The sequence below is a fragment of the Anoplopoma fimbria genome, chromosome 12, assembly GCF_027596085.1.
Source record: "Anoplopoma fimbria isolate UVic2021 breed Golden Eagle Sablefish chromosome 12, Afim_UVic_2022, whole genome shotgun sequence".
NCBI classification, from domain to species: Eukaryota; Metazoa; Chordata; class Actinopteri; order Perciformes; family Anoplopomatidae; genus Anoplopoma; species Anoplopoma fimbria.
In genome coordinates, this window is record NC_072460.1 from 13,988,092 (window position 1) to 14,255,396 (window position 267,305).

Genomic DNA, 267,305 nt, shown 5'->3' on the forward strand with positions numbered 1-267,305 from the left:
AGTGTTTGTGAATTCATGAACGTTTGCCTCGGGGGAGGATTTGCTCTTGGGTCTTTGATTACCAGTTTGCAGTCAGGCTTTTCAAAATGACACAATTCTTAGATTCCCCTTCAGCAATATAGCATGTGGCTTGTTCTTAAATCTCTCATCTGTTGGATGAGGATTTAGTATTTTGGTTTGGCTGTCCCCGTCTTTGTTATAAATGTGTGCTGCAGAATTGTTTTATGCCTCTAAATGCAGTGTGAGGTTAACCATGTATGGCTTAGCTCCAAAAGGAGGCCAAAGAAATGCTTGTTTTAGTTTTACAGAGTAATCAAGAGGGGTATACAGTATTTTGCATCAAAGGTATAACCGGCTGCACTAGATTGCATAACCAACCAGAATTTGCGACACAATTTGGACACAGCAGATTAATTTCCCTATCCTCTAAATCCGCCGCTCAGCACATTATCAGCCATTCTACACACACACACACACACACACACACACACACACACACACACACACACACACACACACACACACACACACACACACACACACACACACACATACACAAATAAAATATAAGACATGCATACAGACCCACACTATGATATTTTGTTAGTATTTCACTTTACTGACTCAAAAGAATAATAGATGGCTATATTAGCAAAAATCGCTATGGTTCAATGTTTGAAATGTAATATTTTAGAAAATATTATCTGTAAAAGTGATGTTATTTTGAAGCTTGGAAACACATTAACATTGATGTCAATAAGTCCAACTGAACTGAATTCAAGTAAATAGAGTTGATTACACACATGTGCTGTTCATGAAACGAGAGACAGGCTTGTCTTTCAACACCCAGACCCATTTGGGTGTCTAATAAGTCCACAGAGTTTCATAAATCATGGTTATCAAGCACAGTAAGAGAAAATATTTTCACCAAAGTCCCCTGGCTGTTTATTTCTCACGGTCTCATTGAGCAAAGAAAGTTCAGAGATGCAGACACCGAGCAATCACTCACGATACCAACAAACAGCATCTCCATGACTCAACATTTTAACGCAGTTAAGCAAATGAAGAGCTTATATTTGTTCTGCACTCAGCCGCCACTTGAAAATAGAGGGGCAGAGTGTGAGAAATAGAGCACCAAGATTGAAATAGATGAGTGCAAGGCAAGAAAAGAATCTGAGAGGCACCGGGACACGGAGAGAGGAAGACAGACAGAAAAATAGAGAGGAATGGTTCGTAGGTGGGGACCTTGAAAAGCTTTTGTTCTCTTAACACAGAGGGTTAGTGAGGCATCACTTGGCAGTTGGTTCAAAGCAACAAACTCTAAATCAATTTTGTACACCTTGTCCAAACAGACCCACACAGACATGCACACACTGACACAAGAAAGGACATACACATTGTAGCAACCACAAACAAGCAGACACTTTGTAGTAAACCTGTGCTGAGGAAAAACAAGTTTTCACTTTTTCACCTCCTATGCATGGTATGCTTGAAATAGGAGAGTCTGGCTTGATACTGAGACTGTGTGTGTGTGTGTGTGTGTGTGTGTGTGTGTGTGCGTGCGTGCGTGCGTGCGTGCGTGCGTGCGTGCGTGCGTGCGTGCGTGCGTGCGTGCGTGCGTGTGTGTGTGTGTGTGTGTGTGTGTGTATGTGTGTAAGAGTGTGTGCGTGTGTTGATGTGAAGTGTGTGGCCATGCTGTGTTTCTTTAATGAGCTCAGTTTACACACTTCGTTAATTGGCTGGCACAGCAAAGGACCGTCCAAGATCTACAGGCCAGTCTGCGCACACAATCACACAATCACACAATCACACACAAACACACACATATACAGATACACATCTCCATTTCACTGTGCTTATTTATTCATGTATTAGTTAGTTTGTTCCACTAGGTTCACTTGCCCGCTGCTGTAGTAATTGCCACTATATTCCCTGCATTGATTTCCACTCCGACGGCAACGCTCTGTGCCATGCACATGAGCGCACACACACACACACATACACGCATGCATACACAGTCGCCAACTCCCTGTGCAAGTCTGCCTTCGCAAGAAACAAAGCAACTGCAAATTGTATTTTCACTCAATTTATCCATCCATTTATCCATTTACGGGTATCACCCTAACATGTAATCATTTTGTGGTAACAAAGAGATAGGTGAGACAGCAAGAACTGCAGTCGTTCTCATTAAAGTATCTGGGAAGGGAAGAGAGCAGAGCCTTTTTTTCAGCCCAAACCCTCATCACACTGGCTGTAAAAATAGCATCAACCCCACAATCCCGGGCAATGTTCTCTCTGCTTCCAGCTCAGGGCTGGTTTCTGGTGAGCAATAGGAGGTACATTGGAGAGATTTTGCTGTTGCTGTACAACAAATACAGAGCAGCCAGACTCCATCCACGTAGGCATGCATTCAGACTGGACTGTCTATGTTCGCGAGAAAGCCATGCAAAACATGATTACAGATGGGAGTGGTGGATGTGTGTGTATGTGTGTATTTTTTGTTTATGTGTGTATCTGTGTGTGTCTGCGTCTGTGTGTGTGTGTGTGTGTGTGTCCGTCTATGTATGTGTGTTTGTGGGAATGTGGGCCGGCAGGACAGGAGGCCTGCTGGGAGAGATAACTGCGCAAATCTGTCCTCTCCTTCTCACTCACACTCTTCTGCTCAGACCACTAAAAGCTTACCCCTTAGGCTTACCCTGCGCACACATACAAGCACACACACACACACACACACACACACGTACGCACACAGGATCCTCATATCAACCCTATCCCCAACTCCCATTGCAGTCGTCACAGTTCTCTGAAGTCCATTGGAGCTGTAGTTGATTTGGGAAAGATGGACATGGAGAGACAAGAAAAGAGGGATGGACAACAAGTGCATTAGCACAGGTCTGACCAGCCGGGGTTATTATCTATTAATGAGGTGCAGGTTCAGACAGCATGCACATATATGCACATATGCACTCACTTAAACTAGCAAACACACATTCACAGTGTGAGAGGGAAAGTTGGAGAGGGGTCGATTAATATTTAAACAGGATGCTTTAAAGTCTAAATTGAATTGAAGGGTGACACAAGGAGACACTGTGTTCCCCCAAAAAACTATTAAAAACTTGTACATTCTACAAATATCATACTGCATAAAACTCAAAATGCAGGCAAACAAAGCTTATTTCACAAATGTCTATCTTTTGATTTTCCTCTATTTGCTCAATTTGTAGAATTTCTTTCTTTTTTGTTTTTTCAGTTTGTTCTTGCTTTGCAGCGACCCGTTGCCCTCATCTCTCCTCTTTGTCCCCATGAACAAACAACTACACGTCAGATAGATTTTCTCTCCACCATGCCTCATTGCATTATCTCCTCTTTTCCAAATCCCTTTCGGGGTGAGAGGACAGACAGGAGGACCAGGCTATGTCAAGGAGATTCTTTAGATCTCCCCATTCTGGGGAGTGTCTCCTTTGAACACATTTTTTCTTAAAGCAGGGGAGCAACCACACCTGGGACAGCACAGGGCAGCACTCTCATTATTAAGAAATGATTGTGATCTAGTGGGCTACACTGATCACTGCTAACATGGATCCTGTTTTTTGTTCCTGCAGCACCACGGACAGCTCCCTCATTAAATCCATCTGCTCTGGTCAGCACCACAGACAGCTCCCACTGTATAGGGTGCAGTCTGGATGACACAGGACAGAAATACTTAGAAAGAGTGTTTGGGAGGCCCTTCAAGAGCCTTATAAGTAAAGTCAGGGGTATGCAGGTTGTGCAGATCATTCCCACCTCTAAACAGACAATATAAAGGATACTCACAGCTCTGTCTGCCACTCATTCCTACAGTGTAAAACACAGATGGTGAAATCCTACTTTAAGTCTCACTGATAGTCATCATGTTGCATGTTCGTGATGACATTTAACCGATTCTGGTTTCCTGAGTTTAATGTAAAATGCAAATCACATGTCATCGATATTTTTCTTCAGTAAAGAAAAAAACCAACAACATGCAGGGCTATAATCAAATCAGGAATCTTCAAACAAGACTAAAACTTTGAAGATGTACTTCGTGTAGCATTTTGTCTGTGGTGGACCAACAGACCGACCAACAGACCAACGTTGCCATCTATAGAGCCATACCGCTATCATGGCTACAAATTTAACCTGCTGCTGTCTAATTTTCACATAATAGTACAGAGAGTCTTGATAAGTCAAAGCCAAATGATTTAGTTTTGAGAAAAGAGCAACAAAACGTGTAAAAAACATATTGACAAAAAATAATTGACAATGTAATTCCTTGTGACCAAAAGCCCTTAAGCCATCGGCATCACAAATAAAGCTCCTATTTGTGCCCTTTTCTGCCACAGCTGCAGTCCGGGGGAGGACACAAGGCCGGCTTAGCCTCATCACATAAAGGCAGGCGGAATGCTAATAAAGTTGGATTCAATCAAATTGAAAGCAGTCTTTTGGTAATTCATGGCTTTAAAATTTGATTTTTTGTTCTGCATTCAGAGCCTCTCTCTAGCAATCCCACAGAGCCTGAGTCTTATCCTGACTGGAACTGATGGAATGTTGTGTTATCTACTACTTTGTCACTTTAATTGTACACAGACGTAAACACCTAAATAAATACTATGATTATAAATGATCTTAAAGTGGTTATGAGTGAAATCCTCTTTTCTTAATGTAACATGATCTATGGTGCTAAACAGAATCTGCTGATGTTCCATTCCTCAGAGTAGATATCATCTTTTTGTAGTCACTTTTGCTTATTCCTCATGCCATTTGTTCATTAAGTCCTGTTTTCTGGCAGCTCTGACACACATCTTTGTCTCCTCAGCCTCAGGGCTTATCACCAAAGCCAGCTAAGCAACACATTCCTTTAATGAACAACTGTTGCTGCTGGCAGGACACATTGGGCTTCATTATCTGTCCGCCATATGTTTTTTTCTCCCTAAAAGACCAAACCAGTACTGGATATTTAAAATAACGAATAGCAAATGTAAAAGCCACATACATTTTGTGTTCAGGTATAAACAGCATTAAATCAGATGTTTATTTGTATTAAACGTTGCATATTAAAACCAACTCAAACACCATGTTTGTGTTCATGCATATGTGCATGGCTCTAGTTATTTTCCTGTGTGTGCCCTCAGAGAGCTCTGGCTAATAGCAGTGTCATAATATTAGTCATATTAGGAGGGGATTAGTAAGAGAAACCGTCTTAAGGATGTGATCCCTGGGAGGGGGTGTCAGATACTGCTTGTATTACTGTCAACCCTGTCTCGCACACACACTGGGAGCCTAGCAAGCCTCGCCTGCTCTCCTCAATAGGATCTGTAGAGAAACATGTCACACCGAAGCGCACCATCTACTGTAGCTCATTCCCCTCTACCACTGTGTTTGGTTTTTATCTCATTCATTGGAGTGCTGGTGTGAAACATGTCTCGTAGAAAAAGAGAAATGCTCCGGCTATGTAGGAAGGTTGAAGTATAAAGATTAGGAAAACAAGACCTACGCTCTTGAGCTTCTTAACAAGGTGTTCCCTCTTACTAGGCAGACTGTGTAATTTATAGTTGAAGCCCAAGTGACTTCTCAGTGACTTTAGTGTATGACTTATGTAACAGTATGTTTCTGAATTCTGAAAATGTAGTGTTGATACAAGGTTGAGGGCCCACATGCAGCGGTCCACTAGCCACAAAGCTTATTCATTGTCAACAGCTTCCATAGGATCAAATAGGAAGATCGGCGGTTCGATCCCTAGCACCTACAGTCTGTAGAAGTGTCCTTGGGCAAGATACTGAACGCCAAAATGCTCCCAAAGGCTGTACCAACACTGTGTGTGTCAATGTACGTGTGTGTGTGTGTGTGTGTGTGTGTGTGTGTGTGTGTGTGTGTGTGTGTGTGTGTGTGTGTGTGTGTGTGTGTGTGTGTGTGTGTGTGTGTGTGTGTGTGTGTGTGTGTGAGTGGGTGAATGTTGACATGTAGTGTACAGTGTTTTTTTGATGATGGAGCACAATTTACCAATATTTACCTATTAACACTTTATCATACATTTCCAGCTCCACTGGTCCAGCCAGCTTTCAATTGCAAGATAGCATGGTAGGCTAAACTGTAGAAAGTTTTTTTAAATGCATTATTGCACATTGAAATTGCAATAACAGAAGCAGAAAGCCTTTAAGCAATAAGCAGAATTATAACAACCAAATCAAGACAATATGTTTATGAAAGATTTGTCTGAAAATGTATGTGGCGTGTTGCATAAATTTAAATGAAAAAACCTGCAGTAATAACTGCTGTGTTTGTGCTCCAGCTTAAACATACCAATCTACAGCATATAAAGCTTCATACTGAATTCACAATTGCATAATTAGTTGTAATTGCATGTGCTGTGGGCTTGCCTAACAACCTAATGAGGCAGCCATAAAGCTAGTGGTTCCACTTATAAGAACATAATGAAATACCACAAGATAAAAGGGCATACACAGGCAAACACAGGCAGCCAGTAGGATAGGCCCTGAGCTGAAATTAGGGTTGTATGTGCGGAGTAGCTCTGACTTCTGGATAACGGCTCATCGTTGCCGTCGGCCATAATGAGTCAGCCGTGACGCTGCCAAACCTTCAGTGTTTGTGTCGGTCCGATTATTACCGCTGCTGAAAGTGATACACCATCTACAGCCCACACACTGGTGGAGACTCCTGTCACTGCAGACTCATTAGCAGAAGCTACAGCTGTGCCAAAATCAACAAATCAAATTGCTTTCTTAATAAGTTGCAATGCGTCACAGCACAGTTGACTATAGTCACTATATACTATAACACTATAGTTGTTATCCTGCACACCAATAATTTATCTTCCATGGTACTGCAACATTCACTGCAATCTAATGTTTTTTGAAATATTGTCAATTATGCCTCAAAGGTACCTGCAGGTTTTACAGTTCTGCAACATTGAAATGTGTCAATCAAGGCAATCACCATAACAAGTTTGTACATTGCATAACAAGCTTTCTTTATTATGTAACATTTTTGTAATTGTTATCCTTGCATCATAAATCTCATACAAGCTGCTTAAGCAGAAATGCACTTTTGTATAATAGTCATGCCATGAATGCAAAATTTAAAACAGAGGTGTTCAGTACATGTACAAACAAATGCTTAATACCAAATCTTCCAAGTGAACTGACCATACTGAACCACCATTGGCACTGACTGAAACACTAGCTTTTAGAAGTGGAGCTCCTCTCCATGGTGACTGAGAGCATCGGGTTCAACTCAGATGCAGTACCTGCGTTCACTTGCTGTTGATGCTTAGCTTAGGAAAAAAGTCAAAAAACGTTATAGTTAGTGACAACGAATCTTTTAACTGAATTGAACTAATCAATCAAAATGTCCACCTCTATTTTGAAATGAAAATAAGAGTCTGAGAGTGAGAGACTGGCAGTGAGACAGCACAAACAGAGAGTTTGGTCAAGAGAAATGCCCATTAACAGTGTAAATGACGGGAAACATGTAATGACAGAGCCCTAGAGTCACTGATGAGGGTGATGGATGGCTTTCAACTCAAATATATGGCAGGTCATCACTCACCGCAGACTTAGGCACGAGCACACGGCGCATTTTTTTCGCACACAGAATCGCACACTCACTCATGCTCTCTCTCATTCTCTCCTTTATTAACCTTCTTCTCATCCACTTATACTGCCTCACACATGCTATTCTGCATTGTCTTGTTGGCCCTGCAATCACATCAATACCTTTGAAAAAACACTCATGTATGCACGGACACACACACACACACACACACACACACACACACACACACACACACACACACACACACACACACACACACACACACACACACACACACACACACACACACACACACACACAGAGAGAGATTGCCCTATTACATACCATCATTAGTCAAAGAAGGAAAGCACTGCCACAGTATTCCCTTGTCTTCTCTGTCTTTTTCCTTGCCACAAATAATTACCATTATCTATAACCAATTGCTTGATATTTTCTGTAAATTCTTATTTTTCTTTAAGGGTAGCTTTTTTTTTTTTAGACGAATTGGTTAAAATCTTTAAATTGCTTGTTATTTCCAACAAATTGTCCAAAACCCAAAGATACTCAATGATTAACTCAATGGTTACGCAGTTATCTAAATTGTTGGAAGAGTTCAACAAGAAAATTGCTAATCAAGTGAATACAATATGGAAATAACTGGCAGAAGCAGTTTTCTTTCAAAGAATAACATAAACAATTTAATTAGGGCTGCAACTACGAATTCTTTTTTATTCTGGATTAATCATTATTCTGGATTAATCATCCATTTGTCCAACAAATTAAAAAGAAAAAATGAAATGGTGGAGGTATTAAATATAGGAAAGCTTGATGTTTCTCCCCCGATGCAACTTCTCTCTCCTCTCATCTCGCTCTGGTCTTCACCACTTTCTTGCTCTGTGTACAAGGGAAACAGTGTGTGGGGTACAAAGGTGCTGGGTAAACAGTGGTTCTGCAAAGTGCTTTTTCCCGGGCTCTGTATACCAGGGTAATAGAGGCAGTAATGGAGTTTGTTCAGGCTAAGGTAATCCTGGAGCTGTGAGCACAGCATCTGCTGCTGTTTCCCTCCGACGCTGCTCTGTTCCACAGCAGGTACTGATGCTGTTGTAGCTGTCACCGTTACTGTCCCACACAAGCCGTTTGGGAGCAAAGCAATGTGTTTGTGTGAATGTGTATTTCCTGCAACAAAAAAAGTGTGTCAAAAAAATATGTTTGTGTATATGTCTGTGTGCATCCTGAGCAAAGATTGCATACAGAAAATGTGTGTCTGTGGGGGAGGGAGGCAGTCTGTGTGTGTGTGTGTGTGTGTGTGTGTGTGTGTGTGTGTGTGTGTGTGTGTGTGTGTGTGTGTGTGTGTGTGTGTGTGTGTGTGTGTGTGTGTGTGTGTGTGTGTGTGTGTGTGTATGTGTGCGGAGAGAAAGAATCTAAAAAATATATGTTTGGATGTGATAGCTCACCTTTGGGAGGTGGGATAAGAACAGGGCTGGCGGCTAGGAATGAATTTACGGGGCCCGATCTCCCAGAAACAATTTCTTTATGTGGGTTACACACATTTAGAGTGGCTACTCGTCCCCCCTGGGCCTTGGCACACCACACACAGCTACTGGAGATGGCCAATGAAATACAGAACACCTTTTATAGGACACATGCTTTTTATTTATCCCCTGTAGCTTTCTTTCCTTTTCCCCCCTTTCTTTCCCTCTCTCTCTATGCTTAGGTCTCTGTCTCACTTGCGCCTGCTTCTCATTTGTTTTTTTCATTCTCGCCTATTCTTTTCTCATCATGCACAGTTACAGGAGGTGCCAAATAAAAACATATAACCTTTTACACATACTATACTTTTTATTTCTTCCTTGGTGCTCTTCTTGTCCTAGTTCTGTCTCTCTCTTTCTCCGTCTCTTTTTCTGTCCCTCTGGACAGCAGCTTTGACAGTATTCCCATGACCCAGAGGGCTTATTGGTAGAAGAGAAGGATAAAGGAGGTGAGAGAGAGACATGTAGGAAGAGGGCACGTGAGTGTTAAAAGTGCACAGGGACACATAAGGAAATTGTGGATTACGGAAACATGAAAGCTTGCTGTACTCTGAGGATGACTCGCATGTGCTTTTGGTCATGTTGCCATAAGGAGGCACGGTAAAATTGTCCAATTTTAACAAGCCCTGTGGACTCTGCTGGTTTGCAAATCAGTGTATCCCCTACATTGCTGTTCACATACAGAAATTCATTATCCAAAAGCAAACATGCACTGGGGCGTCCCCGTGGCACATGGATTAAGACGCCCACTTTGACCTTTGTTGCATCTCTCTCCCTTATTTCCTGTCACCTTTCCACTAATCACTATGTAATAAAGGCAACTTAGGTAGTTCTTTATTACCACATTATCATCTCCATCGCTCATGTTATTCCAGTTAAATAGTTTGCCTGGTTTTGAAGGAGATATAATGTGAGCAAGCCAACATGGCAATTCATTTTTAATTAAGAACACATGAGGAGATGTACTATTCTGTTGTGTTTTGTTTATTGGACCGGTTGTGCAGCCTGTCTGAGAAAAAAGGCTGCGAATACTTAATGTTTCCTAAATGACATGGCACAAAAGAAGATATAGAGGTTACATAAATGCATGTAAGCCTAAATACTGCTATCTCCTGCTCACTTGAAAGTAATTTCCATTCTTCCTTCCTCTGCACTTATTTTTCTATCTTTTCTAACTCTCCATCTATACTCTCTTTCTCACATCTATGTTGCCTATCTGTGATTAGAAATGTGAGCAGAAAAAGTGTGTATTGAATGAACTGGTGATGTTTTAACATTTCATGATGGTATTCATCAGCCTGTGGCCATATTAAAAATACATTTGAGAACCTTTCTAGGAGCCAGGGACCACACATTTATTTATTTTTTTAAATGCATTCCTCTTTTTTTCCACATACACCTCAGCACCTAATCTTGGTCCCCCCTCTACCTTCCACCTCCCTGTAGCTCTGCTCTCTTGTCAATCATGTCTCACTGTCAGTTCTCTTCCTTCTTATTTTGTTACTCCCTCACTCCACTTCTCAGCCTTGTCTCTTTCACGTTCCTCACAGAGGCTCATGAAAACAGGCAGAGAGTAAGAGACAGAGACGGATGGAGCTGGAGCATTTTAAAAATGTATTCACACTTTGGATGGCCAAACTTTGTTTAAATCAATTCACCTTGTATGCACACAAATATTTTAAAAACAAGTCATGGTCATTAAAAGGCCAGAAACAGCCAGAAGAAAGTTACCATGCAGGCTGTTCTCGTACATTGTTCTTCAGTATACCCACGAAAAGTGATGCACTATAATTGGTATATATCTCACTTAATCAATGGACGTAATCATATGCCAGGACAGGGGACGTAGTAAAGAGAGGTAGTAGGACTCAGGATGGATGATCAAGTCTATAAACACTGAAATTCCATTCAGGAAACCGCTGTTCATGATCGTGTGAAACCAGAATTAAACGTTGACTTATTTGTCACTTAACTTTTGTAGTCAAGTAACGCCACTTCAGTAATTACTAACCCTCAACACTGACTTATTTGTCCGGTAAACTACATACTTAAGCTACATAACTAACACGACTTCAGTATCAACTCACAGCCTCAAACCTGCCACCAAATTGATGCACTGCAATGTGGCCACCGTCGCAAATAAAGGCCATCCTTATGAATCACCATCTACAGTACATCAGGTGATCCATGATGCTGCTGCAGAAGACGCCCACCGCTGCTGTCAGGGTTGATGAGTTTCCCTATACATGCTCCACATTTTTTATGTGTACAAGCATTATGTTCATGTCATGTAAAGACTATACAAACCACTGCTGAGTGCAACACTTTTTTTTTTTTTTTTTTAATGGTAGACAAGTGCAAAGGAAACATTAAGGTTCCTTATCTGTTCTTTTACCATAAAATAAGGCAACAACATACTTATCATTGAGCACCTCTGGAGACAGCACAGCTCATGGAATTAGTCAAAAAGAGGTGAGCAGCTGTTTGCCCCCGCTAAAGATCTGAATAAAACAGCACTGAACCCGGTGCCATATGCCTGTATACGCACAGCTAAGACCTACGTGCCCCCTGTGTGTGTGTGTGTGTGTGTGTGTGTGTGTGTGTGTGTGTGTGTGTGTGTGTGTGTGTGTGTGTGTGTGTGTGAGAGAGAGAGAGAGAGAGAGAGAGAGAACAAAAAAGGGAGAGGGAGAAGCAAGCCTAGATAGGCTCTGCAACACCTGAAACAACCGCAATCATTTGTCTTTGCTATAAAAAAAAAAAAATCACCACTGCGATAATAAAACTCATACCATTCCAGAGCAGGCTGCTGGGATACTACCTCGAGGCAATCTTTTTGCATAACTCTCATGGCTTCATAAAAATCAATTCCTTGTACATCCCCTAAAATGGAACAGATGAAGTGTAATCCATCCTGTGCGTAACTGCTTTTCAAAGGCGAGATAATGAGTGGATTGTTACAGAGCATATTCATCATGCGCGGCAGGTGTGCCCACTAATTCACTTTGGGCTGCACCGGGCTGTTCTGTGCAGGTGTAAAGGCAGTGATCCATACCTGTTGGTGCGGTGTGGTCTTGATCCGTTAGCCCAGCAGGTGATCCTCTCTCCTCATAGCCGCTCCGCTATCCGAGACGGAGGAGAGGCTCGCATCCCCTTCTCCGGTACCATAAAACGGCTCCTCTCTCACGCCGGCCGCGTAGGTTCGACTGGCGCGTAAAAGTTACAACATACCCTCCCACCACCTCCGCAGCCGGGCCAGAGAGCAACGAAGCCGGTGGCAGATATGACCTCCTGGGTTAAAAGCAGCGGTTAGTCCGGAGCAAGAAAAAAGGGGTCCCCTGAAAGTTCCGCTCCTCGCCTGCGCTTTGGCACAACGGATGAGACGGGAAACTTAGTTATTGAAACATACCAACATGGAGGAATGATCCAACTTTAAACCTCCCCAATAAGCCTTTTGTTTTGGGCCAAGAATCCCCTGTTTATCCTTTTTCGGGGGAAGCGACGGGGAAAGTAGCCGAGTGTGACGGGACAGAGGTGCGATGCGGTCGGGGAGCCAGGCAGGCAGCTCCTGTCCGCCTGGAAGACAGAGAGCGCTGCTTCACTGTCAGCTGTGAAGCGGAGCAGCGCTCTCTAGCGGCCTGAAGAGGGAACAGCTGACTAGAGAGGCGCATGCAATAAATGTAAATGATACTGTACAGTAATGTGGAGAAGACAATATGGGCTGCGCCAATGTGGAGAAGACAATATGGGCTGCGCCAGGACCTGTTGGATATATGACATGTGTCCTCTCTTGTCAACATAGACTGGCAGACAAACAGTAAGAGTCATGATTTAATGTCTGGGCCCCCTCCATCATGGGCCCCTAGAATCCGTCTCCTTTACCCCCCTTTTCGGCGCCCCTGATGACATGTGTCCTCTCTTGTCAACATAGACTGGCAGACAAACAGTAAGAGTCACACACACACACACACACACACACACACACACACACACACACACACACACACACACACACACACACACACACACACACACACACACACAGGTACACAAACAGTCACACAGTTCCAAATGCGTCAGCAATGGCTCTCTGGGGAATGGATGCAGGACATGGTGAAAGTCTGAAATGTTTGTGTCACTTCAAGAAGGACAAAACAATATGGATCTCCCACTCCCTCCCCCTCATCTCTCCCTCTCCCTCTCCCTCTCATTGCCTTGCAGCTGTGTGAAGTTCAAATTAAATTGAACTCACTTTAGCTGAGCTATGGGCATTTCCCGGTAGACTAGACCAATAGGAGCAGAGGGGTGATCGACACCATGCCCAACCAAATTGACCTGTGTGTGAGTGTTAGTGTTGTGTGTGTGTGTGTGTGTGTGTGTGTGTGTGTGTGTGTGTGTGTGTGTGTGTGTGTGTGTGTGTGTGTGTGTGTGTGTGTGGTCTCGGGCTTCCACTGCCTTGAATGACCTGCCCAAAGAAGTTTACTCACAACAAATGACTTTGTCCAGACTCTGTGACTCTGCAGTTCATTTGAGGAAGCAGCCCCACTGGCTCTGGAGTGTAACTGTGTGTGTGTGTGTGTGTGTGTGTGTGTGTGTGTGTGTGTGTGTGTGTGTGTGTGTGTGTGTGTGTGTGTGTGTGTGTGTGTGTGTGTGTGTGTGTGTGTGTGTGTGTGTGTGTTGTCTGTCTGCAAGAGAAACAGGTAATAGTTATACTTATCAAGGCCACGGAAGTCGGGCAGTCGAGACAACTGGTCATAAAACACTAGACACACAAACACAGCAAAATAAAATACAGTTGAAGCTCTAGGGGTGTGTGTATAGTATAGCCTATATAGGAGTTAGCAGGCCAGTGCCAGAGTTTGTGTGTGTGTGAGATGTAATCGAGGTGATGATGTATGGTTGCACACATGGATGACAGGGTAATTGATCCATAGTGGGGGCGTGATTGTGCGCGTGTGCATGTGAGGAGGCCCAGTGCCAGTCATATATCATTTCACCCAGTGAGCTAATCTGTTACTCTGACAAAGAGTTCAGATTACTGTTCTCTCCTCTCCTTTTTCCTTCCCCCTTCTCGAGCCTTCAACACTCTCCTCTTTCACACTTTTTCTCTCTTTTTTTCCCACTCTGTGTTTTATTTCTCATTCTTTGATCCATCCATACCATCTTTCCAATATACCAAAGCATTCTCCCTCTCTGTCTCTCTCTGTCTGTCTCTCCATTGCTTTTCCTCTCTATTCAAGTAACACGGGTGAATCATGGATAACCTAACCATCGGATTTGTCTTCTACACTGTTCTCTGGCAGCACAGTTAAACTCAGCATGTGGATTGCAAGATAACAAATAGAGACACACATGAATGCAAGATCCCTGGGCTGCTTCTAAGACCTCAAAATCAACCCAATTCCTTTGGGATCTGTGGCATTTGCACAAATACTTCCTCACCCAGACACATGTATACTCACGCACATGCACGCACTCCGATAGGTGGCCTCCCAGTCACACACGGGGGGAGTTTAACATGTGCCAATCAGAGTGCTTGGTGCATTTCTGTCACAGAATAGTCAATTCCCACAGAGGGAAGCTTTACAGACCACATGACAGCCCACGAGAGGCATGTTGTGTGTACATGGAGAGGCACATGCTATAGCACATACACAAACACAGCCACGTGGACATATTAATAGAGCAGCTCAAAATAATCTAATCACATTTGCTTGTCACACATTTCCTTCAATCCCTGAAGTGAAATCAGTTCAACGCAACAACTGAAATGGAGAAAAATGCTGCCGGATCATGAGATAATCCTTACAGGCATGAGTTTGCCACATGGCCTTTCGTATAATAATCTGAGCTGTTAATGAGTGGAGACTTTGCACCATGGACCTGCAGTCACATGCAAAATCTCAAAGAGAAAATTTAAAAAGCAATATTTCATGATTTTAACTTCTTCCTCTGCCTGTCTGTTCTTCTCAGCCATTAGTCCATCTGTTCCTGAAGTAGATCTTTTAAGCAGCTATAGTCAATATTTATATCTATCTAGCATATACAGCTGCAGCATTGACTCAAATCAAACATCGGGGCCCATGTTAATTGGAAAGGAACATGTGACCCAGTTCAACATTGTGGCTCATTTAAGTTTGTTTTTTTATTGTTTTTGGACAACAATGAAGTTACAAAGGAATAAGCTACTGTATATCAGAGATTTTGCTCCACATACAATGCTCGACAGTTCAACAGTTAATTGTTGGTTTTGGGTCTTTTCATGGGTTTTTGCTGCCATAAGAAAATTATAGAATAATATCAGACCTATCCTTTAAGAAAAAATTCCAACTGCCGTCATCTGTTACAATATATTCTAACTGACATCCTACGCACGCAGGGCAATACTGCATGACATTTGATTGGCATGTAAAAAAAAAACATCAACGTAAAGATGAAAGCATTTTACACAGTATTATGTGTGCACATTTGCGTGTGTTTAAAAGCCTTGCCAGATGACTCTTATTAGCAAAACCATGTGGCACCGAGCGCTGAGTATATAGCTTCATGTGAGATAAACACACAGAAACACACACTTTGTGTTCTGTGTTGCATTGGCAGGCAGTAGTACCAGCATTTGCATATGAAAGACGGCAGCTGGAAGGTGTAGCTGTCACCGTTGTTGTTTCTTGTTGCTTGTTGTGTTATCCATTTGGATGGCAGCTCCTCTGTTCTTGCTAACCCTCGCCACTGTTGCATTCCCTCCCCACTTTTTGTGTGCCTCCTTCTGTCTGTCAGTCATGCTCCTTTTTTTTCTCCCCAATGTGTCATATCTCTCGGGGAACACAGGACATATACAGAACATGCTTGTACAAAGGGTGGACACTACATTACTGACAGCTCGGACAGATTGGTGTAATCATGCATTGTTCATCATATTTTGTGTAATTTCTCTTGGTCAAAACTCAACATATGCTGACTCTCTGAAAATCCTAACACGTATTAACTAAAAGTTCCCACTAATCTAGAAATCTCCACATTAATTTGTAACTTTAAAAGGCTGAATAAGCTTTTTTTCTACTCGAGCAGTGCTTTTTAGAAAAATGTGATTTACAGCGTTAAAAAAAGTTACAGTAGATCGCTTATCACAGGCTGTTAGCGGAGTTGAAAGACAGAGCTGCCCTCTGCAAAGAACACTTTTTCTCAAATAGCAGCAGGGTGCAACCTACCAACCGAGCTCTCTCTCCTCTTGTCTGTGTCTTTCTTTCTCTCACTCAAAGATGTAAATGTTCAAACAGACTAATTCCTTCAAATCTCAGATGAGCATGAAAGACCAGTCTCCGCCCTCATTGCTAATTGATGGTCTTGCATCGCAGCATGAAAGCTACTTGAGCCTTGCGTGAGACTCTCATTAGCGTTAACTACACTAGAGTTAACCGCATTAAAATTACATGACAGACATCCTAGACACACCTTGTGCTCTTCAACTTTCTTTCACGTTAAATGTCATTTACAGCACATGGAAATGAGCTGAATGATCTCATTGCCAAAAATAGAGGCAGGATACCCCCACTGTTATTCAGATAGTCAGACTAATGTTGCTCTCTTCCTCACCTTTCTTTGTGTCTTGTCAAACCACAGGTACATGCTTCTGTTTCAGCTTTCCCTCTGGGAAAGCCGGTGTGGCAGGTGACCCAAGGCAGTTGTTGAACCTCAGACAGAAGAGCAACATGACAGATTGACTGACAACATTTCCCAGCTGGTATGGCAGCACATGGAGATCCTCCAGGGAGAGCTTGGAGGATGCTGCTTCTTTAGAAAAGAACAGCTATGATGCTCTGCTTGCTCTGTTGCCACTGCACCGTTGACCAGGAAAAGCGAATGGATGAATGAATGCAGGTGAAGATGCATGCAGTAGTTTTTGTAAGATAACTCTAACCTCTTTTAAGGCAGTATTAATTCATTCAAGCTGTAAATCCAACATTGTCACAAAAATGTTAACAAAAACTTGTGTTTATACATCCAGCATACACTTGGAAAATGTAAGCACAATATTCACTCTTCTTAAGCTCTGTTTTCTCTCTTTAGCTGCTAAAGTCTCCACTGTGTTCACCTGCTAGTCGCTAACTATGTCTGATATTTGGTGCTGGGCAGGTAGTACTTTTAGAGCTTTTTTAAATGAAAACAGCTGCCTGATGTGGCTGCGATAATATATTTGCGATTGAAAAGCCAATACTTTATCAATACACCTGTTCTACAAGCACGAAAATGTAAACGAAAGCAAAACCTAATTCAACCCATTAGTCCATGGTCTCTAATCCACTGCTGATATGTTTACACAAGCGCATCATAAATGCTTGGCCAAAAGCATTTTTTATAACCAAGCTGACAATACTGACTGATACTAATGGATGTCTGTGTTTATTGTTCTTTATAAATGTGTTAATAATTGAATTAACATTTTATATTTGTTTCCAGTGAAATATTAGTTACTTTAAAATTGTGACTTTGCTGTTGTAAGCATTACTGTTGCTGCTCTAAACACAATATTTAGTTATATTTAAAATATAAATAAATTCTAATCCTGTTCTGCATGTATTTGTTTTTTAAAATTTCAGGTCTGGAAAGGGAGGGGTGAGTGGAGGGGTATTGAGTTGGTTGCAATCTGCAACACACAACTGCCACTAAATCGTACACACTGTACCTTTAAACACACCATGGACCTGTGGCTCAGTCAGTCCATTGTAAGTACACTGGGTTACAATACAATCCATACAATGATGTGATGATGTAATTACATCCCTTATCTTCATCTATTATCCAGCTCAATGTCAAAGAACTGAGTGTCAACATATCCAACAATCTTTTTGAAATATAAACTCAGTGGTCACACACGTAGGCTTGAGGACATGCTGTATCGCAGCTTCATCACATCCAGTTGACTTTGATAAACACAGCAAGGAGGAAATGAAGACAAAAGTATCACTACTTGATGTTCTGTTCTGCTGTGTTCTCAAAATGTCAGTCCTTTACGCTTCGTCTGGCTTTACACTAATGTAGACACAACAGGAGTGCACCGGGGACCTCTCTACAGGAATAGACTGTCCTCAACAGAATAGACCAAAATTGTTTTTTAGCTCTTTATACAGTAGGCCGTTTGACCAGTGTTTGCATTCAGTGCCAAACACGGAACTAGTGTTGTGTTTTCAAATAATATATGCATTAATTAAGCATAGAAGAAAGTAGATTCGTAAAATATCATATGTGATGCTCTGGAACAAGAAGAGGGCAGAAAGTGATGATCCTTTAACTTATCAGATACCCATGTGTGATGGGAGGCAGTAAACCCATACATGGAGGATGATATGCACACCAACTGGAGAGCTCTCTCAGTGCAACGAGAGACTTGTTTCCATGGCTTTTTAAAATATTCAGTGGTGAAGTGGTGAAGATGATGGCACAGCTAAATGAGGCAGTGCAAATAAAAGCTCTATTTCTTTATGTTTTTTGCAGTAACAGGGGAACAATAGAGAGTAACAAAGAAAAGGTCTTGGTACCTTGGAGAAAAAAAGAGCCAGAATTGCTTTTTGTTTTTAAACCAATACGAAAAAAAAAAAAAAGGAAAAAAAGGAAAAGGTTCCTTGCCTTGTTTCTTCACCTCTCATCTCCCCTCATCTGAGCAGCAGGTTTGGGAGGTCCCATTAGATAATCTCCTGAGCACCATAAAAATCTGGGATTATGTTGTTCCACGCTATCGGTTCAGGGACAGGAATGTCTATCGCTCCTTCTGTCTTTCTTTTTTTAATCCTCTCTCACTCTCAGTTTGTTTTGTATTCCTTTCCTCCAGCGTTTCTCTTTTTCTCTCTCTCTCTTTCTCTCTCTCCCTCTCTTTCATTCTCTCAATCTCGTAAACAGCTTAAGTAGGATGGAATCAGACAGATAAGGGTCTATTTGGAGGCTGAAGAGCAAAGTTGCATTGTCTAATGCCTTTGTCAGCTTTATACTGTACTATAGTACAGTTAAGAGAGAGAGGCAGAGAGTGTATAGTTTTTAGGGTTTAGAGACTCTCTTGGGAAGTATTAGTAGATGTTGTGCCTTTAACTCATCCCTGCATCCACCACCCTGCTACACTTTGGCTCACTGTACATAAACTGGATTAGAAGGTCTGACACAAACACAAGCACGCCTTTAGCTTTGCATATTAGAACAGCAACGCTGGGAATTTGACCCAAGTGAAACGAGATAAATCTTTTACACTCTCCTCAATTCCTGGTTTTCATGTTTGCATGGCTGGCTCATCCCTGTAAAGCCTTACAAGAATGAGGCAATTGATTTTAAAACCTCTTGTGAACTTGGTCTGCTCAACAAAAGTCTGTTCAGCCTGGATTCACATTCATACAGGTTAGAATTGCCTGATAGTCACACAACATCCCATCCATACAGATGTGTGTCTATAACCCCATAGAGGCATCCCTGTGCAAAGCACAGCCACTGAAAGCAATTCAGTCTGTTTGTATATACTGCCAGTGGGACTACACTGCATTCATTCATCCGTCTCACCCCTCCCTCACCCCTTCTTTCCCACCTGCTTCCCCCTGTCCCCCTAATTTCTTTCCTCCGACCTCCTCATTTCCCCCTGATGACAATACCTACACATGATTAATGATAATCCATGACGGCCAATGACTGCGATGTGGGAGCCTTTTATATGAGGCAGCAGGGATGATTTTCACTCACTCTTTCTCTGTTCCCAGTTGTGTCTTTTACTCAACTGACTCAAGCTTACTGAGGAAAAAGACACCAGAGGGAGCCAAGATGAAAGACACTTTGGAGAGGAGAAAACCAGTGAGCCCACATTCTCTGCTACTAATAGCACTATTTTGAAGAAAAATAAGCTCTGAGCATGAGTAGGAGGAGGCAGACGAGGTCGGTGGTTATAAATGTCATCTTGTGGAGAAACATGTTTTTTTTCGTTTGGTTTTGGCCTTGTTCAAACGTAAATGTTGCAGTTGAAGGGGTGAACAGTAGACAGGGGTAGTTCATGGAATGTCAACACTAGTCAAATTAGTCTCTTTAAATACCTTAATTAAAGAAAATGAATTGTTTCGCAACCATTAAGAAAGAAAAGCAAACAGATGAGTTGGTTTACTGTCACTATTTGTGTGATTCTAGCGCCCTCTAGTGGCCAGGTCTGTTGTATGTTGTTGGACCAGTAATGGAAAAAGTTAAAAAATAAGCTTGTTAATTTACATTCTAACAGATAGATAATATGGTAATTTCAAAACATTTGTCATGCTTTGTTAACATGTCTGGTAGACAGGTATGTAGAAAAAAATAAAGATATAATCATGTTTTGGTCATAGACTTTTAACACAATGCTAACCAAAATGTCCTTATAGTAAAGCCACAGGCTTAAACAACCTATACAATTGAACACCTGAGAAAGTTAACACATCAATTATTAACTTTTTCTTGTTTGGTACTTTGACAATATCTTGGGTTCAAATATTTGTTAGGTTCTTTGTTTTATTGAGAAACAGTCGTTTCCACTATTTGCCTTGTACATCGGAGCATTCAAATGTTGGCAATGTGTTGTATAATATTAAACTGTTTAATTGAAATATTGATGGATATTGTGAGGAATATTACTTTAGGTTTTCCTAATATAATCAGCAGATGTGATTTGTTTTTCTTCCAGTTTATGGAGATTATGAAGACAGTTAAAATATGAGACATAGACTTAATATTTTCTTATCTGCCCGTAAAATGCCCATCCCAAGTACCCAGAGCCATAGTTTTTACATCTTGTTTTGTCTGAACCCAAAGGATATCAGTTCACTTTTTTTTTATCAGTTCCTGGTGTGTTAATTCAGGTGTCAGGTGTTTGTTATTACAGCCTATGGCATTAGTATACAGATGTTTGGGTTCACATAGTGAATTTGATGCCAGATGAAGGTCCATGGCCAAAATATAGCATTTCTAATAAATTCTGTGCTGACGGAGTATGAGGACCTTTTGATTCCCTTTTTTTCACCAAATGATGTTGATGAGGTCAATTTCCTTCAGTTTTTCTGTCATCAGCCTTTCTCACTACTCAAACAGATTACCTTGCATAAACAATGACATGCATGCAGGTTGTACTATGTGTGTTACACCACTAAGGGTCACTGCATCCTCACATTCTAGCTGTGTAAATGCCGTAAGGGTGAAGTGAGGACATCTAGTCCAACTTCTCTCTCAAGAGTAAACTTCCTCAGGGACTTGAAGGGTGACTCAGTGGTTCACCGCAGCCTCAAGCTTGTCCTCTTGTTTTCTGTGTTACTGAACCAGTGCTGGAAAAAGGTGAGTAATGCCAGAAATGGGTTTCACAGAGATACTATTGATATTTTGGTGTTGTGTCCAGGGGGAAACACTGTGTAAGCCCAATGCTGAATAATATAAGCTTCTATAAATCAATGAAAGGCCTCGGTCATTGTATGTGAAACGTTTGATGCACAAGCTGTCCTCTGAAAAGGTTTATATGCCACACTGGACACTGTGATGCAATGTCAGCATAGTCTGTAATACTGTTATTTATTTTTTCACAACAAAGTAATATGAAAGGTTTGACTTACTCTATCGTTAAACTACCATCTGAATTGTTGTGGTGTAAGAATAAAAATGCAGCCTTTAAACACAGCAGTACACTGTGTAGTGGTGACATGTTGACACTAGAGTCCACTGTACAACTATATAATTATTTTTGGATGACAATGCATAAATGTCTGACACATTGCGACAGGCCTTTATACATATTGCCAGTTTGTGTGTACAGCTTGCAGTCCATTTTCACAGTTTATTTATCTTGTCTAGCTATCTATGGATGGATTTCTTCCCCGATTTATTTTTTCCTTGTGACACTTGACATTTAACATTACCATTTTTAGAGATCTCTCTTAGCATTCAAACAATGTTAAAGTTAAATAGGGGGATTGTTTATGGCCAAGCTCTGGTTGGTCTTCAACAGTGTAAAGACAGAAATCTGCATTCTCATTCAGCCTCATAAGATACCCATGATAGTAGTGTAACAATCCAAAGGGGTCGAGTGGATGGTGATCCAACTATCTACTCATAACATTTATATAAAATTCATGATTGTGCCATGACATCAAACAACATGTTTTCACCAATTCCTTTCTGAACTTGTCTATTTCTTCCAATCAATCAGCCTCCCTCACTACGGTAAATCACACAACAGCTTTTCTCGATAACTTACCCTTATATTTATACTGTAAAAAAAGAAAAGAAAAACTAACTCACTCATTCCATTCATCTTAATTACTGTGAAAAGGCCTCACTATCCAGTAGCAGTGTAGGAGTTTCCCCTTTAGGCTGTACAAACTTGTTGTACTGTATATTACTGAGCCCACACTGGAAACTCTACTCACTCTTCCAGCTATTGGAGGCACTGAATAATAGCACTTGACTTAAATTCAGTCAGGCTCACTGGCTTAGCAGTGGTGCTAAATGCTAACATGTTTCCTGTATTGGTGAAAATAATGCTTTAATTATCCTTATCTTTTTATTTATGCGATTCTCATGATAATAAAAGATAGATTTAGTAAAGTAGCAAATGATGCCTCCTTGGAAAATAAACTGTGCTTGAAACTTGGTGGGGTACTGGCTCTCAGTTGTGGAAAGTAAAAGCATGCAACATCTCTCAGTGGAGGAGTTTATATTACTATTTAGATTGGTTGGTGCTAATGTGATAGCTTTCTCTCCATCTTGGACCAGGTCTCTCTCTTTATTAAAAGCCTGCACCATCAATATTAATTATTATTGGTCAATGACATGAATTAACATCTGAAAGTTAGCCTCAAACTCAAAAGTTTAAATTTAATTTTACTAAAAATTGACTGTGTTCACTGATCAGTAAATATGAAAAGTCCCCAGCCCTATAGATGTCTCCAGATAATTCAACTGTCTACATTTACAGAATCAGCTGATGCACCATGTAGCATAGTGTCAAAATAGCAGTTTATAGAGGGACAGTGCAAGAATGATAACAAGCATAGGGGTGTTTTTATGGAAGCTCTCTGAATTGCAGCTGCATTACAAACGCTCATCTTTCCCTGGTCAGCACACATCATCCTGCGGCTCCCCCTCCCAGACAGCTTACAGAAACACCGTCAGTATTCTATGGGACTGGGAGGTGCCACTGTGCACTGTTTTATTTTAAACTACAGTAGGTGGTTATTACCATGGAAACTGCAGAAAACTGTCCAAATTACTGTCAAAGAGCCAGGATACAGAGGAGTAAGATACATTCAGTTTGTTTTGGAAGCTTGTGGTTTAAGCCTCTCAACAACTACGTCTTTGTTTTTTTTTCTGTCCACATGAGAATCAAAACAGATGCACTAGAAATTTGTCACTAGGTGTTTTTCTTTGGGTACAATAAAACTTCCCAAACTCTGTCTTGATAAAAGACCACTATTGGTTAATAATATGCCTACTGTATGCCATGAAATGTTCCCCTTACCCTGGAGCTGTTTTGTTTTTACAGTGTGCTGCACCCTAGGGCGACCACAAAAAGCTCAAATCCCTGCTGTGTAATTTCCTGTAGCACTGTGGGGGGAAAAAACAATCCGGTTAAAGTCCATTTCCTTACACAACAAGGAATAATAATACTGATAAGAGGAACAATTATTATAATAATAATAATAATAATGATTAAATTAACATAAGATTCATACATTTATATATATATATATATATATATATATATAATAGATAAGAATAGAAGTATTCATCTCAGATTTTACAAAACTCTGAAAAATATTCAACCATGCTTGTGAGATAACTGAAAACCCAACTAATGGTGACAATTGTTATGACAGACCCCTCTTTATATAAATGATGTCATTATTCTCTAACCGTAAAGGGGAGGGGACCTTGTAACGGTTAAATCCTTTCAGCCAATAGCGTGCAGACGCTGGAATCTTAAACAGTGAAGACACCGTGCTGCATTCAGGTGCAGTCGGGAATTCTTTATTTTATAATGTTGTAAGCAGCTGACCCTCCGTCCCAAATGTACATATTCTCTGTTTTTCAGTGTGGCATTGTAAAAGGAAAAAAAAATAATTGAATTAAGTCGTTCAATTTTTGAGTGTTGCATTGATGGACTATTTTGTCACTGGATTTTACCCACAATGGGATTGCCGGAGCCTTTCACATCTGAAAAAAAATGTTGATGTTTTAGTTCTGAAAACAGATCTCAAAAATGAGATATAAATTAATATATTCTTTGAAAAACACTCTCACTGTGCAAAACACACACAAACACCAGACATTTTTGTCTCTGTGCTGAGTCCAAAAAACTGCAATGATTCGTGCCTGTCAAGTACTTGAGAACACTGTTTAACATATCATTAAATACTGGAAGTTCATTCAAAAAGACACAACCTAGATTGGCCCTTCATCAGGAAAAGGAGTATCGATTGAACCAGTTTTAGCTTAAAACGTTGCACTATTTTTGATGTTTTCACATTTTAAATTGGCAGGACAAGAGTCAAAGTTGATTGATATCAGTATCAGTAACAATAGTGCACTGTTACAATTGGTACACAGTGTAAACCTCATCACAAAGTAGATATAAATATGGAATTGGGATACAAAATAGAATGTATTTGTTTGATAACATCCTTCCGGAAAATATAGTTACAGAGTCATACATTGAAAGGCAATTTAAGAAATATAGGTGCAAATCATAGCTATCAGTATGACCTTTAGAATAAGCACAAAGTACATTAACTCACTGTATGCAAATCTCTAATTCTTTAATAGAAATCAGCTGTGATATTCAGTGTGATGGATTTGTTTGAGAGCAAACCACGTCAAACATGATGACGACAATAAGAGATAAGATAAGATAAAATAAGATAATCCTTTATTAGTCCCGCAGCGGTTGAACTTTACGGGATTACAGCAGCATAGAGTATAGTGCAAAACAAGAGACATAGTAAAAGAAAAACAAGATAAAAATAAAATGAAATAAAAAAACAAGTATTATAAATAAGCAATAAAAAACAGTAAAACAAAAATCCACAATAACTGAAATAGTATATGTACAGACAGAAAAACTATTATAGCTATAAATATAAATTAATAATATAACATATATTGCACATAACTGTTCATCTTTATCTTCTTAAATTGCGCGTCCTAAAAAGATGCAAAGATGTTGCTTTATTTCTTCAGGAGCTTCCAAGCTGGATGATTAGAAAATTCAAGTTTCCGAGGGGGCCGTGAACGCATTGTTATGGGAGGGTCTTGTGAGTCTCGGCTCGGTCGCTTCCTCCTCGGACGTTTTACTTTACAGCTGCTCCACGGACAGAAGACAGCGGGACGGAAACACGGAGGTCTTTGATATCTGAAAACATACTCTGGGAAAGGTAATAAAATATGTGCTTTCTTTGTGTTAGACTCGTTTCATTTCATTTCATTTCGAGGAGCGCCTCGAGTCTGCAGAGCGAGTTGGAGGTGTGAAGGAAAAGTAGCTCGAGACGACGCGTCAATGAGTCGAGATACCACGAGCACGAGCAGCAGCGCGAGTTGAAACCTGTTACTTGTTTAGAAGTTTTTAGTTTTTTTTACCAGCTGACTGGCTCACGTGTTAGTTTAGATAAATTAAATATAAAGGAAAAGTATAATTAACTGTGGGACACACCTGTTTGTTCCCTCCAGTCGGAGATATGGATCATATCAGCATTCCTGTCTGCACCCATAATGTGCTTTATTACGTCATTTAATTATATGGACTCCAGCTTGGTCTTGCTTTAAAGAAGAAACAAAAAAACGTATCGCCTTTTTCTCTTAGGAAACCAGTTTGGCCAGTAAATGTTGAGTTGGTTTCGGATGTTTTTTTCCTTTTTTTTTATTTTTATTAAGCAAAATATCAATTATACGCACGGGCTACCGAGTTAAACACCTTTTTTATTTTGTTATGTCGTATCCTCAAAAAGTCTCTCCCTCTCGCCCATGTTAAAACATTTGCCTGTCCCGAGGACATTCCTCTCTCCCAGTCACCACACCCTTGTTGTGCTGCTCGGCTGCCGTAGCGCGGACCCTCATTCCTCGAGCAGGATCGCTCCCTTAAGTGTCTTTGGCGTGTCCCCCATAATAAAGACGCTACCACCGGTATCTGAGCCCTGCAAAACTAATGTCATCCATCAACTAGACTACTACCCTGTTGTGTTTCTACACTCTCACGCAGGACGTTAAAGGGCACACACATACCAAGAAGAAGAAGAATGCTTAAAGATAACTCACTGACGTGTGTGTGTGTTTGTGTTTGTGTGTGTATGTCAAATGATTGTGTTTGTGTGGCTACTACAGGAGAAAGTATGATGTCATTGTAGCTGAACAGCTGACCAAGGTAGTGGTCAGAAGTGGAAGTGTTACACACACACCCACACACACACACACACAAATCAGTGCCAATGCAGTCGAAGAAAAATGTTGTGGAGATCCCCTATCTATTACGTTGATGTGAAAGCAGAAGTCATGATGTCTGCGGATGTCTTCAGCAGCATCAGTGTGGTTTTGACTGTCACTCTATTAAGTGATGTAATCCAGAGCCTCTCCGTGTGAGGTTGGCTGTATTTGGCTTGTAAAAGTAGAGTATGAGTGGTATAAGTTGCAAATAGAAATGTATGTCGATGGTTGATTGGATTGGTTATGCTAATATGCCGAAAAGCGAAACAGCTCGCATACACAGGAATCCTTGCAAAAATGTAATTGGAGAAATGAAGAACTTAAATATAAATGTTTAGCAAGGTTTTCTTGGGTTGAAGTGCATGAACAAGATTGCCCAAATTAAAAGTATTTAACTCATAGCATACCAATAATTTAAGCTTTTTTTTTAATCAGGACCCCGATTATGTGGATCAGGTAGGTTGTTGGAATTCAGATGTGTCGGATACATATTTATTCATAATTTAGGTAAATGTAATTAGTATCAGATTACACTCAGTATCAGCATTAAAGCACTCGGATCAAGATTTGGCCCAAAAAAAATCTGATAAGGACCTCCCTACAATAATGTAAATATCCTAAATTTCTAATATAATAAGATATGATGTGTCATAAGGACAGACGTGACATCTCTAGCATGTACCCTCTTATTCTTTTCTTCTTATCATATTGAGGTCATCTCAGACGACAGCTGAGTAGGTCAGTACCAAGCCTTCATGGAGAACAATTATGGATCAAAAGCTCTATATTTGCCAGGATCTCCAGAGGCTATTTCACCCTGGTTCTGGACCTCATTATGTTCCCCTCAACATGCTCTCCACCACTGACCCACTACTAGTGTTTTACTTGTCACCTATTGTACATGCCAGCCCGAGCCTAAGGGATGGCGAATGCAGGAAGTTCTCCCAAGCAAAGATTTAGGAAGTGGTGCATGGACAGAAGGGGATTTCCCAGATGGCCGTTATTCCACCCTTCCAGCTCATGCTCGTAGTCAATGGGGAGCTGCTGGTTTGTGTGTTTTAGGCCATAGGTGCTTATCAGTCGAGCTGCTCAAACACAATGTTCCAACGTATCAAGTCTTAGATTTGTCAGGACAACTTTCCATCAACACTATTTTCTCAGGAGGCCGGTATCATACTGAAAGTGAACTTCAGTGCAGTTTCTTAACAGAACACAGGAAAATGCTGAGTTTAAACTAATCTGTATCTGCTTTCTAATCATCCGACGGTGACTGTCAAACATGTCTGCATGGAGAATTGTGTCTGTAGGCTGCTGGGTGTATCATGTACAGAGAGTAAGCAGATGAGAAAATCCTCTGGGGAAAATCTTGTCCGGAGGCCTTTTGCTTTGTGCTTGCAGTTTCGGGAAGTCCCTTTAAAGGGCAATTTGGAAAGCCAAACATTTCTTCTGAGTTACATTAGCAACAGAGCTCTTAGGGATGGGAACTGGTAGCTGGGTCCATTTTGGATAAAGTTGGCTATTGGTAAAATACCAAGATTAGTTCAGATAAGAGATGCTAACAAATCTTTTTATATCTTTTATCCCTCCTCACTTTTTTTTTGGCAAAGAGAAATTGAAATCATATTGGCAGCAGGCTTAATTTTATATAGCCGACCGTTAAAATGACATCCCGATCAGCTGTAGCATTAATTCTGTACAACTACAGTGAAAAGATTGGCTGTTTTGTGGCTCCCTGCAGCTGGTGTCTGTATTCAGCCAAAGATTGTTTGTTAAAGGATGCATCACTCTGTTGTGTCTATGTACGATGACTGTGAGCTCAGTGTTTATTTTTTTAGTTTAGCACAGATCAACAAAGTGGCTTTTCTCTAGCGAAATAGTCCAGCTCATCACCTTAGTCACTTTGAGAATCTCCCTGTTAAACCTTTATTCATATCGTATCAATATTTGACAGTATCAGATCAAACTAATAGTTCTGAGACAGGACCCTCAGTATTTGGAGTAAGTAGGCTACAGCAATTAATTGAATGTGTCCGAATGCCTTCTCAGCCAAGAAATGGTAAATACACATCACTGAGTTTCAGGTATTTAAGCATTTAGTTGCAGCCAAAGTTGAAAGGTAAACCTAATAAAATAAGGGATTTGAAATGATTTGGAAATCCTTACTGCATTTTGCATGAGGCACAGATGAACAGGACGGATGAGATAAACTGTTGTGGTGTTGGGTGGGGTGCGTTCATGTGTGTAGGCTTTGCCTTTCATTTGTGCTGTGTATGAAAGTGTGATAGGAGGAATGCAGCAACCTAAGGATACGGAGCATTAGCTCCCTGATGGTGACATCACACTGCAACACAGAGAGAGAGGGAGAGAGAAAAGGATGAGACAAGGACAGAGTGAGAACAAGAGACTGGAGGAGGATGAGTAGAAGGAGGGAGATACAGGAACAAATTATGAGAGGGTAGAAAGCAGAGTACGAAAACAGGAACACGTTCATGATCTCTAACCAAATCCTGATTAGCTCTGTTCCCTATCCGCTCCATGACTAATTCATCCATTTATTTATTTTGCACTCATGGAATATTAATCCAACGTTTTGGTCTGTTTAAAGTTTCTCCAAATCTCTTTCTTGCGTATAACATGCTCATGTTCTGACCACCACGCCTCTCCTTCCTTCCTTCCTTCCTTCCTTCCCTCTATCTTTCTGACTTTTCTGTCTGTTTGTGCGGCAAGCAAAACTCCGTGGCAGATGAAAGGATAATTCTGTGTACTATTTTTCTCTTTCGTCCTCCGCTCTGATATCTGAGCTGTGCGATAAATTGGGTCGGGTTAGTCTCAATGGCTCTGTCCTAGTTCGGTCTCCAGCTAGGTTCTCTGACTTTAGCTGCTTCCCCCGGCCTGGATCCTGAGCAGCCACTTCTTGGCGTGCGTGCGTGTGTGTGCGCGCTCTGTGCCCCAAGTCCCAGAGTTTGATCGTCCTTGTATCTACAGTACCAGTCAAAAGTTTGGACACACCTTCTCATTCAATGGTTTTTCTTTATTTTTATTTCTATTTTTTTCTACATTGTAGATTAATATTGCAGACATCCAAACTATGAAGGAACACATATGGAATTATGTGGTAAACAAACAAATGCTCAACAAACCAGAATATGTTTTATATTTTAGATTCTTCAAAGTAGTTGAATGAGAAGGTGTGTCCAAACTTTTGACTGGTACTGTATTTTAAATTGTATTTAGTTTATATTTCCCTACATTATATATATCTCCACAGCGCAAACTTGGCCTTAAGTAAGTCTACATTAAAATGAATAAAGCAGTCTGAGTATGTTTGTCAACTAAATAGCTCTGCATTAAGAAAGTACATCCGGCAACTCCCTAAACAGGTTCTCCATTGATTTTACGTCTGTTCCAGGTTTTACAGCAGAGTGTTACTGCATGTGAGCGTCCTGTCTGAAGTCTACATAGTCGTACATTTTGTCATCTACGTCTGCATGGACTGTACACATTACAAGCATACCGACTGTGCATGGCGCTTGTTTCCCACGCTGTTTGTACTGTATTCCCCATTATCTGTCCTATTCTCATTAAGTGGCCGCACACAGCGTCAGAAATCGGGGAAAAAGTCAAGATATTCAAATTGCTTTTTTTTGTCCGACCAAACCCCAAAATTCCGTTTAAAGTTAAAGAAAACCGTCAAATATACACATCATCATCCACATCTGTACACCAGGGATTTTTTTGGGGGGGCATTTCTGATTAAACATTTGAATTACTTATTTTCTGTTTAATGGTTATTAATAATTCTAGCTCTAATCTTTTGAAAATGTTTGTCATCTTTTGTGTAATAAGAGTGTCAGTGTGAATCTGTTATAGCAGAACGGTTCGGACAGGATGCAGACAGCCTATTTGTCCCCAGCCTGTTCAAAACACTGCCCTGAAATGCAGTCTTCAACCAGAAGCAACACGTAAAGCAGGTGGAGAAAAGTTGCACCACCCGTTACAGTGTTAGGTGGAAGTGTAGTTGTTTTGCTCCATGTCTGTAAGAGAGGGAGAGGTACTGGTGGAGGGAGAGATCTTGTGTGTTTAGAAGAAAGGGGTGAGGGGTGTTGAAAGTGGGTGAGACATTCCTCAAAGCTTACGTCCTCCCACATTTTTTACACAGTCAGGCAGGGTTTGATTGTGAGGATTCAGTGAGCCGTTATAAATCATCACGTGGAAAGCTTTTTCCTGCTTTGACCGATCACTGTGTCAATATCTGAAATGTTAACTCTAAGTTTATATTTGTCTGTAACAGCTCAAACTCTTTATTCAAACATCACCTGCAAGTATACAGTTAGTGTAGATCTGACGGGGTGACCTTGCACTTTCCAAGGAAATCAGGGGGAACTTAATTATTTTATGGTCTGCTGAGCAGCTGAAATGCAGTTTGTTCATCATCTTTTGAGTCTACGTTTACATTTATCTGTCCTTATTCAGTAACTTCTGGTAATATATTTTGCTAAGGTCCGATATGTTGTATCTACTGCGTTTAGTATTTGGCCAAATAACCATTTTTTTCTCCAGACTCTTCATTCAGTACAGTACAGAAGTCACCACAACAGTTTCTTTCTATTGTGCTTGCAAGCTGGATGAGAAGGTAAAGCAACACCGTCAGGTCTTGACCTGTTTGACTCTGTATGTCATCTCCTCTTGACCTCCATCAGTTAATTTGGCTCAGAGGCATCTGCATTACATGCCTTTACCAGGCTTTATCATAAATTATGTTATGCTGGTGAGATTATATATATATATATATATATATATATATATATATATATATATATATATATATATACATATACATATACATACACACACACACACACACACACAATCCAGCAAGTAAAGTTAACTGAGCCATTGAGTTTGAAGACTTTACAGACGCCAAAATGCAGCACAAGTTTATCATACTGTGAGACAGGATTTTACAACTATCACGAGGTGTAAAGGAGAAATATGCCGTCCATGTTACAACATAATCCACCAGGAATTTGCGCTTGCATGTATTAAATCTATTACACAGCAGTGTCTTGTCAGATTACATCATTCTGTTCAGCTGTCAACAATCAGCAGCATTTTAAAGGTGTGGTTCACCTGCAACATTCCACTGAAACAGGTCTTTTTTTACACCACTCAGCTTTGATTGCTTTGTTCTCTGCTGCACACTGTTTGCCACACAGTTCCCCCTCTCAACTCTGTGTGGTTCTAGTGTTTTGAATGGTTTTACTTAAATACAACAATACCTAAATTTTTGTTGTTTTTAATAAGAAACGGGGAGTCTTTGAAGGAATATTTGTTTTGCTATCGTTGCCCCCCCCCCCCACCCACCCCACACACACACACACCTTCTGCTGAACAGTACTGGCTAATGTGTTACGACTGCAGGGGTGAGTTAAAAAAAACAACAACTACCAGGTAGAAATAAGTGTCCTTGCTGCGTGTGCAAGGAATGAGAACTTTGACCTTTGCTATCCCACACAGGGACAAACATTATGCAAGATGGGATCATTCATTCTGAGAAACGTGTGACCGCGCTTATAGTTTATTCTCTCTCTCTCGCTCTCTCGCTCTCTCTCTCTCTCTGTGTGTGTGTGTGTGTGTGTGTGTGTGTGTGTGTGTGTGTGTGTGTGTGTGTGTGTGTGTGTGTGTGTGTGTGTGTGTGTGTGTGTGTGTGTGTGTGTGTGTGTGTGTGTGTGTGTGTGTGAGTGAGACACCACTAAGAGTATGGCTTCAGTGCGTTTTTGGGTTCTTACTACTTTTGTAACACTGTGAGAATAATGCAGCTGTGTTATCACATGTCTAGCTTGTTCTTTTCAATTCACTGCTGCTTGTACAAGCGCATTTAACATCACACAGATCTTTTTATATATTAATGAGTCTGTTTGGACTGTTTTTTTTTTTTCTCCATTTCTATCCTAACCCTGAAGGCTAATTATTCCAACATAAAATCCAGGCCACACTTGTTGATTGTTGAATATAACTCAAAAGTAGAGTGTCATAATACCAAAGCAGAAGGCAAAATAATGAAAAGGTACTTTGGGATGATGTTCTTTACTCGTATGGTCATGTGATATTCATTTTCAGGCTTGCTAGTATGGACAGAAATCATTTCTCAAACGATGCTGAAACGCCCTTGTGGACGGAGATCGTCTTTGCTTTAAAACCCCGGTTTAAACTAAAACGTACCAGGTTGGATTTAGCTCTAAGGTAAAGGAAGAGGCAGGACCAGTTGTGTGGGACTCCTACTTGTTCTAACAGAGCTTATTTGATCTGACCTGAGAGGAGAAATCCGATGAGAGAGAGAATGAGAGCAAATGACAAAATGGTTGAATTCGTGACGTCTTTCCTTTTGGCTCATTTTCTCTGCTCCCTCTTTACTGTTTATGTCATACCGGGGACTCACTTAAAGAAAGGAAGTAAGTGGGGAAAGAAATGTCATGGGGAAAATCCACAAAGCACATTAAGCACCTTGAGATGTTCACCTAACAACAGAGAATGACTGATGTTAGGTGAACCTGAGCTTCCAGCAGGAAGAGCATAGAAAATGATATTTCATGAGTTAATGATTAATGGAAACCATAACACTTAAAATTCTTTAAAAAAGGATTCACAGGTCCACAATTGGCAACTTAAAAACTGGCTTCTAACTGCTATGCTGTCTGGCACATTTTGCTTACACATAAATATCACAGAGTTTGTATTAATGATGAATCCATGAATTGACAATGATTGGTTTATAATTGTAATTTATTTTTTTTTCTTTGATTTATTCAAATTCCATAGTAAATGTAGGCATCGCCACTTCGTACGATATAACTGTTAAAGTGAATTGTATCATGCCTCATTTAGATGGTAGCAGAACACGCCTCAACACCAGCACTGATTTAGGGAAGAAGTCCTTGATGTGCCTCGTCCCATACTTGTACTGGCACAGTGTGCACTCGCATTAGTGCAAAGGTACGGGGCCATCATCCCCACTAAGCACCATGTGTTGCCACTGGCACCGTAGGCGGCAAGCTGTGAGAGCTATCGTCCTCAATAAGCAGCATTATTTTGTAACGGCACAAGATCTGCAGTATCAACGCATCTCGGAAGCTTTGTGTGTGCATGGTAGCTACCAGGAGAGAGTGTGTGTGTTTGTGTCCTTCCTTCTGTTAGTGACAGTATGATGAATGGAGTAACAGCAGCCTGCTATCACTGAGAACAGGTGGCTCCCTCCAGAGACAAACTGGTCTGATTTAATGTGTGGGAGAGAAAAAGCAAACTGAACAACTGTCTTTTGATTCTTGTGCTGAAAATGGTAGTTGGGTCGAATCCAGATGAAGGGCGAGGAGATGCACATTTCATTGTTGAACAATTGCGAAGAAAGGTTTTTTTTTTTATTTTATTTTTTTAATAAAGCTGAAGAAAATGTAATTCATGCAGTTAATGACATAATACATAGATTAGGTCACTCTGTGTAGAGGAACCACCAAACTGCCTGTAAGGATTGGATTGGCTTTAGTTTCTGTTAATATTTGGTATCAACAGGACCTTTCCAGCCCACCCACTGACCATTTCAGAGGAAATTACTGTTAATCCACGCAAGTGCAGCAAAACTCTGTTTACCAATAAATAACGCAAAATTAATGTTGGACATATTACAGTTATTAGTACACCTGTAGGAGCTTGTGGATCTAATGCTGATGAAATGGCTACTTTAACAAGTGCTCAGATGTTTTGCTTTCTTGGGTTACTTCTTGTTTTCTAAAGCTATAATTAATTACTTGTTGACCACTTTGCAGGAAAAACAAGCTGTAAACACAACGCTGACATATATTACCTGTTAAGTTGATATGGCAACCATCTCAGCAAGCAGTTGCTTATTTACACACCCAGTAAATACAGAACAACGTTATTCATTTGGAGTTGTTTACGGCTAACGGATGAATGTAAAAGCAATCCGTCTCTCTCCTTTATTAGCTCTGTGTTTGCTCCACTAACTGACTCTTTAGTTGCTAAACGCTCCACTATGTTCGCCAGCTGGGCTCTGCCGTTGGTGCTGCGCAGGTAGTGGAAAGTGGGGATCTTACTTTTTTTTACTGAAAATAGCTGCCTGCTGTAGCCAAAAGCAACACTGAGAGCGGTGAGAATACATTCAAAACAGTAAAAATGATGGGTCTTAAAACCAAAACAATAAGCTGAAATGTGCTAAAAAGCTGTGTAGAGCTGAGGAATCCACATACAAATAATCATACGATCCATTAATAATATAAAACTATTTATTATAGCTGCTTTAAATAATCTGTGTATATTTCTCCACTATTCATCAGCTGTGATTTGGACGCTGCATGTGTGATGGCAGAGGTGTAGACCTTTTGGTTCAGAAAGTCTTAGTTTGTTGAAAGCTGATGCTGCAGGCAGCCAGTACTTTGTCTCATCACCTACTGCCTCCTCTCCATTATTGTCAGCTTGTGGGAGATGGTTATTGATCCGTGTGTGTGTGGCCATATCTTTCTCTGGCAAGCCACATTTCACTCACATATACACACCTTTCAGGGCTACAAGCAAAGAGAATGGGAGAATGTTGTATGCAATACAGAGGTGTCAACAAATAACTGTAGATCACAAGGCCACAGGGATGAAGAAGTGACACATTTAGGATCATTTTTAATGTGACCGTGTCAGAGGTGGTGCATGTGCAGTAGTGTGTTAGAGCTCTGAGTCGGCAGCTTTGCAAACACTGTTGCTCTCCTCCTGTTCCCTTCCCTCCCACAACTCTTCCAGACCAGTGCTGAACCCTCAGCCTGACTCTGTTTTTCACCTCACACACAGGACGCAGTCCAGGAAAGGGAAGAGGGTGCGGCTCTGAAACAGACTTGGATCATCTCTTTTTTTCCACCCTTGTTCTCTAACTCTTACTATTTCTGGTTGGATTGTTTCACCTCCTTCCTGTCTTTTAAAGAGATTCCGTTCTCACCAGTTTACTGAGTATATGGTTAACCATCATCCATCTCTCAATTCTTAATATAAAGACTAACCAACGTGTTTCCTGTTTGTAGATGGCAGCCATCAGGAAGAAGTTGGTGATAGTTGGTGATGGAGCATGGGAAGACCTGTCTGCTCATCGTCTTCAGTAAGGACCAGTTCCCAGAGGTCTACGTCCCCACTGTGTTTGAGAACTACATCGCTGACATTGAAGTTGATGGCAAACAGGTACTTTATACTTGAAATGTACATTTTTTTATTTGTTTTGGTTCGATGATTATGAATAATGAACAGTGTTGAAAATGAACTAAGTACAGTATTTAGGTCAAATTATGAGCTTACTTTTTATTTTAGAGGGAAATATTGTACTTTCTACTCCACTACATTTTGCTGACTAGTTGTTTTTCAAAATAACACACACAAAAAAAGGATATGCTGATAAAATATAACTTATTGTTAACAAAAAACAGTAGTTTGCAAACGTTTACCTTGGGACCTCTTACAAACAGTCTGGTTGGGGCTTATGTCATATGTATGATGTCAGACATGATAGAAATTCCACCAAAGAACTATTTACCCTCTAAACTAAAATGGGATTAATCAGAATAACTGTTTGAGGCCCAACAGATGTGAAATTATCCAATATTTAACAAAGAAGCAAAGATTAGAGACAAAATCATCTCACGACCTGAAATACAGATTTATCTTGTGACCTGATGTTGGGGCCCAACCCCCTAGGTTGGACACCACTGGATCACTATCTGGTTGTAATATTAAGTAGCTCAAACTAGTTGCACCTCGACCAGCTACAACAGCACCAGCTGCTCACACATCGTTCCACCAGTATTGACAGTCTAATCATATATATTATATATAATAATATATCATTAACATCATTTTACTGAAGAATAAGTACTTCTACTTCCAATACTGTACATTTAGCTGGTGATACTTCTGTGTTTCCACTTAAGTTGGATGTTAAATGGAGTACTTTTACCTTAAATGGAGTACTTATACTTGGATCAGTACTTCTTCCGCCACTGATAATCTGAGACCTTCCTCAGAACAGGCAAGTTTATGTGACACTAAAACTGCTGCTGTAGTGCTAAAAATGTGACCCTGTTGGCCCTGCTGGTTGAGAACCATGTGCTATCAAGACCGATGGGGATAATCGCGTATTGTAAACAAATCCTTTGGTCTTTTCATTGTTATAAAGCAGCAGACGTCCAGCCAACAACAGGAAATGGATCAGTGCCACCTTCCTGCCCAGTGTTGAAACCCCTCTCCTCATGCATCATGACTAATCTCCCATTTCCTGTTCCCGTTTCCCGTGCGGTATAATACAAAGTTGACTGTACTCCAAGTCCCTCAACTGTGGTAGACAGATAAAAAAAAAAAAAAAAAGGTATTTGGTGTAGTGCAATATTGTAAGTCAGTGTCACAGTTCAATTTACAGCTTCCCTCTACTTATCATTCTTTGATTAAATTTAGTTGTGGTTACAACAACCAAGAAGAGGGCTGAAAAGAGGAGTTCAGACAGGAAGCCTTCTGTAAAATACATATCTGAGGCTGTCTCCTGAGAGACATCTAGTGGTAAACTAATAGAAGGCAGCATAAATGGACACAGGTTTGTCATAGTCAACGTCAGCCCACCGTCTCACATACTATGGAAAATGCCAGAGAGCAGTGTAACCATCCAGTCTGGCACTTTGTCGGCCAACAAGCAGGACTTGGCAAGACATGAGTGCAGACCTGAGACAAGTCCAGAGTGACTGCTTACATGCTGTAATTGCTCTCTTGTTTTTTCCCCAGTCCTCAGCTGTATCAGGCACAGTTCTCCAACTGTGATTGCAATGTGGGCGAGGATACTACAGGATTAAATAATCAGGATAAACTAGGTCTAGATTACAGTTTAAGATAATATATATAGATCGTTTAGGAGATGTTTACAGAAAAAAGCCACACGATGTATTCATGCAATGACACTTGTAGGCTAATTGTAGAAGCCATTCCTATATGGTGCTTTTGGGTTGTATTGTATCATGTGCTACAGACCTGGCTGAGCACAAATGTTTTTTTGCTTGGCATTTGTTTTATCTAGAGCAGGTCAGGTAACACGCTGAGTCTGCTAACGGTTTGATTAACAGCCTAAGAATATCCTGTGGGAATAATCTCCAGCTCTGGGGAGATGCTTTTTAGGCATGAAAGGAATGAATTGTTATAAATCCTATTTCTCCTTCATCTCTCATATTCTCTTTTTCTATGTTCACTTTTCCCTTCTTCATCCTGCTGTAGATGAAGGGGGATATTTTCTACCCTAATAATGTTTCTTGAATTGTGCTATTTGCTAGCAGCCAGTTGCTTCACTTATGTTCCCCTCTCTCCTCTCTCTCAGGTGGAGTTGGCGTTGTGGGACACAGCAGGTCAGGAAGACTATGACCGACTGAGGCCTCTCTCCTACCCCGACACAGACGTTATCCTCATGTGCTTCTCCATAGATAGCCCCGACAGTTTAGGTAAGGCTGCACACAAATTGTTTACCCACTTAGCAGAACCTCAAGTAACGTTTTAGAAAAAATTGATCCGTCCCATGAAAGTAATGTAAGAACTCTTTGGCATCACAGCAGAGTTTCAGTGACACAGAAGGAATAAAATAGTGATATAAATAAAACAAATGTTTTTGATCTTTGTTGTGCTACCTCAGTGAGTCAAGGCAGCTGGTTATGTTTCTTCAGACGTTTATACAGAATTTAATTTATTTTTATTTTGAATAGTTTTTTAGCAATCTCAAAGAAGCGAGACAAAGTGCATATATGGATTCAATCCACAAAATAGAAGATTCAAGGGAAATACAGGCGAATAATAACCTGGTTATAACTATTTGCATAGAAAAAATGATAATATTTCATACAGATGCAGGAAGGCATTTTGACAAATGCTCCATTAAATGTCCACATTTTTGTCTGCCTCGTTAATGATCCATTTTATGAAAATGTAATGCTTATTTAGATGGCGTCTATTCATGAGTATGATTACCTTATTGGTGTTGTAATTAATCCTGCTGATGCTGTCAAGACAAGCATCACTGTTAACTGTTAGTCAGCTTTCCTGTTCTGGTTTAGTCAATTGCACACTTTGGACATGACGGTTTCTCAGCTACAGCAATTTGAATAAATAATTGGGGAAAATGTATCTTAAAGGAGCAATGTACGGCATTCAGAACATTAAAGATATAACGGCAAACAACTATTAGCTATGTAAAGATACAGTGGAGTAATTCCTACCTGAGTGGAGAAGGAAGTCCCTCCCTCTCCCTCTGTGTGTGATCATATCAGACCCACTCTGCATATTTGTGCATGTGAGCGTGCCCCACTGGCTAGCTCCCAGCCGCAGCTCTGCACTGCTCAGAGCTGAGAACGCCGTCTACAACCACAGCGTCGTTGCGGAAGCACAGCGTCCAACATCCGATTCCCCCGTCAGGTTAACACTGTTGGCTCCGTCAGGACGTTTGCTGTAGCTGGTACTGCTAGAACTGTAGGCTACAACTCGCTGGCTCAGGAGTCGCAATGTTGAGAGCCGTTGAGAGGCATTCGGAATGTTCCCAATCTCCTATTAAGCACCTTAAAATGCAGTACAAAAGTACATCTTGAGGTCAATTAGAAGTTGATGAACAGAATCCAAGATGAAACTATTGTAGATTGATTCAGATCAATGCATCCTTAAGACAGTGGCTCTTCATAGATGCATTTTAATTCAGTTGTTTACATATTAAAAGGGATCAAGATAAACAAGCACATTTCCTGGGGCTTTCTCCCACAGTGTTGTTGTTATGGACTATGACACGGTTAGCATGCGTACTCCATCACAGTATGGCGTCTCCCTCCAGACAGCGCAGAGTTTAGCTAGCATGCTTGGCCATGTGTCAGGGAGCGGTCAGTGACCTCTTGATATTTATGTCTGTACACTCTCAAGGGAAACTGCATGGCCCCCTCCCAACTGTCCTTGTAGGGAAATAAGATGGGAATTTGCTTTGCAGTGACTTGACTTGTTTTTATATTTATTTATATTTTCATCCTTGCAGAGAACATTCCCGAGAAATGGACGCCTGAAGTCAAACACTTTTGTCCCAACGTCCCGATCATTCTCGTGGGTAACAAGAAGGACCTGAGGAATGATGAACACACACGCAGGGAGCTGGCCAAGATGAAACAGGTGTGTGTCTGTCACTATGTCCTTTTATATTACTGTATCCCAACACTATCCCAACACTAGTAGTGGAAGAAGTATTCTGATTCAGATTACCTAAGTAAAAGTACTTATAGCACTCCCTGAAAATACTCCAACACAAGTAAAACCCCTGCATTCGAAACCTTACTTAAGTCAAACTATGCAAGTATTATCAGCATAATGTACTTTAAGTTTAAAAGGAAAAGTACTAATTGTGTAGTAAAATGTTCCCTGTCAGTGTTTTTGCTATTATATACGATGTTTCAAAAGTAAAGCTAAAGCTGCTTTATGTAAATGTGCATTTACTCCTGCCTATGTTTAAGGTTGTGCTCAGTTTAACTCTTTTATATACTGTTGGGTAGTTTAATCCGCAGCAATGCATCATATTCAATTCGATCATCATCTGGTTTTAGAGTCCCTGCCCTGTCTAAAACGTCAGTACTTGAGTAAATGTATTATAAAATTCTACCACTGTGCATCACTAATCCCTGTTCACCCTGTAGAATGAACACCTACAGTCACTTTAACCCGCCATCTTTACATTAAACCTCCAGGAGCCTGTGAAGTCTGAGGAGGGCAGAGACATGGCCAACCGCATCAGTGCCTTTGGCTACCTGGAGTGCTCCGCCAAGACCAAGGACGGTGTGCGGGAGGTGTTTGAGATGGCCACCAGAGCAGCGCTGCAGGTCCGCAAGCGCAAGAAGAGGGGCGGCTGCCAGCTTCTGTGAAGGGACGGAGTCTGTTGGCCAATCAGCACCCGAGGGAGGATCCCCCCTCCTTGCACACAGAGCAAACCTAGAGAAACCTTAAATCAATGGCTTCCGTGGACTATACTTACTTCACAGATGCAGATATGCCACAGGAGAATATGAAAGACTGACACACCTGTTTAGAAGCAAAACAAATCAGCCTTTTTTTTTTTTAACTCTATTTCCTCTGCTACTCACACACCTTTGTTTCTGTTTGTCTGCTGTTCTGTTTTCTTCCACCAGCAGACCAGCCTGTTGGTGTGAAGGACCTGTCCCCCCTCTTATATTAATGTGTGTTTGTATTTATATGTGCATATACTTTACAAATATATCATTACTGTGTTATTGTTTACAGAGAAGGGTCTTGTAGCTCACATGCCTCCTGAATGGCAAGACAGTTTTAAGATTTGCTTCAATAGTATGGAACCCCTGCCTCTCTTCAACCTGCATGTCCCACTGTCTCCTTATACATCAGCTTAGCTCACGATCCCCCTATATGTCACACCACTATTCATTTGTGTTTGGTCAGCACAGGTCTATGTTCCTCAGCATTGTCTTCTGGCATTAAGGATTAAATTTAGAGCCTTTAGAGCACTCTTCATTTATCCACTGACACCTTTCCTAAACCGAAGCAGCAGCAACTATTTGTGTGGAGAGGTTTTGGACTGCACCTTGCTGTGTCTTTCTTCCATGGTGATGGCTTAAACCGGCACTGGAGACAGTGGTCTATTGTCATGGACACAGTACTCAGTCACGCTCACTCTGGCTCTGAGTCTGACAGACCTGCCTCTACCAAGACGTCAACTCCGTTCCCAAACGAGCCTTCTGTCTGAACGCTGCACTGAGAGTAAAATGAGATCCAGTATACAGTCATTATGCATCACTTTATACTGAATCTACAGGTTTCTCGTCTTGACACACAATGGATGCACAATGTATACAATTCAGACATATTATAGGTATATTCTGTGCATAAAAGTTTTAATAAAATTTCCAGTTGACAGCTCAAATTTTGTCATCACCAATTTGATATCTCCTCAGTTTGGCTCAACAGATCAGTATCTCTCTAGAATATTTGAAATTGGGGCTTTGTTGGTGTGTAATAGGCCTTTATTTGACACTACACAAAAGGGACATAGCACGAAATGTGATTGGAGTAACAAGCATATCTGAGTGTGTGGCCAGTGTCCGGTCATTGAAGTAGGACCAACTGATAAACAGATTATGTCTGAGAACAACGGTGGTGTGTTTGGGCTCAGAGCTGCATTAATGCATCATGAAAGTGCCGTTCACAGAAGAAATTGCAACAGAATTGTGGTGAAAAACTATCAGTGGTAGCAACCACAATATAATAATAATTTTCTCCACAAGTGCATTGTCCTTATCGCTAAGTGACATGATCATAAAACCACCTCATCTTCTTACAGGCAGCCCTCTGATGCAAAGAGATGAATGCCGAACATATTGCATAGCGGTGCTGTAATAAAAGAGCCCTTAAAACACTAAGTATATTTAATGGTATATTGATCTTACCAACGTCATAAGTTAGAATTGTGGTGATTTTGTTATCCAGTACAGTCAGATCCACGTGGATCAGAATGTTGCCAGATTGGGCTAGTCTCCGGACAGGGCCTCAGTCTGTTTATGTTAAACACCATAGTTCCAGAGAAATGTTGATTGTGATGACGCTTTACAAACAGGAGTGGGATGTGTTGAATGTGTGGATGAGAAAACCATGCTATTAAAGTATTTTTTAAATACTACGTTATCTTAACTGGTTTGGTTTAGCGTGCTTGCTTGTTTTTTTTTTTTATACAAACTAACTTGACTTTGTTTGCTAAATCAAAACTTAAAATTTAGCAGTGCGTCTAAAATCTCCTTATAAATGCATTGACTTTCATATCATAACTTTCCCATTAGCAATAGGGATTTGTTTGGATGACATAATATATTTTATGTTTTAAAACTGCTTAGATATTTCAGAAAATGCAAAACAGTTCAAAATGGACCACAAACAATTTTTATTGTCAATACTCTCTTACAAAGCTTTGTAATATTGATTTCCCCCCAAAATGGATTGGACACATGGACATATACTATGATTATAAAAGAGTGGCGATGATTGAATAAATTAAATAAGTTTAATGACCCTGAGATTGACATTTTTGGTAAAATTAAATAAAACTCCAATATCAATGATTTTAAATTGAAGAATCAAGTCTCTTACATACTTTTTTGTAACTTAAACCAGGTAAAAAGGAGAGTTTGCAGCTGTTCTGAAGTAAACGGGTGTTTGTTCAGTCCAATGAGGTAGCTGAAGACAAACTGCTCCAAATATGAATCCGCTCCCTGTCATTAAGGGTCTTTGGTCAAGTGCATATAGTTGACATTAAGGTCTAAATTAATGCTTTATTTGTTTGGAAATAACGAAGAAAGGCAACACTAAGCCCTTTTTTTTTTTTTAAGAATTTAAGTAAAAATATAAAATCTTGTCTTGGAACCTTGTTGCAAAAAGAATCAGGATGGAAGGTTGTACTGTAGTTTCCCTCACAGGTCGCTCCTCCACTCGGGGTCCAAATGCTGCTGAACAGCGCTCTCTGCTGTCTCCACTGGCAAGAAAAGATCCACAGAAAGAAAACAGGTGCACAATTTTAACATCAATTCCAAAATGTTCATATTTGAGTGGTGGTGCTAATAAAAACAAAGATGTGTCTGTCACCTTCAATATCAATGTTGATGTAGAGGGCAGCGAGTCTCTCCACCACGTCATCCTCTTCCTCTACGTGCACATAACCCTCGTAGCCTCCTTCATCTTGACAGTACTGGATGAATCTGCAGACGAGCATGGAAGGAGAAAATAATGTATTGAATTTGTGAATTTAAAATGATGTGTTGATATGTTTGCTGAGAGCAGAAATCAGAAGCAGACATATGGCACATACCGGGCCCAGGTAGGATCTGTGTTCAGCACAGTGGGGTTTCCCACCACGATCAGCAGGGCTTTAGCCCGAGTCACAGCCACGTTGAATCTCTGGGAAAGAAAAGAGCAAGTCACAATCATGTTTTGTGTGTACATCCACCGTGTATGAATGTGTTTGCTTTGCATACCTTCTCGTTCTTGACAAAGCCCAGGTTGAACCGTTTGTCTATCTCTACGTAATTGGGGCTGCTCCGGACTGTAGACACCATGATCACTCTCCTCTCCTGACCTTGGAACTCCTCCACCGAACCAACCTGACACACGTGTTATACACACTGAAGACACTTCCTCTGCTGTTTGTTTCACATTACTTAAGTGTGAAATATTTTGTTACCTTTAGGCCGTTCAAGTCCTTAAAATGACAGTCTTTCCCAACTTTTTCCAGGGCCTTGCGGATTTTCTGCACCTATGTGACACACAGGGGGGGGGGGAACAAATCCAGCTTTTAAACAATACATAATTACATTTTTTCCACTTTAACCTGTGTTCTTTTGGACTTGGGCAAGAGTAGTCTTTAACAACAATAAGATACATTTTTGTGTTGTGTGTGTTGAATTATTTCAGACCTGTTTCCTGTAGGGAGCGATGATGCCTATGTCACTGGGTGAGATGGTAGCCAAGCCCTTCCTGCCACCTGTCTGCAGCAGTTTCTTCACATAGTCCATGAGCACCTCCACCTCTGCTACGTTGAAGAAGGAAGGACTGCTTTTCTCACGCAGGTCAATACCATTCACACCTCGGAAGATCACCGGGAAGGCCTGAGAGGTATGTGAGATATAAGTAAGTTTTTTTTAAAGTAAACATTAAAAAGAAAATGTTTTGGGAGAATTTATTTTGAATACTGAGCAGACAAATCAGTTGGCCTCCCTACTGTCACTAACAATCATCAATGATGAAATGTATATCAATCTGAATTCTCTGTCATTCCCTATGAAAACATTTTATAAAAAAAAATGTTATTCCGTAAAATCATTATATTAAATAAGATGTTAAATGTAATTTCATTCAATGACAATCTCCTATCAAAAAGGTAGAAAATAACACAGTATTAGTTCGAAAAAATGTTTTCATTATCAATTAGACTGCAACTTTTTTCTCAATAATTTGAATCGTTTAGTCTTTGAAGAAACTCTTTTTTTGACATTATACCCTCTAAACTAAAAAGAAATTTGGTTAGAATTGACATCAAACACTACAACTAAGTTTGTTAGTTGATATTTATTTACAGAGGGAACCATAAAGTGCATCTTTGGATGGATGGGAAAACAACACTTAATGGAAATGCTATTGACTTAACTAATAGATTAAGAAACTAATTGTTTTAGCTCTAGAATGAGAATGAATGGCTGCATTTAATATTGAATAAAAAAATAAATAAATTAAGTCATGAGGTCCAGGTGTACTGGTGGTCATTTTTTATTTATCATAATTATTTTATTTCTAAATGTGCATTTCTGTTTGCACATGTTCTTAACAGTATGAACGTGATACTGTTAAAATAAAATAAAATAAAAAGCATTACCTTGTTCTTGAGGTGTTCCCATCCGCAGTAGGAGCTGCGCAAAATTTCATTTGCGCAATACTGCAGCTCGTTGTCATAGAAGAGCTCATTGGGAACCTTCAGAATGGCAGGATGGGACCTTAATTGTATAAACAAAATCAAATCAAAATCAAGCACATAATTTCTGTCGAGGAATGCCTATAACACTCTCTAGCACCGAACCTGTAGTTGCGCAGCAGTTTGGTGACAAAGCGATTGTTGAACACGCCCTCGTCCTTCTGGTACAGAGGGAAATCAGTCATCAGGCGCTCCAAGAGGGACACTCCTGCAGATACAAGAGACTTTAACTCCAGAAATAGACACACAAGTAGAGCAACTCAACGTTAATAAGTGTAAGTCTGTGTTTCAGCTAACAAAAACTGTTGCAGAACTATGTATCCTCATTTATTCAAACTACAGTGTTATAAACAAGACAGTGTGTATGTGAGTGTATCTGTACTTACCCATGCCAAATTTGACAGCAAAAGGTGATCTGAGAATGGGTCCGAGCTGCTTGGGGTCTCCAGCCAGAACAACCTGACCCGACTCTGCATCGAGCAGCCCTTCGTTTTGTTTTTTGTATTTTTTTGGCACAAGGAAAATGTACAAAACCAGTACAATCAACAATGGTGGAAATTATGCTGCAACGCAATTGGGCACAAACAGTAAACAAAAAAGGTATTATTAAACTACAAGAGATATTTTTTTCATTATAATTTAAAAAAAACTTTCTATTCATTTTTAACATTAATTGAAATGACTTGTAGAACTTGGCAAAACTATACATGAAACATAAAAATGAGTACTGTACTGTATTCAATTATATTTACCCAAAATAATCACAAGATTAACCATATCCGAATTCTTGCATCCAAGTTTTCAAAGTTCTACATTTTTAATGACAACCAATTATGGATATCAGTCTAAAACCAACTAGTGTAAGAACATTTTTGAAATGGTCAATGGTTTCAGCTCCTGATGAACAAAAGATGCACTTCAAATTTAAATATTTAGGATAGAAAATCACTAACTAAGAAAAGCACTAAATTGCTGATACTATTTTAAAATAGGTTTCCTTGACTTTGTGAGCAATAGGATATGATAGATAAAAACAAAAGGCTGTTGCCTTAATGTTATCACACATTTTATCCAACAAATGTATTGAGCACCCTTTGTCCAACAGATAACAAAAATCAATCAACACATAAAGCAAGTTCAATAGATTTACAGAAAACTGACTGCCTTTTTTTTTTACCTGCCAATGGGACCAAACATTCAGTCTCCACAGCATGTCCTGCCTCGTCCACAAACACGTGAGTGTAATGACCATTAGGAATGTCTCCTGTAACCAGCCTGAAGAGATCAGAGAGAACATATATGATAGAAAACTCTCAGAAGTTCATCTGTGGACTTGACTGTTTGGATGACAGAGAATACAAACAGAATGTAAATACTGCAGTATGCAACAGTGAAATGCAATTTTTTTTATGGTGTCATGCAGGTGAGCAAACTGCACTGTCAGTCATTCACTACCTTCCAGCGGTTAACAGGGTGGTGACCATGATCCTATACTCCATCAGCTTCTCTTTAGCAGGAAAAACGTAACACTCCCCTACCAGGTTAGAGCATTCCTGTGAAGGTACCACAATGTCCGTGTACAAAAGTCTTAATGAGGATGGAAAACATAATCAAGCACATAAAGCAGCAGGAAGTGTAGCAGTATTTTTGTGTCTTCTATAGACACTGCTTTGCATCATAGAGCCCACTTGTAAGTAGATTATCTAACTGTGACCAATTGAATGAGAGTGAATGAATGTCAGTTACTTTCTGCATCAAAGAGATGCTTCACCTCGAAAACAAACCGCATGCATCGAATTCATAGACACTGACCTTTAGTTCCTCAGTGACATATTTTGGGTCCCGGCTGCTGGCGTACATGCGGAACACCTTACACTTGTCCACGTGTTCCAGAATCTTTTTGCAGAGCAGATCGGCAGCGCTGTTGGAGGGAGCGCAGGCCAGGATGTGGCAGGACGCCTGGGTCTTCTCTATCTGCTTTATGGCCTCCACCAGAGTCACAGTTTTGCCTGAACAGACAAGATACCCTAAATTGCTAAACAGTACAGCTCTATTGAAGACAATAACACAGTAATATGCTGGTACTCGCTGTACCTGTTCCAGGTGGGCCAAACACCAGGTAAGGGGCAGGTTTGGATGAGCCAGCGACAATGTGTTGTACAGCCTGATACTGCTCTGGGTTTTTTTCCAGCTTTGAGTCAAACAGCCTATTGACAGTAAGACACAGGAACAGAGGTATGATGTCAGAGCAGAGTAATGGGTAGAGAGAGTCAGCCGTCATGTTTAAATGCACAGTGAATCACATACTCTTATCAGATTACACAAGTAAGGGGTTTGTCTTGTTATATGACTATGAGAAAGCTCTTTAAAATGTCTCCATTAACACGATATTTATTGCAGTACAGCGGCATCTTTTAGTGTTTACTCGGATTTAAGCATTTTTTTCTGTTATCACCATGGGGATCTTAATTTTTCCCTCCATATTTGAAGCTGTAGTTAGGGTATTGCTCTGGTCCCACCTGCCTCCTGTTTTTTTTTTGATGCTGTTTAAAGCCTGGAACAGGTTTCCTTTATGTGCACTTGGGTGACTGTGCACGTGACTTTCGGCATGGATTTTAAGTATAATGTTTCTAATGTGATCATATTGCAGCTCAGTCTCTTACATTATTTATTCGGTATGTACAGGGAGGGATACTCCAGACATCTGTGCTGTAAAACAGCCAGCCAGCTCATTGCACCAGGATATGCAGTCTACATGCTAGCATTCCTAACCTGAGTCGGGGAGGCTCAGTTTGCTGAGAGGAGTCGGCAGATGCAGCGGGGAACAACACCTCTCCCAGTCCGAATGCAGTTGCCAGCTCTGCTGCTCGGTGCTGAACGCGCACAGTCAGGCGGTTGACAATGAACTCAACATTGAACTTCATGCCATCTAGAAAGTAATCCAGCAATCTGCAAACAAAGATGCGTGTATCTTTAGTATTAATAAACATTGTTAAATATGAGTCAAATAAATGAATCATCTTATTTCTTAATTATAATAATAGCTTTAATCCTATAGCACTTTTAAAAACAGTCACAAAGTGCTTTGACTGACAAAGCAAAGGTAAAAGAGGATACAAGGCAATATAACAACAGAAAGCCAAACAGTGAGGCCACAGAAAAAAGCAAGACAAAACTAAGGTAAACAGATAAAACAGAACAGTAGATAAAACTGTATAAAAAATGTTGCCAAAAAGGCATCAACCAATTGTGTGTTATTGTAATGTCTTACTTTGACCCAAAGCCGAGTTTGACACTGTCCAGCTGCACACTGTGGACGTAGCCGCGGTACTTCACCCCTTTTTCTCCTGCAGGATACGCCAGCAGCGAATCCCCTCGTAGCACAGATGGGCGGTTCTCAGACACACCAGGTACCTGGCACGTGAACAAAAAACAAGGAAACAAGTAAATTAATTTTATCTCAGTGAATATGGCGGTGGATATGTTGCTATGTAAAATAATTTAAAATATATATATGACAAATTTTGTCTTTTGGTTTTCTTCATCCTACATTTCCTTTTTCTTTGATCATAATGCATCACAACCGGAATGCTAATTTCACTTTAGCCAGTATAATGGCTGTGTAAAAAAGTTACAGGAATTATCTTTTAAACCTTAACAACTGCCTGTCTGTTTCATGTCAGAATTCCATTGATAATATGCAATGGCTGTTTTATTTATTCCTCCTCTACAGGCATTATATATACTATTTAGGTAGCTAGCTAGAGCTAGATAGCTCCTCTTAAAAAAACTATTAACAGAGGAAATGTGAGGGAATGAGAGATGATGTGAGTACTGAAAGTGAATGAGTGAGAGCTCATAATAACCTCCAGAATGAGAAGTTTCTTGTTATAGTGATCTCTCTGCATGACGGCATGCTCGTTATCACTGTTGGGGATGTTGTATCTCTTGATGTCCACCTCCATCTGAAGCTCCTCCAGATACAGCAGCAGCTGAAACTTCTCAGTGTAGTTTTCCCAGCTCAGGGAACCTTCCAGCAAGGCCCTTCTAAACAGATCAAATAGAAAGAAACGATGTATGGCAGTGTATATATTATACAAAAGAAGATAGGTTGTTTTTAATATGTAAGGGGGGATAGTGCGGGACTGTAAGACCAGAAACCAGGTTATCATCCTGAGTCTTGTCTATAGTTAAGTTTAAACAACAACAAAAAACGTTGGTTTTCAGTTGAATGTTTTTTAACACGTTGTGTCTCGTGATTAAAGACACTGCAGAATTTTCAGTGTAAACCAAGACCACAATCTTTCCCTTACCCGTGTCTAAACATAACCATAAACAGGTTCATAAAGTGGTAGTCAATACAGGTGGATATTGTATGGCAAGATCAGATATTTGGGCGAAAAAAACAAAGGATGAGTATTGCCAATTAACATTTTACTGATGACATAGCATCAACATTTTTGCAACTTAAATAAACAACAATTCCTCATCATGTTGATGGTAAACAGAAACTGTACGGCATTATGTTTCCCTCAAAATGGTAAATGCTGTTGCAAGTTATTTGTATGTAAACTTCTTTTCTAATGACTACACTGATTTATAAACCACATCAAATCGAAAACACATCAGGCAAACACATCAACAACTTAAATGAATTTACCTTTTGTCACAGAAGTAAGTAGGCTGCTTCAGAGACTGGACGAGCTGGTTCATGTATGCTGGTATTTGATACTTTTTTAGCTCAATCACATTTTTTAGATGGAGCACTGACAGCCTGGTAAGAGGAGACAAAATGAAAAAGGTTGGATACATCACTAGGAGACTTACAACATTCCATTTTTTAACATCTGCTGTATATTGAACAGTGTTTTGAGTGAGCGCTCATACCCTTCAGGTCGCTGTCCATCCACAATCGTGTAATTGACCTCAGGGGTCCAGGCAGGGAGGGAGCGGGGTTTGTAGGGGGCTTCAGGTGCCAGCTCCAGCCCTAAGGCAGTTATACACTGAGCCTCAATGTAGCGCACAATGTGGAACGCAGCGGTGGAGGGCTGCAGGTCTGGTTTGAATTCAAAGGCCAATGTAGCCGGATAGAAACCAACCAAACTGCAGCGGAAGCTGACCTGGACTTTATATGTGTCACCTGAGAACAAGACATAAATGGTAATAATGTTAAGTGTAGACATAGGGCTTTACTGTGTCAATAAATTCTCTCTCAGGGTAGCAAATATGGCATCGTGAATTGGTATGGAAATGCACAATAACCACCGCTCCACCTGGCTCAATCTTCACTAAGGTGCTGGAAGTATCAAAGGGACCAAGAGATAAGAGTACACTTTAATTTACTTTATTAATTAATTTATTAAATAAAGTGTACTCTGCATAGATCTAAGCGTGCAGCTATCTCTTCTATCATCATGAGTTCATATCAAATGAAACTTGTTTATGATGTTTGCATTACCTGGTTGTAAACACAGAGGGTTTGTCTTGGTCACGTTGCACTCATCCTTCATCATGAAGTCCCTGAGCCAGTGCAGTGGGGTGTAGTAGGTGAAATACACAGGTCCTGTTCCAGTGTTCTTCACGTTCAGATTTACCACGCACTGTTTAAAAAAAAAAACAGGTCTATGCAGTGGACCTTCACATTTGTACCTCCACCAAATGCACGTAAGCGTTTCATCAGATGATCATCAGATGATCATCAGAGAATGTGGCAGTCATAACATAATTACCTCACATGAGCCATCATAATGCAAGCAAAGTTTCCCATCCTCAAACTGATTGTCGGAGTCGATGCAAATACCATTTTTGTCACAGATGAACTGAGCCCTGTGAGGCGAAAAAGAGCAGGTTATGATCCACTGTATTAAAGTCAGAGGAGCGGTGTGTGTGACTTTGGACATTGCAGAGCCAAATTTAAAATGTAGTTTCATATTTATTGTTCTTTTATTGCTGTGTGGCGAAATAATACAGGCAGAAGAGAAGGTAGTTAATGCAGGGTCAGCGCAAGAAGTTAATGACAGTCACATATTTGATGAGAAGCTGTTTAATTCGCAACTTTGTGGACTGCTTTTTTAGCCTGCTAGCCATCCTAGCTTCTGCAGTTTATGTTGACAACATTACCCTCGCTATTTTCACAACTGCTTTTTGCCACACCAATCAAAATAAATCAGTCCTGGTTGTTTTAGAATTTCTATTTCAGTGAAAACAATGGAACTTAGTTAAAGTTTAGCAGTCTAGAATCTGTTTTCTTGATACATGAGCTTTTCACATGTTAAAGAGTTGTTTGCATAGTTACATTTTTTATGTGTACACAATGGAGAAAAACTGTAGTCCAGCATTTTTTTCCGGGAATGTCATCACTGACGCAGCTATATCTATTATATATATATATATATATATATATATATATATATATATAGATATAGATAATGACTCAACAGAATTTTGTTTAAATGAATATCATAGAGATTTCCACTTTGAGCCTGTTATTGTGGCCTGGACTCCAAAGAAGACACTTTGTTTGTTGATTGCAGTGTAGAACGAAATAGTGAACGAAACTGTGTCAAAAATGTAAACAGTGCGTGGTTATTCATGTTACCGGTCTGTCTTGAGTTTGTTCATCAGAAGGCTAGCCAGTTTCCTCCTGGCTCTAACTCCCGTCTGTGCCTGATCTTCAGAGGTATAGGCCTGTAATGTCCCGGGACTGGCTGTTCCACTCTCGACTGGTTCTGGCCGACGGCCCCTTGGTGAATGCCATTGGTCCATAAAAAGAGCTGTGACCTGTTCAGAGGGTCACTTAGTGTAAATTTTATCTTCAGATGGAGAATTCCTAAAAATTCCTCAATCACGTAACTAAGTTTCCTGTTATGATTTTTTGTTTACAGAATCGACCTAATGGTATCCCTGCCTGCTTTTAAAGTAATTTAATCTGCATATAAAAATAATCTTTACAAATGCAAGTTAGTATAACAAGCAAGCTTTGTCTTAAGACATTCAAACAGGATTTTTCTAGGACCGTAAGTTTTGTTTCTGAGGAAGTGACACAAACAGCGATTTTGCAAGTCATCCGGTTTTAGGAGGCAACACTTTTTCATAAGAATTTACACATTGCTGTTTTCGGTTTGACATTAAAGCCCTGAAACTCCCATTTCATATGTTTCCATAATATTAAATCATTATTAATAACTCATCCACCAGAATAGCGTTGTTTTAGAGCCAAGATTAAAAAATAAATAAACATGTATTTAAACTTTACATTGTAGCAGTGATCTGTGGTGCAACTTGACCAACTTATTGTGTGCTCAGATGTGTAATAGACTTGACCCGTCATTTAGAGCATTTAAACTTAGATTACATTTGTAAACGACTAATTTGATTTACAGCAAGTAATTAACTCATAATAAAGTGATTTAAAATTATTAAAATACTACATATATTGTGTACTAACTAACTTAAACAATGTTGCGTAAAACCATAAAATACAGATGAAGATTAGCTTTGTATTTCCACTTTATCAGGTGTTCACATTGTATTGATAAATGTGCCTCAAGGGTTGATCTCGATTAAAAAGCTGATGAAAACCAAATATATCACACTGATACTGCTTTATCATTTTAAAAGCTGTAAATGCAGATACCTTTGCATACATTTGAAATAAGCTTAAATGCCTAAAAACATAATGCGGAAGTGCTGACCGTGGATTTGAAGCGAATAATGTCTCCTCGTCTTGTTATTTTGTTGGACGCCTTCAGGGCATAGAGGACTGAACTGAAGTTTGGATCCCTGATCCCTTCATTCCTAAAATAAACATAAACACATTTAATTTACAGAACTGTCAAACACACATAGAGGTCTGCTTTAATGTCTCAGTAATGTAGAATAACTCACCTGCTCCTGAAGTCTCTGTTGTAAATGTCTCTCAGTTCTATTCTGTCAGTGATGGATGCTTGATCACTCTCATTCAGGAACTCAAAGAAGTCGAGTCCAATTTGGCGGAGCACGGACATTTTAAGTTTAACCATTATGGCAGATTGATATGATGATCAAAATATTAAATGGGATACACCGGGTCGTTCATCAACCCAGTTTCTATGTGCGTCTCAAATGAAATAAGGGAGACTGCGCTTTTATTTGAATGCCTGGACAGTCCACAGGGGCGGTGCTACTCTGTTTCTCATGTGACATATCTGTTATACTAAGGCGGTCCATCTCGGTTACATAAAGCCAGTGCACCCAGATAGCAAGCCTGTCATGAGAAACGAAACTTAAGGCGCTGATCCCGTAAAGCCGAAATGAGCAAAACGAAACTGATAACATATTAAAAACATAGGGTTCAACGGGAGTAGATTACCAGAATATCCTCATATTGCTGCTGCCTACTACTTCTTCTACCACTAAGAATAACAATATTAATAATAATAATAATAATAATAATAATAATAATAATAAAAAATAACATTACAATTGAAAAAGAGGATTCTAATTATAATGACTTGTCTGGTACAACACAAACAGCACAGGACATAATCACACTGCCAAACCTGGAGAGTGTGCATATGGGGTACGAGTCTCCACCGTTAACCATTCATTACTGATTCACTCTTTAAAACTTAAATGACACTTCATGACATTTTGTGACATGAGCATGCGGCAATGTGAATGTTGATTAACTGAGCACTAAATGGGCCTTAAATTCTGAATTCTAACAGACTTTGTGACAAACTGTGTGACAGATTGTGTAAAGTAAAACAGTTTCACACTTTGACCAAGTATTTTTTTTATTTTATTTAGTCTGAGATTGCCTTAGCAACTTTATTAAAACCTTTAGGTAAGTTTGAAAGGTAAAACTTTTAAAATAAATATTTGTTAACATTATTAAATATAATATAATATTTTATATTGTTAACTTATTTCAGGTTTTGATTTTCCTCTTTACAGAAAAAAATCTGTGTTGGCATCAAAAGCAGGCTTATCATCCAGGAAGTGCTCCAAGTAATTCAATAAACATTTCTTCGGTCTTAGATACATTTCTCCATTGTAGAAAAGAGCTATGGCACAAATAATTTCTTGTTCCACACAATTTCCTTCAATCCATAAAGTGAGTCAATATTTTCTACTGTCAGTTTTCAGCAGGTGACACCGTTTGTTACAACCAAAGCAAACCTGATAATTAGATCAGATTGCCACTACGTTTTCACTTCATTAATAAGTTTCATTTTTGCGAGAAATCTGAGATGAAGGCAGTGATTCAGAAAATCTAGAAACAGGCTACAAGTCTGTCTTGTGTCTGTCCTAAGTGAACTACACACTTAGTTATCAGCTTCTCAACCAGTTCTTTATTTTTGCTGTTTTATGTTAAATACTGGAGCTTCAGATGAGTGTGTGAGGTCTGTTGGTCCAGCAGAGGTCCAGCTGTTGCTGCATCACTCTCTACTGTTGGGTGTAGAATAAAGGTGGACAGACAACACAAACATCCTTTAGTCTTCAAGACGATTGTCAGACAAAAGAAAGACATATAGTATGAAGTGTGTGTGAGTATGAGTGAATATTACCGCAGGATCGGGAAGTGTAGATTAGTCAGATCTTCCTCTGCATCAGAGACTGTGATGCCACGGTAGCCCCCTTTTCTGAAGCAGTAATGGATGAATCTAAAAAGAGAAGTCAGTGTATGAGGCATGTCTAAATTAGATATGTATTCATCCAACCAATCCCCCCACCCCCATGGAAAGAGAGTTAGGCCGATGAGGAGCTGTAGCCTTACTTGTTCCAGATTTGGTCAGTTTTCAAGACTCTCGGGTCTCCAACCACAATCAGCAAGGCTCGTGCTCGGGTCATTGCCACGTTGAACCTCTGGGAAGATAGTTTCAGTTAGCATGCAGGTATTATTGAGTGTAGGATTAAAATGTTTAGTACGACCATTGTGGACATTAGTAGTTTCATGGAAATCAATTTTGTCTCATTAATATAGAAATGTGTTTGCAGCAAGATGATCAAAATTCTAACAGGAGCATCTCATTGATTAAGACGATCTTGCACAAACATCGTATTTTGCTCTACAGTTATTGTGCGTTTGTGTAACGTTTCTCACCTTCTCATTATCAACAAAGCCTATAGTGAATCGTTGCTTTGGCGCAGTCAGTTTGGGATTGCTGCGCACCGTAGACACCAGAGTCACGTTGAACTCTTTACCCTGAAACTGCTCCACTGAACCAACCTATGAAAAATATAAATGCAAGCTCAGTTAATGCAGTTATCTCAAACATGTTTTGCAACAAATCACTTTCTGTCTCCATACCAAAACGTTTTCCAAGTTCTCCTTCCTGAGATCTTTGTCCATCTTAAGGGCGTCCTTGATTTTCTCCACCTGTCAGGACACAGAAATAGGATGACATTAACAGGATTACAGGAAACAGATGTGGTGTTGGTCATTACAGTGTTTGATCAAACTCAAACTTATATGCGACAAGTGAAAGATTGCACGGGTATTTATTTTAGGGGGAACTAAATACTCGGCTCCAAGATGACACCCATTCTATCAAAGTTGCTCACCAATCATATACGACAAAAGGCGAGTCTTGTCCCGTAGACTTTAGTCTGTGGTGATATCATGAACATAAAAAGAGCTTTTCAAGGTTCAGGAAAAGTCTTCGAAATATTACATTTGAGGTATCATGTAACCAATTTTACAGATGTTTTTTTATAATGGCAGTCTATGGGGAAAATGTACTTTGGGCGATAAAGGGATTATTTTTGTGTTGTATATTACTCAACCCGAGAGAAGAACTAACAGCAAAGCTGACTTACAGTCACTGGCGTGTTAAAAAAACTTTTCTAGCTGCTGTATATCTGACTGAGATCTGTTTCTCTTTGTGAATGGAGTGAAGTTGAGAGGCGACTGATGATCGTAAAGAAAAGGAGGTTCTCCATTGACACTGGTAACATGGACTCTCTCTTTCTATGTGATATATACCCACCCTAATACATGGATGATTGTAATAACATACTCACTTGTTTTCTGTATGGGGCAATGATGCCAATTTCTCTTGGCTCAATTTTGGTCACACCCTTTTTGTGAAAATGATCCACAAGGGCTTTTAGGTATTCCTTCAACACTTCCACCTCTGCCATGTTGTAAACAGAGGGACTGTTGTCATCACGTTCATCAGTACCTGCCACTCCGTGGAAGATGAGAGGGAAACCCTGAAACAAGGAGAGAAAAATGAGAAAAGGGGTGGAGGAAGAGGGAGACTTGGTGAGTGTGTGTTTATGTGTGTGTGTCTGAATTACTTTCTTGGGCAGGTGTTCCCATTTGCAGAATGAACTGCATTTCACTTTATTAGCATAAGGTAGAAGTTCTCCATTATAAAAAAGCTCATTGGGAATTTTCAGAATGGCAGGATGGGACCTGAGAGAGAGTGAATAGGAAAAGAAAACCATCAAAAAATGTAAACCAGGGACAAGTAATGACAAAGCATTGGCAAGGGGACGAAAGTATCAAAGAGTGGTTTCAAAGTAAAATTGTGAGACAACAAAGCAACACATTTAAAAATCATCCTTCTCACACCTGTAGTTCCTCAGTAATTTGGATACAAAGCGGTTGTTGAACCCCTGGGTCTCATGTGACTTGTAAAGGTCGATGTCATTCATCAGACGCTCCAACATGGACACACCTGCACAGAGTAAATGTCTTGAAACTTCCTTAGGCTCAGGCAATAATAAACAGAATTCAGATAGCACTTAAGTAGAAGTTTTGATCTGTTCAGTAAGAAGCTTCAACTTTCACTATTATTTCCAGGTTTTGCATTAAACAAACGTTACCCTAAGATACATCAAACACTTGACCTATGCTCAAAAGAGTTCTCACCCATGCCATGTTTCTCTGCCACTCTGGACGAGATGATCGGGCCTAACTGTTTAGGGTCTCCAGCCAGCACTACTTGGCATTTATCTGGTTTCAGTAGACCTTTGGAACAAACCCAGAATCGTTAAGGGCACACCTATGGGGCCAAGCACACCGAGACGCGTCGCAACAGGCACGGCCGCGTCGGAAACGCCCCCCTTGGCAAAGCGAGTCGGGCAAAACAGCTGATGAGCCGGTGGAACAGGAAGACGTGAGCAACCAGGCGATCAGATGTAAACAACGGGGGGGATGAGTCAATGCAGGAATCGAGCCCTTGTTGTTGCTCTGCTATTGGAGTAGAAAGAGGGGCAAATAATATAGGTCATCATAATTAACTCGCTAATATCGATGTCCGTTCCTACCACATTTACCGGCATCAAAACAGGAAGTCAGTGATAAAGTGGTAAAGCCCGCCTCTTGCTTGATTTGATAGGCTGCCTCGGTCAAATATGACATTGACGATCGGTGCGCCTGGTCCTGAAAAGTTCGCACTTTTCAAACTTCTATGCGCGTCTCATGACCGCCTGAAAAACGCGGCGCAAGAAACGGGCCGTACCATAGGGAAACAATGGTTTTGCGGCCGACGCGTTTCTGGCGACGCATCTCGGTGTTATCGGTCCCATACGGAATATTAAATGCTGCATGTTGTAGAAGAAGCTTGCTTGCTCGTCACCTGCTAAAGGGATGAGACACTCGGTTTCTGCCGCATGGCCTGCCTCGTCCACAATTAGATAAGTGTAATGATCTGCTGGAATCCCTCCCGTCACTAGCCTGACGACAGACAGGGAGAAAAAAGACATGGCGGATGTGTAACTTTCTTGCATTTCTTTAACTTTCTTAATGTGGTGGAAGTTGACCGAATAAGGGAGACCAACAAAGAGAAATGTATCTTTGTATATATTTTATAAGCTCAAAGAGTCAATAGTTACATTCAACTGAAGGGATAGACATCAATAGTTACATTCAATGAAGGGATGGACATACTTAATATGGAACAGAGAGTCAATACTTAGTAAAGGAAGGGGATTTCTTAAGATGAAGGACATGTCTCAGACAGCATTTGGCACGCCAGCGTGGTATACAGATCAGGCATTTGTATTAAGAAAGACAGTTCGTTAGCCAGTCATCAGAGGTTCAAGTACAGTTCAACTGAAAGACAGCCAGACGTCAGGGGTTCGAGCATAGTTCAAGCGGAAAGGCAGCCGGTCATGCCTTCACGCAGGCCACAAATAACAGTATAACACAGAGAGTCATTCTTAATACAAAGGTCATACATTAAATGATCATTTTTCCTCTACACTTAACTTCTCACCTATGTGCATCTTTTTGATATAAGTGAGAACTGATTTTTTTTTTTATTATTTAGGGAACAGCAACTGACTTAAGGTTAAACTATGACCTCAATGTAATGTAAGGTTGTGTGTGTTAGCATAACAGACCACAAACAAAGCAATCTCAGGTGTAAAGTAAATGTAAATGTGAAATAGGGAATGACATGTTCACATGAAACAGGCTTGCTAAGAAAATTTAGTAAGAAAAGTACTTCACATTTACTTGGCCATCCTACTTCGAGTGAATTGGAAGTTATCGTAATTTTGAAAACATTCAATGTATAAAAATGACACTTTTTGAAACATTTCTGCCATTATGTTATGTTTTGCATGTTAACTATAGTATCAGTGTGTTCGTGTTACCCAGGAGGACAAAACAGGGAACACTGTAATTGGTATGTTGTTGAATCATAGGTGTAACTCATGACTGTTCTCAGTGAGTCACTCCATTGAGACAGCATGGCATGTACCAAAATACCTGTAACTGACACACCTGAATGCAGCCATTAATTATGTTATTAATTACACCTGTGCTTTTCCTCCGGTGAAATGTCAAAATATGCATCAATTGTGAAAAATCCTTATTGGCAATTTAAAGAGAAATATAAGAATGTACTGTACCTTCCTGCAGTTTGCAGGCTGGTGACCATGATCTTATGCCTCATAAGCTCCTTTTTAGAGGGAATCACAAGTGTTTCTTTTTGTTGCTTCAGGTTGCAGCATAACTATAGAAAACCACAAAGTACATACGTTGATATAGTACACATCCACATGCACAGGCCAAATAAAGTTTGTCAGTATTTACTTAAAAAGTTAAAACCAATAAAATATCAGAGGGTGAAAGATATTTAATCGAGGGGTTGTAGCAGAACTCTTCATAAATGTTCTGGTATGTCTTTGTGGATCTTCATAAACAATCCTTGTTTAAAATTCTGGTATATGTGACTTCTAGCCAAATATTTGTGTTTTCTTGAGGCTAAGGATGAGGTTTGTTTATTTTTGAGGAACAGAGTATAAAAAAATACAGACCTTTATATTTTGGGGAATATTTATCACAGGGAAGCTTAAGGCATAGAAGCGATAGACATTGTCTATATTTTCTTCCAGCATCTTCTCACAGAGGTGATCAGTTGCACTGTTGGAAGGGGCACAAGCCAGGATGTTGCATGACGGCTGCGTTTTCACTATCTGCTTGATGGCTTCCACCAAAGTCACTGTTTTGCCTAACCAATACATGTAAAAATACATTATTCAATATGTAAATTAATACTTAAAGCAATAATACTTATTAATACATCAGGAGGCTTTCACACACACATTCATGCACCATACCTGTGCCAGGTGGACCAAATACCAGATATGGGGCAGGTTTTGCCGAAGCAGCTACAATGTGTTCAACAGCCGTGCGTTGCTCCAGGTTGTGCCCAAGCTCCAACACCCTAATGACAGAGAGAAAGAGGTGCAAAGACGTTAAGACAGACAGCGGCCACATGCAGGTATGTTAACACGTACAGGGAAAACTTAATTTTAGGGACGGATGGGATAAAAGGCACAAAACAGTACTGATATATATCCTTGACTGTATCACATGTTTTGGATGTTTTCTATGGATTCTCGGGCTTAAGGTAGTCTGACCTGTGTAGATGTGAACGGTGGGAAGAAAATTGTCCAGTGGGGAACAGCACCTCCTTCAGTCTGTTCTTGTACACCAGCTCTGCTGCTCTATGCTGGGTACGCATGGGCATACGATTGATAGCAAATTGTAAATTGAACCTCATGCCGTCCTTGAAACAACTCAGGAACCTGCATTAAAATTCAAACATTAGTCCTGTGTGGTGTTATGGACTGAACAGCTTCACAAATTCAATTGTTGAGCATTGTGAAGGAAAAAAAAGATTTTAAAAAAGGAGATTTAATCGAAATGGACTAATACACCACAAAACAATAAAACAATCTCTGTGTCAGACTCTTTGAGGATTCAACATTAACTCCCATCGAACCCATTTTTGTTTTTAGACAATTGTCAGTTCTTACTTTTCAGAGAATTGCAGGAAGACCTGCTCTGCATCCACATGATGGATCCAGCCTTTGTAGACTTTTTTTTTGAAAACTCCTGTCTGGTCTAAAGGAGTCACCAGAACATTGTTCCCGGACAGAATCATTGTTGACTTCATAGAGACACCTGTAACCTGATGACACAAAATGTGTATGTTTAAGTAAGGGGTTTCAATCTGAAAAACAATAGTAGTTGTCAGTCTTTATGTCTTATTGTGTGTGTGTGTGTGTGTGTGTGTGTGTGTGTGTGTGTGTGTGTGTGTGTGTGTGTGTGTGTGTGTGTGTGTGTGTGTGTGTGTGTGTGTGTGTGTGTGTGTGTGTGTGTGTGTGTGTGTGTGTGAGAGAGGCGCATCACCTGCAGTAAGAGAAGGCCTGCGTTGCTTTTGTGTTTGAACATTGGCACATCCTGGTTGAATTTCTCTATCTCTGTCTTCATCTGGAGCTCCTCCAGATGCAGCAGCAATTGGAACCTCTGGCAGTAGTTCTTCCAGTTCAGAGGTATCTTCTCCAGGTCCCTAAATAGATGCCAATGAAATTAACATTAGTGCCATTTCTAGACTACTGTTCAAGGCAGGAAACACATATGCCATATATGTGTTTCCTGCCTTGAACAGGTTTGGGTCATTATGGCATTTTCTATTGCATATTACTCACATATCAGTCTGGGCACATTCAATCTGAAACTTTCTCCATTGGAGTTTATATTGTTGCATTTGTCCTACAAACCAGTACCCCTATTAACATTACATAATCTTATGTAATGTTAATAGCCCTTTGCCCAGGGTGGAGTGATACTACTTCAACGATTAGATTATTTAGTGTGACTCATTGTCCTTAACTTTGAAAATACGTTTTAAGTAATATATTGCCCTGATGTGTTAAATGAGCTCAGTATTTATTATATGACACAATGCTGGATAAACACTTGAATTGGTTTACTTTAATACAATAAATGAAATGTGATACAAAATATGTTCACCTTCTTATAAAGCGTGTGTGTGTGTGTGTGTGTGGGCCAGTGATAATACATACATGTCGGATTTCTTGAGGTCTTTGATACTGTCGGGCATCGGATAAAACCTCAAAGGCACCAACGTTTTAAGCCAGTTCATTTTAACACTGGGGTGGAAAACCAAAGACGGAACACAGGATATTAATAACTTAGATGACTAATTATAATAACAGTGAACAATGCTCGTGCAATCTGCTATATATAGATTGGGATGGGTGACACAGTGTTCTATGTGAATGGAGGCTGTCAGGGGGAACCAGAAGACAATATAAAACTCTTTCACATTCAACCTTTCATGGTTATCTATGTAGGTTTGATTTCGCTCTGAAAAAGGCCATGCAAGAAGGTATTAAGGTATAATGTATAATTAAATATCTTAATATATCAATTTTGGATGATTACATGGGTAATACTGTACAGCATAATCAACACAGTAACTTGACTTGTCATACCCTTCAGCAGGTGTCCATAATACAGTTTGGGGATCACACGTTGACTCTGTGGCTGTAGGGAGGGGCTCTTCTCTACAAGATGTTCGACGTATTACTTCCAAGAGGCGCATGATCTCAAATTTATCTGAGTGCTGCTGGCATGTTTTGAATTTAAAGACCAGCAAATGTTCATAGAAGCCTGCATGCTCAGAGCAGAAATTGACCTTGATTTTATATGCCTCCCCTAGAAAAGCATCAGAGACAGGGAAAGATATTAGGTATAAATACATGCAGTATGTTACTTAATTAAATGTGGATTAAGATAGTAAATATTTCAAAGATGGAAAAAATCAAAAAATGTGGCTTTGGTCATTTAATACAAAATAATACATCTATGTATTGTAAATCATTTTCTTACATGTTGGATTAAGCATTTTCATTGTCAAACCACTTATTGTGTTGTAACAGTTGCCTTTTGCTGAGACTAATCCAACACATGAGGACTTTGCAACAGGATTATGAACAGTCACTTGTCTCAGCTGGATAGAAAATGACAAATACTTTAATTATGGAAAATGGCAAAAAGGACTTCACTATGACCAGTCGGTGAAGCCTCCTGTTTCTGTTATGACTCCAGCTCAAAATTGTTGTCTCTCGTTCTATAACAGTTGTTGAATTCCGTTTTCTTTTCTTCATTTTTTATGTACTATCCACATTGTTTGAGTAATTGTTTTGTCACATCACTACCTGTGCTGTTTTTGTTTCTACTCATTGTGAATCACCCGGTATAATTGTATGCATGACATGGACTATTGCTGTAAAATTGCTTGTTTGTCATTGGTGTCAATATCAAACAGCCACTGACCACCTGTGTGGGGAATGTAATTGAGTGTGTGTTTTTGTCATACCTGGTCCAAGAGGGAGTTGCTTGATAGTCTTGATAATGTTTCCATGACAGTCTGTGACTGTGAAAATTTTCTTGACTAGGTCAGAAGCCCGAAAGGTTAAAAAGACCATTTTCACCCCAGAGTTTTTTACAGCAAGCGGAACAACTGTCTGTTGGGCGAGAAATTCATTCATTCAAAATTGTCAGTATTATAATTGCAGTCATGAACAAATGCATATCCACACACAAAAAACTCACACATTCTTGTTGCCATTAAAGAAAATGCTGCGTCTACTAATTAATACCATAATAAAGTTTCATATTCATCAAAGTGCATTCAAATCAGAACATTGAGTCTGTGAAGGATCATAGGGGTGTTGAAGGTCAAACAATACAATCAGCATTGTATCAAGTCAGTAAGCTCTTCTGTTTGAAATGTTGTGTGTTGTCCTCAGCTTGGTCATTAAAAAGCATGGCTTATTAGTCCTCTTTGTCTCACCTTGTTTTCATACACAGTGAGGCAGATCTTCTCTTCCATTGAGAGAGGGTCTGAGGTCAAGGTCACATCATGTTTATTCGAGATCAGCTGAGCCCTGTGTTGTTGGACGACAAGTAATACAACAAGGCTTTTGTTAAACGATGTTCCCAGAAGAAAATCACACAAGATGAGCAGATGCACAATAAAGTTAGAGAAAGAAACCATTTATTTTTTATTTATTTTATTTATTTTATTTATTTTATTTATTTTATTTATTTTATTTATTTTATTTGTTTATTTGTTTATTTGTTTATTTGATTGTCACTTGTTATTTCATTTTGTTTCTTATGCACTGTCTTGCTGGCTGGTCTGTCAAAGCACTTTGTAAACCTTGTTTTTAAAAGGTGCTATATAAATAAAGTTATTATTATTATTATTATTATTATTATTATTATTATTATTATTATTATTATTATTATTATTATTATTCAGGGCCCCTTTCTTCACAGCCCTTGACCACATGATCGGAGGAAGGTTTGAGGGCTTTACAATATTTTTAGTCTACTTTATCAGTGCGTGACAGTTATTTGGAGCAGTAACTTAGAGCTGTTGCAAATTTTTTATAGACCCAAATATTTTTATGTAGAAAATAACTCGTATCTGCTCTCTAACAAGTAGTAAAGGTGCTTTGAGACAGGTTAGAAGTTATAAAGAAAAGGATGATTGTGTATGGGCCCACTCACATGCTGCAACAGAACAAAAAAGTTATGAATAGACAGACAGAATTCCTGCTGTTTGGTTTCTTTTAGACAAATCAGTTTAGTTAAATAATCAATACACCTAGTAGAGGACCTTGGAGGTCTGTAAATTGTAAACAGTAGGATTTTTAATGTGCTTTTCAACACAGTGCAAAGACTTTCAAAGGAAGTCCCCACATGATAACTGGTTTGCGCTGAAATTAGTCTTTAAATAGCAGCAACACCACCACCAATTAATGAGAAGATCATTAATTAAAAATGTACTTTTGGTAAGACATTGAATGGGAGATTAACTGTATTTGATGACTGAGCAGAGTGCACCTTTCACTTTCTATTGCATACCAAGACAGAAATAGAGAAACACTGGGTCCTGGCTTGTCCTGGGAACATTTAAGAGTGCTATCATCTTTGTGTCCTCGACTCAACAGATATCAGTAAGAGTTTGCTACATTTTCTCGCACAACCAGAGGATGATTCTGATGCTGTCGAGGAGGGATGTTAACTCTCTTCAGTTTGGGGGCTGGGGTTTGCTCCCCTTCAAGGTTTCTGGCTTGTTGTGTTATGTCTTGTCGTTGTATTGATTCCTCTCTTCTCTTGTCCTTGGTGGAGCAGATGGTTGACGCAGGAGGTAAAATGAGGCTTGAAGATGAATAGTTATAAAGCAACAAATTATTAATATTAATATCATTCTGTCCATTTAAATAATTTATATAAGTAAGTAAAATATATATTTTTTTTTACCTATTTATTATACTTTACTGTGTGATTACTAATTTATTGTACTTGTTCTAGTTTTCTACTTATGTTTCTTATTTGTTTGTTTGCACTATCCACTATGCTGCTGTAATCCTGCAAATTTCCCCGCTGTGGGACTAATAAAGGATTATCTTATTTTATCTTATCTTATTTATATTCCTGATTTGTTAAGACAAATTCCATCCATCCTAAAAAAAATGTCTATAATCCCAGAATTTTTAATTCTCAATAAAGTGCACTGTATTGAAGGTACATGCTTCTGACTGGTGGTGGAGGGCCGCTGTTAAAAACCCCAGTGTTCTAGGAGCTGAGTGTGGTCAATAGATCACTCTCGTTTCCGTACTTCTGATTGCTTTGTCCAAGTGTCATTGGCCCCCATGTACATTATGAGGTTTTCCACGTTCTGATACGCAGCCAGAATAAGTGGGATTCTTTCTGCCATGTCACAGTTCTTCATGCTCAGGCTTTTACATCTCACAGTTTGATACCCAGTCATTAGCTTTACCTGTAGCTTTTTGCTTTAAGGATTTCTCTCACTCTGTTGTGTCAGGATAAGAGGATATACAGGTCATCTGAGAACCAGGGTTCTGCAGCCGTGGTTCAAATCTGTTTTCAAGTAGTACACTTGCTGGTTTGTTGCCAACTCTTTCTGTTGCAACTGTTCACAGATGTGTCCTGCTACACACAGGGGTTGATGAGGCGCACTGCCTGGGTGGTAGTGCAGGCTGGGCTATGGGTGTCATTTGTTCTCCCCTTTCCCAGGGAAATGATTTGTTCTTAGGTTTAGCACCTGTTTTTGCATTGTAGGTGTTATTTAGCGATGTGTTAGCATTGTCTTGTCCGCTGTTTTAAGTCCATGGTAAAGATGTATCGTTTGTTCCCATAAAAAAAATTGGTTGTAGCCTTCTGTGTCTTTCATTAATTAAAGTCCCACTGATTGTACCCTGGATCTGCTGTCAATAACTTTTAATTAAAAAAATTGAATATCAGCAAAATAATTTAAGCAAAGCAGAGAGCAAGCAGCAAAGCGTCTGACTCTGCACTGTAAGAAATCAGGAGGCTTGGTATTGCAGAGCTTATTATGATAGTAATTAAATTGTTTCACTGTCCTTCATCAGGGTAAATGTAAATTGTGAAGTTAAGGATAAAATCAGGGAAAGTTTGAATTCACATCACACCAATCAGGTTTCAGCGCTGCAATGATCTGCCTGTGCGCACCTCACATACATTTAGAAAAAGATAATTTGAACTAAACTTAAATGAACTATGACTTTTAACTGCAGTTATTTAATGGTTTCAAAAAGTTATGATACCTGAATAGTATGGAACCTTTGGTTATAACAATTTTGCATTTGTCTGAGCTTTGGAATTATTATTGTTTCTTTTTTAAGTTTTTCTTACCTGTATTGCTGAAATAACTTTGCCATTTTCAGACGAGCTCCAATCTTTTGGCGGGCCTGCTTAGCCATCAGTGCTTCAACATCGAATGTGTTTTGTGGCCCTTTCAGGTAACCAGATGTTCCCAGTCCTGTCACCTGGACAGACCGCACTGCAGGCGGTGTTGCCTGCAGTGGCTGCCGTTGCTGCTGATTGAATAAGCTCATTTGGTCCTGATGGTACTGAAAAAGAAACAGAAAGGATTTTAAACCCACTGTCTGCAGTTTGAGTATACTATAAATTGTGATTATTGCAAACCCCCTGAGCCCGATATGCTTAATTTAACATTTAACTAGTCATGTGAACCCCTAGGTTCTGGCTTGTGTTGAATATGATGTTAAACATTTTATCATAACAACAGATAAGAGCCTCGGGTACCCCCCCCCCAAAAAAAAAATAAGGCCTAAGCTCAATAATAATAATACTAGTGCAAGCAACAAGCAGTCAATACCCCCAACGAAATGTTGTCCATTTACACACAGGTTTCTCTGACCCTGCAGTCAGTGCACCTAGCTCCAGGACAGGTAACACATTAAAATAATAAAATTACAAAACATAATACTGTAGAATTAAGTAGGCTCAAGTATTAACCTTAGCTATACATACATTTATGCATTTAAGTTTCTAATCTACTCTTTGATACCCGAATAATTATGAAATAATTATGGCATTATTATAATGGCCATGGTTGACAGACACTTGAACACTAACTATAAATGTACAAATTGATCTCATGTCAGCTAGCGTTAGCTGTTGCTGACTGACATGTATCCGCTAGGCGGCAGTGGAACACCCGGAAGAAACAGCCTTGATCTCAACCACCAGGAATATAGAAATGTAGCAAACATATAACGTTATAGTAACTTACTTTAGAGGCGGACAACAGGTACGTAGCAGCACTGACCTGAGACTGGGGGGGGGAGTGAATTTAAAGATAAGTTTTGATTTGAAGATAAACAGAATAACATTTTGAGTGTATCCTAGCAATTGCTGGTGATGCAGGTTGTAGAATATCAACAGTTCTGCTGACGTGTGTTTCCCCCATTGATAAAAAAAAAAAACCCATCAGGTTTATGTTGGACTCATGTTTCAGTTTTTTATTGACGTTTTAAGTTTGGCCACCAGGGGGCAACGCAGACAAATGAATGGTCTGCCTGTTTAAGCAGACACAATTCGATGTATTTTTTTTAAATAGAAATAGGTCTACAATTTTAGCAAGCTGTACAAAGTGTCAGCCTGCTCTATCACTTTTTTGACTTATTTGTTTGCATTATAAATTAAGATTAATTTCATTTGATTAAATATTCTTGGGTGACTGTATCACAATATTTATGGTAAAACTATAATATTCCTGTATGTATTTAAATTTGTTTTGATGCCATTTATTATAATGATCATGTTTATTATAATGATCCATGCCTAATCATTGGATGCTTATATAACTTCTGTACAGTCAGTAGTAAAGTCAGTCTTAGGTTAGACGTGTTTTATTGTGATCTAAAACAGTAAGCTTAGGCCTGAGCTCATGGGGACAGGATTATTACCATGATAGTTATAATGATAACTTCTTATGTTAAGCTCATACTTTCATACTTTTCATTCAATTTTTTTAATTGTCATTGTACATCAAACCAAGTGTTCAGGTGCATAAAATTAAAAATGAAATAATACTAAGTATAGACAGTGACAAAAGTGAAAAAAATGTGCGCAATAATTCCTCAGGAGCAATGTTGGTCATTATGGTTGTTGTAAGTTTCAGTGTTCGGGAAGGGTTAGTTTGTGTGTGTGTATCTGAGCGTAGGAGGTGTCTACTGATGACTCTGAAGAAAGTTTGAAAATGGCCAAATGAGGGTTAGTGGAACAGGGGGTCGGGTTTGTTTGACACAAAATCCTCAGAACAACCAGAGGTGTTTGTTTATCCTGATCAGTGTAAGTCATTTGCATGTGTCTGTTTGTGTGTGTGTTCCTGTCAGCCTCATATCTGTTTGCCTACACATGTTTGTGTTTGAAGCTGAATGCTGTTAGATTGCATGATGACTCTGATGTCCTGATTGTCTTACTGTACGATCACCGCTCTCTCAGTCCTGCTGCAGCAACAAGTGACTCAGTGATTATCCCGCTGTCCTGGCGGCTACGACCCCACATGAGTCACATCATACTCAGACACCAGAGCTTGTGTGTTTCTGCGCGTGTGAGAGAAACATAGTGGCCCTGATAGCAATGTGCATGTGTAACTGTTTATCTGACCAAATGTCGATGCGTTTGTGTGTCAATGACCCAGTGAGACAGCAGGGCCAAGAAATGACTTAAACGGCCACAGCTGCATATCCATGGCAACAGGGTGTTTTAATGGAGGGACATTATGGGCTAGAGAGCAGGGTAATGACCGCTCTGGCCGTCGGAATGCCTTGATCTTATCACCATGGCGAGAGGGGATGCTCCTACTTTCTGATGGTCTAATAGCCCCTGCTCTAATAGACAGGCGGCCTGGGCCACTGAGGTCACTCAGAAACACAGGACCACCCCCCCACACACACACACACCACACACACACACACACACACACACACACACACACACACACACACACACACACACACACACACACACACACACACACACACACACACACACACATTGGCACAAAGACAAAGCCATAGCGCTGCCTTTCCACATAAGCCTAAGCACAAAACTGTGTCCAGTTTTCTGGTGAGGCAGTCACAGCTGGTTAAAGGGTCCTGTTATAACACTGCCTTTTGTGACAATTGGACCTATTTGTGAGGGAAATGTAATCAATGGGAATTTCTTCTAGGAGAGGAAGAAACAAGAGAATGGATGAGGAGAGAGCAGAAGAGAGATAAGAGTTTGTTAAAAAACCTGTTTGCAAAAGAATGGCCTGTCACTTTTTTGGCACCCATTATACACTCTAGTACTCGCATACTCTTGCAAATCTCACACAGCACGGCGGAGTGTATACACGACCAAATCCTATAAGTCCATTTGAATACCACAACAGTCTTCTTCTAATCTGTTTGTTTGAAATTTGTGATGAATCGGCAGTTTCTTAGCAGACACAGGGCCTTATCCACACCTATTTGTCCATGTTAAGGGTTGAGTTATTTCTCAACACGATTGGTTGAATGCCAACGGAGGTGTGTGTGTGTGTGTGCGTGTGTGTGTGCGTGTGTGTGTGTGTGTGTGTGTGTGTGTGTGTGTGTGTGTGTGTGTGTGTGTGTGTGTGTGCGTGTATGTGTGTGTGTGTGAGAATGTTCCTCTTTATCTCTCTCAATGAGTGAGTGGAGGTTGGCTATAAGGCTATCTGTCCCTCTCAGACACCCAATCTGTCTCTGTCGCTGTGCCTGCAGCCTGCGCACACACATACACACTGACACAGACATTGATGAACTGGAGTCAGCAGCGTTACCTTTGTTAGATGCTGATATCGCGTCAGTGCCACGTTATTGTGTATTTGGTACTAGCCAGACCTAAAATGACTCCTTAATAATTAACGACTGAAGTGAGCAGATTCGGTTTTAATCAAATTAGGAATCTTGATCGAAATTGAATTTAGAAAGTCCCTTTATTTCTCCGTCATGACAGGTAGACAGACGGTGCTCAGGGTGAGAGCTGCGCCTGTACTGAAGTGTCCCATTGAGTTTCCTGAAGTGGACTTATCTCCTACCACCCCTTCTCGCAGCTCACTCGTTCCTGGGTCCAGACAGGACTGAGCGCCACACTCATCGAGCCCTCCTCACACCAGAGAAAGCCTCTCTCTTCTGGGCTCAGTCCCAAACTCAGACCCCCTCAACCACACAACCTCCTTACAGTTGACAGAGTGCTGCATGATACTCAAGGTAATGATCTAGTGTGTGAAGACTTGACAGTTGATGGCGATGGTGATGGTGATGATGTTGACAGAAATATTGATGCCAACGCCAGAAATACTGCTGATTCTGATAGGACAGAAAAACCACAATCAGGAAGAGAGGCATGAATTCTTAAGGCTTGCTGTTATGGCAACCAATATTCCTTTCATTTAATTAATCTTCTTTTCCCGCACTTTGCACTGAGGACATGAGAAATCCACATAACACCTATCTATCAAATAGGGCACATATTGTCACATATTTAAGGTGGCATTTTGAATAATTTCCTCATGATGTGTTGGACAGATGTATCACCTTCCACTAGACTTGTTGTTTTTTAATGAGTGTGTTGATATTGAGCTTGATGTTGTTCAGATAATGTGATGTATGGATGCTGTTTTGTCTGTGAGGTTATCGCTGCAGTTTTCTTTTTGCCTGATATCTCTTAACATTGGGTCCATAACCGGATCTTCTACGCTGTGTTACTATAACTGGTTTCTGCCGTGGCTGATTCTGACAGACTGCATCTGTGATTATTATAACTATAAACATGTTATACTAAAACTTTGGCTGTTGCTGTCGTGGTGTGGTGGTAGCCATGGCTTCACATTGGTACAGTTGTGGCTGTGACACAGCAGTTTTAAGGGATGTAACACTAAATACATACAGGGGTTTCAGTGAAATGGCATTGTCCCTATTCATAGTACCATAACATTTCTCTAAACTGGCAGTTGATTCTAGCTTTGATAAAATCAAAGTCAATCATTTAAACAAATACGAGTAAAATTTCAAACAAGGTTGAAAACAACATTGAAAAATATATTCATCTGCAAGCAGAAATGTGTGAGGTCTGCCCATGAGACAAAGATGTTTCAAATACTGCAACTGTCCAGCTACACTGAGGACACACACATAATATATAACACTAAATGTAGCACATCAGATTTAACAAATGAGATAAAATAGTATATTAAATGTATGCTAATCGTGTTTGTTTAATCTGTAAAGAAAATGAAGTGGAAAGATGTTAGAAATTTTAAGTGGTCTTGTTGTCACCATGAGGTTGCCAGGCAACCAGCAGAGACTCCAGGATGTTACTGATGGTGTTAATTATTGAGAATTGGAGCTACTGGTGGGTAGATAATGTTAGGACAAAGACAGGCTAGATGTTTCCCTATGTTTCCAACCTTTGTGTTCAGCGAAGCTAACAGGCTGCTGCCAAGAGCTTTGTATTTACCGCACGGACATGACAGTGGTATACTATCAACAATCTCATATAACTCAATAAGACAGAAAATAAGCCTTTTTCTTTAAATGTATACCTATTTCTTTAAAAATCTTGTATTTTTCATTATTTACAGATCTTGACTTGGAGGACGAGGAAATGTGGACACAAGGATGCATGAAGTAAGAATTTTGATACACATTCAAATTTGGCCAAGACACACAAACAATGTTGACATTGAAGATGTACAAACCTAAATAGTTAATGCAAGAGCCATCCAATGTAGCATACAAAGTCAGCCAGTCCACATTTGCTGACGCTCCTTGCTTTGTCTTTGTCAGGACAAATAGCCGAGTTGCAGTTTATCATCTATTTGTGTTTGGGAAAGGACTTCACACGTAGCTGTTGTTTTCATCTTAATATAAAGTATATTGCCTGTAATTGGTCTCTCATTTTTATTTTACATTGGTTTTAGTAATTGATCTACAAAACGAACGAAAGTCTCTTTCCTAAACTCTCTTTGGAAGAGGAACATTGCATCGCTATACCAAATGAATAGATAATCTAATAAATCTCAGGAATGGAGTCTGTGACTGTGCTGGACAGTCCTGGTGATAACATCATCTGTGTTTGTGTGTTTGTGTGTGCACATTATGCATAATCACGATGATTTATTGTTTCTGTAGGTTTTCCTACATATATATCTGCATGTAGTTTAGTCTAGTGTGGTTCTTATTGTTGTGAAATGGAATCATGTTTATTGATTTGTTTTACTAGTAGTAGTAGGAGGCTTTTTAAGCAGCTTTTGTTCTCCCCCCTTCACTCTCCCTCTTTGACTCTAAACTATAGGGTGAGATAGTGTGTTGCAGCAGGTGGATTATCACTTTCAGGGTGGCCCAATTCACCAATTTATCCAAGACACAGACCGCCTTCAACATCACCTTCAGTGTATATCTCCATCAGATAATATTATGTTATGTTCATCGTGCTGTTGTATGCGGCTTGGCTCTCTGTGTGGTAAACAGCTGTTGGTTTGTGCTTTAGTGTCTGATAAACACATTAGACTGTTGTTTACTCTCCCCTAAACTATCCTGGTTCAAACACTTGATAGAGACGGAGCTCCAAGCCAATAATGAAGATGTGAGCATCGTTATAGTACTGTGACTAGTGAGAACAAAATCATGCTGCCCGAGCACACACACACACACACACACACACACACACACACACACACACACACACACACACACACACACACACAGTATATCATATATATACTGTATACAGTATATATATGTGCATAGTGGCGTCGATTTTCCCTGCACAAGGGTTCTTCGTATGACTATTAAACAAATAAGAGTAGTTTATGAGTTTAAACCCTCTGTGTGTATGTGATAACCTGGTATAAATGGGTGATTGTATATCCTTTCACATAATGTTCATGTGTTGGATGTATCAGCTGTAATGTACACCTAGTACAGTAAAGTTGTAGTTGCTGCCTGGCCTCACAGTCTGCACAAGAGAAGCAGTTTTCCAGTCTAAGTCTGAGTCGGCTTTAGTTACTGGAGGAGGATGTGGACACAGCATGGTATTGCCAAAACAATATATATGGTAAATGGACTGTACTTGTGTAGAGCCTATCTAGTCTTCTGACCACTCAAAGCGCTTTAACACTGCATGTCATCATTCACCCATTGACACCCATTCATACACTGATGGCAGGGGCTACCATGCAAGGTGCCACCTGCCCATCAGGACTCATACTTATACTTGATTGAATTATATCCTTACAGAGAGTTGGAGGCTGCAGCATAAACAAGTCACTCTGAATGGAGAGAGGAACAGATTAGTTTCCTTCTGTTGTTTTTGTTACACAAGCACTTTATTGTAAAACTGAAATGATATTGTTCCCATGGCAGCTTTGTGTAAATGTTTTGTGCACAGTATTCCTCCATTTCATGTCGAGCGCCCACTCTGTTTACCACTGTTTACTGAGCGACTGAGGCTACTGTACTGTGTCCTTGCTCTCGATCAGCTGTCTCAGTGCTGGTAGAAGGTGAACCCCAGTTGTTGGTAGTGTGGAGGCTTTTAACTGCTGCACTGGCCTGCAGACATCAACAGACGGTTGTGAAAACGACACATATAAAGTCCAAAGTGCCAACAGGAGCAAACAGTATATACTGGGAAGATGAGCAGGAAAATTGAACATTGGAGAAAACTGCAACTCAAAACACAAACAAGACATTCCACATTCCACAAGGAGAGTGTTTGTTTGTGTGGTGTGAGTTTGAGATTCGTTGTATGAGTGAATTTGTATGTATCTTTAATGGTTTGTGTTTTTAAAGGTGAAGAGTCTCGGAGACTTGGAGTGCGACGCTGGCTCCAGTGATGAGGTAAACACGTCTTCTCCACTCTAAGCAACAATAAACACATAGTTGTGAACATGTTTGAATACAGGTAGACACTCCAGTAGTTGCTTTCACCAAATTTGCCACTTAAGAAGCTTTGACTTTAGGTTATTTTTTTGACTTTATAGTTGCACCTGGTACCCCGATTTCCTCCCCTTTGGCAGATGTTTGAGGTGACACAGCATATGCTGAGTAAAATTAACAGGGATGAGCTGAGTTTTGGTTTGATTGTGTGTGCACACTAGGATCGCTGACCGCTATCTATCAATGTCACTCAGGTAGCCATGGTATCACTGTTAGTGTCAGCATCAGTGTGTGTCAGCTGGTATCACTCACTGGTATCTATGTCTGTGAGGCCTACACAATTTGACCCTGACCCTGTATCTCTCCTGTTTCCCACACCTCTGTCTCTCGTTGTCTGTGTGTGTCAGTGTGTATTGTCAGCCCAAACCCCCAGATTCCTTGGTATGTTGGTGGAATTTCGACTATTTATCCAGGTCACTGTTGTTTGTGCCTTGCGAGGTGTGTCTGTAAATTCCTATACAGGGAGGGAGATAAACACACTCACACTGTCACGCGCATATGCAAACCTCGTCACATGGGAGCCCACACCTTGTACAGTTAAGAATTCACCCTAACTAACTGTCTTAAATGTCCGACTCATGCTCAGCACCGGCACCTTTAACCCTCATGGTGGCTGTCTGTGAGCCAGACGTGCAGTCGGCTATCCAGCGCTAAGCTTGAGTTGTGGCCTAACAGCAAGTGAGTTATATCACAGATAAATTGGGGATGACAAATTGGTGCTGTGTGAGGTCACACAGGCTTTTTACTCACGGAAAATTCATAGAGGTCAACCTGCATGAGATTATGTGTGTTAGTAGTTGGAGCAATTGTAGAATGCACCGGAGATGTTTTACATGCAACGGTGAGTGAGTTCTGAAATACTCCTCCACCAATGAGGGGGAATTGTTGGGAAAACTCCAGTTCAGTTTTTCTGTTTTCAGTTACATGTTGGACCAATGTTTAGAGTTACTTGGAAAAGAGAACTGGGGTCTGCTGCTGTGATAATATAGGGGGGATTGCCATCGAAATGAGTTGCTGTGAACCATTATAGGAAATGCTTGAGTAAAGGGGGCAGTCTTGCTGTAGGTCTCAGGAGATAAGTGTTTTGTGTGATAATCCTCTTTTTCCCTCATACCTATACTTTCTCTCCCTCTCTGTCTGTACACCCCTCGGTACCTGGCAGGTCATGTAAATATTAGTCTGAGCTCCCTAATAAATCTGCACCTCCTACTGCTCCCACAACCTTCCAACCCAAACCTTGTGGCTGACACCCTACTCATCAGACTCAGCAGAGTGAAAGGATGAAAGATGAATGGAAGAGTTGACCCTGTAGGCAGCTACACTGTAGGCCAGATTTTAATCCAGCAGAGCAGGTGTTCTTTTGAATGAATTCACCTCTTCGCTGGCCAGCCAGAGAGGACCTTAGCTACATGAGCAAGCCGTTAATGTTTAGGAGGTGTCAACAGGCAATGGATCAGTGTTGGTCGTTCATAGTGCCGAAGGTTCTCTGTTGATACACCTAAACTTTATGACCCCTGACCTCAACCAGACTCCCCCTCCAGCCTCCGGAAAAAAAAATGACCCAAGTTCTACTGGGCCCGAGGGGTAAACTCATCCCACACAGACACTTGTTTGTTTGCATGCACTTTCTGATCACAAACAGTGACTGACAGAGTAGAAAGACCGGGTTACATACCAGACCAGGTGATAGCTGAGCTCAGGGGGCACTGAGGGGGTCCCATCCTAGCCTGCAGGTATGTACATGTGAATATGTGTGCGAAACAGATCGCATGGCTGACAACACCACCCCAAGGTGAATGTTATAGGGCAATTGTTGGTGGGGTCTCTGGCTGGATTCCCACAGACAGAAGCCTGTATCAGAGGCGAGTAATGATGATGAATTGTGGGGAACGCGGTTCTTTGGGCTTAGATTAAAATCTGCTGATAAACATGCCCGCCAGGTCTCTAGGTAACCCGATACATTTCTCTCTCCCCTTCATCCATCTATGTGACTCTTGCTTCTCACTGTCTTACACCTCTTTCTTTTTTCTATTTCTCAGTCAGTGATGGATTTTAAATGTTAAAGTCTAGTCACAGTCTATGTGGTGGGCTCTGTTCTGTCCATGTACCTCCAGGCTATGTGTGTGTGTGTGTGTGTGTGTGTGTGTGTGTGTGTGTGTGTGTGTGTGTGTGTGTGTGTGTGTGTGTGTGTGTGTGTGTGTGTGTGTGTGTGTGTGTGTGTGTGTGTGTGTGCATGTGTGTGTGTGTGTGTGTGTGTGTGTGTGTGTGTGTGTGCAGTGGCATGCATGTTTGTGTATGTAATCGGAGTGTGGTTTCTCAGGGTTGTTGTCATTTGGCAACCAGATCTCAGGCTGACATGCATTACAGCCTGGACATAAGCCTGAACTAATCTGTCTACCTGTCACTACCGAGACACGGGGGGAGTCAAGAGTGAGAGAGAATATAGAAGTGTTAAAAAAAGGTTGAGAATAGCTGTGATGAGGTTAACAAAATGATTGGGCTGCATGAATAACTAACAGTCTAAAGATACTGCAGCAATGTGTGTGTCAGTGTGAAGGTACGGTCACATAACGTTTCCATTCCACGACATGGCCTCACACTCAGTACAGAAAAAGGACATGACGGCACTGATAGGATGCAGGTAATATGTATATATTGATCAGAGCGACCAAAAACTAAAAGCAGTGTTTGAGAGTTGATGTACTAAGTTAATAACTTTTCCATCGTCAAATACTGTGCAGTAGTGTTTCTGTTGGCCTATCGAGCACATCCTGCAAAACTGCCAGAGCCAGCTGGAGATCACACTGAAACAGGAAACGCAAGTTTAAATTTGTCTGTACTTACTTCAATATTATTGAATAAGAGATGGAGTGTATCTTTATAAGACTGAAGTGTAATGTAACCGTAACAAACATTGAACACAACAAGGCTTGTGTCAAACAACCTGGGTGCCAACCTTTATATTTCATTTAAACTAGACCTATTTAAGTTCAGCTTGGCCACAGTTTGACCTGAACTACTTGTGCCCGTGATTTGGTCTCACTCAAATTACTTGGCCTAGCTGTGTTATTAAAGGATGATTTAAGGGATGCAGGTCAAATTGAACCACTAAGTCGGTCTATAAACTGCGATTTATGGTGACAAAGGTAAGGTGACCATTTTTTGGTAAGCCATTATTTTCTCTTCCAAATAACTTAAGTTTGCCCGGGGTTTGTTTAAAACCTGTAAGATCATCTTTTTTAGAAATATCCCCACTTCCATTCCAAGGTCTCAGTAATGAACTTGGTGAGTGCAGTATTATCATAGCCAGTAATAACATCGCAATCAGTCCTCCTGTGTTGCTTGATGGCATTTCTGTTCCTATAGCGCTACCTCCCAGCTGTGAAGACTGGTTTGCCTTTGAAACTGCAGTGGGAATGCTGTCAGCATGGCATCCAGGACACAGATAGACTGTGCCACGGGAAATTGGCACTAGAATAGTTGCTTCATAATATTACCCTGAGGGACAAAAAGCTTATTAAAAGACCTGGGATGTTGAGGACTCTTATTTGGGGCAGTTGGTAGACTGAAGTGTGAATCATAATATTAGATCATTAAAAACATTGATTGAAAAGGATCAACACTGGATGAGATTGTATTAATTGAAGAGACACAGAGGAGCAATTTTGTGTTTTCATGTCAGATGGAGTATCTTCGCTTGTGTCTGCTTACTGCATCAAGGTTTCTCCAGGGCAGATGCCTTGCATTTCCTGTGTCATGGCATTGTTGTGTCTAATCAAGCCTGAACATGGCTGCATTCTGTCCCGAGCCTGGGCAATGAGAGGTGATCTTACCACTGGGGCACATATTGATCAAAACAGCACACAGGATTAGAGCCTTACAGAGAAAAATATGGTTTGCTGAGTAAAATAGCAATGAATTAATAATTTATCATTTTCGTTTACATACCGGTACTACTTTTCGTCTTAAATGTGTGTAATATCCCTTTGAATTCACGTTAACAGGAGTCTCTGGTCTCTAATGTAACAGAGGCTGAACTGGACTGAGAGTCTGGATAGCAGAGGGGCCGAGGCAGAGAAGATTGCTGGAAAGTATTCCCTTTGATAAGCCGGCCAAGAAGCCTTTGATTAAATGTGGTCCCAGCAGGAGCCCACACTAGGTCCTCTGTGGCAAGACCATGTCCAATCACCAGCTATCAACAGCCCTGGGTAATTATAGCCATCTAGTCATTAGCCTGGGACCCACCTGGAATTCCACATAGCGAGGGGTTGGATGAGGCCAGCAGGGGTTGGGGTTTAGGTTGGGCCTTTAATCAAACACTTCCCTCCCCTTGACTGATATAACACACCCCACCCCAACTCACATAGAATCAGCCTTTGTTACCGACATAGATTGTATTATTATTACTGCCCCAGTGTCTCTAAACTCATGCTGGTGAGGAGCAACGGTGTGTGTGTGTGTGCGTGTGCGTGTGCGTGTGCGTGTGTGTGTGTGTGTGTGTGTGTGTGTGTGTGTGTGTGTTTGTGTGTGTGCGCGCGCATGTACGTGTGTGTACATGTGTGTGTGATGGGAATAACATGGCAGGTTATGACAGCAGTACAACGGAAACTTACTCACTATCCTGCTCGGTCACACTGATTAGTTCTGCTCTGTCTGCATCTAGTCTCTTTCTTGCCTTCAACCTCTATGTTTGTCCGTCTGAACAAAAAACAAAGATTCCAGTGTCATACTAATGCACCATATATTTCATATGAACATCTGTTTAGATAAGGCAATATACACAATGTTATACAAGCAAGCTGGAGAGCAGAGAAGTGAAATTTGTCTGATGTTGTGGTGGCAGTTTGTCATCTTACACACTGAAAACTAGAGTACACTGTATAATCATAATAATGGGAGTGCTCTTCTCTCTTCTCGTGTCAGCCAATGTAGTGCAGTCTCATCCGCAGATGAGAAATGAAACAACACTTTACATTTTAAATAAATCATTTCAAACACCTGTTTTTTTTCTCTCTCTCTCTCTCTTTTTTTTTTTAACAGTTGCATTCAAAGTCCCAATGACGCATCCGTCCATTTATTCATCTAGTGTCAATCTCCTTGTCCTCTGGTAGTCCTCTGCCTGGACTTCTGTTTGGCCACACAGGGCCAAACTCCACTTAGATGTCCACTTCTCAAAGTGCACTTGTCAAGCTACTTCCCAAAGTCCAACCAAGTATTTGGTAGATAAAAGTCTATTCCTCCCCCACAAAAAAGAACATTATGTGAGTATACGATGTTGTTGTAATAATACTGGATACATTTTAAGGCTCAATTAATGTAAAAATGTGTCTTTAAAGCAACAGGAAAGCAGCAAACCATTTTTAACTCAGTACCACACGCTAGAAAGAAGGCCTTCTGGACTGAATCTTCAATAAAAGTCCAATCCACCCAAACCCCAAAGTTTTCACTGGTTTCACTGTTGATCTGATCCCAGCAGTTCAGTCACAGGGCCATTCACATACAGGGGCTAATGGGTGTTAATTCATATTAATGGGTACTGAACTATAGTGCTTTCATGGAGACAGGTAGAAAAGCCATGCAATGATGAACTGAGGTTGTGGCAGGGGAGGGCAGAGCACTTTCGGACAAACTTTCCCAGAATGCCATGTTCCACAGGATGTCCCGTAAAGGGGAAAGGGGTGGGGTTGCATTACAGGGGGCAGAGGGGGTGCATCCTCAGCTCTGGTCCAACCATTCAGCTCGCTTGGGAGCTTTACACGTGTGTATGTCCACAGCTTCCTCACAGTCCTTACACTCCACAGCGCAGCACCATTTGAACTTGCACTCGCACTTGGTGATTTGCTTGACTCTCGTGGTGTCGTAGCCCCGCCCACAGCACATGACCTCACAGCCATCCGTGCCGCGTGATGTCTTATTGCAGACCCGCCCAGCCGTGCCCAGGGAGCCTGCACAAAAGAGTACAAAAGAGTTAGTGAATAAAAGCTTAAAGTTATCTGAAGCTAGTTTTTGGTCAACAACTGGTGGGTCATTTTGAGATTCTGTGAGACTGAACTGCAGCAGCCTGTACGTAACCATAGACAGTATAAACTGTGTGGGAGTGATGAAGGTCATCGGCTTTTATATCTGTGTGCTTACACCAAAATTTGTGTGTGTGTTTATCACGCCGTGTTGCCAGCATTTTGTTGACACTTCTGTAGTTCTTTTTATCAAGCGAGAGATATCGTAGATATCTCTGCCTTAGAATTACAGCTCAGCTACTCATTATTATGGTTTGAGAGATATAATGCGACAGCATTAATCCTTATCAGCCTTAGTCTGAAAAATGGTGTTGTCAAAGGCAACTTAAAACATTAATGCTAAATAGAACTAAATTACACATCACCATCTCTGTCTAGACAAATGGAGTTAAGCTAAGGGTATACAATAAACAAGTTTAAGTTTCAGGCTGGACCTTCAGTAATTGCGTTATGACAAATGTCATAGTTTCACTTTAGCTCTCCATTTGGTTCGATATAAGACCGTTGTTGATTGTATTTTGTAGTGTTTAGAACTATGGATATTACTTAATTCAGGGACATATTGTCTGTGTCTTATGTGAATGTCATCCCCACAGAGATTAGTGCGGGTGTTTCGTGTGAGAAGCTCCCTGTTTGAACTGCTACCTATCACAACAAGCTGCCCGTAGAACAACAGACCCACACACACAACTATGCAGTGTTGGTAGAGTGGCCTATAGTTACACTGCCTTTCCCAAGCCACTGCTCCCTTTGAAGCCACTGTGTGTGTGTGTGTGTGTGTGTGTGTGTGTGTGTGTGTGTGTGTGTGTGTGTGTGTGTGTGTGTGTGTGTGCGTGTGTGTGTGCATGCGTGTGTGTGTGTGTGCGTGCGTGTGTGCGTGTGAGGGTTAAATGGACAGTGGAGCGTGACAGACAGACAGGCTCTCACACTCTGAGGCCCACTCTGCCCTCCAGCTACGCTTAGTTCAGACAGATTGAGAGGGAGAGACTGTGACAGACAGAAAGAAGTGATTTTTTTTTTTTTTTTTTTTTGAATTAGCTGCTTGTGTCCCTAGGCTGTGGATTCCACTGGGAAGGTGAGAAAGAGGGGGAGGATGGACGAAGGGATGAAGAGAGAGGGCAAACAAAGGGAGCGAGGAAGAACTGGACAGAGCTTCTGAGTGATGGAGGTGTTCTTGTCATCTATTGTAAAAGTTGGTCTGACAGTGTTTCATTCATCAACCGGCCAATCAGAAACAGTCATAACTAATTGGGTGTATTTTACAGAGATTGATCAACGCTTCCACTGAGCATAGAAATGTGTGTGTGTATATATATGTATGTGTGTGTGTTGACAGAGACTGATAGAGGTCAGGTGGTCACAAAACGACCATGTCCCCAGGGTAGAAGGATATTAGCTTCCACTGACATCACACAGGAGTCCTGCTGTGTTATCTGACTACCATTACACACACACACACACACACACACACACACACACACACACACACACACACACACACACACACACACACACACACACATTGACATTCACACACACACAAACACACTAGTCATGCATGAACGTACACACAACATACACTTAACACCCCTAAAACATAACACAGTCGAGACAATCCATTAACACTCATGAGAAACTGCCTTTCTTCGTCTTTCAATCCAGTCCACCTTCTTCTTCTCCCTTTTTGCCGTCTTACCTGCTGTTTTGTCTTGTAAGCAGTAATCCGGAGAGTTCTCAAAGTAGACCAGGTCGTTCTTGGTGGCCTTCCTGAAGGCTTTGTTAGCTACAGCGAAGCCTGTCCCATCCTGATTCATCGTCACCTCGATGGCCCCGTTGTATTTCCTCCTCAGGTAGTCACCAGTCTTCCTGAAGTCTGACATGGCCATCCAACACGTCCGGAGTGTGCAAGAGCCGCTCACACCGTGACATTTACACTCCAACTTCATGAAACGCTTCACTGCCTAAAAACAGAGAGACGTGGGGATAGTTTGTTTGTATTTAGCCATCTTGACATTTGGTTTTACATGTTCTGTAAATGCAGCGTTAAGACAGAAAAATTCATAAAAACATATTTCACACCTAATGCTCGTTTCTAGTCTTAGTAGATAATATTTGGTTTCATCTGCCGAGGTTTCAACATTGATATCCACCTCTCAGATTTCTGCCTCCTCTGCAAGACAATGGAGGTAAAAGGATTCACTGGATGATCCACAGATCCCAGTGAAAGGTAACATCTAAGATACTAATAGTTCCTAAACTGTTGACAGTGAAGTCCTCTGGAAATAAATGTTTTTTGGGTTTTTTTAACACTGTGAGCACCACAGAGAAATTCCTTTTATCTACACTGGGGTTGCCACAAAAAACTCAGAGCCAATTTAAACTTTGTATTAACATGTGATCTGTTACTTAAAACACATGTCAACTTAAGCTGTAAATACAAGTCTGTCACCTTTGCAAAAAAAAAATTGTGTTCAAACAAATCTGAATGTAACCCTAGGTAGCTTATCCTATCTGATAACAGTGCATTGTAAGAACCCCCCTGCAGGGGCGACCTGTGAACACTTATACACAGACTATTTTGAAAACCAAGAGGTACAGATCAAATGTTTAATCTTTTCCCAAGTTTAAACTGTAGTTTGAAATTCAAATAAAAACGGACAATCCTTAAATGCACTCAGAATGCGTTGTAATTTGGAATGGCATTGTATTGAAACTGGATCCCAGCACGGTGTGAATGCGCTCTGTACCGTTTTCTGCGTTGTTAAGAAAAAATCTCTCCAACAAGTTGATAGGTCACCTAACTCTGCATCCACTAGTTTGTCTGCTCCAACAACGTCATTTTAGAAATTCGATCGCAGTGCAGATGGAACCTTGATAACATGCAAACACCTATTATCATTACCAACATAACGTTGTCAGAAAAGGATTGCATGTTAATACCAGGTGTAAATGGGGTCCAAAGTACAGATATATCAAATATTGAGCAAATAAAACAAAAACCTGCATAGCTACATATATATTACTAGATGTAACACTTACTGTTCTGCCACAGCGGTTGTTGTGTAGGTTCATGAGTGCCCGTGCATCTCGAACTGTCCTCTCTTTGGCATCTATGAAGGCTTTGGCAAACTTTATGCCATAGTTGATATTATCACTACAGCCACCCCAGTCAAACTCTCCTCTCTCATCGCTAGCCCGTCCCCGCTTGTGCGGGTCGCAGTTACACGTTTTCAGCTCCCCCTGGCTGCAGGCACGAGTAAGCGCATACACCACTCCTGCTGAGGAGATGGCGTAGACGAATGCTGCTTCACGACTGCCTGAGAAAGAGAGACAGAGAGAGAAAGCACAAAAGCAAAAAATAAACCCAGAGTATAGACTGAGGTAGAGGTTGAAATGCCACAATCTATTATTAAATACAGAAATTGTAGTTACTTGATATCATGCAATACAATAGATTTTGTACTACCTAAAGACATAAAACTGTGCACCCCACATGCATACACGGACACACTTAATGCCATAACCAGGCCTGGATGTGAGCCATCAGGACACAAGGTTGCAGCTGACGGGGGCATATCAGGCCTGATGTGGAGTATAGGACAGCTCTGTTTAAATATTAGCATGGAAATAATCCCAGCTGCGGGCTCTCCTCTGCTCACATAAATTGTTTAAATACAGACACAGTGATACCCCATTAATCAGCACCAGGGTGATGTCATGACAGCATTTTCTACCATTGCTGTGCTTTCCTGGTCTCTTTAGTTTCTTAGAATATGAGTCATCTATTGTGTGGCCAAAGACACATAGATAATTCGATTTTGTTGCTTTTTGCAGCGCCCCTGGGAGTGAATACCTCAAAAGACAACAGCCAGAGGCAGAAGAGCTTGTCCATCTTTAGTCACAGCCTAACAGTCATATGTGGTTCTCACTTGGTGCCACTGTACTCAAAGTTGAAACAACTCAAACGCTGCAGTGTGAGTTGATCAGCTGGTCTCATGTGTTAGTGCTCTACTCCACTAATATTAGCTAGTAGTTTGTGGGTGAGGGGGTACAAAGCATCCACAAAATACTTTCCACTTTTGTTTTGCAGTGCTAATTATTAAAAATATTAAATCAAAAATGTGCCCAAATGCTGGCCTTTTTTGAAGATGAACTACAAAAAGTACATGCTGTGGTTTTCTTGGTGACCATGCAAGCTTTTCATCAGCAAGCCATTTCTTTTTACTTAAACACAACAAACATCAGTATCTGACAAAACTCATATTCATGCTCCTCAGATGATGAACTCTTTCTATGTTGGACCACACTTGAGGTTTCCTTTAACACAACTTTTAATACACAATACCTCCTATACCTATGTAATCAGCAGGTTGCTGTGAAGACATTCAGCTCCCAAGAGGATAAATCATTTTTAGACCCTGTCAACATAGAATGCCTTTCAGCCGTGTTTTCCAGTCATCCATCTCATGCGCATCTGACATGTCTAGCTTGAATCAATATGTCTCTTTTTGGTAACAACGGCCAGCCTCAGTTTCTATTTTAATCAATTCAGTTATCTACACAAGGTGCATAATAGCTGGTGTTTCACTTGGGCTTCATAAACGCAATATGACGCAAAGAGTCTATGTTCTTGTCTCTGAGTGCTCCGAAACATGCATGGACACAACTGTCTCTGTTTTTAACCATGCTCACACACATACTGGTTTTAAGTTTGAGTGAAGCAATATTTCCATTTTTTTTATGAATTAGGAAGTGCTAAAGTACCAGCACTTTAAAATAACATCACAAAACTAACTGATATGTTACTGATACTTTTGTACCTGAAAACAATCTGAACCAGCCTAGGTTCTATGAGTTTGTGTTGTCCAACCTACTTGCTCTATATACACTGGAATGTCCCAATTCATCTCTGGGTTGAGGAGAAGGGGGCAGTGGTGGCTGTTGAGGCGGGGTTTGTGGGGGAGGATGGAGGAGTGTATTGCTGGTCATCTTTTAAATCTGCGCTGTTTGTCTGACAGTGAGAATATCTCTCTAAATATTTACATCTACATTACTGTTTATTCCTGTCCACACACGCAGCTTGTATCTCCATATCTCCTGGTTTTTTTTCATGCATTGTCAACCCCCACACATGCTTATGTTTGGCTGAAAGAGGGACAGTAGCACGTTTGATACTAAGTCTGTGGAGACAAGCACCTTATTTTATGAAACCTGAATCCAGATTCACTACAATGAACTGCTGTAATTTAAGCTTTTACTTTTATGCCTTGCTCCAAAAGCAACAAAGTCAAAAGAAAGCATACTCTACATCCATAACCCCAAAGATGTAGCATTAGAGAGTCACTCTTTTTATTAGTTGCACTGAATGCAACAGTGACTTACAGGTGCATCACTGCGTCCATGCCCTGCATTCAGAATGCAGCTAATGCAGTAATGATAATGGCTACTGCAGTATTATTGCAAAATCATGCGTGATTGACAATTTATAGAACAGTCATTATTTAATCTTTTGTGCAAAAATAGCCAGCTGGCTGATGACACCTTTCCTATCAGGTGTTTTTATTGAAGAGCCCCTGTCGCTCTATTATTCAACAAATATTCATGATTCAGAGTGTGTGCAGTTATAAAACCCTTCATAAGGAGGAAGTATACATGCGCTAGTAACAAAGAGAGTTGAAAAAGATGTATGTTGTAACATGCATCCCCCCATATGCATATGTGTAAAGGCATAAATCTGTTGCACAGCAGAGAGGTCTGGCAGGAGTGGAAAAACAAAATGACGACAAGCGCGCGTCTCGAAGCCCGTGTGTTTATTGACGAGGCGTTAGGCATTACAACAGTCCATTAGCGTCTATAAACACGGAGCACCAGCATACGTGAGAGCGAAAGATCGGAGAAAGGACATAGTGAGCAGAGATGGACGGAGAGAAGGAGGGAGAGGCAGTAAAAATGAAGAAGATGGAATAGAACGAGGAGTGAGATAGTGGCAGATGAGGCTCAGGTTCAGAATCAGTATCTCTACTCTAAGGCCACAATCAGTTATTAGACCGGAAGATATGTTGACACACCCATTGACTTACTCCGTAGCAAGACACGTCCAAACACGGTGTGGTCGCGGTCCAGCGTGCTGCAGTTCCAGCGGTGGTGTCTGAATTGGTGCTGGCACTCTCTGATCCACTCTTTGGTGCCCTCGCCAATGGCCTGCATGATGTCTGGGTGGCGCTGACAGAGTTGCCGCTGCTTATTCACCAGGCCTGGGATGTTGTCGCAGATCACACGGGCCCCCAGCGCACCAATGTACCTGAAGACGCAATAGATACAAGAAATCTATAGGTGTTCGTGAACTGAATCCCCACCAACTTCATTTAAAAATTATTCAAAGTCACAGCAGCGATTGATAGTATGTTATAATTAATAAGAACACATAGGCGCACTCATATGCTAGGGATTTACACATATGGATACAAACACACTCAATGGTGTTGAGTGGCATGAAAGAGAGCTGCAGTAACAGTCCTCTGTGAGTCAGAGTTCACTACACTTAACAGTTTAAGGTTTGCGAGCAGGAGGGGAGTGGAAACCATTTACTCCGTTCTCCAAATAAATAAGCACTTAACCTCTCCCCACAAGACCTGGGTGTGTATGTGTGTTCAAATGTTTCCCAGTGGAACAGTTGAAATCATGTCGTCACAAATCACAGCACGTATCTGGGGCCTCCAATAACCCTGTCAAACTAAGTCCCTCTGTCTTCTGCCCGTTCGCTCTCATGCTCACCATACTCACAGTTCTCTTACATGCGTCCAATCCAACCGGACCTGATTAAAGAGACTCCTACAGCATCTTATCAAGATCAATGCTGCATTGAGATTACCCGAAAATATTACTTCAAACCTAATTGTGTGTGCATGGCACCTCTTGCAGCTCAGGTGGCTGCGGGATTTTGGCGGGTCAGAGAGTGGAGGTCAGGGAGCGTGTAGCTGTGTGGTCGGGTTTTACGAGGTCGGGTGAGAGGATGGAGACTGAAGGGCTCTCTGCTCCCCAGAGTGGGATTAGAGAGGAGGAATAAGAACAGAGTGCTCATCAAAGGAAAGAGCCAGAGCCGCAATTCACACTTAATTTACTCTCTGAGAGTCAGGAGGACTTGTGGATTTAATAGGATAGTAAATCATTATCCACAGGTCTAAAACAACATGCTGTAAAATCCTGCGACTATACTGTGAATCAGAGAAGAAAGACAAGTGGGACACAAATTAAGGGCTTTTATTGACTTCTGATGACACTGCTGATATTACGTCGGCCTCCTGCTGCCATGTCATCTTCTCAAGCCCTGTTGGCTCACAAGAAACACTAAAAAAGACTAATAATCTGATCATTTTCTTAAATGTTATCAATAACTTTTTATAAATTTTACAAAAAAAAAAAATCTAATTATGAGAATATATGTATGATGATGTCTTTGTAGTACATTACTATTCTTTTTCACCTTTCTCAAATGGCTTGAACATCCCACAAACATTTTTGTGTTAAAGCCCCGGATATGTCCATATCATCACTTATTGTACACCCATAGAAAAGTGATAAACAGAGACTGTATCCCCTGCACTAAATTCCCCTCAAAGCCAATAATGCCCAACCAAAGCTCCTACACACACACTGGTCTCACTACTACCCATAACTGCTTTTAATCTACACAAAATATTAGGCATTCCATCTCCCCCCATGCCCGCCCACACACAGACACTTCTCCCATAAACACACTCACACACATGGACATTTTCACGTGTGTTATTGCACAGGCAACGAGATATTTTGTTCACCCCTCACCTATGCTCTAGATGGCTGGTTTTGGGGTATTTTAGTGAAGTAATTTGCGGGTGTGTGGTACCAGGTGAATTAATGACTGCTCAGCCTTGTTGAATGCCGGCCCCAGCTGAGCTGAACACGCGCTCAGCCAACAGCGCCGGCATAAATTACATTTATCGCTCTATTATTATTATTATTGCACAATGTGGCAGGCCAACAAACTGACACGAAGAGAAAATGAATTTCAGCAACTAAATCTTAAAGACACTTGAATAGTTCTCAATCTTGTAATTTAGGTTATTTTCACTATTAATGCTCCATCGTGTTTCTTAATCTTTTTTTTTTTTTTTTAAGGGAGCAAATCATTTTGATTTAAATTGAGTAAGTTTATATTTGCAGTCGTTTCCCCATGAATAAAAACACGATGCAATCAATTCATTCGTGACAAATAATAGTGTATGAATTTATATTTTTTTTATAAACCCCAATGCGTTTTGATGATTTGCTGCAACAATTTACAAATAACACCATGAATTCTAAAGTTTAACATTTTGCCAAACTGATGAGAAAAAGCTCTGTCGGCATATACAGTACCTCGGCGAGGAGTAAACTATCAAACCTCATAATGGCCTTGTCTGTCTGCAAATCGCTGCTTTAAATGATTTGGGACGGGTTTTGCTTTTGCGTGATTAACATGGTCAGAATAAGTGTAAGTCAGTGGCAATTTGAATCTCTGAATTTCTATCGAAAGACTATAAGGCAGAAGTCCCAGCTCCATTTCAAATGATTAAGATCAATGATTGATGTTCAAATAATGTGCCATTTATTCTCCTTCTACAGTAAGGATCCTGCTTAAATGTAATTAATAATAATAATAATAATAATAATAATAATAATAATAATAATAATAATAATAATAATAGTAAAACTAATAGTAATAATAACAATAATAATAACCATCATTATAATCATCATTATAAACTTAGCAGTTTCTTCCAAGAACAGATGCGTCTCCCTTAATGCAGGCAGGTAGGCCTGTAGGTGTGATGTATGCAGACAGTACTCACCACCATGATGAATCCACCCGAGGCGTCACCAGTAGCAGCAGCAACAGACACGCACAGTAAATCCTCGAACTGGCACCGGGGTTTTGGCATGAAGAAGACCGGTGTGAAAGTTTGGCTCCCGGCGAACCACAGCTCCGAACCCGGGCAGCCCGGAGGCTCAGAATTCTGTTTAAACCCAACATGACTCTACGCGGCGGTGTTTTTTTTTAACCACGAACAGTTACAAAAAAATATAAGATTTCATGGGGGGGAAGCCCGGCTTTAACAGACAACGTTTGGTGTGAAGTAGGTTATGCACCCATTCAGAAGGTAGGCCTCATTATCCAGTGTGTAGCTCCATATTAATAGCGCGACTGTCAGGAGTGTGAGGAGCGCGTTTTCGGTGCCATGTGCGCACCAGACTCTCCACTGAGCGCTTCTGGCTGCCGACAGGGGGTTTACCTGACCAGTCGACCAGTTTCTTTTTTTTTTTTTTTTTTTTTTTTTTTACTTCTCCAGTCAGCTTCCCAATATGTATCCTTGACTTTGGATTAGTTCAGAGGCAGAAATATTATCCGAATCACAGCTGGAGCCAAAGGTTTGGAGTGGCGAGACTCGCAGCAGTTCTGTCGGCTTTTTGACTCTGTGCTGGGTTGGATGCTTACACCGGACCTCTCCTTTATCAGTGCGCTGTGGACAGAGTCAGAGCTGGGAGGGGGGGGGGGAGAGAGAGAGAGAGAGAGAGAGAGAGAGAGATGAGGGGAGGGGAGGGCTCGCTGCTGTTCCTCTCGCCCATTGGGCAGATGCAGGGGTTACAGAGTTTGACTAGGAAGGAGATATTAAAGAGGGATGGATGGAGAGGTGTGTGTGTGTGTGTGTGTGTGTGTGTGTGTGTGTGTGTGTGTGTGTGTGTGTGTGTGTGTGTGTGTGAGTGCTGGGGTTAGGGGGCGATGATGCTGCTGAGTTCGAGTCGAGACGGTCCGAATGTGAGAAGTTCACCTGTAACGTTGTTATAATTGATGATGGCGCCTTCATTTTACAACCCAGTAAAACTGGATAATTAAATCACACCAAAATGTGTTTTTTTTTCATATTTTAAAAGGAAAAATCAAGAATGGGAAAATACCCTGTTCTTGATTTATTATGCAATCACTGGGTGCAGAAAAATAAATACCCTACAGTATGTTGGAAATGCAATTGTTAATTGCAGCCCCAGAGTTATTTTAGTGACTATGGTTTTCACCCAGATTTACATCAATTGTTATTGTCAATTAATAATTATTATAATTATCATAATCATATTCACTGGATATGTATATGATTATATTTCCACTCCTCATGCTGTTCCGCACATACAGCTTTCACAAAGACGATAATGTTAATATCAACCTTCCCATTGGTTGAAGATAAAACTAAGCCTTTTGGCTAAATTTGGCGCAGTTTCATCATATTAATATCAAGTAATGAGTGCTGTCCCTGATAAAAAAGTAATAAGTGTTTGACATTGGTTAAGTTATTATTACGGTTATTATTTACAAATACTAATTTAAATATGTTTTATGCCTGCACCCATGCACCACCTAAAGCACAGCAGAAATGAAAGTTAGAGAAAAAAGGAAAGGGAAGGGAATGTGACTTGGAGAACAGAGCCAAATCGTCCAGTGGAACAGTACTATGGCTTAAATATGAACCACATGTGTAAAAAAGAGTGCTGAGACAGCGCTCGAATAAAGTACACACACACATACACACACACACACACACACACACACACACACACACACACACACACACACACACACACACACACACACACACACACACACACTGTAGAGTAACCATCCTTACCTTTTTTCCCATGCGTGTGTGCATCTTCAGGTTGTTCTCAGGCTTTTCAGCGTGCTGTCATCCATCCTCAAATCTCTCTTTGTCCTTGAATGACTTCTAACAAATTAAAACCTAATTTTAGGTATCCAAAAATCTTTCACAAACTAACAAACAACTTGCTCTACTTGTATACACTATTTCACACTGTTCTTATCAGTGTAGACTTGAACTTGTCTGGGGAGTTTGTGACATTGGATTAAGAATACCACAGTAGATTCAGCTGACCCAGTAATGCTAACAAACAAGTAAACAAATCAGGAAAATCCTTGTTGGAATTGAAACAAATTAGCTATAGCTGTCGCAAACTGCTTTTTCATCGAAAGCTTCAGAAAAAAGCTCAAGTGTTTATGCCAAAGCTGCAGTTAAAGCTAAGCTCCTTTTAGAGACATTTGTATTTCTACTTAGAGCTCGACAGGCAGGCTGCTGTCAGACTGGGACACACACACTTTTAAATGTTTTTGGAGACATGCACATTCACAAACACACAGACATAGAGTGGGTACAGGTTTTTGAGAGGCTGCTCTGGTGAATAGTTGTGCGTTGCAGCTGAGCTCACAATTTTCTGCTAAATCAAAAGGAATTAGCGAAGCACAAACACGGCTGAGTTATGCTTCTCTCTCTTGGGGCTGGAGCTGGAACAGACTTTCGCTCTCTCTCTCTGTCTCTCTCCCAGCCTGTGAACTTGACCCCAGCTTTCTCCCCATAAACAATAACAGAGTCGAACGCCTTCCTTTCAGTCGGAGAAGAAAAAGTTTGCCCTGATGTACGAGGTTTAATCTTGCAACAACCTCCTCAGAGGAAAAGTACTGACGGGGATTTGCAATGTTTAGACAGTGCACATGGTGTGAACAAGGGATAAAGGTAAGATTTTACAGAGGCAGCGGTTTTGGAATAATCCAATTGATTTCTGTGTTGATACAAAATAAACACTTGGGATTATTTCTGATAAGGAACTTGCAGGGAGAAAAGAGAACGGGCTGAGTGAACCAAGGGCAAGCCAGAGGCATGCACTGTAGGTGGAAGAGTTGGACTAATATCCCAGTAATGTGTCCCCTGGGGGGCTTATGCTGTGGGCTGTCACTATTCCAGCAGTCCAGGGATGAGCTCAGCGTGTATTCCCATCCCCTGGCAGGCTGGAGCAGGGAGGACAGCCTGTCGTCAGACCTGGCAGAGTACCCATAACGATTGGACACACAGGGGTAAACTCAACACTGGGCAGGTCCGATGGAACATGAATAAGGGACAGGTGGAAGAAGGACAAAGACAAAAAGGTGATCAACTGAAGCAATTTTAGGAACTCATTTGTCATTTAATTACTGATAAGCCCTTAAAGGGACAGTTCACCCCCCCAATCAAAAATATATATTTCCTCTTACCTTTAGTGATATTTATCAATCTAGATTGTTTTATCTGAGCTGCCTAGTTTTGGAGATAGCAACTCAGCCCTCTCTCATATATAATGGGACCACATGGCACTCGGCTTGTGGTGCTCAAAGCGGCAAAAAATACATATGAAAAACTCTACAGCAATGTCACTCTCTAGAAAGTAGGACCTGGTTACTCAAGATGACCTGTGTATTATCTTGAGTAATACACAGGTCAAACCACCTCATGATTTCTGGAAACGGACATTGCAACAACAATATATTCCTAAACCTAACTAAGTAGTTTTGTTGTTTAAACCTAATTTATTATTTCAAGATTTCTTCCTAAAGTAGTTTTGTTGACTAAACCTAACTGAGTAGATTCCTGTGGGGAAGGAAGTTTATTTTGTTAAGACCGTATGCAGATAACAAGCGGTAAAATTGAAACGTTTTGCCTGCTTTCAGAAGGGAAAGGCACAAAAGTAACTTTTCGTCTGATATCATATGTTGTTTGAGGATACATTGCGCTACTTCAATTTTTTGCTTCTCAGAGACAACTGTTATTACTCACATGGCCCCAAGAGTTGGCTTGTATGGAAAAAGTATTCAGAGGTTGTTTTAAGAGTTTGAACACAGGACCAATGCTGTCATTTTTCTAACAAGGAGATTTTCCATTCTAAATATTTTATTTTAATCCTTGCAGGATGATTCATTGTAGATTGATTTAATGCTGTCATAATTTCTTTGTGTTAAACAGCCGTGAGGATAAAAGGAACCGGCCTGACTGGCTGTTTGGATAATAATCAGCTGAGGATCCAGTAGCATTATCTATAAAGCTAATGAAAGGTCAGAATACATCACAGACCCTAAATATAACACGTCCTCCAGAGACAGACGAGCCATAATGTGTGTGTGCATGAGTGTGCCAGAGAACCAGATCTGTGATAATTTATTGTCTTGTAAATTTAGATCTGCTGACAGAGATGAACTGCTTTGAACAAACACAGAGGCGCTGGAACTCAAGAGTTCTCGAAAGGCATGTACATTGAGAGAAAATTTGTGCTTGCACAGATGCAAAACAAATACTCACATAGAAATATCCGTAACTGCTGCCATAGTATGTACCCATCACGGTTGGCCTCTACAGGGATAAGCTCTCCATACTTGGGGCCCTACTTTATCCCCAGGGTAGCCTGGCATTAATAGATTTTATAGCCCCTGTGAACACAATAAGTGTCTGTAGATGTGATGGTGATAACTCTATAATAGAATGTTTACTAGGTTGCTGGAGGATGCCGTCATGCTGGACAGATTGGGAGCATGCACACACATGAACACGCACACATAGACACACACAGACTGGCTGTACAGCAGGTGATACAGATGACATTAAAGGGATATCCTAAGACACTTATCAGGAGAAAACAGGCACGATGCACTGGCAATACATACACTGGGAAAATGATAGAAAAACAGATAATCAGGCATAAATCATTCATATTAAATGGGATGGACTGAGATCAACTTGAAATTTACCTTTATAGATGGTGGTCATTTTGACAGCACAGTGCCTCCTTGCTCCCTCTTTGTGGAACTGAGTTTGTGCTGAGTGGTTTTACTGTTTTAGTAGGGAACTTACTGTGTGACGTACACTGCAGGTTATGGGCAGCTGGTCACATGGCTATCTAAGGTAACAGAGTTAACAGTGAATCAGTAAATTGAACTCTGAAACAGTGTTTCTTTTTTCACGTGTCCACACAGGATAGGGAGTGAGTCACTCAAAGACTGAAGTCCTTAGTACAGCAGCTACAAACGTTTTTATTGGTGGCAGTTTGTGTTTTTCATTTGTTTATGCAGGAGTTGAGAGACAAGTGCAATGAACACATTATAATTAGTGCATCCCAGGTATGTTTCTCATATTGGAGTCTGTAATTTGGGGTCAAAAACTGGATCCCCACAAGGTTAACCATTTTATTTTTTGGGACTATGACATGGGGTGAGGATCTTGTGTGTGCACAGTTGTGTTTATAAGTGTGTGCATATGCAAGCAAAAATTTGACTTATTTTTGTCAGGGTGACTGACTGTTTTAAATACAGTCAGCAAAATACTGACATTTAAAAACTGTTGACGGACAAAAAAAATAGAGAATAAGTCAGTTCATGTTGCCTCTCGCCAATTGTTTGTCCATTCAAACTCAAAACATTTAAATTAAAAAGCTAGGTATTTAAAAAATATATATACATATATTTTTGGGTTCAACTTTGAAGCTGCTTTTCAATATTTTATAGTTTTTTTTATAGTTTCCTAACATGGTTGCAATCACAACTAACCTGTCACGGTTGTGATTACAGCTTGCGCTGCACCCACATGGTCAAAACATATTTGAATGCATGTTTAGCCAAAGTTAACAGTATTCTTTTTTTTTTTTACCTTTCGCAGCATATCAAACACATCAGAGAAAAAAGGGTTTGGATTGTTTCCAAAAGGTAAAAACAGAGAGGTATCTTGTTGGCTATCTTATTAAAGAGGGCTTAAAAGGACTTTTCTGCATGTGCATACTCGTGCTTCATTAGTTTTTATAGCACATACAAGAAACTGGGATCCAGATTAAGTCCTAAACCTCTTTGGTTTTTGTTTAGTCTTGTAAACCTTACCTTACATTGCTCTCCTTCACAGTGTATGAAGGAAGAGGGATGGAGGTAGTGAGGTACATGTTTGTTTGCATATTGAGAGAGAAGAAAAAAAACAATCATTCATGGTCATAAGAGAGCCAGATGTTTATTCCAGGTGAAACTAAATCAGTGGCAGACATGATATAGATATATGTCTGGATGTAAGATATTTCTGTACAAGAACATTTCCCCAAAAAGTTTGCCACATACAGTTTCTGTAGCTCTACAAATTTGTAATGTAACTTAAACAGAACAGAGCAAAAACACTTTTATATTGGCTATCGCTGTCACTAATTCATATATATTTTGGGGTCTGTGAAACCCCCAGTTCAGATTGTACTGTGGTGGTTTTACGAGACCTGGGTGACCTTTGACAGGGGTTGGCAAAGACCTTGTGGTTGGGGCTGCAGGAACCCTGCTGTGGATGTGTGTGTGAGCACTCACACCGCGTGATGGACATTCAGTTCTCTAGTGAAAGTTGTATGGGCTTGTGTATTAGGTTGAACTCTTGAGTGCGGGCCATCACGGCCCTTTGGCAAAAGGCTTTGTGGTGAGGGCTCTGAGTTGTAGGAGAGGTCCCTCCACGCCCTGAGTGATGAGAGCAGGGTTTAACCGGCTGCAGGTGCGCTGGAGACAGGCGGGTAGGGCCTTTGAAGTGGACGCCAACTGGGACCCCAGCCCATCTCTGACCAGCAGCCAGCACAGACACATTCGCTTTCAGTTAACACTCTCCCTTCTTTCTCGATCATTGCTCTTTTGCTTTCTGCTCTCTCTTTCACTACTATATGCTCAGAAGAGAACAGTCTAAAAACTCAGATGCAGGCATTTTTTATTGTTACTAAATTAATAACTGTTCTGATCATCTAATTATCTGTTACTTGTCTGTGTTTGTGTGAAAGTGTGCTTTGTTCTTACTTCACCTCTCACTTAGGCTTCATGAATTTTCTTCTTTCTCAGGGTCAGGTTCATCTCATAGAAAACTGTGGGTCCTCAGTGCTCTGACAGCCTGATTTATTGTTTCTGATTTATCTTTATGCGATGAAATCAGGGATCTCCTCACTCTCATGCTCTGTCATTTGAACAGGACACATCCTGTCTTTGACACTGCTTGTTTAGCAGCTCAGTCATACCAGCTTTATTACCTCACAGAGAAATATTGCAAACGCTCCTGTGGCTTATTGGCTGCTTTTATTTGAACATATATACACACTCAAGTATGTATGTAAGCATGCACACATCTCATTAAAGAGAGTGAAAAAGGGAAATAAATGGCGGTTTCGATGGTAAGCTCCCTGGAGGCAGCTACATCTGGCTCCTGTTAGCCACAAGCGTATAAAAATCAAATGTGGTTTAGTCCCAGACACACAGAGACACACACACACACTCTGGGAGGTAGGACTCCGGCATGGTGGTCACCCCCAGCAGTCCCAGTCCGTCCAGTACCAACCTTAGTGAATTCAGCAGACATCAAGGGGCTCAGACATGGACTAGTACTCTTGGCACAAATAGTAACAACATCCCATACACAGTCTTGATACAAAATATTAAAACCTTAAACCTTGTGGATACCCGTCTGCCGGGCCTCTGCTAATATGTCTGAGTGAGAGTGGGGGGTGTCAATAATAAAGAGTTATAAAAACGTTGAAACTCGCTGTTAGGTCGATGGTAGCATACTGTATTCGGACAAACAGGAAAAATATTTAGCACAAAATATTTTGCATGCATTTTTTTGGGGTACCGTCAAAGTGGGACACTAGTAGAATTAAAATGTTCCAATTAGATTTATATATATGTGAATTAGGAAAATTTACCAAGATTATTCCATCCTAAATAATAACACTAGAGCTGGAACATTTATCTGATTTACTGTATCAGCAAATTAACTAAGAACTATTTCTATGATTAACTCATTATTTCAGTAGTTTTTCTAGCATTTCAAAGCATTTTCTACAAATACATATACATAAATATATATAGATATTTCAGTCTGGGCCAAAGTGTGGGAGAGACCGACATCCCCAGAGCCATAATGCTAGCATGACTATAATGGGAATGTTCTTTATTTCCAGTTTCTATAATGTGAGGATTTTATGTTTTTCTTTAACATATACGATAGCAAAAGGAATATGTTTGGTCAAATAAAACAGGATGCAAGAGATAGTTTATTCGACATAAACGATTACTCAGGGACAAACAAGTAACCAGACTAGCTCCACACCCCAGATGTCCAAACAAATCTGTGAACTCTCTGTGACACATGGCCGTGCGATGAAATTGTGACATAGATTGGACAGTCATCCGCCTCGTCATCGTTGCTTCTGATAGTGAAATCGCCAACACACACTTGAAGCATGTGCTTTGGTGTCTGCATGAATAATAAGTGAGTAATTGGTGGTTGACATCATTAGAAAGAAAATGTTTGTGATGTTCAGGCAAGCAAACTGAGAAGTAAGTTCATTTCTAAGGCTATCAGACTTTTCACCTCGTTAGAGACTGAAGTTTACTGTAATTTCTACAATTTTCTGGTCATGTCTAAATGCCACTGAGGTCAAAGACAGCTCATCCTGTGTGCTCCTCCAAGCCCAGCAGGAATGTCAGAAAGACTCTGCAGCCCAGCGAGTCTGTCTCTGGCCTTCAATTTCCTGCCATGTTAAATCCTGGACAACCGAAGGATCTTGATTTCGGCTACGGTGGGATGTACAACTCCTCAATAACTTTTGTGGTACTGATATTAGCATGTAATGTCAGAGTTATACCACCAGTACCAAAGTGTATTAGTTCAAAGCTTAATGTTTGAGCACTGGCATAATCTAAAGCCTTTGTTGCACACACTGCCCTGTGTGAAATAGTGACACCAGTTTACCAGCTCTATATGAGAGTCTTTTTGACAGCCAAGCCCATCAGAAAAGCTGCAAGAAACTGTCCGCATCCAGATGAAAACATTTTCTCGGTTAAGAGCAACAGATTTCACTCCATGTTCTTACAATAGTTGTGTTGTGGCCGATTGAAGCAGTCCAGTAAAAGCTGGCATATCCTTGGCTGCAGATTGGCACTTTTCCTGGACTGTCAGAGTGAAATGTTGCCCTTATGTCAGCTCTCAGTGAAGTGTACTATCTCTGACTATGATGGACAGGCCCTCTCATGGTCTCTGGAGATCACTCTGAGAACTCTGTAACTCACGCTGAGATACATAGAGGGTGAGATCAGCCTCTGGACTGCTTTTAAGGCCTGGAAGCGTCTCCTGGTTTGTTCCTGCCAGGTTTCAGTAGATGCTGAGGATCATAGAGTTTTTATCTGTTGTCATGTTGCAGTGGTGGATGAAGCACTCAGATCTTTATTGTAAGAAAAAGTAGCAAAACAACAATTTAAAAATACTCCATTACAAGTAAAAGTCCTACATTTTAACTCCAACTACAGTAAAAGTATTCAACTAAATGTTTATTTTTTTATATTTAAAGGTAAAGTATTCGTTCTACAGAAATAATATATATAATAGTATATTATATTACTACAAATATTGATAGATCAATACACACAGCATTAAGCTTAATTTTCATTTTAAGTATTTGATATACTGTTAGTTAAGTACAGTGTTTCCCAACTTTAATGTATTTTAGTCTAAAGTACAATATTTCCCTCTGAAATGTTGTGGTGTTGTAGAATAAACTACCTCAAAATTGTACTTTACAGGTTGAAATAAGTCCTGTATAAACAGGCAGCCCTTTAATTTCTGCAGCAGATATCTAAGCCCACCCCCCCTGTAAAGCACATCTGACCTTCCCCACAAACCCTGCTCCTCACAGAGAAATGTTGCAATGTCTAGACCTCACCATGTGCTTCTAATCCAGCTCCAAGGTCCTCTTTGGTGGTGTCTCCCCATTCTCCTACAGATCTCTCAGACAAAGTCCTTTAGCATCGTGCTCTCTTCACTTAACCCCCACCCTGATCCCATTTAACCCTTATTGCACCTAACAACAATTCATCTCTTTCTTCTCTCACCCAGAAATAACATTGCTAATCCCTGTCAGTTTGTTGATATAAACTCTACATTTGATTTAATATTTGCTGTAAAGATGTTTTTTTCTATAATGATTTAAAAAAATGCCAGTGAGGGAAGGAATTGCGGTTGTCTAAAGGAATACTTTTGAGGAATATGCTTTTCTTTTTTCTTTCTTGTTGTGAAGTATAAGAAGAACAATACCACCCTCATGACTGTATGTTGAGCACAAACCCTGAAAACAGCTAGCTTAGGCTGCAGTTAGCAGTTATTTTCATGATGTTTATTTTTACGATTATTATATTAATCAAAGTCAGTAAAATGTCATAGAAAAGTGAAGATTGCCCATCACAATTTCTCAGAGCCAAAGATGACATTTACATTCTAAACTCAAAGATATTCAGTTTACTATCATATGTCATTTTACGTATAATCTAGCATATCACATCAAAGCTGGAACTAGCAAATGTTTGGCTTTTTTGTTGAAGAAATAACTTGATCAGTCAATTATTAAAATTGTTAAAAAAAAATTGGTCAATTGGCTTATCAATTAATCGACTGTATACAGTTGGACAGATAGCCTGTCTCTGTCTGTCCCAAGGTAAAACAGATCTGCCTATCAGCACCTCTAAAGTCAACTAATTAAAATAATATATCTTGTTTATTTAATCTTGAACCGAAGTGTAAACACAACCAATTGTAGTCTTATCCTGGGTTATTGGTTGGTCCCTTTACTGGCCAGGCCAGTGACTTAGTATAAAGTTAAATGCTTCAGTTCACCTATTTACTGTGGTTTTTCCTTTTCATTTAGTGGTATCTTCATGTAGTCAAATGGAGTCACAAGAGGAGTTTTTTCACTACACATGAGCCTTAATAACAGACTGCGACAGAATTTAAATGGTGTTGCATGAGCGACAAATTAAAGGTCTTGTAAATCCTGCTGAATCTGCCTACACTCGGGATTTGAAACAGACGTTTGCTCGCTCGTGGAGTGTGTATGTGTGCATTTGTGCCCTTTAGCAGAATGTTAGCAGGGGAAACACATGTCCACATTAAGCAGTTTCACTGATCAAGCTGATATGACTGGGCATGAAAGAACAGAGCGGGAACTCGTCCCCCCAACCCTACCCCCCCACATCCCAGTCTTGCTGCTGGGAGGTGTCGGCAACAATACTTACTTGGTCTTCTAATGTTGGCATTAAAACTGTATGTCAATTTGACATAATGAAATACAAAGGAGAGATAATGTTGATTTGGACATGGGTGTTTGTGAAGCACATTATATGAATACTGTTTTTAACACGGAGAATTTCACAAGGTTTTTGTCAGGAACTCCAGAATAAGAGCAATGAACAGGCAAGAAAGTGAAGGAGGAGAGCAGAGGAGTGACTGATTGCAGGGCATCAGACCAAATGGGAACCAGAGACTGTGAGATGTCAGAAATACTATAGATTTATACTTTACCTGCTCCCCTGAGATCTGCCACACATACACCCGCTTCAAGCGGAACAAAAGAGGGGGGAGAGATATGAAAAAGAACCAAGTTATAGGTCAAACAGTGTGAGAGGGTTAGTAAAAAAGGCCTACAAAGATGAGTGAGAGATTGAGGACCAGAGAGAGAGTGGGCTGGATCTGAGGTGAAAACAGCAACATCAGGAAAAAACATCAGCTGGGTCTTATTTAGATCAACCGTTTGTAACCGGTGAAAGGAGCCCTGTGCGCCCGTCTGTACATCTGCCCTCCGCATGTTGGACAGCAATGGATGGGCTGCCCTTCTCTGTCTTTCCCTCAAGGTGCCCTATGTCTTTGGTCAGACAACTCTGTATATACCCAAATTGTAATGTTAGTTTCAAGGAATGTATTGATTCTGATACTCCTGATTTAATAGATGATTCCCTTCAGAATTTTATTCTTAAACAGCAACACAAGGCACAAAAAAATCCCCAATAAAAGTCGTACTGAGGGAATTAAATTGCTTTGGGGTAACCTAGTTTGCCCATTCAGAAGAAAATCTGCAGCTTTCTTGATGTATTTGATCAAGCATATAGGGTCCTGGGCCCTGAACATCAAGAACATCCGTCAGCTGCTGCCCTATGAATCTGCCTCCCCTCCGGTTATACACATTGACAAAATTAGTCTCCAGAACTTGGATCTCTACCTTGGCAGCTTTCTCTCCTCCAGAACTGACATTGAGAAATATGTCATCATATCAGCTGTGCCAGTGGGGCCTTTACAAAACTCAGGAGGAAAGTTTTTGACATACATTTCAGAAGAAAACTACTTGTTTACAAGGTTGTTCTTCACACGCTACTCGACCACTTATAGTAGACACATCAAAGCCCTGGAGTACTACCATACGAGACGTCTCTGGGAGATGAACATCAGGCTTCACAAAAAAATGTAACTACGTAAATGAATAGAATATGCCCATAAAGCTCAATGCATAAGCTTTGCTCAATAGCTTCTTCATCATATTTTGTTGGACAACAATAGTGGCCAATATCCACATTATATAATAAAAGCCAGTATCCTGGCTGGCTAACTATATCCAAGACATTCCAGTGCTGGCATGCTATTTCCTTGAGCCACTGGCCAGTGGGCAACTTACCATCACCCAAATACAGCCTTTGTCTAATGGATGCGGTTGTCCCACAACGTACAGCTTGTTGAGATCACTGCATGAAACCACCAAGTGCAACTGACAGACACACATGAAAGCTAACAGACCACGGTGCTGCTAACTGCTACTTTGAGAGGAGGCTGGTCTGAATTAGAGCCCCTCGCCCCCTTCGTGGACCTCAGACCTTGATCCAAACCTAACTCCTGTATAAATCACAGCCGGCCAGTTGATTTCTAGATTCTGACATTTGTTTCTTTTCTCTGGCCAACTTAGCCTATCTCTCACTCATTCTCCCGATCTCTGCCTCTCCTGCTCTCTATCAAACCAAGGTGAGTTAACTCACATTTTAAGAAGAGATGCGAGTGTGGGTTTGCCTCACCTGTGCAGAATTACCTCTGAGCAGCTCATACATCTTTAAGGTAAGCCTCCAGGCCTCACAGACAGCTCTCCCCTAAACGCAGCTGTAAAATCTTTATGGATATGTCAACCAAACTTTAACAACAAAACGCTCAAAGGCTGTGTCAGCTGACAATAGATCAGCTGTAAAGAGATAACTTGCTTAATATTTATCTGATAATCTTCTGCAGATATCTACAGAAAAGAGTGAGCACAGATTTATGATCTATGGCAAATCATGGACATAATAGCGTGCAAGCAGTTTGACATGACATGAGCAGGTGGCATGTGTGTGTGTATGTGTGTTCATATAGTAGTCACTCACTGGTGGTGGTATATACCAGCCAAAAGGTCTAACTGGCTTTATCTAAAAGTGCTTAGATAGTATTAAAAGATCACATGGACTGCCAGACTGGATGTAGGTATGAGGAGAAGCATATCCAGATGTGTGCTAGTATGCATGCGTGCGGAGGCCTAATGGCCCACAGTGACTTTCTCTGATCACAGAACACACAAGACAGCAAAAGAGCACATGAAAGCTCTGTCAAAAGAAACTCCTCAGGCTCCCTCACAGGAAGACCCCATTACAGCGTGTGCATCGATAAAAACGGTCCCCTATCTGCCCTGTGGCTTCCGATAGCCATCTCCTCCCCTCAGTGGGTTCCTACTCAGGCTGCACAGGTCCGACTGTATAATTGGCCCCACGAGAAACAACATAATGGAGTTAAGGACTCTGTGTATGCTCCAGATAATACAAATGTACCCTGACTTAATTCCAGATTCCCCATAATGCCAGTGGGCACATGCATATTAGCATGCTTTGTTTTAAATGTGTTCAGTGAATTTGTGCAAATTCTACTGTTGCATTTGCATTTTTTACAACGTTACTGGTGATGTAAACTAGCGAGATCATAATATAAAGGGAAGTGGAAAATACAAGAATGTAAAACAAGAAAATTGCATGCCTGAAAGTGCAGGGCACCTGTTACTATGTTACGAATAACAACCAATGAAAACACTGTACAGAAAGGTGCATCCATGTACTGGAAGTTACAATATTACTATTTTGCTATTAAAAAAAACACAAAATAGAAAAGTTCCTTGAATGTTTAAAATGAAACAGTATGATCATTATTAAAAGGTGCATCACACTGCAAGTAGTAGATGAGATTGGAACAGCAGATAGCAACACTGGATTGAGTTTGAGGTATATGACAAAAGGGCATGAATTATCCTTGTCAGTGTCGAGCATTGAGACAGGGATTGTACAGACTTATGGCCACAAGGAAAGATCTCCTGTGGCATTCGGTGGCGCACAATAGTAGTAGCGCCATATTCCTCAGTCATAGAAAAAAAAAGCATAATTTTCATCATCTTTTAAAAGCAGTCAAACAGTTAATCGTAGGCTTAACAGTTTCAGAAGAGCGTGACTTAAATGTGCAGCCCTTGTGCATGTTACACTGCATCTGCCACTTGAGGGATGCAATACTATGATGTCTTGTTACCCTGGGAGTTGGACTGAGAGGCTGTTTTTTCACTTGCAGTTGGAGCAATCTCATCATGACATTATAATGTAGATGAATGACCCTGACCTGGCAGACTGTGCTCCATCGTTGCTTATGGAGGAGAAAAGTCATACTTCACTGCTTGTTCAACTCAGCTTGCAAATCAGTCTGAATTACAAGGCTGTGCAGTAAAACAGGCTTTGTTTTTTTATTGATCTGTCTGAATGCAATACTCCCATGACAATGATAGATATAATATCCCATATGTGTTGGTGCAGCAAATGTTAGAGTGATAATGTTCACCCTTCTTAGATCCGTCTCTCTTGACCCTATTGTTTCAGTGGCTCTAATCAGCCTCCGGATCAGCCTTGATCCCCACTTGACCTTGAAAACCTCCATAAATCAAACACCTCTGGACTGTCAGCTCATTGGTACAGTTTTACAGCATTCAGCCGAATGCATCACAATACACCAAGAAATGGTGGACAAATCCAGATGTCAGCTCTTCTTTGGCTAAAATTTGACATTTCATTTTTTGAGCACAGTCTTGAGGATGAGTCTTGATGAGGTATAATGATCCTTTAGTTTATCTAGTTTGTCTAATCTACTAATGCTGACGGTGGGAACCACTTAGCATAAAGCCTCTGCCTTCACTCTGAGTTTACATAGTGAAGTTTGAGCCTGTTGTCAGTGTCTCTCACTATAAACAACAAACAGCCCAGAGGGAGTATAACTGGCTACAGTTAAAGTGCTCGACACACTCACACCTACATGCACGGACAACATTATGTGCAGCGGTCCCTCTCGATGTGTGTGTGTGTGTGTGTGTGTGTGTGTGTGTGTGTGTGTGTGTGTGTGTGTGTGTGTGTGTGTGTGTGTGTGTGTGTGTGTGTGTGTGTGTGTGTGTGTGTGTGTGTGTGTGTGTGTCTGTGAGTGTTTCGGAATGTGTGATGAAGGGATTATATGCAAACTGGCTGCCGCTTTCATGAGGAAAAACACAAACACAGGCAGAATGTTAGACAAGCTTCAATGTTTAGTGCTTGTTGTGGAGCAATACGTTTGTCTTCAAAGTATCCTGCTGTCTGTTCCTGTTAAGAAGATGGCGACCATATCATTGATAAAAAGGAAAGACCATCTTATCACCCTGTCTCTTGTTCTCTCTCTCTCTCTCTCTCTCTCTCTCTCTCTCTCTCTCTCTCTCTCTCTCTCTCTCTGTCAGCCATTAAATTGTGTTGATAGTCTCTGTAGTGGGATTGACATTCTCGGTTAGTTCCGCTGTGTGAACTTGCTGGTGGTCGGTGGATCCTTATCCATGTGGGAAAAGTCTCCACCCAAATCCACATCTATCTATCTATCTATCTATCTATCTATCTATCTATCTATCTATCTATCTATCTATCTATCTATCTATCTATCTATCTATCTATCTATCTATCTATCTATCTATCTATCTATCTATCTACATTGTTTCCTTTGTTCTGATCTTTCATCTCCTCTTCTGCTGGAACAATTCTCTATTTTGTTCACCTGTCATACTCCCTGAATGACGCATGTTGGAACCAACTACTGGCAGGGTGCAACGCCATTCTGGCGAACATTAAGCGGTCCACGAGCCATGGGATACATGGTTCTGATCTTACCCACTGGGATGTTTCACAATAGGCCAGCTGGGAAGTCAGACGGAGCCAAGAGGAAGGTGAAGGGGGTTGAAGGAGAGGGTAGATAGGAGACGCAGAGGAGAAAGAGATGATATGGGTAACACATGGAGGAGGATTAAACAAGGGAAGGTTCTGGCCTGTGTGTAAGAAAGGATGGAAAAAGACATACAGATACACTCTTTCCTTACCTTTGTTTCATAAATGTATAATGTCAGTCAGAAGTATTTGAAGCTCTAGAAACTTGATTGAAAAAGTAATTTGAATTGCGGTACAATTTGAAAATATAAGCACTTGGAAAGAGTGAATTAAAAAAATTGACAATTACTGTATCACTATACCTATACGAAACAGCTGTAACAGACAACATATTTGATAGGAAAACAATTTATTTTCATACAGTATATCCTTAATTGATCGACCTTTTCAGTACATCTGCTTTTAATAAAGCTTTTATAAGGACTGTGATTAGAATGTGAAAGCTTGACATTTTCCCATTTATTTACTTTAGTGCTATCCTTCACACGTCCAAACGTTGAAATGCTTTTTTTTTTTTAAAAAAGCATTATCTCTTACGTTAATTTATTCAAGAGCAGTAAAACACAGTTGAGGACTAACCTTTTATCCTCACTTATTCCCTTTTTGTCCATCTTTGGCTGGAGCTGAGTGCATGTGCTCACAGGACATTTGGGAGTAAGTGTTTGCTGCAAACGTTATGATACACATGCTGCAAATCTGTTAGAGCTTATGAACATTTGAAATACCTCTTATTGCAAAATAACTGAAATTGGGTTACATCAGCCAGCCAGTGATACTGACTACTTTGCACAATCTATGAACTGAAGCTGCCCAAGTGATGTCATGTTCATATTACTGGGAAGCCAGAGACCACTACTGAAAGTTGTGTTCTTATAATAAGTAATGAAACAACTAAATTGGCGTACAGCAGGCTCCAATAGAAATATATATATATAATTTACCATCACAAAATTACTGGTTCCTCATAGAGTGCCTGTTGAAATGTAGTAGTTCGTCCTTTATTTACCATCTTTGTGCACCTGTTTATTCATGTGAGTGACTGCAGCTCATTTGCTCTATACAGAGTACTGCAGGTCAAATCTCTTCACATTTAAATCCATTTGTAGCTGCACCTTTCTTCCTCGTTATCTAGTTTTTCTTGGTGAAGTCTCTACAAAGAGCCTCTCTTTGATGTAAGACAATGATGGTGACTGAGAAGGCCTTGGTGTCTGCAAATTACATTTAAGATGTTTCACTGCAGCACTTCTATTGTCTCATATCATATGGTCTGTTTTATTTTACTATCAGAAATGTTTTCAACGAACACTGAGCTATAGACCGAAAGATTTAGGATTTGTGAGGCCAATACTGATATCACTATTTGGGAATTTAAAAAAATCAGATAACTATAGGGGCTGAAAGTTATTGGTTTGAAGTACATTCACATACACACAGTACAAACATCTTTTTAAGATCATTTTGCAAGCTGCAGCCATTAAAAATCATCATACTCTGGGTATGTTATTTTTCAGCAACAGTTTGCTTTATGAGTCAGAACAGCAACTTTAGATGAAGGTTAAATACTGCCACCTACTGACATAAAGTACCACAACAGGACATAAAATGGACAACCTAGGAAATAATAATGTCATCGCAAATGTGTTTAGTTCTATAAACAAATAGGAATAACTTGTGAACTCCCTAAAATTCCATTTTTGTGACCATCACAGAGACGTTTTATAATTGATCTAATCCTCATTTGGCTTTTCTGTTCCGCAATGTCTTGTAACTGATCAGGCAACATATACACTGACAATGATACATCTGCAATACTCTGGACAACAACACATCTGGATTACAAAGCCATTAACTTTCTGTCAAGCATTTTATGAGCATTTATGTTTTATTCCTGATATGATTTTCATCATGGTAGTTGTTAATGTATGGAAGAGTAGTTATTCCTTTAATTCATTGTTTCATGATGTAAAGATAAACTTGGAACTCTGTGAACCTTCTATGAGATTCACCTCTGTACACATAATACTATAAACCATCATGGTTCACACACACACACACACACACACACACACACACACACACACACACACACACACACACACACACACACACACACATATACAACATATGTTGGTTGCCCGTTTTCTTATGATAGAACTAATGGTCTCTAGTGTTCAAAAGATAGAGCCCTAACTCATACTGAAAGGACAGATTAACACACAGGCCTTAAACACAAGTGGAACAAGTCAAAGGTCAATACACTGATAGAGTAAACTGTGTGTGTGTTTAGGTTGTGTGTCCACATGTGTTCGCGTGTCAAAGCTCGAGGAGCGAAACCATCTTCTAAATCCTGTGTTTTAATTTAACAGATAAGATATGTGAATATTTTGTTGAACACTTCATTTGACAAGCCTGCACTTTGGCCTATAATTTAACCAAGCATAAAACCAAGCATAAAAAAAACAAAAACACCTCAGCATTTTTTTTTTCTTTTAAAAGATCCTTTATGTTTGAGCGTTGAGGATATAAACTGTGTCAAAGATCATTGAACACGCACACAAAATGCTTAATGCGCCGATGCTACTGTAGGCATAAATCCGTTGAGAAAATGTATGTGGGCCAAAGGAAAACATTATTTGGGCAGAAATCAACTTTCCTGATAAAAGATTCAAAAAACTATAACATACTCTCCGTTTCAGGCTGTTTTTAGTGCAACTTGAAGTTTAACTTAAGCCTAAATTTAAACTTCCTCCTCTTTTGCTGCCTTTTCACAATGATCTTTGCCTCCACCTGCTGGAAGACAAGAGCAGTAGCATACAGACAGACACGATACTGTTAATGGGTGGGATGCAATTTATATGGAGTAATATCATAGATATTTTACGAGACAGAAAAAGAAAAAAAAAATACCCCTGAAACTTTCTCCCCAAACACATCCGAGACTGTAATGATCTTTCAATGTTAAAATCAGAAATCAAAACTCACCTCTTCAAAACTGCTTTTAATGTCTGACTAATGCTGTGTGTTTTAAGTTTTAAGTTTTTAGTGTGTATCTTTTAATGCTGTTTTTAAATGACTCTGAAAAGCGCTCTATAAATAAAATGTATTATTATTATTATGATTACCCTCCGGTACGGTGGATGGCGGTAATGCTACGAGCTGGCGTCGCACCCGTCATAACCAACGAAGAAGAAGCGTTAAAGCAGAAGGAGACGAAGAAGAAGGCGAGAAGTACCTTGCTTTTGTTTGTATCGTGACTATCTGACGGTGTATACGTTTCTGATAAAGGGGATTATTTATACTAGAAGTGTGTATGAGGTAAGATATGTGCCTTAAAGTTACGCTTGGCACTTAACTATGTTACCGCTCAGGTTATGTAGAGAAAGTCAGTTATTGGTGATTGCAGTAACGCTAGTTAACGTGGTCTGATTCTAAGCTGTTTCTGGTCACCACTTTGTATTCATAGGCTACCGACAAAACAGAGTGGTCTCTTGGGAAACATTCAATTGATGGAGCAATGCGTTTAAATAGATGTCTGAACTAAATATATGATGATCATCAATGTTTTTTAACATTTTTTTTGTGACCTGTAGATGGATCCTCGTCCCCCTTCTGAAACACAGCATGGCAACAATGTCACCTCTTGGGTGTCTGTGTGTCCCAGAGGCCTCTGGAAAGTCCAGCAAAAGCAGACCCACAAAGGGAGTCAACAGACTGTTTCTAATTCTGGAGATGGTGCATGTAGGACGCTTTTCTATTACCTTCTTCCTATAAAAGTAAATTATCAATCTTAAATCGACATTTGAAGAATAGAAATGTATTAAGTATCCTGTATTCTAGCACAAATCATTTGTCTTTGTCTCTTCTAGATTGTTCATCCAGTTACTGTCCAAGGTTGGGTTCACTGTGTCAAGTCCGAGTGCGGCTCAAAGCCGGTCAGGATGAAGCTGAGAGGGGAAGTGAGTGTCAGTCAGTCCAACCTGACCAATGGGTCACGGAGACAGAGGCCACAGCCTTCCCAAGATGCCAGGACTCTGTGCTGCAGATCCCACTGAGTGACTGGACAACGTTGAGGCTAGGAGAGGGTCAGTGCGATATCACAGAGGCATGTTTGGAGGGGATGAAAGCAGGAGAGAAGTGTGAGGTAAGAGTCTAACTAGAACTGAAATTATAATCCAATGTCATTGTTTGTCACCTTTTAGTTGCACACATTCTATGCAAATTAAAAGTAAAAGGTGAGAGAAATCCATCACTATGATCTTTAGGTGTTTATTTTACATATGGAAAGAGTATATATTTATAATATCCTGACATAAACTGACAGTTTAGAGGCACTGGTGGAAGAGAGTTTTCCCTCTGAATAATACTTGCTTGGGGTATATGATCCAAGTTGGTGCACTGGCGTAAGCCTTGTTATGAGGTGGTTATGTCAGATGATGCCATCAGGTCACCCTCAACGCCTGGAAATTAAAACATTGAACGACTATATGTTTTTATTTATTTTTTTACTTATGTGCACTCAACATTTTCAGTACACTGTTTGGCTTTGATATGAAGGGCAGTAAACTGTAAAAAATAAACCTTGTTGGGATTTTAATGTTACCAGCAAAGGTTGTTGTGTAGACCAGGTGCCTAAAAAACAAGGCTTAGTAGGAGTTTCTTACAAAAAAAAGGGTTAACCCAACTTGAAATGTTTTGTTTCACTATCAGTTGGGTCCCACTTTGCCAGTGCTCCCTGACATTTATGCCTTTTTTGTTGAATATGAATTGCAGGCTTATAAGTTATACATGCTGTTTTCAATCATGTGAAAGTACACACTGGCTCTTATCATTGTGTTTTGCTTCTCAGATACAGATTTCTCCACTGCGAAATGGACCAGATGTCTCTGTCCCACATCCTGCTGAGGAAAACCTGTCTTTATGTGCCACAGTCGAACTCAACGCTTTCACACCAGGCAAGGAATCCTGGGAGTTGTCTCCTGTCGAAAAGTGTCAGTGGGTGAAGTCACACAAAGATAGGGGCGGAGTGAGATTCAGGAGCGGGGATGTTTGGGGAGCAGCAGACAGCTACAGCCGGGCCCTCAAACTTCTCATCACTCTACATTGGCATGTTAAAGATGTGGAGAAGAAAGGACTAGAGCAAGAAGCAGAAGAGCAGAGAGACACAAACACTGGTGATAAAATACAGCAACTTCCTTCAGCTAATGAATTCAAAACCCTTAAAGCAGAGCTCTACTCAAACATGTCCTTGTGCCAGCTCAAATTGAACCAACCACAGCTGGCCAAGGCCAGTGCGACTAAAGCCACTCATCTGGAAACGGGTGGGGCTAAAGCCTGGTACCGGATGGGCCAAGCCTGCCTGATGTTGAATGAGCTGGAGGAGGCCAGGCAGGCATTTAGAAAACTGTTGGAGCTACAGCCAGAATCACCTGCTGCTCTGAAGGCACTTAAAGACATAGCAAGTAGAGAGAAAGAGATAAATGCACAGTTGGGCCTTAGACTCAGCAAAATGTTCAGCTGATGATGAAATATTTTCCATTTATTATCATATGTAATGTGTAGAATGGTACATTTCTTCTCATGATTCGCCATTAAATGAAAGTGTATGTAGAGCAACTGCATCAGCTCAAAAGTGAAGCTATTCATCTGTGAATGCACATTTTTCTTCCAACACATTGCTGCCTGTATATGAGATGCCTGAATGCAACTTAAAAGTAAAAACCACATGTCAAAAAAAGTTATTTATTTTAGTAATTCATATAATTTACCAAGAGTGATGGTTGAATGAGATTGTAGTATTTTGTCAGTGCAATAATTGAAGAAACCCCGATATGAATTCAGTTCTTCTAATGGACCACAAGGGGCCGGTCATTGTCACGTCCTGACAAACTTGTAATGGTCAATATTGCGGTGAGTCAAAATGCCGAAACCCGGGATCGAACCAGGGACCTTTAGATCTTCAGTCTAACGCTCTCCCAACTGAGCTATTTCGGCACACGGAGCACATTTACTGTCCGTATCAGACGGCGACCATTATTTATGGCAATGATCCGTTTTTGTAGTGCAAAAAACACGCATGTAGAGACTATGATTATGACCTCACAAGTGAGGAGACTCACTCACTAATGTTTGTAGTTCTTAACATTTCAATTTCATAATAGCTAAAACGTAACTACGGGTTCTGCCACCTGAATACATTGAAATCTTTGTTTTCTTTATATTTCCGATGTGTGAAACAATGTAACAGCCAGTAACTTACTTTTGCGCCTACTTCCTTATAATGTATGTATTAAGACGGAACATATTTTCTTTATCATATATTGTGCTGGAAATGGAAACGTAGTCTAAAAGCATATCACCAATTGATATTTTAAAAACAGATTAAACACAATCAAATTAATGATCATAATACATAAATGGAGACAACCATGTAAGTGAATTATGATAGTCTTAGTTTTCTCATGCAAGCAGTGGGTAGAGCGGGATCGCCTTTTGAACTTTTGGTTCGATCCCCGCATCCTCCTATCCCAAAGTCAAAGTATCCTCGAGCGATTTTTTTTTTTACAAAAACAAATATAGGTTCAATGTCAACAAGGCACTGTATAACACCTAAGGCAGTGTTCAGTACATTCAAGAAGTTGTGTAAAATGTTTCCAAAAATGCAGATAAAACAGATGACATTGCCTCTCTACCCAAGGCCCCACAAACAAAACGCAAAGCTTTATTATTATACAAATTTGAATTCTTTATTGTTGTACACAAAAGGAACAAGATGCACTTTAAAATTAAGTGGTAAGTTTACAGGCACAACATAACAACCATAGATATATCCAACTCCAAACAATAATTCATTTACTATATTCCATCTTTGAACGTAGTGCTTTCCCAAGTTTACTTTCCCCTTGTGCCTCATGTAGTAATTGTCCTACAGTCCCACAGTCAATTCCTCCTGTTGTCACTTCCTCTTAGATTTTGTGTTATCAGCGTGTGTCTGGGCTGCTGACAGCTGTCTCCATGCATCCACAATGAGCACAAGCGGTATGATGATCCACAGTACGTTCATGAACACAAAGTAGAACCAGAAGTAGACTGGGTGTCCCAACTCACTGTGCGCATAACCATCTCTGTGCTCTGTGTAGAAGTAAAGCACCGCTCCATACAGCTGACCTGAAATCAGATTATGTTATAAGACCCATCATGTAATGTGAAAGCAACAAGTAATTTGATTCTGAGAACTTGCAAGTGATGAGAATTGTTGTAAGTACACCTTCTTACCTAACGAAATGATGAGTTGCAGAACAAATCTGTAGGACTTCTTAGTTAAGAATGCATACACAGCCCAAAAGCTGAAAGGTCCCCATAACCATGCAGTCACAGTCTCCATACAGACGGTGAAGTTATCAGCTCTAGAAATATGAAGGGTATGCAGGCAATTAGTTACAGCTTTATTCCTTGTTTTTTTTATACAAAAGTTCAACATAGTTCTTTGCAAAGATGAACTCACATCACATATCGACTGTCTCCTTTGGAGTACTCTTTCCCTGTGAGAGAAAATATAAAACATATTGACTCATGTAAACTGCATCATCAGCACAGTTTCTACACTTTTCTTGATATGTTTTTTTCTGTTTGTACTCACAGAGCTGTGACAGGAAGCTCTGGTCTCCTGGAATAATATCATAATAGAGCGAGAACCATCCCTCAATGACGCCGTGGATGAAACCACAAACGGCAAACCAGCACACAGCCAGGCGCCTCCATGCCCCCAGCCTGCCACTGGTCCCTTTCTGTCCGCTGATCAGCCAGGTCACAAGCAGAAACACCCCAGACACAGAAAACAGGAACACAAGAATCTCTGACATGGATCTGTCATTGGCCACATAGGTGGGGATCAAAAGGTCCCGTGGCCAGTAGGGATGAAGAACTCCAGCTGCTGATGTGGCATCCATCCTCTGTTTCAAGAAGGGATGGTAAACACTCTTCATCCACAGTACACTTTAAAATTGAATGAATTTAACATTGTGATATTAAAGATTATGCACACACATAAGTTAGTTAAATTGACAAATGAGCACTTTCTGCTTTGTAGCCTACAGCACTTGCAATGAGTCTATAAACGTCAATCATAAATCACAAATTTACAACCTATGTTATTAGAGTAAATATGTTATAAAGTCAAGGAGCTCAAAACCAGACAAAAGCAATAATGCATGTGTATTTTGACCTTACCAGTTATGTGTGTCCAGACGCACAGAGTGTAACCTCTGTATTAAAAAATATGAATATCTTGGAGATCCAATAGTCCAAATCTGTCTAACTACATGCCATATCAGCGCGGACACACTCAAACGCGGAAGTCACTAGAGCAGGGGGGCGGCTACTTGTGATTACAAAGACCAATCATATGGCTGTATTCATAGAGCTAGCAGCACATGCGATCTGCTGGTCCATTGATTGGCTTGTCATCTCGGAACATGGACGTTGTCCTTGGCAACGACCAATAGAAATGAGTCGTTTACTCCCTAATACCGCCCCCTCTCTTCATGGACAAAGTTGACTATTGACGTGGTTGTTCAAGACTACAGATCACTAAAAGCAACATTTATGTGATTTCTGCTCAATTGAAATTGTCCAAACGACCTGAAAACACACGAATTAAAATACACATGCAACTCACTCAAAATGAGAAATTAACTGGGTGATACACTAATTGATAACTGTGCATTTTCTCATTGTCATTTTATTAGCTATTTGAGTTGGTCGCTGTAAATCTGTTTAAAAAGGAAATCCTGTATTAAAGTTAAAATGTTGTCCTCCCAAGCCGTGTCAGGGTATTATCCCTGCCGTGACCCGGATTCGAACCGGGGTTGCTGCGGCCACAACGCAGAGTACTAACCACTATACGATCACGGCGAGCTACTGGGAGTTGTGATGACGGCGTGGTTGGTGGGCTTTTTCTCGCTGGGGCTCATCTGGCTGGGGTCCATAATGTGTGCCACCGTGGAAAGCTGTCTTCCGCGAGATACCTCATGTTTCAACTAGCGCTCTTTAGATTCAACGAGATCTCTATTACACAGCAAATAACGTTAGGTGAGTAGACAGTGCAAGTATAAGACATCATTTAAAAATAGAAATATGAAAACGTACAATAAACTATGGTTACACATATACAAATAAGAGTACGTTTCTACAATTAAAGTGTCAAAGTGTTGTTTTCTCGCGAGATTATATAATTTCAACGTTACTGAACACGAAATCTACATCCAGATTACTCACACTCCTGTAACGAATGCCGCATTATATAGAGCAGTGGTTCTCAAATGGGGGTACGTGAGATTTAAAAAATATATATTTAAATTAGCATCCATTCAAAAATCCTTTAGAAATAGTTTTCTAATAAATATTCAATAAAATCTAAGTGTAAGTTCATAAACTGAATTCAATGCAACAATGCAATCTTCAATGTTGACAGTTTAATAAATCAGACACTGAATGCACAGTGCTGTGTATTACATCTTTTTTTCCAACCAAAAATGCTTTGCGCTGGTTAGGGGGTACTTGGCTAAAGAAGTATTTCACAGGGGGTACATCACTGAAAAAAGGTTGAGAACCACTGATATAGAGGTTACGGCCTCCAACGCATGTATTGAACGAAAAGGAAGAAATAAATGTAAGAAACGTTTCTTCATGTCCCATTAATAATAAACGTATTTCATTGCAGTCTTGTTTTCATAAATTTAGTTAGCCTGGCAGAAGTTCGGCTTCCCATATGGTCTAGCGGTTAGGATTCCTGGTTTTCACCCAGGCGGCCCGGGTTCGACTCCCGGTATGGGAACATACCTTTTATTCTATATATTGAACTATATATTATTATTTTATAGCGTTACAAGTCAGAGTTAATAACAGCTGGCTAAATAAAGTTATATGACCTATTGATCGTGTAGCGTTTGATCGTTTTCGTCATATAATAGCTGGCTTGGTTATCAATAATGATCGTTGTCATGAAAATATTAGAATATAAGATAAACAAACGTTGTAATGACATACCCTCAAAAGTGTTATACTGATAAGTTCAGATAAGGCTACATCATTTCGTTGTTTTACTGTATTGTGTTTATTTCTAGGGATATAGCGATGGGTATCACTTGACGCTATATGTCACATGACGCTACACGGAAGTGATACACGGAAGTGGGTCGAAGCAGTCTTTTTGAACGACTGATTCCTAGTCGAAGCGTCCTCTCTAAAGACTGTATTATAAAGTAGTTGAGTGAGTACAAAAAGCCGAAATGGTTGTGTCAGACTTGGATAAATCTTCTGTGTTACTGGACGAAAAGCTGCTCTGTTTCATGGAGCAGCTGGAGTTACTGGAGGAGAAACGAGCCGCTCTCAACTCTCTCATAGAGCAGGTAACGTGAGCCTAGCACACAGAAACCCATGTAGCAAGAGTCTGCTTGTAATGTCAAGTTTGCCACTTTCAGACATCCATCCCATCTCTGTCTTAATGTATGTGTTCATGAATGATATAACTGCAAAACAAATGTTTTGAAGGTGAAACGTTAAGCCCTTTGAAATCAAGCTAAAACAGCAATTTTGGGTAATGTATTAAGTGTTTGCATTCTACTAATGTAGCAACCTGAATATCTTTGTGTTTTCTACTGTTAAACAAACAAAATAAATTATACTATTTCAGCTTGGGCTCCTGGAAATTGTGACTGGCAATGTTTTACTGTTATCTACCAAACGATTGCCTGAGTAATTGAGAAAATAAGTGTCAGATAATAATTATGAAGAAAACTGTATGTACTCATAAATATTTAGATTTTTAATTTTTACTGAATGCTTTACTTTACCCTTGATACTATTTCACTGTTATGTTCCCCCACAGGGATGGTTTTCTATGTCCAAGGCTAGATATTCCATGGGAAACAAACACGTCTCTCCACTTCAGTATGCGAGTGAGATAGAGCCACTGGTCTGTGTTCATGCCAAGTGAGGAATTAGTCATGTTTCACAGAATGAATGCTCCCACTTTATTTTTGTTCACTGGAGTATCATGACTATCAATATTTGTGACTTTTATTTATGTTTTACAGAACATTGGACAATGGTGAGGTGGATTTCTGCACAGAAAGGGTGAAACAAAAGTGTAATGAGGTTGGAAAAGATAAGATAGAGGATATTGGACCTCAAGAAGAAGGTGAGTCTGCCACATGCCATGTTGTGATAGAAAGCGTGTTTACATTTACCAAAAACAAATACATTTTTGATTCATTCAATGATGTGGTTTCATAGGAGTCAGGAGAAGAATCAAACCAAAAAAGGATATGACAGAGAAAGAGGCAAGTGAAGAAACAAGCAGTGAGAAAGCTCCTGAAGTAACTCCAGTCAGAAAAAGCGACCAGAATCCTCAGCAAGATCCACTGAAATGGTTTGGGATTCTGGTTCCACAATCTCTTAAACATGCACAGTCGTCATTTCAGCAAGGTATGATGTTACATTGCCCAGATATTATATACTTCTTTTGGTTTTGATTTAAAGCAGTCAAGCGTTTGTTCTGCTAACATGTCATTTCTTTAGAGAAAAGCAAATATTAGGTCATAATTTTGATTTGATTTGTGCACACTAGATACTGATAACAGTATCTATTGTGTACATATCAAATCCAAATGATTTTGGTACATTGTGTAAATAATGTACCAAAATCTTAATTTCCACAATGTACCAAAATAACCATGTTTCTATAGTTATTTCCCCTGAGATTCTTAAGCCGGCTCTGGGAACTACACTTATTATGACTTAAGAAAACACATGCTTCACCAATTTAACAAAAAATATGGAACATTTACAAAAAAGCTCCAAAGAAATGAAACGCAGGCTAATTGTGATGCACATTCTGCAATTTGATAACAAATAGGCAGTACATTACAAAAAACATGCAGATACAGAAAACTCAACACAATTGTTGATTCCCTTTAAATTATGTAATTTAGAGATGTAATGAGCTAACAATTTCTTTCAGTTTTAACACTGACTGCAGAATCTAGATATTAAAGATATTCGGTATGTGATAACCTTATTAGCCTCCACTTTCAAATACACGGACAAAATACAAACAGTTTATTAGTTTGCCAGGGTTACAGGTTAATTTAGCCTATATTTGTTGTATGCATATATGTAAATGCACAACAATAGCCTCAATGCCATATTAGTATGGGTGGATGAATACATTTGGATAAAGGGTGGAGAAATTAAAGATCTTATTCTCCTGATGCCACAGATATAATCATTTCAACCGAAGTCTGAATTTAGGAATGTGACATTTTCTATAAAAAAAATAACATTGATGAATTTATTTTTGAGCAACTATTATAAGTACAAAAAACCCAACCTGCAAATGACATAACTCTCCTAATTAGGCATATAGGGAGAACATCGTAATTGTTTTGGTGATCAGTATTTTTATGTGCAAGATAAAACCTCTGCCACAGTTGTAAGTGTACTACTGCGATCTCCTTTTTCATCATCTTTCATCTACTCTTCTCTTTTTCTGTCATATAACAGTTGTAGAGCTGTCAGCTGAGATTGCAACCCTTCAGACTGCAGTTTTGAACACCAGACGGGAGCTGAAGCACAGCATGAAGGACAAACGCATTCACCTGGAGGAAGCTTCAGCAACCCAGTTGGACAAGATGGCAGACTAATTAACTTTAAGTTAAATCTGGAGATGATCTGAGAAGAGCGTGTGGCCACAGGCAGTGACAGGGTACAGTCAGTAGATTATGCTTAAGGGCCAACTGAACTCAACAGCGATCTTCTGAATTCTCAAGTGTCAAGTTACAGATGATTATTTAATGACTCAATGTCTAGTAATAGATTATGTTTGATCCTGTGCGTTTTACTGTCTACCTCATAAATGTGTGGCCTGTTAGAGATGGATCTGTTTGTGAATGCTGTCTTTTAGTATTTGAAATACATTTTGAGTAGTATACTTAGAAAATATTTTATGAATATAAACAGAACCTGTTTGATGTTTTTTTATTTATTTAATTAATAGCACTCTTTGTAAAGGATGTATCCATTGCAATTATTAGAATGATTAATTAATCATTTACTAATACTTAATAAATCAATTATAAGACGATAATAAGAACCAGTTGTTTGTTGCCAGATTGAGAAAAGCCTTTGAATGGTGTTGAATATTGTTTTTTATTTGGTAATAATGCAGTGATACGTTTTTGGTAATACAATAATACATCCTAAAAAGTTGTTAATTAATATACTGTGTTCCAGGTCCTCTGCAGCCATTACCCAGAAAACATATTTATCAGCATAACAATACTTTCAATAATAATTGATCAATAGATGTCATATGTTAGTTTGTTTCTGCCTGTTGATTGTATTCCTCTCCATTTGTTCTTATTGTTTGTGTTTTAAAAAATGCTGCAAAAACGGATTTGTTAAGCAATAGTTAACGACTTAATGACCATTATTTACAACTTCTTATCCCTTTACAAGGGGTGTCCATTTTAGAGAGTGGCACCAAATTGTCTTTAATTTCATATTTGTATTCCCTTTCCCCCAAAAAAAATAATTATTAAAAAATGCAGTTCAGTTGAATGTTGAATGATGGTTTTTTTTTATTTAATTTAATTTGTAATACAGAAATTCAATCTTCATTTCAATTTGTATTGCAAGTATGATATCAGAGGAAAACGGCCTCCTCTTGTCTGGGGACAACCGAACATTACCGAGAACTGCCGAAACGGGAAACGAGACTCCCGTTCTTGTGTATTACTTCCTGGTACAATGATATACTGGCTGTGTGCCTCCATGAAGCTCAGCTCTGCCTCCTCTTCACTTGCGTCCTAACGACGGATGGGAGCGCAGAGACAACGGATGCAGAGCTTCCCTATCATATTATTGATGTTTCCAGACATCCACAGCAGCCAATGTTGTCAGATTGTGGCCGATTTTGGACGTGCAAGCCACGCAACTCCTGCCTGGAATAACATTTTATTTTGTCTGCGCAATTGGCATCAACATTTATTCATTTTTTTATTAATGTGTGATCAGGGATTGAAAAGTAAACACGCTGGCCTGCGCTCATGATCAGCGGCGAGGTGGGATTGATACCTCAGACTCGGATTGTCCTTGATCGCAAGTTGATTTTTACTTCGGAGCAGAGCAACTGTGTGCTCCAATGGCGTCAGTTTCGAAGGTGTCTATTCTGGATTACTTTAATATTGTGTTTGAAGGTGAAAATGGCAAAATCGAGTCCAACTGCAAGGCTTGTGGTACGAGGATCCAGGCAAAGCGGAGTGTCACGTCCAACTTCGTAACGCATCTCAAGGTAAACATTTCAAAATAAAATGTTTTTATTCGTCTTATCATATTTCTGGCAGCATCAGCTGAAACAGCTGGCCCTACAGTATCCTTTAATGTCCATGCTACCACACAGTGTCAGCTATATAAACCTGACTGTAAAGACAAATCTGTTGCTTCTGTATCCATACTGTACCCTCTTCCACAGATGTCAAAATAAGGCATTATGGGGTAAAGATGTAAGCTGTACATCTACTTTTCTACCTGCCAACCAATAACATTGATGTCCCCTCTCTGTGTCTCTCCCATTCAGCGGAAGCACCAGGCTATGTATGATGACTTTGTGAAAAGGAAGGATATGAAGAGAGAGGGTTACTCCTCTGGTTCCCTGCACGGTTTCACCACAAATGGAGGGAATACTCGCTACACTCTCCCCATCAATGCTCGAGTTGGAGGAGGAGGAGGAGGAGGAGGTGCTGGAGGAGCTGGAGGATTGGGAACTCTTGAGGGAGGAGGCTCGGGTGGAGGGTTGACCAGGTTTGACAGACATGACCCACGTCAGGTGTGTGTTATAATCCATCATCGCTTGATATGCAAATAACCAAGCTACTATTAATGAAATCCTATAGGTGATGCATTATTTATTGTGGCATTGCGATGAAACCATTTGCGATGATAAGCGTAATTTACAAAGCTTTTTTGTCACCCCAGGTTCTGATCTCTGAGGCTATAGCTAAAATGATTGTGCGTGATCTGCAGCCGGTATCCATAGTGGAAAATCAAGGCTTCAGAGAGCTGCTTCAGCTCCTGGAGCCACGGTACACTCCTGAGCCACAGCACTATATCCAGAGCCAGCTCCTCCCAGCCTACGTCTACCAGGCTCAGCTAGCAACGCGACAGGCCCTGGCCTCAGCGCACGCCCTCAGTCTCAGCCTAGATCTCTGGAGAGGCTTAACTGGAGCCACTTCAGGGTAAGGAGGTAAAATCAACCGAAAAACAACATGATTCCCTCTTGGTTTGATTTGCTAACTGATGAGTCCCCTTCTCTCTCTCTCTCTCTCTCTCTCTCTCTCTCTCTCACTCTCACTCTCACTCTCTCTCTCTCTTTGTCTCTATCCGTGTGTGTAGGTACGTCGGTGTCACCTGTCATTTTCTCACGTCTGATTGGCAGATGCGCTCAGCTCTCCTGGCGTGCCTCCCCCTGACTGGAGGCAGCTCTGGGAATCGTGTGCTCTCAGATTTTGATGATGTATGTCACTCTCATGGCGTGTCAGGGAGAGCATTTCGGGTGGTTGCGGACCATTTTCTAGCAGCAACAACAACCGCAAAGCCATGTTGTCTTCCTGGTTTCCTGGTTGAACCTTCTCTCGCTTACAGCCAAGACGAAGATGATGTGGAAGAGGTGGACAATGGTAACAATGTGGAGGAAGGGACCAGGAACGGCCACGGTGATGGAGGAGAGGAAGGAGAGTGGGAGGACTTGTGGGAGCAGGGTGTGGGTGTTTGTCGAGTGGACTGTTTCTCTCGCTCTCTTGAACAGTGTGTCAGAGAGGGGTTACGCTCCTGTCCACAGGTCACTTCCACACTGGCCAAGGCTGCCTGTTTCTACAACTACATAACCTCTGCTGTCCCACCTGAGAAACTTAGCCAGGTGTTTGATGGTCCCGGGTTGAGCACGGGGGCACCAGGAAATACCCCTCCTGTAGCAAGAGTCTGGGCTACTCAGCTTAAGGTATGAATAATATACAAGCTTTATGTTATTCTCCCATGCTTTGCATTTAGGATAAATCATTTATAATACAATATAAGGACTTTCTTACTCTTTTTTTATGCATGTCAACAATTTTATAATATCATATTTTATATTATTAAAACCATGTTATATTGCATTATATTATCAGTCACTAGTTGCAGCAATTATGTAGGGTTCCGATGAGGGCTTTTAGTGACACATACATCAATAAACACTTAAAATGTCCCAATATCTGCATGCAACTACATTATTATATGTTATAAGCCACTTATTAGTTTTTTATACTCCTTATAAATGCTTAAAAGAGAGGTTATTAAATATTGTCACCAGTATGCAGTATGTGTCCATAATAACATTAATTGCATAGCCTGATTATGTAGCTGTTTTAGCAAGATTTATAATTTGACTCTGAGAAATGCAAGATTTTCTATGATGACAAAAATCAAGAGTATGTTTCCATAGTTTTAAATAGTACAGTTCATTTTTTTTGTTTCATTTTTGATGCAGGTGCTTCGGCGGCTGCTTGACTCAGTGGAGTTCTTGGAGGAGTTGAGTGGTCCGGGGGAGGTGGCGCTGGGTGGTTCAGAGAGAGCCCTGCTCAGGGAGCTCACTGACACTTTGGAGCCCTTCACTGAGGCCTGGGACATGGTGCAAGGGGACAGACAGGCAGACATACAGACAGACAGACATGTGTCCATCAGCCTGGCTCTGCCTTGTGTTCTCGGCCTTCGTAAGCATCTCTCTGAGACCTCAACCCCCCACTGCCCCTCTCTCCTGGTGGGCCTCAGCCAGGCTGTAGAGCGTCGGCTGGCGCCTGTCCTGGAGGACCCTCTATACATCACAGCCACCACCCTGGACCCCCAGTTCAAGCTCACTTGGAGCAGCAACCCTGACTGGCACAGACAAGTTCTCATAGAGGAGTTGTCCAAACATTCCACAGCCTCCAGCCCCATAGACCCCAACACAGACCTACATCATCAATCCCAGACCCCTCCTGCCCCAGCTCCATCGCCGGTCTCCTCGCTTTCCCGGCCCTGCAAGCTGTTCTCTTTCATCAAGCAGAGACCCACAACACAGGCCAAGAGCCTAGAGCAGGAGTTGTCCGTCTACCTACGAGAGGAACCCACAGACGAGGAGGCTTTGCATTACTGGCGGCGTAAAGCAATTGACTTTCCTCTGCTTGCTCAGGTGGCCAAGAGGGCGTTTACCATACCTGCTTGTGGCACTGTAGTCGAGAGCATTTTTACTGCTGCATGGCGCTGTCTGCGACCAGAGAGAGGCCGCGTCCTGCCAAAAAACCTGGAGACGCTCATCTACCTCAAAGCGAACTATAGATTATTATGGACTTAAAGCTAGGAGTCAAGCATTTATTTGACCTAAATAGCAACTAAGGCTTTATACCTGCAGAAAGGTTACTTCTTGGATACTAACCTATTTTCTTCTCTTAGGAACTGGGCTAGAAACATAACATAGTACTCATACTACACATCATTAGATGTAAGATGGAATGAATTACCCAGAATTTCTCAGTTCCCCTTCTTAAGAAGGGGTTTCCAGACTGCAGTAGGTGTGGATTGCTGTCTGTTTACCATGTAGCCTGTATACAGAGTATCATAACACATGCTGTGCACAGAGGGGACTAAAGGCAGATCAATACTAAAGCATTTACTTTGACATTATTTTACCTGGTCTTCAGATAACTGCAAGACCACAAAGCCCCAACTCTCAAATTCAAACAGAGCTTATGTCTGTGTACTGATATGCCAACAATAACCAAATGGTCAATTATTGCATACTGTAGCATCTGATTTATTCTCACTGATATATAATAACCCTAGAGGTTGTGACCAATTTATTTGATGTTGTTTTTGAGGAAGGCATCAGCTGCTAAACCATATATCAGTGCATCATCCACTTATTCTTTTCTATTTCTGTATGTATGCCTTATCACTGGGACATCGTAATAAACAAGTTTCACTTGCTAATGCAGAGGTGCACTCATTCATATACGTTGCAAACTTATTTTTCCAATGGAGAAAAGCTGAAATATATCATATCTTTTTTTTTCCCCCTAATTAATTTATATTTTTTCTCTGCCAGCCTTTATAACTCCATGTGTGCCCTGTCAGAGTGGAGGTCAATTTCATTTTCTTTTCTTGCTTTTTCAATCGATGTCCAATACTTCTGAACTTTTAGGAATTGAAATTGGCTTGAACCTGCTTCTGCCCCGGAAAACTAGCAGAGGATGTGTGCATGTGACATAATATTGGCTTTCGCTGTGTCTGACCTCACTGAAATATTTTTAAACCACTTTGCAGGGCACAACTTTGAAGGAGAAACTTTGAACTTGTCAGTGTGCATTTGCCTTAATTCAGGGACTCTGTTGCTCTTGGCTGGGCCAGTGGGAGGGCATGCTGGGTAATTGCATGTAATTCCACTTCAGTTATATTTGAGTCAGCGGGCAATCAGCAGTTGCATCCTACGCAGCCCTTATCTTAAATCCAGCTAGGCCCACAAAACCTTACTATTACTAAAGTACTTAAAAATTAATGGTAGGAAACTAAATGTAGCTACCATACAATTATTTTCTAATGCTACATGAGAAGGCACAAACTGCTTCAATGCATTTTATAATGTTTTGGTATAAAAATCAATTTGTAAATGAGCGTCTGTGACGGATTTGTTATAGCTCTTATTATAAAGACTCTCACAATGATTAAGCCTCTTTTTTCACTTCAAAACAGCTTCATCTCAGTGTTACTGTTCTTGATATAGTTGAAACACACTTCTGATGAAGTGTGTTTATCTGAGCGAGATACAATGGGATTTAACTTATAGATAATAATCTTTAAAGCTTGCTGTGATCTTAATGATTATTATCACTGCAGGATGTCCCTGTGGATTTATATGTGATGCTAGACATCAGTGTGGATGTGTTCGTGCATTAAGCTTTGAAAAGTGTTTTTGCTCATCCCCACGGGTGTTGTTGTTTTTGAGTGTATGTGGAGCAGCTTGAAGTGTCTCTCCCTTCCTACCCCTGGCTGTGACAGCTCATCCATTCGAGTTAGTTCAGCATGCTGGGCTGCGATCCTATTGGTAATTGCCTCTGAAATGAATTACTTGGCAGAGAGGGAGACTGAGGGAGGAAAGGAAATTGTAATTGGACTGCCCCCCCCCCCAACCCTCTCCCTTATGCCTCAAGTTATTACATCTGCAGTGCAGAAAGCCGTTTCTGTCTGCACATAGACACACACTCTTACTAAACCAATTTTTCCCCTCCCCCACACAATGGCCCCAGCAGAGGACCATATTGATGCAGGGTGATTTCATAGATTGATTGTTCTCAGGCACAGGCACACAGGGCCACACTCTTGCACTCTTATTCAAAGCACAGAGACATATACTTACACATTGGTGTGTGTGTGTGTTTATTTGTGTGTACTGCTTCCTCCCCCATTTACTGGCCTTTATGTATTGCTTACATCTACCGTGTCCCAGGACTTCTGGAGTTGGCACAAACAAAAGTGGCGTTCAGTATCAAGTGAACCCTGGTTGCCCCGTACACACAGACACACATAGCCAAGTATCGTTATTAATAACCTGCCTGTTGCTGGTCTGTTGACAGTTAAAGCCTTTTGGATTAAAGAGGCCACTCGTTTTGTTTGAGGTTGTACATTTATATACAGAATATGTTAGTTTTTTTGCTTCATTGGGGATCTGTATAAAGCCTGTTAGAGATATTTTCAGTATTGCCCCGACTTCCATCATGCAACACATGGATATTCACTCTTGTGTTGCCCTTTGGCGTTTTGACAGCCAGGGCATGGAAAGAGGGGGAGTGTGTTAAATTACCCCTGCCCCGGCCAGACATGCACATGTTGTGACTCCAACAACAGCACACAATAGGATCTATTTCTGTAAATGCACTAGGGTTATCACTCTACTTGCCCTGAGCTATCTCTCTCTCTCTCTCGTTCTCCCTTCCTCTCTCTAACCCTCTCACCACCCTACTCTGAATCATGGCTGACAGAAACAGCCGAGTCACTGTTAAGAGGAAAGAGAAGAAGTTGGAAAACAAAACAAATGGTGAGAAGGAGAAGGGGAAAGAAAAGGATAAGGGGAAAGAAAAGACTGGGAATAAATCCGACAAACTTTTGAAAAAGCCAGAGAAGACCCCTGAGCAGCCCAAGACGGATGAAGAGAAGAAGAATGGGGGAAGTGAAGGCGCAACAGGAGAAGAGGCAACAAACAGTGAAGAAAATGGAGAGTTTCAGCCCATAGAACTGCCACCGTTTGAGATTGTGACTGGGTGAGTAAGATTTAATACATACACCACAAGAATTGTGGGTCAGCCACGTCACTTATATACCTGTTTTGCACTTTAACAATTCACTTTTTGGATTATTTTTTCTTTTCTTTTCTATATGAAGTAGGTTTTCATGTCCTTATGTTAGGGATATTGTTCCAAACGCTTAATAGTTGATTTCAGTGAAGAATTACAATAATGACTTGTGCTAACCCTGCCATCCTTACTAACCCCGCGGTAAGAATAGGGATGAGTCATAGAGCTGACACGGATGCAGGCCCTTGCTATATCACTCTGCCTGGCATCTGTTCCCCAGTTTCTGTCCTTTGAGTATTAGCTGTTTGATATGGGATCTATTTGCGAAATCAATCTGGCTTTTCATACGCAGTATAACAATGGATTAATAATGAAAGACATGACGGGTATGTTTCTTGTACAGTTGACTCATGATGGGCCTGGCACATCTACAGATCATCGGATGATGTGAAAGCCAAAAATATTTATAGAAACATCAGTTTACTCAGCAGTAGCCTCATTAATATTCTACTCACTGTGTCACCATAGTCTATTTCAAAGACTCCCTATAATCACTCTTGTTTTGTGTCTTGGATGGTTGACAAATTTATCCCAAAATGTGCTCCGTGTTAGGCGAGGAAGTGAATGTCAGCTACACTGTCATGCACAACGATTAAAGGTTACAAATAACTTTGAAAGCACTGCTGACAGATAAATCATACCGAATGTGTTTTTTGCTCTCTCCTGCTAAGTCAACCTTCATGCACTAAAAAGCCCCAATGGGTGACAGTTAGTGCTGTGTTTTATAAAGCTTTACAACAGAGTTTTGGAAACTCTTTCTTTCAATCTCTATCAGTGAACAGATGAGCCCGTTCTACTTCAAGTTTCAGTTCAGGAATGTGGAGTACTCCTCCGGGAGGAACAAGACCCTGCTGTGTTTCAGGGTGGATACACCAGGAGGCAGCACAGAGCCTCTGAAAGGTTATATGGAGGATGAACATGCCACAGCTCATGCGGAAGAGGCCTTCTTTCAACAGGTAAATACACTCTCACACTCCTACTTTCTTACTTTAGTATCAGGTAACACTTACACGAACCCTATTGGAGGTCTGATTTCCATTAGTCTTTAACAATTCCTCTTTTGATAATGGTATATGTAATATGATATTTTTTCAGGTGCTCCCTAATGCTTCCCAAGAGTATGAAGTCACATGGTATGTTTCATCCAGTCCCTGTGTGGCTTGTGCAGCCAAGTTGGCTAATATCCTCCAGCAGCGCAAGAAGGTCCGGCTTTGCATGTTCTGCTCCCGTCTCTTTGAGTGGGAGGAGCCGGAGATAGTAGAAGGGCTCCGGGCTTTGGTGAGCGCCGGTTGCAAACTGCGCATGATGAAGCCGTCTGACTTCGTACATGTTTGGGAAACGTATGTCGAGAAGGAGGACCAGACCTTTGAACCCTGGGAGGATTGTCAGGAGAACTACAACTACTATGTAGAGAAACTGGCTGATATCCTCAAGTAGATGTGAGTTGGTAAGTATTTTGTATTTTCTATATGGCCTATATACTTCTTTTTGGTAAAGAAAAAAAAAAGAAACTTTGGATTTTAAGGTTTGTCTGGATAATAACCATCTTTCCTGGCTGTCTTTTGCTATAGGTGCACATGATGGACAAGATCTTCCCATTGACTGAACCAAAAATGGGCCTTTTTATTAAATCCACATCGGTTGAATTTGTGTTTCTTGCAGTCACATTTGAAGCGGAGATCAGTATTGGCTAGAATGAACCTTCATGGCATCATTTTGTATTTTTTATTCTGATAACTTCCTAGGTAGACACAAAATGCTTGACTGGTATATCTGTAGCATCATGTACTGTAGATAAATATGATCATTTAGAAGAAAAAAAGCAATAACTTTATTTGCTGAAACATTTAATATTAAATAAGCTTTGGAGAACAGTAACTTACATTTACTCACATCTGGGGCCAGATGCATAAAATTTACGACTAATAGTACGCACAAAGACAGTAATATGCGTATGCATTCTTTTCTTCAGATTTAAGAATCTGCATGTATGGTTGACTCTGTTTTATAAGTCTAAGTCATAAAGGAATTGGGTGCACATGCATGAGCTTCATATCCACTCCCAGTTACTCATTAATGGATGTAGAAACACCCTTTAACAAACGTTTGCATGTCGATACTTGTGGCCGCTCCACCACTTGTTGGACATTAGTAAGTGAAAAGGAATGGCAAAGAAAAAGAGCAATTTGATTTCTATCGTTGCATCTGCGCCATTCTCCAATGGCCCAACAACAGCTGTTATTATGCATGACGGTTTCTCACGGCTGTGGCTATTTGTAGCACCCATACCACTAATTCACCACATGTACCTGTAAATCATAATCCCAGTAATATCTCAATCATCATTATTAATGTGAGAGATTATTAATGATTCGTTTATAGCACTCATTTTGACAGACTTAACAAAGTGCTTCATTATTTAGGATTAAATCAAAAGATCATTGATAGAGCAATAATAACTCATGAATAGTTTGAAATTAGGTTCATAAATGCACTTTTAATTTAAATTTTACAGAAGGCTGTGTAGACCACAAAATGATAACACAATCATTGAAATTCTATCTATATTTAGGAAAAGACGTACACATGTTTTTTGTGAGTACACATGGTTTATTCATATGGCCCAAGTTGTTTGCTTAAGAATTAAAACACTTACTAAAGGAGTACTGATAAATTCTCATGCAAATCAACACATATGTACAGTGCTTATAAAAATTGAGAAACAAAAGAAGCTAACATTGTATATGATTGATTTTTATCACAAAAATAAAATGTTTCCTATTTTAATTGTGCGTTTTAACAATTAAATTATGTGATTTAAAATATGTACAAAACAGTATAATACTACTAAGTAAAGATCAGTGCAGAACAAATATGTACACATATATATGGCATATGTCTGTTGTTCCATGGTGCAATTTCTAGTTCTTTTTTTTCCATTAAATTTGGTACAAAAATGTACAATCCCAAGAGGATGTATCCTAATTCATTTGCTTTTATCTATCACTGCCGACAATTCAAAACTTTGAATTTGCTGCCCCAGTTGTGCTAAGTATCGCACAAAACCAATATTCTCTCAAGTTTCAATACATCCAAATGTCCATTAAAGCCCCACAGGGCTGAAGCAGTCTATAGACTTTTCTGCTAAATTGGTGCAAAAAAGGCTTAAGTGACTCATTATTTAAAGGAAACCAGCCCACCGTTCTTTTCTGAGGCATCTTCGCTCTCATTGGTCACATCTAGAAAGACATGAAGGGCGAGAAGTGGAAGGATAGATTATAAATACATTGTGTCTCAGTTATGGCACATAGCCTTTCATCACAGAGAAAATATTTAATTGGAAAAGTGCATTTTTAAAATCACTTTATTACCTTGGTCCGCAAGTGAGGTTATTGGTAACGGTGTTGTTTCACTGCAACTTGTGACATCCTCTTCAGCTTCTGTTGGTCAGATTGTTTTAAAAAAATGATGTCAGTGAGGGGTAAACCTCAATCACTTGCATTTTAGTACAGCTTTTGTTTCCTCTGCTTTACTCATTTGTTGGTTCTTACTACCTTTAGAGGAAGCATTCAGTTCCCCATCGGTGATGTACTGAACCAGTGGACAGGGTGCATCTGTAGGAGGGAGGAAGGAACTTTAACACAAGAGCACCAACAGCTACAGGAAAACTATGAAAGTCAGACTTAAATGTCAGTAGGTAGTTTCACAAATGGTAATTTCTAAAATAGCTCAGAAATGAATCACTTGTTGGGCTGTATCTGCAGCATATGCTGAAACGGCAACCAAAACCACAAGCCATAAGGGCTGGTGTCAACGTACCATCACGGTCCTTAAGCTGAGCCATGGTGAGAAACAGCTCAGGCTCTTCTGGCCTCTCTTCACCATCCGCTATGTTGTAAAAAAAAAAAAAAAAAGAAAAAAGGTTACCTCCTTGTTGTTTTTGTTTGTTAATTTGAGATGAAATATATAGTATGAAGCAGTCAGAATGTCCCATTAAACCTGCCATAACACTCGGTGCGACATTTGATCACTTTTTTTTATTTTATAGCATTTCTTTTAACTTTTTTTTTTTGTCTCTTGGTCTTCATTAACTCCTGAGGAAAATATCTGCTCTTTGGTTAATAAATGCTCCACTTGTTCACCAGCCAGTCGCTAACCGTACTGGACTGGACATTAGGTGCGGACCAGGTAGAGCACTGTGGATTTTAATAGCTTTTTTTTTGCTTAAAACAACTTCCTGCTGCTGCCTTAAACAACGGTAGGAGAGCAGTGAGAGTGAACAAAAACAGTAACATTGCTGGCCGGAGAGATCAACAATGGGCTGAACTCGCTAAAAATGGTCCATAAAGCTGAGGGTAGCAGCAGATTTGGGAGATAATTCTATTCTATCATATTGATTATGACGGATTTAATGAAGATTTTCTAAATCCATGCACTCAAAAAGTCCCGAAAACTAAACAAAAACCTGGTTTGCGAAAGACTCTGAGGACAATGCATCCAAGGAAGACCGCAATGATGCCAAAGAAGATACAGCCAGAGATGGAAAGAAGCACCCTCCTCTTCAAAACTGAAAAAATAAAAAATAAAAACAGAGATCTTAAGTGAGACAGAATATTTGCAGGGTAAAAACTCATAACTTCCACACCTCAGTTTTACTCACGAAGGTTCTTAGTCTTGAAAGAATCACTGCGTCTTGAATAAGATGGTCTACCAGTGCGAATGCCCTGGCAGGTGTACAGGCTCTGCTCAGGGTCATTCTGGGGTGTGACTGCATGTTTCTCAGAGGGAGGACGATCGATTGGTTGCCCCTCTTTGAACCTGTGAGAAGGTAAGAATCAACACAGTGCACATATGAATGTATTTAGAGAATGATACTTAGTATTAGTATTATTACTATAGTATTAATTGGTGTTTTTGATTTGTATTACCATGTGAAGTTCCACATATCCTGACTTTCTTGCACCCTACACCTGAGCACCAAGCTGTCAGTGGAGAAGACCTCGGACCAGCCAGTTAAAAGGATTATATCAGTCTGTGGGCGCTCTGTAAAAACACAATCAGAACTGTGATGAACACATTAAACACACACAGAAAAAATGTTAAAGGGAAGTCAACAAAAACTTACCCTCAATGTCAAGTCTCACTGCCTGACTCTGGTCTGAGCTGAAGACTGTATCTCCTTTTCTTTTAGCCTGGCATTGATATGATCCAGTGTTTGTTCTCACAACAGATTTAATGGTGTGATTGTTTCTAGATTCGACGAGTGGTACACCATCTTTGAGCCACAGGTACTCCCATCCAGAAGAGACATTAATGTGACAGCTAAAGGAGACTGAATCTTCGGTATGCATCACATTGTGTTTAGGGTCCTGCACCAGTGTGACTCTGGGTTTTGTATCTGTGGAAAAATAATGCCATTGCTATAAGTGTGACAGCATTTTAATGTATATCACACCGCACAACCGAGAATAATGAGAAACTATATTCTTTGAAATGGCTTTTTTGATGTGCTGAACCTCTTCAGCCTTACCAGTATTTCTCCCGAAGAAGAAAATGAAGCTGCATCGATGACTTGGTTGTCTAACCTTAGCATAAAGACTAAAAACAGGGGCAACCAGCTAGCTTGGATCTTTTTCAAACAAGGTATATGCACAAGTCTTTATATTAAATGTAATCCCTCTAAGACCTTTTTTAAAAACCCTTCCATACATTTTAAGACCTTGTCTAGACCTCATCGCATTCTAAAAAGTTACATCACTTTCATTAACATTGATTGGAGGATAGCACAACTAAACAGCCTTAGTTTCTGGTAGCCTGTTGAACCACTGAATCAATGCAACATAATTCAGATGGGTGGCATGGGAACAAAATGGAGAAGAGAATTAATGAAGTGACTATCCCATTGCAACGTTTATCAAGGGTGACATCAGTAATACACAAGAGCTTGAAAGACAATCTTGCAATCTATTCTATAACATTTGTTTATGATAAACTATACTATGACTTTTAATGGCGTTTTTTTAGGACATTAATACTATGACTTTTTTCATGACTTTTTATGATATACTATGACTTTTTAATAACATAACATGACTTTTTTGTGATAAACTATAGCATGACATTTTATGATTTAGGACTTACTTTGCTATGAAATTTTTCCATGACCTATTAGAGCCTTTTTAGACAAATAATTTTTCATGACATTTTCCACATACTTGACTATGATTTTTTTATGACATATTCTGACATAATATTGACATACTATACTATGACGTTTTTATTGACATTTTTCTACAAAATAGTTTTTACTTTTTTGACATACTATATATTATGACTTTTTAATAAAAGGTTTGGACATTATATACTAGTTTTGTCATAATATTATAGGACATACCACACTTTTACATTTTTTTTTGAAAACTTTCAACATACTATCCAGACTTTCGTTTTAAAAATGTTGTGACATTGTAAGCTACCTTTTACAATAAACTTTTTGACATTCTATAGAATGGCATTTATCGAGTTACTAAATTATGACTTTTCATTACATTTTTTGACAAACTATACTATGTACTATTTTATGACATTTTGTGACATACCGTACTATGGCTATGGCTTTACATTTGTAGATGTTCTAAGACAGTTTAATGACAGTTCTCAGAATACTATACTAAGGCCTTTTCATTGGTATTATTTCAAAGTACTATACTATGACTTTTATATTTTATGACACACTATGCTCTGACTTTTGTACTATAATGACTTTATACTATACTTTCTTATTTATTTTACATTTTGTGACAAAGTATAGTTTTACTCTTTTTTTGTTTAACTTATCCTATTTTTGACTAAATATACTTAGACTTTGTTAATTAATTATTTTGACATGCTATACTATGACTTTTTTCACAATATTTCGACGTACTAAACTATGACTTTTATCATGACATTTGTCGTTATAATATACTGTAACATGTTGACATGACATCTTTTTCAAAATACTATACAATTACTTTTTTATTTTTGATGTACTATACTATACCTTTTTTTACAATATCTTATGACATACTATACTCTGATTTAAGACCTAATTTAAGCCGATTAATAACTTTCTTAAAGTGAAAGAGACTATTTTGTGTTCACTCTTTTCAGTCATGCTGTGCTGAGAAAGATCTAGCTATTGATTTTAAAACAATCACAAATGGAGCAGTTTTATACCACAGTGAAAAAAGGGTAGAGGTGAAATCTATGGTTTCAGCAAATACATTGGCCTATGTGAAGAGCCAAACTGGCTCAATGATGCTAATTCAACAATTGCACAATTAATGGTGTTATCCAGATACATGTTAATAATAACCCAAATCCTGAATGAAGCATTGCATTGCTTGTTTGTGTTGCTGTGATTGTGTGTTGCTTGGCAACTGTTCTGCTAAAATGGATTATTTGTCATCAATAAATCATTGAATTTTGAGTATATATAGTAACCAAGTCGTACCTAAAAATATTTGTAAGTTGTTATAAAATTCCTGTTTACTATGGCCGCTTTAGTATAGTAGGGCAAAAAAAAAATTGATAACTGTCATAGAAAAGTCATAGTATAGTCTATATATAGTCTAGTATAATATGTTAGTCAGGACAGATAATAGAGTGGTATTATCTAACTTTTGGTAAGAAAGTGAAAAGATGTATTTCCCCAAATTTCTTAATATTCCTTTCAAATTACTGTTTTTGCTTCATATAGAAGTCTCATAAGTGTGAAAAGATTTAAAATAAAACTTTTCTGTTAAAGAACTCCAAATAATAATAAAAAAAACCCTCACCATAAACATCCAGAGTAAGCCCAGAACTGAGGATGCTGCTTACAGACCGGCTCTTGAGTTTTCCTGAGCAGCTGTATTGTCCACGACGTGAGGCTGAAGCAGAACTGATGGAGAGAGTAGCTGCATCTAAATCAAAGGATGCAGTATTATCTGCCTGAACAGGCTGTTTGTCTTTGAACCACGTATATTTCCAGTCAGTGGTGCCGTCCATCCGACAGATTAACTTCACTCTCTCAGTAGGGAACACATCCAACCATGGTGTGCTTAAGTTTAAAGATGGAACAGGGATTTCTGGAGAGAAATAGACACATTAGCTTTATTTCTAATATCCTTAAATATATCCTCTTTTAAACTGATTTTTACGATTAACATTTTATAGAACGAAATTCATAGAAACAGGTCAAGGTAAGATTAACCCTAAACACACCTATATACATATACATCAACACAAAGTAATGTTATTTTGCTCACCTGATACACGTAAGATGCGTCCATCACTGTGCTGTGTATTGCTTGTTTTGTCTCTTATGGCTTTACACTTATAAATCCCACTGTTTGATGAATTGGCGTCATGGATGGTTAAACTACTGTCGTTGATCGAAAGTGGTGTTTCGTCTTTGTACCAGTGATACCCCCAACCAGATGAGAGTCCAACTTTACATTCGAAGGACACTGACTCTCCAGTGTACACCTTTTCAACATCTGGCTGTTGAGTCACTACGGGCTTAGGCTTGTTTCCTAAATACACAAAGAAGGAGTATCAACAGTTGTTACGATTAAACTGTTTATAAATTGCCTGACAAGCCAGATAATAGCATTATAAGTGACTAAAGATGCACTGCAGAAACAATGAAAAACTGGAATACTCTTTCAATGCCTGCATACAATAAATACAAGTTTCATGGAAGTTAACAGAAACTTACCTTCAACTTTAAGGAGTATAGCCTGGCTGGAGTCAGTGAAGAAGGCTTGATCACTGCCTCTTTTTGCTTGGCAAACATATGACCCTGTTTTTGTTGTATCAAGAGATTTGATTAAATACTTGTTTCCAGACTCGCTTAGTAGAGCGCGATCTTTGAGCCACAGGTACTCCCATCCAGAAGAGACATTAATGTGACAGCTAAAGGTGACTGACTCTCCAGGGAACATGACCTTGTACTCTGGATCTTGCGTCAGTGTTACTCTGGGTTTCTCATCTGAGGGTAAGAAAACATGCCATTGCATTGCATTGTAACAGATATGCATCCCATCCCAACCCCCTGCCCTAATCCCAGAAAATGTGTAATTGTAACTAAAATTAAGAAAACAAATCTTATTTATAAATCGCTGCCAAAATATGTATTTTTATATCAAATTGAATTAAGAAAACTCACCATATACATTGAGAGTAAGTCCAGAGCTAAAGTGGCTGCTGACAGACCTGTCGCTCAGGTGTCCCTTGCAGTTATATTCTCCTGTATGTTCAGCTGAAGCAGAGTGGATGGAAAGAGTAGCTCCATTTGAGTCAACAGACGCAACATCATCAGCTTGGACCTCCAGTCCGTGCTTGTACCACGTGTAAATCCAGCCAAGGCTGCCTTCCATCCCGCAGGTTAACTTCACACTCTCAGTGGGGAACACATCGGACCACTGTGTGATCAGCTTTAACAATGGAATGGGAATTTCTAAAGGGAGAGAGACACATCAGCCACTTTTCATATCCTAAGAGATAACCTTGTTTATATAACCTATTTTTTAAACAGAGCCTCATTGAATTTATTAATGACCAAAGCCTGACCAACCTTAATGATACAACAAGTAACATATCAACAGGCCTTGTAGATCAAAAATTCAAATTAGATTATTAAAACTTCAATGTGTGAAGACAGGCCAGCAAACCTCAAAGGTACGATGATGTTGATGATGTTGACCCAACCACAATATTCACGATTTAGAAAATAAATTAGCACTGACTTAATCAAGTATTAACATGAGGGAAGAAGGGACCAGTCTCTTAGCAAAACAAAAGTCCCTTAAAATGTATAACTCTGGACTGAGCTCATAATCAGCAGGTTAGTAAACATTGCGAAAAATCAAATGGTGGCATGAGAGAACTATTAAAAGGAGTAGTGATATTACATTGCTAGTGTACTGTATGTATATATACGTAATTCTGATCCATCCCACCCAGCATCATGGTACACCACAACATCCTGTTTCAACAGAAAATGCACAAAATAACGGAAGCAAGATGCTCTCAAAATGTTGTTCAAAATTCAGTAGCAGCCTGGAGGTTTTGTAAGCCTTTACTGACAGTATTTAACATATTTACCACAAACAACTTCACATTGTATTAAACACACTACTTTAAATAATAAGACTTTGCTGTCTTTACCTACCAAGTACATTTTGTTGTATTTCCTCACTGAAGTCTGTTAATATTATTTCACTTCTGGTTGCCTTGCACGAATATTTCCCCCGATCAGAAAGAGCAAGATAGATGCTGTTGGTTTCGTTGGTGGAAGGGAGCTCAATTCCATATTTGTACCACTGATACTCCCAGCCAGAGGACACATCTACTTTGCAGTTTAAGGTCACTGTTTCTCCAACATACATCGGGTTAAAACCAGGAACCTTGTTCACCGTTGGAGTTGGTATGTTTTCTAAAACAGAAAGGCAGTTCACAACATATTTACAGTTTGGGTTTGTGTGGATTAAACACAGATATAGCATATCAACTAGATATACTAAACTAAGCTAACTGGCTGTTGGTGGTATCTTCATATTTTGCATACAGACATGAGAATGGTATCGATCTGCAAAAAAGCTAATTATCTTGTCTCCCAAACCATTTCTTTAGGATAGCTGAATTAATGTAAAGTTAATGTAATGTTAGGAGTGTAAGCTCACCATAAACTGTGACACTGACTGTGTTGCTGAATTCAGAGCTGACTCTCCTTGAATTGAGGTGAACTTTGCAGGCATAGACTCCTTGATGGTCTAGAGTGACCAAGGTGATGTTTAGAGATGAGTCCATTATATCTATAATGTCCACCTCATCAAGGAGCTCTTTTTGATCTCTGTACCAGGTGAAAGTCCAGTCAGGGCTGTTGACTCCACAACTAAACTTCACCGTCTCATTTTCAAACACATCCGACCAGGAACTCAGCAGTTTCAGAGATGGTTTAGGTGGGTCTAAAAAGTCATGTACCAAAGAAATCTTTTAAAATCTTGTACAGAATTTAAGACAAAAACAATTAAAATGACTTACTGCATCAGAAAAGAATGGGAGACAGGAACACAGAGATGTTGAGTGCATCATTAGTTATTTAAACTTCCAGTTTCACAGATAAAAGTACTGTAGATGTGTGCATAAAGGCTCATGTATATAGAAATAAAGGAGGTGGGTTAAGGTAAACTTACCAGAGACCTGCAGAGCTGTTGTATCACTCTCTTCTGTGAAGAAGGGGTCTTTGCCTCTCTTGGCTTTGCAGTGGTATTGTCCACTGTTCGAATGATCTACAGATTCTATGGTGTAAGTATTATTATCAGGAGCTTGAATTTCATTTGTTCCCTTAGAGTACCAAAGATAAACCCATCCAGAGGACACATCAACCTTGCATGTGAAGGTGACAGACTCTCCGGGGAACATCTGGTCAAAGTTTGAACTTCGGGTCAAAGTGGGTTTGGGCCTGTTTGCTAATCAGAAAGGAGAAAGAAAAATGTACCTTTTTAATTATCTTATATTACATGCTGTCTCAAAATTCAGCTCAAATATGGGTGATGAAACTTACCATGAACTGTGAGTTTTACTGAATTACTGCTTTCAGTGGTAAATCCCTTTGTTTTGTGATGAGCTTTACAGGAATAACTTCCAGAATATGTTTGTGTTGCTGCTGTGATTGTAAGCTTTGATCCCTCCACAGACAAAGACACATTTGGATCTGAATCTTGTACTTGTTGTGTATTTTGGTACCAGGTGAAGGTCCAGTCAGAGTTGCCATTGACATTACAACTTAACTCCACTTTCTCAGAAGGGAACACATCAAACCACTCTGAATGTAGCTGCAGAGATGGTACAGGACGCTCTGGAAGTGTATTAAAAATATTATTGATTATATCATCGACAAATAACATATTCCTAAAATAGCCATGGACATTTAGGTCTATTGGAATCAGGAGCCTTACTATGAAGGTTTTAGTCCACAGTAAGGTTGTTCATCTGACTTTTGTTCTTAAGTGCAGTTAAAAAATGATGACATGAATCCCTCAAATTGAAACAATTGATGATACAATTTATGGCATCCCTTAGAAAATAGTTATTTAAAAAATACATAACATTACGGACCGCAGTTAAAGTATTTCAGAATACATGCTTCCAAACAAAAAATCTAAGCATGAAATTAAATAGAATGAATACTTGAATAATATAATATATTAATTCAGCAGTTAAACAGGTTAGTTTAAAATTGTAACAGACTTCTTCTAAAAGGTGGAGAGACAAATGCTGATTATGATTTCATAGAGTTGCAAACCACCACATACGGAAAAAATGTAATAAGTGTTAGAGTAACGCCCATGGTGATTTCACTGGTAACATTGGCTGATTTCTTTTTCAAGCCTTCCTGTCAAAGACATTTCATCATTTTAACTCTGCTCTCTCATTCATCTGTGTTTGTAGAATTTACTGTCCAAAATCAATGTCATACCCGATGTGCATAATGATGGGTGACCTTTCTCCTAACAAAAACTACTACTCATGCTTTTGTAAATACTGACTTGATTTCAGGAAGTTACATCGTTCCAATTTAAATCTACAGGGTTGCATGAACATGCTTATTCTTTGAAATTTACGTTTATGGCAAAACTGAGGTTAAAATCTTACCATAGGGAGTTGAAATCTCTGTTGACATCGGCATAGGAATGGTTGGAGAAACATATCTGAACGTGGAGGAGACTGGTTGATGACAGGAGAGAACAGAATTTGGATCAGAACAGCCAGCATATGTTCTCTACCTACATCTATGGAGATTTAAACAGCAACAGTAGCAATAATAAACTTAGAGCTGCAACAATGAATCAATGAAACAATCAACAGATAATTATTCTGCAACTACTTTGATAATCTATTAATTGTTCCAGCCATCTTTCGAGCAAAAATGCCAATTATTCACTGGTTCAAGCTTCTCAAATGTAAAGATTTATTTCTTTTCTTTGTCTTATATGACAGCAAACTGAATATATTTGGGTATGGGTAGTTGGTGGACAAGCAACTTGAATACACCCCCCTCAGTTGTGGGAAATAACATTATATTTACATTTTTAAATACAAAACAATCAATCCATTAACTAGGACAATAAATCTGCAGAAAAATATAATCTGCAAATTAATTAATAATGAAAACAACCATTAATGCAGCCCTAAATGATCTGCTGTGGTCCTGTATGAAACCTACAAAAGGACACTGAAATCTAATTAAGTTAAAGTTAATATAATTTAAATCAAGTTGACATATAGATTGAAATATACTACACTGTCATTCTACAAAAGATAGGGACAAAAGGCATATAACAAGATTAGGTGATAGTAAAATGCAGTTTAATAGAACGCAACAAACTGTAAATCTCTAAGCGATAACACACATTGCATGTGATTATAACAGTATATTGTCAGGTGTTATTTTATCCAACGCCATACTACTGGATGACACAAGAACAGGGACATTGGATGGACGATAGAGTTTAGAAAACATTACCGTGTAAGAGCGTTAAGATAGAAGAATATTGAAACATGAACTTGCAGTCATAGGTATCCAATTGTAGGAAGCACCAGCCTCATGACAACAAAGTACTTCATGTTCCTCATGCTAACTGTCCTCATGTTTTACTTCCTAAACATTTTGCTTGCCTCAGTCAAAGCAAAATGCAATCAAAACAGGCAATCAAAACATTTAATAACAAGTAATTTAGTTTACAATCAAAACCGAATATATATGTATTATATTCTAATAATTCATTTATTTCTGTGTTTTAGGTCAACAAGAAAATGTGAGATGTCTTTATTGATAATGTAAAAATCAAAACTAGCTCATTTTAAATCAATGCAATAAAAACGTTGCAATGTGCAACATGTTTCCTTACCATGTTGAGGATCCTCAGCTGCACATGCAGTGAAATCTGTAAAAAGAAAAATTACAATAAATTTTCAGTGGGAATCACATTTCAATGTACATGGAAATATTCTTTGTATAACAAAAATCACATAAAGTAAATGCAATAGTAATAGTAAAAACTTACATATGATACTGAAGACCTTGACAAGCCACATTTTCCATTGACTGTGCTGTGCTGCTGAGTTGAGTCACTTATCTGCTGTGTAATTCAGTAGAGGAAACAGACTGCACAGTAGATGGGCGTGTGCAACAACTTTATTTCCACACTCACCTCAATACAGCAGCTTTCCTGTCTCTGACATCTGCTTTTCATTTTTGTTGAAGCAACAGGAAATATGTTGGTCAACCACATTCAGATGTTTGTGTTCTCAATATGAATTAAAATTTTAGATTTCTGCTGAGAAGTGACAGGAAGGGTTTAGGGAAATGAAACGACATGCAAGAATGTGTTGAAGTGACTTGCAGTTGTGTTGAACAGCTTACCAAAGGAACAATGTGTTCATTGTGTACTTTGTGTCAAAGAAAGAGATAAGAAGTTCATCAAAGCTGGTCAAAACCCCAGCAACACTTTGTAGTATATAACAACTATATTGTAAGACCATCGCATTTCGACTATTGGCCTTCATCAGCATAAAAAGGCCAAGAAAGAGGTTTAGTCAAGATTATTTAAAATTTTCCATTTAAGTTGATGAAGCGATTTTTTTTTTCAGCTGAGACAGAATTAAAAAGAAGCAGAACCAAAACCAAAACTATAAATTCAAATCTTAGTTTATTTTAGACCTATTTTAACCTGTGGGTGTGAACATAAACGTTTCTTCTTTTTTATACTTCAGTAAACCCAGCCTACACAACCTTCAGTCTTTAGCTCAAACTAACTTTCTAGACATGCAAATAGAATAAACATAATCCCACTGAATCACCTATATACTCACTGTTTAATCTAAATGTTTTTTGCATCTTTTCAAGTAGTCATCAAGAGTGATTACTTCGGAACAAAGTAAGTGCTGACGTTGTCATGCCCTTTGTGGTAAAGTATAACTTCCTGTATGGTTGAGATGTTGTGTGTCAAGATGAAACGCCTCTCTGTTTCTCCGTCACTGGTTTTGTCTCATAATATTCACCATAAGGTGTCAGTATTACACAGAAAATCTGATTATCTACGGTCACGGCTCTGACCCGAGGCACCCTGCATTATGTATCTCTGTCAAAACACATTAAAAAAGATTAATATAAATACTAATATAATACTGACTATAACTGGATAAATCACCTGTACTCTACACACCAAAATCTATGTAAAAAAAGCAGTGAGATCGTATTAGTATGCAAACACAGAAATGTTATGCCAATTTATTATTCGTTATTTATTATGACTTCTTAGCACATTCTTATCAATAAGGGTAAATAAACATATGGGTGTCATTTTCTGTCCACCAAAATAAACGTAGATTCGTCCCAAGCCTTGGGATGAATCCATGAGCTAAAAACTGGCAGGTAAGGACACACCATGTCTGATTGGCAACAACAACATGGACAGAACAAGAGATTTATAAAGAATCAAAGCTAATGTTGGCTGCCATCTTTTGTGAAAGAGCAAGTTAGAAAGGTGGTATTGAGTATTAATTTAAAGGGTCCGTTCACCCAAATTGCCCAAAAAACATCACGAGGCGCTGGTGGTATTTAATCATGCAGATACTTTTGGAATAATATGTACAGAGGTTTAGAGATATCTAACACATTCTACCACCCTTAATATTTCTTGAGAAGAATAACACTTGTCGGTTTTCGTATGTTATTTGTCAATGATTTGAGCAAAACAAAACAAAAAATCCACTCACAAATATCTAATACAGATATCTTAAAACATTAGAATATGAATCCAAAACTATCTGCCTTGCTGAATAACATTTGTTTGTAATTCCGACAAACCAACTCTTTTATCACAGTGACACCTTGCAATCTCCCACAGTACAGCAGATTTGTGTACTTGTATTCAGTAATGACAAAAACTTGCATCTAACCTAACCTAAAAAATGTAATCTATCCTAAAACTACGTGTAGCAATGTTTAAAATGTGTGTAAAAATCCACATATGTAATAAAATAGCATTTTATTAAACATCCATACAGTCATAGCAAAAGCATGTCCAAGGTTTCACGGTTTTATTGAGTAGTACATATATATACTTACTGTAAGTCGCTTTGGACAAAAGCGTCTGCTAAATGACTGTAATGTAATGTAATATACTGTAACAAACAGCACATGGACACAGGCAGAAAGAAAACATTGTAAATATATCCTTACATACATGTATCCAACTTAAATAGCATACAGCATTTGACAAACTGGGATGGATTGGGAGGCTTTGGTCTTCCCTGCAAACTGGGAGGAGTGGGTGAGTAAGGATGGAAATAGATATAGAGATGTTGGTTTGTTCTTTCCCTTTCTTCATTATGTACACCCTGCTGCACAGACAGCAATTACTTTTTCTCTCACCTCTTCAAACACTCTGGACAAGATAAGAGAGACAAACAGAAAGTGTTGGAAGGATTAATTATAAACACATGGTCGTTGACTTTGGGGACATTACATTGACTTACATTTCACAATACATTTCCTGGAGACTCACCCTTACCATAACGGCTACCAGCCTAATCCTTACCCTAACCTAAACTTAAACTAACCCTAAACCAAGTCTTCACCCTAGAGGTAATGACTTATGTTATTGGGACCTGCATTTGTTCCCATAAGGAAAGGGAGTCCCCACAATGTGACTGTGTAAACAGATTTATGTCCCCACAAGATGGGTAAAACGCACATACCACACACACGCAAATTTACCATAAAATATAAGACCTGGATTACTCACTAGTGGAAAGATATTTAAAGCAAGAAGATAGTTAAATGGGGTCATGAGGTGTTGAGGATCACTTCAGACAGGAATATGCTGTGAGAGAGCGTGTGGATTTGTTTGAGGGTTTTATTTTATGTGCGTGTGTGAGAGACAGAGATATCCACTGCGTATTTTCCATCAAAGATTATCAGGCTCGGTTTCTGCCCTCTTAGCCAATTCTCCCTTCTTCTCAAAGCCCTCCACGCTGCCTGTTGACTTGTGGTAATGTGAGGAGTTTGGCTTAGTGTCAAATCATCTGGAGTAACTTTAGGTAGGTGTGGAGTGCCGCATTGACATCCCTGTGCCTTATTGGACAGCATCCCAAAACTCACAGGCATGATTACGTCATTTATTCAGCGCAGTTTACACTTGGCATGAAGATGCATCTTTGGTAATGTGATCACAATTGGATAGCTGTAAATACAGGTGTGAATGCATCCAAGCACATCAAGGATGCATTAAGATGGGATCACTTGAGCCACACTGGGCGGTTGGTCAGGCAGGCATGTGACCCCATTTGCTGTATAGTGTGAACACCCACTTGTCCCTGAACGTACTGAAGGTCAGCTTTGTTGTGTGCATGTAGCGTAACAACTGCATCCTGTTTATTTGCTACAGTCAAACCCTATTTTCAAGGTCAAATGAATACTTCACTCACAAAATGACCATTTGTATATTTATTACACACCCTGTGATTCCTTATAATAATGAAGTTGAAGAAGTCTTGATGAATTGAAGTTAATAAGGGCAACGATTAACAACTGCAAAACTATATCAAAACATCTGTATACAAAGTCTGACACCACTCGTCCAGAATAATCAAAGACTAATTTATTCAGTTGTATGCTCAGTACTTCCCAAACATATGCATCTTTGCTAAAATCTTACTATAAAAAATGCTGCCATAACAACAGTCTCAGGTGAGCTACTCGTCCGTGTGAGTCCAGACAAGTCAAAAGTCTTTCAAATAGTAAGCTTTTAGCAAAGATAACTGGATAAATGAGACTTGGATTTTACTGCACAATTGTGTCAGTTGGTAAACAAAAGTTTTAATATAGCTTTGGTTTTGTTAGACATGGCCCACATTCATCAGGATTTTTTTTAAATTCGTCCTTCACCGTGTAGCATGCAAGAAAAACAAGAGTTTTCTTCAAGAGTTCAAGGTAACAGGGGTTGAGTAATTAGTGAAACATTGTTTAAAATATTACTCACCACCTACAAAGCCCTAAACAACCTGGCCCCTCCCTACCTTTCAGACCTCCTCCCCCTCCACGCCCCAACCCGTTGCCTCAGGCCGGACCTGGGGTGACAGGGCCTTCTCAGTTGCTGCACCCTCCCTCTGGAACGCCCTCCCCATCCACATCCGTCAGGCTCCCACCCTATCATCATTCAAACAAGCCCTCAAAACCCACCTCTTCAAACTCGCCTACCCTGCTCCCTTTCCCTCCCTACCCATTACATTACATTACATTACAGTCATTTAGCAGACCCTCCACTACATGACTCATTCCGCACAGCTTCTCCAGTTTTCTTTTTTTTTTAAATGTTCTGTTTGTTTGTTTTGTTTGCTCCTTTGTGTTCTTTTTTTTGTTTTTGTTTGTCTTCACCCTATGTAAAGCGTCTTTGGGTATCTAGAAAAGCGCTATATAAAATTAAAGTATTATTATTATTATTATTATTCCTTTAGGTACGAAATGCAGCACAATTTTTTTCAAAGTGTACACCTGAGAGCAAAATCTTAAAGGGGACAAGTGCTCATATTCAGGTTCATAATTGCGAATGTGCTGACGGTGTTTATCTGAGGGAGAACCTGAGAGTGGGTGCTATGCTTCTGCGACGGCCCTATCTCCTGTTTTAATGAAGTGTAGGCCAACACAGATATTAGTCAAGACCAATTAATGCTAAGAAAGTGGTCAGTAAGTGGGAGGAGAAACAAGGTTAAGAGGGGAGGGGAGATATATGAGAGACCTGCAATCTAAAAAAGGTATTAAATAATCTAATTGGCCCCTCGCTCAAATGTTTTGAATGTACAGCAGGGAGAAGAGGGATAGTGTTTCAAAGTGCCGTAAAAAGAAGCAGTGGCATGTCTTTCACAGTAAGATAAAACCATTATCATTCACTCTAAATCTTTTACAACCTTCAACTATTCTTTACATCTCTTCACCAACAACATATTAAGTGATCTGTCTAACCATTCATCCCTTCTTAAATGTCACGTTTTCAATCTCTTACCACCTTCTTTCGTCACTTCACTTTTTTAAAATGCATTAATGAGGCTTCTCTTGTCAGCAGTTGAAATTACATTGTGAGTAAATCCTCCTGGCCCTTCGTGAAAGGCTACACCACTTGGGCATTTGAAAAGCTTATATGAAAGTGCCAATACCCAAACCCAAATGTGTCTGCCTAATAGTGGAGGTATAAATAGAAATGTTAACGCTGTAAAAACAAAAAAATTGGTATTTCTATTTGACTGACATTAATCTTTGCCACATTACCACATCCAAAAGCAGAAATGAGGAGGGAGCAGAAGTGGGCTGCACAGATGAGAAGGCGAGAAGAGGGCAAGAGGGAAGGACAAATGAGCTTTGATTGGTTTTAATTTAAGAGAACTGCAATGCAGGGCAAGAGTATTATCAGTGTTCCAATCTGTATCTCAAACAACTGTGTCAGTATCTTATACATATGTCAAAGCAGAAATGAGCAGTGTTATTGTTAGTAGCCAGACATTAAAGGATATTTTGTTTATGAGACAATGGAGAAAGATATATAGAAATGAAATGTGCACCAACTGGTGATATGTTTTTTTTTTTCATACTGTCTTGCACAGCAGTGGATATTTCTCTGTGTTTCTTACCTCTGGGTGTTGGTTTATTTGCCCTTCTCCTTGTCAGCACCTGGAAGAATAACCTCTGTCAGGAGATGAATAAATAGTATAAATATGTTGTTTTAATGGAATAAAGTTCTGGTACATTATTAGTTAAAATTTGCAGACATGGAAGCTGTAATCATCAACTGGGACCAATAACAGGTTCTCAGAATGTCCCAAATATAATTGATTACTTTGACATTTTGGTAAATGCGCTCATTTGTTTTCTTGCTGAGAGATCATGAAAAAATCAATTCCACTTTCCTGTCTGTAAGGAAAATATCAAACAATAGTCAACGGCTATTTAGCTTCGCATAAAGACTGTAAACCGTGTGAAACAATCCGACTGACTCTGTCCAAAGGAAACAAAGACAGTCTACCTCTAAAGCTCACTGTTTGACATGTCTTATCTTGTTTAATCCATAAACTTAACCCCCCATATAACCACAACATGTCTATTATTTTTTTTTATACAGATTAAAAAACGACAACATATAACTTGTCAATTAGTGAACTTTGGACCTGCCTCCAGTCTTAAATGCAAAGCTAACCAGCTGCTGGTTTGAGAATCATATTTAGCACACATTAAAGTGGAATCGATCTCTCATCTAACTCTTGGCAAGAAAGTAAATACGTGTATATCCTAAAATGATGAACAATGTCTTTGGAGAGATTTTGCAACCTCAATAGATTTTAAAAACGTTATCCTCCATTTGCGTTTAGATACGTACGTTTGACCTCCAGCTTGCAGGAGACCACGGCTTCTCCCTGCTGGTTCTTGGCTCTGCAGGTGTACACACCGCCGTCGAAGCAGCAGGGCTTACGGATCTCGAGAGAGCAAATGCCCTGGGTCGAGATCTGACGATACTTGGGGTCGTTTCCAATGATCACCTGATTCTTCAACCACTCGATCTTAGGCTGAAAGGGCGAGGGGAGACATTTATAAATTACAGTATACCTCAAATATACCTATGTACACCTATGTTTTGTAGAGGTGCCACTCCTAAATCCAACTCCCAAACATTTCCTCCCCGTACATGCTGATGTTAAGAAAAAAAGTGTCAGCTGTTCTGATTTTTAAAACATAAGCAGTGATATAGAGTGAACTTTTGATTTGTCACTTTCCAGTGCAGCGGTGTGAAACATTACATGGTACATTAACTGAGAACTTTTTCAAGTATATCATTTAAGTATTAACTTCAGCAATTTACAAAACCAAAAAAACATGCTTATTTTTAAAGCTCTAAGCTCTGACTATTGATGTTATTGAACAGTTTAAGCTTCTGGCATTTCACTTATTTCTATTTGAGCGGTGGTCTCTAAAGTGATATCTATTTACCATTACGACATTGACTTTCAGTCTTTCCAATTTCGCATTGGACATCAAAAGTACTTGTCAACCCAGTGAGCTCAGACAATCCGTGCTGAGCGTGACAGTTGGGTAGAGTGGGAGTAATACAAGTCTCCTTAAGTATGTGCTGCTCTGGGCTTCAGTGACACTCTCCCTGCATGGATTTTCTTCATGCAAGGTGACTCTGGTTATTGAATTTCAGCTAAGCTGAGACATTTCAGAAGAGTTTGTACAACACTTCCTCATGTGTGAAACATATTTAGTTCTGAGTTGCTGCTTACGACAAGTTTTCTAAATAGATCTTTCTTCTATTTTAGGAAGTTCTTGAATTTGCACGAGTTTAGATTGGTAAAGAAGGTCAAACATTTTGCATGTAGGTTATTCTTTCATAAAGTAAAAACTGGAAACTGTTCTTAGATGCACGGCATAATACTAATTGAATTGACTTTTGAAAAATGATTGTGCAAGTTTGATATTTTCATGTAAGCACCAGGATGTGGAGGTGCAGGGTCTAACATCTAAAAGGATTTGTTTAATTTAAAACTTACTTAACTTTAACTTGGTTACTTAAGCTGGGCAAACACTTAGAAGTGTAAAGAAATGTCATCTGTTGAATCTTCCCCATCACTATTGCCCTCTCTGATAGATGAGGTAGACGATGATGATGTTTTAATCCTGGGCAGCAGACCACATACTGCATATTTGAGCCTTTGGCAGCGGGGAGATGCTGCCGATGCTTATGATGTTGTTGCAAACCAACACCGCAAACACATGGTAATGCTGCCAGTACTCTTTATCTTGGTAGAACTGCAAGTCCTAAATGAGTGGAACAGTCTGGTGTATCACTCCAAAATATATATGATCAAATGACATCATAGTTTGGATCGGTGCATCAATGCGTGAATTTAGGAATCAGTCTGAAAAGGCATGATGGATTTATGGAAAAAAAGATTTTTCTTTTGGTTACAAATCTTCATGGTCCCCAGAGGATGAATCCAAATGAAAATACCAGGTGTGACACTGCCGTATGCACCAACATGTTTATTTTCGTTTAATTGACAGACAGCGGGTAAGACAATGTTAACCCATCCACACCCATACACATTTCTGTCTTTGGGCATCAATGTGTGGGGATGTTAGTCACACTGATAACTTTGCTGCTGTCTGGACAGCTGGCAAAAATAGTACCTTCTGTGTTACAGCCTAATCTCCACTTAGCCATGACAGGACAGCAGACCATAGTCCTTATCATTGTCTCTTCTTTGTCTTCCCTGCTTATCTCCACATTCTCTCTAACAGCTACCCATGTAGTCCCTGACATTGTTTGTGACAGCTCTTTATCAGACACAGCAGGACAACTTATCACACTAAAGGCTTTTCTGCTGGACCTCACTCAGCAGTCCTCAGTGACTTTGGACTCCGAGCCAGAGCCCATATACACACATATGCTCCAACACAAGTGCCCAGTGTGAATAATTTAATTTATAGAAGTTGTATAAAGAGAGAGATTAAAAAATGCAAGAGAGAGAAAGAGAGAGGAAGAGCATGCACAACTTGGTGAAAGGGACAGAGGGAGTGTTTTATAGATAAAATAAACCCAAACTGTATGTTATGTTATTTGACTGTTCATAATTATTTTTGAATTATGTGGCCTATAGAAATGTGTTAGGAGTTACATTTGAGTGTGTGTAAATGTAAATACTTACATATGAAAGCAGTTTCATATGTAAGTACACTTACAAAGAATGAATGTCTTTCTGTCTGTGGTCCCCTACAGATGATCAGTGGATGTGTTTGCACACAGCTGCTACCACTCAGTTGCCTGCTGGTCCACAGGGACAGGCACTAAAGACTCAATTAGACATAGTGGGTCTACTCTACTCAGACGCCTGTGATGAGCCAGGGTTTCACTGTATGAACCATAAACATACAGTACTCACAGTTCTGGGAATTGCCCTATATCTACTGGTACCAGTCCTTATTTACTTGAGTCCTTGTGTTGGCCCGGAGCCTACATTAGTTCCTGTCTGATTTGTCTCCAATACACTTTAATGTGCAGACTGTTCAACCACTGCTGTCCCTGCTGAGTAGTCAAGGACAGCTAGGACGCATAATCAGCCACATTTCCACCATGACTTGCCCCCTAAGCCGTCTGCGACAGCCAGACTACTGTAAAGATATGTTTAACCAGAGCAGCAGCCGACAAGAACAGTGAGAGACATACTGAAACTTCTCATAAACATTCCAGTGCAAGCACTTCAACAGTGGATGTTTATAGCAGTGACATTGAAACCTCATTCAAAGTAGTGTATCATACACTGAAATGATTTATTGAGGGTCCCTAGGCTGAAAATATAGAAAACCAAATGTACCGCAACATTCAGCTTCCACAATTTGAAAAATATCAACTAGACATGACCCTATTCTAGAGATTTCCCCAGCCCCTCCTTGTTATAAGTGAGCATGTGGTCAAAAAGCTAGCTGTTAGCATTTCCTATTAGTGAAGCATAATAGGAACACTATTGTGATCCTGGACACAATATTCTGATAACATACACTATAGTTGGTGGAAATATGAGCACAAACTGCACATTTGCCTAAAAACGGTAAAGTAAGGGGGGATGGGCATGACACATGAAACTTTATAATGATCCATGAGCTTTTATGCAAAGTGCAGTGTGTGTATCAACAGCTTTAATTTTATATTTTGTAATTATTTTAATAATAATAATTATCATTATATAAAGTCTATAGTTAAGAGTGTCTGACCTTAGGGCTTCCACGGACAGAGCACAGCAGCTTGGTGGTGTATCCCACAGTGGCAGCGCGGTCATTGAGGGGTGTTGTGAACTTGGGTGCCTCGCTAAAGTCACGCTCCGGGTACTCGGGAGGCTTGTAGACAATACCTGTGGACATATGGAACAAGTACTCATTAAGAACTTCTTGTTCTCACAATACCTGTCTATACCTATTCAAAGGATAAAAGTGAAAGTGAAAGTAAGTTACTTTTGCTGCACAGTGTGGCTTCAAGTGACAGTATTGCTTTAACTAAAATGGTAAAAGCTTCGGAGAAAGTTCAGGGGAAATGATCTTCCACCACTTACTTTCTTTCTGTTGGGATTTCTTTATATTTTCTCACTAAAATTGACTCCGTAACTTCCGCTTCCCCATGCTATCATAATTTCTTTCATTCACAATTCTGACATCACTATATCTGACTAGTAATCTTTCGTTCATTGTTGTTCATTGGAAGGAGTGAGGCCGGCCTTCATAGAGAAGAGGGAGATGTTTAAATACGGGGATAATGGCACACATCTAACTCGGTCTCTCCTAGGAAGCATTCATAGTGTTGCATATGGTTGTTCACATGGGAAGTGATAACAGAGTAGTTGTGTCAAGAAGGAAAAGGGACATAGCGAGAAGGTCAAACCCAGCTTACTCTTTCACTGGCCAATTACAGTGTGAAGTGAGTAAGTGGGAGAGTTACAGAAATTAATTGACACAGCTCTCCCTTTATCAAATAAATACTGTATAAACGCACACAGGAACACACACACAGGACACACACACACACACACACACACACACACACACACACGCACAAACACACAGAAAGAGCAACATTTGCTCTGCCAGCTGTTGTCGAGCCTCTTTAAAATGATATCATAAGTAGCTGAGCAGTAGCCAAGAGAGCTACCCACTTAAGATTGAAGCAATGCCAAAGCCATTTCCACTCCTCAAGTCGTCGCTTTATTACCACACACAATCACACATTCAAGACTCTCATACACTTACTGCAGCTCATTAAAGTAGTGCACACTTGTAGTGCAGCACTGCCAATAAACTCTTCATCATAATCAACACATTGACCTTAGAAGAATTAAAAAAATTAATCAAGGAGGTCACCTGTCTTCTGGATGGTGGCCACCCCCTTGGTGACATTGCTCTGCTCACTTCTGCCCACTTGGTTCTCAGCGAAGACTCTGAAGGAGTATGAGTTGCCCATGATGAGATCTGAGATGGTGGCAGTTAGCCTGTGGTAGTGTTCCAGCACCGAGAACCATTCCTGCAGGTGGAGACGCAACAGATTGTTAGAAAACCGTGATGTGACCCCATTGGATTGGTCATCACCAGTGGGCTATCAATCAACCCATCATTCGCCTGATATCTTCAGGTTGGCAGTTAGATGATGGTTAGGATGCAGTCTGAGCAATATGTATGTCCTCGCCTACAAATGTAGCCTGGGCGGTATTATAGGTTCTATGCTGGTAGTTGTTAAATATTTCATTTCTCCCTGGCAGCAGTATCCTGTTACATCTCTGCCAGTTCCCCTCATCAACTACGAGTCACAACTTAAAAAAAGACAGATTGCCATTTTCATAGACTGTTAAGCAAACCCTAGAAAAAACATGGCAATCTAATCCACACCGTCTGATTAGAGACCATTTTATCCATATTGTAACTGGGAGAAAAGGGGGTGGGGAGGATTTGATGTTTAAATACAGCATTTAGTCCAAAGAAGATCCACGTTTAAGTTTAAACTCACAGTTTGTATGTTACTGTTATTATTCCCAGTATTCTGTTGTTGTTAGATGTAAACCTAGTCAATGAAGTGACTTTTAACTAATAATAAACAAATCAAAAAGTTATGTCTGCAACTTCACACAGTCTGACATTGTGATTAGCCTGGTGTACATCTACCATACCCCTGTCTTCCTGTCGGCCTTCTGGACAGTGTATCCAGTTATCTCTGTGTTGCCATTATCCTTGGGAGGGGTCCATTCCAGAGCAGCGTTGAAGCCCCAGGTGTCCACCAGCTTCAAACTGGCAGGACTGCCGGGCCGGTCTGAGGAGACACATTACTGTAAGTATTTATAGAGGATTAAAATCATAACCAGTGTTTTCCTCACAGCATAAAATGTGTCTGCTCCGGAGATCAAAAGTGAACCATATATTTGTATGCTAATGCCTCTAACATGAGGCTAAACATTTTAACAGCAGCAGCTGACAGCAGGTCAAAGGTTTTTGAATTTCTGCCGGAGAAAGTCACAAGCCTCAGAGCCAACAATTCATCAAACCAGCTGCACAACCAGCTGAGCAGATTCAACTGAAAAAAGTCCACCTTCACACCTGTCACACACACACATGTGCATCCAAGTGTGTTGTTTGTGTGTAAACATAAGCCCCTGCGACTTACCCACAATTTGAAGGGTGACGGTGGCTTTGTCCTCAAAGCTATCCACTTTAACAGTAATCTCATAAACACCAGAGTCCTCCCTCTGAGCGTGGCGGATAAATATGATGCTGTCCTTGTCACTGTTCCTGATGTTGACCCTTGTATCCACAAGCTGACCGTCCTTAAGCCAGGACACCACAGGTTTGGGCTTTCCCTGACGTGTTGCAAAAAAAAAGACAAGAGATGTAGTCTGTAAAGTTTTCTTTGCCAACTGCACATGTTATTCATTGACTATACAGACTGAGTAAACGTGCAGCTTACAAGAAAAGGGATGACCAGATTGATCTGCTCTCCAACCGTCTTGACATAACAGGCTTTGAGAATGCGGGGAATGCGGATCCTTGGACGCTCTGAAAAACAATAAGTAAAGTCAGCCATTTCTATCTTCCGCCTCATCGATCATCTGCTTTGGCTATTTTTTTATAATGACATAACCTGGACACTTACGTAAACAAATCCCCCAATTGACAACATTTTCTAGCATTACCAGCCAGCAGTGTACAAATTCTGTACAAACTTCCCGTTTATATCTTCAAAGTGGGGTTATGTTTGCTCAAAAGGACAGGTCATCGAGACCTAAATAGACCAGCCACCAGCAAGGCTGACAAGAGAACATGACTTAAGGAGCTAAAATTAACCCCCAAGTTAGTTCGGAGCGACCAACATCCAAACTTCTCACTAAATTCTATTTTAATACTTCTGATAATAAACTTTTTTAGCCTTTTATAAAGGATGATGATTACAATTTACCATGGAACCTGCATGAATTAGCTGATTCATCGACAGAAAATTAATCTGCAACTATTACGATAACCGTTTAAGTGTTTCAATCAAGCAAAAATAGCAAACACTCTTGGCTTTCAGCTTTTAAAATAGGACAATTTGCCTATTAAAATATCTTCTGGATCAGAAAAACAAGCTAATTTAAGACATCACTGTGGGCTCTGAGAATTTCTAGATGACCATTTCTATCGATTTATCGATAATCAAAAACTGAATCCAAATAATCATTGCTTGTAAAATTAAATATTATTAGCATTAACATTACAGTTTGTTCAATTTATCATACTAACACAAAGACAAACACACGAATAAAGAACAGAATATTAGATACAATACACGTAAAAATACTAAACAAAGCATTTGCTAACAAAAAAACAATAATCCACTAAGAGTCTGTCCACCATCTGTGTGGTTATCAAAGTCAAAAATCAATCAATGTCACAGTCTCATTGATGATTATGAGTAGTCATACAGAGGAAATATAGCTAAAGAAAGAGGAAAAGTACAGTATCTGGGCAGAGAGGCAAAAGAGGAAGACCCTGCATCCAGCAGCTCTTAAAATAGCTTCTGGTGATGAGATACTTGGACAAATACCGACATGTGTTCCCTTCTGCAAGGCACAAAGAAGCAGGACGTTGTCACCACTTTTTAACTAATTGGAGTGGTCAAACATCACATGTAGAAACCATGAAGGACTAAAGATTGGTAACTGAACACACCCATATCAATAGTGATAAATGCTTGTATGCTCTAGCTGTGGATGAAAGGATATGGACATTTACTTAACAACTATGTTGGATGGCCGCGTGCTAAATATCAGGAACAGCATCACTTGCATGTTTTCTGCATAGGCAGCAAATGTCTGAAAAGCTCTCTGGGCTTACAGGATACGTCAAACCTGCTTCCCTCCATCACCTCTCTCCCCTTGCAGCAGCCTCTGTTTCTCCTCCTCCACTCAAAATGTCCTCTCATTTAACTCCCCTCCGACCTTCTGTACATCGTTTTGCTCCGCTTCTGACCAGGTTTCTTGCCCAGTGTGTGTCATCCTCTTTGTCCTAACATTTGTATCAATATCATTGCTGCAGAGGCTGAGATATGGCCCCCTGGAACCAACCATCCCTATGAGGATCAGGTCTGCCTCCAGATTTGGCTCAAACAGTAATCCCTGCTAATCAGCCCCCTTCCCAGCAATGCCCAGAAGAGTTGCTGGCATTACAGCATCCAGCAGCCAGCAGGTCTTCCTGCAAACAATTTCTAATCTGTCTTTGTCTCTGGATAAAGTGTCTTTGTGGGGGGCTTTCAGCATATGCATGACAGTGTGAAGCTTGTATGTAGATGGGTGACTGGTCGGGACAGCGTGTGACCGACACACAGCTGAATTTACCCCTCAACAAGCCACCCAGAATCCATCAATTAGGCTCATGTGTCACTACCCTCAGTTGACCAGCAGTTCTTATGGCATGACTGCATTTATCCACTTACTTGTTTCCTGTTTGTTCGCTGCAGTCTGAACCCGGACCAGGAAATACACTCAGAGACATTAAGCTGTCCTTCTGAAAGTGGATAACTGGGTCATGTCAGCTCAGGTCTGAACTACGTCAATGTGACTCAGTGTGAGCCCTGATGGAAATTCCCAGCTTCAGTAATGAAACCAACGTCAGTTTAGGAAATCTAATCTATCTAATCACATAAAAGTGACTTTGAAGTGAATCTGATTTGGGCATAATGAAGACATGTTATATTATTGAGTGTTTATTTATTGCAAGACATGTGATACCTGTGCTACACGACAGGAAAAGCTAGAGAACCACAGCCATACATTTTGCAGAGAGAGTGACAGTGAAGTCACACTGACAGGGTTGAAGTCAGTAAAAAATATGGCTGCCAGATGGCTCATTAGCCAAACGTTTTCCTTTGCCCGACTCAGTCTTCCATTAAATCATCTTGAAGACGGATGCAGCAGAAGCTAATTTAGTGCAGTTAACCACTGAAGTAGACATGTTTGAAAGTATATGATCCTGAATACTAGGAGAGGAGAGACTTTCTGTTCCAAATATGTATTTTAACTGCAAGTGATTCTGCAGTTAAACATTTTAACTGTCAATGAATGTGCAACCTGTCTCTAATAAATGCAGATGATTGTTCAGACCGTTGTCCAACCGTCAGTGCTTAAAGAAGTATGTATATTCATATTGGTATTTTTACATATTGGTTTTCTATGTTCACTTATCATTTCTTAATGTTTGTGTTATGTGTTCTTGTAAGCGTTACATCTATTTTAGTCCTTTCCTGCACTGCCAGACAAAAACAATGTTCATCTCATTAAAGTAAAATATTCAGTGAGGAAGAAAATGTGTGAATGCTTCACCTCGTTATTTGAAGGACTGAAAATGTGTGGACAAGTGTAAGCATGATTTACAGCTAATGAAAGGTCTTGTCTGCACCTATAGGATTTATGTGCATACATCTGTGCAGTCCATCTTAGCCGGCCGGCAGTTAATTCCTCCTCCTCCTCCTCCTCCCTGTTTGCAACTTGAGCATTTTTCAGATAGGTCATAAGTTACAGTACAACCACCAGCGAGCTCCTGATGAAGAAGTTGGAGAAATTACTTTTTATGAGTTGTCCTTACATCAGTGAAAAACTCTCTTGCAGGCACTTCTGCAGATAAATGGACATCTTGCACACTTTTGCATACCATTACACTCATGTACAGCTGCACAGATAGAAGATTGCTACAGATACAATTGCTGCTTGGGCTGTTTGGACTTCCCCTCGTAATTGGTCAGTTTGTGAAACATTGGCTGCTACTCACCACCAATCTCCCGGATGAGCACAGGCTCAGCAAGGGTACCAGGTTCACTGCGTCCACCCCGGTTTACAGCCACCACACGCACATGCAGCAGGTCACCGGCTGTGAGATTCTTGATGCAGTAGCGGTTAGTTGGGGTCAGCTCCTCTTCAGCTACAACCCAGTCTGTTGCTGCGGGGAACACAGTTTTTGTGTTACTAAAGTACTGTAAAGTTCTGTATGTAGCTTTCAGTGCAGTTTTAACTTTGCAGAATACATTTCATAATAGCTTGTTAAGGCTGCAACACATTTATTTACATACACGTTCCTCCTGAAACCTTTTCTTCCATTTTGAAAAGTGTAAAACATCCTCTAATGGGACATGTTAAGTGGTTTATTGCCTGTCGACACAAGTTTACAAACAACCTGAACATAAGGAGCCCGCTTTGGCCTTTATGTTGAAATCTCAGAAGGCATGCTGTCATCTGAGCAAACGAGTGCTTCTAAAAGGGGTGTGAGGAGATACAGCACAGTGACAGCCGGTGAAATGTTGCCTGCCGTATACGGCCTGGACACAGCTATGAGTCCATCTGCCCTCTGACACTCTGGGGACAGGTGCAGCCTCACATACATACGCACACATACATAGACTTACTTCCATCCTTGCAGTACTCGATGGCGTATCCGTCCAGGCCGGAGTCTCCGATGGTCTCTGGCGGGTTCCATTTAATGGTGAGGCTGGAGTCGTCCACATCATCCACAGATACGTCCAGAGGAGCGCTGGTGGGGACTGAAGGTGGTTCAAACAGTGTAGATTAGTAATGATTCCCAGATAATTATCTGCAGCTATTTGGCTATGAAAATCATGGTTTTAGTTGTCATTGAAGCCGAAATATCAAATATTTGCTACTTCCAACTTCTAAAAAGTGAAGATTTGATACTAAAACGGAAGTCCTGCTACGACCAAGGTAACAGCAAGCTGTAAATGTTGGTGTTACCTGCAGGAGGTGGGGGCGTGGGGGCCTTTGGCGGCTCTTCAACGACAGCAGCTTCTGCTGCAGCAGCTAGCATCAAACAAGCAGGAGATTAATGTTTTAGTGATTAAAAATATCTCGAGCATCTTTTATGTAAAGTGACATTTCTTCCTGCCCAATCAATATGGATTTTCACTGAAAAAGGTTCAAAGTTTTGTTAAGAATCCAATATTCCTCACATCAGGGGAAGAATGATGGATGGCACTTGTTCGATGAGATTTTCCATAAAGCATAAAGCAAGATTGTTTGTATTTTGTGGTTGAGTTGTCATGTTTTTGTCTCTGTGGTGGTTTATGTTTACCGTCAGCGGGAGCATCTGCAGCGGGAGCAGCAGCATCGTCGTCAGCAGCGGGAGCAGCAGCTAGTGTTAAAATGCCATTATGAAAGCCAATTAGTGACTTACATTATGACATTGCTCATGCAGGGATTCAATCAGTTTCAAGCTAATTTGATCATGATACACTCATACAGATACGCTGAAGCAAGCAGCAGAATGGAGCAATGGGGACGAAACATCCAATATTCACAGGGACAAGAACGGTTTTATGAACCAAAAACTGACATATCTTGGAGACACTGTAACACATTTGCACACAGCAAAAGACCATCACATGACCACAAAGTTAAAACTCTTGGGTTGGTTAAAAAGACAAAGAGCTCATAGATGAAAACTTTCACAGGATGAATTTTACAAATAGAAATACCAGTAAACACAACAGATCATGAACAAGTAAAACACAAACGCACACTGTGAATCGTGCACAGTGGGACACAAACACAAATCATGCATCACAGCTTGTTCGTGTGAACCGCCTGTGTTGTGTGTTTAAACTCAGTAAGAGTCGGAAACTCAGCTCCCTCCCTGGCTGTGGCATCAGCTGAAGTTAGGGGTTACGTGTTGAGGTTAGCAGACAAAAACAATACCAGTCCCTCAACTACTTCCAGTCCTATGCATTTTGTACTGCTTCAAACAAGAACTGGTGCTCCAGGATACAGGGACTTTAACAATCACTGGTAACATACTGAACTGACGTGTATTAGATGTTCGATGTATGTTGGCAAGTGGAGAGGTCTACTGTAGATCCAGGAGAAAAGGGTGAATAAAATGTATTTAACTAATGTAGTTATTGTTGTTTTTCTCCAAACTAAGATTGGGAAGTATAATGACTTCTGGGTACTACAACTTCCAGTCTTCTATAGTTTCAAAATTGTCCTAATTTTCACAGATTCAAAGCCTCAATTACCTCTGATTACCAGCATCACGAGTACACACATATGGTTTTATACTATTTCTTGAGATGCAAGGCATCAGAGGATATTAAAGCTGCATCTTGAATGAAGGCTACAGTTCAATTTTGGTTTAAGACTGATGAGGTTGAAAGTTGCTGCATGAGCCACCTGGTTCAAGAGTTGTAGCTGGTGTTTCCTTTGCTGCATGTGTAGTGTGTTGGAGTCAGTGGACTATAGAATAGGATTAAGGATTTGTGTTGAGGAGTTGTAACCCTGTGTTTGCACATGCACTCATCGACTTTATCAATTTCCAGTAAAACTGAGTAGCTTAGTCTATGTTAGTAAGTTTGATCCTACTGACAGGTGTTTAATACTTAGCCTATTGTTTATTTTAATTAGTTTCAGCTAAGTGTACCTAATAAACTGGCAACAGAAAGCCCAAATCCAACCTGTTCAAGATCTATTTCAGATTAGTAATCTTGGTTCAACAGTTAGCACCGCATGTCATTCCCAGGATAGATTTTTTAGGTGCCTTTAGTCCCAGGGTACCTGGGGTGCCTCCTTCCGCAGACGGGGTGTCTTCTGCCGGGGCTGCGGGGACTACTTCTCCCTCGGGTGCGGGAGCTGCTTCAGCCGGAGCAACTTCCACAGGTGGAGCATCCACAGGTGGAGCCTCGAGGACCGGTTCAGGCTTCGGGGCGGGCTCAGGCGCCTTCTTGACAGCTTTCTTGGCTGAGGACATCTTGATGGGCGCAGCTTTGCCTGGCATCGTGCTGACAGACGGCTAGTCCTCCAGATGAGAGACCCGGGAGGGATCTTAAGTAATATATATAGCGTGAGGGTTGCTGGGCTTGTAGACAACTCCACCCATCCCCTGACATTAATACTCCCCTCCTTATTTCAGCCACATCCTCATCCATGTTAGGAGGACCTGTGGCATACGCAGGCAGGACTACCCGGGCTTGTTATTATAATAAACACAGTTTTGTAACTTGTACAAACAATGACATCAACATTTAAGTAATGCAAATAACATGTTGTTATGACAAAAAACACCATATCCAAATTAGGTTCATAGAGCCTAAAATACTATTATATACAGGAGTATTAGCGCCCCCTCGTGGATAACAGAATGTAAACACAGCCAAGACAGGTAGTAATGTGAAGAATGGCATGACTTTATTGTGTCCATTACTCAATGTTTGACATATGGGATTTGATGTGTTTATAGACATGCCGTACAACCATTATTAGGCCCCCTTTTTAAGCCAAGTGCTCCTTCCCACATGAGGAAGACAATAAAACCACCAAGGACGCCCGTTTTCTGCATACAGGGGCCATGTCTCGTCTTAGATCTCTACATGTTTCAGTGATTGTTGTCGCAGATGCACTGACTATTTACAGTGTTTACAATAGTGATGTCATGTACAAAAGAGAGAGAGAAACCTTTACAAATATTTGCATAATAAAAACAAATGTCTGCTCTTAATAAAAACAATGTGGAAAGAGGAAGATATCCAGTTAATAAAAATCTCTCCTATGGTAAGGTTAAGTGTGGTAGGTCCAATGAAAAGGAGCTTTGGGAAAACAGCAGGGATACATGCATCTACATTACATCTCCAGGCCACTATCTGTTCTTACACTGCTTCCAACTCTCAGGCAACTCCACAAAGATGTCAAGTCTTTCACACTTACATTTTAAATGGTGTCAAATCGCACACAGGCAGCCCAGCCATGATACGCATTATCATCTATGTCAGAGTTAACTGGCAGACACAACATCTTAGCTAACATCTTATCCCCATGACTACCAGTCAAAGGTCATAATTGATAACCCACTATCCACCTAAATCTGGGCATCAAAGGTGATGACATTAAAGTGACATCAGAGTAGGCGAGAGGAAGTGATGACATTTCCTCTAATCGAGGCCTCCGTGTGGTAGATTAAAACAGCTTGAAAGCAGCTTCAGGCCAATTGTGTTTCAGGCACAGATAGATTTAGGCATCATGTTTCTACTTTACACCAGCACCCTGTTTGGACATTAGAGGACAGAATCTGGACAGAATATGGCAGTCTGAGGTACTTCAGGGTAAAAGTTTCCTCCTCTTATACGTCTTTTCTTGCTTTCTTCCTTTATCACAAGGACAGTCAAGATGTGAGCAATAAATACTCTCTGTAATCTAGTACTCTAACATATATTATGTGCAATCAAATAAAGGAAAGGAATAGGAGGAAGCTACTTAAAAATGAATTTCAACCTTTCTTATCCCCCAGCCCTTACTCTTACAGTTACTCTTTAAACAATGCGTGAGAAGGAGCAAATGCAACAAGGAAGTAAACAGTTTTTGTTATACAGATTCTTATCACTTATTGGTATTTTTTTTTTAACTGATGTTCTCCACTTCAATGATGTGTTATGATTAAGACAGCGAAGACAGAAGTGTTTCCTGCTTCTGACGATAATGGCATAGGTATACATAGGTGATAGCTGCTGTATGCAGATGATCGCTGAAGATGACTCAGTATAAAAACCTACAAAATCAAGATTTTCAAAGCTGTATCCTCATCTATCACAAGAGAATTTTGTGTTTTGAAACTGATATCTAAATACAGAATATATGCAAGCATAGCCCAAAATGTTAGAACGTCTGGGCAGATTACACAAACAAGCAGTTCTTTCTGTGTGTTTACAATACAGTATGTTGAGTAGGTTCAATCTCAGTTTCTGTGGTTATATCAGTTTAACTGGAGGAAACCAGTGGCTACTGATCACACCGATTAAGAGAATTTCTTTACAGATTGACCCTTAAACCGATTCATTGATTTCCATTCATTATTCACCATGCATGCTCCTCTTACAGTTTTGTTGTTCTGATATTCAAATCATGAATGACACAATGGCTGAACTGAAGAGAAAAACCTTCAAGTCCACTTTCATAGCTCTGTTTTAAAGTGTGTGTTACGCTCTACTGAGCACCTTTGATAAGTCAGAAAGCACACCAGGAGAGCACTGAGGCAGGATTCGATGCTGCCATCTAGAGGAATTACTGATGAACTGCATGATTCCCGTTCGATACACAGTCACTGACACAGCCTCCTAAAATCCAATTACCACAAGTAGAAAATAAAGTGCATTTTTGGCTGTCGTCAAGTGATGAACCTACTTTTGAGGAATCAGAGTTACTTCTGAGGTGAATTTCCTTATGAAATGAAGCACCAGAAATTTATGGTGACAGTTGTGGTAGCCAAGAAGAAAAAGAAAAGAAAACAAATGGGCTTTGATCAATGGGATTATAGGTAATATTTTGCATCATACTATTCCGGTTACCATGCACTTGCAGATTCAACAACAACCCATCGGGAACAAATTGAGGGCAGAGAAGAGACAAGTCGACGTCATTCGCTGACATGATCATCACAGCTTCCTACGAAAGCAGTTTGCTCGTCTTTCTGATAGCAGGGCAGAGCAAACCCTTCCTCCATAATCACTATTCCTATAGAACATTTACATTTTGCTTTGTAGCTGCTCACTGAGCACACAGTTAAGTTAATTATTGAGTCTCTGAAGTCTCATTGGAAATGCACCCGCTGTGTCAGTCTTAATAAAGACTCCATAGTTCCATAGATTGACTGACAGCCGCATGTTATTCTCAGAGTGTAGTCTGCAGAGTGGGATCCAGACATCCTTCCCGCTCTGGAGACTCTATGTAGTTGGCCGACTCCTGCAGCTTCAGCAGCATGGCCATCTGGGAAGCAGGAAAAGACAGAGAGAAAGATTAACAGACATGCTTAGTTTAACAGGGTTAGATTTAGCATGGCATATATGAACTATTTTTTAAAATGCATTTTAAGCATTTTTAAAACTTAGAAACTTAACTTGATGAAACATTTCTATGATAATTGTGATAATTGTTTGGCTTATGAAATGTCAGAAAATAGTGAACTCCAATCACAATTTACTAGAGCCCCAACAACAAAACAATATTAAATTCAAACTGATAGAAAACCGAGAAAAGTGATAAATCTTCACATTTGAGTGTCTGTTACCTGTCAATGTCTGGTGGAGTATTAATGACAACTGTTGCAAATAACTGCCATGGGCACTACACTTTTCATCTCAACCTAGCAGGGTATTAAGACTGCAGATGCAAAGTTCATATGTTTTGCATTAAGTGCTGCTAATAAGATGCATTATTAATTTGTCGCATGCTGAGTGTTAGTGTCTGGGGGAAAAAAAGAACTGTGTCGCTTTTATTTCATTTTACTGTGCAAAACCTCAGTGGTGTATTTTCTATAAATATCCCCTTAGTCTATTATCAAAATATTTCCCAAATCATTTTCTATTGATAGACTGATTAACATCTGACACCTCATACCTGCATTCCCACCATGCATCCTCTCTGCCCTGAACTAGTCCCCCATCTCAACAGAAACCTTCACTCTTACCAGTGGATCGGACTCCAGTGTGCTGGCTGGAGGTGTATCTTTGGGGGGCTTCTTCTCCTCATTGAGTGGACCTATACTGGGGGGAGGTAGGTGAAAGAGCTTTGACTGGTCCTGCTGTGCGTTGGGCCATGGGAGAGTCCCCCTCACCCACTCCACTGGATCCTCCCATACTGCCTTGTGCCCGTGCACCTGAGATAAAATATAGACACAGAGGTAATGAAATGAATGTCTTGTTGTACTACTGAATGTCTGTTGCACTATTGTCACACTACGGAGGATATCTGTGTGTGTGTTCTCACCTTAATGCCATCTTTGGCTCCCTCCTGTAGGTACGGTATGATGGAGTGGTTCCACAGGTCAATGAACCACTGCCTGAACTCTGCCACTGATACTGGGCATGACAGGAAGAAGCAGGGACCTGAAAGGAGGAAAGAATTCAAGTAAACCTCTTGCTGATCCAATTATCACCCCATGTTCCCTGTTTTTTTTTTCTTTAACCCGGCCAACTGTCTCTCACCTATGAGGAAGTCTGAAGTGCCATGTTTCTCCAGGAAAGTGTGGAGGTGGTACCAGAGCTGAGGGATCCAGTCCAACACTCTGAGAAGAGCCTGGTGGCGTGCCGAGTCCTGCTCCTTCTGCTGGTAGGCTTCCACAGCTTTACGGTGCAGGTACCTCAGCAGGAACCCGTTAGCCGGTTCCACGTTGTTGGAGAACATCACCATCCTGTTGTCGTATGCAAGAAAACGTTACTTTTGATCGCTTTATTTTGTATTTAATAGTGTACCAAAATAAAAGGGGGCAAGGTACACATTTTCTTTGCCCTCACCTGAAGCTAAGGTGTAGACTGTGGTTAGATGACATCTTCACAGGCTGATTGGTTGTCCCAATGATGTAAGGACTGAAACATCAACAGAGGATATTATGTACTTTCATGAAATCGTATTCAAGTCTTGAGTGAACTACCGTAACTGTTTGAAGAGACTCACCATCTGTGATACTTGCAGGTGAGTGCTCCATTAACAAGCTCAGTGATGGCTGCTGAATCACTGATGTCATCTATAATAACCACCAGCGGCAATTCTCCTCCACTCTCTCTGTCAATCTGATTGGCTAGATCGGACAGATACAACTGCAACTCCTGTTAAAGAAAGGACAGGTGAGTTTACATGTTCTGTGTGCACAGATCCACATTTGTATAGAAAAAAGGACTGACAAAAATCCAGCGTAATGTGCTACCTTCTGGGACTGCCGATGCATGTTGAAGGTGACAGCGGCGCTGCGACCGGAGAGACAGGTCTCATGGTCGGCCTCAGACGAGTCAGTCCGGCTGCGCTGGAGAAGGAAGTGGGCCAGACGCTGAGCCAGATAAGTCTTTCCTGTCCCGCTGGGCCCAGACAGAACCAAACGTCTGTGCTTCAGCAGCAAGCTGATGTAGTGCAGCATCATCGGCTTAGGAATCAGAGTCTCAAACACCAGTGAGTCAACACATTTTTCTCTGATACCTAGAGAGAGGCAGACACAGGGGCGAGAGAGAGCAAAGAAGCAATTCGATTTATATAATATTTATTATTAAATAATTGTGCCATGGTATTTGAATAACATGGAAATAATGATGCTCTTTCATGTTTCATGTCATTTACAAATTGCGTGTACTTTCATACCAAAAGCAGAGCAGTTGTTTTACAATTTCTTACTGTCTAGACACAAACTGGTTTCTTTTAATTCTTCTATAGTGGAAAAATTATATTGAGTCTCTTAAGTGAGGCATCCATCACAATCTAGATTGTGTTGCCTTTATTTTCTTGTCAAAGTCGAATAATTAAGTAATCAATACAAGGCAGTACAGTGTTGAGCGGCAAAGGACTGTTTTGAAAACTCTCCCTATTGTTGCATTCATGTCATTCAACATTTCAGGGTTTTCAACAGGAACTCCAGTTGTGATTATAATTTCTCAGAACATCTTTAATAAACTGCACTACTAGGAGATAAGAAAATGTGAAAATGTAAAATGAGGGCAAAAAAAAAGCTTTGAAAAGCACTCTTACAGAGTACTGAACTACTAAAATAAACCAGAGACCAGTGGCTGCTTAGAAGATAAGAAAATCAATCCAAATGAGAGTGGATTACACGCAATTTTAAGTTACTAATATTGTTGCTAATATCAGTCAAAGACAATCACTAACCTTTTAAAGTGACAAGTATTTGAGCTGAACCACTGCCCAAACAACGATAAGGTGAGGCTTGAGGTTTTTCCCCTCCTATCACCCTCTGCACTCCCGGGGTCAGCTGGAACATGTGCAGCGAATCACAGGTCAGACCCAGGCTGGCAGTCGGGTCCACTTGAGTTAGGTAGTCCTGAAGAAAAACAAAAGAAATTAGGGACTGATCCATCAAAGACACAGCTATACTATTTGTCAGAACCACAAATGTCCATGCAGTGAGAGAAGACAAGCACTGACTTACCTTGAAAGTTTTAGATATCAGAGAGTCGAGACAGGACCAGTCAGTTCTGGCATTGACCAGCACTGAGCCAAGGTAGAACTCCTGTTGCTGTTTACTGTCCTACAGAGACAGAGAGAGGGAATCAGTGCACAAACTCCCAGCTGCTTGTTTTAATGCCGTTTACATTATTATTGGATATTGTGTCTATTAAAGGTGTTCTGTGTTTACCTCTGCTTGATCTCCAATGCGGACAAACACGCGTACACATTCCTCATCCCGCTGGGAAGACACACTTAACGTGTCAACTGGAGACACCTCTGAAAAGATTGAAGGGAAAAAAATGGATTGAAATGAGTATAGAAATATAACATTTATATAAACTGTGCATGTGTGTAGACTGAAAATAGGTGGATTTCCATGTGTGACCCTTACCTGGATCTTTACAATCATTCAGACTGAGACTGAAGGACTTGGTGAGGGACATGCTCATCGGCTGCCTCATTGAGGGTCCCAGGAGAGAGGCCAGACCTGAAGGCTGGGAAGTGGAAGAGGTGGGACTGGAGCCTGTTTTTAAATGGTCATTCTCCGCCTTGAGGTTCTCCACCGTTGACTAGGTCATAAGATGGTAAACATTTTTAAATTCAAGTTATTTTAGTTATCATTTATACTTATGCTTCAGGTATTGACTTTACTGAATATTCACAGGCAAAACAAACCTGCATGCTGTTCATGGCTTCTCGGAGCTGCTCCAGCTGATGTGCAGAGCTTAAGGCCTCCAATCGGATGTCTGTCAGTTCTCTCTCTTTCACCCAGAGTTCTGAGCGTAAGTCAGATACCGCCTCTTCCTCATTGTCTCCCTCTTCTGTAGTCTCCATGATCCTGGAGGAGACACGATGCATTTATCAGACCAAGGCCCCCATGAAGGCTAAACTGGCTATCTCACTATTGAGCTAAGAGGTGGAGTAAGGTGTTTGTGTACTTACACAGAAGAGGTAGCAGAGGCCGATGTTTTGAGGGATGTGGACTGGTTTTCTACATCTTCTGCCCCCTCATGGAGCATCTTTGGGGAGTTGGGAGCTGAGGAGTCGGGGGTGGCAATTTCCTCAATGTCTGAATATGTTTTGGCGCCTTTCTTAATGCTGAACGCCTTGTTGAAGGAGCTCCTCAGCTACACAGATAGAGAGGATCAGGGAGAAAGATGGAGAGACTGAGATTAAACCAATATTCAGTGGGTTACTGCATTAATTAATAAAAGAGGTAAAGACAAAATGCTGCATTATTGTTAATCAATATCACAAATGTCAAAAATTAAAAGTGTGATTCGTCATCTTGGGTAACACTTATTAAATGTCTTGTCATGAGTAAGATGAGCAGATTAATACCACTCTATCATGTCTGTCTATAAAATATTAGTTTAGCTCAGCATTAGAGGGGAACAGCGAGCCCAGATAAAATAAAATCTGCCCATCAGCACCTCTTAAACTCACCAACACCCTTTCTGGTGATTTGTCATAACTGTGAGGTTGCTAGGACTGCGCCAGGCTTGCTGTTTCCCCTTGTTTGTAGTCTTCATGCTAGGATAAGCTAAGCTAAGCTAAGCTAAGCTAAGAGGCTTCATTATAACAGACAGATATGAGAGTGACTTTGGGAAGATATAAGTGTATTTCCCAAAATGAGAAACTTTTCCTTTAAGCTTCCAGTTATTTTTTGCAAATAGATCAAAGAATAGTCAGAGCATGTTTTTGTAGATTAAGTACCTGATTTCGGGTCAGTTTACTTGGTAAAGTTGTACAAAACGTAAATGATATTAATGTATTAAAAACAAAGCAGAAACTCTTTGAGAACTGTAATTTATAAACTCTGGTGATTAAACTGAGAACTTTTTATGGAGCGTCATGTCTGCTGATTACCACTCGAACTGATTTACATCCGTTCAAATTTAATATTCATAGACAGGGTGCCAATCAGCAGTCTAGAGAGGTCAATGAGCAGAGATCAAGGGTACTTGAGGATTGCGTTGCAGGATTAGATTTATAGAGGCTTTACAGGGACAAAATGATTGCACTCACCTCACAGACCTAAAACAGAAACAAATAACACAACACAGAGGAGGGAGAGGCTGTTCATACGTACTACTATGTCATAGACAAACACCAGGTTATGAGAGTAGAACATTGCCTCACATGCAGCGTGCGTTCTTACCCAGCTCTTTTTCTTCTTCTTCTTGGCATCTTGGTCCTTCAGGCTGCCCATACTCGACATACTGGTCAGGCTGTTGAGACTGGAGATGCTCTCACACGAGTTCTGACGTCGAATCCGCATGTCTGGTAAACAAGAAAACTCAAAATCACTAAAAGGCAAATGTGCAGAGACAGTGTGCAGAGAAGACAGAAGAAAACAGAAAGATCAAGTGGTCGGTCCATCTCCAAACCTTTCATGTTATCTGGGGTGTTCAAGGCTCCATGTATGACAGCCTGGGCTTCGTCATTCCTGACCTTCAGAGCCTCGATGGTCTCCCTCAACTCCAACAGCTCTGAGTCCTACACAAACAAATTCAATAAATGTCAGCGAGTTGGGTTTGGATAAATCGGATTATATTTGTTTTTTAGTTTTTTAAAAGCAGCCTTTCATCGTCAAAACGTTGTTGTTTGTCTATTTACTGTATCATTTCCATTGAATGAGGTCTTCCAAGATAAACAGCTCAGAAAAAGCTTCTGGTAATAATAATAATACACATTTTTGTTTTAATGACCTGCTAATTATTCCCCAAAGTAATGGTAACAGTAATAGTACTTCACCCATCATTACCTAATTTATACCTATTACAGTTCAGTTCTTTTTTTGAACATATTTGAACTGTAACTTACCTCTATTTAAACTTTTTTACATTTTCTTAACACCAATATTATTATATTTTTCTATCTTGCTCTTTTTTCACATTTTATACATTTTGAAAATAATTTCTAATGCATTCGGACAATGACAATGTAGCATTACATTTCACATTGTATAATGACATATGATGCAAATAAAGATGATTATGATAATGATTTGCAAATAATGAATGGTTTGGTACATTTTTTAATATCTAAAATAATAACTGATATTTTCCTATATTTTTGGGGAGCAGTAGTATTGTCTGATGTTTTATTTAAGCACTACAACTCAAACCCACAGTACGAGCTCATACACCTGGTGGGCTTGTTCCCACTCACGGTGTTAACAGTTCAAAAGTACGAAGAGTTCAGAACAACAGAGCCTCTCTGTGCTGCATATTGTCTGCTAAAGTCGATCCCACTCCACTCTAAATAGAGCCGCCTGGCCCATCTCCTCAAGGTTAAAGAGCCTGTGCTCCAGGCTGAGCTGCACAGGTCAGTGCACTGGCACAAACAACAAAGACTTTTTCTGGAGTGGTCTAGACGGACCTTTCAGTGAGAGCAGCAAGGCATGAAGCGCTGAGAGAGACTCCTAACATTTATGCACACACTGAACACTGCCTAGGGCGCTGATCAATTTATACGCAGCAAAACAGATACAAAGGCCTGAGAATGCAGGAATTTCGTGTTTTGTGTGAGTGCACATGCAAACTGTTTGCACATTTCATTCAGCCTAAAGCGAAGTTGTTTTTCATAGATCCTCTGTCCTCTTTTCACAGATAGTCACCCTGTGGGACTGCAGCCTTTGGCCTCTAACCTAAATTCAGCTCCTCACCGCAGGCTGGGATGAAAGACGTCTCACTCCATGATAGCACAACGCTGCCTGCTCCTAGCAGACTGCTCATGAGACTGCAATGCAGCTGGAATTCATGTTAAAGATTGTTTGTGTTTGAAAGAGTGGATGTGACGTTACCTTCTGTTCCTGGGTCATTGACAGACTCTGCAGCCGAGTTGTCATCAGTTGCAAACTTTGCTCAAAGGCGGCCACCAGATTTGCCTGTTTCCAAAAGACGAAACAAACAAAAAACAATAAATAATTTTCCCCCAATTTTTATATTAAAGTAGTACTATGAAAGGAAGTTATTTATTTATACAAATTATTTTTGTATCCATATTACTGGTTTGTGACAGCATCGTTTACATGTAGACACTAACTAATGAAAGTCTAATGAAATTACAGGGAACAGATTCAATAGATTTCCTCGGCCCATTTATCACTCCTATACCAGATGCTAAAAGGACGAAAAACACACAAAGGCTGACCAGAATGTCCCCTGCGGAAAATTCTCCTCCTCCCTAATCTCTCACACACCTGAGCTGGAAGGGAAAATTGCTTCCCCCCTCCTTTTATATATAATGTAAAATACAGTATGATACTGCATACAGCACAGTCATTAATCCAGCACATAATCAGGTTGTGATCCATGCATCTGTTTCGCCTATTCACTGCCCTCGCATAATAAGGTCAAACAGTATGAATAATGCACGCACACACAAAGAAGGTAACACTTGATTGATGTGTGCTGTATGAAACCATGCATAATGGGTGAGCTGTATTGCTGCACTTTTACTAATGGAAATGCTGACATGGTGGTCGTGCAGATACAACCTTGTATAGTGGAGAGAAAGGGCAAGGTACCTGTATGTGTGTGTGTGTGTGTGTGTGTGTGTGTGTGTGTGTGTGTGTGTGTGTGTGTGTGTGTGTGTGTGTGTGTGTGTGTGTGTGTGTGTGTGCCAAAGCTAGAATGGCTTGGGGAGAGGTTCAGGAGAAGGTTAGCATTATTCAGGCCGCACATGGATAAGAAATGTGCTGAGGCCGCACAGAAATGATCTATGACTGACATACCACAGCTTGGATTATAAAGCTCTATGTGTCTCCTTACGATTTTATCAGAAGGGTTCATATCTTGCCTTGTGCTAGAAATAAAGTGTTTGTAAAGGAGGGCTGAGTGAGGATTTGATTGGCTGGCGATACTCAAATCTTGAAAAAGGTTCATGAATATACAGTGTGGTTTTTATAAAAAGGCTGAATATTTTCCTGTAACAGCTGGGCACTGTAACTATTGACAAACAATACTCAAAGTTGACTATTTTCATCTTCAGATTTTGGTGTAATAGTGAGTATTTTCCGCAGTTTATCGTAGTAACAGAAAATGTCACCCAATTCCAGTGTGGCTCATTGTTGTGTTATAATTTTTTTGACAACAATAGAGCTTTACTCAACAGGGGAATGAGGTATATTAGGCTTTGGGCACAGATACATTTTAGTAGGATCAATTCATTGTTGTTGTTGGTCTTTGAATTGGATTAGTTGAATTAGAAAAATATAGAATGCCGCCAGACTTTTCCTTAAAAGGTCTGGATCCTCTGACATGAAGAAAAATTATCTCAACCCCAGCAGTAATAAACTGGCACACTAACATAATACGAATAAAGTTTAATGTATTATGCAATTTAGATTTATATTAAGCAGTAAGAAATAAAAGAAAAGAAAATTTTGAGAGCAGACTGACTGCTGTCACTTGTTCAACACACATGATGTCTTTGTCTGTCTTTTATTAGTATGAGTTACATCTGCCTCAGGGTAGATGTTATTAGGTGGACAGTTCATCTAGATGGATGACAAGTATTAGGGTGTAAAAATGGAGGGAGGGTCTACTACAAATGTATTGCCTCGAGGTGGAAGGCTGCATATTGTAGTTTTTAATTATGGCAAATGTCATTCAAATAGATTATAGAGTGTGGTTGGAAGCAACGTTTTTATCCTTATGATTTCTTATCATTATTATTTTTTGATTTGACTCTTTTTCTGACATCCACTTGGGGATAAATGTTATTTATGTAAGAATATTTCTTAAAGACATTTAATTAAATTTCATATTTTAAGAGGAAATTTTGAGACTGCTACAAAGGAAAATACGTTATTTGGGATCATATGCCAGGGGCACTGCCATTTATTATTGGTTAGTAAGATAGAAGACAAACACTACATACGTTTGCTGTCAGCTGTGTCGTCAGATTTGACACCTTCTCCTGTGACGATTCCAGCTCCCTCCTCAGCTTTCGGATTTGCTGCGATGAAAAACAAATAGGTTACACTAGAAAGAAAATAGAGTTACTTAAGCTTACAATATCTGACATTACACAAGTGACTTGGAGAGGATGTTGTTCATGAAATACATGACTGACTTGTTCTCGCACAGACAACAGAGATGAGAGTGATGGATGAAAGGTCAGAAACAGAGAGAGAAAAGAAGAAAGAGCAGGAAAGACCACACTTACTTCTCCCTGAATCCTTTCCTCAGCCTTTGGAAGCAGTGGGGATAAAAGTCAAGATGTTAGATAAGACAAAAGGAGAGGAGTAGAGAGGAGAGGAGACTAATAAGATATATCTGGGATACCTAGGGAGAAAGTCTTGTCTCTCTTTAAAGTTTGAAATGAGAGTAAAGCATAACTGTACAGACAAACATCTACACCCACTCAAACACAAATGCACCACATCACACACTGAAGTGTAGCTACCTGAGTCTGCATGCCGCCCACACTCACCGAGGAGTAGCTTGACGAGGCGTTGGACGCCAGAGAGAGAACAGACCCATGAACTAAAAAGAGAACAATTAAGAGCAACAAAATAAACCAATTAGAAACAGAGTTGCACAACAACACCGGACAGAACGTCATACAACATATATCTAAATAATTCAGTGGGCTTACCCTCGTCGGGGTCCTTGTCCCTGAAGGATCCAGAGCGAAGCATTCCCATACTGCGGGGCCGCTCAGCCAGCGAGAGTGTGCTGCCCAGCGGAGATGCTCCGTACAGCTCCAGAGAGACATCCTGTGTTGGGATACTGTTGGAACGAGTCATCCTCGGAGGTCCGCCAACAGGGCTGGGTACTAGAAAGAGAGCAGAGGGGTCAAAGGAAAGAGAGTTAGCGATGTTATATATGAAATATATAATTAGTGTAGTACTATTCTAGTCAGTACTATTTTGAGTGTGTGTCCATGTGTTTAAACTCACCCATACTGGTCTTAGAGGTGCGGGGTAAGGAGGTAGGTGAGGACAGCAGGGGAAGAGTGAGCGAGTCGGTCATACTAAGAATAGAATGAGAGTGTCTCCTCTCTCCTTTCTCATTCCCTTCCTCCTCAACCTGGGAAGCACAGTTTAAACTACACAAACAGAAGGCAAAGTCAGGGTCACTAATAGTAAATAAAAAAAACGTTCAGTCATTGTAGATCTGTTGTCATGTATTGAAATCTCTTGTAACATATTTAAATTCATGTACAGTGTTTAAGAGTCTGAGGGCATTAAGGAACATCATGTTAAATGCTACTCTACAGTGAACATACAAAAAGTACCCAAAGTCAAAATAACGAGTTATGGAAATAAGTTTGTAAGAATAATAAATAAAAAAAACTGCTTTATTTTAAACCCTGTGTTATCTATAATCGGGATATAAACATATAATACATTTTAATAACACATTCATATGTAGTTATGAGCAGATATGAGGTCATTTTTTACAATTTATTTATTATAAATTTATTATTTTCAACAGTTAAGACTTTCCCATGAATATTTTTTAGTATAACGTGTGTTTGCTAAAATGTAAACATGATAATTTATTATCTATATATATATTACCAGCATCTAGTAATGGACGCTTTACTCAAGGAGTTAAGTTGTTTAACTTAAAGAAGACCTTATATTTCTTAAATGTTTATATACTGCTCTTAAATGCTTAATGGGGAGTGAAAAATAAAGTATAACCAAGTGCCAATATCTTTCAATATGTGGAAAGACATACAAAATGTTGTCAGTGGGACACAATGAGATACTGTACATTTTTGAGGGGATTAAAGCAGGACTTTTAGAATACAAGTGACAGGGACAATGAGAATTAACAAAATATGTCCATCACTGAGGATCTTATCAATGGGATCTCTGTGTAGGTGCAATTAAACCATCCTGCCATATTGCGTTAAACTATCAGTGCATGGCAGTGTGTGATGTGTGTGTCCACCTACCTTAAACCTTTCTTTGGCAGTGTGTTTCTGTCTCTCTGAGAACTGTGGAGATTAAACAAAGACAATATTTAAGCATTGCTGCAGGGAGTTATTAAACTCTCAAGAACAGGCAGCAGGCACAAAGAAGCACAGCACGACTGGCAGGCAGCTGGTGTCAGCCAGTAATTATAACTTCAGTCACTGGGGCCCATATAACACCGATAATAGGCCTGTAGTAATAATAGCCTGATAATCACACACTCTGTGTGTGTGTGTGTGTGTGTGTGTGTGTGTGTGTGTGTGTGTGTGTGTGTGTGTGTGTGTGTTGTGTGTGTGTGTGTGTGTGTGTGTGTGTGTGTGTGTGTGTGTGTGTGTGTGTGTGTGTGTGTGTGTGTGTGTGTGTAGGTGGTCATGCATTCATGTGGTGGCCCTTACTTGATGCATTTGTTAAATATGACTTTTAGCCTTCTCATTAAACCATATTATATAATTTGGGAAATATTTACCAACTCAACATTTATCTCATATACTTACTTTTTGCAAGACTCTGGATTTCTGATTACATCTCAAAGTAAAAGCTGTTAAAGTCATATTCAGACTGTGTGAAGTGATTTTCTTAAGTATTTTCTGATATTCTGAGAATATCCTTACAAGGCTGTAAGGCTATGTTTTAATTTTGGGAGGAATATTATTATTATCTCTGAATAAGTGTTGTTTCTCTGCAAACAAAATGGCTCAATACCTTTTCCAGTATGAGCAGCATTTTGTCATCAAATACCAATCAAATAACCTTTCCATGTCCTGACTCAATAATGGGAGGGTAATGCATGATTGTCTTGTAGGAAAAAAAGAACAATATATGAAGAACTTCCCTGATCTCCTGCCTACCCTGAATAATGGTGTTGCAGTTCATAAGCGGACCAGTAGGTGGAGGTACATAGCAGCATTACAAAACAGGAATGACAAAACATCTGCTTTAGCCGTGCAGAACGGTGTGATTCGATTGGGTTTAAATATATGCACAGTTGAAGATAATTGAATCTCACCTGTCTGTGAGAGACAATGAGACTTTACTTCCAGAGCTCCAGCTGGCAGGAGGGCCTCTGTCTTCCTGTCTATCTTTGTGGCGGGACTCTAAGGTGGTGTAGCCTCTCACCAAATGCTCCCTCTCCCTGGCCTTCTCCCTCTCTTGGGGCTCTGGGGCCAGACTCATCTGGAGTGGCAGCGACTCCATGCTGCGATGCAGCCCAGACAGACGAGGGTAGAGCAGGGGAGAGGTGCTACCTCCGCTTCCTTGAACCCCGAGGGAAGAGACCTGCCTTGACCCCAAACCTGTCCCTGAGCTTGAGAAGCAGCTCGAAGAGTTCACATTGAGTAAAGGGGCGGGGCTTGGGGTCAGGCAGGGGCCGGTGGTGCTGCCTGCTGAGCTGGCCAGGTCCTGGAGCTTGGAGTAGGGAGGAATCTTAGGTGGCAGGGAGTCCTGAACTCCCACGTCTAGGCTGTTTGAGTTCAGCTTGTCAAGCTGAGCCATGGATGGAGGTTTTGCCAGGCTGCGCATTCCTGATAACCTAAAGACAAGAACAATGTTAAGGCAAATGCATATCAATACTTTATTTTGTTTGTGAAAGAGTGTTGAAAAGTACTGAGAATTTCACGATGTATTTTTTTTTGTAGTAGTATTTGAACCCTGGTACCTGTGTGTGTTGGGTGAGGGCAGATCCATGCCCTTGCCACTGCTGGGAGGTTTCAGCCCCTGTAGCTTCCCTCCATTCTCTGAGGGGGTCTGAGCAGGGCTGCCCTTCAGAGACCCGCCTCCACACTCGGAGTCAGATACTACAGCTTTGGCTTTGGCCCTCTCTTTCTCTCTGTCTGTCTGATTGACAGGACTGGGACTTGGGATCCCACGACCACCTGCCTTACTCAACCCAGACCCAAGCCCTAAGGCGGGCTCTTTGAGTCTCGAGCCCTGTGGTGGTTTGATCAGCCCTGAGCCTGTGTCCATGGTAGTGCTCATTGGGCGTGCTGAGCTCGGCCGGGTTAGAGTCAGGGTGCTCGTCTTTGCTGGCCGAGGCAGAGAGCGGTACTGGAGAGACGTTCTGGCATTAGGAGATAGAAAACCACTATGGTCGCTGTTGGAAACATCAAGACTAGTCTTACGTCCTCCACCGCCACCACCAGCCCCTGGTTTGACAGGAATACCTGAAGTTTTGGGATTTTTTCCTACATTTGCAGAGCCGCAGGATATGGGCATACTGGAATTGTTTGTGCCATTATTGGTAGCTGTGGTAGGCTTCTTGAAGCCAAAGCTTCCACCAGTTGAGGGCCTGACGAGGCCGGACGGAGGTTTACGTTGATCCCCAGCACAGCTGCCATTTCTTAGGTCTTTACCGGCATCTGAAGAGGAGCGCTGAAGGCCGGAGGTCTTCAGTGCTAACCGAGACTTATCCATTAGCTTGCCATCTGACTTTACTGTTCCTAAAGAGGTAGAGAGGGGAAAAAAAGAAAAAGAATCACTGATGAGTAGCTTGAACAGTTTCTGTTGGTGAGTGAGACTAACCAAGCCATATTAGGACATGATATCTTATCTGACCACCTACAAGGTCTGACTGTCTGACTGCTGATAAAGAAAAATCCCTGTCTGAGCAGACAGACAGTGAGTAGACCAGACTCTCAGCCAGCTTCACCCGCATACACACTGCTATCATGCGGTTACTCCTCTTTTCCATCCTGATGAACTAAAAACAGTTTTCTCTGGCTTTCCAGTAAGTACACAGTGCAGAGTTCTGAGATTAACATATGCGGCATGGCTTTGGAAAACTGGTGTTCACATTCACAGAGTGTGTCTGCGGGTACAAAAGTGCATGAAACACCCAGTATAACTGAGTTTATCCACTCTTGAAACCTCTTTGGGGAAAGAAGGCAGAGTGAGAGATGGCTTGGGTGAACGGAGGTTAAAGGAAAATGATGTGATTTTGTTCCCATCTGCACATTTCCCAGTTGGCAAATTAACTAGACTTGTTTGGAAGTTATTATGAGAACAAAACTATTAGACACATGTGCACTGTATGCACCACCCACCCAAGTGCGAGCCCACACTACCAACACCCTTAATTTGTATCTAATGGGAGTTCTTACGGGAGGTTTATATACAAGGCATTAACGGAGTCAAAGAACTGCTGTTGAATGGGACCCACCGGCGTGCTGCCGTGGGACATCTGGAGCCACTTAAGGGTATTGAAAAAGCTTGCTAAATACACACGCATAGGGCCAGACATATATATATATATATATACCACACACACTCACGGTTCTCAGTGATTGGATCTTATTGGAATGTGACACTGACAACACATTATGCTTGTAGTTCTTTTGTAAATGTGAAAATTGGGTTTACATGTCAAGTCATAAAGTCAGTTCATCGTATAACCGCAACATTGCACGTTCCAAGACTATTAAGCTGCAGAAACACACACTGCAGACAAGGCAGTGAGAAGAAAACCCACACACACTGCCGGAATCCAGGCGTGCATATTAATTTTGACATAAATAAAGCCAGATTTTCTAACACCGGCTGTGGAGACAGTAGAGCTAACAGCTTGAAAAAGTGGTGTGTGTAGAAGACTCCGTGAATCACAACATGTCTCGACGCAAGAAGGCCTGCATGTCTAAAGAGAGGTAGACATCTGAAGACAAAGGCAGACAGGGAAAGCCTTTCCAAAACATTTCTAACACTGCCGTCTCTGGATGTTGATGAAAATACTCATTTATATTATCCTTTCCTAAGTCTTCTTTTATTTAAGGCCACTGTGGCAGAAGGGAGAGAATTATAAAATGATGTATCAACACACATATCCACACACACACCTCGTATTCCTGTCCTATCCTTCCCGACAGTTTCAAAGGCAGACTAGCCGCCTCATTCCAAGACCCCACAGTGACTCCCATCAACCATCGCACCATAAACATGCATGTGCTTGTATTTGTGGTCGTTAGGATACAGTGTCAGTGTTTAATTGTGTGTATGTGAGAGGTATTTAAACATTTGTTGCAGAAAGGTGACAAAATGTATCTGCAGGTGTGTGACTGCATGAGTGCACGTGACAGAAAGGAAACTGAGAGAGATACATAATACTTCAGTACTGATGACAGAATGATGAATACCTGCACTGTGTCACACTTACAAACTACATTCTGCTTCCAGCAGGTGTGCAATGTGTTAACACCAAGTGGATAATTCAGAAAGTAAAACTAAATCAGTTAGATGTTTTACTGCACTGTAAATGGACACTGTTGTCCCATAATGACAACTGAGGCTGTGCTGATGGCTGAACATTTTTTAAACAAATGATGGATGTTAGTTGCAAAGCTCCACCAACATCTTTAAAAAATATACCAAATAAAGTAATACTTTTTTGAATAGGCAACACTAAGTAAAGATGAATGTAAATTCATGAGCTCCTCCACACTGATGATCATTTGATTATTTAGAATCTGATTCAATCTCTGTGGCAGATTGAATAGCCTTGATAGCAGATTCATACTGTTCACATCAATAACAATAACAGCCTGGCACAGAGATCACAGGCTGGTTCAACACACTTGTTTGGCATATCTGTCATTTCAACAGCTGGCAATGCAAACACAGGACAGTCCCACAGAAAGTGGACTGTTTACACAGACACTGCAAATCTAGACTGGCACACAACAGCACAACCAATATCCTGTTGTTTTGGTTGTCTATATTTGTGTATGTGTGTGTGTGTGTATGTGTATGTGTGTGTGTGTGTGTGTGTGTGTGTGTGTGTGTGTGTGTGTGTGTGTGTGTGCTTACGTAAACGGCACACAGATGGTGTGCTTAAAAAGCAGCTGCACAATCGGCACTATTGTGCTCTTTGTGTGTGAGTGAGAGTGTGTGTGCGTGTTAAGTGAGATGGGTGACACTCTGTAAGGCTGGCACAATCTCAGACGTGTCTGCACTCACAAACGCACACTATTGCAAACACACACACTGTCTCTGGTCCAGTTGTTTTGGGTACAAGGCCATTATTTAAGGGCTATAAATTCTCTCTGTCCGGCACAAAAATAAAGCTTGCATAGGAAAGGCTGGACCAATAGGAAGAAAAAAAAAACACTGTTAGTCTGTGTGTGCATGTGTGTGTGCGTGAGTGTATGTGTGTGTGTGTGTGTGTGTGTGTGTGTGTGTGAGTGTGTGGTTGGCTGGCTGGCAGGAAGGGAGTGGGTGGTGATGGGCGTTTGATACATGGCACCACTTTCTAAAGGCCGGAGGGTGGGCTGCAGCTGTGGATGAATGTGTGGGACAAAGACAGAGAGTGTGTCTGTGACTGTGCGTGGGTGTGAGACGGCCAAAGAGAAGGGAATATTAAAAGACAGCCGATGTGTCAGTCTGCTCAGGTTATGAAACCAATTCAAGTGTTGCTATATATTATCTCTCACTGTGTGTGTGTTTTCTCCTCTCACCTGCCACTTTCAGCCCACTCTGAGAGGTGTGTGTTATCGGCGAGGTGACTCCTACAGGTGGGTTCCTTCCTTTCTTCAAAACGTTTCCTTGACCCAGGGTCTGAGGTTTCTTCAGTTCGCCCTTCCCTCCTTCTAGCCCCACCCCCTGTGTCCGCGTCTTTTTCCATTTATTGGCTGATTCGGACTTAAGACTTCCTGTATCGTAGACGCCGCTGCCCTGGCTCTTGCGGCTGGGTTTGGTATCCTCACTGTCCCATGACAGACCACTCTCCACCAGAGATCTCTTCTCTGCATCCGTACGCATCTGGAATAAGAAAGACAGACACAAGCTTAGAGACACTCTGTCAAGAAAATGTTTAAGCATTGAGTGTGTGAGATCTGAGTTACAAAAAATCCAGCCAAAATTGATTTGTATGCCTATGGTAGTTTGTTTGCTTTCTAGGCATGGTTTTACTAGGCATGGTTTTACTAGTCTATCTAAATCTAAAGTATGTTTTGACTGCCTTAAAAGCAAAGAAACCGACATAGAAAGAATCATGGCAGCAAAGTGCTGCTAAAAAGTAATGAGAGAGAAAGTAAGCTTTTCCAATCTCACATAAAAAGTGTATTTGGCTCTTATTGTTAAGTTAGTGAAATGGAAAGACTCCTACGTACTAGAATCTGAGCTTTAAGATAAGGCTTTATTAGTGACCTTTTGTTCAAAATGGAGGACTAGACATTTATATTGATCTTTATATCCAGCACTTGTCCCAATGAGGTGTTGGTGGAAGTAAAGCAGAGTACCTGAATGCTTGAGTGATAGGCGTACCTTAGATAAACGAGCCTAATTCTAAATTTGTAGAAGTGCTATGGATTAAATCCTAACAGCTTTTAGGCATGTGTGTCAACAGATTTATCTCTGTAACATCTGAACAAACTCCCTGCCCTGAGGAAGACCGTGTGATATGGTTAAAAGTTTTGAAAAAAGTTGGTAAGAGGCTCTTGTGTTGGGATTTTGTTAAAGACGATTTTTGGGGTCTTTTTGCCTTTATTATATAGTAATAGTCACGAAAGGTAGAGAGGGGTCAACTGCAGCAAAGTGCCCCAACCCCGGCCGCCACAGTAAGGACTCAGCCTTGATGCATGGCGCACCAGCTCTACCAGGTGAGCTAACCGGGTGTTTAGACATTTTAGCCACTTTTAACACTCACAATAAAGAGCTCCAGACACCTACTGCAGTTTTGGTAGATATTAAAAACTCAGGTACTGTATATATAGCATGATACGGGTAAGCAATGTGCCTTTTTGTGTGCCACTAGTAATATTATAGCATAATGAAAACTTTAAGAACTGTACTCCATTTATGTAATCCTCCAAAATACTTGAACGTTTTGCTACTTTCTCTTGGATAATTATTTTTCATGACATCCCTTAGCATTATCCGTGTTACAGAGTTAGCTTAGGACATTGGGAAGAATGAGCCAATGGAACAACTCATTGGGTCATTTAAATGCAAAAACATTGTGTATCCCTTGAAATCTGTACTTTTGTTCATCATTGGCCAGTTTGAAAAAAAGGCATTTGATGAGGTGTGTGTCCTCAGACAGAGCCTCAGAGTCTTGCCTCATCTCGATGCCTTCTGAGCAGAAAAACATGTCTAACTCAGTCAACCCAAAAACACTCTCTCTGATGTCTCATCTCCCGAGTCTTCGAATGCTGTTCCATTTGAACACTTCAAAAGAGAGAGAAGAAACTGCCCAACACACACACGTACTGTAAGTATGCATGTACACACACAGCTTAGACACAAAGACTAACACACACTGAGCTACATTAGAGAAAAAAGACAACACAGCCTTAATAAAATCCCATGATGAAGAATGAATGTCAAATGGTAAATTAAAGGAAATGTAAGATCATAACTTAGACATGGTCTTCTGTATGTGTGTGTGTGTGTGTGTGTGTGTGTGTGTGTGTGTGTGTGTGTGTGTGTGTGTGTGTGTGTGTGTGTGTGTGTGTGTGTGTGTGTGTGTGTGTGTGTGTGTGGTGAACAAATATGGAGGTGAACTGACACAACTACAACAAAAGATTTGAGAGAGCACCAAATTATATCAGGCGCTACTCAGTCTTCGAGTCAACACATAATGCACAATCCCAGTGTAAGTGTGTGAGAGTGTTTATAGGAGCCTTCATGATGACAGATAAGGCAAGTTTTAACAGAGACAGATTATTCTCTCCCCTGTAGGAGACTGACAGTTACACAATGCATCAGGGTGTGTGAAGTGTGTGTGTGTGTGTGTGTGTGTGTGTGTGTGTGTATCTGCCAGTTCAGGACATTGCACCCAGCAGTTCTCATGAGGACTCATATGCTGAATTCCTTTTTTATTAAAACCAATAGACCCCATGGACAGGTTCACATCACATGAGGGGGAGTGTGTGTGTGTGTGTGTGTGTGTGTGTGTGTGTGTGTGTGTGTGTGTGTGTGTGTGTGTGTGTGTGTGTGTGTGTGTGTGTGTGTGTCCTGTCTGACCAGATAAAACATTGTCATTTCCTCACACACATTCCCTGATTATTGAAACAGGCGCGGACCTGATACATATTTGTCCAGATAGCTGTAGCAAAACAAGATAATAACACAAACATATAGACAGATAGGGGCGCACACACACACACACACACAAACTAAATGTATTGGGAAACAAGGTGTATTACCTTGATTACTTGGTCTACCTCCATGTGGAAATGAGGGAAATCTGTTTTTTTGTACCACCTGTACACACACCACTTTCTGGCTTTGATTCTCTCCCTCTCTCAACCATGTCTTATCCTCCACCCTCATATCTTTGTTAAGTAGATTATGCAATATGTGGGAGACATGAGGAACTCATGTAAATTCAGAGCTTCCTTTGAGGGAATTAAAATCAACAGGAGTCAAATGGAGACGGTGGAGTGATACAGAGGAGGAAATGGAGACAAAGAAATGGCTGCAGGACAAAAAGACAAAGAGAAACCGATAAAGATAAAGCATTGGTTGAGAATGGCGAGAGAGGAGGGAGCCATGTGTATTAGGGTGTATGATGAGGTGATGGTTGGTTGCCATAGAAATTATGCCATGGGGTGGGAGGGGGTGGGTAATGGTTGCTATGACTCCTGCAACTAGGCGTGGAGGGAGTCACACTGTTCTTGCGGTTCGCTGGCCCGGATGCAGGACTGCAGATGGCTGTGTGTGGGTGTGTATGTGTACGTGTGCAGATGGCTGTTCTAGACCTGTCCTTCAATATACAGGAGAAGACAAAGACCCGCACTCTCAGCATCCCTGCACTTCGGTTGCCATGGCTACGCTTATTCCCTTGCTCTCTCTAACTCCCTCCGTCTCGTTGTCTCTCTTTCTCTGAGAGCCCACTACATCCGTCGCATAAACCACATTGCGGAGGTGTGACCTACATCAGACACTCTGGGAAACACACACGTCTGGAACCCATACAGGTAGAGATGGACATTAAAGAACCTCAAGCTGAACTGAAGACAGGATTTTAAAAGCACTGAGGTCATGAGTCCCAAATCCTCCTTAGTTGTTTTAGCCATGCTAATTATAATACTGAACTGGGACAAAAACTATAGGCTCTGGATCGGCTAGGTCAGGTGGGTGGAATTAAAAAAATGTTTGACTCAATCAGAGCCTGAACTGGTATAGTAAAACAAAACCTCTTAAGCAGCAGCAACAAGATATTATGGTTTGTATGTATCATTGTAGATCATTGACCAACAACTATGTCTATGGCCACACTAGTTGATCATTTTCAAACGTTTTAGACTATAAAAAATCCAGAATAAACCTGATTACTATTAAAAAGTTCAGCTCTTAATGCAGCTTTAAAACCCCAACAAAAGACCAAAATGGAGCCTTGCTGAACAATGCAGCTAGCCAGCAAGCAGTGTGTGTGTGTGTGTGTGTGTGTGTGTGTGTGTGTGTGTGTGTGTGTGTGTGTGTGTGTGTGTGTGTGTGTGTGTGTGTGTGTGTGTGTGTGTGTGTGTGTGTGTGTGTGTGTGTGTGTGTGTGTGTGTGTGTGTGTGTGTGTGTGTGTGTGTGTGTGTGTGTGTTGTGGTGAACATTGATTGCTGCAGTTGTGATAAATATAATGGGTGTGCACAGAATACTTAATCAGGCTTTGTCTCTGAAGCCCATGTCCTGCTGCCCGTCGTGTGTATGTGTGTGTCCTTTACACTGACAGATTGTATGACACATCATTCAGTACCTCATCAATAGCTCACTGGATTAACAGCTTAATCAATACTACGAAACCTACAAACACTGCAAATGTGTGTGTATGTTGTGTGAATGCTTGTGTGTACATTACTTACCACTATGGCTGAGTTTCTGCGGGAGCCGATGGGTGTGGTAGGAAGGGAGTTGAGAGTGGGACTCGTGTTGAACTCTTCAGAGCTGAGGTTGTCTGAGCCGTCACTCAAACCACTGCTGATGGAACTGCTCTCATCCCAACTAAAAGACACAATGACACAGAATAGTCAGCAAAAGTCAGATAATATTCATATATCAAAGGAATCTGCTTCTGCAGTTATCATAGACATACAGTGGTGTAGATCACCTAATTTGAAGAAGAAAAAAAAAACATGATAAAAAATAAAATACAAATCTGCAGATTGAGTCAGCAGTATCGAGTTGCGTTCATAGAGTAAAGAGCGTTTGAAAATGTATTAGCAAGCAAAATAAGAAGTCAGGTAGGTAAAAGTAATGACTATGCAATTCAATTCATTGGCTTAAAGTCAAGGGGAAGCGATAAAACAGTTCAAAGTAATAGATAAATGGTTGACATAGATTGCTTAAAGTTATATATAAATAGTCAAAATAGTTTGCTAAAAGTAAAAAACATGCAGTCAAATAGTAAGCAATGAATAAATGGTTACCATAGAAAGCTACTGCAAACCTGATACAGTTGTAAGGGTAAGTCTTAAAATTGTTAGGGAACAACTGAATTAATTTACCACATCTTGTAGTTAGGAGAAAGATGTAATGTCCTGCCTAACAAATTCGCAAATCATCAGTATTCAAAAGGGTCATTTCATAGCCTACATCAGTGTGTTGGACTGTTTGTATACTGCAGTAATTAGGTTAAATCCAGACAGATGGTAGAGCTGTGGTCCTATTTTCAGGGTGAACCAATTTAGCATAGTGGCTGAGGTTGGTAAACCTGAGTTTAAGCCCCATTGCCATCAAGCATCCACCTTTCTGAAAGGGTTCTTTATCAAGACCCTGAATCCTTTCACACCCGAAGGGCGGAGAGAAGCTAATTCTGTTTCCCTGCAAATATGAAGAAGTATCACCTACCAGCTCACGCTCTCTTACCCAAGAATATTTGATAAAAATAAAACAATCTGTGACAATTAACTGGATATCTCCCCGAGGTTATACACAGCATGAACTATGAAAGCTCCACCAGCTCAGTAACATCAGCGGTTGCCTCACTTGGCTCCATGTCTTCCCGTTTCTCTTTTGATTAAAAATTCATAGACATAGACCTAATTTAAAACTCTGCCTGCTCTATATACTTTACTTTCACACTGCATGCAATGCGAACACTTGGCAAACTGAAATTTGGAGTGCTCTCGACATCATCTTAACCCACGCACACACACAAAAATAGCACTGAAGAACATATACACTGATGCATGCGCCCCCGAGTGCATGCAGTCTGTGCCAGGACTGTGAAGCCTAGCCAACTTACTTTTTCCCTAAAAGAGCAATTGTTCTTAAAATCCTTGTGTGATAAACAGGGTGGGGATGTCTCTACTGTGGTTAACTCCGAATATCTTAAGCAATCGTATTGATAGACATCATACTTAAAGCAGAATCACACTCGGATTACAAGCAAACTATGATTTTCCATGTTTTCTAAAAACTATTTAATGTTAATTATTCACCTTAATCTTGTCATTTCTGATATTTGACAGCCGGAGATCATACAGTACATGTATTGTGTTAACTAGATTGGACTAAGGTCATACTCTCTTGTGTGGTCTACTTCGCTGCTAGATTCTGAACCCCAACCAGAAGAGATCACATTACTCCAGTTTTATGTCTGTCAAAGGCAAATGATTCACTTGTGGCTTTTAAGATTTTTTAAAACATTCCTGTTTAGTAAGAATGAGGCTGCACTTGTAACATTTATTTGGATGGGTTTTCCAGCTGAGAAAAAGGGAGTTCTGACATTTATTTTATAACACTTGTATCTAGTGGCTGATTGTATAATTGTCTTCTGTGTCTATTGTCAGTGGAGAAGATGGTATTTTTACCTCATTACCAATATATTTCTCCATTATTTGTATGATTGTTGAATGGCACAATTCAAGAGATTCATTTGGGGATTTAAATTTAACCAATTAGCTGTGAGTGATGTTTGACAATTATCTGTGTAGTGATAACATACATGGAATACTATATCTTCAGTATTAAGACCTATCAAGCACATAAACCTAATTGGAGCATATGTGTCATCTGGCACAACACAATGGCTTGTAGGAATGACAAAGGGGTAGATTGGGGAAGAAAAAAGCACAACTGAGAGATGTGCTTGGGTTTGTGGGTGCAAATCCACATGTGCTTGAATACGTTAAGTAGGTCATGCTCAGGAAGTTAGGGGGTTGGGTTTTTTCTGTCTTATTAGGGTCAATAGGTTAGACGGATAACGTACTATACTGTAAAACAAGTTCAGAGGGGGGGCTTGCCTAATGAGGTCATGTATACTGTGGAGGACTGTAGGAGGACAGCGGTGGGCCTTCCGGTTGGATGACTGTATGGGTCACACTGTACCCTGGGGGTATTGAGGGTGGGGATCAGGGGGAGAGAGGCAAAGGGGAAGACCTCGCTGTCTAGCCGGTGGATATGTAGACACAAAAAAAGAGCAGACAAGATTTTACGTCTCAAGTGGTTGTCATGCTGCCTTTTCTATATGCCAGAGTAGGATTGAGGGCAGATTTAAGATTAGGTCAGACATATCCAGAGAGCCGATCTACACTTTCTTGAACTAGGTTGTTATACTTCCACTGGATTCTGGTGGATTTTCAATAACTACGGTATTGTTTTTATTCTCAAAACTATGGAGAATGCCAAAAAAGCAAAACTGAAATATTTCTGGCAATTCCAATTTTGAAATAAATGTTTACACATTTTTGATACAACATAAGCTCATAAAAAAATCAATAATTGCAATGAAAAAAATGCAATTTTAAGACCAAATTAGAGGTTCTATTTACTCCTTAGGACAAATGTGCACAAAGGAACTAATAAACTCATGCAGAGTGGATGTATTTGAGCACAATAATTAAACATAAGAAAAACGCATAAACTTAATTCTGGGAGATAAACTGCCTTAACACAGCTGTGGTTTTTTATCAGCACCTCTCTGAAGCAACACCTTTCCCTTCATATCCTGTTATACACTTCAAAGCTATCTGGGTGTCCACCAGAGCTTTCGAGAATGATAACATTCTCTCTGATGAATAATTCAGACCTGATAGGAAACAGAACAAACAGTGGCTGCTGGATTTGGTGTCACTCAGTCTACAGAAGTAAAAGACAGAAACCCGCAGAGGAGAGAAAAGAGGTTAACGGTCAAACTTCATGGACAGCACAAGCTAAATGAGTGAATAAAATATTAAACAGACGACTTTATCTGATTTATCGTTGAGAGTCTCTTATACTGGATATGAAAAGGGTAAAAGGAAAAAGGAACGTAATGTTTTGTACAGTTCATCTATGTGTCTGTGTGTGAATTTCAGTCCGACTGTCTTGGCAATGACGTGATCTTCCTTCTGCTTTGATTCGCAGAAATTATTTTCAATCAGACTTCAATGACCCACGCTTCTCAGTTCTTTGAGTAGGAATTCTTTACGCAAGTTCCAAAACATGATTTTTTTTATTTTTTTTGTAAAACACTGTCTGTCCAAGTCAGTCCAAAGGTTTTCTGGCTGAAAAATAACTTTCTTATTTCTAGGCCAAAACCTGATCTCCTCAATCAGTGTCTGCCAATATACGGCTGCACCAGATCCACTGTCATGTCGTCCAGTTCCTCTTTGCCATCTATAACAGTCCTCCATCAACACCACTGGGTGAGATAAAGTGAAGCTTCAAAAGAGGGTGATGAAACATGAGGATACTCAAGAGAAGTGGGTGAAGTGGCGTGTGGGGAGAGAAGAAAGAACTGAAATGTGAAGCATGAAAAAGAGAGTGCTATAGTGGAAAGAGAAGTGCTGTTGATGACACAGGGAAAACCTCCTCAACATCTCAGGACACAATGAACTCTGTCAAAAGGATCCTCTCTTAACTCTCCTTCAAAACTTCGACAGACTTACGTGCTCTACCTCAACCGGCTCCACCCTTCCACCCTTTAACAGCAGCTTTTGAAATCTCCTGTTATAATCTCTCCTCACTCCGCCTCGCCTTATTCATTCTTTAGCAGCAGCTGCAGAGACCGAGGGATAATATTAGCACCCAATTCATCTACATCCCCCCCTTTCATAGATTAGCAAGTGTCTCACAGCGAGCACCACTTTAGTAAAGCCACTTCCTTGTCACATTTATAGTCATGTTAATCAGCCATGCCTACATTATCATTTCCTCAACAACAACATAAAACGTAAGCTAGAGTACTTTAACACATACATCATTCTAAGATGTTATCAAAGTACAGAGTGCAAATAAACCACATCTGTATGCCCTATGGATGTTAAATGTCAATGGTCTATTGTGACTTTAGACCCGATCTCAAGCTAAAGAACACAGCTGGAGGGAAAGGATCAGGACACTGAAAAATGGAACCCTATGACTGTAATTTCATAAGCAAAATGAATATCAATGTTGATTCAATTTAGGATCCCATAAATGTCCATTAATCTGAGTGGTGCTTGATTAAACTCATCCTTCACCTCCACCTGACCGATGATTTCTTTTTGTGCAATATGCGCCCTCCCGCTGAGCTGAGAATATGCCACATGGACACACTGTATTCTATCATCCAATGCCAGCGGCACACAAGCAGTTTTGTACTCTAAGAAAAGCCCCAACGAGTCCAGAGAAAACTTAAAGTACGTCATCTCTCAGAGAGTGAGACTGTTTAACACAAGCTGCAGAATTTCTCAAATGGTTTGAATAGTTTATTTTAATTTTTCAGATTGATAAAGGTCATGGTGGTCAATACAAACAACATCCTCCTTTCACAGAGACATGGTTTCTTTGTTCCTTGTGGACTGCAGAGAGGACCGGCACACCCACCCAAACACTGTGCCCCACACACTATCAAGAGGATATTTGAATAGACGCTGTTGAGCTTAATTGTCAGCTTTTATTAACAGACGTCTGTGTTCCTCTACTATTCAGACCATGGAGCTAATTGCCCTGATCTCAGTGTGAATGGTCTTTTCTTGCTGCTCATTATGAGAGCTCTGCACTGCCTTCTCTCTCCGTCTCCTCTTCTCTCCTGACCTCTTCGAGGTTGAGGGATGGGAGACAGAAAGTGAGAGAAATACACTAGATCCAGAAGGAAGAAAAAGCCACAGCAGAGACAAAGCAGCTTTGCCTGCGGTTTGTGGGAACAGTGCTTGCTGGGAGTTGGAGTCTTGCCAGCCTCAGGGAGCAGACTTAAAAGTATTGGTTGATAAGCTCTTCCATCTAAACAAACATTTGTTAAAACTGCATGAAGGCCATTTGGAGGAATGCGATGCTGTAGCTCTCGTGTGTTTGGGCGACTAGAATATTTATACTCTGCTGCATGATCAGAAGATGGGTAGTGAATGTGGAAGAAGACAGACTTACTGTCCTGCACAGAAATGATTTATAAAGAAAACAATTAAGTAATTACCTGATCAATAGTCAATGCACATTAAAAATAATGTAAGTGCACTTGTGCAAAGCGTGCTGGTGAACAACAGATCAATATCGAGGAGGAACAAAATGTCATTATCAATCTTGTTATCTAATTATAGCTCACTTTGCAACAATGTCAGAATATTCCAGCGGGCCAGCAAGGTGAAATTATGTTGAGTAATGCCATTCTTTATTCTCAAGGATACACACTCGCTTGGTGAGTAACAGAGAGTGGAGCATAATTTTTGCTTGTTTGCCAGAAAACATTTGAAGGTAACGTCAGTGCTTATGCTATCGGGCCAGTCTGGCAGACTTTACTATTCGACCTGTTTGACCATAGTGGAGCAGATAAGATGAGGATATAGAGGACAGTCTCAAGGTGTTAGGTAATGTACAGAATTTAAGTAAAGGATGCAATAATACAGGAACGAAGCGTGAAATAGAACAAATATATAATGGTGAGATGAGTAAATGGGTTCAACTCTTTGTACCCTCATGGGGTTAAACACATTTTATACAGGGTGATATTTGGACACAGTCTCTCTCACTTGCGTAAAAGCATGGAAAGTGTTTCTGCAGTCCTACAAAGGACAGGAACTTTCCATTCCTATTAAAATCCACAGTGTCACATGGCAGAACCCAAAATGGCTAAATCAGACGGGTTCCTGGTTGAAGTGATGCCTTTTCAGGCAAATGGAAAGTAGGGCACTGCCAGACTGGCACGGGGCAGTCGGCTCAGAAACCGGAGGGGGCACGCATGAAAGAGCTGCTGAAGTCATTAGATTCTTTAAAGACAAAAATATGTGGGACTGTGACTGGTGCTAGAGATGACAATAAGGTGAGATGCATTGTCGGTGCTTGTGTATCTGTCTGTACAATTCAGTATTTGGAGATAGATCTCAGATCCGATTGAAGCGGCAGAAAACTGCAGGACAATTGGTCTATAAGTAATGTTAGGGACACCGAGAGGAAACATCTGCCTTTACAATACTTAAATACACTTCTCAACCATCGCACCACCACAAAAAAAATCCTAATTCACCCTACAGCGAGTGTAAAGATGCATGAATAATGTTGTTTCGTTTGACAGACAGAATCTCAAGAAAAAATATGAACTAAGAGATCAACTATAAAATGAAAATGAGAAATCCAACAGCAACAATTAGGACTCGCTGTCTGCTTCAACATCCTCTACAGGTTTCAGCCTGGAGGCATAAAACAGGATGTGACAGTTTTCTCACAAATACCAAAAATGACACTGGTGTAATCACACATCCACACTCGCAAAACTAAATGACTCATTTGCAGGGGGGAGAAGCATGACTGCCCCACCCATCATCATGTGATGCATCTTCTCTCCAACATTCATGGCTGCACTGACCATCTGAGAGACTGAGATTTAAAAATGCAGAAGAATGGATTCAGACATTCAGAAATTCCATAATCCACACTATTTGCATAAACCTCCATCAGTATGCTTGGATGGGCATTCACCTGATAAGATCGAAAGAGAGTGTGAATCTGGTTTATGTGCACAGATGGCTAACAATATGGGTCCCTGGACCACTTCAGCAGCTTATCGTCAGGAAAAAGACTAACACACACCTCGGTGGCTTATAAACTCATTGCAGATTTTCTAACAAAATCATTATTTTCCAATCAAATGAAGAGCAAAAAATAGGAGCGGTTGGGACTTTATTGAAATATTCTTCCTGGCTGGATGAGCATTTAAATCGTTCTGTAGGTTGATTATTTTTAAAGGCATTGATTTTCCATCACTGCTGCACCATATACGGCCCTTTAAATGATATATAAGCCCTTTATATATCTTGAAAGCCTCAAACTCTGACAGACAAGGCAAAACTGTATCTACGATGATCATGTTATACATCACATATCTGTGATTGTACTTCAGATGCAGGCAGATTGATAACAAGTGTCATGTCAGCTGCTTGTTTCCATAAAGTATCAGCCATCTGCTGCGCTGGAGTCACGATATGTTGTTATAAGAGAAACCCTGCTATACATCCTGTGCTGACCCTTAGCTTAACTCATAAATTATAACTTTTTAATTATGACGTGTTGTTTTCTGGGCACTTGGGGCACATGTAGAGTAATTAGCAACAAATCTGTTGTTAACAATGGGTTTTAATTAGCCACCCAATACAGGTTCTCTGCTGAGTTGTATTGTATAACACTTACAGTTAATCACTGACAAGACCCAATTAAAAACTATATTTAGCAATCAGCCAGCAGTTGGGTACACACTAAACAGAGAAATTAATTCCTCTTTAGTGGTATTTATGATTTCCTCCCTGTCCCATTTCCATGATGTGGAATGGAACAATGTGTAAAGGCTGCTTGGACAGTCTTTGTACACACACACATGCACACATGCCACACGCAGCAGTATTTAGGCATTACAGGGGATTACAGAAAAGGCTGGAATTAATGAGCTCGTAATTACTGCTAATTCCATCTGCCAACAGGCTCTGAGCGGACCAGGGGCCTCAGCTAGCGGTCCTGTAAGCGTGTATACGGGTGTGGTGTGTGCGTGTGAGTGTGAGTCCATGGAGGGAAATAGGAGGTCACATCCCTAAATGGCCATCACAAAGGAGAAACGCTGGTGTGCCTTTGACAGGCATATCCCTGACAGCTATGGCCTGGGGGTTTAAGACACAAATACACACACACATATACACTCAAAAACACACCCAAGGCACTAAATTGCTATTGTCCCCTGGAGTGAAGCTCGAATAAGCAGTCAGAAGTGTGTGATGTGATTGGCTGGCTGGCTTTGCTCAACTAACTGCTCCGCTGAGGGTTACACTAAGCCAGCCGGGCTGTGTATTTCCGACTTTGAGGTGAATGTCTGTGTGCAGAAGAATATTTAGGTACATCATTCTTCCAAAGTTTCCTTGCAAAGCTTGAAGCTTTCTGGATGGAAAGTTCAAGCACTGAAAAGGCACTCAGATGCATCAGGAATCCTGGTCAGTGAAATGTTTTTTTGTGTGGGGGAGGTGGAGAGAGATGTGTGAAAACTGTACAGCTTAAGAATAGAAAAAAACTGCTAAAGCAAAATTCTCCCCGGACAGCAAATTTATCTCTGAATCTCATCTCTCCTCCTGATCTCTCCAGGGTGGAGTGACTAAGTTTGCTCAGAGTTCAACACGTCACAGCTGAGAGCAGACTTGGCTCTGAACTACTTCATCCCCGTGAAATGAAACAGGACAGAAGAAGCAGTGGAAGTCTACAAGCTTCATATAAGGAACTTCAAGTGTTGAAATACTCTTGGAACCAAAAATTGAAAGACTGTTGATCACGTTGACGCCATCCAGGCCATCTTGAGCTTCTAATATTTTAAGTCCCAATAAGGCAAACAGTAGGAGCTGGAAGAGTTGTGCAGAAGATTTTTGTTTTTGTGTTGTCTTCTTCATACTCAGCTCAAATAGGGTCAAAGTTTAAAGGTTACTGCCCCTCAGTTTAAACAACTGACGCAGGGCTTGGAATGCAGCCACAATACAAACAATGCCTTTGGAATTTATTTTGCATATATGAAAGCGTCACTAAATACAAATGGAAGAAAACTTTCTCTCTCTACGTCACTCTTCAACTGATTTTATGCCCTCAGTGTAAAGAGCATGACAACTTCAGGTCAAAGCATGTGTGATTTCAGAAGACATTCAATTGTCCCAGTGTGATAGGTGGTGACCAGCAGAGCTCTCCTATGACCCAATAACCCTTGACCCCCAAAGTACTCTGAGCTTCTTCCAAGGTCTTTTTCTTCTCTACAAGAGAGCAGGAAGCAAAAAGAGGGACAGCACTCCTGGGACAAGGTGGAACAGCCTTTTAAATCACCTCCATAAGTAGTTCAGTGTGGGGTGCAGTGTGGAGCGCTTCCCAGCCACAACTCAAGGCCTAAGAACTGAGGAGGAGCTAACAGGGGGAACCCCGGCAAGCAGAGGCCCAGGGCAGGGGTTGAATCCCGGGGTAGAATTTCCTCTGGTCTCCCTCCAGACATGTCAACGACAACAGCACAGAGTTGAAATACGACACAGCTAACCTGTTGGGTTTTGGGAAGGTCAAATGTTGCACGGACCGTTATTAAATGAGAGATAAAAATTTTATAGGATGGTGTTCATTTCCAGTAATGAGGATGCTGTCGGTGTTTACAGTGCTGTCAAATGCAACACAATAGGGAACTATCTCCCTTTAACACACACACTGTAATACACACATATGCCTGCACATATAGCCGATTGGGGAACTACGATGTCAGCATGATGTGAGCGGTGTTCAGTTGCTCAACATGGTTACCAAATGCTTCACTCACAACAACTGGTACAGCTCCGTAAATAAATAACATTTCAGGGAGGCATCCTGAGCCGACATAAATATTTATTTTCCCTCCTCTTCCTTCATTGGTCAGTGCTGCATCTTCTAATGACGACAGCTACGCAACTAATGCCACCACTTGATTATGTGTTAATCTCCCAGATTAGTACAGAAACATCAGTCAGTTGCACATTGGTGTGGGATGTTTAATGTGCTGACTGGAGTGGATCAGTGGATTGTCGGCTGAGGGAACTTAAGAGTCAGTTTTGGGGTAAATAAAGAGTGCATACCCTGAGATGGACAAAAAGGAAAAGACAGAAAGAAAAATAGAAAATGCAAAAACGTGTGATTCAAATGTGATTGCATAGCTTTTGTTTAAATCAAATCAAAGAGGCTACAGATCCGAGTAGAACTACACTAAGCACCTGCCAAAGGTTGTCCAAACACCACCTGAACAAGAAAACGAATGAAAGACCCATTGACTGAAGCAGAGGTAGTCTTTCACTTCTTCTGGCGGAGATAAAGCAGACAACTATGAAAACACACACATTACTCCCATGCTGTGGGTTGGGTTGGGTTGGGGGGGGGTGACAGTGAGGTCGCTGTATGTGTGTGTTTTGGTGTGCATTCGTGAAAACATGTGGTGGTGACCGATAGGCCCTGGGGGCGCACCCTGCAGGAGAACGCACCCATCACCTGCTGTCACTCATAACACACGCACTGGTCATGCCACTTAAAGTTGTTACAGTGAGTTTGGGAGACATTCTTTAGCCCCAGGCTGCTCAAAACACACACTTCACATTCCAGCGAGTGTATTCTGGGGTCCCACTCCCTAATCCTCCAACATATGCAGACGCACATACGCATACCATCGCACGAGTGCGCGGACACACAAAAATAAAAGGACGGATCCAGAGGTTCCAATAAAACCCCAATCCACAGCCTCAAGTACGCTGCCAATCGTCTCACTTTCAATTTAACTCAAAGAAAACTCTGAAAGTTTGATGTAGAAAATGTAGAGTTTTTACTCACTCTACATTTCCTAGAAAACTACTTGACTATCAGCTGAAAATAACATCCAGAGGTTATTATTCTCCACAACCATTTGAGGTTAGGCTTTTAGCTTTCTCTCTCGTCCCCAGCAAGCCTGTTAAGGGTCACTGTTGTCTGGCTGTAGGTCCTTCTCTGACTTTGATGTAACAGAGAAACTCACTAAACTAGGGGGGCGCCACCTCATGAAAATATGAGCTCTGTTTGTGAACACAGACTCCTGTGTGTGTACAATAAAAAAAAGAGTGCATGTGTCTTACAAGCACAGGTTACAAGCATCTGTTGTTTCACTCTCAGGTGTCTCTAATGACCTTGTATGCAGGGCAAGAAAAACTTGTTCACAATGACTAAGGTTGTAGGTTTTTTCACCATTTTAGCCTACCGTCTTCATTGACCTGACCCTTTGGCCACCGAAAATTAAGCCATTTGTGAATAAATCTGAAAACGTTGGAAAAGTGGAGTAAGTAAAGAAAAGCTTTAGTGAAAATTCCAGGCGAAAGTTGTCATGGTTGGTCAGCTGATGGATCGCGTGCCCTACAAATGCCCAGTAGAAGACATTTAAATGTTTGTGATTACTCTGCCGTTTCTATGTGAACAGGATTTGTTTTAAGCATCCTAAAACATTCCTGTGTTGATAAAAGGCTTTCCACACCTAATTTCTATTTTCAAATGTTTCTGCATTTGTGTGGAAGTGTTTGTGTGCTGAAGATTAAAAAAAAAACCTGTTCATGAATCATGAGGGTGTGACAACAATGTCACCAGGCCACTGACCCTTCTAACTCATCCAGTGTCTGAGACAGCAATGTGTGTTTCCAAAACAACAGAAATCTATTTTGAACCCTGAGCCCTTGACTCAAGCACAACGGACAACATTTGTGTGTTTGTGTGTGAAAACAACAAATAACTTTATTTACTAAAATGTAAAAGGTAAGAGACATGAGGGTTGTCAGCCAACAGGTGCCAACTGACAAACCCACTTAACATTTCTCAATAGCATGAGGAATGTTTCACTGCACTCGGTCACACAGATGGATATAATTATGATTTATTAATTAAAAATATTATGGATTTCAGCTTTAATTACCATGCTGGGTCTCCAGTGAAGCAGCTGATGGCAGCAAGCTGTTCAAGTATTCAACCAATCAGAGCTGCACTGACCCACACTGCCCATGGACAACTAAATGACCTCAGCTACAACACAAACCTGGTCTGCATCACAGTTACCGGTCCACCATTTGTATTTAATCCAAATAAACCGAGAGGATTTGGGTGTGACTCACACTAATGAGTGATGTCGCCATGCTGCAAATCAGCTATTTGTATGGAGGTTGTGTTGTTAATCAGGAGTGGATCAAGATAGGGGTGGGCCCTGCTGAGCAAGCTGTTTGTATATTGTTCATATGACAACACACAGGGACAGACAAGTTGTTGTTGGATTGCTTTCAACATGAATAATAGAGCGGATCAAATCTTTGTGTTTTCTAGAACTGGTTAGTTAATGATGGATGTTTAGTGTTTCTTCACACACATGCGCTGACTCACGCTACATTTGCAGACTCTCACACACTTACTAATACCACCTCTGGCCTCCATCTTATAGTTTATCTGTTTTTCTTGACAGACGGTCCAATTTAAGCACACGTGTCCAACTAAAACATGCCTATAAATACAGCCTGGTTGGTCCTCTGGGAATCAAACAGAAAATATGTGTGTGTGTGTGTGTGTGTGTGTGTATGTGTGTGTGTGTGTGTGTGTTTCAATGGTTCAGATGAAGTGTTTGTGTCTGATGGGTGTGTGTCTAATGCCCTGATATCAGACCACTCTGCCCTAATGGGTTTACATAAAGAGTCAATGGATGCTATAGGGGTCAGTCAACCAAAAAGAGCAAAGCTGACCCCCACCACCCCCTGAAAACCCTCCCCTACACACACACACACCCACACACACACACACACACACACACACACACACACACACACACACACACACACACACACACACACACACACACACAGAGAGAATCAATAAACCCATCTCCGTCCCTGCTGTCTTAATGTTTTTCTAAAGCAAGTCAACTCCATGATCATTCCTACAGAGAATTCTCAATAATGTAGCTAATTCTTAATAATAAAGGTGATTCTCAATATATTCTATCTCACAAATACAACTCTTTTATGTAGGTACATCTCCTCAGTACCCATCAGAGTACTCATATTAAGTGACCCATATTAGCCCACACATTTAGACATACAATTAGATAATCCTCACATGGCGTGGGTATATGGTATCGCGGAGGCTTGATGCTGTTCACCCAATCACAGAATAGAGCCAATACCGGGAGAAAGGCGTCTTTTAAGAATGTAGGTCAGCCGTTCAGAATGCGGTTCGGTCCCGCAGCGGATCAATGCGAACACACCCACCCACCCACCCACATGCATACCTGCCTCTGCCCTCCAAGCAGCGGCAGAGCAGTTGTCAAAGCATGCAGCTTTAAAACAATGGAAATGTCAGAGAAACACTAAATGCACGCACGTACACGTACACGTCCACATAAAGAATTCTAAACCATTGACACTTTACGATTCTCAATGGATGATTTGTAGAAACGTGTTTCATTTGGTGTGGATTCCTTTTCCCGGCTGAGGCAGGAACATCACCCTGCCTTTTAAACGATGCTTTAATAGTCCAGACATTAAAAAAAAAAAAGACAGTGCTGATTCAACATATGGCTTTGCGCATTGAGCTCTGTGCCTATAAGATGTGCTGACAATAGCTCCATCTACACACACACACGCACACACACACACACACACACACACACACACACACACACACACACACGCACACACCAAACGCCTGTTCTTTACTGGTCTAGACTAAGATACAATATGATATGATATACATGCCTGTCACAATAATGAAACGTGCCACCATGCAGCTGTTGGGAGTTTTATCAATGAGACGTGCTGCTGCTTTTTACGCACTGGCTCCGCCGGAGCTTCTACAACCCGTTCACCGCTGTCAGACACCTCGCGTTTTTTATCGCGTTAAGATCATCAAAAGCAACGTTGCCGGTATGTTAATTAGCCATGTATCCGGCATCCTCAGCCCCATGCAGTGCTCTGGTCTCATCTATTACCTTGACAGAAAGTGCATTGTCCTCCCCGCGCGCTGCGGAGCCGGGAGCTGCAGCATTTTCCCGTTCAGCACGCGCCCGCTCATTCTACCACCGTATACAAGCTTTTTTTCACTCCGCTTTGTTCCCGTTTGGCATATCCCGGGCCTGGAGCAAGAGAGTGTTTCCGTATCCACCGGTGCTTTCCACCGATGATAACCGGGGGAACCGCCTGTGAGAGTCAGCAGCTTTAACTGACTGACCAACTCCCGCAGTGCCTCTCGCTCTGACACACACTCCCTCTCTAACGCACACACGCTCACGGAGGGAGGGAGGGAGGGAGGGAGGCATGGATAGGAAGGCAACACCCAGAATTCCTCCTCCTCCTCCTCCTCCTCCTCCTCCGGCCCCCGTTCTGCTGATCGCGACCAGCTGTGCCTTAACCAAAAGCGAGACTTTAACGCGCATCCAGCCGCAGGATGAAAAGCGCAGTCATCATTTTCTCAACGAAAGCCACATGTCAAATCATTTTTCACACTCTTGAATCTCTAATCAACACACGAGACAGCCCACAGACACCGATCACTCAACCCTCTGATGCCATGTCCACGCCACTGAGGGGTTTTCATTCATTCGTTTTCATTTACTTTTACACTGTGCAGCAGTGGTGGAAGAAGTGATTGGATCATTTATTTAAATAAAAGTTTTTTTAAGCATTGAACGTTTTACTACAAATAAAGACCTCACATTTAAAAAAAAAAAAAAATTAAGCATCAAAAGTTTATGTGCTCATTGTTCAGGACTGTCCATTTCTTATATGATTGGATTGTTATCACTGATGCATTGCTGTATAATATGGAACCATTTATTAGTCAGGCACATTGTTTATTACATATGGTACCTATGGCTTTACTAATGGTTAATAGTCCCTTCATGCTTTATTTATCAGTAATAAGCCATAAGAAAACAGTTCAGGCTGAGCTATATATCCTCCCCATCTTGCTTTTTCTTTTTAGCTCTTTAATCCATAGTTTTATAACAACTAGAGACCTGATGACTTATTGTGAAATAAATAAATCATTAGTAATGGATCTATATAATGCTGTATAGGATGTGGATCAAATTTCAACTATTTCTAATGGTTGGATACGTAAATCTGTGGCATCATATAAGATAAGAGATAAGATAATCCTTTATTAGTCCCGCTGCGGGGAAATTTGCAATTTGGTCATATGTTTTGCATGCTAAATCTAAATCTGATGGACATGTAGTCGAGTAAAAAGCTCCGTCATAACATAAAGAGACAAACTTTAAATAATATGGGCTTCAATATGGGGAGACCATAACAACACATATCTCTGAAATAAAAAGAACGTTACTAATTTACACATTATCTTTCAACAGTCGCCCACTGGCCCATTGGCCCACAATGCCGGCTTAAAGTCAAAACAATGCTGGAATGAATTGAACTAGATCAGGATGTACTGAAGCAGGGAGTGTAAATTGCTATAGTGTTTCTATTGTAACAGAGTGTGTATTGGCTATTGGGAGACTTGCAGAGAAATAGAGTGGGTATCATGTATCCACTCCCCCTTGAGTTCTGCCCCCTCACAACCAGTGGTGTTTAAACACTTTAAGCACCGAGTGGACCCCAGTGAATAGATCTGCCTGTCTGCTGGGTCTGTTCAATAAGTGAATGAAGGGTGAGAAAGACAGAGACAGGCAGGGGGGAGGACGGGGATAATTAACAATGTCTGCTCAGTGAGGGAAATGGTGTGAGTGGTCAAGAAAGAAGTGGAAAGTTTGGAAAATTTAGCCACAGAATTAGAAAAAAAGAGATCATTAACACACTCTTTTTTTAAGGGCAGAGGGAACAAAGACGGGATTCTTCAAGCTACCGCTCAGCCGTACCATGCAGGGCCAGGTGGGCAGTGGGCACACAGTGTGTGTGTGTGTGTGTGAGTGAGTATGTGTGTGTGTGTTTGGGGGTCTGATTGGCACTATGGCATGCTGAACTGCAGGTGTGCGGAGCCACTGCCATCATTGTTGCCTAGCGTTACCAATAATGAGAAAGGAAAACAGTTTCTATGCGCAAGCAAGCACACAAACACTCCCACATTAACACACACACACACACACACACACACACACACACACACACACACACACACACACACACACACACACACACACACACACACACACACACACACACAATCCTCCTTAATTCAGTCTAAGTCTTTGCTCTTATTTATGTCAACTCTCATCCAAGTTTCTGGAAAGGGTAGCTGGACAGCGCTCTGAGTCTGTCTGGCCAGCTTTTACTTTGACCACTGACTCGAGCCCAGACATGCCTGCTGTCTACCTCTGTTTATGTGCTTCTCCTCATCAAAGAGTGTCTTTTTTCTCTGCCACCCTCCTTTTCACTCAGTATCTAAGACCACAGTGTTTGTTTTCAATGTCCATGTGTGTGTGTGTGTGTGTGTGTGTGTGTGTGTGTGTGTGTGTGTTTCGGTGCAGAAGGCCAGTATAATTAGGTGGTGATGTAACTGTGTAATGACAGTATACAGGCAGGGTCATCCATATGACCCTGGGAACCTGTCACTCCTCTGCTGATGAAAGAGACAAGCGACCTGGGAAAGCTCATCCCCCTTATCAGAGCAGGAACACACACACACACACACACACACACACACACACACACACACACACACACACACACACACACACACACACACACACACACACACACACACACACACACACACACACACACACACACAGACACACTGATGCACATTCAACACTTGCTAAGCCACAAACTGTACATAAACAAACATGAAACACCCCCTACACACATTTATCAGGCTGAAATACTCCTCTTCATAATGACACACACACATTTATATTAGTTCTATTACTTTAAACTTAGAATCTTCTCTTATCAAACTGTCATCCTCAGATATCTTTTATTTAGCCTCATCACTCAGAAACCTTCACACTACAACACTTGCTTTCCTCACCCTCTTACTGATCACACACACACCCACACACATATACACACACACACTAAAAAGATCTGTCAACACATACATTCTTTTGTCTGATTTCCTGGCAAATATCCAGAGTCAAATCATAGTTTGTATACCAGCCTACATGTTCAGTCTAGTTGCTCACTAACATAACAACTGACTAAAGTTTTAGAAACCCAAATGCTGAAAACATGACCTCACAGTCACACACTCAGGGTCGAACATCAAAGTGTGTGTCCCCTGTCCAAAAAGCTGCTTGTGGTTAATTGAGGGACCCTCTATGTCTGGACCACCAAAAGCATCTAATTAGGCTCTTTCTTGAGAGAGAGCGCTATTCTCAAGGTCTGCTGAGGACAATACGAAGTAGAACTGCTCAGAAAAAATTGACTTCAAAGATGGTTTGTCTTTCAAGGGAGGGAGAGGAACAAGAGGAACAAGAAGAAAAACCACTAACAGAAAAACGCCACCATACATAAGAGTTCAAATATAGCTCAACAGGTTTCCGCAACCCGTTCAGCATGTCTCCTGGGTGAATAATGAGAATATGTTCACTGTTAGGAGCACTGGTGCATACAGGGAGGGATGAGATTAAGAGATGGCGTAATGAAGAGAACAGGAAGGGACAATAACGGTGGGAGGGCAGAAAGAAAAGTGTGTGACTAATGTCGAAACAACTCCAGAGAATAACACCATGGGAGTCAATGAGAGGGAAGCAAAGTTAATTCTTATGCGCATTACAAACCCCCATCGCACCCCACTGTTAACCCTCTAAAAAGCTTAGCTCTAGTCTGCATGTTCAATGCATGTGTGTGCTGGTGTGTGTGCGTGTGTGTGTGTGTGTGTGTGTGTGTGTGTGTGTGTGTGTGTGTGTGTGTGTGTGTGTGTGTGTGTGTGTGTGTGTGTGCAGCAAAGATTTGAGGCGGCTTCCATCCAAAAGCTTGTCCTTAACCATGCAGTTTCATTTACCCCCAGAGATGAAACAAGCTGTACTTTAAAGGAGGTATAGATGTAGAGGGAGTGCATGAATGAGTGAGAGCAAGGTGAGGGGGAGTGTTTGTGGAGGGGGGGCATTGTCTTTTACTGTGGGAACCAATCTTCAGGAATGAACCTTTTCATTTCCTGAAACTCCTTTCTTAACAAGAAAGAGACTCTAACAATGACAAAACATTTTTTTTAAAGAAAAAGTAAAAGTGATCAAAAGTGATTAATACATGTGATTATATTATTAGTATATTTATTTAGAAAAGAAAAACATTAAAAAAAATAAACTAGCAACATGATCCCTTTCCAGAAACAGTGTCCCTGTTATTCTTATAGTTTATGTTTTAAAGTTCATTCTTCACCTTGAAAATCCAGTATTAAAAAAGAAAACCATGCTAACATGTTCACAATGGCACTGCCAACATGCTACTGTTTAGAATGTATAATGTTTATCATGTTATCCATATTTGTTTAGCGTGCAAATATTTGCTGTGTAGCACGTAAAACAAGGTAAACCTAGGTAGATTGAAACGTCATCACTTTTGCAGGTATCTGGTAATAAGCTGCTAGGTTGGCTAAAAATATGAACCCACTAACTATAGTTTTATTACTTTAGTTTTGCTGTGGCATCTTTCAAGGATTTGTATAAAAAAACTACAAAAGAGCTGGTTTAAGATGGTAAAAGTAGTAGATTAAGTGGTTCAACTGACCAAATTCTCGTATATCCACATTTCTTGTTGTAGTCTTCATACTCCAGTAACTAATTCAATCTGAAGCCTTCCTCCAAAGTCCTAAAAGCAAAAGTATGTTGACTGTATGATGTCAGTCTATATGGTTTATATCTACGCTTGTTGTTTTAGCATCATGTTCACCATCAGTTGTTATTTTCAGGTCATTTCCTCCTTTTCATGTCTTGTATAGGTCAGGTGTGATTATTTATCATAACAAAATAAAATAAAGTGAATTAAGTAAACGTCTCCAGGAAGAGCAGGATCGCTCTCTTTCCTTAAAGGAAATGGGGTGAAGTCGATCATCAGGCAGAAGTCGTGACATTTTAACCTCTGTAAATTAAGAAGAGTCCCCACACACACACACACACACACTCACACACACTCGTATTGTTGACATGGTAACACACCCCTCTGAACTACGTGGGGGTCCTTCGCATGCACACACACACCATGGCCACCATAACCCCCCCCACCCAAGCCTCCGTGTCCTTGCAGACTGCTGACCAAGTCCCTGAGTTCTCTTATTATTTTGTAACCCTGCCATAAGAGGAAGCCAGGGATTAGTGGGGATTATGCCATAGCGTCTCCATAGAGATTTACCAGGATTTAGGGGGGGGGGGGTCTAGGCGACAGTAGCTGTGGCGATAGTTTTGGCGTTTAGTTGGGTGAAGTTGAATGAAATGGCCTTCAACTTAGAGAGGGTATAGTCATATTGAAAATAGGAGATGTGTGCTGTAGAAGTCAAAGGAAAAGACAGCAAGGAAGCTGAGAAAAATATTAATTTCTTTGACTTCCCCAAACTTTTCTTTAGTTCTAAAGGGCGGAATGTGGGAAAACTGGTCCGAGGGATGTAAGTGTAGTTCCCAAGCTCTGATCCAGCACATGTGTTTGTTGCTCAACACCAGTATGTTTCACAATAATGAAATGGACCATAGTCAAACTAAACATAACCGTGCAGGGTGACATTCCTATAACAATTTAATGCAGTAAACTGGGACACTGACACAAGTGTATGTGTGAAATTGTGCGTGTGTGAACAGACAGAGGGAGAAAAGAAAAATATTTTCTTTAGCAACAGTGAAAGTCTACCCGGATGAACAGAGAATTACGAAACAGTCTCATTCACTTTTTGCGCCTTGTTTGTTGGAGTAAAAGTAAACTATGTAACGAACATTATTGAATTAATAAGGTTAATGTTGAAAGCGTGTGGCTCAAACAGCCCCCAGCAAACACAACAGAATAAAAAAGGTACATGAGGATTTTGTTCTCGCTGAAATAGGAGGTGTCAGGGGGTTTCAAATCCCCCCACAGCCCCATATGTTACTCAGTATTAAATCTTTTAATGTGTTTGTGTATTTGTGTGTGTATGCCTGTATGTGTGTAAATGAGCGCATGTGTGGGTGTGGGTGTATTTGTGCCACTTTAGCAAACAAACAGATTAATGTCATAATTGTTTGTCAGCAGTGTCCTGCTTTTACGGCTGAAGCCGATCACATCATCCTGAGACGAATAGCCAAGCACATAAATAATATATTCAAATACAATCTCAGCTACGCGATAAAAAGTAAGTTTTCCTTCGAAATTACTTTCAAAATGAAACTGATAAGCCTCCTAAACAGCATGGAGACTGCATTACATATTGTCAAAATGACCTCCATATGACTCTGTTTGCATATGATCATGTGATCATGTTTTTTTTACGAAATGCTATGTGTCTATGTGTATTTGTTCTACCAAGTGCTTTGCCCACACGTGCTGGAACAAAGAGAGAGCACACTCCTCCTCTCAGTCAAGTTCCCTCCATAATGACAGGAAAAGTAATCGATTACACGCAGCACTGAGCAGAGAGAGCCAAAGGAGCACCCGACAGAGGCAGAGAGGCCCAGAGAGGAGCAGGTAGTGGATGACAAGAACAACACACGCCCCATCACCCTCTTGAGCACCACCCCAATCTGCCTCTCATCACCACCTCTGACACACAATGTCATCCAGACAGAGAGAGAGACATGTTGAGACATGCGGGCCATCTTGATGCAGACATTTCAATTTACACTTTTGTGAAAATATTGAATAAGCACTTTTAATACAAGTATTTGTGGGACTTTTACTACAAATCCTGCTGTTGTTAGTAACACTGCTGACCATTTCCAACGCATGCTGTGGGATTTCTGTTTTTTTATTACGTCTATTTTTACTCTTTAAGGCTACTATTAATTTCTGCATGTTATAAAAATCAACAGGCCGACTCTTGAAACTCCACAGCATATATTAAGTCTTCATTAATGTTCTTTTCATTAATTACTTTTTCAAAGTAATCCAGTCACAGTCCAGAATAATTTGAAAAGTCTACCTCATCACAATAACATAACTTTGACAAAAATGAATGAAGACTTGATATCTATTGTGATGTATTACCCAGCTTCAAGTAAATGCCAACTGATTTTCATAACATATGGAAATGGTATGAAACCAACGACTGCTTGGAAAAATAGTTTCAAAAATAGTTTCAAAAATGTTTAAACGCTCCAGCACAATTTGCTGAATAGCTTGCAGTAAATGGGCTAAACATGCAAAATTACTGGTACGGTCATTTAATGGCAAAGGCAATAACTCACTATGAAAGTAAAAGTGGCTTTTGATACAAATTCTAGAGATACTAACAGCAAAACATAGGAAATTAATAAGTATCCAATTGCCATGTGATATTTAGAGCAGATATTCTAATATTTGGAGCTGCAGTGTGAAAATAAATAAAAATAACCTAAGTTATGTCTGTTTCACCACAGTTTTAAGTCCCAAAACCTAGAAATCAGCCTTTAAAACCATTCTAGAGTCATATTCAGATTTAACCTTTTTTACACATTAGAGTTGTTTACATTGCCTTGATGGCACACAGCACATATAAATGCACACGAGAATTTACTCTCCTGTGCACCAGATATTTCATACTAGCCCATTCTGATGTCAGCCCATGTTGTGACTGTGTCGAGGTAGGGGGGAGAGAGCCGTGCTGTTTTTGGGCGGGATTCTGTAACCGGTCCACCAAATGAATCACAGAGTAAAGATCTGGTTCTTAGCAAGAGGGCAGCCCTGGGTGTGTCCACTGAGGATCACATCAGGATGTGTGTGTAAGGGAGAAGGAGGGAGAAAGTGAGAGTGAGAGAGGATCCATCACCTGTAACCTCAATCAGATCCAGATGTGGGAAAAGGAATTCATTAATCAGATGTGTCAGGTTGTATTGCGTTCTGTCTATATGTGTGAAGTTCCGGTATTTGGCCAGTAGGTGGGATCAGAGTACAGCAGGTTTGAGCTTGTCCTGAGAAAAATAACACTGCTCTCCACACAACACTGCACTCACACACACACACACACACACACACACACACACACACACACACACACACACACACACACACACACACACACACACACACACACACACACACACACACACACACACACACACACACACACACACACACACACACACACACACAAGTAGGGTTGTCCGTACCTCCCCTGGGTACAGGCTATGACATGGTCCAGGAGTTACACCTAATTTGAAGTGTTTAACTATCGTTACGGTCAGATAGCCATCAGTCAAGGGCCGGATAATGACCTCCAGTGTTTGAAAAACACCAGGGCAGGCAAGTGGGCAGGCAAGAGGCTGAAGTAACCACTCATGAAAAGCTGATGAAAATCAAAGCTTACTCCAGGCATCGTGTGTGTTCAAAACAGATTACTTCTCTATTAAAACGTTCCGCTTTCTTTTCAGTTCCCTGTCCTGTGCTCGATTGACACTCAGCTCACTTCTGCTTTTCTAGAAGCAGAAGTGAGCCCAAAACCCAAAACAACCCAAAACCAAAACACTTAAACCAGCATACTCTGAAAACACCTAGTGTGTGTGTGTGTGTGTGTGTGTGTGTGTGTGTGTGTGTGTGTGTGTGTGTGTGTGTGTGTGTGTCTGTGTGTGTGTCTGTGTCTGTGTGTGTCCTGCTCCAAACAAATGTTTTCATAATTCAGACATTTAGTGCAGTGAACCAGCTTGTCTCGCAGCGTAACCATGGAGACTGCCTGTTTACTAATGGGCGTTCGCTGAGGATGGGAGCTCTTCCATCCAGACACAGAAGCGTCTGCGCCAAGCCGGGCAAAAAACAAGCCTCACGCTCATCCAATCGTCTGCACATCAGTGTGTGCATGTTGAGCCCATTATCACCACTCCAACGACAACAAGGGCAATCAATACCAGCTATCAAGCACAGATGACGCTCAGACTCAACAGAGCTACAAAGACTCTTCATCTCAAGAGAAACAAGCTACTGGCAAAGTATAGCATTTACCCCGCTGTGCTTTATGGTGATAGCTTTTCTCTAGACAGTGGACTGCTCACTTTTCTCTATTATGAAAATGGGACAATGTTGTTTGTATCAATCACAGGCTGTGATGCAGACGAGGTGATACAGTTGCAATTCCATCTGGTTATTAATAGAGGTTACAATGACTTTGAACATTGTGTAACCAATGTGAATGAATTCAGTAGAACAATGATAAATTGGTAATGGAACTTAAGTGCCTTAAGGAAGAATTTATTTTCTTTTTTGGCAATGCTCTCCTGAAATGTTCGCCAGAACTGAACTGGGAAAATTCCTCAACAGGATGCTGGATTAACAAATCAGCTTCCATAATGTACAGATCCAAAGAAACAAGCATAACATTCACATTTATCTCTGCAGAAGCAGAAGAATCGCTCACTGGAGTCCAACGTAACTGGCCTGGTTTGTCTGTTTGGTTTCCAACAACTCTTGAGAAAAACATCTGGATCTTTAGCTTGCTAGACGTTAAGTTTCCTTCTCCTAACTGCTATCAGCTAATAGCCTGTCAGTTTGTGTTGAAAACAGCTGCTTGCTGCTGCTGGAGTCAGGGAAAAGGCCAGACCGTAATACATCACGGGCCACAAATAGTGCATTTCAGTCTCACCATAATTGTTGGTTGATTACTGCCAGCAACGTCTTTGTCATTAAACATCACTGTCAATTAATTCAAAATAAAATGCAATTTAAAAAATGAACCAGTTTTAGTGTAAATCTTCAACCTACAGTGGAACACACCTGATTTCTGTTTACGCACTAAGGGGAATGACCTGCTCATCGTCCCCCTTCGCACTGTTTCCCGGTGAGAATGACGTGTGGGGGGGATACTGGGAGGGTCTGGTTCCAGATGTAAGCGGTACTCCTCAGACAAGAAGAGGCCCCCCAAAAAAAGCACTGGAAACGGATAACTGACTTAAAGGCTCCTGACTCAGTGTGTGTGTGTCTGAGAGTATCGGGTCTGGTGTGTCAGGCAGGTCATGGTACAGTCACGGTTAGCTTACCTTTGTTTGGGAATGTGAGTCATGCCCATACAGAACTCAAGTGAGTCACATGATGAGTCAAATCCCGATCACCCATATGTTTATGGCCAAACTCTAATAATTTAAGTTTACGTTTCCTCACAATTTAACAGAACAAAGAGATGGCAACTGCATAACCCAAACAAAGAACATGTGTGTGTTTGTGATACATAATTCATGTGGGGAAATCCTATGTATTATAAATGCAGGGATGAGATATGGTAATGTAGTGTGACCTCTGTACGACAGGGGAAGTGCCTCTATGTATAATGGATGAGTATGTGTAATAAATTATGAGATAAAAGAGAGTAATCCAGCGTGGGGCATCTTCAGGTTGACTGGGTGGAGAACTGCAAGGACGGAGGGAACAGCGGCACAAGCCTGCCCTCTAGTGTAAAGATCTATTAGTTAGAAGCTGCAGCAGATACCAGACCACAGCCTGCAGACTCAAAATGATCATATAAATGATTTAATCAAGGGAAAAATGAAAAGTGGATTACGATATTAGTCTCCTGAAAATACATTCTGGTAAAAATTAATACTTTTATATGCTTCACACTGAAATGTCAAACATTCCCTGGTTATCAAATGGGAGTATTTGCTGCTTTTCTGTTTTCTATAAAGAAAGAAATATCTTTGTTGTTGGATACAAAGATGTCACTTTAAGCTCTGAGGGGCATATTTCAGGAGTGTTCTGGAGATTCTAGTTACAGCCATAGAATAAATATCTACCTAACACAACCTTAACAAAAGTTGAACAGTACAATTTTCGAATTTTTTGCAAATTTCCCCGCTGCGGGACTAATAAAGGATTATCTTATCTTATCTCTTTCACAAGTCAAGGATGAATTAAAGGGCTGTTGTTTTGGGTTACTTTAGAATGTGATTTAGAATCGCCTAGTGCATCATTTAAGAATATTTAGACATTGTGATCTCACATTTACTTTAATATCTTAACTAATTCACAATTTCAGCGTAAATGTTTTCAATATTAAGAGCATTAATATAGCAGTAAACAACTTTTTTGCAATGTAAAGATATAGTGGAGTAATGTCTAGCTGAGCAGTGCTTTTTTTATATAGCCGTCGCCATATTGAGAGCTGTGTTGGGGCACTAAATATGCTCAGAATTTCTAGTTTCGCACCTTTAAGCAGAATAAGATTTTTGTTTAAAAACATCATTTTCTATTTTTTTGCAGACTTTGTCTGTCTTCAAGCTCATGCTGTGTGTCTGTCTCTCTACGATCGCTCTTTCTCAATCTTTTTGCTCAGGACTTTTGTTTTGCATCCTCTCACAAAATATAAACATGTATAACCACTAATTGGAGGCCTTGACCAGATACACAATAACACTACAACAGGGACCTGAACTGTGTTGCAATTGATTTCCTGGTGACTGGGAGTGCATTTTTGAGGTTACCATAGATATGTAAAGCAGTGGCCAGCAGAGGAGGTTTTTTTTAGTTTGGTTGGATGAGCTCTGCAGCGTTACACTGACACACTGCCAGACTCCTAGTTTGCAATGAGATAATGTGTTTTTCTTCGCACTGTTGAGAGTTGGTCAGTGAAACATGATGCTGTTTGTGCAACTGAGTTTAAATTGTTGTGTCATAACTCCTCTTACAAGTTCTCCAAAACTAATAAAGAAAGTCCAGGAAACACAACTTAGGTCATTCTCCAATAGACTCTCTAAACTTAATTTCCTCTATTTGTGGATTGACGTGAAACTGAATTAATTCTTCTCGATTGGTTATTAAGTCACAAGGTACCCTGTTGTCATATTAAGCTAAGTAACAATTTGAACACAAACAGCATCTATCAGCATGCACTCTCTTAGGATCTGTCCCTCTGATTCAGTTGGCAAAGACAAGCAATTTTCACGAAGGCACCATACACAATCAATAACAATCAGACAGACACCCAAACAAATTCACATTTTTCTCCAGTCCATTTTACAGCAGATAACAAATGAATGTTAGTGACCCTTTTCCTGTAAACTGCTAAGTGTAGCCTCGTGCAGACAGAAAGCTGTGCTGAGTGAACTGACAGGTGTGAATGTGTGTGATGAGTGGGACATTTCAAAGATATACATCGTCTAGGTTACAACCACTACACAACACAGAAAACACCCCGATGAACATTTCTGATAAACTAAGCTGAAATAGTTCACATGCTGTTAGTCGATGCGATCCCAGCATTAAGTCCTTGGATCCAAGGGATCCATGGCCAGTTTTATACAAAACTCATTCTGACCCTGACAGCTCTGACTGATCCAACATTGGCAAGGCAGAAAGAGTTACCAGTTTTCCAAAGACACCTGCATTCTAGCATTGCCAGGGGGCTCTAGTAAGCCAAGGCTGTGAGGGGTCCTCCACATCCAAGCCTGCTGGCAAAGCCCGGCGGGCTCGCAGCTGAGTATGACAGAATGATCTCTGCAGGGGGCTCGATGATTGTGACATCATCCCTGGACTCGGCCAGGGGGCTGCTTTCTGACTAGCACATAGCCAGCTGCACCAGGGGGGCTACAGCTGCCAGTGTCAAGACAGACACTATGAGCTGGGCTTGTAATGAATTACAGACGGGCTGATCAAGGGTTTGCTGTGCTGGTACACCACTAACTACAGGCCTGTCTGCAGCTGTGGGGTTGTAACAGTTGGCAGGATTCACCTCACATCAATGCTAAGAGCATCAAAGAGACACAAGTGTCCTGACTGATGCAGGCTTCAGCCTCATGAGGTCATAAAATACTCTTTATGCTCGTCAGATTAGTGTGGCAGGCGTAAAACCAAATCGTTTTCAAATGAAAAAGAACACAACTTACCCATTCCCTAGATCATCAATATCGTCATCATCTTCATCATCATCATCATCATCATCATCATCATCATCCTCGTGTGGGTTCTTGCTGCCGAGGTCGCCTTTGCTGAGGTAATCTCCCTTCAGAAGGGACGGATCCGAGTCGTTCAGCGCTTCGATGAGTTTGATACGAGCATTGTGGCTGATCCGGAGGGGGACTTCTAACTGGCTGTTACCTGTGGACGGAGCTTCACCAGCCTGGAGGCGGGGGCTGGCTTGACCCTGGCGCCATGACAGCGGAGAGGAGCGATTTGATAGACTGGAAATTGAGAACGCAGCGGCTTCATCACTGTCGTAGCACATGGTCCCCTCCACACAGCTATGGAAGGAGAAAGAGGGTAAGTTTTAGTGTTTTCTTGGGATATATTCACACCACTGTGCTCCCCTAAAGGGATGAAAAGGTCAATTAAATTTGTTTGATTTCAATCATCTTTCCTTTTTACCCCACTCTGCATCCTCTCCCCTCAGAGGGACCTCACTGTATAAGGCTGTATTCTGATTTAAAGCAGGCTTAGAGATTAGTTGGTTTCCAGGTGTCTTTGTGTGCCTCTGTATATTTGTACACGCATAAGTTATTTGCATTGATGTTTCATCCATGCCAGCAAACATGCCTTTATGTTCCTCTGTGCCCTGCAGAGCACTGTCATTTCTGTGATTCCACAAATACCGGCATCACTTACTTCACAATATCATGGATTCCCTGTGCTAACGCAGCACCGCTCATCACTGCTTAGCGCTTAGTGTGAGTGCGAAGCGCATTATCATATTAAAAGTTGCTGGCTCTCAAACTGCGTGACAGTACATGCATTTGCCTGCTACATTAAAATGAATCTTGTCTACAGGATACAGAATCGTCTTTACAAAAAAAACATCAATGGTGAGAGAGAGGGTGCTACTCGTCTCCTCGGATTTTCACACGTTATTTATACGGTATATATCAGGGTAAGTATGTGTAGACAAAACAATCCGCCTGCTCACCAATCCATTTGTTTAATTCGTGCAAATATCACACTCTAAACACTCATTTTTCACAGGAAATATGACATCTTGTTTGCACAGGAAACTTCAACCGACAGGCTTTAGGCCTCAAAGCAGAATATGTCTTCAGGGCCAGCGGGAAGTGATTCAAGGTTATTGCACTACGATAAAAGTATGAATGGCAAAGGAAATGTATTCCAGCAGGGAACCATCTGCTGATTTGCTCTTCATGTAGGGAGCTCCCACCGAGGGACAGAGAGAGGATACATGGCAGGAGACACAGGGACAGGCAGACAGAGGGGAAGCTCTCAAGGACAAAACCTGAAGACACGCTGAAGGCGATCAGAATCAGTCAACAAAAGACAGGAAGCACAGGGAGGATGGAGGACACACGAAGGCTCACATACACCTAATCGCAGCATTATTGCATGTATTGTTGTGTGTCTGAATATGAGTCGTGAGGGTGCATTGACAGGGTCGGCTTTGAAGTCAGCTTTGAGCTAATCCTGCTTCAGTTCCATATTAACCAACGCAGAGGGAAAGCAGAGCAGGCGGCAAAAGACTAATGGCTACTGGTCTATCAGGAATACTGATATTGATCTGAAAGCCCACAGGCAGTTAACCACCACACCCCAACTCACTGTTAGCAATGTCAATAAGAATCTGCCCATCTCAACTGCTGTTCTCTTTCACTTGTTTGCTGTGTTTGTCTTTTCTTTTTGTTGCTATTGTACAATACCATGCAGTCCTGTTTGTGTGTGTGTGTGTGTGTGTGTGTGTGTGTGTGTGTGTGTGTGTGTGTGTGTGTGTGTGTGTGTGTGTGTGTGTGTGTGTGTGTGTGTTTTTTGTGGCTGACCTGTGGCTGAGCTGCACGCCTCTCAGGCTGGTCATGGTTTCCTCCAGGTTCTGTCGAAGGTCCAGAACATTTTGCACGGTCCTCTTCCTCTGGGACTCCGGGTCTGCGGGGGCGCATACACACAGGGAGATTTTTTATCGTTAGTGGATGACAAAAACATTGCTACCTGTTCAAGCATTTGCATTATATACAGTATGTACAAATGCAGATGGAGTTAACATTAAGAAATACACTAGGAAATATGACCATATGAGTTGATAAATGATGATCATGGATGTCTCATCTATTGCTCAAGACTAACCATGCAGACTGGTCATGAGTCATAGTAGTTTCCATCAGTGAGCAAAATCTAGGATTACACCAAATCATTTAAATAAAACAAAGAGATATAGATCTACAACAGGGAAGAATAATGAAACTAGAGAAATACACAAGAAAAAGAAAAGACAGAGTTGATAGTGGCAGCGTACACGCAGTTGTTTTTCCAGATGGCAGTGGAGCAAACAAAATTAAATATGATGGCAGTCAGACGGAGAAAACAACAAAGGAGACCTTTGAGGCCAGACAGGTCTCACACTCCAGTCATATCCAGCCAGTGCACAGTCACATCTGTCTGGACACATCTTTCCCTTCCTCTCCAATCACCCTCATTCACAGTGGCCTGGTACCCTTTCATTGCACTGTGATCATTTGCCCCTTTGCCCCAGAATAAACCAAAAGCCTTTCTCACTTAAACCCACCAGGGAACACATTGGCATTTGTCTCACCCCCTGCTGTTGTAATCTGCTCAGATTGGGCTGTATAGACTCATGTTGGGCATCCAGCCAGACTGCTGCTTCATAAGTGTGTTTGTGTGTGTGTGTGCATGTGTGTTTGTGTGCGTGAGTGTCTTCAGACATTCCCCCCTGTGTGTTGAAAGATTAGGAGCAATATAAGAACATAAGTGGTTAAACCACTAAGTGATACAGACACTATGTATTCAAGCTCAGGAAACAAAACATGTTTCACGTTACATGTCAAACTGAGAGCTTGATATGGGGCTCCAGTCACACTTTTGGTGCTGTTATCACAGGAATTTCATATCCAGGAAGCGGTCAGACATGAGACTGAGAATCAAGAAGAACCTACACATACTCTATCACATATATTCTCAAATAGACAGTAAACTAATCAGGACACCTTAGCTGCATCACGTGACCTTGACCCTCGCTCTCTCTCTCTGGATCGGTGTATTTCTGTGTGATGGGGGGATGGTGATAAAAGAGTTATAGTGGTAAGATATGGGACAGCCTGTTTACCCCTGAGGTTCAGTTCAATAGACCATTAGAACTGGCCAGCTGACTCCCAAATGAGCACAGCAAGATTATTTATTAGATATGAACGACGGTGTAAGAAGAAAATATAAATAAAAAAACTAAAGTGTACTTTGACTATCATGACTGTTTTACAAAGTAATTATTTTCAAACTTGTATTAAAAGTTTAGTTTCTTAATTGATTTAAAAAAAAAAAAAGCCTAGCTCAGTTGCTCATGTCCAAACTTTTGCTTTACAGACATTGCTAGATGGAATTTGTCACAAAAATGTATGGTCCACCACTTTGCTCTAAACTGAATATATATCTCAAAAACCATTGGATGGATTGTCATGAAACTTTGTACAGGCATTCATGGACCAATGACTTTGGTAATTACATGCCATTTGCTAGCATAAACTTTAAGATAAACTTTTTGGGTTTAAGCTAATGATATTCACATTAGCCTCAGTTGTACTTTGTGTTTTGTATTCATTAGCAAATCTAAGCACACTAACCTTAGATGGAGAACATAGTAAACTTTATATCTGCAGAGCAACAGCATGTTTGCATTGTCATTGTGAGTGTGTTATCATGCTTGCATTAGCATTTAGCTCAATGCCCAGCTTTGCCTATATAAATAGCCTCACAGAGATGCTAGCATGGCTGTAGACTCTTTGTCTTGTTAAATATCAAACATAAATTCCCCTTTTATACAATGAGCCCAAGGAACAACATATTCTATATACTGAAGCAATCTAAAAACACATAAGCCTGAAAAGAATCAACCCCCTCCCTCCATCACACACTCCATTCACAACCACCCCTCCTATAAACAGTCCATCTGGCTGAAGAGGAGAGAAAGGGGGAAAGACCATTCTAATGAGCAAGGAGGGCAAATTATGAGCTAGCAGAGGTGTCAATCTCAACAACAGCTGCAGACTAAACACTGTTCTCACATACACACATATGTATATGCAGGATGGGGCTACTCACATGCACACACACTTGCACCGGACCCGATTTACAAAGCTTGATTGATTTCTCCTTAAGAGAATGGCCACATAGACAATTGATTAGGCAGCCCTGGGGACAGGCAGCTCAGAGGAGAGATGATGGAGTCATTGTGATCCAACCTTCTTCTGCTCACACTCACATACACTAGACACACACATTCACACACAGTACAAATGCTACATAACAAAAAATATATGCAAAAATAGATCTACTTTGTTCTGCTGGCGGGGCTCACATGAAAGGCAGTCATGCACAGTGTGGAAATTCAATGATAAAGAGCCACATATCAGCTTTAAAATGTTATTTTTTTGTAATCTGTTCATACAAAAGGTTTAATGGGAACAAAGCACCCCTTAAACATGCAAACACAGACAAAAGTCTGACACATTCAGCCACACACATGCAGGCCTCAATTGGGCAATTTTAATTACCCTAAACGTAAGCTTTGTTTAACATAGGCTTCAAATTGATTAGATACGGTCTGCCTGATTTGCCCATGTGCCTGTGTGGATGTGTGTGCGTGTCTGTAAAATACTTCCTGCCCTGCCTCTGCCTTGGCCCTAGTGGTCCCAGCTGGCATGTAGTGGGGGAAGAGTTGCGGTGGTGGTGATGGGGGAATTAGGGATGCAAATATCCCTGTCAGCCCTGGCAGCTCCCCAGGGGTGTAGATGAATTACACTGATCGGTTTTAAACTGAGTGGATGTGTGTGTGCGTGTACAAGTGCCTGTGTGCGTATCCATTTATGGGCTGGGACCCAGGCGCTACACTTTCTCATCTCGATACACTTGTGAACCCACAATCCAACTCTGAAAAGGCTTTAACACTAGCTGAGGAGCCTGTCATAATTGCACACTCAGACCCTTGAAATGAGAGTCAGCAGGTTGGAGTGAGTGTTGTTGTAATTGCATGCGTTTACTGCATGTGCGGGACAATCTCTGCATCCTAATGAATGTCTGCTCTCAGAAAAAACAAAGACAGAAAGACTTCAAAGAAGCAAAAGAAATAGAAAGTTAGAGTTGTAAAGGATGTTGAGATATTCTGCTTACTTCACAATCAAAGTACAGATGATAAGACAACATAAATGCACGATGGCAATAAGTTGAAGCACTTATTGTGTAAAAGTGGTCAGGTCACAAGCCTATCAAACAGAATTGCTGACTTTTGAATCAGCCGCAACATTAAGGAGCTTTATTTTGAGTCTTAAAGACAGCAGAGCTTAGACAGATGTTCACATAGTGCTTAAGTCAAATGCAGGACATTTGTTAATCTAGAAATGCATTTATTATAACTCAGAATTATCTCATGCGAGTCCATGAAAAGATAACCATCCATGCATTAGTCTGGCTCTCAATGCTTTCTCACTTCCACAATGTCTGGCTCTCAGCGCCAGGCTTATTTGTTAAAAATGAAGATGTGAATCTTTAAAAATGCATCAAAATATATTCTTTTTTTTAAAATAATATTTTGGCACTGTAGTTTTAGCAAAAAAGACTCCAAAAGGATTTAATGGGTTTGTTGCACACTATCTGCAGCTGAACATTAATAAAATTCAGTGCAGGAGTGAGTATCTTTAATAGCAGCACAGTGTAAGAAAAAATAAATATACAGTGCATGTGTTCATCAATAATAAAGGAACATGTCACCCAGCGCAACAGTGTGAGTCATCTATGTGTTTTTAATAGCCTTTGGACATTAATGGACATCTGTGGCACAGAGAAATAAACTATATAAGGAACCGGCTAGATGGGTAATACCTGAGAATATGAAAAATATAAATGGAAGTCTTATCCCTTAAAAGTAGAGGCAGTTGAAAAAGTATGTTTCATGATGTGGATGCCTGATGGTTACTTGGCTAGCAGACAGAGTAAATGAAAAAAAGAAGAGTGAAACTGCTGTCCACTTGGTTTCCTCTCTTGGGTCACTTGACTCTCCTCTCCATTAGAAAGAGAAAAAAATCTCCCCAAAGACACACTAATGGCTCTGTCTTTGCAGGAGTAGTCTGCCATTATGTGTTTGTGCAGCAACATGCCATCTTTTTTGACAGTGTGTTTCTGTGTTTGAACTGTGAATGCATGTTCATGAATCTGTTTGCACATGAGTGTGTGTCTTTACCAGCCAGAGGTGCAGTTTTGCAGAATATCTATGAATATGGTTTTGAGTAATGGCCCCTGATTCTATTCTCTCCTTCCTTTCCCTCCAGAGTTCATTTGTCCCTGTCCCGTCCACGTGCGTGCACATCTGTTAGTGTCACCATAACACTCCTCGGGCAACAGTGCCCTTATCACGTGTTAGATGTGTGTGATTGAGCATCGCTGCTACTGCATTATCAAAGGTCTGCACCTCCAGGGATCTATGCACATTCTTTAAAATAGTAATAGATAGTGTTTTTACAGCATTCTTGACAAGTGGCATAGAAGACTCACACAAACAGGATGCAAGTAAAACCTTTGTGGTTTTTGATATAGTTCAAGTTTTTACATCATGCTCTATTGAGATTTTTTTTGGGAGGCATAGCGGCAAAAAACAGAAAGGTGAATCAAAGGCAGAGCATGTGATAACCCAGATATACAAGTGTCAATATATGAATATGAACATGCTAAGCTACTTAAATGATTCATTATTTTGTATTTTGTTTGACATGACCATTTACTTTAGCATTCCCTGTATTCTCTCTTTCTGTCCTCTGTCTCCCCTCAGAGTAGCATCACAGCCATCTGCTGACCCAAGACGTTGAGCAAAACAGGAAGCATTACAACATACAGCCATTCCTGCACATCTGGACAGGGCGGACAAACAGGCTAATGCACCCAAATGTGCATCCACGCACTTGCACACACAAACGCACAAACACACGTGCACTGAAGTTCATCCGCATCGCCGGAATGTCGCAACAGGATATTAAACCCTTGAAGATCATATCCGATATGTTGCATGAATGGCTAATGAGCATATCGGAGCACAATACTGCATCTGTGTACACAACATTTGAACGGTTGTTGGTTCAAATGCAAAGATTGAACACATGATTAGTGTGTCAAAGTACAAGTGTGAGAACAAGAAGGTATTGAAAGATAGTCAGCAGTGGTTTGGGGCAGCTGACCATGTTGACATCCATTTAAAATTGGAAACCCTTATGTAAGAGTAGATTCCATTACAGACAGAAAGGATGAGCAACACATTGACTACCTTAGAAACACAGACATGTGAATAGACAGATGAAAATATTACTGATAGATCTAGATTCCTCTGTGCAGCGAACCTCTCTCCCAGATCTCCACACCCCAGAAACCTGGCTCTGAATGCTGACCATGCACAAACACACATAAACACACTCTCCATACCCCTGTAACCACAGCCCTATCTACTTAGAAGTCAGAGCGCTATGCGCTTAGAAGGAAGCTGAGGAGGCTTTGAGTGACTTGAGAGAAGTTTACTTTCTCAGAAAGGAAGGTCGAGACCTCACCATGGTAACACCGAAAGGACATGTCACATCTAGCCCTGCTGATTAGGCTTCAAAACACAAAGAGGAATGAGTGTGTGTATTCCTTTGTGCACTGGAGATGATTAAATGTGTGTGAGGTGCCTTGAGAGTAAAAAGATAAAGAGAGGCACAATCTAAAACTCACACAGCACACATAAACACATGTGGTATGCAGATGTGGCTGTCAACAAAATATCACCTGGAGGAAAAAAAAAACACATGATGGATGTGCATGTGTTGTTTGTATGAGATGCATCATGAAAGTTAAATATCTAGAGCTTTCGGCAGTATCTCTTGTGCTTCCTGTGTATGCCGGAAAAATCGAAATACAGACTGAGCCGCACACACATTCATACGGACACACAGCCACACACCTACTACATAGCGGCAACGAGCCAGGGCAGACCATAATGTGTGGCAATGTTTGGGGTGTATTTTTGTTCAAGAGGGCTGTTTCCTGTGAAACTGTATTTTACGATGTGCTTAAACCCAGCTGCAGCTCTGCTCTCGCACGTCAGACAGACAGTCTGCACTCTGTGTGCAGTGCCTGCACTGTTAATAAGGTGATGGGTAAGACGGTAGAACTGTTGACAGCAAGTTAACAAGTAACTCTGCTGATATTTTAGTAAAAACAAATATTTTCTCACTTTATCAATTAGTCTTTTGTTCAATAAAATGTCAGAAAATAGTGGCTTAAGGTTATCTGGTAAATCAAATACCTGATTTCAAGGAACTTTGTCAGATTGATAGAAAAATCTAGTAAACCTAATAGTGTCATGAAGCAAAGGTGTTCCATTAAAACCAGAGACATGGAAAGGTTATCTGACTCGGTATGCATGCTAGGGCAAAATCTCCACTCAAACTGTATGTTTGCATTTTGGCCTTTAATGGCTGTTATGTGTAAGCTACTCTGTGTTTACAGATCACCTCCAACTCAATTTTGTAGCTGCAGCATTGCAACTAGATTGTGCACAGGCGGTAAAAACCTCAGCTTCCAATTCAAGCCTGACAACTTCAATATGTAGTTTTTGAGATCTGTGAGCAAAACCACATTTTTATTCATCAAGATATGTGACTTAATGAGACTTATAATTAGGCAATAAAAATCTCGTAAAAAAAAAAACATGTATCCATGAAACAGGTGATGGTATATTTATAGATCAGATGAGATGTTCCTAGGTAAAGTCTATGTTTGCTTCTTGTTGGTTTAGCTTTAGCCCACACCACTGACACTGCATTAGCATTGTCCCTAAAGTAAGCTAACCACAATACTGTCATAAGACTCATTCAGATGTGTGAGTGTGTGTTTGTGTGTGTGTCTGTGTGTGTGTGTGTGTGTGTGTGTGTGTGTGAGTGTGTGTTTGTGTGTGTGTCTGTGTGTGTGACTAACACTGTCTCCTTACAGCAGCTACAACATGCAGATAGCTACATCAATAACAAAGAGCACTTTTATCTGAGACCTTTGATAAGAGGAAAACACAAATAGAACAGAAACAGATGAATACTGAAAAGCATTCCTCATCACAAAGCAGCCTAGATAACTAAGTCCTCATCTCCCTCCTTTCCTCACTCTCTCTCTTTTGCTGTCTTAGCACCCAGATTTAGGCACAAAATCCCCCTCCTCACCTTAGATCTGCTGCATCTAAAAAAAAGATGTATATATATATATATATATATATATATATATATATATATTGTTTGTTTTGTTTTAGTGATAAGCAGCATGTGAGTGTCTGCATGTGTGTTATGTAAGAGCTGATGAGACAAAAACACAGAGTGTACTAATATGATTTAGGAAGAGGATGTCAGGAAGCAGACAGCACTAATGCAATGGCTCCTGCATTAAGTCCTTAGAGACTGACCACAATGCATTGTAAACACGCACACACACACAAATAGAGAAAATGCACTATCATACATGCAACCATGTGCAAAAACTCTTCCTTTCTATGAATACCCCCGGTGAGAAAAATCCTTCCCTCACACTGAAAAGGTTGTCCTCTGTCCTCCTGAAACACTTGTACCAGAAATATCCTCTCAGCTGTCTGAGTGGTGACAGAACACTGCTACACGTCAACTCACATCAGAGTTGAAAGAGAGGAAGAGGAAGAGATGGAGAAGGAATCGGAGGGATGCTTTATTCCTCACTTTCCTTGGCAGTTGCATTTATTCGGCTTGTCACCACCTCCTCGATTGGGAGGACGACTGCCCTGAATCCCTCAGTCAGCGAAGCCCGGGGAGGAACCAGCCGCTCTGGCTGCACCCGCATCACATTAGAGACTCAGCAGCAATGAGATCACAGTGGAGGGACTGAGTAACTAAGAATGAAAAATACCCTGTCACTGCCAAAAAGATGAATACAGGGAAGTAGAAAGGAGAGGATATGAGTGACTGAATGTGGCACACATTGAATGTGTGTGTGAGCTTTGAACATTTAAAGCTACAGCTGCTTTGTTATTTCCTGCAGCGCTGTTAAGATCTCTTGAACAGGATTGTGTGTGTGTGTGTGTGTGTGTGTGTGTGTGTGTGTGTGTGTGTGTGTGTGTGTGTGTGTGTGTGTGTGTGTGTGTGTGTGTGTGTGTGCGCGCCTGTGTTTGCCTCTGTGTGTGTCTTCTTTTTTTGGCTTTGTCGATTTCTCTGTGGGGTTCATTGTTCCGCAGACAGCTGACTAGGATGCATCGTCTCCCACAAGTAGCCATCAACCACACAAACGATACAATGTCACTCCAACCTGCCACAAAACAGGCAGGTTGGTAGTCAAGGCTTCTTTTATGAGCATTCAAGTGTCACAGAGTGTTATTTACTTCTCGTCTGCTGAGCCTTAATGGCCACATGTAAGTAACACAGTCCCCAAATTTCTACAATCAGCTCAGCCAACACCAAAACTACGCAGCATCTCCAATCTTCTAACCTAAAACTATTTTCTCTATCTGATCCTTGATGAAGTAAAATTCCCCCCAAATACCTAAATCTCCATCCAAACAGATGTCCTTTCCTTTAATCTGTAATTCATTTTAGCCTTGATAGCTGGCCTTTTGCAGGGTGATAGATGATGTGTGATTAGTGGAATGAAGGCTGAATCTTCTCATTATCTTTTTGCAAGGCCTAATCCGGAGGCTTGCTGGTGTCTTTAGACAGGATCCTCTCTAAATCGAGCCCACCCCATGCTGGGAGAGGCCACTGCTTTAGGGAGCTTACCCATTTGCGTACACTTCTTTATGGGTGCTGATGGGACAGGAAGGTGTCATTAGTGGCACACATCTGAGGTCCAGGGTTTTTAGATTACCCTGGCAATATATGCTCTACAGGGTGCCATTCAGGTCGGTGCATTTTATTGGCAGAATTTACAGAGTTCATCATCCCCTGCATCTATGGCTAACCTTGATGCTAATACCGTTATCAAGATATCTTATAAAACATACTGCATTTGGGAGAATTATCTCTGCAAGTCCAGAGCTGCTGTCTGTCGACACACAAGTCAAGTAATTCTCTAAATCCAATTGATGAAAAGCTCTTCATCTCTCAGTGGTAAAACATGTATGTCCGATTAAAGAAAATCAGATTATACTGAAACTAATCCTAATTCACCCTGCAAGATAGACATATAGGCCTAACCTTGAAATATCCTGGAGTCTTATTTTTCTCCATTTTGTGTGTGTGTGTGTGTGTGTGTGTGTGTGTGTGTGTGTGTGGGGGGGTTATCCCTTAAGTGCATAGCTGATGAGTCTTGGGTTATACATCCCAATGATTAGACATCAGTGGCATTCTCCCTTATCTTTGCCTACGACTGGAGGCTGATCTCAAAAGGACAGTGTCACAGTGCATGCTGGTAGCTGTCACACAACATAACATGTTCAAGACACAAGTGCCCCATATTTTATTCCCTGTAGCTAACAGCTGACATGTAGCTACCATAACAACGCGCTATGGCCGAGCTCAGGTCAATTTTTCATGATATAATACGATACTTAACAATGACACTTCGCTCTTTCTGTATGTAGGAAGCAGAAGGGAAGAAGGTGGGGATGTACACAGGAAAGGGGAGGAGTGTATCACTGGGAAGGAACCATTGAACATCCATAATCTATCTTCCTATGACAGAGCAGAAACCAATTAGCAGAGCGTCCCATCGGAAATGGAGAAGGAGATACTATTAAAGATGAGCCCAAAGCCACAAGCTACAGGGCAAGCTACAATTAACCTCCCCCTAACACACACGCACACGCACACACACACACACACACACACACACACACACACATACATGTATGTGTGTTCTCACACAACTATCCTACACACCAAATGTGGTTTTGATGATAAAACTCTGGCAGGTTGTGGTAGGCTGTAAAGACCCAAAGCAACTCTCGGTCACTTGGGATGCCAGGTAGAAATTTAGGTCATTGGCTAAACCATTATTTTACTCCATTTCTCTGTCTCTTATTATTCTCTGTCTCCCCCTCATTTATCTCCCTCTGTGAATGAAGTCGTCACCTTTTACTTTACCCTCTACTTTCCTCTATTTTCAACCTTGTCTCCCTCCTCATACCTGGTTGCCTGGCGAAGGTGTGGCCAGCAACATTACAACAAGGACTGGAACAAGGTCACAGACATAGACACACACACACCCACACACACACACACACCATGTACAGTACAGAATCAAACATAAACACACACACACACACACACACACACACACACACACACACACCATGTACAGTACAGAATCAAACATAACACACACACACACACACACACACACACACACACACACACACTTAGAGGGCTGTGGAAGCAAGGTCATACAAGCTGTGGTTTGGGGCTGTGCAGCAGGAGAAGGGCTGGTGAAGAGAGAAAGAGAAAATGAGGAGAGAGGAGGAAGACAGAGAGAGAGAGCTTTGATGATGGACGGAAAATGATGAGCTATAACGACCTGCTCTCCATATCTCCCTCACTCTCTGATGTTATCCTGACAAAGGGGAGGGATGGAAAGAGAATGAGCAATAGACAGAGAAATCACAGAGTGTGTGTGTGTGTGTGTGTGTGTGTGTGTGTGTGTGTGTGTGTGTGTGTGTGTGTGTGTGTGAATGAATAATGGATGTTAGGTGGAGATTGAGACCCGGTTTGACCTATTAGTCACAAACTCAGTCATAATTCTCGCAATACACCCCCATAAGCTAAAACTTTGGATGTGTCCTGGTACAGTCGCCCCCCCAGTGTGTGTGCATGTGTAAACATGGGTGTATGTGTGTGCATGTGTGTTAGTTAATGTGAATGATAGCACGCTAACTACCTGCCCATGCCACCACCCCCTCACCATTCTCCTCCCTGCTTCCACACGTTGCCCCCGGTAACAAGAGGAAGAGTGTGGGTGTGTGTGTGTGTGTGTGTGTGGGTGGGGGGGGTTGGCTGGATAGTGACCATCTGTCAGTGGCCCGGAGATCAATGGAACTGGACGGGAGCTGGGAGGGAGGGGGTGAGGGGGTGAGGGGGTGAGGGAGTGGTGCAAGGCTAAATATGTGGCCCACTGTGACCAGAGCCTGACTCAATATGCAGCCGTTTTATTTACCGACTGAAAACACACACCCCACCAGTTCCACTCACACGGCCTTTATTAACGAATGGCTGATTTCGGCGTGCGCCAGGAGATGCTGTGGCTGCAGCATCGACATGACACGTGCAGTTTAGACTCTTTACTACCACACAGATAGATGCATACACGTGTGGACTGCTTTGCATTTTTTTTTTTAAAAAAGCTTCCCCCGCCAACAGTGTGGTGGAGTAGGAGACATAAAAACCAGTGAGATAGAAATATAATGAGGGAGGGAGAAGGGAGGCATTTGATGGGTTAATATATATCTAGCTCACTGTGGCAGTGGGTCAGATGAGACGAGGACAAAACATCCCAGTGCTACCCAATGAATCAACAACAAAACAATGTCAGCCCACTGGAGCTGCTTACTTCAGCTGCTTCATGCGAGCACACAGAGCTAATATACATCCACATACCACATAAACCAATTTTACACATATAAACAAAGCAAATGACTGCTACAGTGGAGAAAGCATAGGGATGTTCACCTGCGATGGCTCTCCCCATAGTATAGTGAAAAGCACTTAGAAAAAAACCAAATACTGATATTATGCTCTGCTGCAATAGAGACTGGACTCATTTAAAATTCACTGTTGATGCTGGAGCTACAGCCAGAGCTGGAGGGAATAGTTTGGGTGTAGAGAGGAGACGAGAGAGGTGAGGAGAGGAGTTGATGTTACCTTACCTTATACCTTTTTATATACCTACTGAATCATTAAATAACTGTTGTTAACATTTTGACATAATCGTACCCCGTTCTAACTGGTGTCATGCTTGTCCCTGTATGTTTTCATGCAAATGAGATAAAACAGCAGACTCACCGAGCATCTGGCTGAAGAGCAGCTGCTCCAGGTCTCCCAAAACCGTCACCACTAACTCTGGGTCCACCTTCAGAAAGCTCTTATCATCTTCTCCCTCTATCCCCTTCCTGTCCGACTTCTCCTCTGTTGAGGGAGCTGCACATCTCTCCTTCTCCCCTAGTTTCTTGCCACTAGTCCCAGTGTTCCCAGCTCCATTGGAGTTAGCTTTAGTTGGGTGGTCTGCAGGGTCTATGTCTGCATTCTGGCCCGCTTCAGAGGCCTTGCTAATGGGCTTGACCTCAGCATAAGGTCCCCGCGGTTTACCAGGGGCAGGGATTCGACTCGGCTTGTTCCCGTAAGAAGTCACCGATGGGGAGCAAAAAGGTTTGGGCTTACCCTGGAAAAGAGACTGTTCTGACTTGGAAAGGGTCCGGGAAAGCGGTGGTTTGCCACCCCCAGCCTGAACTGTCTTAATCTGGCCCGGCTTGGTGGTGCCTGTGCCAGGCCGGCAGCTGTCATCATTCCATCGGGGAGATTGGTACAGGTGAAGCTTCTTCTCAGCATCAGTGAGCACACACAAGTTGTTTAGTGACCGCTGCTTGCGGAGCCTGGACGAATTGGGGACTGGGATAGGGATAGATCCAGTGGAGGGGCGGTAGACCTTGAGCTCTGACCCAGAGGGACGCGAATGTCCCTGGGGAAGAGCGGAAGGCTTGGCCGGGGGCTTCCTAGAGGCCATGGCCTGTGCTGAAGCTTCCTGGCAGGAGACAGCAGCAGACCTCAAGTCCAGCTCACTGGGCTTGGCCGTCATGCTAATGTTAGCCACATTAGCCTCCAGCATCCCTCCTGCAGAGAGCCAAGCAACAGCATCAGTGACACACTCTGAGATACACACAGGCAGACTGAAAGAAATGGAGGGAGAAACGCCAAGACTATCTGGTTTTCCCTCCCTCTCTGCCTCTCTGCCTCTCTGTCTTCAGTGGGTCCAGACTCCCTGCCGTGTGAGACTGTGGCTTCACCCCTCTATTGAAAATGACGAATGGGTTAGTAGAGAAGCAGTGGCAGTCAACCTCACTCACTGCTGGTAATCCATGGATCTGCAGTTCTGTGTCCAGTGCCAAAATCCACTTCCTCACTGCATGTCTGCGGCACCCGGTGCCACAATAGAGCAGCTAGAACAAAACACAGCAGCGAGCAGCCTCGTTCTCTGTGTCCCTCTCTGCTTCTCTCTCGCTCTATATTCCCTCTTGCCTGCCTGGCAAGCAGCAGCCGACTGACAGGAGAAACAGTCGCAGCAGCAGCAGCGGCAACATCCCCCCTCCTCTTTCTCTCCTCCCTCTACCTCTCCCTCACTCGCTGGTTTGCTCACTCTACCCCCGCTGGCTCATTCACCCTCCCCTCCACTCTTTCTTACTCCTCTATCCTTCCCTCCTTCTTTCTAGTTGTCTCTCGCTCTCTCTCCACCCACTGGCTGATTCACCCACCAATCCTCTCTCTCTCTCTCTCTCTCTCTCTCTCTCTCTCTCTCTCTCTCTCTCTCTCTCTCTCTCTCTCTCTCTCTCTCTCTCTCTCTCTCTCTCTCTCTCTCTCTCTCTCTCTCTCTCTCTCTCTCTCTCAAACACGCATCACAGATGCAGTGTTATGCTGAACACTAGTGAAGCAAGAAAGGGAAAAAGGTTGAAAGAAATATTAGAAGGAAGAAAGAAAGAAAAAAGAAAGACAATAAAAGAAAGAAATATTTATATCACACTCCGTTGTGTGATTTAAACGATGCCACATATTGCAGCCAGAAAAAAGACCCCCTGCACACACACACACATGCATGTCCAATCAGTCATAATCACATTAGCTGCTCTATTCATCCATTCATATTGAGATATTCTTCTGTGCCACAATCACGAGAGGCCCACCCTTAATTAAGCTGATTCAAATTATCTGTAAAACAGCCGTGACTGCAGCATCAGCTTAGAAGAGAACAACAGGACACAGATTTACCAGTCCCTAATACATGCACAGATAGTTCAGTCACTATTTATCCTTCAATTAGTAGCCAACAGACCTCAAATGAGCATCACACCCCCTCCCCACCTGCATCATATTACCTCTCCACTCATCTCCATTGCTCTTTTCTCATTTCCTCCCTTCCTTCCCTTCCCTCCTCCAGACCTACAGTATGTCACCCATTTCCCCTTCCAGTTAATATGCACAGGCCATTAGGTTTTGCACAGTATAGATTTAAAACAGTCTAATCCATCTCAGCACAACCATCAAGATACCTCAATGGTAAAAAAAAAAAAAAGCACCATGTTCATGTGTGGGAGTGTGTGAATGAGTATCAGCCTCACTTTATTTTTGTCCATCCTCCCCTGCATGTGTATGAGTGTGTGTGTGTGTGTGTGTGTGTGTGTGTGTGTGTGTGTGTGGGTGCGGGGGTCTGTCTCAACGAGTGTGTCACATTGATGAGATAGGCTCGGAGAAGCCAGAGCTCCCATCCAGAGACTCATATAGCTCTGGCTCAACTACGTCATCTCATCACTCTGGACATCCCATCTCAATCAACACAGTACACAGGAGTAACTCTTCTTCAGCCTCTTTTTCATTCCCTTGTTTTACTCAGTCATCATCTAACATTCTTTGCTCCAAGTACATAGAGAATCTATTCCCGTTATTCCTCATTACAGAGTTGGGTGGATATCCGATAAGAGAGGTACATTAACAGAGACAGAGAAATAGTATGCTAGCATCTTATCATTTTATGTCCATTACAGGTAACAGTGATGACACTGCTTAAAATGAACTTTAAGCCCATCATTAGTCATTAACGATCAATAAAACTGTAAAATGTATTTTTGTGTATTAATGCATCCTGTCTCCATACAGGTCTCTCAGCTGGTGGAGTGTTTGTGCTCTGGGTCTAATAACAATAATGCATATTGTATACAAGCAGCCTTGCCTGCAGCTGTGATGTTATCAGGTCTGTAACTGTAAGTAGGAATAGTATTCAAACAAGCAGGATGTTGGCTTATGCCATTTTCTGTTACATTTGCATAAATCGGTTGACACCTAACCAGAGCGGAAAACAAGCAGTGTCCTGTTTGCTAACATTCCACACTCAATACTAGATAGGTACTTAAAATACAGCTCATTTTCCAACAGTAACCAAACTGGCGCCAATGGAGCCCAAAATGTCCATCCATCTGGCCTTTAATGAGTGTATGTAATACAGGAGACACACATTGGCTGTTTTATTGTGTAAAGGCTAAAGCCATTCATTAGTAGCAGCTAGCTTTAATAAAGGGCCAATGTTGAGGTGGTTATGCCACACCAAGGCCAGAGCTGTGTGGTGACAGTTATGGGGGCTCTGGGGTCTGGTAGCATGCCAGCAGGGGGGTAAGGGATGTAATTTAAGGCTAATAGGTGCTGTACGTCAGTTCTTATACCTCCCTGATGAGGGATTAAGGTGAGTCAAAAGAGAGTGGCCGCGTACAAGGCAGGTCTGTGTGGTGCACAGATGCTCGTGGGGCAGAGACACGCGTCAGTGCTCTTGAAAGCACGTCTGCACACAGGTAAAGTGTGTGTTGGCAGCAAACAGCTACTTGTTTGTTCCAGTACTCGTCTCTCTGGCTCCACAGTCTAATCACTTTAATATATGGCTGATGTAAACATATATTCTCTCACTCCCTTTCTGCTAAGTTTCTCTCTCTCTCTCTCTCTCTCTCTCTCATACACACCCACACAGAGCATGCTGTCTGTGCAGGGTGTCTGACTGACCTGAGCAATCTGGCCTGACATCAGAGAAGCTGGCAATGTGTGATGAGTGCCAGTGCTCAGTATTAAACTACATATTCATCTCAAAGCACACTCACACAGCACACTCACACATTCAGTATGTAACAGAAGTGTGTGTGTGTGTGTGTGTGTGTGTGTGTGTGTGTGTGTGTGTGTGTGTGTGTGTGTGTGTGTGTGTGTGTGTGTGTGTGTGTGTGTGTGTGTGTGTGTGTGTGTGCATGTGTGCGTGTGTGAACATGTTTCATATACACATAAAGACACTTTTAAGCAAAGGTAAGTGAGAGACAGAGATACAGATATGAATGGATAGATTGAAAACACAGAGCGAAATATAAGTAGTGAGAGCGATAGACAGACGGACAGACAGACAGACAGACAGACAGACAGACAGACAGACAGACAGACAGAGACAGGGTGTTTCTGTACTTTGCATGAGTAAATTTGCCCTTGCATCTCTAAACAGTTTTAGGAACAGATTCGCCACTATATTTCTACAGAGTGAAGTAGCCAGTAGGACACACAAACACACACACTGTGTGGCCCATTATAGGTAAGGTCTCCAGCTTTGAAAGGAAAAGTACTGCGAGAGAAGAGCAAAGCACTGCTGCTTTGGATGTAACTAATTGTATCAGAGCGACTTAAACTTTAAGAGGAACCATTCTCTATTCAGCTAAGCAGATGGCATGTGTTCTCACTTTCACCCACTCCCTGTTGTCAACTACTCCCTCTTGCTTTGCTTTTTTGTGTCGTAGTACAAGAAAAAAAAATATATTCTAAAAATGATACAAGCGTGACGGGGGGAGAGAAGTGAGAAGAAAATAACAAGAGTAAGTGTGTCTGAGAAAAGAAGTGGAGCTAGGCAGAACAGGAAAAAGCAGACACCATGAAATAAGCCTACTGGATGCTTTTGGTGAGGACAAAGCTGAAAGAATGTAAGGATGTGAAATTTGAATGCCGAAAACTAGGCAATGAGGAAAGTGAGATGATGAGGAGGAGGAGGAGGAGGAGGACGGGGGATGAGGAAGGATCTATATACAGTATGTGTGCCAGAGGAGCAGAGGAAGCCTGTAAGACAGAGAGGGGATATCCTGCCTCACCGCCTCGCCACTCCTGCTACGTTTGCTAATGTCCGCTAACACGCTAACACATATGGTCCACAGGACACAGGGATGAATACCAGACCATGACACACACACACACACACACACACACACACACACACACACACACACACACACACACACACACACACACACACACACACACACACACACAAGGGAATGGCTCACAGTGACACACACTCTGGTACTGCACCAACACAATGACATGTTTTTTAATGTCCTGTTTACAGACAAAATACAGAGGCGACAATGTGATGCATACAATGAGTGGCTTCCTCGTCTGAGTCAGAAATGTAAGTGTGAATGGGAGAGGGAGTTTGTCCACAGCGATAATTCTTTGCCAGCCTCACTTCAGTGCTGATGATGCATAGCATGAGTCACTGGCTTAAGCATTTGGACAATTCAGCCACTTAAAGGCTATCTGTGGTAATAGTTTGAGGGTATCACTCATACCAACTCCTCACTCCGGAGGCGCAAATGGTAATCCAACAAAAACACCATTCTCTGCCACAGAGCCAAAGTCACACACTCATCATGAATCACAAACAGCTGAGAGCTAGCAAAACATCAGCTGCCAATCTGGAGAATGGATTTCAAAAGGTATCACTTCTTTGTAGATGCTCCCTCAGTGTTGACATTCTCAGCACGCTTCCCAGGGGTATCCCACAATGCTGTGCTGCAGAGGCTGGTTGCCTAGTTACGGCGTGGTGTCAGGGATATCATCAGCAACAGCGCGTGTGAGTGTGTAATCTTCCTTTTGTCTGCACAAAACAACAGCTGATGCTAAAGTAAGATATGAAGTGGTATGTGAATTTAAACTTATATTATGAGCACGACATGAGTGTTTGATTCAATTAACATCAGGATCCTGGATACTAGAAGTATGTGCTTATATTGGAGTGTGCCTTTTATTCTCCATGGGTTATTAATTTGACTCCATTTCTCTGTGTGTGTGTGTGTGTGTGTGTGTGTGTGTGTGTGTGTGTGTGTGTGTGTGTGTGTGTGTGTGTGTGTGTGTGTGTGTGTGTGTGTGTGTGTGTGTGTGTGTGTGTGTGTGTGTGTGTGGTCCCACAGAGAGGTTACACACATGACTGACTCTATAACTCGACTCCCTGGGTTGGAATCACCCCAGAGGTCAAAAGGGATCTTGAGTGTGTGCACTCATTCACCCATTTCTCTATTCACCCTTCTCCCTCCTTTCTCTCCTCCTTCATCTCTCGCTCTATCTAATGCAGACATAGGAAGGAAGGAAATGTCCGTGGGGGGAGAGAGGAAGAAGGAGGAGGTGGCAGCTCTGTCTTAGTCCATTGCCAAACAATGGGTGGATGGCTCAGTGTGTCAGATGAATGGGAGAAAGAGGAGCTTTTATGTGTGTGTGTGTTAATTTTTAACTCATTTTTCACACATGTATACTAGCCATGCGTGCCTTTTTGCTCACATATGGATAATGTGCCTCCACGTGCACTCACTTTCCCGCACTAATGTGACATCTTTCCCATTAAACTCACCACCTGACCCAAACATAAAAAGCTGGGCCATCACTTCAGCTTGACCACAGAACTCCAGACAAGTCAAAGTTAGGGTGAAATATAGAGTAATGCATGACATTAAACCCTAAATAGTGATTACTACTGAGCCTTGTGATGAGCGTGGACATAATCTAGTCCATGCTTATGTCCGATCATCTTCTCAAAGCCACTAAACCACTCATCACTGTCCAACGCCAACTCGGCATATGTCTCTCTGATTAGATTGGCCAAAGAGGATTACACACTGTCTAAGAGTAGATGCAGCCGGGGTTATCAAAACGCTATCCACTAGACTGTCCAATGGCTTTAAAGAGATGGCGAGCATGACATTTATAAATTGCAAGCTGATTCCTGCCGTCATTACTAAAGATTTGCTGACTTCTACTATTCTAAAAGTGAATGTTAAAAGGGGGTTTAAAAATGAACTCATCCATGTGAGGGCTCCGAAAAGTGGTGTCTGCAAGGCTAAGTTGCCCTGCAAGATAATGATAAGAAAATAAAAACATACACTATTTGCGTTTATGCTGTTTTAATCTGTATATCTTGATTTTTTTTCTACAGGCGGCAACCTTTGGTGCTGAGAAAATTATGCCAACACACAAGTGCCAAAAACGGCAGTTCTACAAAAGGCTACATTGACACCTCCTTTTTCAAAACGTGAATATATAACCTACATGAAAGGGGGATTTATTGCAGGACTGTTGTATTAGACTGCAGTCCAGTTTTAGCTAAGTGTACATAATAAACTGTCAATGGAGTGTATAATATATACAAATACCTTAAGGGAACTGGGGCATTATTAAATTCAGTGTAACACAGTGCATCGTTGGCTAATGGCCACTGGATGTAATTGTTGGATCACCTTGAGAAACACATCATGAAATCTCTGCTCCAAATCGTCCGACGGTTTCAAGGGAATACATGCCCATAAATTTCAAATAACATGTCAATCCCACACCTGGAAAGAACAATTATATTTGTTTCTACCTGTAAATGTCAATTTCATCTGAGAATGGGTGTTGGATGCCCTGCAGCTTTTATCTATATCCAGATGTACACATGACCTACTCTGTGTCTGTACAGTGTGTGTGTGTGTGTGTGTGTGTGTGTGTGTGTGTGTGTGTGTGTGTGTGTGTGTGTGTGTGTGTGTGTGTGTGTGTGTGTGTGTGTGTGTGTGTGTGTGTGATTGTGAGTGTGAGAGAGAGAGAGAGAGAGAGAGCTGACGGACTTTGAGAGTGTCCGTAGGGAACATCAGGCCATACCCTCACTGGGACATGAAAAATGATACACAGTCCACACATCACATTTATCTTCTAAACACCATCTGTGTACTGTCACACGCGCATACATCAGCACACATACACACACACATGCTCAGACATGAACGCATGCTCAAATACACCTCTCCAGAGAGTCACAAGGTCAGGAGGTCTGCGGTCTAATTGAGAGACCACATGGTGCTGCAGTCACATTAAATGGTCAGGTCTTCATTAGGGGCTCCAGCAGAAGATGTAAGAGCTGATTATGTTACGGCTGATTCAATCTAAGTGAATGTAAGCATATGGAAAAAATTCAATTTGTGGAAAAGTGCTGTTTTATCATAGTCATGAAAGGCAACCAAAACCAAATCACATCATGATTTGGCCTTGAATTGTTTGTTTCAACCAGATCACTCAGCCTCGAAATATTCAGCCACCATACAATCTATCTTTTTTAACACTGTGCACACATGTGGTTTGTTCTCTTTCCTCCTTACACAAAAGGAAATCCATCAGCCCACTGACCTTATCAGGTCTCCTCTTTTCATCTCTCACCCTTATCACTCTCTCTTTTCCTTTCCTAAAACTTTCCCTTCCTCCCTGTTCCCCTCCTTTCCTCTGCTCCCTAAATTACAATAATTACGGTGTCAGCCCACCCTCCATGTAAATGCAGCTTCAGAGGAGCCTAAGACCCTTTAGTTCTGTTTCTAACGCCTTCTGGGGACCAATTACAAGGCCACAACCATAGTCCCAAGACAGCCAGAGGCCTTTAAAGACAGGGGCTGGTCCACCATGGGCCCCCACCCCCCTTGCCACAACCAGCTGGTTGAAAACCTTAAAAAGCTTTTAAAAGCTTTTTATAAGCAAACAGTTCTATTCTGGGGGCTACACTTTTAGGCAGGCAAGATCAATTGCTTCAATAGAGAGCTTTAAAGTCAAGGAAACATCATTTAATATAGAATGATGCCTGAATATGCTTTCTATGTACAGGAAATTATTCCGTTTTAAGACATGGACAGTTTTTCGTTGGACTGGCCAGGGCCGTAGACCGTGTAAAGACTTTGTAAAGGTCTACTACTGGCCATGGAGGATGTGGAGAAAAAGTGTTACAATGTGCCCCATTTCAGAGCAGTAGATTCGATCTGTTCTTAAAAAAACAGTGTGTAGCATTTAGGGGGATCTTTTGGTGGAAATATATTAGAATATTATTAAGTATGTTGTCTTTAGTGTATAATAACCTGAAAATAAGAACTTAACACTGACCCTTTAATTACACATTTTATCTGTTTGATTATCTGTTTTCTTTATTAAAATTCTCTCTCACTGCGTCTCATCTTCCTTCTTTCTGTCCAGGCTGACTTACTTACACAAACACAACGTATTTGTGCAAAAAAGATTACATTATTTTTTACTGTTATTGCTGTTGGCATCCTTAGCTATGAAACACTGGCACGCAGTTGACATGTCAAAATGCTTCAAATCTCAGATCTTGCCCCTTTAAATGATTTCAAAAACTAAAAGATTTGAGACCTCGGATTTGTACGTCATTGTTTTTGTAGTATTTTATCATATTTCAATAACTAACAATCAACTGACAACCAAAAGCTGACTGACAGAACACAATAGATTACCAGATTACCAATAGTATGCCTTTCTGTACTTTTTCAGTACATTTTATGTTCTTAGGTTTCTAAATTTAAAATGACAGAGAGGTAATATTGAAATTTTGAATATTTGAAATCCTTTTCTAACATGTTGGTATGTTTAAGATCACGATGCTGCTACAACGTCCCTAAAATCGGGGACCGTGTTTAAAAAGGGTTATGATTCCTGCAGTGTTCACCCAGTATGGATGGTTACACCCTCTAACACCCTTAAAACTGGAAATCAGCACTGTAAACCCATTGTCGTTGTTTCATTTCAAGTCCAATGTGCAGGATTAATGCTAAACATTGAAAAACATTTAATTGCACATATTCTGTCAGTGTATAAACTAGGAGAGATATTGGCCATTTAAGTTTAATACACACACTAACACACACACACTCTGGACTGCTTTCAAAGCCAGGCAGTCAATCCCCTCCTATCCAACTGACACCACATCACAAAGAATGATTCACTAAGCCACTGATTAAGTCATATCTCCCAAGCACGTCCAAATCCCTCGACTCACACTGACCACTACAAAGCATGACTGTAGCTGTGGGTACAGAGCAAACCATTACTCAACAGGACGGGGAGGGGGTCATGCTGGGACTGTGTGGCTTTTTAGGTCAATGATGCTGGAAAAGAAGAACTGCAACAGAGAGGGATGGAGAGAAAGTGTGAGGAAGGGTTTCAAAATCACCAACAGCTCATGGATGTAGCCGAAAAGAATGTGCATATAATAATACTCCCTGGCAGCGAGTTGAGAAGTGCCCCATTTCATTCAATTAATGACCCACATCACCACTGTCATCTTCCTTCATTCTAAAATCCTGAGTCCATCTCTCTTTTCTATATCTTCATCTAGAGTAGGAACCACCAAGGTCAGCAGAGCTCCAGGCTGAGACACACATAAAATTACACCACCTTACTGTAGACATTGCTCCGAGGCCTGATGAGTAGCCGTGTGACAGATTTAGACAGAGACGGGTTGTCCCTTAGTCTTCAACGACTCTTTTCAGGTTCCACAATGAGACCCAAAGGTCGGCCCCTGGCATGTCCCGCCTGACACCATTTATGACTCTGCTGCAGTAAATGTGTCTGGCTGCCAGAACGTAGGCATCCATACCTGTCAAACGGGCGCCCAGTCTCTTGGCGCCCGGACGCTAACTGGGCAGACAGAACTAGACTACAAGTTTTGTTAACTGATCGGAGACGATGTAAAAGTTGTTTGTTACTTCTAAAAAACACACAACTAAAAATCAAGATTCAAAAATTGTGTTTTTAATGAAAATCTTTCTCCTTGTGAAAAGTGATTCTGTGAAAAACATGCAACTATAATCTCATCAATGTTTCAATGCATAGCTATGTGTGTGTGTGTTTGTGTGCGTTCGTGCGTGTGTGTTGGTGGAGGGATGGGGGTGTGTGTGTGTGTGTGTGTGTGTGTGTGTGTGTGTGTGTGTGTCTTACCTAGTGTAAGGCCATCACAGCAGACTTCTATGGATCCAGATGAGCAGTCACTCAGTTCATCGACAGAAAAATCTCTCTCCTGCGCATGCAGCCTGTAAACACATGATGAACACAGCCCTCAGACGTCTGTTACTGTACATGCAAATCACTTCTGTTAACATCGCTGATTACAATCAAAGACATGAGCTACTGTGTGTGGCAGGGGAAGATAATTTATGACATTCCCTGTCAATGTGTCATATTGATTTGCTTAATGCAAATTACAGAAACAGAAAAATCTCAGATAATGAAGAAAGGACTGGGGATAATTTTCTCATTATCAAAGTAAAGCTCAAGAATTCAAGATCTTTATTTATAATTCTTTATCTTATAAATAATCGTACACCATGCAACTATAAAAAATACTTTTCTGTTTTGTCCGATTCATTCTTTGTGGATGGAATCATTTAACCAAAACACCTCACTACTCTCAAGAACAGACAAAATACATTTCTTTGTTTTTATTCCACATTGTAAAAACGAGTTGCGTCAGCCCAGAAGCTGTCACGAGGACACTTTAACAATCAGCTCTGCTCCAGAAAACAGCAATTGTGTGTATAAATGTGTGTGTGACTTTGCACACACACGTGAAAGTATCAGTAGAGAGGGAGGTCATGAAATGCAATGTGGAGACAGAGGGATCATGTGATAATGATATGAGAATGGTTTTACAATGGGTATCTGTAATTGGGGCTCGTGATGGAAGTCTTGATAAACTGTTGTATCAGTTGTGTGCACTACTTACCGGTAGCTGAAGGGAGCCACAGTAGCCATGTTGACTCTGGGTGTGTGTGTCTCTGGGGACGCAGCCTCCTTATCTAGTCTTTGATCCAATATATGGTCAACCACCTTGGACATTATTGGCATGGTGAATGTGATCGGTGTTGGCGGCAGGGGACAAGGAGAGGAGGCTGGACTGCTGTCTTCAGGAGAGCCCATCTCCTCGTCTGATTGGCTAGTGGAGTCACTGCGACCTCTGATGGCGTGCTCGTAACTCATCTGAGCAAGAGAGGGACGGAGGTAACCGTTGTTTGAAGTGGCGGACTGGGCTGGGTGGTTTTCTGGAGGCTCTTTCTCTCTTTCTGTCATGAGCTCACTCGTTGCCTCGGATCCAGTGCTGGAGTTTTCTCTTTTTCTGAACTGAAGCGGTGGACGCAGGTTGCTGGTCCCCCATGTTTGGTTCTTATTGGCGAGGGTGTTTCTGTTGCGATTGCCGTCATGTGGAAACTGTGAGGGTATGTGAGACGGGGAGGGTTTTCCCAGATCCAGTGTGTCTTTTGAGTGCGGCGGCGGTACCCTGCGCTGGTTTAACGGGCTGCTGTAGGCAGAGCGTGACACCTGGGGAGCAGGTAGAGCTCCCATCCGCTGGAAGAGCTGACTCCTCAGGCCGGGGTCTCTGTTCGGGTCCTTAGAGGAACGCCCAGGGATGCTGGAGCTCCGTGGGCAAAGTAAAGGAGAGTGCCCGGGTGTGTGTGTGGGACTGTGTGTGGGTGTGTGTTTCGGGGTCTGTGTCGAAGGCCTGGGCAGTTCACTAGCCCGGTGGCGGCTGTCTGCTTTGGGGGAGGAGGGCAACAGGCTGTGTGGGAGGGGGATTCCTGATGAGAGAGGAGCCCGGGGGGGCGATTTCACATTGACTCCCCCACTCATACTGACCTTAAAGGAGAAAGACAGGGAGAGAGACACACCTATTATGAGCAAAAATATTTAACACTGATGTTAAATCCAGAGCAACAGTATGTAGACTAGCCATTTCAAAAGACTTCCCATAAAAAGGTTGTTTATCCATTAAGAAGGTACATTACAATATAATCTCAATTTTAATCCAATCAGGTAAACTAGTATTTCATGTTCTCAATACGATAGATAGAGATAGTTAAAGATCCATGGTATGGGAGTAAGTGAATCAAGCACATATGACAAATTGAGTCACGGTAAACCACGAGTTGAGCTTATTTTAGGCATTGCATGGAGCGTCTGCACAATCAGATTTGCCTGCTGGGAGTTCAAAAAACAAAAACAGCTTCACGCGGAGGCACATGCTCACAGCAACATCTACCAGCTGCTTTTAGAGCGTTTTATTCTCAAATAACTGATTTTCTCCACATAATGAATTCGAATACATTCTCACACAGACTGCCACAGACACACATCATTGCCCAAGCTTACTGCTCTCTTAGATATAAAGAGGAGGTACGAGATCGTTCTCACCTGATTTGCTTTGATTCCAGATATTCACAGATTCTTTTAACCTTACAAACCAATAACTCTAAAAGTCAGCTTGATAATCTTTGTGCCCATCTGTTCTATGCAAACTGCAAATGAATGTTGGTCAAGTGAAACATTTCACGGAATGTCGTATAATCTAACTACCTTGTGCTGCTCTACTGGAGAGAAAGAGGACGGGAGGCTGTGAGGTGGGAAGAAAGGCAGGGAGGGAGGGGGAAAGGGAGGAAACCGCACGTGTAGAACAAGAAGGATCACAGAATCTGTAAACGATATATTAACATAAGAATTTTTGTGTGTTGCATTTTAACTTTTTATGTGATTACCTGTTATTAAGTGTATCTTTAAGTGAATAAGACATAAATATATGTAATAAAACATTACAATTGTGTAGATGCAATGAACAATATTGAATTATTGCCCAGTATATAGTGGGTATGTACATATACACACATTTAATGACTATCTCACTATCATAGTAAACAAATCATGTGGCTTTTTCCGACCAGATGTACAGGAGTCGGTCAACAGCTGCACTCACGTAAACATATACAGTATACAGATATATATACTAACGCATATTGTATATATTCTTTCTACTTTCAACATTTTTGCTTTGGAACAGTGCAGTAAGGGAAGATTTAACATAATTATGCACATGCACTTACAAATACACAGATTTAACACTAAACCCTACTTGCCCTTTCTTAAATAGCAGAAATGGTGTTGCCAGAAGACGTCTTGGGAAGCGGTCTTCAGTAAATCAGTGATGCGTCAAATTAATCCGTCAAAGTCACAAGGATAAAATGTTGGATTATTTGACAGCGCATCTAACCGCAGTATTGCTCACAGTGTAACATGGCTAACACAAACACACACAAGATTTCCCTGCAGTCTAAACAAAAGTCTGTCCCTGCAGCAAAAAGATAATATTAGACCTATGGACACTGAAAATGGAGATTTTGGTATGTTGCGAATGACTGGTGTTTTGTCATAGTTGACTCAGGGCTAATGAAGACCTGCACAGCAGCATACAGAAGCAGCGATGCACCAGTAGGTACACAGAGACAGATGTGATCATCCATCCTGCTTCCACCTAATTTCTCTCCATAAATTTCTCTTCCTCCTCTTTCCCCCATCTCTGTTTCTCTCGCTCTTTCTCCTGGGAGGCCAAGTCACTAATAAGCATCAGAATTTTTGTCTGTCTGAAACAATTCCTGCTAGGATTTCCAGGGGCACAGGTGCGGTCTGGCTCCGTGTCTATCTGTATGGAAATTGGCAAGTCTCTGGGGATACATGGGGGTCATACCAGTACTTCTGCCCACGTAAGGACATACCAAGGCTCAGCTGGTGGTGAGGATGTCTGTGTTTATATCCACAGAAAGAGACAAACAGACATTTCTTTTGACTGAAAGCAGCAGCTGTAAGCGGGTTCAAAAACTGGCTAATCAATTAGAGGTCTGATTCCCTCACGCTTCAGGCAATTTTTTCCAGCATAGGCTTTTTACATCTGCAGGGTATGTTCTCTGTGTCTTGTGTTCAGTCTATATACAGGAGTCAACTATAACATCACTCTGTTACATGAGTGTATTCACAATAGTTAGATTGTTGGTTTGTTGACACTTTTAAAGTAGGTCAAGCTGCTTCTGACTTTTCTGGAAACCAACATATAGAACTATAGAAAGTTAATCTGAATGTGGGAAAATAAGTTACAGTATAGGGCTGCAACTAAAACAATTCTTTTTTGATTAAATGACTAATCAGGTAATCCATAAAACATCATGAACTAGTGAAAGATTTCAATCAGTTTTCCTGAGCCCAAAGGACTGAGCGCTTAAACTTTCTAAAATTGTTTTGACTAAGCAACAGTCCAAAACCATATATATTAAATCTACAGTCATAAAAGAGAAAAGTAGTATATTTTAGTGACTGAAAGCAGAGACTGCCTGCCATGTTTTGCTTGATAAATGGGTAATATGATGGGTAATATATTTTTTTAATTGTTGTCAATTAATAAATACAATAATCAATTTACAGTAGCTCTTTACTTAATACAATAGATGCAAGCCCCTTGGCTAATTATATTATGCATTACTGTTTCTGTGACATCCAGACAATACTCCTAATACTCCTAAGTATTAAAGTAGAACAACAGAAAAAAGTAATTTCACGTCAGAATTAGAATCAACTTTACTTAAGTTTGTGTTCACAAAGATAAATCTTAACTCTTTTCTTTTTTGCTTTGCTCTCAATTAATTTACACAGAAACTTACTTACCAGCTAGGAACAAGGACAAGAAAGCCAGACAAATAAGTGTAAAGAATAGACAGGACTAATATGCACACACATACTGTATGTGCATATACAAGACAAGTGTTGGAACATAATGACGTTTGTATAATGGCAAAAACATGATATTTTAAGATATTTTTTTTGCCAGTGAAGGTAATTATCATTGGTCTAGAAAAATGAATACAGAGCATTTGACTAGTCCTCAATTATTTTGCAAGGATGATACTGACATCTGCTGGACACTGTGTAAAGCAGCAGCAGCAGAGATCTTCTTTCACTAACCTTCTAATTTTCTATTTATTTAAACATAGTCAGGAAAAGAACTGCAGTACATGTGTTGATTAAAAACCTTTGTCACATTAAAAGACAGCAGGTCAGGTGTATGCTTTCTGTAAGTAGAAAAACAAGAAGGATAGCTTGGCAGCCGGCATTAGCTTTTAGCTTTTAACTTCATAATCATATGTCACAGTTTTAGCTCCTCTGTCCCATGACAAACTCAGCCTGAATTCAGTTACTGTACCTCTGATCAAAGAAACATGCATATCTTCCCTCTCACACACATACATACACATTCCCTCTCACACTCACCATTGGGATGAAAACCCTCTGACTCATCCCCAAAATCAATAAATGAGGTGGTAACACAGACCTCTCTGTCTGTGATCTGAAGGACATTAGCAGTGCCTGTGCGTTTGTGTGTGTCTCCAGTGTGGTTATAAATGAATGCAATTACCTCCATAATGACAACAACCAAAACAACACAGTATTTGTGCTGTCATAAATCATCATTATGACACACAGTGGTGCTAAAACGCTCCAATGTGCTGTTGGGATTCCTGGAAAGGCACAGTTTTCTTAGAAGACACAACAGAATAAAAAACAACAACTTCTGAAGCTCATAAATGGCTTTTTGTGAAATGCCATGTGCCAGAGCTGCTGTCTCTCAAGTGTCTTACCTCTGAGTGGTGAACCAGGTCTGTCAGTGTGCCAGTAGGCCGAGTAGCCAGATCCTGAAGGAGAGTGGTCACACTTCTCTGACGTCCCGGGAACAATGGGCTGTTTTTTCCTGGATCACTGTTGCATCCTCACCACTTCCCTCCGATTGGTCCACAGTGCCTCTCCATTCAACGAGACAGGAAGCTGTGACAAACAGGAACAACACTTTAAGCCAATCAGAGGGCCCCGCACGGATGTGACTCATTTTCAAAGTCACTTTCTTTGATGAAATCAGTGCTCTAATTTTTTGGCAGAAAAGCGTAATTTCACAGACACTCAGTTTGAACAATGAACTGAAGACTGTTTATGTTACCATGAGTCACTAACCCAAATGGAAATTTACTTGGCCTACAGTGACCTGCAATGACACATCTTCTGTCATCCTCAAAAATGCCCCAACATACATAGCACCTTTTCAAATCATCTAAAAACCTTATATGTCCATTTTGTCAACTGCACAGGAAGATAGTTGATTTGTTTTGATCACAATTCCTCATGATTTCAAGGGGTTACGCAAGGGGATTCTTTCACTTAACTTAAGTCAATCTCGTGTTATGAGATTTTCAATACAGCCTGGTACAACCACATGGATTAGCCATCAGTTTCAGGGTTTTGTAAGATTTCTACAGAGAATGTGAATCACACTCAAATTGGAAAAATGATGCATGTCTAAACACACACGTCCACTCCAGTTGCACTCATAATAGAAGCATAGGCAGACAAACACGAGCACCCACACAAAATAAACAGGAGAGAGCCTAATCAGACTACTAACCACATAAACATCACCATGTGTGCACAGTTTCCTTCCCTTCTGATTCACTACTACAACTCTTCACATTATCCAACACTTTCAACAGATCTTGGACACACATTATAGTATGTATGCGATGCATGCTGCACTGAGTCATCCAGCCTATATAAACGCTGACTCAGGCAGATCAAATCACGTCACCCCTGGTTACAACATACCCCCTTCCCCCCCCCCAACACCATTCTCCCCACTTTTCATCCCACTTAAGCTCTGCCTTTCTTTCTGTTAACCTCTCTCTTCCACTCTACCACCATCCCTCTGTCATGCTGCTGACATAGTATTTGTATTTATCTGTTCACAGAAACTGGCATTTGCAATTACGTTTATACGAATAATAATATATAAGATTGACACAAACAATCGAGGAGAGATACTCAGTAACATTGACAAACGCATAAACATAAATCCAAACTATTAACCAAGGCTACACTCACCCTCTGCAAGAATCAGGATAGAAAGCAGCAAGTGAGTTAGTCTCCAATCTGTATGCTGCTGTGTGCTTCTGGCTCAGTCCCCTCCTCTGCTTCTGTCTACTTTTGCCTGGCAGGCCTCTGAGCTGCGAGCATGTGCATTTGTGTAAGTCTCTCTCTGTCTGTCATTTCACCCCTCTATCACGTCATGCCGCCCTGCTGCTGCCGCAGTACGCCTGCAGCCGTATCCCCGCCCCTCTCTTTATTTTTTCCTCCCCTCATCACAATCCCTATCTCTCTCTGTAATGGACCTGTTGGCTGGGCTCCCTCCCTCTCCGAGGTGAAATATAAGCCCAGCAAAAGCAGAGAAAGGCTGATCCATTAGCTGGATGAGTGGTTTGTGTATGTGTGTGTGTGTGAGGGGGGGGTGTCTGTATAGTGTGAATAATAATACATGGTAATTAAGCAGATGTAGCCACAAATGAGAAAAGCCAAAACCCATCCCCAGGCTTTAAAAGTCTAATTGGTGGTCAGGGGAAGCTGGATGAAATAAGACATTCTAATGATAGATCTGCTGATGACTAATGAAAACGTGCAAATCACAAAGAATCCCAAACATACATCTGAGTTTATATCTGTGTCTATACTCAGTGCGCATGCCTGCATTAACAAGCATCCTGAAGGAGGAACATCCCATCCATCACTCCTCTTATTGCATCCACCCCTCTAATGAAAGAAGGAAGAGACAGAATGAGAAAGATACAAAAGAGGGGAAAGGCTGGAAACGTGGTCAACACGTACAGAGTTAACCTTCTATTGGCGTCTTTTCCCAGCTGACAAATAGAGAGTAATGAAATACCTCCACCAGATCTGACCTTGAATTTAAGCTTCCCCGGTCTGTCTATCCATCCTCATAAATCAGTGTGTAAAAATCACCACATGTAGCCGGTCCACTTGAAACATCTGGTTTACAAAAAGAGGAATATGTTGTTTAAATGTAACAACAGTTAGACACACTGTGCAACACTAGGGAGATTTAGGGATGGGGGTGTGAAACAGCGTGGATCATAGTAACAACTTGAAAAGCTCCAAAGATGTTTTCAATTCCTATTTTGACTACTGGATAACATATTTCCTGTGTTTGTTTTGAGTTTTAATAGAAAAGAATCTGCTTACTCTGAGATTTCTTGTTTGCTTTTCAATCTCTGTTTTCTCTCCGGGCTCTTTCTGTGTATCTCAGTCTCTTACTCTCTCTGCATTTTTATCGTTCTATTCTCTCTTCTCATATTTCTGCTGTGCTGGCTTACAGTTTGACACAGTGACATAAGGGACTGTGCTGAATATTTAATGAAGATCCTGATAAACAATAGGATCAGACCCATAAAAACATGTCTGTGATTCGCCCGTTTTTACAGTGTACATTCAGCAGCTTGTTTCTAAGAACTTGTTTTTCTCCAATGGCGTGTGTTCAATCAATCAGTAGAATGAACGGGTCTCAAAGGGTCTCTACGGTCTTGATCTTGCAGTTAAGTACAGCTTGAGAGCTCTCTCGCTGATCACATATTGATCAGGCATTGACTTGGCTGTGCTAACACAGGTCTGCGACATGGTCTGCGAGTCTATGCTAAAGAGATACATAAATAAAAGGAAAATGTGTCCTTTTAAACTGCAGAATGCAAATAAATACATCAACTGATCAACCAAGCATGAAACATTAAAAAATGCTATTAGGACACGGCGGATCGCCCAACAAGCACAGCACCTCCCCCACGCAGACTGAACACATGCACACTGTACACATAAACTCCCCCCCTCCCTCTTTTCACCACACACATGCACATACCACACAGTACTGTACCCTGCATGCTTTAGACCACAATCACTTAAGTGCTCATCTCCAGATACTCACATTAATATCATGACCGCTCTTCTATTTTTTTCAGTTCCCTTCAGGGAATTAAAATGTGTGAAACTCACTCCAAAGTCAGGCACAAGCTTAAAAACACACTCACATGATCTGTTGCTTTGTCTCAGTGGCTCATGGGAAGTGACTTGAAAACAGAGGGATTATGGGTAGCGTCTGTGAAGAGTGTGTGTGTGTGCGTTATGCAGCGGAGGGTTAATGTCATAGCTAATCTACTAATGTCCCCCAAAGCATGTCCTCCCCCCTGAGAGACGCTGTTGGGACAAAGGGACACTTGTGTCACTGTCACCCCGAGGGGCATCTGGAGGGATGGATGGGGGCTACTCTAACATGTTGACTGTCTGGAACATGAGGCCTCAGATGTGTAGTTTTTAATGAGATGACGGGTAGATAAAAGGAAGAACACAGAAGAAGTACAGAGAAAGAACAAACAGAAAAAACATAACAGGTTCATGTAGCTTAGAGGAAGTTCCTTGTTCCCTGTGAACGTTTGTATCTTATCAGCACACTGCTCAATCCTAAAAGTTCAGCAACATCCTGAGTTTGTCTCTGTGTATGACTGTATATCATGTGACCGCACTGTTAACACTAGATGGTGTCAGAGTGCCTCAATTTACACTGGGTCCCAGTTTGAGATTAGGCCAGTTATATGTAAGACTAGCAACTACAATTATTATCCATCCATCTATTATCTGACCAGCTTATCCTAATCAAGGTCGCAAGGTGGGGTATGTTATTTCATTTTGTGTTTTTTTTTTAATCGTTTATTGGTTTTAAGTATCATTATAATGCTTTACTCTGCCTATGTAAAGCACTTTGATATGTCTCTGTGATTGAGATGTGATATATAGATATATACTATTACTAATATTCATCTAAATTGTGGACTGTGGTGAAACAATAAAATTGCCCATTTACCATGTCTGTTATTTGTATAAATGAACGTAATGAGGTTATTCATATTGCGATATATCGATGTTTGATCATGTCACCTGTTATGCAAGCGGAATCTGTTGACTGTCCCCTTTAAAAAACATAGCTGCCTTAAACTAAGCAATACCTGTACGGACAAGTTAAACCAGCTTAGACTACTACCAGGTGAAACTCCCACTCAGCCCCAATGACAGCACTGACAGCAACCACAAGAAACAGAGATGACACTGTCACAGATCTGCACAGGTAAGCACAGCTGCAACCTCTTTCTGACCATTATTACTTCTTTCTTTCTCCGTGTTGTTCTCCAGGTCCTGCCTGAATCTGCCTTACTAATTTATTTCTCACTTTATCTAACATAACAGTTAAATGTAAAACTAATGGCACAGTGTAAATTGTCAGTCATCAGTCCCTTCTCATTACTGCAAAATATATGACACCCTCTATGCTTTTGGACCCTTATTTTGGATAAGGAAAAACAAACCCCTGTAAGGGAGGAAAATGGAAGAAACCTCAGAAAGAGCATCCTCCGCCAGGTTGGACAGACATGCAATACATGTCCTGTACAAAATAGAACAACCTATTTAAATTTCAAATTAGGCAATCCATATGACTAAATGACACATATAATGTGAATATGTGAATATATGAAACATTCAAAAGCAACATACTCTAGATAGAAAAGCAAATTTTCTAGCTAATGGTTGGATACAGGTTGGAGGTCGAGGAGCAGTAATCATGACTCTGTCTTCCTTCCAGCCTGAGGGTCACACAAAAAATCTGCATACCTCCAAAACAGCAGCCCTGAAATTTGACATGTTTCAACTAAAGGCTTGCTAAGGCACAAAAGGCTGTAATTTACATCCTCTAGTTCTGAGCTCACAGACCCGACACACAGTGGATATGTCTACAGCATTTGGGATTTACCTTATAACTTACTATAAATCATTTTCTCTCAGGTTGTTGGAATGGACTGTCCATTATGACCGGGTCAGTACCTACAGAAATGGAAGAAACAGAAGAAGTAACTAGAAGCGGTACATGTTTCTCTAATTTCATCTTTTCTTTAATTATTTCTCTATATAAAGTCAATAGAGTCCCGTAAAACTTAATTTGTGGACACCGTGTATTTCAAAAAGTTAATATTTCATTTTCATGCTTGTTTTTTTTTGGTGCTGTCTCAGAATGGATGACAGTTTCAGATCCAAAAGAAGCTGGTTGGCTTTTTTCACAAGACCTTCTCCACAGCAACAGAGATTCAAACAGCCTATTTCTTAGTGTGGACATCAGACAAGGCAAGGAGGAGCAAGACCGGACTTTAGTCACGTTCTACAAGAGAGACGGCGTTCTGTGGACGTCGCCACTTCAATGCAAACTTCAAGGTAGTAACTGGCAAATGAATCACGACTACTTTAGTTATTAAAACAAATATATATTGCTCTATTAAGTGATAAACGTAAAAAAATGTTTCTACACAGGCGACGTTGCAACAGGAAGTGGGGTCGACCGTCACGTGATGTCAACAGTGATGTTCAAACTCATGAGTGGATTCCATATACACTTGGGTTAGACACTACAACATACTCATACAACAACAACACATTGCTCTGAAACTTGTAGAAAACTGCAATACATAGTTGGAGTTTCTTTCACATCATCTAATGTCACCTAACAGAACTTTTGTATCCAGGATAATTTAAATACTCGCTTTAGCTTCAGCTCAAAAACGTTGTCTTATTCCCATGCCGATTTTCTTTGCCGATTGTGCATGTACAACTCTTAACAGAGATGAGAAGGAAGCAAGATGGTTCAGTCCTCGAGCTCGGAGATGCGTCCATTCATTCTATTTTACTCAAACGGGACAATCTGGATAAACTTATCAACAAGAAAACCACTCTCTATTTTTCTATCAAAAAAATTAAATCTTAAATAAAGTAATATATTAATTGACAGAACAGATGATTGACAGACCCTTTTTGGGAAATATATGATGATAATTGTGGTAAATCACTTACATCTTATCGGATTTGAGGAAAGGTGACCTACAGGTCTACAGTAATTCAACAAAAAACTAAGAGTCCTAGGATCAAAATATCAAAGTATCAAACTTTAATTTACATATTGATTATACTCTACTCAACTGGGATTTTTTCTTATTCTCTGATTTATATTTTTTGAGTCATCAATTGTGCTCTAAATATTCTCTTCATCCCCAATCTATCACTGTTGCAGGAAGTGCGGCCATCATCAAAGTCTTCGAAGGTGAGCCTGATCACCTAATCCCCTCAATTTCAGAGGAACTGCTTGAAAATAGCATGTTTACAGTCACGGGCCGGATGATTGGCCATTCCTTCTTGCATCGCGGCCCAAGTTTCCCAGGACTTAGCCCAGCCATCATTCACATTCTCTTTGGAGGTTCGTTGGAGACTGCTCCTGTGACTATTCAAGACTGCCCTGACCTCGACATCAGAGATATTGTGAAAATGGTAAGCATCGAGTTTAACTATACAACAAATAACATCAAATTTAAATAATATTTTCTACCTGAAAACCATCTCTATTTGTCACTTAAGGCACTGAACTCAGCATCATAAAAGTACAATCAACATTACTCATGCTGCATGAATAAAACATGATTTTCACTACGTTTGAATCCAGCTTGATGGAAACGCTGAATTAAAAGAATTTGACGCCACCCATCAGCTCTGCCTATCCTATGGGCTTCCAGCACCAAATGACACCAACAGGAAATGGCTGTCTGAAAAGCTTCTCTGGCATGCTGTATGTTATGTGTTTTTATTTACTCTACTTCAGTTTCTCAGCTCATTTTAATTTCTCCATGTGTTTGAAGAAATAGTGTGCTGAACACACTAAAGAGATTATACTGAAGACAGTATAATTTCACTATGTCATTAAAAAGTATTGCATTTCCCACATCCTTATCTTATTAAAAATGTTATTTACAGAATCATCTCTCAAACAATCTTGGTAATGGCTCAGAAATTGCTGTCTGCCATTTCAGCAATTCGCAAATGCTGTGTTGTTACCAAGATGCAGAGTTGACATCTACTTGTCAGAAAGAAAAAGGGGACATCAAAATCGGTGCACTAGCAGAACAGCTAAAAGGCACTCGCTAATTTCCAGTTTATCTTTCTAGATAATTCCCGCCCTCTTTTGCCAAATCCATCAGACGTCCCTTTGCATCTGCAACGAAGTCCAAAAATAAATCTTCATCATTCAACTTCCAATTATCTGAGATCAGAGGCCTGAGTGGCTTTTTGCTTCTAAACTGTTGAAGTGACATCACTCGTTATGTGTCAGATTTTTCAAGAGCCATTTTTGACATCGCAAAAAAAAGAGGTCCATTTTCCATTAGACATTTAGTAAGTGCTGACTATTGTGGTGAGGTCAGAAAATGCACACTGCTGATTGATTTTGTGTACAATGTGCCATCTTGAAGGTCATCGAGCAAACGAGGCGTCAAATCAATCAGTTCCAAAAAGGCCTGAAAGAGACGGGACTGTGGCCACTTCTCAGTCACAGAACAGATGTAATCCCAATCCTGTTCCCCAGGGAATCGGAAGCACAAGTCACACCTCAGGTACAGCAGCACAGACACATCTGAGTAGTCCAATGAGTAGTACAATTCAAACAACTGGTCCTAACTAGAAACTGCTGGTGTTTCATGTGATTTCAGATGATCTTGGATTGCATCATGTGGCCATCGTTTATAACTGTCATCTTTGAGAGCTATAACACTGAAGACGATTGCGAGTCCGATGAATTGGATGTACATCGAGTATCTGGCTACTTGACAACATTTATTGAAAACGGTATGTACGACTACTGCACTTATTGCATTCGTATTAGTTGTTGCACTTACTGTATTCGTATCAGTTCGCTGCACTTATTGAATTCGTATTCGTTTACTGCACTTATCCTATTCGTAGTAGTTTGTAGCACTTATTATATTCGTATTAGTCTGTTGCAATTATTGTTTTCGTAGTAATTTGCCTCTGCACTATACTTTTGCTCTGGTTTATGCTTTAAGATGCTTGTTTAAGAAAGGAGATGCACTTATGACTTCTGGTGACTAGTAGTTCTCTTGAATACCTATGTTGAATACACTTCCTGTAAGTCGCTTTGGATAAAAGCGTCTGCTAAATGACTGTAATGTAATGTAATACTGTCATCGTGATATCTTTTGAGCTGCTGCTGCACGAAGCCCTCTTAGCAGAGTCTGTGTCGACTGATCAGCTGCTTCTTTAACACAGCGTCTCCAGCTGAGCTAAAGAGCCTCATAAAGTTCTGGATAGGATGGGAGGTGCCAGCCACAGAGATGAAGGTGGAAATAGTTGAGGCCACACTTCCCACAGCTCTAACGTGTTTTGAGAAGCTGAGGCTGCCGAGGCATTACAGAGAGTACAAAACATTCCATCAGGATTTGTGTGCATGCATGTCGACATGTTACAGCGGCTTCGGTTGTGTCTAAAGTGGAATAATGTTTAAATGTATTCATATTAAATGTGTGGAACTTGGATGCGTGTGTGTTTTAATGTATATAATAAACCAGTCTTTGGTTCTTCATTCTTCTCCTGAGTGTTTTTGTTTCTATAACGTGTTTAACATTTCTCAATACAACTCTTAGATTTTCACTTCTTAATGTTGAATTTGCATTGGCTTTCCTTCAAGTCCTTCCTCCATCAAAAAAACATGCAAGCTTTCCTTATCAGACTGCATTTCATTGATATCTATTTATCTTTACAAAGCTTCCCCCTAACACATTTGTAAGGACAAATTCGGATTGGGCTGAAATAAGTCTTTAATTAATAAGTCCATTGGCAACCATTTTTTATAATCAACTACTTGTTTAAAAGAGTACTCCATTGATTTAGCATTGTGTTCCTATATCATTGTCGGTTACGTCAGACAATGGACAGGACAGTTACAAAAAAGGATCAAAATCTAACAAGAAATCTTTTTTAATCCATGCGTTATCTTCCTTTTCAAGGCATGCCACCTACAATACCCTCAATGCAACTAGATTGCTGATAGTTCAGTCAGAGATTTGAGCATGTTATTCTAGTAGCTGCTGATTAAACCTCCAGTTGTTAGCCTTAAGTAGAGAGGAGGAGCAGGCTACAGAGGTTAGGTATGCTCATTTATCTCTAAAGCCACACACCCAGATTATTTTCATTTTCAAAATTGTAGTTTTCAGTTGAGGCAGTGATAATCCCCAAGATCTGTAGACAGATTTTGATGCTTAAAATCTGTTAAATTCACCTTTGGGTCTTTATTTTTTATTTTTCTAAATAAATATATGAAGAGTAACTGTTGTGTTCAGTACCCACAGTGAACACATGGTGGTAGCAGAGCTCAATTATAGTAGAGCTGAATACTCATTCACTCTGCTTTCTCTGACAACATTGTCAAGCAGCTCCTCAACCCATTTCAATTAATGCTTTCTCATCCATTGAGCATATTAGAGTGACCTTTACCAGCCAGACTCTAAAGGTCATTTTAATGTTGTAGCCATAAAGCACAAAGGCTGGAGATTGTGTCATATTTACTGCGTAAGAGGAAAAACCTTTTACCATTTGACTCCTCAAACTTATTATCTGTTAAAAGGTTAACCTCTAAAGAGAAAGATTAAAAAAAAAAAAAAAAAAAAAGATAATGTGATGAATTTACAGGCTCATGAGATAAAACACAGAATAGGAGAAATGAATACCAATAGTCAAAATCTGCAAATATGAAGAAGAAGAGTAATTCAGATAATTCTTGATGCAGTCAGGTGGAAGGTTATCATAAGTGTCGACACTCACTTCCACCTATTCTTACTTCTGCTTAAAGAAATCTGGGGTGAGATCAAAGTATCCAAGAAGGAGGTATCCTTCCTACATGACTGTCAATAATCCTATTATCTATTCTCTGGTTTAGATATTACACAATGCAACTAAATTATCCCTCACTATGAAACTTCAGGACCGGCATGATGATTTAGGACAAAGATAAAAACACTTCAACACTATAAAACTTCTTCATCAATGCGGATTGAGGCTTTTTGCAAGATTTTATGTAATGCACAGCCTGCACCCAAAGACATTTTTTATACATGGACCTACTTTTAGCATCCTGCCATTTAACACCAGCAAGAAAAATGACTGAATGAGGCCTGCAGTAATCCAAAACAAAAGGAAACGGAGGGAAGAAAATTGCTAAAGAAAATGCTTTAACACCACTCTAGCTTATACTTTTTATATCTCTGTGCTCATAAAGTGTACTATATCTTTGTGCTACTTTAAATGCTTTCTGCATATAGTTTATCTTTCTTATTCACTGTGTTTCTGGCACAAATTCTTTATAATTTCTAATATTTCCATGCTGAAAGTCCTTACACAGTTTTTCAATCCAAGTTCCCTCCCCATTCACTCTCTCTCTCTCTCTCTCTCTCTCTCTTGCTCGTTCAGTCAGAAACTCCCCTGTTGCTCGACACGCCATAACTTTGCGGACTGAAGCAGCAACAACAGAAGCGCCTCCATTTCAGCACATCTGGAACGGTGGAAAACACCACTGTCTGAGTCTATTTGTATCTGCAGGATAAAGCCAACCTTCAGCCTGTCCATCACTGACTGACAGCACCTACTAACTGCAGGTGAGTAATGTTAATAAAGTCTGCTTACGCTTCCTGCTTGCCTCTTATTGTATCTTATTTCCTACTCTTTGTGCCGATGCATGATGGGAGAAAACAATCTTTATATTTTCTGTGTAAGTCAGGCCAGAGGAGACTATTTTGTTTGAACAGCTATCATGCATTAGAGTTTGCAAAGTGTTATCAGCGCGTGCAGTTAAACGGTAACACATTGTTGAACCCTCATGTACAAGAAAACCAAATACAGTTATCAAAGATCTCAATGCTCTCTGGTGACGGCAACAAAGTGAGGCGGTTGATATATAAATAGTAGGCAACTCATACAGATTTCAAACACAGCCTAAATGTCGCAGATGTCCCATGCAGTCACATTTACTTGATGATCAAGCTTCCTGATTTGTTTTCACTTCTTCCCTCTCATTTACTCTACTTTGTGTGAACATTCCTGCACAGCAGTCTGTGTGGCCACATGTCTAAACCTGTCTGAGCCACAATCAACATGTACCAGAATTCATCTTCAAGAATACTGCGCAAATCATTCAGCAAATCTTAATCAATTGTCTAACGTGTCTTTTCTTACCTTCTGTTAACATACTTTGTCCTGTAGCTTAGAGTTGGCGTAATTTTTACATCATGTCTCATGTCCAAGCTTCTACCTTCTTTTTCTCCTCCTCATTGATTAGCCTGCCTGTAAAACAACATGAAAGAGTTAGAGTCATTTGAGAATTCTGACTGACCACTTCTAGTCATGTTTTCCTAGTTTGGCTGTTGGAAAGCTCTAAAAGGATATTTTTCTACCAATGCCTGGCACAAAAATATTCCTGACATTTCTGTTTTACTGGCAGTAAAAGCAAGCTCTTGTCCAGTTTACAGGACTGTAGAATATACAAACTGCAAAAAACAATCCTGAAAATGCCAGTTGGGGAATTCTACTCAGCAAAATATTAACAATCAAGGCCTTTCAGTTTCCTCTATGTTTCACATCCTACTTATTTTGCTTCAGCACTGTTTCTCTGAACCTTACTCAGTTCATACTTCTGAGGTTGTACTAGTCAGCTTGTGACTTAACTACATTTTTTATTGGCTAATTATTTACTTATCAATATATTATTTCATTAGTTTCCAGTAGAACTATGGTATGTGATGGACAGAAATTATTTCATATGTGACAATCCTGATAAAGTGATTATTTATTGTATATGTGATTTATATGTAACATTAACATATATGTATATTGAAGGTCAATCACCAGGGATGATGTTCGCCATCCACTGCAGTCATATCCCAGAAAACAGCTTACTTTTTTTTTTTTTACACTCAATTATTCCTATAACTCTTTCAATATTTCATTGTCTGGCCTTTGAATAACCCCCGAAAACTGACTAAAACATTTGGGGCTAACAATAACATCAACGTCTTAGCGCAGCAGCAGCCAGACTCAAACCGCTCCACCCATTACTTCACTCAAGCTATGATTTAATATTATACTATGAGCTCATATTCACATTACTTTTGGGGTTGGTGTCGTATTTTCTTTTAAAGAATAGGGGGTGTGGTCATTTGGTGTGGCCAGGCAAACACAGGAAGCGTGTCCATGGGTGATGGGAAGTTACACTTCCACATTGTGCTCTGAAAGGATCAGCTCCATCATCTGGCCACTTGAAAAATGAGCTAACCTGGTTAGAGATGAAACTGCTTCTTCAACATATTTCCTGCCTTAAAGAACAAACCTACAACTCAGATATAAAAGTCTGCAGAAGTGATGGAGAATGAGACAGACAGGCGGGGAGTATAGCTGGGGTGAGTCAAAGGCAGGGAGGTGGGAGGGTTTGCATGTTCAGGAATGTGAATGAGGATAGACGACACTGAACTGGGAGGGTCATGCTGGGAAACAGACTGGGTAGAAACAGACAGGATGCCAGGGGTCTTTCACATTCCACAAACTTTAAGACTCCTCAGCAAAGTCACATTTTCCAATTACTTTTACATGAATAAGCAACTATCGTCTCTAGCTAACAAAAAAAGAAAGAAATTCTTCTGGTATTTTCTGCTTCACTGGTGGTTTGCTGGTCCGTTACAAAAGCCACAGAGAACTGGCTGGAGTGAAATAACAGACACTGGGCCTGGCTTTACAAAGCCAAAATTACAGGCCACCAAATCTGAATGTTTAAACAAGTTTCTTAGAACAAAAAACCTTTTAAATGTGTTTGCCTGATGGTTGTGCAAAGGAATTAGTTAATTGATCCATTTGTTTTTGTATTTAAAGACTACTTACACACTTAAATTACAGGCTTTTAAACCAGGTCATGAAACAGACATTTAACTGCATCCCTTGGAAGAATACCTATAAACTATTTACAGTCACAGCATTTTACAATTTTTTACCATCTAGTTCACGGTTAGCTACTCCTCTCTGAAACGTAGTTAACCCCTGTCTCTTTGTGAAGGTTCTGTATCTTTATGGACAGATTCTGGACAATTACAAAGCGGTTATCACATTGTGTTTTTGTGTGTCTGTGTTCATGCTGCATGCTATTACTAAAGGATGCCATTAGGGGGAGGAAACAAGTGTGGCCGCTGTCAGAAGACAGTCTACTTTGCAGAAGAGGTACTCTGTGATGGGCGGAGCTTCCACAAGTCCTGCTTCCTGTGCAGTGAGTAATCTCTTTGCTCCTTCCTGTCATTGTCAACGTGGACACCGCTGAACTTTTGACACCTGTCACTTGTCATGATAGTCACAAGTAATACTAACCTAATTTGAACTGTTGGTCATCTACTCTAAAAGAAAAATGTACACCCATTGGTGGCATAGCAGAAATAAACAAAATGCTGTTATAGGTACCATGTATGGTTGCTTAAAAGAGGGCAAAAAAATGAAGATAGTGTTAATACTTATAAGAATAAATGTGCAACGTTTGTGTTTCTCTGACTCAACTTGAAAATATGTAGGTTTTGGGAATTGTGAGAGTTATTTGTGTTACTGCGTTGCAATCGTACATTTCTGTGATGGAATTTAGATGGGAATATGTTTCTTCAGTAGAACTTCTCCATAAAAGGAAACTGTTAGGAGCCTATCCAAATAGATGAGTGCTCAAAAACATGTGCACAAATATGCAAAGAATAATATACATGCATGTAAGTGTGTTTGTGTGCATACTTCTGTTTTTGCAGTGGTGTGTGGGAAGAACTTGGACAGCACAACTGTGGCTGTTCATACGGATGAAGTTTACTGCAAGGCGTGCTACGGCAAGAAGTACGGGCCAAAAGGTTACGGATATGGCCAGGGAGCAGGGACACTCAGCATGGACAAGGGAGAGTCTCTGGGTATTAAACATGAAGAGTGAGTAACACACAAACACACACACACACACACACACACACACACACACACACACACACACACACACTTCTCGATCCCTCTTAAAAGGCCCTTTATCCACGGTTTCTCTCTGTCTCTATCAGACCCGCTCCTCATCGTCCCACCAGCAACCCAAACCCGTCCAGGATGGCTCAGAAGTTTGGAGGGTCGGACAAGTGCCCTCGTTGTGGCAAGGCTGTCTATGCGGCTGAGAAAGTGATTGGAGCTGGGAATGTAAGAAAAAACACAGACATGCACACACATGTGCAGGCATGCAAAAAAAAAAATACACCCCTTTTAAAAATCGATCTTCTTTGTGTTTATTCATAGTCATGGCATAAGACTGGATGTTTCACCTGTGCCACGTGTAATAAGAGCCTTGAGTCCACCACACTAGCTGATAAGGATGGAGAGATCTACTGCAAAGGTAAAACTTCACTTCCTATACAAAAAATTTGTATTTGGTACTGCACAAGCATTTTTGAATACGCATTTAACCTCTTCATACTGTCACATTTAACACAAGACCTAGGTTTGGAGTGTGGTTCCATACACATACGTTAAACCACTAAAACATAAATATACCAGACCTGATATGTTCTCTTACTTAATAACATACATTTACAACTGCGTTCAAGTTCATTCTGAGATTTAATTCAGGGTCAACAGGCCTAGACATTGCGCACAACAAGATATTAATTGTAGAGTAATCTCATGTCAGACCTGTTTTCCAAGCTGGTCCAGAGCGGTGAAGCCAGGCAGCATGACTCGCATCGATCCATTCAGGCTGCATTTGTCTGAAAGAGATTATGATATGTGATACACCATACAATACTACCACAAAATATACAGTGTGACTATTAAAAGAACAACATTGCACATCTTAAAGTAGGCAGGAATGATTGGATGCAACAATCAAATTCCCAGTCTTGAAGTCTTAAATAAAAGTCACATTCCAGTGTAAGGCCAGGTCCTCAGAGCTGAGAATTTGTATCGGATTGCAGCAAGTTGTGGAAATAATTGATTTAACGCTGATCCTTTATTTCGCTCCGAGAGCCTTTGAAAAAGTAACTTGCCGCCCAAATGGGGCTAATGCTTTTTGCTAGCTAGCTAGCTTTGACACAAATGCTTAGACACGAAGAGATGCACCAACTCTGGTTAACTGAAGGATATGATGTTGATACCATAGCCATAGAGTGTTTTTTTTTTAAATAACCTTTGTTTTCTCCTATCAACAGGCTGTTATGGCAAACACTTTGGACCCAAGGGATTTGGGTACGGACTTGGAGCTGGGGCGCTGTCAAATACTCAGTAGAGAGAGCAGACCATATGTTTGCATAAAGCTGCGCTAACGGCCTTCGTACTGCAGAGGGCAGACTGCTGCCAGTAAACACCTGGCTACAGCCATGTGGACATAGGTCTGGGCCTTCTTCTATACAGTCTACCTTCTGGCTATGCGAGAACAGCGCCTGACAGACACGCTTGATAAAGAGCTGCATTATAAGATTCAACAGTGAGATATGTAACACACATCTCTGCCTGAAATAGGACAAAGATGATTTGCTGTTACAGTAAATCCTCAAACATAACCCATGCTTAATACTGAAACATTACGTATCCGTTTAATGCTGCATTGATGATTTGCACCTTCTCTTACTGTTTTTTCCCTCATCAAATGAAATCTCAGTATCATATTAACAATATTCTATGTAATAGAGTAAATGCTCCTTTTTTGTATTTAATGCTTTGCAAACAGAATGATAATAAATAAAGTTACAAGATTTTAGTGCCAGTGTTTTGTCTTAATTGGTGCAGAAAATGCAGTACATATGAAGGATGCTGTGTAGGTGGAGTAGCAGCTATCTTTGACTCAAGCCTATTAATAAACCCTAAACCTAAATTAAATTACAACTCATTTGAAAGCCTTGTTCTTAGTCTTTCAAACCCGAGCGGGAAAGCATTAAAGTCAATTTTATTTGTTATAGTGTACCGTGCACCAGGTGCGTATTCTGAATTCCTATCTGAATTCTCAGAGTTTTTATCAAGTTTAGTCCTCAAAACAGATAAAGTTATTATTGTAGGGGATTTTAATATTCATGTGGATGTGTATAATGATAGCCTTAGTACTGCATTTAGTTCATTATTAGATTCTATTGGCTTCTGTCAGTGTGTACATAAACCGACTCACTGTTTTAACCATACCCTCGACCTTGTTCTGGTATATGGTATTGAAATAGAAAATGTAATTGTCTCTCAACAGAACTCTCTTTTATCGGACCATTATCTAATAACCTTTGAATTTTTACTACCAGAGTGTACGCCATTAGGCAAAAGTTTCTACACTAGATGTCTATCTGATAATGCTGTAGCTAAATTTAAAGAAGCGATTTCTTCAGGGTGTTATTCATTACCATTGCTCAATATAACAGAGGACTCCTACGCTAACTTTAGTCCGTCTCAGATTGACCATCTTGTTGATAGTGCTGCATGCTCACTGCAAATGACACTAGACTCTATAGCTCCTCTAAAAAAGAAGCTAATAAAAGAAAGGAGGTTTGCTCCATGGTATAATCCTCAAACCCGCGATTTAAAGCAAATATCGCAAAAACTTGAAAGGATATGGCGTTCCACCAATGTGGATGAAGCGCGGTTAGTCTGGCGAGACAGTCTTAAAATATATAAGAAGGCACTCATGCATGTATACTCTATGCTAGAGCAGCCTATTATTCAGCATTAATAGAGAAAGATAAGAACAACCCCAGGGTTCTCTTCAGCACTGTAGCCAGGCTGACAGAGAGTCACAGCTCTGTTGAGCCGTGTATTCCTATAAACCTCAGTAGTAGTGACTTCAGGAACTTCTTTAATGATAAGATTCTAACTATTAGAGAAAAAATGTATAATCTACTGCCCTCAACCAGTACCGATCGATCCACAGCTGTAGAACCTGAAATATATTTAGATGGCTTTTCTCCCATCGACCTTCAACAATTGACTTTAACTATTTCTAAGTCTAAACCTTCCACCTGTCTCTTAGACCTGATTCTGACTAGGCTGCTTAAGGAAGTTTTACCTTTAATTAGCAATTCTTTATTAGAAATTATCAATCTGTCTTTACTAACGGGCCATGTACCACAGGCCTTCAAACTAGCTGTAATTAAACCTCTTCTTAAGAAACCTACTCTTGATCCAGAGGTGTTGGCTAACTATAGACCTATATCTAAACTTCCGTTCCTCTCTAAGATCCTTGAGAAAGCAGTAGCAAATCAGCTCTGTGACTTTATGCATAACAATAGTTTATTTGAGGATTTTCAGTCAGGATTTAGAGTGAATCATAGCACAGAGACGGCACTGGTGAAAATTACCAATGACCTTCTAATAGCTTCAGACAAAGGACTTGTCTCTGTACTTGTATTGCTAGACCTTAGTGCTGCATTTGATACCATTGATCACCAAATCCTATTACAGAGATTGGAGCATCTAATAGGCATTAAAGGAACCGCACTTAGCTGGTTTAAGTCGTATTTATCAGACCGATCTCAGTTTGTATATGTAAACAATGAAAGCTCGTTGAAAACCAGGGTCAGTCACGGAGTTCCACAGGGGTCTGTTCTTGGACCTATTTTATTTACCTTATATATGCTTCCCTTGGGGAATATTATCAGAAAACACTCAACTTTCATTGTTATGCAGATGATACCCAGTTATATCTATCAATTAAGCCAGACGAAACTAACCAGTTCTCTAAACTTCAAGCATGTCTTACGGACATAAAAACCTGGATGACCTGTAACTTCTTAATGTTAAACAGAAGTTATCCTACTAGGCCCAGATCACCTTCGAAATCAATTATCTAACGATATAGTTTATCTAGATGGCATTGCTCTAGCATCCAGCACTACCGTTAAGAACCTTGGAGTTATCTTTGATCAGGATCTGTCTTTTAACTCAGATCTCAAGGACAGCCTTTTTTCATTTATGTAACATTGCGAAAATCAGGCAAATCATGTCTCAAAGTGATGCAGAAAAACTAGTTCATGCATTTGTACCTCTAGACTAGATTACTGTGACTCCTTATTATCAGGCTGCTCTAATAGGTCTCTTAGATCTTTACAGTTGATCCAGAATGCTGCAGCACGTGTTCTAACAAAAACTAAGAAAAGAGATCATATTACTCCAGTATTAGCTTCTCTGCACTGGCTCCCTGTTAAATCAAGAATAGAATTTAAAATTATTTTACTTACCTACAAAGCTCTAACTGGCCAGGCACCGTCTTATCTTTTACCCAACTAGAAAGCTGCGCTCAATCAATGCAGGGTTACTTGTGGTTCCTAGAGTATATAAAAGTAGGATGGGAGCCAGAGCCTTCAGTTATCAGGCTCCTCTTCTGTGGAACCAGGTTCCAGTTTCAGTCCGGGGGGCAGACACACTCACCACTTTTAAGAGCAGGCTTAAGACCTTCCTTTTTGATAGCGCTTATAGTTAGGGCTGGTTCAGGTTCGCCTTGGTCCAGCCCCTAGATATGCTGCTATATGCCTAGACAGCCGGGGGACTACTTAGAATACAATGAGCTCCTCTCTCCTCTTCTCTCACTCCCTCTTTATGTATTACTCTCCTATTTATGCACATTACTGATTTTGCTTCTTCCCCGGAGTTCTTGTGCTTTCTTGCCTCGCAGGTTCCCAGGAATCGGGGTTATATTTGGACTGTCATCGTGCCACCTGCTGAGGCCCTGCTGACACCCACTACTACTACCACTATCATTATTAGCCACATTACTATTATTATTGCCTGTACTATTACGCTTATTGACTTACTTCTACCCTGGAGTCTTTGTGCTTTCTCGCTTCGCAGGCTTCTATAAATCGTGGCTGTACCTGGACCGTGGTCGTGCATCCTGCTACGGCCCTGCTGACACCGACTGCTACCACCATTATTTTTACTAGTCACATTACTATTACTATTACCTGTACCATTAAGCATTTTAGCTTTACTTCCACCCTGAAGCCCTTTTTGCTTTCTCGCTCTGCAGGTTTCCATGAATCGTTGTGGTACCTGGACCGTAGTCGTGCCTCCTGCTGTGAGCCGACTGACACCCACTGCTACTTCGATTATTATTATTAATCACATTACTATCCCTATTTTCATAATTATAATTCTACTATAATAATTGCTGCTGTTATTATAAGTAGTCTTATTATATGAATAATTTATGTCATATACATTGAATGTGTTGTATCTCTGTTATGCTGTTCATTCTGTACACATGACATCTATTGCATTCTGTCCATCCTGGGAGAAGGATCCCTCCTCTGTCGTTCTCCCATAGGTTTCTTCCTTTTTTCTCCCTGTTAAAGGTTTTTTTTTAGGGGAGTTTTTCCTGTGCCGATGTGAGGGAAGGACAGAGGATGTCGCATGTGTACAGATTGTAAAGCCCTCTGAGGCAAATTTGTATTTGTGATTCTGGGCTATACAAAATAAACTGAATTGAAAATTGAATGTGTGTGTGTGTGTGTGTGTGTGTGTGTGTGTGTGTGTGTGTGTGTGTGTGTGTGTGTGTGTGTGTGTGTGTGTAATGGTAATGGACTGTACTTGTATAGCGCTTTTCTAGTCTTCCGACCACTCAAAGCGCTTTTTACATTACTAATCATTCACCCATTCACACCCATTCATACACTGATGACAGGGGCTACCATGCAAGGTGCCACCTGCCCATCAGGGTCTCTCTAATCATTCACACACCGATGGCACAGCCTTCGGGAGCAACTCAGGGTTAAGTGTCTTGCCCAAGGACACATCGACATGGACTGCCGGTGCCAGGGATCGAACCACCGATTCTCTGATTGGAGGACGACCCTGCTCTCCTGCTCTCTCTGTGTGTGTGTGTGTGTGTGTGTGTGTGTGTGTGTGTGTGTGTGTGTGTGTGTGTGTGTGTGTGTGTGTGTGTGTTCGAGTACAAGAAATGTCACACACTCATTGTATCCATTCTTCTCATAACATCACAGTGACACATCGCATTGCTGTTACGATAAATCCAGTATCTTTTAAAGTTCAGGGAATTACAGTTTCACTCCACCCATAAGGCTCAACTGTCACATTAGAGCCACGCAGCCATCAAGGATGTGAAGAATGACAAAGCATTTGAAAGTGCCATAATTAAGCTCTACCTCCAAAGAAAACAGTGAAACTTCTGAGCAATCAGAAGGCTTTGAATATTGTCAACCAGTTTGACCACTTAATTCAACTTTAATCTGTTGGCTTTTTTTGTTTGTTTCAAACGTGCCTTCATAATTTAGGAGGTGTGGTTGTTTATATACAGTATAATGTATGAAAACATATAAAATAATTTATCAGAACTGGGATTGCTCAAAGTATTTGTTGCAAATAGCCTAAACTTAAGAAATAGTTTCCAAAAAAAGAATGATTATTGACTGATTAGTTTATATCTGCTGAAAAAAGATATTTATTTCTTACATTGCATTTCTCTCTCACTCTCACATATTGCAACATGACTTGTATATCCACCCTGACACCCACTCGCATTCCACATCTCAAAAGAGACACAAAATCAAGCAGCTTGTAATAAACCCATTTTGTATCACTCAAAATGTGATTTAATTAACGTTTTTTTTAAAGTTTAAAACTACTTTTACCTACTTTAAACAGGTACACTGTGACGTAAGTGGGAGTTGGCAAAACCCATAACTGTCATTCACACAAAACAAAGCACCGGACTGTTAAATTACAGTCTACGAGCACTCACTGACTGACACACACACACACACACACACACACACACACACACACACACACACACACACACACACACACACACACACACACACACACACACACACACACACACACGCAGGGATTTTCATAAACAGCCCGGATCTCCTCCTTCCGTCACCAGGAGGAGGAGGCGGGGAAGGTCCACAGAGGAGCCGGGCATGTTCAAACATATCCAGGCAGACCAGCCCACCAACCTCTACGGAGTGCTGTCATTGCGCACTGATTGGATTCATACACACAGAACATATGAGCTCTGGTTCATCGGCTGTTATTATTAATGAGGTAGCTCAAACCCCATATGTGTTTTCCTGAGTGACACTTGGCGCCGCACAATCACGCAGGAGATGTGTGTTTAATGGATACACCTTGGGACGCATCACTGCTGAAGACTCTCTTAACTCTCGGCTCCGTCTGAGGACTTTCGGCTCAGCGTCGCCATGTCTTTCCCGGCCAAGGTGATGAGCGACGGGCTGCTGGAGAAGCGCAGCAGCGGACTCCTCCAGCTGTGGAAGAGGAAGCGCTGCGTGCTCACCGAGGAAGGGCTGCGCCTGCAGAACTGCAAAGGCGGAGGAGGAGGAGGAGGAGGAGGAGGAGGCGGCGGTGGTGATGCTCCGAGCCCGGCGTGGAGCTCCAAGGCCAAGGAGCTCCGCTTTGAGCGCATGGCTACTGTGGATTGCGTGGAGTACAAACGAGGGCAAGTGTATTTCACCGTGGTCATGGCTACGGGTAAGGAGATTGACTTTCGGTGTCCGCAGGACGGCACGGCGTGGAACGCGGAGATCGCTTTGGCACTGGTGCGCTACAAGAACCTGCAGGCGGTGCAAACAGGACGGAACAGACACCTGTCCACGGCGCACCTGGGCAGCACCGGGGAGGATGAGGAGCTCTGAGCTGGTGAAGGTAAGTCTGCATCGGATGGGGTTGTCCCAAAGTTTTAGAAAAAATATGTTTGAGAAGGTTATTCTATATATTAACTTATTTAGACTTACAAATGTATTTTGGGTGTGAGGGACAGTTTGGCACCACACCCTCCCATAGATGGAGTGTTTCAGGTTCATAGTACCAATTTTGGGACACTGAGAAACCAAAGTCAAAGCATCTCTCAGGAAGAAAATCAAGGGTAAATGTAAACATTTTATAAATTGAAAACTGCCAGAGGTTCTCAACCATTTTCCCATAAAACCTCACAAGTCTCCGATCAGTTCAGCCTCCTGGGGTCAAAGTTGAGACGAGATGCAGTGATTAGATGGAATGAAAACATCGAGACTCTTGGGAAATGAGGTGGCACGTGGCTGAGAAGCACTCAAGCTAAAAGGTTATTTACAAGTAGTACCAGTGTTTGTGTGTAGATCATTGTAGGTGTTCCGCTGTAGAGTGAAAGTCGTGTCAGCTTTTCATTACTATGGTCATCGGCCTTAACTGTACCACAGTCGTCAGTCAAACCCGCTCTGACTCGAGGACATAATTAAGATGCAATGTGAGCCTCCAAAATAACATCTGCCTGCCTCTCCCTCACTAGGCAGCCAAGTATTTTTAAACACACACACACACACACACACACACACACACACACACACACACACACACACACACACACACACACACACACACAACCAGCCTTCTCTTATCTCTTATGTATTCAGCTGACATATAGACAATTGGACACTAAGGGTGAGGAGAGCTAGGTGGCCCATACATTTTTTTTCAGCATTTAGATAACACAATCTGCAGAGCCATCACATGACAACACAACACATGTTATTTACTGAAACTGGTCGCTGAAATGAGTGTGTAAGTCTGAACTATGAGCTCATAGTCCAGGAATCCACAGCAATGCTTCCTTAAGAGAGCTGCAGCAGTCAAGTGCCCAAATTAACTCAGTCGCTGTGGTAACAGTGTAGCAACTCACTACGAATGCACTTTGTAGAACACTACCAGCCGCCCCAGTGTCTTATGTATGAAGTAACAATCGAATATTCAAAATTTGCTCTTCTCTTTTTCTCTAGTCTTTCTTCTTTTTGGGAGTGAACCAATCAGAGTGGAGAAGGGCAGAGGACGCCAGATCCATCAGCTTGACTCTGTCGTGCACAGCATGATGGGATATACAGAACGGCCTTCAGTATGGATCAAAGGACCCTGAACCAGTGCCACAGACACTCTTCTTGTCTTCCTTCATGAGCTTACTCACACTGTTGTACAAAGCCTTGGAATCTGATATACATTGTAAACAACATGGATAAAATATTTTTCTGAGGTCATTGTTGAGGCCGCTGCATAAGGAAAAAACATAGCATTGTTTGGACGGAGACAATGTTTAACCCTTGTGCCTTGAGGTTGGAAACATATCTTCCATTTTTATTTTTCAACGTTTTCTAACCCTGCTGAAACAGGAGTCACTTTATTTCTTAAGTCTTGCTTTTGATGGAAACACGTCGCTGTTTTTTAAAAAGATATTGTTAAAGACTGAACAGATCTGCATGCTTTTGCTATAGTTGAACATGAAGAAGAAATATTTTGCTCTGTTCGTTGCACATTGTATTCTATATATTTGCTGAAACCATGTACAGTATTACACTCTTAAAAAGATTAAATACATTTTTGTCATTAATCCTTAAGTGTTTCTGCTTTAATATAATACTTTTGTTCTCTGAAACTAAACAGTCAGCTGCAATTTATTTTAGGTTCAGCCCATTAATTGCTAAGCTCATCTGTTTCCAGTTGTGGTGTAACCTTGCTGTTATAGCCTCTGGAAAATACACACATCCCCAGATACACACACAAACACACACACACACACACACACACACACACACACATTGTGGCACACACTCCTGCTCTTGTGTGTGTGCTGAAGTCAGGACACCTTTTGTTCTGTGCAGTGTGGAGGACTAATGAGAAGCACAGTGAGCCTGAGGCATGTGCACACAAACATCCACCCACACATACTCACCTACAGAAGTTAACGTGCACACCCAGCATGAAAATCAGCAACTTCTCAGCATCAGCAGACTCTCGTTAGTGGAGGTATTGATATATATATTGTTCATCTAAGCAGGTTTTGTGTACGTCTGTGTGTATGTGTGTGTGTGTGCCAAGCACATAGCAGTGCGTGTGGCTGTGGAGCTCAGTTCAGGTCGGGAATAAAGGGTCGATTGTGTAGCGACTTCTCCCGTTACTGTGGAAAACCCCGAAGCTAGCCACACCGCATGAGTCAGCAAGGGACCAGGAGCACCACAAGGAGCGGATACACCCAGCGCTGGTCTAAACGCTGTTTGGTCCAAACACACAAAGACATTGACAAATTGTTCTAAAAGTACTTTGATAAGTTATATTCATGCCAAACTAAGTGGAGAAGCCCAAAATAGTGGTTATAAACAACACACATCCTTTAAGCGACATTATTGAGCTTGGAAAATGTCATAATTTACTTCCATAACAATGGTCAAACCGATATGTACTAGTTTCAACATTTGAATAGGCACCTAACCAAAACACAATGTTTATTGAAGATGTATAACTAGAAAAAAAAACTCATATTAATCCCCAGGTTCCTGCTGAAGTCTCTCTGAAGATCACCTGATATCCTTGTAAAAGTCAAAATGGGTCTTTGGTTAAAGAGGGGTGGAGTATGAGGTCCAGGCTTTCACAGTGTGTATAATCACACTACTCGGTGGAATGCTCTATCTAAACATCATAACCTCTGTCAAGGGTGTCTGGTTTTCTCAGCAGATAAACACACAGAGTGAGTGACCTGCAATTTCATAAACCAAGTCCTGGAACATGAGCTGATCTAGAGTTGAACGGGTATTGGTCAGAACAGGACAGACATTATGGCAAATCTGATTAGTTTAGCAGTACTTGTAGGAAGAGAAAGAAAGAAAAAGCATGTGTGTGGGCACTTATTTGACAAAGACTCAGAATCACTGCGAAAATGTTTTACAAGTCTTCTTCTCAGGCTTCACCAAATGGAGCTGCTGTCTGCAGTGTGAGTGTTAAACCACTAGAGGTCTGCCTATCTCCTGTTGAGTGAAGAGAGCTTCTCTATTCACTGTTGTTTGGCTAGTTTTCATGTAGTGCAGGCTCCTAACTGCTTTTTTTATAAATACAATTTGTCTCTGTGTATCTTATTTCTATGTGTGTGTCTTTGTGTGTGTGTGTTTTATACTTTTGATTTATATTCTCTTCAATCCACCTTCACTTACTTTACAACACACTGTATAAACCTGACATTCCATATTACTGTGTGAAATGCATCAAACTCTTTTTCCTACTCTTACCTCTAGAAGGTTTGTTGGGCCCTGATCTGTGAGTGTCTTTATGTTGTAGCTGTAATACTCGCGATACATCGTGAATGAAGAATTGTCTTGCCAGCACATGCAGAAAATGAAAAACACCATGTTTACCGCATAACAATAGCATCATGGTCATTCTGTGATTTTTGGTAGTGATTACCAATTGTAAAACAACTTCTCATGACTAAGTCAGCACAATGGAAAAGAAATAGCAATTAATACAACACAATCGACATACATGGAACTTAAAATGTAAAAATGTAAAAAAACAAAAATTCCAGCTCTATTCATTAGAGGATGTTAAAATATTTTCAGCCTTTTTAACTGCATTTATTAAAATGTTCAAAAGCATTCAATTCAATATTTCAAATATTAAATTATTGAATTTATTTTCAGATGAAAAAAGCATTTAGTATGGTTTGTTTTACCCCTCTGTATACATAAGTATGACTGATGGAAACACCACCGCAATAGCATCAGAAAACTAACTGTAGTTTAATTACATTTATTTTATTAGTGATCAACAGCCAGTCAATTTGGCATTATTAGCAAGTGTAAACTCTGTGTTTGGTGGTGGGGCTATACTTTTGTTTTCTTTTGAGTTACAGGCAGTGCCTGGAAGTTATAATTTGTCTGTCAACAGGGTCTGTCTGGATTGCTTGATGGAAGGCATCAAAATCCCAAGAGCCTCCCTGTGAGCATGTCTAACATTTTGATCTGCCCTTCGAGGTTTAGCTGTGAATAAACAAGACTCTTTTACTTGGCCACAGCAGTGCTTTCAGATAAAGGCTAATGTCTATATGTTGACATGCTCACCTGACAATGTTTGACGTTGGTCATCTAAACTTAGTGGCTTAGTCTGCAAACATTTGCTATTTAGCAATAAGCACACGGTAAACAGCTGAGGGTGATGTGATTAGTTTTGCGGGTATTTTTCCATAAAGCAAAGTTTTGACCTGATGTTTGCACTAGACACAAAACAAGTCAGGGGATCACCAATGTAATCACAATTAATCCAGAGGGAGACATACATTTCCGCAACATTGTCGCTAAAAGTACTGTATAACAACAATGACGACTCCTATCATTACACGGCACAGGTATTGTTCATCTCTCTCTCTTTAAGCACTTCTTACTGACATACTTACAAGTGCCAGTTTTATTTCTGCCATTTTTATTTAGTGTCAATTCCATTTACAGGCAATCTGTGACCAGTATAAACATAACAACTCCTGCCTATAGTTCTGAATTAAGCTTACACCTCATTATCGGAGTTGCTTTCATCATTCTGTGTTGTGCAAAGGCCAAATCTCCAGGCTCTAACTGCTGGCCCCTGGTTCTTTTTAATGAATCTGCGAGAGACAAATGGACAGGGCAAGATTAGGCAGTAAGAGGGATGGGGTTGACTAATTATAGCCTCCACTAACAAAAGAGAAAGAGCAAGCGTGACAATAGGGTGTGGAGGGGGCAGTTAAATAGAAGGACATCCATCCGTTGGCCTCATCTCTGAACCGTCCATCCTGCCTCTGCTGTTGTCACATCTTTCCCTCTCCTGCCTCTGACACAGGTAAGCTCCCTTCATGGTGTTGTCTGCAGAACTTTTTTAGGTTTAGTGTTATTTCTTCCTTTTGTGCATTTATGGTCCACAAACTGAATGGATGGCAGTTTGAACTAAAAAGAATTGCTTTTTTCCAAGTTTAAAAAATAAATAAATCGGGATTTTAATGGTTTAAGCAATGGAACTATAGTCTAACAGGAGGATCAGTGCACAGTATTTAATGTCAATTCAGTAAACAGGGATGTTAGAAGTGATTATACATATAATGTTGATGTTAATTTGTCAGTAGCAGGGGTCTTGGTCATCCTTGGGGCTGAGGCTGTGCCTAAACCATCAGCATTTATTGAAATAATATTGGCTGGTTGGTTTAAATCTATACCAAAGCATCTCTGTTCAAATCCAAGCCTGAGCTGAACTTTCCAAAGCACCTTCGGCTGTTTTTCTTCATTGCCAAGTTGGCTGCAGCACAGAGGCTCATGAGCATCATAAGCATACATGAGTAGCTGGCCCTTAATCCCTGATCCAGGCTGGGCACCCTAGCACACAATCACCCTCCACAGCTGTCTATCAGATGTCCCCTGGTCTATTTGGGGAGACCGGCCACTCTAAATTCCTCTCCCCGAGATAATCCCGAAAAGAAAGATGGAGATGAGGGATGGGAGATATGGATGAGGGATGGCTATCAGTCGGGAATTTTTCTCCTAATCCGCTGGAGCTGCTTGTAACCCCATCATGCTAGGAGGTCTTAGTGCCGCCATTCTCAACTGGAATCAACAAGTACAATGGGAGAGGGACATTAAGAGAGAAAGGGTGAGAAGAGGTGAGACAGGGAAGGACTGAGTGCTGTAAATCACTTGTTGATTTGATAAAGGCCAGAAGGCCATGAGGCAGTGGAGGGGTAAGATAATGTGAAAACAACACTATAAGAATGAGCTGTCAAGACCGCTTAAAAGACTTTCTCACCTCATGCCCTGTTCTCACAGCTTTCATGATATTTGTGACATGCAGGAATTAGCTTTTAATGAGGCATGAAAATTAGACGCTTCATAGCACTTCTATGAAGTGTGAAAATAAAGTGTCAAGAGAACATTTAGCAGCGGGAGAATAGAAGTCAGTAGAGTTATGTGTGGTTGGCCTGCTGAAATCTTACAAACATTGT

At 40.8% G+C, this 267,305-nt stretch overlaps 14 protein-coding genes and 3 non-coding genes across 17 annotated transcripts; 8 read left to right on the forward strand and 9 right to left on the reverse strand.

Moving 5' to 3' along the window:
* The first annotated feature begins 35,623 nt into the window (after positions 1–35,623).
* On the forward strand, positions 35,624–41,535 carry LOC129099318 (rho-related GTP-binding protein RhoA-D-like). Its single transcript, XM_054608517.1, is given in 5 exon segments — positions 35,624–35,667; positions 35,669–35,777; positions 37,945–38,065; positions 39,631–39,761; positions 40,331–41,535. Coding segments are annotated over 5 exon segments (579 nt in total). The 3' UTR covers positions 40,505–41,535.
* Positions 41,536–42,522: 987 nt separating this feature from the next.
* Positions 42,523–53,232, reverse strand: LOC129099290 (putative helicase mov-10-B.2). Its single transcript, XM_054608484.1, has 23 exons — positions 53,011–53,232; positions 52,818–52,920; positions 51,722–51,903; positions 50,853–50,949; positions 50,582–50,723; positions 50,011–50,263; positions 49,784–49,897; positions 48,990–49,170; positions 48,395–48,537; positions 47,896–48,072; positions 47,218–47,330; positions 46,936–47,132; positions 46,579–46,676; positions 46,301–46,398; positions 45,510–45,608; positions 45,229–45,331; positions 45,028–45,145; positions 44,072–44,263; positions 43,840–43,911; positions 43,634–43,759; positions 43,468–43,556; positions 43,245–43,357; positions 42,523–43,134 (listed from the first exon to the last, which is right to left on the reverse strand). The coding sequence occupies exons 1-23, from the start codon at positions 53,142–53,144 to the stop codon at positions 43,073–43,075; spliced, it is 3,006 nt and encodes a 1,001-aa protein (XP_054464459.1). The 5' UTR covers positions 53,145–53,232; the 3' UTR covers positions 42,523–43,072.
* An 803-nt stretch (positions 53,233–54,035) lies between these two features.
* On the reverse strand, positions 54,036–61,033 carry LOC129099448 (putative helicase mov-10-B.2). Its single transcript, XM_054608688.1, has 17 exons — positions 61,014–61,033; positions 60,764–60,923; positions 60,388–60,542; positions 59,989–60,156; positions 59,686–59,792; positions 59,383–59,576; positions 58,975–59,078; positions 57,696–57,793; positions 56,987–57,085; positions 56,687–56,792; positions 56,410–56,527; positions 56,131–56,322; positions 55,418–55,486; positions 55,211–55,336; positions 54,884–54,972; positions 54,675–54,770; positions 54,036–54,555 (listed from the first exon to the last, which is right to left on the reverse strand). The coding sequence occupies exons 1-17, from the start codon at positions 61,031–61,033 to the stop codon at positions 54,546–54,548; spliced, it is 1,911 nt and encodes a 636-aa protein (XP_054464663.1). The 3' UTR covers positions 54,036–54,545.
* A 5,938-nt stretch (positions 61,034–66,971) lies between these two features.
* fkbpl (FKBP prolyl isomerase like) lies at positions 66,972–110,472 on the forward strand. Its single transcript, XM_054608503.1, has 6 exons — positions 66,972–67,052; positions 71,394–71,439; positions 73,603–73,650; positions 108,342–108,489; positions 108,618–108,892; positions 109,598–110,472. Exons 2-6 carry the CDS (start codon positions 71,431–71,433, stop codon positions 110,267–110,269), a joined length of 1,152 nt encoding a protein of 383 aa, XP_054464478.1. The 5' UTR covers positions 66,972–67,052; positions 71,394–71,430; the 3' UTR covers positions 110,270–110,472.
* LOC129099303 (protein Wnt-2b-A) lies at positions 79,286–88,818 on the reverse strand. Its single transcript, XM_054608502.1, has 5 exons — positions 88,637–88,818; positions 85,847–86,067; positions 82,806–83,083; positions 81,463–81,727; positions 79,286–79,694 (listed from the first exon to the last, which is right to left on the reverse strand). The coding sequence occupies exons 1-5, from the start codon at positions 88,816–88,818 to the stop codon at positions 79,465–79,467; spliced, it is 1,176 nt and encodes a 391-aa protein (XP_054464477.1). The 3' UTR covers positions 79,286–79,464.
* A 197-nt stretch (positions 110,473–110,669) lies between the features above and the next one.
* Positions 110,670–110,742, reverse strand: trnaf-gaa (transfer RNA phenylalanine (anticodon GAA)). The gene has a single exon. It is a non-coding gene; the product is annotated as a tRNA-Phe (tRNA).
* Positions 110,743–111,477: 735 nt separating this feature from the next.
* Positions 111,478–113,106, reverse strand: ebp (EBP cholestenol delta-isomerase). The gene is made up of 5 exons (XM_054608511.1): positions 112,978–113,106; positions 112,388–112,700; positions 112,253–112,289; positions 112,024–112,154; positions 111,478–111,915 (listed from the first exon to the last, which is right to left on the reverse strand). The coding sequence occupies exons 2-5, from the start codon at positions 112,695–112,697 to the stop codon at positions 111,704–111,706; spliced, it is 690 nt and encodes a 229-aa protein (XP_054464486.1). The 5' UTR covers positions 112,698–112,700; positions 112,978–113,106; the 3' UTR covers positions 111,478–111,703.
* A 483-nt stretch (positions 113,107–113,589) lies between these two features.
* trnah-gug (transfer RNA histidin (anticodon GUG)) lies at positions 113,590–113,661 on the reverse strand. The gene has a single exon. It is a non-coding gene; the product is annotated as a tRNA-His (tRNA).
* Positions 113,662–114,511: 850 nt separating this feature from the next.
* Positions 114,512–114,583, forward strand: trnae-uuc (transfer RNA glutamic acid (anticodon UUC)). Its single transcript has one exon. It is a non-coding gene; the product is annotated as a tRNA-Glu (tRNA).
* A 335-nt stretch (positions 114,584–114,918) lies between these two features.
* ccdc115 (coiled-coil domain containing 115) lies at positions 114,919–118,358 on the forward strand. Its single transcript, XM_054608513.1, has 5 exons — positions 114,919–115,157; positions 115,637–115,740; positions 115,845–115,948; positions 116,044–116,235; positions 117,313–118,358. The coding sequence occupies exons 1-5, from the start codon at positions 115,038–115,040 to the stop codon at positions 117,450–117,452; spliced, it is 660 nt and encodes a 219-aa protein (XP_054464488.1). The 5' UTR covers positions 114,919–115,037; the 3' UTR covers positions 117,453–118,358.
* Positions 118,359–118,951: 593 nt separating this feature from the next.
* On the forward strand, positions 118,952–122,802 carry si:dkey-109j17.5 (zinc finger BED domain-containing protein 4). The gene is made up of 5 exons (XM_054608690.1): positions 118,952–119,101; positions 119,387–119,635; positions 119,785–120,044; positions 120,202–120,805; positions 121,334–122,802. The coding sequence occupies exons 1-5, from the start codon at positions 118,952–118,954 to the stop codon at positions 122,174–122,176; spliced, it is 2,106 nt and encodes a 701-aa protein (XP_054464665.1). The 3' UTR covers positions 122,177–122,802.
* Positions 122,803–124,828: 2,026 nt separating this feature from the next.
* apobec2b (apolipoprotein B mRNA editing enzyme, catalytic polypeptide-like 2b) lies at positions 124,829–126,890 on the forward strand. The gene is made up of 4 exons (XM_054608509.1): positions 124,829–125,135; positions 126,004–126,184; positions 126,324–126,675; positions 126,800–126,890. The coding sequence occupies exons 1-3, from the start codon at positions 124,846–124,848 to the stop codon at positions 126,663–126,665; spliced, it is 813 nt and encodes a 270-aa protein (XP_054464484.1). The 5' UTR covers positions 124,829–124,845; the 3' UTR covers positions 126,666–126,675; positions 126,800–126,890.
* A 1,486-nt stretch (positions 126,891–128,376) lies between these two features.
* LOC129099288 (carcinoembryonic antigen-related cell adhesion molecule 5) lies at positions 128,377–139,419 on the reverse strand. The gene is made up of 19 exons (XM_054608481.1): positions 139,325–139,419; positions 139,169–139,204; positions 137,913–137,984; positions 136,822–137,115; positions 136,451–136,726; positions 135,938–136,222; positions 135,427–135,690; positions 134,422–134,712; positions 133,972–134,244; positions 133,520–133,786; positions 133,049–133,339; positions 130,354–130,626; positions 130,157–130,271; positions 129,889–130,046; positions 129,694–129,795; positions 129,048–129,116; positions 128,783–128,842; positions 128,600–128,668; positions 128,377–128,467 (listed from the first exon to the last, which is right to left on the reverse strand). The coding sequence occupies exons 1-19, from the start codon at positions 139,353–139,355 to the stop codon at positions 128,406–128,408; spliced, it is 3,288 nt and encodes a 1,095-aa protein (XP_054464456.1). The 5' UTR covers positions 139,356–139,419; the 3' UTR covers positions 128,377–128,405.
* A 5,542-nt stretch (positions 139,420–144,961) lies between these two features.
* On the reverse strand, positions 144,962–158,151 carry mybpha (myosin binding protein Ha). Its single transcript, XM_054608691.1, has 13 exons — positions 157,932–158,151; positions 156,985–157,030; positions 156,454–156,515; positions 156,117–156,182; positions 155,774–155,908; positions 155,143–155,310; positions 151,808–151,896; positions 151,508–151,700; positions 151,017–151,156; positions 150,217–150,376; positions 149,080–149,216; positions 145,691–145,877; positions 144,962–145,002 (listed from the first exon to the last, which is right to left on the reverse strand). Exons 1-13 carry the CDS (start codon positions 158,149–158,151, stop codon positions 144,962–144,964), a joined length of 1,644 nt encoding a protein of 547 aa, XP_054464666.1.
* A 395-nt stretch (positions 158,152–158,546) lies between these two features.
* LOC129099324 (neuron navigator 1-like) lies at positions 158,547–239,451 on the reverse strand. Its single transcript, XM_054608523.1, has 31 exons — positions 239,377–239,451; positions 234,651–235,558; positions 233,867–233,958; positions 223,076–223,900; positions 210,872–210,974; positions 209,003–209,356; positions 182,031–182,169; positions 177,690–177,993; positions 173,906–174,686; positions 173,258–173,779; positions 172,233–172,274; positions 171,226–171,374; positions 170,922–171,101; positions 170,730–170,809; positions 170,202–170,279; positions 168,121–168,204; positions 166,703–166,811; positions 166,474–166,595; positions 165,255–165,439; positions 164,988–165,150; positions 164,704–164,881; positions 164,500–164,588; positions 164,293–164,391; positions 164,013–164,184; positions 163,066–163,331; positions 162,816–162,967; positions 162,656–162,727; positions 162,347–162,552; positions 162,129–162,247; positions 161,830–162,018; positions 158,547–161,129 (listed from the first exon to the last, which is right to left on the reverse strand). Exons 2-31 carry the CDS (start codon positions 235,550–235,552, stop codon positions 161,034–161,036), a joined length of 6,852 nt encoding a protein of 2,283 aa, XP_054464498.1. The 5' UTR covers positions 235,553–235,558; positions 239,377–239,451; the 3' UTR covers positions 158,547–161,033.
* Positions 239,452–249,973: 10,522 nt separating this feature from the next.
* csrp1a (cysteine and glycine-rich protein 1a) lies at positions 249,974–255,288 on the forward strand. The gene is made up of 6 exons (XM_054608516.1): positions 249,974–250,152; positions 252,694–252,803; positions 253,321–253,489; positions 253,612–253,741; positions 253,838–253,934; positions 254,746–255,288. Exons 2-6 carry the CDS (start codon positions 252,695–252,697, stop codon positions 254,820–254,822), a joined length of 582 nt encoding a protein of 193 aa, XP_054464491.1. The 5' UTR covers positions 249,974–250,152; position 252,694; the 3' UTR covers positions 254,823–255,288.
* A 5,208-nt stretch (positions 255,289–260,496) lies between these two features.
* Positions 260,497–262,851, forward strand: phlda3 (pleckstrin homology-like domain, family A, member 3). Its single transcript, XM_054608520.1, has 2 exons — positions 260,497–261,196; positions 262,303–262,851. Exon 1 carries the CDS (start codon positions 260,734–260,736, stop codon positions 261,184–261,186), a length of 453 nt encoding a protein of 150 aa, XP_054464495.1. The 5' UTR covers positions 260,497–260,733; the 3' UTR covers positions 261,187–261,196; positions 262,303–262,851.
* Positions 262,852–267,305: the final 4,454 nt, after the last annotated feature.

Excerpts from the sequence above, each read along its gene's own strand:
- ebp (XM_054608511.1), bottom strand. The coding sequence starts at position 112,697 with ATGGATGCCACATCAGCAGCTGGAGTTCTTCATCCCTACTGGCCACGG. Across the intron at positions 112,290-112,387 it reads GAGCTTCCTGTCACAGCTCT|GGAAAGAGTACTCCAAAGGA; the intron begins GTGAGTACAAAC and ends TTTCTCTCACAG. Across the intron at positions 112,155-112,252 it reads GGAGACAGTCGATATGTGAT|AGCTGATAACTTCACCGTCT; the intron begins GTGAGTTCATCT and ends TCATATTTCTAG.
- LOC129099288 (XM_054608481.1), bottom strand. The coding sequence starts at position 139,355 with ATGTGGCTTGTCAAGGTCTTCAGTATCATAT. Across the intron at positions 133,787-133,971 it reads TATACTCCTTAAAGTTGAAG|GAAACAAGCCTAAGCCCGTA; the intron begins GTAAGTTTCTGT and ends TTGTGTATTTAG. Across the intron at positions 130,272-130,353 it reads AGTGAGACTTGACATTGAGG|AGCGCCCACAGACTGATATA; the intron begins GTAAGTTTTTGT and ends GTGTTTTTACAG.
- mybpha (XM_054608691.1), bottom strand. The coding sequence starts at position 158,151 with ATGCCAGGCAAAGCTGCGCCCATCAAGATGTCCTCAGCCAAGAAAGCT. Across the intron at positions 156,183-156,453 it reads TGCAGATGCTCCCGCTGACG|CTGCTGCAGCAGAAGCTGCT; the intron begins GTAAACATAAAC and ends GTTTGATGCTAG. Across the intron at positions 151,157-151,507 it reads CGTCACCCTTCAAATTGTGG|ACCGGCCCGGCAGTCCTGCC; the intron begins GTAAGTCGCAGG and ends GTGTCTCCTCAG.
- ccdc115 (XM_054608513.1), top strand. The coding sequence starts at position 115,038 with ATGGTTGTGTCAGACTTGGATAAATCTTCTGTGTTACTGGACGAAAAG. Across the intron at positions 115,158-115,636 it reads TCAACTCTCTCATAGAGCAG|GGATGGTTTTCTATGTCCAA; the intron begins GTAACGTGAGCC and ends GTTCCCCCACAG. Across the intron at positions 115,949-116,043 it reads TATTGGACCTCAAGAAGAAG|GAGTCAGGAGAAGAATCAAA; the intron begins GTGAGTCTGCCA and ends GTGGTTTCATAG.
- LOC129099290 (XM_054608484.1), bottom strand. The coding sequence starts at position 53,144 with ATGGTTAAACTTAAAATGTCCGTGCTCCGCCAAATTGGACTCGACTTC. Across the intron at positions 47,331-47,895 it reads ACTGAGCCTCCCCGACTCAG|GCTGTTTGACTCAAAGCTGG; the intron begins GTTAGGAATGCT and ends TACTGTCAATAG. Across the intron at positions 46,399-46,578 it reads ACCCTGTTAACCGCTGGAAG|GCTGGTTACAGGAGACATTC; the intron begins GTAGTGAATGAC and ends TGATCTCTTCAG.
- LOC129099448 (XM_054608688.1), bottom strand. The coding sequence starts at position 61,033 with ATGACCCAAACCTGTTCAAG. Across the intron at positions 60,543-60,763 it reads CAGGCCTTCTCTTACTGCAG|GTTACAGGTGTCTCTATGAA; the intron begins GTGATGCGCCTC and ends TTGTGTCATCAG. Across the intron at positions 56,323-56,409 it reads GGGAACACCTGCCCAAGAAA|GGTTTCCCTCTCATCTTCCA; the intron begins GTAATTCAGACA and ends TCCTTGTTTCAG.
- si:dkey-109j17.5 (XM_054608690.1), top strand. The coding sequence starts at position 118,952 with ATGGCGTCAGTTTCGAAGGTGTCTATTCTGGATTACTTTAATATTGTG. Across the intron at positions 120,045-120,201 it reads TTAACTGGAGCCACTTCAGG|GTACGTCGGTGTCACCTGTC; the intron begins GTAAGGAGGTAA and ends CCGTGTGTGTAG. Across the intron at positions 120,806-121,333 it reads TCTGGGCTACTCAGCTTAAG|GTGCTTCGGCGGCTGCTTGA; the intron begins GTATGAATAATA and ends TTTTTGATGCAG.
- LOC129099324 (XM_054608523.1), bottom strand. The coding sequence starts at position 235,552 with ATGAGTGGGGGAGTCAATGTGAAATCGCCCCCCCGGGCTCCTCTCTCA. Across the intron at positions 171,375-172,232 it reads CTGCCAAAGAAAGGTTTAAG|TTTAAACTGTGCTTCCCAGG; the intron begins GTAGGTGGACAC and ends CTGTTTGTGTAG. Across the intron at positions 162,968-163,065 it reads TGCATCGGCAGTCCCAGAAG|GAGTTGCAGTTGTATCTGTC; the intron begins GTAGCACATTAC and ends TTTCTTTAACAG.
- phlda3 (XM_054608520.1), top strand. The coding sequence starts at position 260,734 with ATGTCTTTCCCGGCCAAGGTGATGAGCGACGGGCTGCTGGAGAAGCGC.
- csrp1a (XM_054608516.1), top strand. The coding sequence starts at position 252,695 with ATGCCATTAGGGGGAGGAAACAAGTGTGGCCGCTGTCAGAAGACAGTC. Across the intron at positions 252,804-253,320 it reads CAAGTCCTGCTTCCTGTGCA|TGGTGTGTGGGAAGAACTTG; the intron begins GTGAGTAATCTC and ends CTGTTTTTGCAG. Across the intron at positions 253,935-254,745 it reads TGGAGAGATCTACTGCAAAG|GCTGTTATGGCAAACACTTT; the intron begins GTAAAACTTCAC and ends TCCTATCAACAG.
- fkbpl (XM_054608503.1), top strand. Across the intron at positions 73,651-108,341 it reads ACGCTGGCTCCAGTGATGAG|ATGGATCCTCGTCCCCCTTC; the intron begins GTAAACACGTCT and ends TGTGACCTGTAG. Across the intron at positions 108,893-109,597 it reads AAGCAGGAGAGAAGTGTGAG|ATACAGATTTCTCCACTGCG; the intron begins GTAAGAGTCTAA and ends TTTGCTTCTCAG.
- apobec2b (XM_054608509.1), top strand. The coding sequence starts at position 124,846 with ATGGCTGACAGAAACAGCCGAGTCACTGTTAAGAGGAAAGAGAAGAAG. Across the intron at positions 125,136-126,003 it reads CCGTTTGAGATTGTGACTGG|TGAACAGATGAGCCCGTTCT; the intron begins GTGAGTAAGATT and ends AATCTCTATCAG. Across the intron at positions 126,185-126,323 it reads AAGAGGCCTTCTTTCAACAG|GTGCTCCCTAATGCTTCCCA; the intron begins GTAAATACACTC and ends ATATTTTTTCAG.
- LOC129099303 (XM_054608502.1), bottom strand. The coding sequence starts at position 88,818 with ATGTTGGGTTTAAACAGAATTCTGAGCCTCCGGGCTGCCCGGGTTCGG. Across the intron at positions 86,068-88,636 it reads CGGGTGGATTCATCATGGTG|GTACATTGGTGCGCTGGGGG; the intron begins GTGAGTACTGTC and ends TTGCGTCTTCAG. Across the intron at positions 83,084-85,846 it reads TGGACGTGTCTTGCTACGGA|GCAGTCGTGAAGCAGCATTC; the intron begins GTAAGTCAATGG and ends TCTCTTTCTCAG.